The 218566-nt window shown below is 38.1% G+C and overlaps 1 protein-coding gene across 2 annotated transcripts; it reads right to left on the bottom strand.

Annotated features, from left to right (window-relative positions):
• Window positions 1-27082: 27082 nt before the first annotated feature.
• PREX2 (phosphatidylinositol-3,4,5-trisphosphate dependent Rac exchange factor 2) lies at window positions 27083-216617 on the bottom strand. 2 transcript variants are annotated; one of them, XM_075023413.1, is made up of 41 exons: window positions 216505-216617; window positions 216186-216408; window positions 165272-165343; window positions 165075-165197; window positions 163098-163202; window positions 160188-160289; window positions 158279-158440; window positions 148299-148432; window positions 142914-143017; window positions 135587-135736; window positions 130931-131075; window positions 129248-129348; window positions 125305-125408; window positions 123915-123964; window positions 123272-123347; window positions 122436-122508; window positions 121117-121259; window positions 120884-120976; window positions 119419-119567; window positions 116899-116984; window positions 114523-114659; window positions 111155-111272; window positions 110108-110292; window positions 107126-107287; window positions 103044-103266; window positions 102485-102692; window positions 96616-96795; window positions 93714-93808; window positions 91194-91276; window positions 90766-90856; window positions 89126-89254; window positions 82944-82985; window positions 80057-80274; window positions 77226-77328; window positions 74875-75018; window positions 70428-70542; window positions 57335-57401; window positions 55064-55254; window positions 43284-43386; window positions 36487-36554; window positions 27083-32470 (listed from the first exon to the last, which is right to left on the bottom strand). In XM_075023413.1, the coding sequence occupies exons 2-41, from the start codon at window positions 216324-216326 to the stop codon at window positions 32425-32427; spliced, it is 4821 nt and encodes a 1606-aa protein (XP_074879514.1). In that variant the 5' UTR covers window positions 216327-216408; window positions 216505-216617; the 3' UTR covers window positions 27083-32424. The 2 variants fall into 2 exon arrangements, with proteins under 2 accessions (XP_074879514.1, XP_074879515.1); XM_075023414.1 differs by lacking the exons at window positions 27083-32470; window positions 36487-36554; window positions 43284-43386; window positions 55064-55254; window positions 57335-57401 and adding an exon at window positions 67994-68355 and having other exon boundaries at window positions 216186-216541.
• Between the last annotated feature and the right edge of the window lie 1949 nt (window positions 216618-218566).

Below are 218566 nucleotides of genomic sequence, written 5' to 3'. Positions count from 1 at the left end.
AGATAGACAGGCCAGATTCATATTTAGCTACACTGACACCCAGGGACTAAAATAGTTAAATAAAAGACTTAGCACACCAACTGACAGTTACATTTTTCTTCCTTTCTGGACGATACAAATATTAATGTAATTATTTGGTAGTGACTAAGAGCATAAAAATGCAAGCCTTCAAAAACTGTTCCTTTCCCCTCCCTCTCTAGCGCTGCCAGACCACAGAGCATTTGTCTGCACACTGTTGGCATTCTGGTAATGTGGATGGCAGCAGGGACTGACCCAAGTTTGGCCTGTACTGCTGCCCCAGCAGTTTGGTCTAGTTCTTCTAGCCCGTGACTAGTGACTCTAATGCTATGCAGACCAGCCACTAGAGGGGAATAAAGAGTCACACTCTACTAACATGGGTTACCGCATTGTAAACTGCTTTGCAGGGAGATCTCGGACACGGCTGTGAAGAAGTGCTGTACCTGACTCAGCTGGCAACGCTGGTTCATGCTGTAGTCCGATTACTTTTGTGCGTGTGTATTGCATTCGGACAGCAAGGTTTACTTAAGGGTCTCTAAACCCGGAATATGTTTGTATACTCACTGCATGATTATTATAAATGTTTGTACTCCTAACTGTATCCTAACTACTTGCAGGGGTAAAGTCACATAGGCTCTGAACTACCAAGCAATTCAGCCTGTTTTTTAGCTAAATACACTTAAAGTGTATTGCTAGATTATGATGATGTTTTCCAGGGGGGCGTGAGGGGGTGGCCAGCAGAGGAGCTCAGTCACAGCTACCTCTAGCCTAGGAGGGCTGTTAAGCCTTAGCTGCCTATAAGACACTCTCCAGGAAGCTACTGAAAGCAGGTAACGTAGTTACTAAAACTGCTAAAGGAGTGAACCTGTGTAGAAGTCAATCTAGATAGAGGAGGTTTAGGACAACTAGTTTTCAGACACTCAAGTTAGCTTTTGTGTATACAACTTGGACTCCTCTGCTCTTAGCAACACAAGTTAACACTAGTCAAGTATTCTCCTTACTTATCAGGAATCCCCAGAATGCACAGGATACTGTTTTCCATGTTGCCTTTTATTACCAGAACATACCTAAGAATGAACAGGATTATGCTCAATAAGCATACCAGTGATGCCAAATTCCAACATTTAAAAAAGAAAAAAAAAAGGGAGTCTAAGCTAAAATCATCAAGAGACACCTTAAAATAGATTTTAAACCTTTAAATTTCACAGTTTCAAGGCCTCTGGGCCTCCCTCCTCCCCTCCCCCCTCTGCTGACACAAAGCTGTGATCTCTAGTAACTCTTTTTTTATAGTGAAAGCAAAGACTCTGTTGTAGCCATTTGATTGCAGGAACTAGGGGCAGAAAAAACCCAACAATAAACATAAAAGGAGTAATGGTAAAAAATACATGAGTTGGCATTGCTGCTGTATCTTCTTTTCCAGACATAACAGAGCTGGATTTGAAGAGCATACCCAGGGATAAGAGCTTAAAAATTGAAAATTTACTAACCTAAAGATTGCTATCTTCACACAAAAATCCAGGCAAGGAGGTATATGTTGCTTTTTAGCGAGAGGAAGGCTAGCAATGATGCCATTTAATTTCCTGCAGTAGGAAGTTTAGCAACTATTAGGTAATAGTATCTCCTTCGGTGATTACTGCTTATACTTGGAGGGATGTGAAATTAGAGGAAGTCCTTGAAATATTAATGCCAATGCCCATTACAGTCCTTGAAGACGAGGACAAGGACCTTGGACTCAATGTGTCATTGAATGCTTGCCCTTGGTAGCATTGCAGCCATCACACACATCTGATTCTTTCTAAAGGGGAAAAATTCTTGGCTTGGGATCCATCCCCCTGGGTTTGTTTCTCATGGAAAATGCCAGACGCAAGGTTACTTCATCATGGCTGATTTGCTTAATTGGAAAGAGGGATTGATATTTCTGTTATGAAAGTAACTAGTGTTTAACATTTCTGCATCTATCTGCTTTTATAAAGTTGCAACTGGTTTTCCTAAAGCAGCATGCGCATAGGTCTTCATAGGCTGCTGCCTTGCTAATGAGTTGCATTTTCCACCTGATACACCAAATCTTAGCCATACAGCTGTCTCCCACTAGCAATTATGAACTTGAAGCATTTAAAAGAATATGCATTACAATAAGAACATACATCAGACAATTAGCAAAAAGGTAATTGAATTTGTCTTCTGTCCCAAAATCGAGGGAAAAGCTTGGCTTGTTAATAGTAACATGACATCCCTAATAACATTTTAAAATGTATTTTTAATCTAGGATTAATTTTCGAGCACTTGATAAAGCAATTTACATTTCATAAGCTTCATTGTCGTAAACAATTCTGAAATAAAGGATTATCTTCTGTAGCAAAATTGAAATCTTAATTTGGAGACTAGGTTACCTACGTCCCTGAGCTTTTTTTAAGAAAAGATGTAGACGGTTATTTTGCTGCAAACTTTTTTCATGCAAATAGAGGAATGTATTGTCTATTTTACAGAAATATTTTAGGTTCAGTCATGTTCTTATCAGGAAATTGAAATTCCAAACTCTACATATAAAAAATAATATGTGGGTTGGTACCAACTTCCCCTCGAAAGAATAAAGCATGCAAATATAAGCCACATATATTATAGAGATACTAGTTCACTGCTTATAAACAACACTGCAATTAACTATTAATTGTATTTTTAAGTGTTCTAGGAGTCAAGATTTTAATGTTTTAGTAATCATTGGCTGACCTGCTTTAAATCTTCCTACTAGTGTGTTTACATGAATTGGACTACAGTTCTATTCCAGTTGGATTTGTGGACTGAGTCTTGAATGTTTTGTACTGTGGGAAATATCCATGCCAACTGACCCATTTAGAATTATAGTGTATTTTTCATAATGCACTATAGAAATTCAGCATAGTGGCTTTCTTTACAACAAGAACTATTTTCTAATTATTAGGTAAGCATTAATACATGACTTAAAAGACTGTCATTTATGGACTTCAGTATATTATCAAAGATAAGCATAAGAAATTTTTTACATTTTTCTGGCTTTTAAGGCTTTTTGACAAATGCAGTAGGGGAGGGATTTTTAAAAAGAAATGGGGATGCTCACAATTGTGAATTTACATAAAGACTTTCTGATGATGTCTAAATCATGGCATGGAAGCTGAAAAAGCATGGGGAGAAGCACAAGGATGAAGTGATTGGAAAACCATTAAGGGAGGAAACTGCAAGTATCTACATAACTAACATAAGCAGTGGGAGTGAGCAAAGTACTAGAATCATGCAGTGTACAACATTAATTTTCTGGAGAATGTGGAAAGGATTGTAAAACAGGTATGATGGTTCATTAGAAAATAGTATCTATCAAGCTCACTGTACTATGCTATGCTGGCAGTTTTGTCAAAATGACAATGTAAACAACACATTTGTCTACTTGTACCTACAAAGAGAGGAAGAAGTTGCAAGAGGTTTGGAATCACAGATGCAAGATGGAGCCTATGCCTCTAAACTTAGTAGGATCAGTATCAGGTCCACAGTAAGGATAAAGGATAAAAAGAACAGAAAGCCTGAAGCTTTGAAAGGAATTTTGAGAAGTTATATTTCAGAAAACAGAAATACATTGATCTGCCAGATTTGTTGGTGCAGCCTTTTTTCTTAAGTAGCAACATGCTGCACTTGAGAAAAAAAATGCATGAATGAACAGTCTGTTCAAAACAGAGAAAATGTAAGAAAGAAAGATAACAGCATTGTTGGTATGGCCAACAGATTGTGAGAATGTACACAGGTTGCTATTACTGAGCTTTAGATAAAGTACACTGGTATTTGGAACATTTCAAAAGGTTTGAAAAATCAGTTTGGATAGTTATCAGAGATTAACTTGGTAGTGAACATTCTCCTAAACAATTAATCCACAAGCCCATTCAGGAATGCAGTACCCCTCTTACTCAAATGTTTTTCCCATTTCTTTTCCTGCTATTCACTTCCTATTTATCATTTACGATTGCTATGAAGAGGTATCCAAAATAGATGAGTGCATTATCTATCAAAGTAGATAAGCACATTATCTACTTCTTTATTTTTTATTAGTAAGGATGCTCTCCAAATTCAATATGAGTGCAGGGGAAAAAAAACCCCAAAGATGTCTGGGGTTTGCTCTCTAGTACTTAAGTACATCACACACAACAATCCAGATGTTCACTGACAATGCATTTTCCTACCATAAAATCAGCATCTCTCTCTTTTCTACTTTGCACTGAGTTCTCTGTCTAGTCTGTAAAGGCCTCTTACACACCCCACTTTCCCTTCTACCCCTTTCTTTGGCATAGATGAAGCATTCCTGCCACTGAAAAATTTCTTCATCCCAGGATCTACCCTCACTGCTCTCATCTCAGACGCTAACATGGGTTCCAAGGATGTGGATCTCAGGTTTTGTTACTTTAGGCTTTGTTTTGCCCTTCTCACCTGCCTATGCTGAAACATTTGTAGTAAAGATACTTCTGTTTAAGGTTGCAAATCTGATGTTTCAGTTCAATTATAAAGAAGGTAACCAGCATCAGTACAACTTTGCTTCAATGACATTAAGAAATTGTACCTCAGGATTTAGTCTTCTGTCTCCACCAATGGTAAAGTCTTGCTTCAAGAAATCACCATTTTAGTCTTCTACTCAAGCTCCTTAGGACAGAAAAATAATTGTAGTTCTCTAACACCAGCTCTGTAGAAATAATTATTTCATTGCAGATGTTATCCATCATCAGGTTGCATTCACCTCTGCACTGAGATTGAAGTTGCACTGATTTTCAACATTTTTCAATCCCCCTTCCACCCACCATTCTTGACAAGAATTTTTCAATATCTCAGTCACTGCCCTTACGCATTTTTGTTGTCCTCTTACCTGATCTGTAGTCTGCAATGGTGAAAAGTTTATATTCTGTGTCATTTGTTGGAATATTAATATTTGAAATATTTCTCCAAATCATTTATTTGTTAGCATCACAACAAAATTATTACTTCTTTTTAATTTAAAAATGCACACCCATTTGAGTCATTATGCATGACAGCAATGCAGCTATGTACAAATATATTTCCTTTATAGGGTTATGACTGGCTAGTCCAAATTGATGAGCTGTTTTCTCCTGCATTGCATTTTAAACAGAAATTCAAGTAGGATATACTCTGGTGCTAGTTAACAAGTTATAATTCTTTTCATTAGAAACTTAACTCTCACAGAAACAAAATTTTCTTCTTAGTTTAAAAGTAGGTTAGCAATAAGAAATATTAACCTTTTAGTTTGTTAGTGTTTCTTGTAATCTGAATAAACTGATGTTTCAAATGTGAATTCCCAGCACATTAAACCAGTACATTCCAGTCAAAAGCTGGGTAGCGTATGGGCATCCTCTTCAAATTTTCATTCAGTAAATTAAAAAAATACATAATATTACAGAATTACCTGGTTCTGGTTTCTGAAAGAGGTTGAAATCACTCCTGCCTCCCATGAGGACGTTATCTAAGGAGAGCTGGAGAGAAACTGCCACCTGAGAATTATTTTTAAAACATTGTAAATGTATCTTAAAAGTGTTTTAAAAGTAGTTTTAAATGTTCACAGAAAGCATTGCATAGACAAAGGAAATGGAAATACTACAAGAAGATATTTTCCTTACAAGTACAGAACAGAGTGTAATTCAGTTTCAGTTCACATTCAAGAAGCTTGAAAAACAACGTATCAGAAATGCAAATGTATACAATATGTTTAATAGACAAATATAATGCAGTTGGTCTGGGTAGTAGCTAAATCAGGAAATTGACTGTAATTATAGTTTATTTTATAAGAATATAATATAATTACAAGGATGTTGAAAGAGAAGCTTATATACATCAAAATTACTGGATTAAGACATTATGTTCTTAATATGAAATTCTGCCCTCAGACTCTGAGGCAAAGGATAAAGTGGCAGAGACTGTGGTAATGGAGTTAAGAGCCCCACAGAGCACTACAGAAAGCCATACTGCCACCAAAGTTCAGAGGGTGTGCAAGGAAGAAATCGGAGTATCATTGCAAAATGAAGCAACACAGGAACATGGGATAAAGGAATTGCTCGGACCCCAAAAGACACTCTTTTTTTTTTTTTTTTTTTTACAGGCTTCAGATAAGCCCACCCCTATGCCCACACAGAACGCGAGTGAAGAGTATAAGGACATACATAGCCTTTGGTGTCCAGCCTGGACTGGAGGATAAAGTTACCAATGTGCAAGTGATTATCTCCCAACTGATTTGTTGCTTGGAGGTGCAAAAGTACAGCTGTTAGTGCTCAACTAGAATAAGGTTTGCTACCATGTATTAACAGAAAACTTAATACTGATCCCTGAGAGCAAGAAAAGTGATGATTGTAGATTTGCTTGGACATTAAAGTGACCTGTAAAAGGATTAGTTCATAAGTCCTACAGAGTTTCCATTAGATTTATAGAGTAAGTGAAATAAAAATTCTAGCATGACTAAGAAAATTTATGTGGAATAACATGGTGGTGATGAGCTGTGGGATAAGATCAGATGTGTTTTCTCATATGGCTTACTGAACAATAAGATCAGAGACTGTTTTGGATATAGTCCAAGGAGCATGCCAAGCAGAGCAAAAAAGATATGAGCTGAAGGAACATTAGGAAATGAGTGATTACAATAAAATCAGATATAAGGTGTATGCAAAATGCATACTGCAAGAAGAGGTAGTGTGCTTTTAAGACATGGACTGGAACTGGGGTTTGGGAAGATGTAAATTGCAGTGGTTCATCTGTCTTAATGACAAAAGTAATGTCACTTTGGATAAAATAAGAATGAGAAATTGGGCCATATAGATACAAAATACTCTAATGGCAGACGAGGAATCAAATAGGTTTCATATACATTCTGTTCAATTGAGTTTTCGTAAAGCAACTGGACTGTGATTAAAATTTGCAGTCTGATATTAATATACCACCCAAAAGATTCTTAAAATGCTACCCAACACTTTGGCAAGGTGACAGCCACAGCAGAATCACATTTAAAACATTTGCAAAACCTTTCAAAAGTGCAATCCAGGTGAAAAAAACAATTGTTACTTGTTACAGAGACATTTCTGTGATGCTATATTTTCTGTCAGCACTTTTCTTACATTTACCTCAACTTTATTCTGCTCCTGGATAACGTAGGGGAGTTTTTCAGTTGTAAGAAATTTAAAATTTCTTAGGTTGGAATTCTAGAAAGAACAATTTTCCTGTTCTGTGTTAGACTAGGCCACAAGACTGCCAGGCATCAAGTCTTTATCAGGTGAAAGAAGAGCTTTTCCATATAAATGTGTTACATTCTACCAGCAGTTGAAAAAGGCATTCCCTTTTCCAGTTCAGAATTTCTACCAAGTGGGCTTACTACAAATCTTCCAATAAGCTATAATGTGCTGGGGGAGGGAGGGAGTAGTAAAGATCTCTGGTATACACATTTCTCCTTATACAAAAAATGCAAATGGTACAGCTTAATACATTACAAAGAGGTTTGTGATCCTTCCACACACCCCCAAAGTTTTAGCTCTTCTTACAAGTTAATATAGAATGAACTTGGATACAACTATGTAGGCTTGGCAAAGATACAGATGGCCAGTTTGCTTGGATTAGCCTTGTCTTACCCAATTCTACAATGGAGACTGTCAACCCCACCACACAAACCCAAAACAGAGACATACATTATTACTTGCAATAGAAATATGCAAAAAAACCTTAGAGTTTCAATTAGAGAAAGCCTAAAAACCCAAGAGTTTGCAAGTAATACCTTTAACGATAACCCTTTTTGTCTATGCATGAGGACATTTATATGCTCATTCCACAGTGTGGCAGAAACTAGCCAGTAGGTAGGAAAGTGTTTGGCTTTCACAGGCGTAATTATCGCTGCATAAAAAATACCCTGTGCCCTATATCTCCCTCTTCTCTCTCTTCCAGCTGGCAATCAGCATGAACTTTCAGCATCACAGTAAACAGCTATACCAACAATTTGTCATAGTTTTCTACTCCGAATGAGTACTTTATTTTGCAATGTTTAACTATTTAGATGCTATTATGCATACATTAATATTTAATTATTTTATGTAATTAGCAAGTCCTTATGGCTCTCCTTTGTATAATATGGTCATTGTATTCACTCTTTTTTTTTTTTTTAAGTGATGGCAGAAATGAACAGTAGTTCTCATTGTTCTGCGATCTCATCAGTTCACATAAATTTAGGTCAGGCTGCACCAGGTTTGGATGTTCTTCCAAAATACATAAAGGGACTTCAGTAGATTGAATTAGTGATTTGCAACTTGACAGTTAATCTGGTGTGATTTAATGCCAAATGAGCTAGAAGACACTAGATTGCTGCAGAAATTATATGTGAGGTGAAGAGTAGATTCCAGCTCCTGACCAATTTCAACTTCCTTCTTCAGAAGGGTTTCATCCAAGTAATATCATTACCATTAACATATATAATAAAACTTTCCACTTACCCATATATCAAGAATACTTGTGGACAAAGATGCTATCTGAGATGAATAAGGGTAGCAGAATTTGTTCCAAAGTTTTATCGGGATCTCCCTTTTAATCACGAATTAATAGTGCCTATTGGGTACACAGAACTCTCCAAAGGGCTTCAACTCACCCTCTGTTGCAAACTCAAGTACTGAACAAGAACCCCTCACATCTGCTCTCTGCATGTGAAAATCAATTCCAGAAATTAAAGACCAAGGGAGGAGGAAGAAGTAGGAGACGTACCTTTTCCCCAAATCCTCAGTTCCCCTATCTATTCCTATAATGACCCAAATTCTCCAGTCCATTTCAGAAAGTTTTCTAAATTAATTTCTGGACCTTTTACATTTGCTGTTTTCCTGCCTTTGTGTCACCTTACAATTTTTTTACCAACTGTTCAAAACTGGTCTTAAAAAGCAGAGGGGGCGGGTTGTGGGTGAGAGTTGAGGTTTTGTTTGTTTTCTAAAGAAAAGATTATCATTTCTTTAGGAAGCAGGTCCACAAATGTAAAATCTGCTACCCGACTGCAGGAGTACTGCAAAATTGTAATTGATATATTGAATGAACATAATATAACAGCAAGGAACCAGTTCATTTATAATGGAATTGCAGTCCATCTATAAGACATGCAGCTCTACAGATTGGGTAAACATTGTTGAGGAATGGTTAAAAAAAATGTAATTGCTATTATGGTAGGAATTTGAGGACTATGGCAGAGAATACAGCATAAACTTATCAGCAAAACAAGGACTAGCATATGAAATTTGGTGGAAGATTAGTCATAAATTATCAGAACTGGGAGGGTGAATCATAAATTAAAAAAAGATTTTTCAGTCAAGTGGAATTGAAACTAGTAGCACAGTAGCTACTAAATAGTTTCAGTGTCTCATTTGTGAAATTGTTTCAACAGGTAATATGGACAAAAATTTTATCTACTTCTATTCTTTAACTTCATTGCACATTTATGCACTTCTTTAAATGTGTATATAGGTTAATTTAAAAACCTTTACAATCTTCTGAGATAAGTTCTGTCTATGCAAGGAAAGGATTATATTACTAAAAGAAATATACCTATATGACATGTCAACAGAATTAATGCTTTTAGTGGCAATTAGATTTTTGGGTTGGTAAGTTTTGTATATAGCAAAGCCAAACAAATGCTGCATCTGGAGAGCAAGTAATGCTTAGGAAAAATCCCACATCATAGAACATAGTAAAATCCTAAACATATATGTAAATGAGAGAGAAAACTCAGTAATCAAAACTTGTGATGACTAATGGAACAAATTTTCTTAGTTAGAAAAAGATTCACTGCAGAATTCAGCATGGTTAGAAACTCCTAGACAAAGAAGGGCAAAACCAGTCAGGTCCACAGATAGAAATTGCTTACCACAGTTCAGTGAAAATCCACAAAGACTGGAAAATGTACTGTGTAAGTATTCCTAATACCTAATAAGGGAGCCAGGGCCAGTAGGAGTACATAGGCAATTAGGTTAGCCTCATTGTAACAGAAGTCATAGAAACTATAAGATCAAATAGAAGCAATATCCAGATGTTTAAATTTAGGCATCTAGAGGCAACTGAGACTTTGTTTCTGAAAGCATTTATACATATGCTTAACTTTACAGATCTTAATAGCTTCATGAGCACAGAGTCAACAGGAGCTGAGTGGTCTGCGTCTCGGTAAACGTGAGACCAGTCCACAGAGGACAGGATGAATGGAAAAGAAAAAAAGCCAGGACAAATGCAAAAGAACAGAACAGATTTAAATGTGTGCATACGTACATACACACACATGTATATGTACATACACATATGTATGTGTATATGTATGTGTGTATATATGTACATATGTATGTATACATATATATATGCATGTATATATAATGCCCAAGGAATAAAGAAGAAGAAATAAAGAAATACAAGATTACATGTCTGGTTATAAGTGCCTTGAAAAAATAACGCCAAGGCACAGTTTGTTTGAAAAGTCTCCACATTCCACAGGCTAGGCCAACTATTATTAATGTTTGCTATAGAGTGCAGAATACCCTTTCCAGTTCCATTTGGTCCCAATTCCAGTTTTTGCACAGGGAGACCTCCCATACTTTTGTTCTAATCTACATTTTGCTCGATTTAGATCTTAGATATTTATTCTACCCAATGTATTCAAAATCCTAGTAGGTAAGATAGTAAGAATTTTCCCAAAAGCAGTGGCAGACAATAATTTTACTTCTGTAATGCACACACAGTTGTGTAGCAAAATGCTTATGATCAGATAACTTCTTGGAGCAGGCAGAAATGGTTTAATTTATTTCAATAATGCCATTCTTATTTATAGAAGCTGAAAGTGGGTATCTTCATGATTAACTTCTATTTTGCATAACTTTACATTAATAGAAATTAAAACAAAATAACTTTGCTCAGGTCTAGAATAGAAATTTTATGGTAATGGTTGCTTTTGAAGTAAGTTTTATGTTTGTTCTAAATGACCAGATGCTATCAGTTACAAAATGTGACTTTGAACATTCAAAGTAAAGAAAGAGCTTTTTTGTATTGATGCCAGCAGATGTGCAAAACCATAAATGATACAAAATGAATATTGACTGTGTTTCATTATCAGCCTGTAGGTCAAGGCAAGCTCAGGTTCATACTAGAATGTCATAAAAACATTTAAAATTAGGCTATAAATGTTTTCAAGAAGTCCTTTCGCCATTCTTTGGTCCAAAGGCAAAATCAGCTACATCTGTATCACTTGTGACCTAATGTTTGTCAGATATATTCCTTAAGACCTGCAGTGTGAGTGACTGCATACCTTTCCTATTGCAGCTCTTCACATTATGATAGAAAGCATTTCCTAAGTTTCACTTGTTTTTCCTCTGCTATTTGAGATCTCTCACACAAAAGACATGGAGGGAAAAAAATCCCCATCCTCTTTGCAGCAGCATTCAATACACTTGAAACTCAGTTCTAGTCTAAAAAAAAAAAAAATAAAAAAAAGAAGAAAGAAATAGTTTGTTTTCTGGTTGATAAAAAAGAAAAGCTGTTAAAAAAGGTTTAACAGAAAAAGTGTACTTAGAGTAAACCAACATTTTTTCAAAAAGTACAGTTTTCTATAGAATAGTCAGACAGTTAAGAAAACAATGCTGTTTTCTTCTAGGAAAGCACATTTATTCTTTGCTTTTCTTCTAATGATTCTTGGCTCTCTAAATCTCATTGAATCATTGTGCTGTCACTGGTTGCTACACTGTGGGGATGAAAGCATGTGTTCTATATCATCACTATCTCTGTATTCTGTTATTAATTTTTCAATAGGTAACCAAGACCATTCCAAAAAGGGAGGAAGCAAAGTCTTCCAGTCCTCATGGGGAGGCTATATTTTAGCCAGATTTCCATCTCTGCATTCCCCTGAGGAATCCCATTCACTATTTTTATTGGTGGCAAAGAAAACTAAGTATTCAAATATTTCTCCTTTTTATATGCATACCTTATCTTTTAACGCTTTATTTTAGGATTCTGTTCTCCATCTCGCACCTAGGCCCTAAAACTTAGAAGATGAGTTACAACCCTTTTCTTGATATGTTCTTGGATTGAAACTTTTTATTATAGTAAAGAAGTTCTGACTTCTTGGTCAAAAAGTCATGTAATATTCATGGTTCAAGTAACTACTGTAGGCAACTATTTCATGGCACTTGACTGTAGTTAGCAGTCTGGGACTTCCTGTTCCTCCTCCTTGTGCTCTTTGTTATGCTTTTTCTAAGTCCCTTTACTACAGCAAATGAAACCTCTTAATTCTCATGCAGGTGTCCAGGGCCATTTGAGAAGGACTGAAAATGTGTTACTAGTTTCAAAATGGCATTCACCTTTCTACTATGTTTTGTGGTTGAATAGTTTTATCCGGAAGTGATGAAACATTCGATCTTTATCTTTCTTTGCCTTTCATTTGACAGTCTAATGAAATTGCTGACACATCCACCATATATTTGAAATCAATAGCAATAATTGGGTAAGTGGTATGTAATCATGTTCTTGGCATGTAAAGAACTGGAAATATGCGTCTGCATCATCTCTGAGATCCATAAAAGTGTGAAGAGGCCAACTACTTATGGTAAGGTCAAGTTCAAGACTAGTGCTTTTCTGAGCACACTGACTTCATCCACACTGCCGGGTAGATGCAGCGCAGCTTGGCATACCACTTACCTTGCATCTCTTCACACCTGCACAGAGGCTTCTCGTGTGACACCTGGTGAAGCATCATGCAGTAGACAGCCAGAGGTATCCACAGCTACCAACTTCAGTGCAGCAGTAACTGCTGCCTGCTGTTGCCCCTCTTGCTCTGCTCAAGAGTTTATGCCATCTGAAGTGTATCTGGCTTTCCCTAGTCTCTAGCATTGCATAACATGAGCCATTGCTATGTAGATAGTCAACTGTCTGCAAGAACTGGTGTTTGAAAACTTGCAGTGCATAGAGGAGACATTTCCATCAGCAGCTCACGTCTCTGACCACTGGGCCATTTGACACCATTCTAGCCAGGCTCCCTATCACAAAGAGGAAATTTGAGTCCAGAAGATCAATGCCACTTGTTGAAGACACATGGTTCAACTCTCCTGGCATGACCAGGAAGCCTGTCCCAAATTTTCAGAGGCAGACAGCCATATTTGAGAATGTGGCTCACTACATCTAGCACCTTCAGGAAGCCTGTGGAGCCTAGAGGCCTTAGCTTGTACTGATCAGCTGGCAACCAGTCTGGGGTCAATATGTCTGGAAGGAACATGCTGGTGTCTGAGGCTTTCATCTAGTGGCAATTGATTCAGCAACCAGGGTAATTTAGGTCAGAGAAGACATGAAAGCCATGCAAACTTCAAAGATATATCAGATTGCTCAGGGCATTTTCCAGCTGAGTGTTGAAAATCTCTGTTGTGGTTTAAGCCCAACCGGTAACAAAGCACCATGAAGCTGCTCGCTCACTTCTTCCCCCTGGCCACGGTGGGATGAGAAGGAGAAAATACAAAGAAATGTTCGTGGGTCAAGACAAGGACAGGGACACCCCTCGCTCCTTCCCAGCTCAACCCCACTCCCAGTTCTCTCTCCTTCCTCTTCCCGGCGGTGCAGGGGGACGGGGAATGGGGGCTGGGGTCAGCTCCCCACACCTTGTCTCTGCCGCTCCTTCCTCCTCAGGGGGAGGAGGACTCCTCGCTCGTCCCCTGCTCCACTGTGGGGTCCCTCCCATGGGAGACAGTCCTTCACGAACTTCTCCAACGTGAGTCCTTCCCATGGGCTGCAGTCCTTCACAAACTTCCCTGGCATGGGTCCTTTCCAAAGGCTGATCTTCAGTCACAGGCTGCTCCAGCGTGGGCTTTCCCATGGAGTCACGGCCATCTTGGGGGGCATCCCCCTGCTCCAGTGTGGAATCCTCCCCGGGCTGCAGGTGGGCATCCGCTCCCCCGCTCCCCTCCGTGGGCTGGGGGACACAGCCTGCCATCTCACCAGGGCTGCAGGGGCATCCCCTCCTCTGGCGCACCTCCTCCTCTCCTTCTTCACTGACCTCGGTGTCTGCAGAGGGGTTCCTCTCACATTCCAATTCCATTACTCTCTGTAGGTTCCCCTTCTTAAATATGTTATCCCAGAGGTGCTACCACCCTCGCTGATGGGCTCGGCCTTGGCCAGAGGCAGGTCCATCTTGGAGCCAGGGAAGCTTCCAGCAGCTTCTCACAGGAGCCACCCCTGTAACCCCCTCCCCCGCTACCAAAAACCCCACCACACAAACCCAACACAATCTCTAAGGATGAGGATGGATTTCACAGCCTGTCGTGGGCAAACTGTGCCAGTGCTTAAGGTGACAAATGTTCTTTCCCTTAACACTGCTGATGCTGCATATTTTATCTTGTGACCACCACATCTTGTGCTTCAGCTCTGCATTTCTCAGAAGAATCAGGCTTTGTTTCTGCAACCCCCTTCTTTTATGGCTGAGCAAGCTCAAATCCTTCAGCCTCACCTTGTGTGCCATGTGCTCCAGCCCTGTCTTCCCTCTGCTACATTCTCTACAGTTTGTAGACATCTCTTGTACTGGGACTGGTGGGAGGGTTTGAAACTGGACAGACTGCTCCAGCTGTGGTCTCCTGAGTGCCAAGGAGGGATTACTCACTTGATCTGCTGTTTACACTCTTAAGAGAGCCCAGTATGTGGTTAGCTTTCATTGCAACTGCTGACTCGTGACCAGCTTCATCACTACAGTCCCCAGGCCCTTAGCTCCAGAGCTGTCATCTAGACAATTAGTTGCCCCAGCCTGCACTGCTGCCTCACGTAAAGGACTTTGCATTTGCCATCGTTGAACTCTATGAGGTTACCATGGGACCATTCTTCCAGCTCATCAAGGCCTCTCACAATGGCACCCCATCCTCCAGGGCACCTACCACTCCCCGGGTTTTGGTGCCATCCACCGGTGTGCTGTGAAAGTACACACCATCCCACTGGTCAGCCCATCGATGGCTGTGTCAGACAGCATTGGCCCCACTGACAACCCTAAGTAAGCAAGGTGAGGCGTGAGGGTGGTGGATTCTCCGAAAGGAAGGCCACCATGATAGCGTGATGGTCAGGTATGAGAGGAAACCTAATAAGCTCCCAGAAGCATTGTTAGATTTATTCTCATGTCCCTCACCTCTTGCACTCATGTTCCTTATAGAGCTCCTCAGGTAGTCACTGCCTCTGGGGCCAGTCACTGTGCTATGGCAGGCCCATACCTTCAGTGATTCTGACTGTGGATTTGCTCCAGGATGACCTCCAGTACCCACTGCTTGGACAACCTGAATTTCACAGTCCTGGGCCTGATGATTGATGTGTCTGGAGCTGAAGTCTTCTCCTTTTCTCCACTTGTTCCTGGAAAAGTAAAGATATGACGAATGCACATTCTTCTTTCCGGAAATGCACAATATTCTGTATTGCTGCATGTACCAGCTGCTTAAGAAACCAGTATTCTAGTTTTGCAGCATGCAGTTATGAGCATGGCTGGGGGCGGAGGGTCATTCCTTGGAAGATACGATTTGTATCAAAACCTTAAGGTATGGAACTTAAAGTATAGATTTTCAAAGCCGTCTCTGAAGACTCCCATCACTTAAGTATCATATGAAGTCAGGCAAAGTTTGAAAATGCTGAGCTATTTAAAAACAAAAAACAAAATCCAAAACAAAGCAAAACACTTTACAAAAGTGTTTTCATTGTTTTTAAGTTTGACAGAGCCAACTCTCATCCTAGTTTGATTCTGTCCCATTGTTGACCTCAAACGTTTAAGGCAGCACTTTTCTTCATGAAAGGTTTGTAGAAGTCTTGGAACTAAGTTTGGCAATAGATAAAAAAAAAAAAGTTAGGGCTGATTTTTTACATGATACACTGTTCTCTATAGATCTGTCCTTTATAGAAATCAAAGCAATAACAGCTTATTGAGGCTTGTTCTAGAAAAATCTTATTTTGGAGGAGAGGATGAGTTTCTGTGATTGCTTGATAGCAGGCTTCATTATTTGGATTTATTCTTCTATTGCACTTCTTTATTTTTTAAATGGTTTAATTACATTACTTCTAAAAAAATTTCTTCCTGTACCAATTGAATTTTGAAGTCTCTCAATGAGCCAATAAGCCTTATTTTTTTATTTTCAGTGTTTCACCAAGATGGAACTGTCTGCTTCAGTGAACACACAAGGATCTTGGTGAAATCAGTAAAAATTCTGGTTTTCAGTACTACTGAAAATCTGGTCATAATGAGCATGTGCAGCTGTCATGTAAGACCTCTGGAGTCTATGGAGTTGCTCCAGAAGAGAGTATCACCCATAATAAAACTGCATAAGCATTATTTTTTTCTACTACTGTATCTATTTTTTAGAAAAGGAAACTTCCAAATGACAGCAGGTTTTGCTTAAGTACAAAATATAAATCTTCTCTGTCTTCTCAATGTCACAAATCTAACAAAATATTAGAGTATCAATGAAAATTCTACCTCCTGTCTGGCAAAAAAGCCTTTACAGTAAGAGTGTTCAAAATGTTTTTTACATTATACTTAGCAGAGCACAGATGCAAGGTGCAGTATTGACAGTGCCTCATTTTACCAGAATAATCTTGTAGAAATGGTTGTAGTTTGGTTTTATATTCGTAGCCATCATGCTACGTAAAGGCTTTCCTCAGAAGCTTTTTACTGCAGGCCTAAACAGGAAGGCTAATAGTAAAATATTCTGACTCCTTAAAACACAGCCCTGCAGAGACTCACTAACTCAACTGATATGTCCTGTTCTCAAAAATAAGTTAAGCATTCACGGGCCTAAATCTTATTATTCTTCACTCAAGGCTTAAGTAGCCTTTGATCCAGTGCTCGACTTAGACGTGCAAAACCATGCGTAGTACTTCTGCATCCTGTAAGAGGCCATGGACCATGCTGAAATCCCGATTCAGTTCTGTATCATAACTTCCATCCAAAAGAAACATCTTTATGTTCTGGATAAGTACCATCACTGGTATTTCAAAAAGGTGGACTGAAATTGGAGTTACTTGAGACATTATTGCGTCAGTCAGAGCCAAACACACCAAGTCTTTAACTACCCCTTTCTCCACTGTTTCAATACAGCCAAGTAGAAATATCTTTGCTAACACTTACACTGCAAACAGCACAAGAGGCAGATCCATATAAGGATGGTGTTTATGCCTCTGGAACCACTGAACCAGCAAATTTCTAGTCTATTGAGGCTCCAAATGTACTCTTTTCTTTTTCCTTTCCAAAGGCAATAACACCAATATAATTCAGATGTACATAGCTGTCTCTACTGCAAAGAACAAAGCTCTAGTTTTCATTAACCAATGTTCAGCTCTAGAAGACACTCCCAAATGGAGTCTGAAAAACTAACAATTGATGCAGTTTTTCCATCTTACAGCTTTATGTAATGCTTAGTAGGTCTTCTCAACTGACGAGTCGCAATGATTTTTCAACCTTTTCACAGCTTAAAAAATGCCAGCCCTGAGTTGTTTCTGAGATATAGGTAGCAAGAAACTTAAGCTAGTGCCACTTGAACATGGTTCCCTCCAAACTCCTCTAGGCATAAGGAGATGTGACAGCTCAGCTGCTTCCATTGGAATGACTTCCTTTTGCAACCACTGAAATGAAACATGGTAAGAAGCAAATTTTTATCCCTGTGTTTGTTTTAATTTAAGCTTGAGGTTTGAGCCCCGAAACATCGTTCAGAGAGTAGAATCTGCAGGAGCAGACATGTCTGAGAATTTTGAAAACTGTGCAACAATGAAAAAGCATCTTTAATTTTTTTTCCTAGGAGGGGTGACCCCTGATATTTTAAGTGCTTAACTAAAAATACAGGAATTTACTCCAAATTATCAATACCAGTCCTATATACAGTTTTAGTGATTTCAGCCCCAGGTACTTAGTAATTCAGAAGGTTTTTCAGTAGTCAATAGTCCTTCTCTCCTAAGGAGATTCTTAATGCCTTCTTTATCACAGAAAATAAAAATGAGTGTTTTTTCCACAGCAGATAAAGCTATTTGGTGTTGCATAAATTCCAGTGGGGAAAAAAAAAAGAAAATGTGTCAGCAAAGCAGACCCCCCTTCTTCCTGGAATTAAAGTTTCATTCAGTATACAGAAGCTCCCAGTTCTTCACATTTCTTTGCTTCATTTGCTTTTTCTTACTGTAATCCAACCATACAGAATTTTCTACCTAAGTGTTGGGGGGGCAGGGCTTTGGGTGTTTATGTTTTACAAATATATTGTTTCCTCAAGCACATGTACTTTTACCTCACTTTCTCATTGCAAGTTCTGAAGAATTGGTGAAAATCAATTGCTAAATTGTTTTTTCTTTGGATACCAAATAGCCATGTCAAGGAAATTTCAGAAAAAAATGAAATTAAACAGTCCTAAGAACATCACATTTATACTCTCTGGATTTTTTTTTTAAATTAATTTTGGAAATTAAGAGGTAACATGCATTAACACATTACTCTCCCAGTAAGTACTCTGCAGTGACATAAAAGCATATTGACAATATAGTCCTTTTACTGATTCCTATCCTGCATAATCTTTCTTTGGGATGAAATATGAAACTTTTTGTTCCTGTTTCACAACTTCTTCACACACGCACAGTGTGTGCATCTAAAGAACCCTAAATAACTAAAAAGTAGAAAGAATTTTTTGTTCCAGGTACATGTCCTAGAGACGTTTTTTCCAAACAAATCAAAACAATCATGCACTGTAAGGCTCAGTCAAATCTAAATTTAAACCACTGTCAGCTTGGCCACCTGAGCCTGGAAGACACTTTTGCACATTAAGCATCCTCAAGGGCTCTTCAAAATACTTGCCACCAACAAAAAATGGCAGAAATTCTGAAACACCTTTTCCTCTCATGATCGTAGGTGTGATCCTGCTCCCAGAAACCCCTTCAGCATTAACAACACTGTGGCAATCAGCTATGTATGTTTAATATAGCTTCTGAGCAGTATCAATGGCTAAAGCCTCCATATCCTTCTTTGCAGAATTACAAAATTACAATTTATACAACTTACTCAGCCCAAGTCATAATAAGACTACAAAGTTATGTCATTATGTGAGCAAATTTTATGAAGAAAAAATATCACCCTGAATGCAATCCAAAACCTGTTCAAATCTACGGATATATGAAAGATAAATCTGTTGCTCTAATTCTTCCATAGTTGTTTTTCCTCCACGTAACAGTAATGTACATTGTAGATTAGCCTGTATTTTTCCTGAATATACAATGCCCTGTGTACTTGCCCAGCTTCCAACCCCTATGTAATGTGAGAAATCAACTTGGAAAGATTTTATACTGCCATTCTGGTCATTCTTTTAGTTTCATCTGTAGGAGTGAGAGCTTTCTCTCATCTCATTCAAATGAAGGCTCCTTCAAAGCCACCTGAGGCCAAAAGTTTTCCTATCAATGTTACTGGGTTTTGAGCATGGCCTCTATATAAAGAGCTTACTCATCTTACCAGCTTACTTATCTCCCCCTCCTCCTCAGCTGTTCTCTTCTTCCTCACCTAGTTAGGTAATTTAGAGGCGCTTGAGAAAAAAAGATTCTGGATACTTAGAGAATGAGAACATGCTAAATAATTAATACACTGATGTAAAACTTTACTTGTCTTGCTCACTATGTAGACAGAATACAGAAATATCGCTGAACATATTTTGTTGCAAATGACCCATTTGTTAGAACATTTAGGGCAAAGCAGAGCTAATTATCATCAGCAGAATTATAGACTCTGCAAATTGCATAGCTTCTCTTTTGATAGCTTCAGAATAAATACCATCCTAATAGTTAGCCTGAAGAGTGTTGACAAGGGCCTGACTTGGCGTGTCTGGCCCATGTAAGCCCTTATTATAGGAAAAATCTATAGTTATGTGGTGAAATAATTAGGGTTCATCTGTTCGTGGAAGCCTCTGCCAGAAGAACTGAATGATTCAGCAGTGCACCCCCCCTTCAGTTGGTGCTTCTGAAAAGTTATCCATTCCCCAGAAAGTCCAGAGGACACGGATCTTCCTCTCCGACTTTCATGTAACTGTGTATAGTGCTTTACTGGTAGTAAAATCAATAAACACAGGTGGGCTGGACTCGCTACCTGCTGGAGGGTGACCTGGCTATACCACCTTCACTCTCAAGGTTGTGTGTGAGCTCTGATCTAACATTTGTGTTCTAAGAAAATTCCTGCTAGCAAAATATGCAGGAGAATATCTACTTTGTGTTTCCAAAGAGCTTAAATAATTTACTAGATAACAATAGAGACTTGCATAGTTTTGGGGATGCCCCAAAGCAGGCAGGCAGGTGGTTGACTACAGAATTTTACTGGTACAAATGTCATGACTTTAAAGGTTGGTTGGCATTAAGAGCATCAAAAACTTGGATACAGATGCTTGTAAGCAGCGTTTGCATCCTTTTATATAGAGAAAGAGAGAACAGAAACAGAAAGAACTTAAATGTTGAAGGAATAGTATTAGTCACATTTTACAGATTTTGAAGCAGAAAAGCTTCTGTGCATTAAGTATTTACCTTAAGTAAATACCTAAGTGCATGTTAGCGATTGGAAACTGATCCAAGACTTCTTAATGCCTTGCCCTGGTCACGAACTATCCTCCTTTCCTAACTTAGTTACCATCCTGGAGTAGGACAGGGAGACTATGTATAACATTTCCACATGGATCTAAGAATGATGTATTATCTAGAGGACTGAACAATAGCATTAATATGATGACTGTATAACAATCCTTTAAGACTATTATGGTGTCTTTCATTATCCTCAGGGAATACTTGTTGGGGATTAGTTCTATCCCTGCTGTTTCAATAGAAACACTGACTTACTCGAGTTCTGATCTTCCAAATTATGCACAATTTTTAAAAATCTTTGAATAGTTGAGATATCTGGGAAGCTGTGGTACAAATACAACATGAGTAATAACGTTCACAGTGGGTGGGAGCCAGCCAAAGAGCCTGTCATTAGGTGGTTAGCCGAGACATTTATATATTCAAAGACATTTGGAAAGGTTAGAGAAGAGGAAGCTCTGAATATAAACCCGAATCTCTGAACAACTGATCATTTTGCCAGTAAGAATTTAAGTATAACTTGCCATACACTGGGATTGGCAGTTACGGGGAAAGGTCTCTACAGCAATGACTCAAGCCAAATTAGACAAATACATACTGAATTGAACTACAAGTCAAAGGCTGTTACTGTGACAATATATTAAATACTGGGACTTCATGTGAATATGAAAAAATATGCACTGCTGTTATGACTGGAAAATCATAAATGAAAGATAAAGTTTGTTTATAAGAATTGGTATTTCACTTCTGTTCTGAAGGAAGTTTATGACACCATGAATATTACTTCCTTTGTCTTACATTTTATAAGCATCTAGATGAGACTCTTCAAGCTACCTCTTTACAAATGGTACAGATAGCCTGGTGGGATTTTCAAAAGCATTTTGATGCCTAACTGCCATGGAAATAATTTGGACTAGGCTTTAGAAATCTTAACAAGTGGTTGTCTTCATGATTAGGTATCCAAATACAAATGTCTCATAGAAGGGATTTAAGACTTTTCTTGCCATAAGTCAGAAGAACTTAGCTGTTCACTGTGAAATTATCAGAGCTGGCTAATGGAACAGGAGCATTAGTTCTGTTCTCAGAAGTGATTGATATATCTGGACACTTAGCATTTGTTGACACCAGTGACTAAATGAATAGAAGCCAGGTTGCATGTCAGAATCCAAGTCCAAAGCTGGATTAATTCCTTTGATCTATATCTTAATGCCAGTTGAATATATCTTTTTTTTTTTTTCTGATAACCCAGCCCTGAGTCACTTTTGAAAAATATGACATAATTTCTGATTTTACTTTTAGATAACTACAACTTCAGTACCTATACCAGGATGTCAATCATTAATTCCAAAGGTGTTACTCAAAAGGGCTTATGAGTCTGCCTAAACTCTCCAGATGCCTCCCTTCTGGCTGAAAAATCTCTTGAGTGACTGTAGCTCTGCTGTGGGTATGCCTAGGGCTGAAAGGCAGATAGGTTGGAACCCAACTCTCATCTAAGTGCCTCCGGGATCTGGAAATAAAGCAGGCCTGATCCAAAGCACATAGATTTATAACATCTAACACACGTGAGACTGGACCACATGCTGAAAGGGTTCAAAGATCTTCTCGAGTTTTGGCCTGGCAATCAAAAGGTTTTAGTCCAAACTAAACACTATACTCTTCTCTGCCTGAAAATGGTTGAACGTGCTTATCCCAGGACTGCACACCAGTGGCCTGGTTGTGCTCTAGAAGAGGAGCAATTCTTTATCTCTCCTGCTGAAGCTACAAATGATGCACCAGACTAACAACAGTACAAGCCAGAGGAACCTTGACACCATCTCTGGTCTGTCCTCCCACACCTTCATGCTACTACCCAGTAGCTGAAACACTACACAACTGTCACTTCAGGATGCAGATAGCAGATTATTTTTCAGTAGACTGTTAAAATCCAGGTTGGCAAAAAGTCTTATTTCCCATAGCAGTGTATTTGAACAGTCTTGCATGTGATCCAAACAGCGAATTTCACAAGAAGGGTAATCACATTTCTTCCATTTCACCCCACCTTATTCAAAGCAGACCTACTTCCACGTATCACAACTTTGAAAATCTGGCAGAACTTGTATTTCTGCACTGCGCCAACAGCCCTGCTCAGTGACATACATCATGAATGAAACAGAAAATGGTTGTGGCTCAGCACATTTGAATAGCCTTCGGCACCTGTGATTTTCTTTCCTTTGAACATAACCAGAGTCCGTTTTCCATGCTGGTTTATTCTTTGGTCTCCCCACTGAGTCTGCTCTAAGGAAGGTTCACAGGGATTATTAGTGTTTGGAAACAGGGAAATAGGACTTGGAGAGTGGAAGAAGAGTAGAGTAAGTTCCTCAGTTTACATCAAATTTTCTACTTCTTAAAAGAAAATTTTCAACTGCTTTGAATTTTATTAAAATCTTGATTATAATGAGGGATACATCCTCATTCTTTTGATCTAATGTGGCCTAAAGCAAATTTAAATATTAAGGATACCTAGGGACAAAGTAGGGATTTCCACTGGTTTTTTTTGCCCTTCACATTCAAACTTTATTACCATTCTAAAACATGATATAAGCAGTTGTCCCACTTTCATTCTAACTGGTACAGAATATGTTTCCTGTTTTTCTAGCAATCAGATATATGAAAGACCATCAGTAAGGCTCATATTCTACTGTCACTATACTGAACTGTATTTTTTGTTATAAGCTCATTTAGATCATAGATAAACTCCAATGGAAACGAGGTGCATTTTTACCACAATCATCTTAACAGAAAGCACTTTGCTCACTCGTCCATCTTCAGAGTCCTCTCTTTGCCTGACTGCTCACCACTGGACAAGTGCTCCTGCAGGAAGCTCCAAACAGACAGTGGCCTTCAAGAGAGGTGTTGAAGACACAACAGGCCCATAACATCCATGTGACTGGAATCTTAACTTCTACTATTCCTCTGAAAGGCATCTCACCTGCCATGAATAAATGAGTTTACTAAATTAAAAAGGAAAAAAAAGAGGGAAAAGTCTTAAAATCCTGTTTAACACATTACTTTGTTACTGAGGACAGTAGAGGGGCACTGATTATTTCTCACATTAGAAATAAAAATAGGAGCTATGATTAGGTAGGAAATTTGTGTTTCTTTAAAGATAAGAATTAAGACTAAAATAGATTCTCTTTCTCCTCATGACTGTTGCATGATGAGTATCTAGATAATACAGTTTAGTCCCACACTACAGTTTCAAATATTAATGCTTTCTCTCAAAGCAATAGGAACTAGTCCAGAAATGAAAGCCTACTGTCTGTTCTGTCTGTATCAGGCCCACAAATGTCCTTTAAAATTGGCACATGATTATAATTATTTCCATATGTTTCCCAAGCTACCAAGCGTGTGCTGTCAAAATTCCAAACACCTACCTGACTTCTTAATATATAAAAGCTTTATGTATTTTCCCGTTTCGGAACAGCATCTAATATATTGCTAAACACTCAGTCAAGCTTCACTTTGTCTTGAATTTGAATTCAATTGTCAATGTATTTTGAAATGTATTACAATATTAGCACTGAGCAGGATCAGACATTATTTCTCCCTTAATCTGGGTGGTACTTTGTCGTTAACTTTTGTGTTGATGCACTGACTTTAGTTAATGCACTATTGATGTTCATTTGCTTGCAATCGTGCCCTGTATTGGTTTGATTAGATCTACTGTATAGCTGTTTGATGACAAAACCCAGTTGGTTAAATGTGGTCTGCTTCTCATTTCCAGTCAAGCTTTCTGTCTTGAGACATGAATAGTTTCATTGATTAGGTGAACTAAACACGTTAACAAGCATTCAAGCTAGTCTGTTTCAGGCATAATAGTCCCAGTATTATGGATTCATTCTCTGTAGTCAATGAAAATTTGGTTATTCATTTAAGTGAAAGCAGAATCAAAACCTATTGGTGTTCCTTTTATTTGATTATGCTCCCAGAATATATCCAGTACAATTTCCTCCTACTTCTAGAGACTGTAATGCTTCACAAGGAAAGACACCAATTATTATTCCAGATGTTAAAATTCCTCCTGCCCTGATAAAGAAATCCAAATAACAAGAACAAAACATGGAATTTACACTGAGTCTCCTATAAAGGATGCAGTTGTTTGTTTAACAACACATCAACTGTGCTGAATACTCGAAAAAACTGAAGTCAAATCTTCAGGACGTTTCATTGCTGTGTTGACACTGCTCAGCACTTGTCTTATCTTGCACTCCTTCTCAGCAACCAATATCTTTCCCCCTCCTGCTCTGTCCTGTCATGTTCTGGAAATGCATTTTCAATTTGTTTCACCAAATTAGGGCTATAGAGCATTTTTGGATACTACCCTTAGTCCCAAGATCAAAATCAATGGAAGAGGCCTCCCATCTGTCTTGTAACTGGAAATGGGCATTTTTCCCCTCTAAGAGCACTCTAATCCATTAATCTGCTTTAATGCAACACAAGCCAGTAGTACGTTAGATGTGGCAGAACCTGTACCAGCACTGGATGTTCCTCGCAGGGAGCAGCAAGAGCAGGTCCACTCCCTGAAGGAGGACAAGCCGGGACCTGTGGGTGAAGACAGCCCAGTGGCCTCCCCCCGGCAGGACCAGGACAACAGCAATCTCTGCTGACAGTCCAGGGATGATCAGACAAAGCGAAATACTGAATCAGGTGCAGAGTCCATCCAGAAAGTCCAGTCAGAAAGAGAAGATGGGACTAGAGACAAGGCTACCCGTAACACAGGTTGCAAGGTCCTCCCAGGAGGTGAGGCTGGAGACAGGAGCTGCCCAGGCCTGAGCTGAAATGCTGCCCCAGATCCATGGCCAGTGGGTGCAGGACTGAGGCTGGTTGGGGCAATTAGGGCCTTTTAGTGCCCTCAGGACCCTGGCAGCTCCACAGAGGAAAATGTATACAGAAATGGGGGGGGAATGAAGTACTATCTGGGAAAGAAGTTCAGAGAATCAAGATTTCTACAAGCAAGAATGAAGTAATTGTTAGCAATTCCACTTCATTAGTATAAGCAAAGTATGAGCATCATCCATCCTGTTTCTGCATGACATAAGGAGCCATAAAAAAAAAAAAGGCAATCAAATACATAGTAAAAGTAAGTTTATCTGTAACATTTAAAAGGAAGCGTCTTAACTTTCAAAGATTAGCTGACACATACTTTAATGTGAGGCAAAGATACATTATCTTTTTTGAATCGTGGACTCACACTGTATCTCATATGACCTCTGACATGTAAGTGTGGCCAAGTCCCTTTGCAGATATTTTGACTTTCAAATCATGATGATAGCAATACTTTCTCATGAAAGATGAGAAATTACTGGACGCCCAAGTGCTACCATGGTGTAACTGATATCTTTCTCAGAAGTTGTTTCAAAGCACTATTTATGCCCATTGTGTACACTGATCAAGAAAATAATTTTGGACTTTATTTCTGATATGGCAACAAGTCAAGACCACAGAAACGAGGAGCACTGAAAAAAAAGAAACCTCACTTACAATGGCAGAAAAGGAGGCCATATTTGAAATCATCTGGTCACTTCTGCTTCTCATTACTTCTCCGAAATTCCATGCTGCCTTCCTTCACAAAATTATGGAGAGTGGAATACTTAGGACAGAAGAAAACAAATAGTAATCTATCTTTTGAAGTCTAGTTATCCAGATATACTTTCATCCTCACCCTCCTCCCTGCTAGCTGAATATGGAAAACAAAAGGGATTTTACAAAACCATTGTAGCTGCTTTTGGTGCTGCCTCCGCTCTTCCTCTTGTTCTTGATCACCACCACCATGTAGAAATCTGAACTTCCTTCATACAGAGACAACTGCTCAGCAAGGTCTAGTATTTCACCAGCTTTCAGTCCTATGAAAGAGACATTCAGTGCAACTCCTCCAACCCCTGGCATCCCAACAGTAGCTAGGAGCTAGTTCCCAATCTCTCTAAAGGATCAGTCATTTATAGGTGGGTTTTTTAGCATGGGGAGTGCAACACTCCACATCATGCTCGTCGCATTATCCTTGTGCGCAGCAGCAAACAAATGATGACCACTTCACACTTTGGTCTTCAGACAAGGGAATGCCAGAAATGGTGGATGTTTTGGACCTTTGTGGGGCAGTAATGGCACCATGGGGCCAGAAAGGGATTTTCATGCCTGTGTCTCTTCCAGCCTTCACAAAATACTGCTGCCCAAAGCCAGGGACTACTGCTCATGCAGGCTTCAGTCTTCCACAGGTTGTAAAAATACACTTCAATTGTCAGGAATGAACCTAAGTTGGGCCTGGGTTCTCAGAAGAGATTCTTATTATTAACATTTATTTCTGCAAGTTTAGTTTCTGTTCTCCTGCAGCAGCATTCCTAGGGCAGCCATACTGAAAGGGTTAAAGACCTCCAACCCCCTCCCCCCCAACTTATTTCTTGCTTATAAAGAAAGAGATTTGCAGTGGCCATACTATGAATGGTTTTATTGCTGTCTGACATTTTGTAATACATTGTTACCACTCCAGTCTTTCATATGTAGACTAAAAAAATAAACCATAGATCTAAAAGTACATAGTATTAGTTTAACCCATAATCAATATAGCAACTGATTCCAAGTATGCTACACAGGCATTTTACAAAAAAAAGGAAAAAGTAATTTAAATCCATGTTTCAAGGATATTTAACATTAAATTCCAAAGGTTATTTCTAACAAACTCAACTACCCACAGAGCTGCTAGTTTGACTGTTTTCAAACAATAGCTCCCCGAGAGGTTCCGTATATGGCTGTACTTTAACATAAAATTTCAAAGCAGTAATGCTCTCTTGTGCTTAATGAGACGTTACAAACAATATATTCTTCATTTGAAAAACATGTGCAATACTCAATGCAGAAATTAAGTTCATTTTTAAAGTGTAACACAAGTATAACCAAATACATACACTATATACAGGGTGTTAAAAAAGTTAGTAAGGCTGCTTAGTCTTTTAAATCTGGCACATGGTACAGATAGGACACACACCCCCACAAAAGATGTTGTGGATATTCCCATGAAAGTCCAAATCTAAGTACTTGCAGAAATGTCCCAGCTACTTTTGACACTCTATTGGACTTTCAAACTGAAGCGGAAGTTATTTCTAAAGTAGTTCCACTCTAGCCATATAAGATTTCTAGCATGGAGAAGTTATTTCTGGAGAATAATGTAAGAAATGACTACTTGATAGGCCTCTGGACAGTATGAAATTTCTCACCGGTGTTGACAGCTGCATGACTGTGCATGCTATGTATTCTTTTATACATACATAACGAGAAAACATAAACTCACGTCTTCTAGCAGGAAAAGGGAAACATTCCTAATAATACATTTTCTTTAGGAAAACTTGATTGGTATATACAGTATATAAAAAAACCCTACACAATTGTCAGCATACAAAAATATGAGTTCAGTATCTTTCTATACTTCAAAACCTAATGATGAAAAATCCAGGTATCCTGAGACAGGTATGCACTGTGCATCTAATTTACCAATGCCAGTGTACTGCTGGAGTACAATTAGAAAAGCACTACCTGCATTTATCAACAAGTACAGAGATAAAATACATAAGGCAATGCATTAGCTTAAGAAACTCTCCTCTTTTCATAATGTTAAACAAAAATGGTGCAAAATACGCATACAATGCTGGCAGACATATCCATGAAGTAGCTGTAAATTGAAGAGTATGGAACAATACATATATATATATATATATACACACACACACTACAGTTACCAATTTCACAAGTTAAATGAAAATAAATGAAAGATACTTTCTTTTTTTGAGCATTATGCTTAACCATGATGTGTGTACTCACATTTGGGCAATTGTCTTAGATATATATACACACATACTACATCTGACAGTGAATTAATAAAACAAAAAAAATCACTGTTGTGTGCTTGTGAATTTCTCTGGGTAAAACCAGATCAATAAAACTGGTTCATTTTTTTCCATTAGGGGATTCTAACAAATGAAATGAAGTATGATTACTATAAATCCTCATCAACTTAAGTTTATTTTGGCTCTAAAACAGTAGAAGAGCAGTTCTGACCACTACTGACTGCATTAAAAGAAACAAATAAAAAACAACCCGAAAACCTGATGCATTTGCTAAAACCTGGTGAAAATCATGTAAAAAGCCACTAAAGATTGCAACTCTCTCAGTGGACATAACATTGGTTGGTTGGTTCAGCTGATAGCAGGAATATTTACTTTAAAATGGACCCCTAAACACAAAAATGCTTGACATTGAGAAGCTGGAATATATACATTTTTGTATTCATTTACATTTACAATCTACAAGGAAAATAAGTGTTATGAAATATTTAATTTGGGGAACTAGACTGAATCAATGCTCATTTCATAGATTAAAGACTGTTTAGCATCCTGTTATTCATAGATGATGGTTACAAAGTTAGGCCAAACATCATCAGCTCTACCTTAAAATCTAAGTTTTCTCCAAGCATGAGCCCCATGGCAACTTAGCTGTTCCTTGGCCCTTAACCCTCCCTTCCCAGCTGTTAAGTCACCTATACATCCCCCATGGATTACCACTGAATCATGGTAGTCAGTATCTGGTAATGTATGCCTCTAGGTCCTTGAATTTATTCCCAGAAGAATTACACTTATCTTGGATAAAAAAGTAAAAGTTACATACAGAATGCTTTCCCTAAACCAGTACAACACATTGTTGTAAAAATAGACTGCATAATCTATTGCTGTAGAAGCAAAGATTTAAAAAGCTATGGGTGTTACAGCTCTTGTAAATCATCGCTCTTGGTCATCTCTTCTTGTCATCTATAAGTCTAAAAATTTATGAAAGGATAAACATACTGTGATGAGAATGGATTTTTTTTACTCTGCAAGTGCACCTTGCATAAGGAACAAATAATCTTCTACATATATCAAACAAGATAAATAGCTTTAGTAATGAACATATGTAAATTTATAATTTAAGAATGGGCTTCTTAAAGGTCCCTCTAATGTTACTAGAAGCCATAAGTGTTAGAATGTGCATTGTGCTCTGAAAGCAGAGGGACAAGAAAAGGAGTTTGAAAAGTTACACAATGTTTCAAGCGAACACTGGCTTTTGAAGGAAATTTTGAGAAATTAGGCACCCACTTTCCATAGACAGTCAGTGGGACTTTTATGCCCAATTTCCTCTGGAAATCCTATCTTTACATGCTACCTGTAATCCCAGAAAACCAGGGCTTAAGTTTCTCAGCCCCCCCTAATACCAGGCTAAAGCAATACTTTATTTTGCAGCATGGGTCACCAGTGAAGCTCACAGTGCTGAGTAAGTTTTTGAAAACTGCCTTTAAAGTGGGGAAAAAAGAATAAAGAACCAAAAATTAGATACAAAAACAAGAGGTCAAGATTTCTGATGCACACTCATTAAACAATAGTTAAAGAATTTGGTCCAGTGACTGCCTCATAACTATTTGTCTCTTGGTGTTTACAAATGTCTATTACCCCATGATTTCAACAACAAAACGAATTAGACAATTACCATATTATACAAGGGGACTATTGTGGCATATTTGCACTCCTACCATTTTCAATGCAATAAAAAAGGTGAGGACTAGTTACAATAATGCGTGTGCATGCAACAGATTTTGTCCTGTAGGTTATTTTGTATTATAAAGAATTAGCAGCTCCATGCAGCTGACAGCTGACTTGCCTCATAGTAATAAAACCAAAACTCTGGGCGAATCTCACAGGAAGATGCAAGCTTGCAGCCGGGGCTGACAGCAGCACTGTCCTTGGCATGAGGCGGTTACGGCTTCTCTGGACTCCTGATGTCTGAACAAGCAGAAACTGAAACATTTTTGGCGCTTTTGCCTGGAGCAGGAATTACCCTAGCTAATAAAGCTTTTCTGAATAAAACACATCCAAAAATATGAGATCCTGACAAGAATAGCAAATATACGATTCATAACTCTTTCTTCTGTAGAAGTGTTAGGTCATCCTAGCCAAAAGAGTAAGCTTCTAAAGGGTAAAACTTTGTTTTCTGGTTTTGTATTTTTTATCCTTAATCAAAAAGATTATAGTCCCACAGCTTCCAATAACTATGAAAGGGTATAAACTTCGAAGCACGAAGGCAAAATTGTTACTGAAGTGTTCATTATTGCATGTCTTTGTCACAGTTCAAGGCAAACATTCTATATTTAAGATTGGACCAGTAACTGATATGACTACATAAATATATACATATTGAAAATCACATATATGCGCAGACATATATATCTGTGGATATATAAAAATATTTATTTTCTTAGCAAAGTTAAAAGTCTGTGTAAAAACATTAAGAATACTGAAAAAGGTAGGAGCTCTAATTCCTCCTTTGGAGAAAAGTAACAAGTCCCCTAGATGTCCTCTATAAAAAACACTCTCTGCAAGAGTACAGCTCATTTTGAATTCTCACTTATTTCATTATGGATTAATATATTTGTTGAAGATTTCATAAATAGATAATACGCAACAATTATGTTGTAAGGTTTGATTGCTACAGCATAACTATAAGCTGCTGTTGTACAAAAAATAAATTTTATTCAGACAGTATATGTCCTGCTCGAATAGAATGCGTAGCTACTGCTACAAGTAGAACTATTTCAGAATATAGTTTTGTTTTAATGTGTTCACATACGAAACCTCATTTGGGGGCATTTTCTCTGAAAATTCTTTGGCCAAAAGAACAGCCAAACACAGATACATTTTCCCTGGGCCTTCTAAATACTCAGTACAATTTCAAAATAAATCTATAACAATTACCGCTCCTAAGAACTGAAATGCTAGACAAAACAATTCTGATAAAATACGGGAAATGGTAGCATAAAACATGAAACCCCCAAACCATGCTTCAACTTAAACCACAGACATTTCCAGTTAAACGTAACTATACTATCTCACCCTCGCCTTCTGTAGATTTGCTAATATAGTACTATACAAGAATATATACAACTCTGGAAACCTCTGAAATGCAGAGGCACAAGCATGTAAAATATCCATTAGACAGAGTCTGAAATTCAGTCTAACTATGGGTGAAGATCAGACTTAGCCTTCTTCTCCTTCATTATAATGACAACTGAAAAAGAGCAAAACTTCATCTCATACGCTATATAGGTTCTCCTAAAGGAGTACGACAATGGACTGCTTAAGACATGGCTGAGTTTACTGATTACAAGCACACGTTCATAGATAGCAGCAGTCTGCCTGCAGCCATTAAACATACTTCGGAGATGACTTTTCCATCTTTAAACCTCATTTATATTATATCCTTGAAACAGTAATGTCATTATTCTGAGAAATTACGATGATGGCAGGAAAAAGGGATTATCAGTGCAAAGGGCCCCATATGAAGTGCATGCTCATTATCAAGCCTAGTTTATCTAGGCTTGTATTCCTTCCACAAGAACGCTTTCAGTATAGTGTACAAGTGAAGTCATTCTCTCTGAACAAGACATTTGTTTTCAAGCTGCTGGCTATACCTATCGTGTGGCTGAACAAGACACATCAAATGAATCTGATTCCAGTGTAAAATTCCCAAGGAAGATTCCTGTTCTGGTGTAAGGCCAGAGTGCACAGATTCCAGAAATGCTTTTTGGAAGTCAATGCCAATAGAGAATACTTAGGGTATTTCTTTCTTTATCCTGAGTAAAGGGTTTTTTTATTTATCAAAGCCCCAGGCACATACTGCTATAGTGCAGTTAGATTTTGTCATATAGTCCCAGTATCCTAAAGGCCATTATTGGATTATTTTCTGGAGCAGTTCTCCTCATTCTTCTCCAACAGGTGGTGGTGGCTGGCATAGCTTGTACAATCTGAGAATGACAAAAAAACAAAGCAGTTGTTATTCTGAGAGCTTGGTCATTATTAAAATGGGTAAATTTAAGGAGCACAAACTAAAACTAAGTCTTCCTGCACTGCAAAACAAGAGGTACTGAATTCGGTTTAATAACATTGATATAAAACCAGTAAAATCTTATTCATGAGCATGAATGTCTACATTGAAAGTGGTATCATTAAAACACACATCTATAAATGATCTTATAAAGATATTCCAGTTTAGTCAAGTTTTCATATTTCTGCACTGAAGACCCCATTCTGGAGAAAACTAAGTCTCCACTAATCCAGTTACCAGTTGTTCCTCTGAATTTCTGAATAGGAAAAGCTGCTTGGCGAATGCAATTGCCTCCATTTTTGTTTTGTTTTGGCACAGTCAGACCTCATTCTAACAGTGCCCTATAAAACTGATGCTGTTTGAAGAACTTGACAGATGTCACACATGTGACACGCCAGCATGAAGATTTTAAACTCTCCCCCCACCACCCCGTTTCTACACATATGAAGTCAAGACCAGTAAGATTTGGTTCAAATGACTACCTCAATACAGATTGAAATAGCCACTCCTTCATTTATAAAGGCTTTTGAACTTCTATTAAACCCTTTCACATGGACTTGGTTATTAGCAAGTGTTTGAAACTACCCTAATGTTAGGACTACTGAAAATAAACTGCAATCATTCTGACCTCAGGCTCTCTGTAAGTATGTCCAGCATACAGTATCTCCCCTGCAACCACAGCAATTAGAACCAGCAACAGACATGATCTCATTTGGAGATTACATATTTTCCTCAGGGAAAGTGTATCACTGAAGGAATAGCAAAGAGAAGAGACCAAGTGTGGCATTGGAAGGAGAAAAGGCATCACAAGCCAAAAAATGAAGAGACAATGAAACAGCATGTGCATTAATACTTAACATTAAGACTCTCTGATATTGAAATACCAAAGCAATAGAAAGAGCAGGTTTGGCAGGTCTGGCTACAGGCAGGGTAGTGACTTGTCCAGTGGCTTGCGGGCTAAGGATATTTAAGATGCTCCAAGTATCTGAGTTTTCCAAGTGTATTTTGCAAATTTGCCTGCTAAGCATCACATTAATTTATATGACTCCACTTTAACTAATCACAAATTTCAAAATCATACAACAAATCAACACAGAAAACAAAAATCTGTACATGTGGCTGGGCTCCACAAACAATTCAAGATTAGTGGGATGGTGCCTTCTTGGCATGATACTCTGATACTGAAATAACACAAGGCACAGTGTGTATGGCTGCCCCTGTGAGTACTGAAAGCCTCTTCAACATCTAGGCACATCTTGTCAGAAAAAAAGCATCCTGTGGCTATGCAAAAGCAGGGCAGGATAGCTGCTGTTCTCTGATTTCTGTTCCCTTAGGAGTTAAAACCCATGGGACGCTGACAACACACAATGACCACCGGCTAAATAACTTTTCTCTGAATGTCACCAGGAGTGGTTATCAAGCAGTATTGTTTCTGGATGGTAAAAACAGGGAGCATCAGTTCTGTCAGCCAAATAGCAATTGCAAACCTGCTTTCAAACCTCTACCATAACGTATTCCGAAGACCATTGGGCTCTTCCACATTGTCATCTGGCAGATTCAGAAATGTGATCATTTAAGGTCACATTGTACAAACACCAGTGTATTCATTAGGAGCCATATATAAGCCAACATGCATATATCTCATATTTGTATACCAATGAGAGAATAAGATGGCCTGATCTTCATGCAGACAAGTATGCAGAGAAAAATAAACAGGGGTTATTGGAGTTATTTGATTCTGCTGGTATAATGAAGGAGTAATATTCAAAGCTGGCAAAAGACAGATAAAATTACTGTCAAAATCTCATCTAAGTAATTGCAGCGGGGTTAGTTCTTGCTGATGTTTTAGCCAAATCTAATTTCTATGGAACAATGTGCAGAAAAGCTCAGCCCCAAGTACCAACATCTGTATATTCTTCAGGTTAAAATGGTAATCATTAAGATTATTTGTCTTCAGAGCAAGTGATGTAGGGGAATTCTGAAGCAAACTAACAAGGCTGGATAAATCCCTAAGGAGCTATAATTGCTGAAGACGGTATAGAGCAGAAACAGCCTGTTCTGGGTCAATACACATGGAACAACTATTTGAGATGGTACAAACAGATCAGCTGAGAAAAGACAGAAAACAGTGGCAGCTGCAGAGAGCTGGCAACACTGTCAGGTGACGTTAAATGGAACTAAATGTAATGGTAAGGCAAAGAATTGAGAACCCAGAGTATCATTTACCTATACATCAAAAGTATCACTCCTGCCTGTGACTATTCTGACTTACGTGACTTACCTCTCTCATGTTACACCAAATGCCCCAAACACTGAGGTCCATGAGATATTCCTGTGACATTGCTGTTGCTGCTGACTGGCAAGCATGCTGGATGCATCTGTCTATTCTATATTCTAGGAGTGCTCTCATAATTTTTCTTCAGTTTTTCATTGCTATGTTGTGGGAGTGTCAACTGGAAAGAGGCAATCTTTTCTCAACTGATGCAAAGCCAAAAAATGTCTCATGGCCAAGTTTTTCTTTTTAAGAACTTAGATTTTTCCTTTATCACAAAAGCTGCAAATCTAGATCCATGCTCTGTCATTTAGAGGTGGGAAAATTTTGGCTTGCAAGAATTTTCTGGCTGTCTCCAGATTATGTCATGAAGGAAGAGTCCATTTAAGGCCAGAACCATATCATTCAAAATATGAAAAGGCTTCTCACAGCTTTTACTGTAATAAAATGTTATTTTACTGCTTTAGGTTCCCACAATGCAAGACAGTTGGTCAGGCAGTTTTGGTCCTGGATTGCCTCTAACCTGATCACGACTGTGAGAAGGGATACCCTCATCTGCTAGTAAGAGCAATGACTTTATTGCTGACAGGTTTACTCTAGAATCAGTATTTTTGTTGGATCTTATTTAATCTCCTTGATGGGGCATGCAAGACGCATATACGCTCCATGAAATGCTGCTACTCAGCAACTGAAAGGCAGCTGCTACTCAGATTTACTCATACCTTGTACATTTAAGGTACATTCCTTTTCTAGAATCAGATCGAGCACAGGCATGAACAATATTTTGTGATTTGTTACAAGTAAATCATGAGCAGTAGTCTGACTCCCTACTGGGAGAAACTGGGACACCTGAGAAGAGGGGAGCAAATATCATGAGAAAAAGTTCCCAAGTATTAGCAGTCAGAACCCAGAGGACAGTCTTTCTGTGAGGCTATGGACAGCACATGTGTTCATACACAGTTACCTGTATCAGGTTTTACTAATTCCCTGTTTCCTTACTGAAATTTAAACACCACAGCGGGTCTGTTATGTATTCCACTTATCTGTTTAGCTCATTCAATGTTATAATTAGTCAACAAAAACCATTGTTTTAAATAGGTAAAAAAAGTTTAAATTAGAGCTGGATTAATAAAACCACTTTAAAATAAAATTAAGAACATTGTTGTTTGGTTATTTTCATTTATAAGTATCGTGCTTGTTAAGGGGCATTTCAGGTACCTGCAATCCATCACAGCATTAAAAAGCTGGATGTTTCAGAAAGAGACAAAGAAAGACTATGCCATCTCTAAAAGCAACTAGAACATGATTTTGCTGAGATACTGCAGCATAGTTTTTCATTAAAATGGGGTTATGCATTTAGTTAGGCATATTTCCCCAAAACCACTAAACATCACAAGTCGTGAAGGATTTACTCCAGTGTTTTCATAATTAACATGAACTAGGTTTCAGTTTTCAAAAATGCACACATTTTGAAGTGCTATATAGCCTAACTTCTGCAACTAATTACTTCAAGTAAAATTGTATGGCTAAGAATGTAATTGTATGTACATTAAAAGCCAAATCTCACCAGTTAGTCACTGTTTACTGTTAGCTTTTGGGCAGCTAGGACAGAATTTGGCACAAACTAGACAAAATCATGGTCTAAGACACAAACTGTCAGTTACCTTGGCACAGACTGTGGCGTTCGATCCCTCACTCCTAAATTCTTGGCTGTGTTTTGTACTCTCGCACCCTGCAAAAGACAAACAATAATTTTGCTTAATTTAGTCCAACATAAGTTAGAAAGTTTTCTGAGCTTTCCAGATGAACATAACTACTGAATATAATGAATTAATACATATACTCCATGTCCCAAAACAACTCTCCTCTTCTAAGGTGGGGAACAAGTTAAAGCAGTACATTAATTCTTAACTTAGAGAAACATGCAGAAAAGAGACAAAATCTTTCCATTTGTCATTAAATAAATGTGTACATATATATCTTACTAACATAAAAGATTTCATTAAAAATTAACATTTAAGCTTTAAAATAATTCAAACACATGTTGTTTCAATTTGTTTCATTTTTGTCATCATTCTTTGTAGAAGGCATGGAAAACAAAGTTCTTTTCTGAAATGTCACTTATCTCCTTCTGAACAAACAAATATTACAGATTATTTCCTATGTATAGCCTTCTATTTAAATCTAGAAAAATGGCCTAAATTGAGGCACTGAATTAGGATTAGAAAAATGCAGGTCCTGATCTTCCTTTATAATCACAGAATCACCAAAAAAAAAAAAAAAAAAGTTGGAAGGGACCTCCCGAGTCCAACATGCCTGCTTAAAGCAGGGTCAAATAGAGAAGCTGGTCTCTCTGTACCTCAATTGATTGTTTGAAAAACAATAATGAAAATACTTTTGTCCCACTGACTCATCCAGTAAGGAAGAATTTTATAAAACATACACAATGTTCATATACCATAATAGTAAAAAACCCAGACTCTTCTGCAAACAAACTAGCTTAAACATATGAAAGAACATAGTAAAATTTGTTTTTAGATGATGAGGTCTAGCTTTAAAGTGCAGTTTTATTTACGTAAAGTAGTCATCATAAAGAAACGTATCTGTTAGATTTACAGTCTCTATGTTTTCTAACATTTTAAAGGAGATGGAAACTACTTGTTCTGTCTATAATACATACACTGACTCTCCCTTTATTTCTCCTTCTGTACTATCTAAATTCAGGAGAAAATAACAAAGAACAAAAAATATTCTTACAGTGAGATCTTAGACTGGTGTAAGACATCAAAGATAATTTATGTTCCAAACAGAGCTGCAATGGCAGCGGTACATGATGTAAAAATGAGGTATAATCATTGATTTAATACATCAAATAGGACTAGAACTTGCACTTGACTGAAGCCTGGTACCCAAGTAATTGAGAAATTACTAGTTCACTGTTATGGGCTCAAACAAAAGATGAAAAAGGCTGGCTGGTTACACACAGATAGGTTCTCAGAGTTTATGTAAATCAACACATGCAACAAAAAATACTGTGTCTTTACATTTCTTTTAGGAAAAAAATAGTGGTAAAGATAGAGAAAATAACTAGAGTACCTAAAAAACTGAAGGCAGTATACAAAAGTGATTTTACTAGCTTTACATCTAGGTCAGTAAGCTTGTCTCCAACAATTGCAAAAGACATGACTGCAGACCATGACAAACGTATCATATGTCCTTTGCCAGAAACTCCTCCAGAATTCAATCATTAGTCACTCAACACTTCCTCTGTTCAGCAGTATGTATTTAATCAATTGCAGTGATTCTCTTCTCTTCTTTCCCATCTCATCTTGAACCCATGGATAACTTCACATCACTAACCTCCTTGTGGAAGATCATCAACGTCTTGGGTACAGTCATAGCTTGTTGTGTCAAAAACCACTATTTTAGTTTGGTTTGAATCTGCCAGTTCCATTCGATGCCTTTAGTTCTGCACTGGTGAGGACAATGGTCAGTCCCTAACTGTTCTTTAGACCTCTGTCATATCCTCCTTCACCATGAAGCTGAACAATCCTAGATTATTTTGTCTGTCTGTCCTGTCTATAAACCATTCCCAACCATTGATCATTTTTTTCTGATCTTCTCTGAACCTTCTCCATTATGCTATATCCTTATGGAATGGATCAGAACATCAGACAGTTCAAAATGAAGGGTCATGACCGCATGATTTCTACTTTGTCATCTATCCTTGCCTAAACCATTATAAATTCTGATTTGCTTTATTGATAGCTACTGAGAATTGAGCTGATGTTTTCTACCATATCCTGAGGTCTTGAGTGTGAGATGTAATGGCAAGCTCACAGTCAATTATTTTGAACATGAACTTAGGGTTTGGTTTTTTCCCCATGTGCATCACTTAAGAGTTATCTACAGTGATTTTCATCTGCCATTTTATTGCTCAATCATGAAGACCTGCAAGATCCTTTTGTAATTCTTCATAGTTTCTTCTCATCTTTAATAAAAACTTTAAAAGTGTTCAGAGGAGAATGGGGAGAACGATTAGGTAAGAAAGCACAACTGAAAAAAGAAAGATCAGATGAACAAGTGATGGCTTATCAGGGAAATGATAATCAAATTCGGGACAGACGTTTTAGTAGGGCCTGTAGCAATAGGCCAAGGGGTAATGGTTTTAAACTAAAAGAAGGTAGATTCAGACTAGTTATAAGAATGATTTTTTTTTACGGTGACAGTGGTGAAACACTGGAACGGGTTGTCCAGAGAGGTCGTAGATGCCCCATCTCTGGAAACATTCAAAATACTAAAAGTCTACTGCTAAAAAGGGAGTAAAATAAAAATAAATTAAGAAAAAAAAAAAAAGACTCAAATGAGGCACTAAGTAATACATCCTAATGAAAAGGTTAAGAAAACTCTGGAACAGACCACTTAGGAAGCATGGTGCAGGAGTCTCCACTACTGGAGGTTTAAGAACAAATATGACAAGTGTCTCATGAAATACATAAGGATAGCTGATATGGTGTTGGTTACAAAGTTAGACAAGTTGAGTCCAGATCTTCAGCACCTTCAGTGTCCTTTTGTCAGTGCCATTTTCTAAAATTTTGCCGTAATAAAGAAACCCCACCATGACAAATGCTGAGAATGGCATATGATTAACATAACTGAGAGCCAGAATATATATATACATGCGAAAACTATCTAAATTAATCACATGTAGGTCCTGAACATCAGTGCTGTGACTACCTCTGAGAACAAAACCAGCCTATTTTTACTTGCATCACTCACTAGACAAATTAATTTTAGTACCTTGCTCACATAATAAATCAAATGTGTTGATTTAAAAAGGAGTCTAGCTTTATACAACCATGTAAAAGGAGAACAAATTAGACCTTACTTAAAACCACCAGATTCTTATTTCTTTTGAGGAAAAGCCCCCAAGAATTACTAGCAACTTGCTACATGACATCTCATTGTCTCCACTGACCACCATTATACCATTTCTATTTCAATATACTGTTAATTTATACTTCTCCAATATTATTCTTAAAGCTATAGCAATGTAAATACCGACACTGTTCATCTCATGTAGGCATAAGGAACAGTTGTGCTACATGGTTCCAGAATGCTTCCCTCCGTGTACCAGTACTGCCAGAGCACTGGTGAAAGATGCCAGCAGCTCTGAGGAAACACCATCATCAATCTGGACTCTTATGTATGAACTAGTATTCTCATTGCCATGAGAAAAAAATGACAGGTTTATTTTCAAGCTACACACTAATTTAAGAATAGCAAGAACCAGTCACATAAAGAAAACAGATTCTCTTTATGCCCTGCTCAAAGAACTCTAAATCAGTAGATTGAGAATTATTCAAAATGTAGTGCTGTTATTATAATGATGAAAAGGCATGGAAAAAGGATTACTCACTTAAAAGACAGCACAAATTTTCTCCTAGCCTCTTCTGTTTCTCAGCTTTTTAGCTACCTTTCTTCCTCAGAGCCCTGTTGTCCCCCCTACAGCTCCTTTCCTAGGCCTCTGTCCTCTCCACACTTTGCTGCATCCTGAAGACACACTCCTGTCAGGATGTTTTACATAGTATTTTGTGGGTACAGATGTTTACATGAATAAACATACATGAGTAAATAGTTACTAAAAGATAGTTGGGATGTTTTGTCAAAATTTTTATTTTAAAAATCAATCTAGACTGGATTAGCAGATGAAAAACAGAAATCATTTAACTAAAACCACCCCACAGACCCAAGTTCATACCAACACTCACAAGTTGGTCTCTTTTCTTTAGTTCTTGCAGAACAGATGCTTGCAAATACCTAATTATAACTGACAGGGCAATTACTTTGTCAATTGTTCCAACAACACAGTCAGGGCTATTATGAGTCTTGTTAAAGATGATCATGACTTTGTTCAATTTCAAAGAAAAAAAACATTTCCTGAGGTCATTCATTCAATCAGGTGTCTCCGTTATTCGGTCCTGGTGCTCCAAGCTGGAAGAGGTATCAGCTTTGAGTAGAGGCAATTTACCCTTGTGGAAAGCTGATACTGCTAGGAGCTAACACTGCTGGCTTCTACAGAATAACAGATGGAATAGAGGTCTTTTCATTTGCACTTTCCTGTGGCTGATCTCTTTATTCCACAAAAGATTCAGGGTATAAATGGGCTAACAAAGTTTTTGTTTGTTTGTTTGTTTTGCATTAAGCCAGGTAGAAAACACATGTATTGCCCTTAACTAAATGTTCTGCATCAAACCCCAAGAAGCGCGCTTTTTTTCCCCTCCAAGTTTTATGGCCTGCATTATGCTCCTGACAGTTAAATCCTACAGATAATTTAAACATTAAATTCAGAACAGGTTTCTAGAAAATACCACAGTGCGTTGTTGAAATTACTCCAAAACATTTAGAATTTAATGGAGGGTTGTATTTCTACTACAGAACTCCAAGACTGATTTAAAATTACAACAAAAGATTATCACTCTATCAAATGCTGTAGTGGTTTCCTGCAAGAGGAATAACGTGTGAAAAAAGTCTGCCTTGATATACTAGCAGACTTTTTTGCAGTGTCTGTGGGTGGTATTGAGATATTGGTATCTTTAACAGCTATTGATCACCTGCTGTTTTACTTCAGAGAATGTAGCCTCACTGGAGGCCGCTTTCTACACCTCTATTTGAGCAAGTACAGTTACAGCTGCTCAAAATCATGCAAGTTACTTTCATTTTGTCTTTCATTTTCATTTAATAAACTGTGGAAGATCCACAAATTAATCAGCATTTTTGAAAACGGTCTAGAACTGTATATTGGAAATGTACCCTTTGACAGAATAAAACCTGCAAGCAGACATATGCAAAACTCTACATCCACATTTTTTTGATTGCAAAACACCCAGATATGCCTTTTGTCTAGAACTTCAGGAGCAGATATATCAACCTACACATGCAAGTTTATCCTTATACAGCAGTAGCTTTCTTTTCAAGTCAAGTTAAAGCCGTAATTCCTGAGCAGACCTACATTTATTCACCACAGAAACTTAATTTATGCATTGAATAGAGTGGAAATCCGATATGAAAAGGAATGAGACTAATTACTCTGATGTATCCGTGTTAGGCAGCAGCACTTACATATAACTGATCAGACTCTATGGCTTGAGAATATCTACACAATTGCTTTAACAGGCTAAAGGTTTGATCTAGCATATGTGCATTTTTGTCAAAAGCAAGTTAGAAGTAAAGTACAGTTGTTTAATCATTTTTGTAACTAAACTGTGATCACTGCACGGAATATGTAGCAAAATTAATGAAAACAATAAAATTAGATTCAAACTAAAACCCAGAAATTATGAATCTTGTCTTATATGTGATTAATTGTTACAATATTTAATTATCTTTTTTTCACTTCAAGATTGAGTGCATCCTGTGTCGTTTATGCTTTTCACTTCAAGATTGAGTGCATCCTGTATCTTGTTTATGCTTTTGTCATAAGGTTGAAAGCTACCACAGGCTGGGATGGATATGTGTTCCATATGCACACGGAGTGATTAAACCCCCACTCAACCTTGCTTTGATCAACTGAATAGGTTAAGCTCTTTAATCTTCACTTCATAAGCCTTGTCTAACAACCTCTGGATCATTTGAGCTCCTCCTTTGAACTCCTTCCAAGACTCCAAACATCATTTTGAAAGTATTTATCTGATAATAAGATATTCTAGGAAAAGTGGTACCAATACAGCAGAGTGTATCCCCCATTTTCGGTTGATATTGCCATTTAATCCACTATTTTTTGTTATACCTTAGCACTAAGAGTTCGTGTTGAAGTGGTTATTTATCCACAACAGCCTCTATATCCTAATATCCTATTATGACCAAAGAGTGAAAAACACTATTTTGAAATAAGCACACTTATTGTGGTTTAACCCCAGCTGGCAACTAAGCAAAAGCAGCAAAACATCGTCTTTGGGAATCTTGCCTGTAAAGTTAAGAACCATAGTGTTTATTTCTCCCTTCCCCTCCTACACTTCTCCTTCATTCAGTACATGAGTAACTTTTTATTAACAAGAGTTAATAATCTTAAGTTATTTTTATGGGTAATATATATTTAAATACAGACTTTCTTACTCAACAGACTATTTTGATGTAAGGTAATGCCACAACAGTTACTATACAAAAATCATTAAGTAAAATCATAACACTGTAAAAATTATGACCCTTTTACACATACAAAGAAAGCAAGCATCTGGTTAAAAACAGCCTGTTGCATTATTTAAAAAAAATACCTTTCAGTCAACAATAAAGGAAGAGAATTAAAAAAACCCCAACAAAATACCCAAACTAAGAAAACTCACACAGACATTACACAACATTAAGATGGAGGTTAAAAAAATGCTTGGTCAAGTCATTCTTGTTTGATTATAACACTTCTTGTTAGGAAATATCAAGATGTTACCCATAGCGAGCATCTTACCTGTTTGCGCATGACATCTGTAGCTTGCATGATATAGCGAGGAGGTAGCCCATGGCTCCGAGCCAGAATGATCGCCTGCTCCAGGGTAACACTCAGAGTGCAGCTGCAATGGAAGACAGAAGTCAGCTATATGCTAGCAGTGATTTCCTTAAAATAATTGCTTTTAGATCAAATATCTTTTTTTAAAAAAGTTACAAATAAAAAGATTACATAGTAGACCTGCCCCCTATCCATCCCCCACCCATGCAGGCATTAGCCTGAACATTAAAATGTTTCTTAAGTAGAAAGATTTTGAGTGTAACAAGTGTTTGTGCTGACTTACAACCAAATGCATTTGCCTTGTTTTGCTGTCGTTTAAAAAAAAACACAAACACAATAAAAACCACAACCCAACTATGGCTTAGCAAGTGCATGAGAGAGCGACAACCCAAGGAGAAGAATTTTTTTGTAATTGTATAAATCCCTTTCCAGGTGGTTTCTGCACATGTTATCTCTCACCCACCACTATTAATGCAGACCCTAGCTTTAGTACCAGGATCCTGACATCTTGCCATTAATTTAGCTTGGCTATTCTCATGGCACATTAGTGCAGTTCAGTCCAAAATTAAGAGACGTTTAGCCCTTTCAAAAAAGTAAATAAATAAATAGAGCATTCCTTCGAATAAACTCTCGTCTCCTACTTTGCCAATCTTTTTTCAAGTAAACACTTGAGGACAAAAACTGATCATGGTACCACATCCTAATGAAAAGGCTGTAATTGCTTTGTCAGAGCAACCAGGGAAGTTTCAGAGCTAAAGATCTTGCTGTAGGAAAACCTGTCATCAAACCAGACAAGAACTAGCAGGGAAAGTCATTCTGGACATGCCATCCGATTTCAGTTGTCATGGTGAGGACAAGGACAAATAGTTGGTTTCTTATACAATCAAGAACAAAGCTGTAGAAGACTCACAGAAAAAGGCAACAAAACTGAGTAGAAACAGGTACTTTTTGGAAGGCATAACATGTTTGAGAGCTGCTATCATCCAAGAGGTGAGAGTGGCTCCATTCTGCACCAGCAAGCTGCTTGATGATTTTTCTGTTCACAGCTGAAGTACTGCAATAATCAAATCTCTTCAACCAGAAAGATGAGGTGTACAGAAAATGATCCTACCTCAGCAGAACCTGACAAAAGCTGCATATTTCAAATTCAAATAATAAAACTAAGACACATGGTTAAAATATACTTTTGAGTAGCCTTTGTTCAAAATCCTGACCAAAAGATTCTGCATAGTTTATATTATGCACACAGAACAGACAATATGTTTCAATCAAACACTCATCTTGGTGAGCAGAAGATCTGTAGGAGGAAGAATGTGTCTGCACTTATTTTCTTACTGAACCCTCCCCATCGACACATTTTAAATACCACTTAAGGAAATTTATGGACTGTAAAAAGTTTCACAGTAGTGAGTGTAGAAGATACTAAATTTGATCTGTAGCTTTATTAATGGCCTTTCATTAAAAATTTAAACTAAGTGATTTTCCTTGGTAATGAAATAAATTTTATTCCCCAGTTTTTTGTATGCACTGACCTCAGAGTTAACTTGAAGCAAAAACCTATTGATCTTTTGTGTTACATGTTTGATTAAGGTGCATAATAGTTAAATATCAGACTAGGAGTTATAAGCACTTTGTTTTCATCTTGTCTTTGAAAGGTGAAATATTGCCCAAATAAAGTACATGCTTGTAATATTTGCCAGCACCAAAATCTAAACATCTAACCTTCAAGACCAGACTGCAAAGGAAGCTTTGTCTCATTGACAATGGGGAAAAAGCAAGCATATCTGAAATCTAATTTGACAGGTGTAATCTAAGCCAGAGAAAAAGACTAAAAAGTCTCTCTGTAGGTATAACAGAGGTTAATGGGCTCACAGTACAGCTTCTGACCAACCAGTTACTGAGCCAATTTTCCCATAAATCCCATCTTCCTGGAACGCAAAAGACTGAAAGAACAGAAAAATCATATTCTGCATGTGTGATATCAAAACTAACAAAAGAACCTCCTAAATGATGGTCAGCTTGAAGAATTAAGTGCAAACACTAATCTTGTGATTGGAAAAGACTGCCAAACTGCTCCCTATCCAAAACATGATGAAATGGCTGGTGATCATGGACATTATGAGCCATCTACATTTTGACAGTGCCAACCATGATTGAGAAATAAGGTTGCTAGGTGTGTAGATAAAGACATAACCACAGTGGGAAAAGCAGACACAAAGAGTAAAATAGCATAATGAAGATTTCTTTAATAAGCTACTATGGAGGTAGGCAACAACTACAGTACAGTCCTGAAGCACATAGGCTAAAATTGAAGATCTCACCTCAAGGCAAAAAAGAATAGTAATTCTAAGGATAATATTTTTAACATATCCTAGGAAATTAGTAGTGAAGACACTCAAGATGACAGCAGCGATGACATTAACTATTATCACACCTCTTTAATAAAACATTTTACATTCTAGGTGAAGTCCTACAGTAATGGTGGTTAGATACATCCACTGTTTCTTTTAAAAAACATTCTTACTTGTTAATGTATGTTAAAAAATGTTAAAATAGCATCAGTGGCATGACTGCATTTCAATATACTATTTCATTAGAGATGCAGTTCAGTATCACTGTGTTCCTCTTAAGGCATGTAAAAGGTCTGATGAATGGTAGAATTAAATATAAATTATTGGATATGGCTTTTGTCATGTGATTATGAAATAATTACTATTTTCTAAATATAAAAACCAATGACACTCAAATAGCTTCATTTTGGTTGAATACTGAATCAATGAGATGGCATCCTCTAATAAAACTGATATATAAACCTTCCATGGTGCTATGCTGAACTGGCTCACTAGTAAACATGTATTTACATGCTGGTGCTCTCTCCCAGCTCTTCAAATACAGTTTTTGAATTACTACGTATCCATTATCACAAATCAAACTGCCCTGGAAACCAGCTGTGAAAGAAACAAATGCACACACAAAACATCGGATGGTAACATGGAAAAGTCATAACTGGAAGTACCTCAGCAATAGGGCTGCCAAGCACAGAGAGATAAAGCAAATGCAAATTTAAACAAATACAACTTGTACGCTTTTATGAAACAATATGAAAGCTGGGAATTCCTCATATGGTAAGACTGTTCTGGTGGTCTGAGCAAGGTTCAATATCAAGGATTGTCAGCAAATATGTGCAATATGTAATAATCTACCCTTCTACCCCATTTTGAGAGCCAATAAGCAGATGGTATTAAACTTTACAAAGCAATTTGGAAGCAGTTCTGACCACCGAAAATATCTGGTCATTTGGATGCAATCAGTCCAGATAAACCAAACAAGGAAAATATTAGGGGAAAAACTCCTTCCATGCTCTCATAACATTTTGTTATGGGAAGCATAAATCCCAAATTCATATATTTTACAGTGTAAACAAATCAAAATCTGTTCTCACTCCCTCTCTCTTCCTCTCATCCCTTCTTTTACGCCAGAAAAACAAAAGACACAAATTCATCACCACAGAATTTATGTCGGTTAGAATCACAAATTACCTGCCTTGACAGATTACAGCAGCAAGGCAGCACAGACATTTGGCTTTCCCAGAACAACTGGGCTGAGAATTCCTCATTTCACCCATTTGGTTTCCAAGAAACAGAAGGGGCTGCAGCTGCTCCCAGCCTCTGCTATTCCCAGTCTCCCATCAGTCATGAGAGTATTGATGTGAAGATTAAATACACACTTTCAAACATCTTCTGTATCAGACCATCCTGAACAAAAGAGGTTAAATCATTTTCTGTCACCAATAGTCTATTTGTTTCTGACTGGATGTGAGTTTTACTAAAAGGGCTGCAAATTGGCTAGATAGACATACATCTACACTGAAAAATGGAGCTGTTAAAGAGGAAAACAGATTGAAATTTTCTAAGAAATTGATTATTTCGTGACAGCTTGCTTAATGTCACCTGAAAGGAAAAATAATTTGAGTTCATGTACACTACCTACAGAGCTGCCACTCAGCACACTGTGTATCTATGTTACCAGAGTAAAAAGAATCTAAATCATTCAGTTCATTCTCAGGTTTCAATTAGGATTCCAGCCATCCTACATCCAAAGATGCATCAAAATATCCCTTAGAAAAATGCCCTCAACAGAGAAGATGAGGTGAAACAAATTGGTTTAGTAGTTACCACAGTCAGAGATGTTGAAATTAATTATGTTCTGGTTATGTGAATAGGAAAAAAAATATGAAAAGGATGCATGTATGCTTAGTCTACTTAAAATCTAAAGTTTCTATTCAACATGCAATTTAATGCCAATGTTATTATTTTAATTACTTTTCCTTCCATACATCATAAGCTAATCATACCTACATTTGACCACCTTTTAAACCAATTAAATGTGAAGTACTCACTTGTTTCTGCTGTCATTTAACTTAATGCTTATAGAGCAGCTATTATTTATGTCAGTGTATGCAGCAATTAAAAACTTAGTACTAAAGTAAGTCACTTTGGGGTAAACATTTTGGGGGGTATTTCTCTATAATTACTAGTGACAGCTGGGTAGTAGGTATTCATTCTGATGAGTAACCCAAAGAAGAAAATAAGCCATGATAAGCCTAAAAAGGAGGGAAAATGTTGTTCAGGACTATAAGAAATAAGCATAAAAACTATAGACAGGCCTAACTCAAGACTCTCCCACAATTTCTAAATTGTTCTCATTGTGGAATATGTCTCCATGCAAGTAAAACTGAAGTTTGCATTCTCTGTGCCCATATACTGAAACTCTGCTGAACAAAATTTCATTTTGCAGAGACAGGGAAGTTGGGCCTGCCAATAGGTATTAGAGAGAAAATGAGCATGAAGTTCGTACATTAAACTGCAATATTGTATTTTACAATTACAATAAATCTCTACTGGAGTTCAGGACTTAGGTTCAGTCCCTTTATGAACCTTTGTGAAGCCAAGCTGTTCCCAGTGTGGAAAGAGCCCTACTTTAGAGACCACTACTTTAAAATCAGCCTTGGATTGAACCCATCCACTGAAGGTTAGGCCAAAACTTGTGTTATTTTTGCCAACATATAGAAAGCCATTACATTGCAAGTAAAATATATTTATTCCATTATAATGGTTCAGTAATCATAAACAATGCTTCAAAAAGTAACTGTGGAAGATATTACATACACCACACAGAAATGGATAGTCCACGGTTAAGGGGACTTCTGCCTTCTAGCCATTAAGCATCAGCATGCACAGGTTTCCTTCACAAGAGGTACCACTGTGATTATGTAGTTGTGCAAACCTCAAAATACATCTATCCCAACTCCCTTATCAGGCATACATCCACCATCCCACAACAGGATAACCAGCTCTACCAGGTATTTTCAAACACAATCTACCAACAGATTTCTGACTTGCTGAAGTAGATGGCATGAACTTACCAAGCTAGAGAATCAGTCTTGGGAGGTAAGTATACATTAGCCATATTTCAGACCTAACCTTGGTTAATGACTTCTTTTGTAGTTTACAAATATGGTTTTAATCAGGTTTATTAGATTCAATATTAGTAATTTTTAATCCTGAAGCATGAAACATGCAGTAGGTAATAATTATTTTTTTTTTCTGTAGTTTATTTGGAAGATTACTATCATCCAATCTATTTCCAGAAATAAAATATGACTTTTTCAAAACAGAGAGCTTTTCAAAGAATAATGAAAAGAAAGAAAGAAAAAAAATGATAACTTTTCAGCTTGTATCTTCTGTCAGTGTTAAAAAACTGCACAGTTCTTCCTGTTAAGATCTTGCCACCTTTAATCAACTGCAAATGTTGCAAGGAGGCACTTCCACCATTAAATATTGTTTGTTTGATGAAAAGAACAGCATTTCCAAAAGATTCAAAGTATCCCATGCCTTCTGTTTGTTCATTCTCAGTCATATTAGCAAAAACAAACAAAAAATCTAAAGTCAACTGAAAACCCAGCTTCAGCCATTATCTCTTGTTCTGTGCAGAAAGTCTTTCACATTAAAGGCTTCTTCCCATGTAAGCAGACAAGTAAATCTGCTGGAAAATTCCAATTTACTTCCTGTCTTGTAATAGTTCAGGTTATTCACCTAACTCTCTTCCACCTCAAAAATGAAAAAAGATTTGGATAAGGTTTTAATTTTAGATTATTTGAGAGGATCTATTCTATTTCTGTTGTAATGTAGCAGTTTTTTAAGGAAGAATCAGATTCTCCTAAAGACCTGGACTGCAGATAAGGCAATACTGCAGGAACTGAAGCATGAGAGGATGATTCTACAGAGCACAGTGATCGAGTTTTGTGTCAACCTTGCTACTAAATGTCCATAATGTTAAAAGAAATCCAAATAGAAAAAAAAGAACACCTTGAAATCCATACTAGTAACAACTTAGATCCATCTTATCTGTCTCAGTGCATTTTATGCACTTCTTTGCATTTTCAGATTGCATTTTAAATGAAATAGTCTCAGAATTTAAAACCTGCAAGAAAACTCTAAGACTATAGTCCTTCACATGTGTTAGAGATAACAAAGCAAAAATATACCAGATTGCCTATGAACAGCAAATACAGATCAAAATAAAATGATCATCACTGTAGAAACAACCTATTTGTGCTAAATGTCTTGTTTATTTTGCCTTAAGATAAATTCTCACATATTTCACAGTTATGTAACTGTATTCAAGTAGTAACCAGCACAGAATGAAATACTCTACTATCCTAAATTATTTTATGAAGGGTTTGTTTATGCCTCAGTAGGTATCACAAAAATGCACTAACTGGAGACAGACATAACAAAACTGCCATTTAAAAAGTAGAAGGGAATCTTGACCAAATGAGAAGGTAGCAGGACTAAGAGTACAGTTTAGACCAGAAGGCTGGAGAAGAGCAAGGATGTTTTTCAGCCTGTGCTGACCTGCCTTCCTGAAAGTAGTCCCATCAATCCCAGAAAGCCTTCTTACTGTGGAGCTAATAGCCAGCCTAAATACAGTTGCAAAACTTCAAGGAGACTTCTTTTTTGTACCACACAGTCATTGAGCTCAAAACTGAATTCCTACAGAAAAATTTCTAAAATAATCTAAAATGAAGAATTCTTATGATAGAATGTCTAAAATATAAATTCAGAGCACCTATTTTTCACCTTGTTTCATTTGATTCACAGAAAGGCAGCTGGCCATGACACACAGCTTATGGTGTTACTCTGCTTTCCTATGTGGAAGATGGAGCAGGTTTAGCTGGATTGCAGGAGCTGTGCCAGCTACAGGAGACAGCATAATCAAGCCTTGGCAAAACCTGCGTCATCATTCAGCCGAGTGTCTGCCAGCCAGAACCCCACTGCTTGAAGGATGGTAACACTAGGGAGAGACTTTCTGGAGGGGAAATTAAAATTCAGAAAAGTAAATTAGTGATTTTTCTGGGGTTCATCAAGATTATAAAAGACTTCTTTTCTCTTGATCCTCCAGGAAATGCAAAATTTTAAATAAACTTGGGATTTGTTTCATTTGGATGCTTTAAATTATTCCTTTGAGCCTGTAAGGCCTATGGTCCCTGAATAGACTTCCACAGCTGCTGCACCTAATTTCATTTTGGCATAGAAAGGGGCTAGGACATGTCTGTGCAGTGTAGTCTCGCTCTTCTCCCTCAAGCAGGAGCTAGCATCACGATTCAATAAAATTTAAAAGTGCCTTTCATCACCTACATTTATACAGAGTGATTGCAACTTCAAACAGAATGAATGTAAGTAAAGAAAGCAGAGCATTGTTTACAGGGTGACAGCTGATTGGCAGGCAGAAATATAATTACGGATAATAAAAAAGGGAAAATAGAACTGCAAACTATTGATTTCTTGGACTAATTTAGAGCTCTGTTCCTGATGTTGATCAACAAGGCATGTTCGCTTATGATAATCCAAGGGGAGTTTGTAGTATTCACATGTCACTTAGGACAGTGAAGGTTAAAGGGACTTATTTTTCCCCATCCTTGTTTTTCTGATGATGGAAATATATTTGAAAAGAACTGCTGTCTGAAATAGATAGAGGATTTCAGGCTCTAATGTAAATTGGTAAACATATTGTCATAATAAAAATCAAAGCAAAGCAATCACCAGCAATTCAAAATCCCCAGCATTATCTTGGATATAGGGATGAAAATACGAACTCTGTCAAGCTGGTTTAGCCTAGTGCAGTGTAAAAAGCAATTTAATATGGATCGCAGAGAAGTCAGAAACCAAGACACTGCTGATCCAGAGATCAGCAATCACTGTCAAAGCAGACAAAGCTGCTGTTTCATAGTTCTTGGCCTCTTCTGCATAGGACTGCCACACAGCACCTCCTTCCCAAGCTATCTGGGATTCACTTCTGGTTAGAAGGAGGGGTGGCAGAACACCCCCTCTCACTCCCTGTCAATCCATGACACGTAGGTTGAGAAAACATAGAAAGGACTTTCCAGTCAGTTCAGTAAGAGACAGATAAATCGAGTGTTGGAAGGTTCATATATATTTTGTTTAAAGTCTATTAAATACATCTAAATTCTGACAGATTAATGGTTTGCTCAGTTCCCACTGCCTATAAACAAAAGAGAGATGCTGACCATCAGAGCACCCTGTACACTTCCACACTCTCAGATGTTCTCTCCCATTAGAGACCAATCATAGAAATTAGGCTAAAAGGCTAAAATGGGGGGGGGGGGGTGGGGGGGGGTGGGGGGGGGGGTGTTAAAAGGAAGCATACAGGAACCTTGCTCTGAGTTGCTTATTCTTCATTTTTAAGATGGCAAGACTGATAAGTGAAGAATATACTTTCAAAGTTTAACCTGCAAAGACAATTCACATCTTTCCCCCATCTGCTTGCCTAGTAGCATCTGTAGATAATACCAGTTTTCAACTCATTTAATATCCATAGCATAGTGTTAAAAAACAGTCATGAGTCCTTGGTCTGGGCCTACAAAGTGTGGATTTCTGCAGCTGATTGCAATCAAACACTTCACAGCATTTAGTTTCTAAGAACACAGAAGGCCAGATACACTGCTGAATACAACCAGAGATAAATATCCTCTCTTACTGACAATCAGTAGCTTGAACTCTAAAGAACTAACTTACAACTTAAAGAGCACTATTTTGCAAGATTATCTGCCCTGATTAAATAATATTCCAACAAACAGAAGAATTAAGCCTTCAAGATTGCAGGCAACAAGTAAAATCATCTATGTCTATGGGACTCTCACATCTAGCATCTTACTCTTCCCTCTCCTGTGCTCCTCATAGGATTTCATGGTGCTGCAAGACAGTCTCACTCTGCAGAGCAGGAAGGGGAGTAGGTTCACAAAACCAAAGCAGAATTTAGCAGTAGAAATGTCAGGGAGAAAAAAAATCACCCAGCAGGCCGACCAGCTGGAGTCAAAACAGGCTTTCTATCTGGGCAAAGGCAATTTCAGAGTGCCAAAAAGCAGAGCCTACTTAGTGCTGGATTGTAGCGATGTGGCCTAGGGAGGCCAGAAAGAGAAAACAGCACATGAAGGGACTTTATATGACTTCAAATTCAAAGGAAAAACTTCTTCATCCATCCAGTTTGTATGTACAATAGCAACTTCAGGAAACTGGTGTTAAAAAAAACTTCCTCAACTTTTACCACATCAAAAAATAATAGCACAAGAATCCCTTCTAGTCTCTAAATACATGAGTTTTCTTCTGAACTTTTAGAAATTCAGGACAAAAACTCTTTGAGTACATATAAAATCTTAAGTAATACATTCCTTTTTCCTGGAGGGCTTATCTTAAAATGTCTCTGATAATGCCAAGAGTTGATGTTTCTTTCTCTGAACAGATGGTAGCCACAAAGGCAGTATTAACGCACAAATGAAGTAACAGTATCTTGTACAAAAGCTCAGATGGACTCGCTGTAAAGCAGAACTAGTCACGCTTTAGAGAAAAGTGTTTTGCACCTTTAAGTAAATAGGTGGTCTTGAATCCTCTAATGTTTAGATGGAAACTCACACCTAACACATTTAAATCCCATTCCCATTGCTCATAATACAGTCCTGAAATCCAATATGTTGGTTTTCTAGTATTTTGTGGTTTTTTAAATATACTTAAATATACATTTAATAGTTTATACCTTTGAATCGGCCCTAGTTTTGAGCAGAAATTTGATGAATAATTTCTTTTCATCTAAGAACAGCTCACATTCAGAATCAAGCATACCACCTCTTATTCAGTCATCGAATTATTCTGAATAATTTGTGACCCACACACCATGGGGTAATAGTTTATTGGAATTATTAAAGTTGCTCTGACTTTATTCTTAAACTATAAGAATTTTTGACACAAATATACTGGCAAATTCAGAACGTAATCCATGAAATCATGATGAAACCTGGAGGTACTCTTTTTCAGCTTTATAAAAAAATGGCAGAATTAAGCCCAAAGCCTTTTCTGATCACGTAAGACATGAAACTGAAACCAAGATAAAGAGCCAGAGAAAAGCTGTATAGCTTCATGGCCTTCTGAAATGACAAATTCATGGCAGTCCATGCTATATAGCATTTCCATTTTCATCTGATACAGTGACTAGTGTTAAATAATACAGTCTTTTTCTGTTATTGCCCAAAATCAAGTACAGTATACAGCATGTTAAATACACTTGTATCATTGATGGAAAGTAACACAAATAGTCTGTTGCAAACTCTGTTAAAAGAAATGGCAAGCACTGTTTTAATACAACTTGTGTTGGATACATATGGAGCTTTTCCTTGTTTTCATGCCTGATAATCTGCATTGCAGCTACGTTGCCTTTTTTTTTTTCCCTCCTCAGAGCACTTTCAAAGAAAGGACATTACTTAAAATGAGGAGAAGGTAATGCTCGTTCTAACACAATATACTGGTAACCAAGTCTGCTAAAATAAGGACTTGCATAGATCATAAACTAAGGACCATATTTTTAACTTATCGCTACCTGTAATCTACAGTCTGGAATTCTTATAAAAAAAGCAGATGTTTAGCATCAGAGTCTTGGTTATGTTTGGGGTTTTTGTTTGTTGGGGCTTTTTCCCCCTCTCCAATTGTAGTCTTTGCTTTTTTGGTATAACGTACAGAAAAACTGTAATCTGCCCAGCTGGAACGTAAACATATCACTGCCTTTGATGAATAACATTAAGTATGAGACAGCTCTATCATGATGCTATTGTCATATATACATTTCTATTAAAATCTCTTAGTGTTGATGACAAAGCTCTGTTGATTATAGCTTAGTTCATTTTTTTGATGTTGTATTAATGACACCAATTGTTCTACAGGCTGAACTAGTTGTCATAAGGCACACCTGCAAAAATGCATAGCTCTTCTGTTTCTTATTCTTTCCTTGAAACAACCTCTACTACAATTCCCCCTAGCTTACAAAGCAAATACAAATTTCAGCATTTCTTGCCTGTATTAAGAGTTTAATATAGTATGTGTTATTCACCTAGGAAACCTTCCTTTTTCTGCTTTAGCAATTAAGATTTCTGCCTTTTTCTGACTTGAATGAGGAACAATCCATTACAACCGCATAAACCAAAATCATACTGCTCATTTCTGTCAATCACTGCAGATACAATTCTAGATTTTCACCACAAATCTTTCAAGTGTATTAGATATTTAGTCTAAGATGTGAGATATTTAGTGTAAGACCTCTCTATAAATAAAAAGCAGCAGTCTCCAACCTGCAATGACTGACTGAAAGAAAGGGAGAAAAATAAATTGTCATACCGGTGAACTCCACTGTTGCACATAATGATGTGACAAGCTCCAAGTCTGCTACAGAGTTCGGAAGACACTGAAAGCAATCCAACTCCAGATGCACTGCACGCAGTGTATGCACAGGCAGCAGTGCGCTTAGATCGGATAAAGGACCCTATCAGTCGGTAAAGTTCATCCAAGCAATTGAGAGGCCTCATCAGCTGCAAGAAAGGAAGAGGGAGAGATATTTAAATATTTGCTACTGAGAGCACAAGAAATGCTCTTTTGGAGTAGGTCATCACAGATGCAGATGGAACAGCAGGGCTGGCTGAGAAAGCCGAAGCCAAATTCCATAACACAAACACAGAGCACACAGTCTTCTGTTACATGACCTATGACAACTTTTTCAAACTTTTAAATTCTTACCATCACTGACTGTTTCATTCCCAGTCCTGCCTACAGAAGTGTTTTTCAATTCAATAGACTGAATAGACTCATTAGTGCCATTTCCATTAATGGTATTGTAAAAGAAGGGGAGCCATGAAGAGGCAACCTACAACCGTACGCATATACAGGAGGGATGCCAAGACTGGTTAATTGACTTGCTGAGAAAATCAGCTTATAATTAAGACAACACTGTCCTTTATTTATGCAAATGTCTAGTTCCTAATCCTGACTAACAACATGGAAAAATAAAAATGAACAGAAATGACAAAAACACACTAGAAAACAAGAACAGTTAACTTTGTAGCAGGACTTAAAATAACCTCGGCATTACCATATGGAAAATAAATGATCCACCTAGTAAAGAAGGCAGCTTCAAGTGGAAGCCTGCTCTCAGAAAAGAAACCTTCAAGACTGGTCTAACAATGCAAAACATCATCTCATGGCTCTTTGTGTAAAGGAGACGTTCACAAGACAGTTTTGCACACCTCCTAACTCCAAATTCCCTATTCTCTTTATTCCAGAAACACCTAAAGATTCCAACAAACTTCCCTGCTACTCAAAGAATGAATCTTTTGAAAGACAGATCCATTCCCTAAGGGCAGTTTTAACTAATTAGGGAAATGGCAGCCTCACTTGCTCCTATATGAAGGTTACTTCATTGGAAAGCACAGAGGTCAAGTAAATCAATTATAACAACCAGCACGTTTAAACCTGGGCACAAATAGATTTAACTTAGTTTAGGTCCTATTGGTTTAACTTGCACCCATTTAAATTGATTTTAGCTGGTGCTGTTTACTAATGCAGAGCTATGGAGAACAGAGCAAAAGGCATACCCACAAACAGATCATGCACTCACTCACAGCTTGCTCCAATTGTAAAATAAATGCATTAGCTTAACCTAGCATCCCTTGGTCAGATCTGGATTATGAGATGCTTTTACCTTGCCCTTGAAGTTTTCACTGAAATAGATAGGGAACAGTTTTAGGGGTAACAAGTGCTCCACATATAGCTAAATGTCTTCTGCTGCACCTGTGACTGCTTAGAAAGTTAAGTTGCTGACTCACTCGGGAAGGAGAGGCACAGGCACATGTCCTCCTCCCCTCCCATACAGTCCAGCATGCATCCAAGAAACAGGAACTATCAGTCTGTTAACACCCATGCTGGATGATACCAACAAAGTTTTAGTCTGTCATAGGGCTCAGGTGATGATCACTGTATTTCTCAAGCCACAGTAGCTCAATCGCTTTTGAAGTCAGTGTAGGCAAGACCCTAGAAACTTCTTTTTTCCCTGCTATCGGGCTGCAATATGGTCATTAACTCTCCAATAACAGGAGAGAGCACTAAATGAATTTTCATAGCCCCTGGGATCTCTCGGTCACAGAGGTTTAAAGACAAATGAAGGCATCTGAAGAAAGCCCAAGTGAGGAGGTTCAGAAGAAAGCCTTCTGAGCAGGATGCTGAAGGAGCATTTAATTTGGAACAGCACTTCCAGTTTTCACAACAACAAATTTCTGCCTGCACCTGCTCTCCCCCCACCCTACCCTTCCACCCCCCACATGGTCCTGGAGCAATTGCATTGCTCTGAAAGCAGAGTGAAAAAGGAAAGTTATGGTTCCCCTTCTCCAATTGATGCCCTCCAGCCATCTTTTGATACAGAACCACATGGCATCGCATACCCCTAAAACACAGGTGGGACAAAATGCTGCAAGACAGCTCCTCCTTTCCCTGCCTGCCCCCCACCCCCAGCTTTAAATAATTCAATTTTTCGATGGAATTAAGAAAGCCTCAGAAAAGGATTACAATAATAGTGTGTAACATGCAAAGTTTAATTAGACACTTAACATTTTTATTTACCTTATCTATATAAGCTGCTTTAGATGTTGAATTTGGAGGCAAGTTTGACTTGTCCAGGTAGAATGCCCTGAAAGAACAAACAGAATAAGGCAAAAATTGTTATTTGTTTAAACTCCTGAACAAAATGTGACTATTCTTAGACACCATCCTAAGGATGGAATTTTTTTTTTTAAATTTCATGCTAAGAGAGGATCAAGGAATAATACATGGTAAATAGGCACTATCACCCTTTCTTTTAAAGTAATGAGGAACATTTCTTGTTCTGGAGACAAAAACCGTCCCTTTGCCCTTTGACAGTACAGTGCAAAATTTTAATGTCTAGTTAGTAGAAAAACTGGATCTGGAAGTGATTTTCACCAAAGCTATCCATGAAAAGGTTTGTGGCAACTGTCTAGATTTTAAAAGTGACTTTGGGAAACTTGGCATATAAACAGTGCCTGAGCCTCATGCACTACAAGCTTTTTTAGTATTAGCTGTATATAACTGCAATAATATAAAACCAGAATCCCAAACATGAAACAGAGTACTGACAGAGGGAACATAGACAAGCTCACAATATAAAAAGAAACAAAAAGGCAAAAACCCTACAAGAGGCAAATATGCATCATACAAGCAAAATAGTATTTGCAATGTGTGCACTCATGCATGCATGTGCAAATAAAAAACAAACTGCCTTTGTTTACAATTTCTGCACACTTCTTTGAAAATTAATTAGTGCATGAAAGGAAAAGCCGAAGAAAACTGTCATGTACCTGCAGAACACAAATGTGATAGAGAAAACATACTTACTGTATGAGGTTTATATATTGTGTACTAAAGATCATCAAACCACATTCTCCCAGTTCCTTCTATAACCTTTCACTTATCAATGAATAGTACCAGAAAAAGTTTCTATAAAATGGACAAATGAACGTGCACTGCTTTTAAAGAGAAAGGTTGGCTAATTTCTGTGTGGCATAAAGGAGGCTGACATTTTGTACAGAGGGCTTCCATGCTATCCTTTGCTCCTAAAACAGGAAAACTTCTCTTATTCAACACCAGAAAGGAAGAGCTTTAGCAAAGAGCACACAGGAAGCATGGAGTTCTTCTGTCTCCTTCAACTCAGGAACCCTAGAGGAATCTTCTTCTTTCTACCTTATAAGCAAATTAATTGCTCACCACAGATGAGCTATCAACATGAGCTATTAAACATCTCATAGGCAGAGGAAATATCTTACATATATCCATGATAAGATTCCAATTTCTCTGCCTCTGCAGCATCGCTTAAGAAAAAAAATTGTCCATGCCTATGGGAGAAGGGTTGGACCAGATGACCTTTAAAGGTCTCTTCCAATCTAAACCATTCTGTGATTCTCTGATCACAAAACTCATTCTGCTGGTTGAAAAGCTCATAAAACCTACTGGGGCAGCTGAAAACAGAAACACCTGGTAGGCTTCCCTGCCTGGAAGAGGCATCCAGTAAGAACCAGGCAACAGCTACCACTGCAGCAATCCTGGCCAAGGATAAAACAAAATAAAACAAGAAAAACCCCACTGAGCTATGGAATGTGTAGGGAATAAAACATAGATTCTCCAGTGGAAACCTCAAGGTATCACTATGATCCAGCTCCATTGCCTGTGCACATGGAGCAGACCTGACTAAAGGTCACAGCTGAGCCACGACCCAGGCTGGAACTATGGAGTGGGGTAACCAAATTTCAGTGGCAATAAAATCTGAAAGTAAACACTGAAAAGAATGCATCCTGGCATCCTAACTCTCAAATGACAGGATCACCTGGATCCTCCAGTCATGAAAACATTGATTCATATAACATACATAGATAAAAAACATTCTCCTCCCCTTTTTATGGTTTTATCTGTGAAAGAAGTTATTCACATTGTTACACACTTGCAGGGGAGGGGTGCAGACTGCAGATTTGAATAGCCTTTTATTCTTCAATAACCTGGAATAACTGAGCTGATAAAAAAATCCAGCCACCTTTAATTCTAGCAGATTTTTCTTCCTATAGCTTTGCAGTTTTGAAAAGCATCTTCTCCCAAATGTAAGGCTTGAATTAATCCCCTCAGAAAGCACAGCAAAGCTAATCTAGTTCTGTTATTCCATTAAGCCTGTTGCATGATCCAGAATGTACTCTGTGTCAAAGGAAGCTGGAGACTATTGGAAGGAAAAGAGGTTTGCAGAGAAAATTACTCATAAATCACTTTGAGTGGCCACAGCACATAAAAGCTGCCTCAGCAGCAATAGACCAACCTTTTTCTTTGTTAGCAAAGCTAAAAAACAAAGCATCACCCTGTCATCCACTGAACATTATCAGGCTGAAAGCCTCTACTGTTTCTTCCCACCATGCCACAGGAAAACCTGCCTCATTCAGAGTCTGTTCAGCACTCCCATGCTCTTTGGACTGTTATTTCAGCAAATTCAGCTGCATTAAATGAAACCAGAAACCAAATATAGAACAGTACACACATTAATGGAGTACATGGAAAATAATCAACTCAGGGTACAAAATGAAGCAACATGGACACTAGAATGTGATATACAATTATAGGAATTACTCCATTAACTCAGTCAATTATTCATTAACCTAAAGAGCAAACAAAAATCAACTACACACAACATTAATTTTAAATATCAAAATATCCTGTTATAAATTAAACTATTCCCCCCCCAATCAGATAACACTTCCAGATGTTTCTCAAGTGTTTCATTTTTATTGCTTTTCATAAAAACTGTCTTCAGTATTTTACAGAACATGACAAACTGTGGACAGCATATAAATTTCCAAAGCACTTCACTTAATTACTAAATGCTTGTTAAGGTCCTTAATCATATTTTATGGGAAAAGTTAATGGCAATCTTGGCATGGTGCCCAATTTGGACAATATTTTCTAATGCATTTGAAATGAACAAGAATGAAATCATAGTTCTTTGTCTGCAAATGTGATGCCGGTTTTGCTTCTAAAAAAAACCTTAGAATTTCTCTAAGCTGCAGCAGAAAAGCCCTTCTTTAAAAAAAGGTAGAAAATCCAATAGGCATTAAAACTACAGGGGATTATTGCCATGCTCCGCTTTCATAAGATATCCCCTATGTAACAATGTCAAATAATGGGACAAGTATTTCAGGGAAAACTTACACTGGAATGAGGTAACAAACATCTTAGGGTTCAAAAAGAAAAATCTACCACAAGATGAATGCTTTCCCAAGATGTCTTCCCAGAACTTGAGTACAACGGAGATACAGAAGTACTGAGGTTTTCTCAGTGAAGCATTTTACAGGGTACCCTCCAAAATTGACCCAGACATGTAAAATCCTGAAAATTTTAAATGTTGAAAATTGAACCCTAAGGAGGCTCCAAACTTGTAGAGACACATATTCTTGAGTAACTTTGTACATGCAAGTAATTCAAGCAAAGCCAAATTTCTAGTCTTATTATCATTTTTGTTGTTCCAGGAAGCCCACAGGGTTATCCTAGATGTTGATCATCTTTTCTTTAGAATACAAGGATAGTAAAGAAGTGATTAGAGTGGGAGAGAGAGGGAGAGAGAAGGTAATTGGGTTATGGCATTAAATAAAGGCAAGTTGGGGGTTCTGCTCTAGAAAGATTTTGCTCTGATGTTATAGCAGAGAGGAACTCAGTCTTTTATATTTTCTTCATCACTGTGGCATACGTATAAATAAATTAATACTGACTTCAACAAAAGGATGGAAATATATTTTAATTCTACTTGATTTTCAATCCCTTGGAAACAAGATCATGTAGATAAGCATGCATCAGTACAGAGGTGCAGAGTCAGGAAGTGTTAAGTTCCCTAATTCTTTTCTTCAGCTGAAACTACAAAGCAGATATTTATGACATAGATAAATATAATCTCTGGATATTTGCATATATATGCACACATAATTCTGTATTTCTTTAATAACAGTTCTATGTTCTGCCAACTGGTTGTTAACTATATAGGTGAGCATGAGTATAGCATGTATATTATATATATGTATACACACACATTTGGAAATACTTTTTTGTATATCTCTCTCTATATAATATATATATTCAATTGTTTCTGTAGTACAAAGTACCCATTGCAGAAAACAATTTGCTGTCACAGCAAACAAATTTAAGTGTTTTGCATGTTCTTTCCACTAAATGGTAAGTCTCAATAACTGATAAATTACCAAGTATATAATTACCCTCTCAGCCCATACTAAGACCTAGTGATTTTAAATGATGTGTCCTAACATCTGTGTCAGTGATACAGTGTCCAATGTACAGTGTCATTAGTAGTTACAGAAAGGTTTAATTATAACAAGAGAAAACCTTTATGATCGTATCACAATTTTAAATTCTCAAAGAACATACATAGTAATATTATGACCTTTCACAACTATTGTGCAAATTGAAAGGCAGAACAGAAAATTTTAATACCATGTCGCTCTGAACTTGCCATGGGTAATTCATATCTCATGTGTAAGGAACTCAATAAGCCCCTCCTTTGGACTTGGCACTGGTGAGCCACACCTCGAATACTGTGTTCAGTTTTGGGCCCCTCACTACAAGAAAGACATTGAGGTGCTGGAGTGTGTCCAGAGAAGGGCAACAAAGCTGGTGAAGGGCCTGGAGCACAAGTCTTATGAGGACCGGCTGAGGGAACTGGGGGTGTTTAGCCTGGAGAAAAGGAGGCTGAGGGGATGCCTTATCACTCTCTACAACTACCTGAAAGGAGGCTGTAGCAAGGTGGGTGTTGGTCTCTTCTCCCAAGTAGCAAGTGATAGGATGAGAGGAAATGGCCTCAAGTTGTGCCAGGGGAGGTTTAGATTGGATATTAGGAAAAAATTCTTCACCAAAATGTTTGTCAAGCACTGCAACAGGCTGCCCAGGGAAGTGGTTGAGTCACCATTCTTGGAGGTATTTAAAAGATGTGTAGACGTGGTGCTTAGGGTCATGGTTTAGTGGTGGACTTGGTAGTGTGAGGTTAACAGTTGGACTCGATGATGTTAAGGGTCTTTTCCAACCTAAATGATTCTATGAGTCCTGGCTTACTCCAGGCACAAAGTAACAAACCAGCTTTTGTCAGTCTCTACTGTAAACGTAAGCAAGCAGAACTGTGGGAAACTGCAGTCTATGGGGAGGAAGATGTGACTGTAAGGTGAGACAAGAAAAATACACAGAGAAAAGAGGAGAATAATTAGATTTAGTTATGCACAGAAATACCTACAAGTGGGGAGGGGTGTTAAGAAAATTTCAAGATATGAAACTTAATGGCTTTGGTGGCAACTGTCTGCTTTAGTGGAGTAGCCTGGGAACATAGCCAGGACACAGACTTTCAACCCTGGAAAACCAAATGCCTAAGAAACTGGAATCTTAAACAGCGCAGATGATTCTTCATAGCGCTCCTCATTTTCCTGCAAGCCTGCAGCACCTGGCTAAACTACTGGTCTCCCACCAATTTAATCTCTCTCCAGTCTGTGAAGAGGGCACATTGAGAAATTGGTGTTAGGATGAGTACAAGTACCTGAGGTGCAAACTGTGGAGGATGCTTGCAAAGGAACAGCCCTACTATCCCAGCAGGTACATCACAGCCCTACTCTCACACCTTTACAAACACACAAGCAGGGATCATAGAAATGTGAGCACAGAAATGTGAAGACAGAAAGTCATGGATGACAAAAAACGGAAAAAAATACCATCTGCTCTATGTAACACTGCCCACTATTCACATGCTACATTTTAACCGCTATTTTTCCAGGAGTCTAGTCTCCAGCATCTTTACCTACTTCCAAGATCACTTGAAACCATCCTATTTGTGATGTTAAAGGGAAGTTCTTGGGCCACAGACCAGTTACAGCTGCCTTCCTGCTTCTCCCGTCATTATCCAAACGGCCAAATCCACACTGAACCCATTAGTACTAACTAATTGCTTCCACATTTGCCTTTCAGACAATAGATGTCTCCTTTTTGGCTCCTGATATTCCAGACATGGAATACACTGTTAGAAAAGACAACATGCAAAAGAGTCATTGGGTGGTCAGGGTTTCTACTGCAGCTAGGAGCTGTACATGCTGCAGGCTTGGGGGGATTCCTATCAGTGACCAGGAGTGAAAGAAAAGGCTCCACCTCTGATCACTGCAGATACACATTCTCTGCATTTGCAGAAGATAAAGAAAGCAGAATGAACCAGATGTTCACCTCAGTGAGCAAAGACTCGGTATATATAATCCATCAAGACACATAATTTTCAATTTCAGGACACTACCTATAATAAATACTGATCATACTTCGTCAAAAGTCTAAAGAAACAATGAATTTACACTTACAGAAAGAGCACAGCACTGGAATAGAAAAAAAACAAAGCTAAATTCAAGCCAGCTGGCAACATCTTTTAGACAAGCTAGACAAATTTAATTTACTTTGTCCAGAATCTCTCTATTCTCTCTCTGGTCTTGCTTCACTTAGATGCAATGAATCTTAATTTCTGTTCTACCTAAAATGCTTCTCATTAAGTTCATCAGGAGACAAATTTAGCTATTATTTCCTTGTTATGTCCTTCAGAGTGAATGCTTAATTTTCAATCTCTCCTTCATAAAGATTTTGCATTCAGAGAGAGTTCAGCCACAAGTATCTAGTTCATTTGGAAACACATCTTAAAAATCTAAAAGGCATTAGATTTCCAATTTTTATAGTCATATAAACTACACGATAAATTTGTGTATGTAGCATTGCAGTCTGGTTTTACTGTCACTTTTTTAAACACAAAGCAATGTATCAAATACCTAGCACTGAAAATAGGAAAATAGTTTTTCACCTGCTTTATAAATATCCCACCCACCAAAAAGAAAATATTTTCACAGAATCACTCTCTGAAACCCGTAACTCTCCTCAGGTTACTCTTTTCTGAATTTGACGGCAGTGACAAAAACTGTTAATGTTGCTTATTAAGATGTCACTCACTGAAGTGGATAGACATGAGGGAAAGGAGAGTAAGACTAAAAATCACAGGACAACAGCGCACAAGGACAAACAGTATAAGCTTCTTAACCACATGAGCAATTTGGTTCGAAAAAGCTTTCCCCTGGAAACAGGGAAGGAAGGAATCTGGCAGTTTTAAGGTGGATTTTAATGCTTTTATTACAGGAATTGCTATATGATCTGGTCTTTGTGATAATGCAGGTATTGTCTTGAGGACCCATCAGTTTATTCCAGTGACAGACCTTTCATAGTAATTAACTTTCTCTAAGTAGATATGTCCTTTATGTCATTGTATCTCATTTATACCAAAGCAACTATTAAAGAATTTTAGTTCAGCCTGAAGCCATGACTGCCATCACATCTATTTTCTGCCTTGACTAAATTATGCAGGATACAGAAAACATCAGCCTGCCAAGAAGCCTGCAGTTTGAGAGGCTGCTGTGCGTGTGTACATGCATGTATAAATAAAAAAGATGTTATATTCCTCAGACAGATTTTGTTCCATGCTTGCATAAATTCTAGGGGCAAAAATAGTTTCCTTTTTCTTGTCTTTTTAAAAATTAAAAGAAACAAGAACACCCAACAACATGAAAACCTCATGGATTATAACATCCGTGAAAAAAGAATTAAATTAATTTTGCCATCATTCTGTGGAGGCAATAAATACAGGAGGCTTCAGACAGAGAAACTATTTGAAGTTACATTGTAAATGAAACATTTTAAAATGACAAATATTACATTCAGCGTAATCAGATGTTCAATGTAATGAGGGTAGTTAGCTAAATCATTTGTCATTAGATTCACTGATTATAATTGCTTCCTTAGCATAACAGACTTGCATTTACCTCCTAAAACGACATCCAAGAAAGCAGCAACGTAAGGAAAAAAAACCCAAAAAATGACCTTTTCCCTTTACTGCTTGCTTTAATTTTTCTTCTATTACAGCTGTACAACAAGCTACAAAAGTAACCGCCAATAACCCTGGACACAGCTGACTTCAAAGAAGAGTTCCAAATCACACAGAATTGTAGGCAGGAAGGGAGGAACATTTTTTCCAGACCTTCTTTGTCTACTGATGCACAGACAAGTCAATTACTACACAGTGGTAATTAGCACCCACACCAGTGGTGGGGATGGATAGCAATCCTCAGCTGTCTTTCCCACAGCATGATCCTATCTCTGGAGTGAAGAACTGGGTCATCATATAGTGAGGGGTGTCACAAGAAAGAGCCATGCTGGGGATAAAAGAAAAGCTACAGGAAAGTAGAGCTCTCCTAACCTCACCCTCATCTATTATTTTGCTTACTTCCCTCTGATTATTCCCAATCCAAGCCACCATAACACCGTGAATGAAATTTTAAAGGTGTTTAGATGTCTAAATGCAAGCATATGTGCTGAAGAGGCATTAAAAATGCTTATGAATCTAAAAGCCAGTGATTTCACTAATTTCTTATCAGCTAAAAATTATTTGCATAGATAGTTTTGGAATCCAAACAGGTATATTAATGTGCGGTTTTAGGTACCTATATTTCACCATAGTTTGCTCTTGCAGTCAACAATGTGCAGCAAAGCATACTGCAGAGACCCAGAAGCTGGAAGCATACTTGGTACAGGCACAGCCCTGCACCCGACTGAATGACCTGCACCCTGAACATCCTCTCTACCTTTGAGACACATCCTTCATGTGCACAGGCATGTCCAGGAAAAAACTCTTAAAGAGTAGATGTGCCTGGACTTCTCTGATTAAGAAACTAACCAGGAGCACCTGTAGAAAATTGCATTTTAATAGAATGTCATAGGAGCAACCCTTTTTTTTCCAAGAAAGAGAATTCACAGACAAAAAAAAAAAGACTAATCTGATAAAATGTCAAATACTCACAGAGAAAGGAAGACTGGAGGAGCAAGTTTCCTTACTACTGTAGACTGAAAGTCCCATCCTGGGCTATCAAGTCCAAACTTCCAATAGCTTGGACAAATATTACAGAAGTTGACATTCCTACACTCATCAAGGTCCATTTTAACAAATGGCTTACTTTTTGCAGGAAACTAATCCAATACCTGATTTCTCTGAGGATAAAAACTGTTCTCATATCCAACTAAACGTTTTATCTTAAAGTCCAAGGATTGGCTGAGTTGTGGCCATTCAGCTAACCTGTCTGTCAGGGTCTGTGCCAGCTTCCAACAGGCCTGCATCGCAAACAATCTTTTAGTTGCAGTTAATGACCATAAGATTTATTTCTATGCAATGTAATAACTACCATACTGAATCTCACTCTGCAGGAAAGAGACCTGTACCAAATATAAAAATCATACTCAAAGGACAGAATGTGTTTTAACTAAGTAATTCTTAAAGCAGTAATGCTTCAAAAATTACAATTAAAGTTTACCCTCACGCTTTTACAATTACGTGACTCAAGATTTGCAAAAGAATACTTAAACCAACTAAGCAGTCCAAGTAAATATAGTGCATTCGTGAGTTTCTGTTATTCCTATCAGTATTTGCAGTTATGGATTCAAACACCATTGTGCCCTGCACTGTTGAAGCAAAATGGTCTCTGCTATCTGTAAAAGCAAAAGGACTGATTCAGGATAGAAAAAGCCTATTCAAATGGCAAAGAGTACCAAAGGAGGATGATGGGGAAAAGTAGGAGGAGGCAGGAGAATACAGAATGGGCTCACTTAACATCAGCCTCTGTACAGGTCAGATACACAGGTTCTTTCTGGTCCTTTTCTAAATTAGAAGACAACTGCTGAGCTATCAAACACATAGTAATAGAGATCTTTAAAATCTTTGCTGACCTAATTACTTTCACTTGGTTGTACTGCATGTTTCTCATTAGCAAACAGTTTGATGAGCTTAAATTTACATTGCTGGCAACTACTAGCAGCAGCTTAACTTGCACACAGAATTTGAGTGTAACTTTCTTTACCTTATCAGTGTCAGAGAAACAGAATTGGTAAACTATAAAAATAAGTGCAGTCTGGCTGACTGTGAAAAAGGAATCCAGCGTAATTAAGAATATTTGTGGGCCAGATGCTGAAGACTTCCCAGCAGTTTCAGAAGTTTCATAAATTAGGTATTCATTGTTGGTTTTTTTTTAAATAACATGTTTATTCCAATAAAGTACTTCCTACATATTGCTGGGGTAGGGGGTGTTGCCTCAGGAATTGTAGAAAAACTCAACTTTAGCTGGCCTTAGAATAAAAGTTCCCTTACGTTATTAATTAGATTCAGATAGCTAGGGACATTCTCTCCATTCCACATAAACATGAAATTCTATAACCAATTTTCAACTGTCTTTCATGTATTCTCATAAAAATGATAATCTTATCATTACTATTTCATAGTTGAGATAGTATTTGCAAAAGCCCTAAAGCAAGAACCATAAAAGACAGAAGCTCTTATGATGCTCAAATCAGTGTCAAGGAGGACAATTTTGCACCTGGATTTATTGTACCACTTCTGATATTGTGGAAAAGCTAGTCACAGTTCCATAGTTATGAATGAATTTTGCAATAAAAGCAAGGATTCAGCTTCTTGACTTCATATGATGGATAAAGGTCATCCTTCCTCAAACCCACTGAAAATTTACTAATATGTCTTTTAATTCATTCAAATAAATAATTTCTAAATTAATTTTTTAAGGAACACACATCAGTATCAGATTTGTCATGCAAAAGATACCACACTCCTCAAAAATGTTCTATGTACTCAAACTTTAACAAGACTTTACCACAAGAAATTAAGAGGTAGCTGAGCAAAGGTACTACTCATTTTTAATTTTACTGTCCTACTTGGGTACATCCCAAGTTAGGCCAAAATCTCCGTTTGTAAGTGGGACCATACACAACGAAGTGGTCTCATCTGTTTCACATTATTAGAGCATTATTATCTAAATGCGTCAGGAATAAAAGCAGCTGAACTTGTATCAAGAGTTCTCATCAACAGATGGCTCGCCTGCAGTGTCGCTGCCAACCAGTGGTTTCATTCCCACTAGTCCCCATCTTCTCCCACTACTTTTTCCTTTGGTCTTGCTCCCATTTGCCTTCCGCTGCTGTAGCAATGGAGAGATTGTAAGATGGTCATCAGATGGTCATTTCACAAGCAAGCAATGCACTCTGTTTCTATGGAGAAAGAACGGTTAATGGATTGTGTCTTGAATGACTTATTTTATTACTGATTAGGTGGTTCTGCACAGAGGATTTCTTCCACGTGAAGAGTTTAAAATAGTATTATTGCACTTGAGTATGTTTCCAGAGAATATTCAATTTCACCTTTTTGTTCTTCAGAGCAATTATCCAAATGTTAATATCTTTTGCTGCTGTAGTTACTTTATTAGATTCTCCTGGCCAAACACCTACACAGGCTAGCAAATGGCAGAACAAGAATGAAGCATCTGCTTTTCTGTTTTTCCTCTTCACATTATGTCAGTGAATTCCTGAAGCTGTTTGTGCCTCATTTAAGAAATGGGTAGAGTTCACCAGAAAGCAACAAAAAAATCAATTACTGAATGTTCTCATCAGACATTAGATGGCTGGAAAAAAATCCAAAATTTTCCTATTCTTGTGACTGGACAGAGCTACCCATGGTAATTTTTGTTGAACGTTAACTTTTTCATAGTAACTTCTTGCAAAACCAGGCCTTGGAGGTTAGCAACTTATGAGAGCTGAGTCACAGCACTGTAAGAGGAATGTACCTCATTAGAGCCACAGCATGAATGGAGGTCCTAACACATGACGTAAGCAAGGTCAGGGAACACTAGAGCATAAAGTCAGGAAGAATTTCTTCTAAGGATTTTCATAGGGGCTAAATTGGGCCTATTCATAGAAAAAACAGCACAAAAAGTCTTGCCTTGTCCAACTGATAGACATCTCTTTCCAACACTAGCTGACCTCATCTAGGCCAAATACTGGCATGACCAAAGCTTTCTGTAAAATTGATCTATAACATAAGCCTTGTCAAATAATACTCAGGAGGAACTTTTTTTTCTAAATAGGAAGTATTAATACAAGAAGCTGGAAAACAGACTAAATAAATACTACATTTGTCATTAACATAGAAGTGCACCAGCACAGATGTCACAAAAAAATTAAATATACAGTACTCACTGAATACAACTGGCTTTAAAATCACTTTTACTATAGCACTTCTTAGATTAAAACAGAATCTAGAAAGTCCACTGCTTTGATAACACAAACATAGAGAAATACTTTTGCAAGATCCATGAAGAAAACCTTCCAACAGGAGTGGGCCAACAGGTGAAGGAATTGGAAAAACAGACCCTCATTTATCCTCTTTCCCCTTATCCATTGTCCTTAACCTCTTTTTTTAGATCCTGTTCTCTGCTGCCTTTAAAAGCTGCCTAACAGTTCTAGTGAAATGATGTTTCCATCTGATTCAAGAATTTTAAAAGTGAATAGATGTGATTTTACTGCAGTCCTTTGCACTCTTTTTCTTCAACTCATGTGCAAGTAAGTGTACTCAAACAGGTGTTTTTCACAGATACAGTGAGACACAAGAGCGATCTATGTACACATCTTCATTATTTTACTTCATAACTAATAGATTATTTTGCATACCAGAAATTGTGTCTTTATGTGCAACTTCTTCATGAAATACTGAAATACACAGCTGCATAATCTTTACATATACTGGCAAGTATGCACTCTCTAACCCATACCCGAAGCTGAAGCAGGCATCCAAATAGGTTTATATTCCCATTAGTATGGTGGGCGGTGGGGAGGAAGATGCTCAGCTTTGAGGAAAACAACACTATTTAAGTCCTTTTCTGTAGAATTAGGTAAATATGGTCTGCAAAATCAGATCATAATGATTAGCAATTCTGATACGCCATTTGTCATCAAGTAGACATTTCCTTTTCTATATGCACTAGTACAACAACCTGGAGGCAAGTACAGCTACAGCTTTCATGGGAAAACAGTTTTTTAAGTATCTTAACAGTGCACAAATCAAAAAAAGTCAGAACCATGAATCTTGGATCTTACTCAATCATGCACCAAGAAACAACCACATACAATGCACTTCAGTTTAAAGATGTGTCATAGAAACTGAGCTGAAAAGCAAAAGTTGGTAAACTAATCTCAGGAATGTTGGTTTATTACCCACCGTAGTTTCTGGTTATACTGCTTGACTTTTTCTAGTGAGGCTGCATTAATCTGAGCTTGAAATTCTTCTACTGAGACACTGTCTCTGTAATAATATCCTTCCATGCTCTCCAATGCTGTGAAAAGAGAAAGGAGAATGGAGATGAGAAAAATCAGTATTAAATATTTAGTATTCGCCTTCTTTGTAGCTTTGTTCACACGCTAGTGAATTACTTTTTAACCTTGAGGCTGTGACCCCACTGTGGATTGCTGAGCCGTTTCCATATGTCATCAAATTCATACAGATCTCTCTTTAAGATTTCATTTACAAGAAAAATTATATTTCTTGCCCTGTGGAAAACATAAAGGAGAATGCTAGTTTCAGTTCTGTTGCTCTAATTAAAGTACTCCTGCCCTGTGAATGTAAATGTGGTTTTTAGTTCTGATATATCCTGGAAGAAAACAGTAGAATGAGCTGGGTTAGAGGAAAGAAAGGATTAATGTACCAGCTACTTTCACAGAGGGAGACCTAAGAACTTCTTATGAAGCCCAATTTTGGGAGATGTGGAGCACTTGAACCTCTAGTTATTCCCACTGACAATGTGAATGCCTTCTTCTGGATCAAGTAAAGCAAACTCCTTGGATCTCTGAAAATGCCCTATAAGCATCTTTTCAGGGATCAGCTAAGTTTCTAAAGTCAAATACATGACTATGTCCACCTTTGTTGTACTCACTTCATCAAAGCAAGGATGAATATTGCTACAAGAACTCAGGAACTAACCAAAGACTTCCATTACAGGAAGGATCACATGTCCTCATACAATCACTGCACAGAAATTAATAGCAGGAAAAAAGGAACATGCTACCATTCCATTTTGGGATGCTCTTCCTAGCAATAGTTTTCAAAAAGAAAGAAAGAAAAAAAAAGAACATTCCCCTAGCCCCTTCAATTTAGATACTCAGGAAAGTTTAACCTGTTCTTTAGCCGAGTCAAATCAAGTGTTTGAAAGGCTCTCAAGAAAATTTGGACTGGAAAAATCAAGATCTTAACATTAAGAGGCTAACAATAAAACACAGGCTCTTGGTGAAATAGTTTTTTGGGGGAGAAGCACTAAAGATTTTACAATTAGGAATATTGCCACTTTAATAATCCATACACACTCTAAGAGTTCATCACCCTATCAGAAAATGCAAGGAATAAGCAGAGTTCTGATGGAAACATGCTGCTGTCTTACAGCTCCAGCTACACACAGAATATTAATTTTGTTTGTACTGCTTAATATGACCAGTTAATAAATAATTCATTCATTGTGAAAGAACATGCAAATTGCACTCCCCTTCTGTGCTTTCAGAGTTTGTAATTCTACTTCTCTGAAAAAATACACTAAATTTCAGCAGTCAGACTTGCTTCTTAACTTCCTCGGTGCTAAGTCAGACCAGAAAGCCCCCACAAAAATATCTGCTGAACTTCCATGTTAGTGCAAACTGAGTTGATAATCCGTCCTGCTTATTTTACCGGCATAAAGTTGGTTTTATCCAATTAGATTACCCAACTGGGAAACTCAGTCATCTGTCGGGACTGGCTAGAGCACATAGTTCTGCCTCTACAGGCACCACAGGGGATGGCCCCTGCTGGCAGGGAATCCCACCATGTGTGCTTTGGCTCTCCCCTTTTTGAAGGCGTTAACAATTTTCTACCTAATATATTAGAAAGCTCTTTTGTAAGCAAGCTTTCCTTACAAACATGACTTGTAGGGTATTCTTGAATCTGAGACAGGATATTATGGTCTGAATGCATAGACAACTGAATGGGAAAACAAAAACCTGGAAGGATGGGTAGGCTCAAAGGGTAGTAGCTAATGGGACATGGTCCACCTAGGGGCCCATTACAAGCAGAATACCACAGGGATCTATACTGTTCAACATCTTTATCACTGACCTGGAGGAGGTAAGTCAAGTTTGCAGCTACTACCAAATTAGGAGAAGCAGTGGATATACTCAAGTGCAGGGCCACCTAGAGAGGGACCTACACAGGCTGGAGGAATGGGCCAGCAGGAACCTTGTGAAACTGAACAAGAACTAATGTCAAATCCTGCACCTGGGAAAGCAGAGCCTAAAGAGCAGCTCTGCTGAGAAGGACCTCAGGGTCATGTTAGACAGCAAGCTGAAGATGAGCCTGCAGTGTTCTCTGGTAACCAAGAAGGCCAAGGGCATCCTAAACTATATTAACATAAGCATGGCTCGTAGACTGAAAGAAGTGCTTGTCCTTACTTTATTCAACACACATTAGGCAGAATCTTGAATACTGTGTCTAGTTTTGGGCCTCACAGTACACAAGACTTGAGTAGAGGGCCACCAAGATGGTCATGGGGTGGAGCACACACTCTGTGAGGAGAGGCTGATGGACCTGAGCTTGTTCAGCCTGCACAAGTGATGGCTTTGGGGGGACCTACTAGCCAGGTGCCATTAGCTACCAGGAGGTCAACAAGGAGACAGAGCCAGACTCTTCAGAATGGTGCATGCTGGCAGGACAAGAGGCAAGAGAAATCTGAATGCTAAGAGCAATAGCTCAACATTTTCAAACCCCCATCTTGCAAATCGGGATCCTTTTAAATGGAAAAATCCTTTACACTTAAGTATATGGTTGCACAAAACTGTTTTTACAAGTGGAGGGATACATAATATGGCCTGGGTAAACATTTAAAAGCTTTTAAAAATGTCTACAGTCCCGATCCTGCAAATATATAGACTTATAATTTTAGGCATGGAGTTATGCAACACTGAATAGAGCAACACAGAGATAGACTGATGTGCACCTACTCGTGCCTTTGATAAAGTATTCCAAAACCCGTGATTTTCTAAATGTCCCATTTGAAAACATCATAAACCATTGTATTATAGGCAGGAAACAGCTTAGATCTGTTAAGCTTGGGAAGCAAGCATTCACTTCACAGAGGAACTTACAGAAGATTTCTACATTTGTAGCTAATAAATTTCAGTTAAAGATGGGTATCTACTGAGTTAGTTTGATGGCAGCTCAGCCAAACCTCCTAGGAAAGGAGCAAAAAACAGAATCCCAATTCATTCATTAATGAGGAAAAAAACCCCAAAATAATGATTTAAACACTAGGATTTAACTTCTTATCCAGGACTACTACTTCTTGGAGTCTAATGGACTATTTTGGAGGGGGATCCTTCAAAATTAAAGAAATTTGGTATTATAAGGAAAGGAGAAATCTTCTGTATTACTGTAAATTATTAAGCAGATGTAACACTTGAATGAATCTTTGCCCTTTTCCTTTAGCTGACTACAAAGATGTTTATCCTAAGACTCAAATATTTTGGGTTTCTGGAAACAGAAAGGGAAAAAATTCTGCAACACACTGAATCCCCTCCTGAATCTAAAAACATTAGTATTTCCAGGATTTCATCTGAACCAAGGTATTTTCTGTTCTCTTTCATGTGCCTTTTTGCCTGCTTTACTGAAATGTGTCTCCTGCTCAGTGTTCTCATTTTCCCCTATGACTGAAATCAACCTGTTCAAAAGGAATCCACTGAAGTCTGTCTTTATTAGTTTGTTTAAAAAAATCAGACTTCAGGATCTTATTTTTTAAAAATTGTGTGGTTTAAGTTTACAGTAAGTTCAGCTATTTCTTCATGTATCTGTTTGCTATTTCCTTTTACACCCTCCTTATCTATCAGAGACCAAACACTCCTCGAAACCTTCATTTGTATGTCTGACTTCTGCCTATTCCACATAGACCCTGGAAGCCTTTTGCAAGGTACAGAGTACTTTCAGCTCCCTCTGAAATCAAAGGCGGCTCAAGGCAATCAGCACCTCGCATTCACCATTTCAGTGAATCAAACTCCACGCTCCTGATGACTGTAATGACACTGCAACTAATGCAGGCTGCCTGCAATTTATGAACAGTCTGAACATCAGCGCCACCATTCATCACTTCCATAACGTTTGCATTGTCATAACTACAAAAGCCTGCAAACGTTATTTAAGTCTTCATAACTTTTTAAAGAGACAGAATTCTCAAGGGATAACAATTTAGTCCTTAAATCTGAAGTAACAGGAAAAGATTATGATCGCATTTGGAATGCAGAACACTTTTAAAAGCAAGTTGCATAGTCTGACTATTGTCTGCTAATGTCTACAAAGAACAAAACAACACTGATAAAAGAGGATTCATTCTTTGGTGTTGGAATCATATAGCAGGTATAAACTTAGATATGTATACCCATTCTTCTATTTTTTATCACAAATCTCAGCATTTCTTAAATTCACATTTTAATTCAAAGTTCTCAATAAATGCCCACATTAAACAACATATTTAAATATAAGCATTGTACCCTAATACTTATGAAGGATTTAAATCAGAGCGAATGACTAGGGTTTCAAAGAGAGTTAAATATTATGTAAAAGAATTGGGGGGGGTGTCAGGAATTAAAACTCAGCTTACCTTGTGAAAAAAGCACTGGGTGGATTTTAAATCCCCCTCCATTCTTCAGCCTTTGAGGAAGCTGTTCAAAATGGTAACTATCAAGGTAGAAGTAAACCTTCAGGGTTTGCCGGCTTCCTTCTGCTTGGTATGTGATTGGTACATCTAAGAATACAGTCAGTGTAATTATTTCATTAAAAGCAATGACACGTCCTTTTCCAGAAACTGTTGCACCCAAAATTCACACACTTAGATAAAATCACTGCAGACACAAAACTAACACATGCAGTATTTTACACTATACTCAGTGTTGCTGTGGTCACTTTTGGCCTATCCATTATCAGGAAGTAGATAAACAGAAAAGCAGTGACTGTCAATGACAGCAAAAATACTGAGCAAATAATGTAGTTAGAAACATCCTACTTGTATTCCCCATAAATCTGAAGGAACATCTACATACAGCACATAGTTTGAAATCACTGGAAGAATGCCTTTAGCCATATTTCATATGCCTTCCTCGGGTGCACAATGTATCAGGTCAGTGTGATTATACAGAGTCAGACTCTCCTCAGATTTGTGTGGGATAGAACACAAGTAAATATACAGTAGCTTCCAGCATATTCATTAAATTATTGTTAAACATCAGGACTCAAGTGAGAAAACAAATGTATTATGGTAAAATATATAAAACTGTAAGAGCAGATTTCATTACACTTTGACAAACTAAATGTCATAATACATCAACTGGTGTAGAGTTCAGGGCAACTAGCAGTATCATTTTGCAGTTACAGTGACTCCCCAACATATATTGTGTGTATTATGCTAGATGATTAACATGTAATGACCATTAGCAAAAGTTGATGGAAATTTTCCATTTAGCTAAATCTCCCAGAGGAAGTCAGTTTAATTCAACTTAAGCTTTTTCCTGTTTAAGTATCTTTTCCATACATAAGTCTCCAAGTTGAAAGCAGTAGCAATAAAATTTAGTGACTTGCATTAATAATATTATTATGTAGTTTTTACACTGTGTGCATAAACTATTTTGTACCTAAATGGAAAAGATTCCAAAGGGGCGTTTTTTGATGTTTTTGGTAATAAGAAAAAGAGGGGGTTTGTTTCATTTTTTATGCACAATCATAAATGGTAAAACCGAATTTGCCAGTTCTTTGTCTTCTGTAACCACAGTCATGATGACTGTGGTGGAAGCACTTTAACCAAAAGGAAATACAGCGTTTATTACAATCCTAGAACACATGGACTTTCCATTTATCTCTGTTTTAGCACAGACACCTCAGTTGGAAGATACAGCAATATGAACAGTTCATGACACAGGCATAGGGTTAACTCCCCATCAGGAGGCCCTCCTGTAACTCCAGTTCCACATTGTTACCTGGCTTGGCAGGGCTGCTTTTTAAAACAAACACTCTGAACAGGGTCCTTACTTGAATTATACAGAAATAAACATGGTCTTATACAGGCTAATTCCTACCTGACTACCAGCCCTGCCCTACTGAATTCTTTGGAGCACGGGAAGCTTTGTGGAGGAGCTTTATGTCTTCTGGTTTTGGTTATTGCAGAAGTTCTCTCACATGTGGTCTCGATTCGGCAAGGGAATTGTTTTAGAAAAGCTTGATGTGAAGCAGACATGCTTTCCTCCCTTCCCAGGGGAGTTATGATACTTAGGAAAAAATGAGGGCTTTTTTGCTCACTAAACAAAGTTCACTGCAGGAAAATCTCTCCTGGCTGAAACATATTAATAAAGAACTGGCTGAAAATGAGTGAAGGCTTACAGCAGACTGCAAAGACAGTCCCTTCCTGTGAGTTGGGTGAGTATTGGGAGGAAGGGTTCAGGACCTTGATCATCTGCACCAGCGGGTCTCAGAGGAAGTTTCTTGCACAATTTAAAGCTATCCTAATAGTGCTTGCCATCTCCTTTCAAGGAACTCTTCCAAAATCTACTTTGTCTTTCAGACAATAAATGAAATGTTTTTTATGCTTCTCCATCTCATCTCAGTTGCATTTATCTATTAAGACCTTCAAGCTTATTTTACACATGACTCTTCAATAACAACTAGATCTTCCAGGGACTTTCCTGATGCAGTCATGTACTCCCAATGGAAAATTGGGTTAAGCAAACACTTTTGTCCCCAAGGTTACTGACATTGCCAGATAATGACTCTGCATTGTCACTGATGTTAGCTGTATTTCAGGAAATCTAGGAATATTAGGAGGGCTACAGATGTACTAATTCTCCATAATCCCAAATTATATAATACTCCCTGTGGGAGGTAATGTTCTAGGAGAGAAAAATGTTACAAATACAGAAAATGTTTCTCAAGAGTAAAGCCCAGATACAAATTATAATTACTCACTGGCAACTAGTGGTTCTGGCTCTGATTGTCTGAAGTAAAAAGTAACTTTTTCCAAGTCAAACAGTGCAACCAATGTATCTTCTAGCATGGCTTGCTCATCAGCCTAAAAAAGGCAAAAGAAAAAGTGAAACAGTCATTTCAGCCAGATGTTTTCCCTACCAGAAATAATATGAGAGCAGGACATAAACATAGCTACAGAACGTTGCACAACATTTCACTGATGCCGTGTATAACCTAATTAACTCCTAGATAATGTAAATATCTTTGCTTCTATTGGCACCTTCCCTTTTATTACTAGTCCAAGATCATTGAAATGAATGTTATCATTTCACATAGTAAATTAATAGGTAATTTATAGCTACCATTACTTCTCATGGCTTTTAATCAAACAATACTGTAATTATTCTTTATGTAAGATACCAGACTTCAACAGCTTGTCTTGACACCAGATCTAGCTTGTAAATTAACAGAGGGGAAATGTGAAAAACAAATTCTTCTTATTAGCAATTTTCTTTAAAAAATGCCATAACTTTAGCATTTCATTTATAAAACACAGATGAGAGTTCACTGTGTCCACTCTAAGCTCCAATAATTGAACCAGTAGCTCAGAATGAGTACAGCTCAGGGTGATTTTTGCACTTTCACCTACAAACCTCTAGATGCAAATCAAGTATGTAGATATGTCAATATTCTGATTTGCATGTATGGTTCACTCTGTGTACTCCTGAGCTAGAGAGACAGCTAAAGAAATCCAGACTAATTTACCAAAAAAGCTTCAGGAAGTAAATTACTAACTTCTCAGGACACTTTACTGAACCTTTCAAAAGGAAAATAGTAATCTACAAGTATGGTTACCTTGAGTTAAATATGTGGAAATCAATAATCGCTTAAATTAATTTTGTTCTTTATACAACCCTCACCTAGCACCTTAAGTTACCAAGAGCCAAATGGAAATCTGAGGCGTGCATTTTTCCTCCTCTAAGAACTGAAGCAGTAGGAAGGCAAAGAATAATAAACTAGCTGCCTATAAAATGAGAATAAACTATAGCTCACTGAATTATAGAAAGGAAAAAAAAAAAAAGAAAACCACCACATGATTTCCCTGATCTATATATTGAAATAGCATTCCCCCTTGTATTTAGGAAAAAGCAAAGCTGCTAGAAATATTTTGTCTCCTGGTTCAATTTATGAAGTCTCTATGGACAGAGCAGTTTTATCAGCAGAATAGTCTGAAAACCATTCAGTGACATGGGAAATCTTTGCACAACTGCTCATACTTTACTGAACTCTGGCCATATTGACTGTAGTTTCCTTCAAATACCCTTGTTTAAAATAACACAGATCATTTGTAAGCAAAACAGTGCTGAGAAGGTATTGAAAAACTTGCCTTTAAATACTTTTCACTTGATTGAGAATAGTTAGAGAAGAGACTAAATTTAATTTTATTTTCAATTCGACAATGCATACTGCTGGTATCTGATTACATGAAAACAGCTAAGTAGCATGCATTTTCACTACAAAGGAAATCTCTACAATCTTGAAAGAAAAACCAGAAGTGTTCAGTGCTGTAAAGACAACAGTTATTTTGTGATAACATGACAACTAAGTACATGGAAAAACATTAGACAGGCGCCAATTGAATTTACTCTTGAACTCTGAGGACTGCAGCACCAGGACATGCTGGTGCTGCATGGTGCTAAGAAGCATCCAAGATTCAAGACATGAACCCAAGCTTCCCTGACTGCTTTCTTCACACACCCCCCATGTGGATAAAGAGCCCTCCTGTTTCTCTCAGGCACTGACTTTACCTGTTTTTAAGCTGCACACCTTGTCCTGACATACGCTGTCCCATGCAAGCCCACATCGGTAACTCAACTACCTGTGAAGTAGTTCACACTAGCTCAAGTCAATGCTCTCTAACAGTACCATACGCTAATACTTTACGATTGTGATTTAGAAATACTTTTATTTCTATTAATCATTTCTGCTTCTAAAGTTTATCAGATCATTGTGACAGCAATTTGCTGCCGAGATAGACAAGGCAAGGAAAGAAGACCTTTGATACTAGGAACATAGTCTGTTATTTGCATTGACTTTTATACAGTAGGATGTACCAAATCAGTTATTTTCAGTGAGCAACTTCAGAGGTTGAGAAGACCACCATGGAGCAGACGGTGCAGACTGCTTCACAGTTCTTCTGGTTAGCAGCCACCAGTCTAGTGTGAGAAGCAGCTTAAATAGCTGAAGCAGCACTTTGGATAACTGGGGATTAGAGGACTACAAAGCCATGTCCCTTTTTTAACTGTTTCTTAACCCATGGCTCTTTGCCAAGCCTTGTGAAGAAATAGCAGATTTCCAATTACCCTGACAGGCTAAAAGGATTTGCCCTATGACAGAAGCAAAACAGACTAGCATGTCTACTCCTTCAACTACTACAGACCTATTGTTTTTGGGGGGAGGGGGTGATAAAATTATCTAAACCAGGTATTTTATTTATCTTGCATAAGTTCTGGTTACCACCTAATGCTACATTCACTCCTAAGGAACAGCTATAATAGCAGTGGGGAGTCAAGGGTAAACTCACTATTTGCTAACTCAAAACAAACATAATACTGTCTTTGTGGAAAACATATTTCCCATATCACAAACAAACATTTCCCATCTCTGTAATTATCTAAATCGCAAATTTTCCAAATAGCAGCTAATTAAGTAACAAGCTAAGCACAAAGGACACAGAAAATCACATTTATAACTAAGACACATTTAACCGTGCCCTAGGTCCAGGGAACAAACACAGATTGTGACCAAGCATGCCACATGAGAAGTCTTACCAGGTTAGGCGAGAGCAGGGACTGGAAATGAAGGAGAAGACCTGCACTGGCTATCTGTTCCAGCCACCTTCTGCTGGCCTCTAGTGTCTCCATTTCATATTCTTTGTTGTTGTCAAACATCTGATTTAAGGCCACCATTAGTTGCTCTGAAAAAGCACAGACTGTGGCCACTAGGCTCTGACAGAAGACCATATCTCGCCTCAGTTGTATCTCGCTATCTGTGATGGGTAAAAGCCAAAAAAGGAAAAGCAAAAATGGAGCAGTAGATTAATTAACAGCAAAGGAACTGGGTTAGAATTTTTTTCTCTGTCTAAAAACCAAGTCATTTTAATGTAAAGTAAATTACAAAGTTTACAGCCTAATGTTATTCCCAGTAAATAGCACTCCACACCCCAAACTGCCATTTTCCACATATAAAATAATCTTTTAAATTCTAAAATTATACAGAAATGTATTTAAAATCTGGAATTTAAAGTAGTTCTTCATAAACAATGAAGAACTGTATGTTTATCTTGTAGATTTTAATGTACATGCCACCAATTCTATGTACTTTTGATGTTACAAGGTGATGGATGTGAGGCAGATCTCTTTGCTGCAATGTGAGAACCAGCTGGGCACAAACACATTTACTTCCCACAGGAAAGCAAGGATAGTCAGAAGCTCTTAATATGACTGCATCATCTGGTCAACTCCACAGCTACCAGCTGGGTAGGACAGATGAAGACTGCCTGCTGTAAAGTGCAGACAGGGCATATAGGAGTGCTGCTACCAGAACGCAATCTATCCAAATACAGTATTTTATAAATGCATAATCTAGAAAATAAGCACAGAGCAGCATCACATATTCAGGAAGCAGCAGAGATTTATGGTGTCAGGGAAGTCCAGGACAGGTCCCTAGGTAGAATTCTATGGAACCATTAGCAGCTGATTCAAATTAGGTACTAGCTAACCTACCAATTTATCCTGGAGGGCACAGGCATTAGATTAGCTAAAGGTCAAAAGAGTTAGAAAGGGAAATATGTTCTCAATAAAGCACAGAATTGTAGTGATAAATATTCAGTGCTTCCTTCTCTTTTCTGAAGGTCTTCAAGTATTTTTATCATTATGAGCTGTTAGGCAAACATCAATCACAAATGGTACAGGTAGACTTTTAATCTTTCTCAGAGCAAGAGAAGAAGATTAGGTGATACTGAGGTCTTTCCAAAGCCTAAAATCTTAGTCCTTACTTTTATATTCCTCTGCCTTTAAGAAGCTTAGCTCCTTTTCCACCTTCTCTATAGACCTGGCAAGACTTTAGATGACTGGATAAGTCAGCAGAAATAATTCTGTACTCATAAAATTAAAACTGACTTTAAAAATATGCTTTTCTTGGACTCCAAGTATTTCTCAAAGTAACTCCATTCTGTCTGTTTTCCTCCTGAAATCTCCAGTCTTTTCCTTGACTATTGATAATAGTGACCACTCTTTTACTATCATTTTTATTTCATTTGCCATCCTCTCAGGACCCCAGGAAAGTCTTCCATAAATGGTCTAATCACTACTGCCTCTGCACTATGACTCATTGCTTTTTGTTTTGATTATTACAATTAAACTCTGTCTCTCCAATCTCTCAAGTTGTGCAGATTCCAGTACAGACAGAATTTTCATATTTAAAAACTCCACCCATCTCTAGCTTCAAAAATCCCACTGGCTTCTCTGTGGTCAAAAACTTTCCAATGTCACAGCAGCGCTCAGGGATTTGAGCCCAACACATATTCTCTCTCCTCGCTTTGCTCAAATTTATCTCTGTTTGCCTAACAACAGCTGACTTTCAGTGCCTTCCTCTGTATTACCTCCTTCTGAAGCAGCCCTCTTGTGTCTCCAACACCTCATTTCCAAATCTCATTCAATACTACTCGAATATCAGATACTGCATCCAAGAGCACTTTGGGCTCTTTTTTCAAAAGAATTTTTACACAAAATAAACTACAGAATTTATGAACTTATGAAACCATGTAAATAAGGAAAACTGCTTTAAAAAAATACCAAATCTGGGGTATTTTCTCAGGTCACTTACTTTAAAACACCTGAGGAATTTCTAAAAACTTTTATAATATTTGGAAGAAATCTGACAACAAAGAAATGTTATATTCCACTTTATAAAACTGCAGCTACATGTCATAACAAAATAATGAAATAATAATGCATTCATATAATGCTACAAGATGGTTAAAATAATCACTTTTACAGTCAAATGTGACTGCTTACTTGAATATTATGCACCTACAAACTATAGAGAATCTTCTGCCATAAGTATTATTTTCTAAATACTGATTGACTGACATTTATTTTGCAGACACACGTCTATTTTGTGTATTTGAAGCTGTATGCTGTATGCGGTGATGGTCGAATAATACACAGAATAATCAGATCCCTCTAAAAAGGAGAGACTTAAAAAAAGGTATTCTCTAAAAAAAAGATCAAAGGAAAGGTAAGGGTTAGAAAAGTAAGGTAAGTCTGGAAATAGATGGGAATGAAGAGAAAAGAAAAAAAGATAGCAAATAGGAGAAAGCCCAAAACAAGAAAGACAGCAGAAGTACTGTGCACAAGCTCAGTGATTTAGTAGTTACTTCATCTGCCAAGATCCAAAGTAAATGACCAGAGAAGGTATTTTGCATTTAAAAAAAAAAAAAAAAAAAAAAAAAGTGCAATGTTTGTTAGAAATGTCTTTGGAATTGTTGTGTTCTTCAGAAATCCTCACTGTAAACACAGGGGTAAAGTTGTTGATATCAGGTTATCGTGTCTGAGATTTTTCCCCTTCCTCTAAACACAGTATTCTGTCCAAAAGCAAAAAAAATCTCAAACCACCCACATCCATTTCCCTCACTCCCAAAACAAGCAAAATTACCTGTATATTCAAGAAGTGCCAAGAGTATTCGTGCCTTCACCTCTTAAAGAAAAAAGAAAATATATTGAGGTCATGGTTAAAAGTGTTTTCACCAACATAATAATGCATTTGCAGTTTCTCATTTTATACCAGCTTAACTGCAACTTCTTGTGTAGGCAATCCTGATTTATACCTACAAAACAGTAATGAGTCTCAATTTCACTTAATTTTACATATTACTTGATAAAATTGATAATAATCAAAAGCACCAACACTGAGAAAGACACATAAAGAAGCAGCTGCTATCTCAGAGTACATGTGTACCAGCTGGCCAGTGCAAGTCCACATATGAAGAATTCCAGTCTTAAAACTTTGAAAAGCAAGACCAGTTTTCACTGATTCCCACACTACCCCTGTTCTTTATTTTTTCTTTTCCCTCTCTCGTTCCATACTTAAAAATCTCAAATTATCCTAATTTTAATGTATGCCAAAGCATCCAGGAAAAATACAACAGCATTTTCACTTTATTCTCAGCCTTCAGGATTTTATTTTGCTTCAAACATTTCTTGTCACTTAACAATGTATGAAGTAAAAAAGTATAGATTAAAAAAAAAAGTCTTCATTTACAGTGATAAAAATTTGGTTTTATATCTCTTGACACTTTTTTTTTTTGGGGGGGGGGGGGGGGGGTGAACTTCTCAAAGTTTGCGGGCTGAAGGGAGTGATTCTTCCCCTCTACCATGTACCAGAGCACAAATTTAAATGTGTTAACCACCACTGCAAGGAACAGGCAAATCAAAAAGCTGCCATAACCTTAAAGAGTGTTGAACTTCGAGCACATCAGTTATCCTAGAGTAACTGCCTGTAGGAACACACTGCTACTTCACATGCTTTCGGATCTTTCCAAACTTTCTTTCACACACTCAGTTTTCTGTGCAGTCCTATTCCAAGCCCTGCTCAGTGGACCAGCAGAGCTGCTATGGGGCATATGGACAATAGGACAATTTGGGAATATGTTGCCCCCTACTAAACCCGAATGTAATAGGTTTGAAATTTGAATTGTTTGAAATTTGAACACAACTCAGATGACAGAACTGACATTGGAGTTGACTCTATCAACAGCACAGTCTGGATTCTGTGTGTACTTGAACGTATTTATGAAAAGCCAGAATCTTCCCCAAAGGTGACTATGCTTAAAAAAGAAGAAAACCTTTCAAGCCTGATCTTCATCTGTGCTGTACACACATTGTGAAAAGAACTGGCAGTACCTATGCTTCTGAAACTCATGACCACAGTATCTCAAATACAAGCATCAAAACACTCAAAATTACTGGTTATTCTTGAAAATTGCCTGGTGATAGGTCTTTGCCTTAGCCTTCTGTCTTTTGGAAAAAAAACTTACAGAGATTAATAACTTAGCACCTTGTCTGAACATAGCTTAGTAACTGAAAATACAATACAGGGAAATATAGATTTTGTCTGAAGAATTTAGATACATTGAGGCTATTACTTGCAGCTTGTTTTATATGAGATTTGTTGGATCTCTGAATTCAAAAGCATTTGAGGTATCTATAAATAATGATTTCCTGCTTACGGGAAAATTACAAAACACTGCAACTCTCCTTTATCATTGCTATAAGTCTTCTCTATTTCAAAATATACCCACAGGCAAGAAAGTGTTTTTAGGTTATTTGTATAAGTAGAGACTTACCTGGGGTTAGAAATGAACTTTGGATGTCAACCATTTGCTTTTCAACAAATTCCAAATCCTATGGAAGTTTTCACCCTGTCTTGCTACACGGCATATGGAAAGGAATAACTCCCTAGCAATTTATCTTTAGATTATATGATTTGTAATGCAAGATGCTTTCAGCTTCTTTTATTCTTAAAAATTCTTTTGTACTACTTTTTTTTTTTTTTATCATGCTATTCTGCTATTCTGATCTTTGCCAGTAAAGGCTAGATTTTAGTTTTATTTTGTTTCTCACACCTGAAAATATTTTTGAAATAAGACTGAGATTTGCACTGCATGTTTCATGATTTAAGTTGAAATACATGTCTTATACCTTTAATGACTGAAAGGATCCTTCACTCCTCACTCCTAATTTAAATTAAAATAGATGTGTACTTTCTCAATTGCATAGTATTTCCTGTTTAAACTTAAAATTATTGTGCTAGCAAAACAACTGCACTTCCTCATGCAGTTATGTGACTAGCTGACTAGAAATCTGACTTCCTCTAAAACACCTCTTCTTTTGACCAAAGATCTTACCTTTTTTTAATTTGGGAAAAAAACAACTACAGAAATTTCTCCTCCTCTTTGTTCTCTTTATACCTTTCTGTTGTTATGCTGACCAGTTTTGGTTTTACTTTGCTTCTGAAGGGTCCCTTTCTTTCCATCCATCTTGTTGATTTTCCTGGTTCCTACTTGAGTCATCCCTCAGCTTTTCCTCTTGTGCTTCCCAATTCTCATGTTACATCCAGAATCACGTACCTACATTATTCTTTCTCTGTTCAGTGACTGTTGAATACCTGCCCTGACTACTGCTCTCTCCTGCACCAAAATCAAGCACTCCATCTTCAAAGATCTGCTTGTGCCAACAACTTATCTTTATTGGTTTAACAATTTAGTAGGCCCAGTCACTCCAAGAAATAACTTTCATCTTTACTTTAGTTACTTAGCTCCAGATAAATCCTCCTAGACTCCGTATATTATTTCAGAGAACTCTTCATTTCTATCAACTTGATTAGCCTTCTAGGGCTGCCTTTTACTGTAACCATAGAAAACTTTTCTTTCTCTAATGATATGGGAGGACAAATGAAATGAGACAAAGCAATCTCCACATAATGTTTTAAATCTACTGTCAAGGAAGGTTTGGTTGGTTTTTTCTGTTGGTTTTTTTTTTTTTTTTTTAATCTGTGCAAACCCTCATAGATTTTTTTTAAAAACTGTTCTCCCAATTCCAATACTAATAAAAAGAAAATTGACAGACCAGAATGACCATCCTTGAGGCATTCTGAGTTTTCCATTTCTTCATACAAAGTAAATAAAAAGAATCCTAAGATCTAGGACTTAAAACATCTCATTTTTGTGTGGCTCCCATGTCTCCTGTTCTAAAGCACTAATCAGTCTAATCTAACACAACACATTCTACGATGCAACAGAACAATGAGTAAAAAATTACAATAGCCTGTGATATTTTTATGAAAATAAAAATGAGTCAGTTTTCAATAAGGAGATGCATTTACTGAAAGCATTCATCCTTACTTAGCATTCATCAATAAAGGTTAAGTATGTTTGTAACATTTGGAGGTTTTAATTACAACAATTTTTTTCGCCATGGTGAACAAAGTTACATCTGTGGTCTCCTTTGACTACTTCCTCTAGAACACGCTAGAAGAGACAAACATATCTGCTTTCCTCAATTAAAATACTGCCTTTTACTTATAAACAAACATGAAGAGTCTTCTAAAATCCCAGGACTTTGTTCCAACTTTTTCTCATAAGCCCAACTAAGCAGTCAAATTAGGAGGTAACTTTTCTTTTTTCTGAATCGGGCAAATAAAAGGGAAATCAGGGAGGTAAATCTCTGTACCATGCTTTAGGTTTTCAGCCAGAAATAGCTCAGGGCAGTACTAGTGGTTCTTCTAGGTATCCTGACCATTTATGAACACAGTGCATAATGGCAAGATTAGAAAGGAGAAAACAAGAAATGAAGATATGATGGGAAAATTTAGCTGCTAAAGCATTTATAGCCCTGCTTCGTGCTGATCTGATTTCAGTTAGATCCAGCTGCTGGTTGTGTCTCAAGTTTAATTTATACAGGCCTAAGCCTGTCTAAGTCACAGCAGTCTCCCCAAACTGCCCGAGGGGCACATTTCTGCCCTGAATCTTTTCAACACTGAATTACATATACCTGTCTAGACATGCCTTGGAAACTAAGGCTTGAAAAGCAATTATTTACTTCCATTCTCCTATTTCTCCTTCATGCTATTTGTGCCAGGGAAGCCACAAGAAGCTAGGCTTTCAGGTATCCATTACATCACACCAACTTCTTGGTCCCACAGGCAAATCAAAATTATAATGAAGATGTGGATCATGATTCTCGAAAGTACTTCTCAGGAACAAGTATTAGTGATACCAGTTTGCAGGGGTGGGGGCGGTGGAATAGAAATCAAAGTAAAGAAAAAAACATGACAAGATAATAGAAAGATGTAAAGACTGACAGTGAATAAACAACCTAAGATGATAATTTTACATGTAAACCCATGTATTTGGTTAAGAAGATGGCACAGAAGCCAGTTGTTGGAAATCTCTGACAAAAGCTCAGATGCCGTGGATGGAAAGGGAGAGCCAAGAATATTTAAAGTTGGCAGAAAAATTCTGAGACACAGTGATGAGAGAAGTTAAGGCAGAGTGGGTGCTCTCCTTGAACAGCACAAGAACAATGCCTTTTACTATTTAGCTCTGAATCATGCACCATTCACAAGTATGACAGTTGCAATAAAGTTAGTTACTATAATTTATTAACAGAGAAAACCCTTTTTAATCCTAATTTCTAAAACATTAGAAAACACAAACAGTTTTATTGTTCTGTAAACATCAAGATTCCTTCTGATAAATATCACCATTACATTATAGTAGTATTGTAAAAAGAGAAGTTTTCTATTATAGAGAGGCAGCAAGTCCTTTGGACCTTGCTGAACTCTCCCACAGAATTTTGTGGTAGATTTAAAACCAAATTTATCCGAATAACCTCAGCTCAATATTGAGAGTATATGACCAATGCTGAAATGGGTTAAGTCTATTAATTCTATTTATGGGCAAACAAGTTATGTGAAAATGGTCTGTTAGGCTTGGCTTCAGAAGGGGGGCAATGAAGGACTGTTAAAAACACATTTCTGTTCCTCCTGAACTGTGAAAGAAACCATGATTAATACTTGAATATAATTTGGTTTAGGCTGAAGATAGACCTGTAGATAGAAGGATCCAAAAATATTTATGCATTTTTCAATCACTGACGGCCACCATTAAACTAAAAGAAGTATTCTTAGTATTGGACAGTCAACCCACTGTGATTGACTCAAAAAATAGGAGATATTTTTGTGGTTGTTTTTATAATTTTCTAACCCAGGGTCTGAAAATATGATTGTATCTGAAATGAGAAATACCAAATGTCAGAGGAGGAGGAGTTTGTTTGGTTTGGCTGGTTGGTTTTTGGAGGTTTATCTTAATAAAACTTATCACAAAGTTCTTTTCCAGTGATCTGAAATTTAGCAGTTTCTTTATGGGACACCATGGAAATCAGCCAACAAAACAAAAGAAGCTAAACACACACACAAATCATTTAAAGCTAGACCTGACACAAGTTTTTGTTCCCATGTAGACTCCTAGAGCAAGTAGTTTTATAGAAATAATTTTGCTCATTATTTCTGTTTCTCTGTCAAACAGCACAGGAAATAAAGCAGAAGCTACAGGCAGATTTTCTGGAGAGGAAATCCCAGTTACTTTCTTATGAAGCCAGGGAGAGAGCAGAAAACCCCAGCTCACATTGTCACTTGGTGGTGAAGAGGAGCAGAGTACTAGGTAACTTAAGACAGTGGTGGGAGGGAGGTGGAGGAGGAGGAGTGATAGGATGAGTTGTGATGGACTAAGTGAAAATCAGTGGAAGAGGTTTGGCTTCACGGCAGAAGAGGGAGTATGATTTTAGAGGGACAATGATTCCAGATCAATGACAGGTAAGAGCACGATATAGGACAAAAGTTGTCCTGCAGACTCTTCATCTTTCCATTTAAGACAGTAGAAAAAAGGGAGTTTAATTTCAAGGAAAGCCCCATTTTGGTCTATCAGTACCATGAAGTTCTGTTACAAATCAGTCAAGCCCACTGGACTTCAGCAGCAACTGAAATAACGTAGCACATGCAACATATGGTTCATTTGTTTTCACTTGTCAGAACAGATGATTTTCTCTTCGGTACCTGAAGCCAATAGGGTGAGCACGAGACAGCTGAGATATACTCCACTAACCTTGTTACTAAGATCACAAAAAAGTTCTGAAATTCAGGCATTTCCCATAGACTACACTGTGTTCAGCAAACCTTGCCTAGCAGCAACATGAAGCAGTTGTATCTTTCCTCTTCCCTTCCCCAGGCTCTCTATCATTAATGAAGTGTTTATTTATGGTCACATTGTTCTTACTAACCTTCTACAAATTTTCTGATATTCTGGGCAAGACTCCGGACACTGCTGGGGAGGTTCCAAGGGTCTTGCTTGATGTGGAGTCGTAGCCTCTTTGGACAGTTAAGCTTCGGTTCCATTTCCTGCTGAAACTCTAATCAAGGACAAAAATAATATTTTTCTGCTTAAACCTCCTGAGAAAGCCCCAGTAAGACATTATTTCTTCCTAAATGGTTTCACAGCTCAAGGAGTTGTCAACTTATTTAACTCTAGTTAAAGCTAGGGTGACAGGTCTAACAGTCACCTAAGCTCCCTACTTAAAGGAGAGAGCAAGCAGCACTCCCAAACATGATTCTTTCTGAACCAGGTACATAAGATAGAAGATGCCTGTCTCCACGGAGAAAGCAGGACCCTGGCACTTTTAGAGGCAAAATTAATTCAATCAGAAAATGAAACTTAAAACAAAATTACTTATTGCTTAACCTAGTCTATCTTTCAAATCATTGAAGTGCTCCTTGTATGGTTCATGAAGATGGTGCAGATCAAGAATAAAATATCTGACATGTCCATATCTTGTGTCAAACTGAACATTTACTATACCACTGAAAGGATAACATTTTGTTGTGTGGGCCTGCCACAAACAATCTGAAACACTGAGAAACACAAGAGAGCAGAAATGCTCTAGGTTCATCCCCATTATCTTGGGTCCGAAATAGGAAACAAAAAAAAGAAGAACAAAAAGAGGAGGTTATGTGGTTTTCCATGCAAATTCAGTGAGGGGGAAGTATTTCAGGCTTTGTAAAACCAGATAATTGGGGTACAGTAATTAAGCTCTATTGACTTCAGTGGGATTTTGGTGATTTATAAAAGCCGAAGATCCACCCTCTGGCCATATAAAATTAGTTTTCCTTGGCAAAAGACACGTGCAGGATCAATAAAATCATAATCAAAACTATTATACATATTAATACAACATTCAGTCTCCCATTGAGCTTTTTTCTTTTTTTTTTTTTAAAAAAAAACACACCTCAGTTCACTGAAAGAAGTCCTTTGCATTTTTCATCAGAATATTATGGCTACCACCAGATATCTATTTATACACTTAGACTTAAGCAACTATGTGAGCATTAGCAGAGTATCTGAAATTACATACAGGATTTTTTTTTTAAAACGATCAGTAATACTTATATAAGCATATATTTAGCATAAATATTACTTTAACTATATATTTACATTTGAAAATTATTTATAAATCAACTTCACAAATTATATATCTACAAAAAATAATAAAAATCTGGTATTAGTACTAAAATAGATCAGAAATGGCTTCAGTAGTTGAGACAAAAATGTAATAAAAACACCTGCAATATATAAAACCTGTTTCTTGCTTCAAAAACCTCAGCAATTCTATAGTCAGTTCAGAGTCTACAATTTAACACTAACTTTCCAAGAAACCTAAAATTCTTTTGTACGTTGTGCAATGGAAGTGTAAGAAGCCAACTAAGAATAAGATCTACTTAACAAGAATTTCAACAACCAATTATTGCAGAATACACCAAGATTAAGTAAAATCAGTTCTTTAACACCCAGCTCAAGGAGTAGATAGCCATATCCATGTACCCCTCAAGCTGCCTTTTGATTCTCATAGCTAGAAATAAATGTTACCTTGGAGGCCCCGACCTGGTGTAAAATATTTTGTCTGCTCAAAGGCTCTCATCACAGCTGGTCCTTTCAGAAGATTGACAATTGAATCGACCTGTTGGGATCAAGGTTCTGTGAGAAAGATGTTTTTTACAGCAACAATTACAAATTCTTTCTTTAAGAAATACGGACTACAGAAAGGCAGCTTTGGATTCTTTCTTACCTAATGGCTCTAGTTAAAGTAACAAGCTAGGGAATGTTAGACTAAATCTAAGGACCTGTTTAATTCACAGTTTTGAACTATTTACAGAAAACTGAAGGAGAATGAGTAAATACATACCATCCCAGTAAACAGTGGAAAGCAAAAGTAAAAAGAAAAAGAAGTATTTGCTAAAGACATCTTAGCTCAAACATGGACGTTAGTATCAAAGCCAAGAAAAATAATCTCATACTTGACCAAAAAGATGCTCCAAACAGCTATGGAGCTTATCCTGTTTATCATGGGAGATTCGAACACTTATGGGAAGCTCATCACCTGAAAAATATTTTAAAATAAAAAATGTTTAGAAGTTTCAGCATACTTTCCAAAAATCTTTGTAGCTTAGATAATCTGCTTTACACACAGACTCGTGCTTAGGTTTTCAGGATTATGGTAACTGTTCTCCCTACATATTTTGCATTTGGTAGTCCCTCCATAATACAGAAATAGCTCTTAGAGAAAGGCCTATATTCAAAACCCAACAGGACATGGCCCTGGACAACCTGTCTAGATGACCCTGCTCGAGCAGAGGATTGGACTGGATGATCTCAAGAGGTCCCTTCAAATCTCAACCATTATGTGACCAGAACACAGGATTCTTCTATGCTGAAGAACATCCTAAACACCAGACTAAATGGCTAAGTAGTATGAACCTAATATAGCAGACCACAAAGTCACTGAAATGCATTCACCATAAAATTTTTATAGGGACTCTACAGACAATTCACAGTCTTAATGTTCTTACTAATTAAATGGTTCTGAGATTTTAGTAATTCAACAAAAACACAGCATCCAAATCCTGTATTTGATATGAAGCTTTTAGTAGTACATACCACATCATTTCCTAAGAGAGTACAAAGAAGGAGGACTCTCCTAGGTCACTGCCCTCAGTCACTCGCTCTCTCAGAGAACGGGTGATGAAACCTGAACTCTTTCAAAAGCTGTGAAAAATTGAGCTTAAAACTGGTTTTCCTCCTTGCTGTTGCAGTGACAGATAAGAAGTAGCCACTTGATAATTTATAATCCAAATTTATTCATGGTCAATCTAGACTCATTTTTCTTATGTCAGTGAAACCCTTAAATAGCACTTTTCTCTCCTTGATTTTTTTTTTAGCTCCTTTAGATGTCCTTACAGCCAGTAGTTACAACCCTTCACAGGATTTTAATTGCAACAGATGGAGCACAGTGTGAAAGAGTCTTGATTTGGAGTTAACCAGGTTAGCTTTGGAACTAGGAGAAGATTAAGTCATCAGGAGAGTGGGAGTTACACTGAGCAGCAGTATTTACCAATTCAAACACTATCTGTGCTTGGCTAGCACAGACATATTCTTTTAGGCACCTCAGTTGGTACTTCAGCTTGATGCTGCACAAGTGCATATCAGTTCATTTACATCGTAAGTTGAAGATGCGGACCCTTGCTCTCCTCTTTTATTAACAGTTCTTTATCATAGAATCATAGAATGGTTTGGGTTGGAAGGGACCTTAAAAATCATCTAGTTCCAACCCCCTGCCATAGGCAGGGACACCTTCCACTAGACCAGGTTGCTCAAAGCCCCATCCAAACTGGCCTGGAACACTTCCAGGGATTGAGACATCCACAGCCTCTCTGGGCAACCTGTTCCAGTGCCTCACCACCCTCACAGTGAAGAGATTCTTTCTTACGTCTAATCTAAATCTACCTTCTTTCAGTTTAAAGACATTATCCCTTGTACAAGTCACTACATGCCCTTGTAAAAAGTCCCTCTCCAGCTTTCTTGTAGAGCCCCTTTAGGTACTGGAAGGCTGCTATCAGGTCTCCCCGGAGCCTTCTCTTCGCCAGGCTGAACAACCCCAACTCTCTCAGTCTGTCTTCATAGAAGAGGTGCTCCAGCCCTCTGATCGTCTTAGTGGCCCGCCTCTGGACTTGCTCCTTCATCCCTTCCTCTGTATCTGCCCAGCTCTGTAAGTATGTATCATTTCTGGAAAGCAGCTGCCTAGAATTGCATTATTCATAAGGTGTCTCAGATACCTTGCATAATGTCATTAATACTTTCCTGTCCCAACTGAAAATACCTCTCCTGGTACAACCAGCAATAAAATTTGCCCTCTCTAGGGCCAAGTCTCACTGGTGGCTCATATTCAAACTAATATGCCCAGTTCTTTCTTTTCCTAAGTCATTCCCAAATGATAAACTCTCAGCTTAAAGCGAATATTTTTATTCTTAGTCCCTGAGTAAATGACCTTGTACTCCATGCAGTTAAATCCCATCTCATTCCTATTAGCAGCTGCATTTATTTAAATTCAATTTGTCATGGCATAAACAAGAATGTGCTTCTATGTGGTCTCTCACATTCTTTCCTACAAACATACACAGCCGAATCCTGCTATCCGGGTGCTGACACAGACTGGGAGCGCATTCCACACTCACCTAAAATGCTCCTTACTCTGTGCAACATAACACACTGTCAAGGTCAAGGCATGAACGTGGTTAAAAGCAGTGACTCTAAGAGCTCTAACTAATTCAGTCTATTCACAGAGATGCTGGAATGTTGGCTCTCTTTCACAGAAGGACTCTTAAGTGCAGCACTAGCTAGGCAGAAGCAAAATGATACACTTCTATTACCAAGGAGGATGCAATTTTTAAAACAAAAACAAAACTGCCAGACAAATGAAAAGAATAAAACTGAATAAAAGGAACAGATGATAGATTCATAGCTGACTTTTCTAAACATACCTGAATCCATTTCATCACTGTGAAAATAAGAACTGCACTGACTGCTACAAATGCTGGTGAATGAGGCAATGGAGTTCCTATTGCTGTTGCAATCGCTTGAAAAATAAACACAAAACAAAAAAAGAAATAAAGTCATGTCCTTTAACACAGGCTCTGTATCAAAGTTATGGAAATTCTTTCCCTTTTCCCCTTTTAAATTTAATGATGAGATGGTCTGTACAATTCTTTATCAACAATAAAGATCCCTATACTTAGGCTATCATTTAATTTGCAATCGTGGTAGGACTCAAGAGGACCAGATTCCAAAAATAGATGATTCAATTGTCTCCCTTCACCTTGCATATGAACAAGTACTTGCAGAATGATTATAATATACACTTTCAATGCAAAACAACCAACTTTTCTTACATGAGTGACAGTTTTTGAAACTGTGGCCTCAAATGTTTTAGTAACTCCACGTATAAATTCTGTACTCCTAGTCCATAGCTAATACAAATGATGAAACACTCTGGTGTATGACTTACAAACTAGAGTCCATAATGGGTTTAGAAGAGTTTTGATCCATTTGAATAGCACCAAAACTCAAACTACAAACTATTTTTCCCTGCCAGCCAAAATATAGTTTACAATCCCATCTCTTCCAGCTGTTCATTTTGTTAGAGATGTATAGACACTTACATCTGTGACTTCAGGGAAAACTTCTATGTGTACAAAATATCACCCACATTGGTCCAGTAAGGAGATTTGGGGATTAAAATGTTTGGGGGGGGGGGGTCCTACTCTTTTCTCTCAAAACAGATTGTTTTGTACAGAAAATAGATGGAGAACATACCTACTTCTGCAGCATAAACAGAGTAAAACATAGCCTTTTGTACTAAAAATTCTATGAAGATAAATTTCAATTCAAAGTCTTCAGAGTTCTTAGCCACATGACGATTGTTTAGTTTCAATGCAGCCAATGCTTAAGTAATTATCCAGCAGAGGGAGTCTTAAAAACCCAAGTGAATATAAGGTAATGTAGAAGTGTACCTAAAGGATATTTATATATAATGATCTGGTTTTGGTTTTATGAATTGGGTGTACCCATTCACCAAGAAATACATATATATATTTTATATATAATGTTGCAGTTATACATGTACCCATGTGCTCCCTACTTGTTTTCTTTATTTTTGTAAATATAGAAGTGATCTTCTACTAGTTTTGGCACGCTGACTTACATTTCCTGGCTAAGGTATGTGTTTTGGACCTGTAGCCAAGCAGGTAAGTGAATGGGGAAAACTTAAAGGAAGCAATACGATATAATTACAATTGTATCTATTAAGTAGATGAAAAGACATCAGTAACAACATGTTCTTAACAGAGGGTGAACAGTCCCAAGGAGTATTAAGAATTTCTGGCTGGATATTAAGAAATGTTTTCTAACTAACATTAAAGTCTCCAAAGGGGAGATGAAGGTTATTTAAAACTGGATTGTGCAAAGCATGAGAAAATAAAACACATGAAAATGAGAAACAGATTAGATGTATTAGCTGTATCACTCCACGTTTTTCTTGTGTTGTATTTTGAGGTTTAGAATGAAACCCTACAACACAAAATGAAAGCATTCTAACAGCTGAAATTAGCCTACTAGTCCTAATAATAGCCACAGTGGCATTATGGGATCTGGAGATTTTAAGTATTGCTTAATGCAATTATTTAAGCAAAGAAACAAAAAATTCCAATCTCGCTCCAATAATTGTTCTAAATTCAGAGATTTTACGATTATTCTGCATATGGAACCCTCGATTTTATCATTCCTAAACAGCCAGAATGGACTATAAATGACTGGAATCAGAATAAAGAAAATATTTTAAATTAAGAGACAATCATGTACTAAGTCACACCTTCTTTCTCCACGTACAAATCTTGTGCCAACTGAGGAAATTCCCAACTGGAGCAAGCGCAGGCCAATAGGGCAGCTCCTGCACAGTCAGTTTGATATATCATGGACATGCAGAAACGCCTAAACATGCTTCAGCTGGAACAGCACTTTGCTTGTGTGTTCACCATGGTTAGAACAAGATGGACTTAATCTGTGCAAATTATCTCTACATTTATTTCTGTCCAAATTTATACATATATTTCTGTTTCTACTCTGACAAAGAGTTCCTATCTACTATGCTGCAGTAATCAAATATTAGCTTATGAAAGAGGTCTCAGCAACACAGGGTTCTGTAGAAAAAGGATGACCCTAATGGGATTCTACTTCCTGAGCATAATAATGAACCATGATAATGAACAAATAATGAACCCTTATTTTACTTGCAGCTAAAATTTTAATTTAGATTTTATATCATGTAGTTAACCATTTCTCTCTAAGCAACAGAAGATAAACTTTATAAGACCTATGCTTGCTATAATTACTCCTTCCTCTTCAAAATTCTTTGTGTTTTCATTCACAGTAAATGTGATGCAGTATGAATTCTAGAGATGAGATGATGCTACAATATTTAGAGTGGAAGAAGGTGAGGAATATATGTTGAGAAACAGTCGGGTTTTTTCTTTAGATCAGAAGAGTGGTGCCTCTGGCATCTTGCTTTCTACGGCAGATATTTGGTTTGGTGTGGGGAACAGAGTAACAGAAATTATTTCTGGTTTTTATAAGACAGGTAGTCTAAAGTAAAGCTTTACAGCTCTGGCGTGAGATCCTGTGAAGGTTAGGGATACAGAGATCTAATAACTAATCTGTACTCGTAAAAGAGTTTATTTTACACATCTTGTAACACATCTTAATGCTCGTTATTCCTTTGTTAGAAATGTCAGAATCATTATATTGTGATAGTCTTCATAGCCACTTGACAGTCTATGAACCCACAGGTTTGGTTCAGTTGACAAATAAAAACATTATTAGTAAAGTCACCTGTAAGAATCCCTGTTGCTGATGGTATCATGACCAGAATCTTCTTGTTCATCACCTGTCACGCTGAAACAGACTTTCTTCCCATTTCTTTCTCCCTTTTCATTATCACTGTCTGCTGGTATTAAAGGCTCAGGTGTTTTACGTTCTGATTTGGGAGAATATGTTATTGAGGAAAGAAGGCTGTGAGGCAAAAAAAAAAAAAAAAAAAAGAAATTCATGTTTTTTAAAAGTGAGCTAACAACTATATATTATTTCTTGTCAACGTCCTCCAACTATTATTCTATAACATGTGAAGGGAGCATCTTAATTCGGTCCATATCTATTTGAAACAAGGGAAGAAAGTGACACATTCTGCTGTTAAAAAGTGTAACAGTGAAACCCATCAGCATTACTAAATACTCAAACTTGTATGAAGGCAATGATTCCAGTGGGAAAGAAATACAGCACATTCTTGAACACTTGGGGTCAAATTTTGTATTAACATAACTATTTTTAAATATGAACCATGTACTTCTCAGCACAAATCAAATAACAAACCAAAGAAATTATATCTCTGTGAAAAGCATATATTTTCTCAATCAGTTCTGCATCAGATGTGCCAGCCTGCATCACAGGCTATTTTACTAAGGCATTTTAAGAATCTTTTTTAACATATCTGTGTATTTCCTGACATTCAAAGTGTCTAAGCCACTATCATTACTAAAACTGATGATTAATCTACAAGCTTCTGTGATGAGCACAAAAGTGACATCCAGACAAGAAGAGAGAACAGTGCAGACTGCTACATTTAGAACATGCACAAATACTGGAAGCAAAAGATTCATATTCTTGGGTGATTAACTCATACAGAGATGTTCCAATTTACTTTCAAAATCAGAACAGCCATAATGGGCAACTGTCCTTTAATTCTTATTACTCAAAGGCTCCATTAGAATGATGTTTTCAAACTAAAATTTGGCTTTGAAAGGCAGCATTTTTCTTGCAAAACCTACCTTCTAACTACCTGAAGTCAGAAGACACTGAATTAAGCTTTTTTTCCTGTAAAGTACTTAGACACGGTAGCAGGGTTTGTAAGAACTGTCAGAATGGTCAACTGGCAAACTTTCTACCAAATACATGGCAGGATTCAAAAGTATGTTAGATCTTTTTGTTACACTTAATTCTTACTTCTGAAGGGAAACTATGCGAGATGCATATCTTCTGTGAACAAAAATCCTGCCCTAATTGTTATTAAAGGGTAGCATTCAGAATTCTTTCTTTTATTCTTATTTCTCGCCACATATATTTGCATTGTTATATTACACAAGGGGGGAATTCTGACTTTAAGTGGTTTAGAGCTCCATCTTTATTTTGCGGAGCTCTGCCAGTTGAAGTAATTCATTCTTGATCCTAACAAAGCTAAATTTGTTCAGCTACAGTTACACCAGTACTGAGCCATCAATTTCTCTACTCTTTTGACAAAGATATTCTACCAGAGAACAATCTGATCCTAAGCTGGTTTTGAAAGTTGAAGTTTCTGGACTCAGAGCAGTGACTTTTTGCATACCATACACAGCCAATGTGTTCAACACCATGTTCAACTATAACGTTTTTGAGTACATACAAATAATAAATTAAGAAACCACATACTTTGGAAATGCAATATGGTAGATTATCCCTATAATGCTGTCTAGCATTTATAATGCTAATGACCGTAGAGCAATGAATACATACCTCAAGTGGTATATTAAGTTTAGTCTCATTGAAATAATGACCTGGTAGGTGTTAACATAGGATTTGACATTAACTTTAGGGAAACAAGGATGATAAGTAAAGGTTTTTAGCAAATTCTTTCATCATTCTGCATTAATTTTTCTGGCTAAGAGCTAACAAGAGATAGACAGATATTTATCCTACATATAGGAAAAGGTACTGATCTGAACTGTAACTGAAATATAGAAATACTATACAAAATGTATAATTTTACAGGACTTTAAGCCCACCCATCCACTAGGCAGACATCTCTTGGGCTACATGATGCCTTAACATTTCAGATCACTGTGAAATCACAACTCAGTTATTCCCTACCACTTAAGTCACCTGTTAGCAAGATTCCATGAGGATGGGAAGAAAGATGGGCCCCATATTTTACAGCAGTGTTCAGTTTCAATATACCTGCTGGAGCATACATGTTCTTGAATATGTCCTAAAATAAATGTGTTATGAAAATGTAGACCTTAGAAAATCAGTTCTTCATACTCATAAAACTTATTTTCTGAAGAAAAAAAAATATAAAAGGGGTTCAAAAAGGGATTAGACCAATTCATAGCAGATCATTCTAACAGTGCTCTTAAAACAAAAGGTCCATTCCAAGAAGACCTTGTAGCACTGCCTGCTGGAAGATGAGATGAGATAAGGACAGGGATTAATCTACACTTTTGTTTTTTCTTGTGTTCCCATTATCACCCACTTCTAGGAAAACAAAAATGGGCTTTGGGCAGATCCGTTCTCATAACTTCTTGTTGCAAGAAAATAATCAAGAGTAAGAAAAAAGCATAATGAACTGCAATTTCAGCTCCTGAAAATATCTTCCCCTGAGTAATTATTTGTCAAGACACAGACAGACTACTATATCCTCTTCTTTTATGTGACTGTTTAGTCACTGCTGCCAAGATCTCAGTAAAAGACTGATTAAGGTAGCTGGAGCTTTTCCTATGGGAGCTCTCCACTTTCTCTCAGCAGGCAGGCTCTTTTTCTAAGGAAATTTTTTTTGCTGAACTACCATGAACGAAAGCTGGAACTCTGGATAACAGAATTCTGGAGCTGGTAGTTCCTGAGGTCACTGAAGTGCTCTTAGAAACCCAAATCAGGGAGTCTAAAACACATAAACCCAAACCTGTACACAAAAAAAACCCCCAATAATCATGCTTAAGTAGATTTATTTTTTTTAAGTATTTTTTTTTCTTCTTAAAAACAGTACATGCACATTATACTTTCTTTGGAGATGGGTCTGCCCCAAACAAAACTATCTTAGATGTCTGTCTCTCCTAGGAGAAATATATGAATGAGTAGTAACTAACAGCTAGAAAGTCTCTGTAACTATGAAGAAAATTTCCATGAAACAGAGAAATTTAAATCTCAACCAAAAAAATCCTCACATGTGGAATTAATCCTATATGCAACCCAAATCAACACAATCCTAAAAGTATGTCGGAAACAAACAAAACCTGCTATGGTCAGTCAAAGCACTAAAAATGGATAGCCGCAGGCAATAACAAAAAAAACTATGCAACCTGTGAGCTGCTTCGTCTTTTCCTCACTCCATGGAGGCTCGGAAAATATTCAAGCCTCTTGTATACTCCCAACAGGCATCTTTCCAAAACCAGCTGGGATCATGAGAGCACACTGAGTGCATGTGAACCAAGAACACAGCAGAATCATCATACAGAAAACAACTTGAAGGACTTACTTCTGTATAATACCTAGCATCAATGTTGAGTATCTGGCAATGGTACTAAAGAAGTACTGGGGTGCTATTAAATTATTTGAACGAGCAGTCAGTGGAACTTTGAGAGGCTGTGGAAAGGGTATATATGTCTTTTGTGTGTGTGTCTCTCTCTCTCCATCAGTACTGTATTTCTTATGCAACCCAAGCTCATTAATGAGACATGATAAAAGTTATTATGAAGGTAATGCTAGGAGTACACAACCTTCTCTTAGACATTCCCTTCCCATAATTCACAAGCTCTCACAGACCTGCTCTTCAGGTGAAACACTTGTTTTTCAGTTCACTTTCATTCACTAACAGGTAGGAGAGGTTGGGCAGATAACACTGCCCCAAAATTTGGGGAGTTGAGAGAAAGACCATTACTAACCTCAACACAGAGCAGAGACATCTAGTTACATGAAAGAGCAACACTTTTTCAACAGTGCTATTATCAAGGGTACCAAAGAGTCATTTAGTAGCCCAATTTTTCTATCATTCAATATCATATAGCTTTAGAATTCTGATACCAGGTTCACATTTTCTGTCCTGAGAAAATTATGATAATGAGGATTGCTTATAATAATAAGCAATTCAGTAAATAAAGACATCAATTTTATTGTTGCTATGTCGTAACAGAAAACAGTTGTTCTACAGTCTTTATAAAGTTCAAGGATTGGTATGTTCAAGCATTTCCTCCTAGCTGCTGCAGTATGAATATTTCTAATTAACGCACAACTGTTTGATTATCCTATTAGTCTATCTTTTGTTTCTTAATAGCCCTAACTTTTGTCTCAAGAGTTAATTGGTAGCTGTAACTGTGTTCTAATATGATACACCACATACTGCTGAACTGCTCACACCCTCTTCAGCACTTTATGTAGGTCCCTTGGCTACCCTGTTTCCTGTACAGAACTGCTTTCCTCCACAGTAATTACACACTGGCAGTCCACTCAAAGTCTGTGAGGAATAAAGCATGAAAAGTCTCAGTCTTACAAATAGCAAAAGGTAAAATTTGCTAAATAAATCTTTGCACCTTATACAAGATCTGCTACAAGGTCAGCATACTGGACATTTATGACAGAAAAAAAAGTGAAACCTTGTGTTTACTGTCACAACTGTATGACTCTCAAAATGAATGTATGTATATACCTGTACATGCAATATATATATGTGTGTGTATTTATATATATGTGAGTATGAAAGAGAGGCTCAGAAGTTCCTCTGCTTTTGCATCACAGACTCAAGGGAGTGGAAAGGGAAGGCGTGGCAGACTGGTAACTGGAACTTCCTGAAATATTGACTGAACTTCCATATATAATTTTCTGACTTCCTTGAGGAAGAGTGACAACACAGGCTTTACAGACAGTCATTTTTAAGTGCACCCAAACACCGAAATTATCTTAAATTTAATTAACTGACTTCATCTTCAGGATGATAATTAGCAGAACTACATAAAGGCACAGAAAACAACATTTTCTTGAAAAAATTTGAGGCCACTTTTACTTTCATTCCTACTGCAGTATGTAATACATTACAATTACTTATTACTGTGTAACCATTACATTACATTACTATTAGAACAGTACCAAAAAAATCCCACTCTGAAATAACTGTGAAAGGACAAATCGTTGTCCAGTCTTCAAAATAATAGAAGCAATGATACACCACTTTTCCAAACTGGAGATCATGAAAGACTAGCTTTTAAATGCTAAAAAATTATGTTATTTGTATTTTCAAAATGAATAATTTCTGACATTTGCATTACATATGGGATCTTTCAAAACTGAAAGACCTATCATCCTCCCTCATCCTCATGCCAAGACAACAAATAGCCTAGCAGTCAACCTGCTTACCTCCCAAATGAAAAAGCAAGTTTTAAATCCTTGTCCCGAATTAGGACAAACTGTGATGAGACTCTGGGTCTCCCACATTCAAGCCAAGTGTCCTAATCACTCAAGAGTGGCTCTCCCTAAATCCATAGTTCTTCATTAAGGCCAATTTGTTTTTGAAAAATGTCTAACACATTAATAATCTTCTTACAAATTCATCTCCAGGACTATTCAGCAATACCTGAAGAGTTCAATAAAAGCTATTTTTATACCCCTGCCCTTTGTTTCTATTCCTAGTGAAATCTTAGATGACATCTGAGCCTCATATTTCTCTCACCTCAAAATAATTAGCATTTCCACATTCTAGAGAAAAGCTACAAACTAAAGTGGGAAAAAATCAGGGACACTTGGAAAAAGAACAAAATGTAATATTACCTACACTTAAATTCTTTGCCTTATTTCAATTCTATCTGAAGTCAACATTGATCCTACACTACACAAAAAGAATACCCAGATTTATCGGCATCTTCAATGGAAAAATTAAAGGCAAGTCCAGATGGTAACATTTACTTACTCATCTATTTGACAGACACATGTTTCCACCTCTTTCAGTGCAGCTTGTAATTTGAACAGCAATTTTTGATAGACATCTTGTGTTTCTAAATCTTCTTCTTTTAAGAGGTACCTCAGACCATGGCCCTCTTGCTGGCCAAGAGACTGTCCTGAAGGGGCAGCCATAGTAGTAATGGTATGTTGGACATAAATCATGGGATTCAGTTTACCTGGGAATAATCCAAAGAGGTTACATCATTATATTTTTTTCAACATACATTTTGAATTTAGTAAAATACCTAGCAGACACTGAAATATTTTCCTGCTTAAAACTTCATGTAATTCCTTAATTTTACATTCTATTTTGCATATCAAAGTCAAGCTATTAAAGGAAAAATTATTGTGAAATTATGACTGGCCTTTATTATGCTTTAAAAATAAACCTAAGTATCAAAAATAGGGGGATTTCATAAAAGCTTGTCCTTAATTTTAATATTTGGGATATAAACTTAAACCAGTTACCTTTTAAGACTCTATATCAGAAGCACTGGAAGTAGTTCTTTCAAGTCAAACTAACTTACCTTGATCAGCGGTTTTATTTTCCTTTTCATGGGAAGAATGCTTTCTGCTGTCTAACTGTACACCAAAGGCACTACCAAGGGAAGTTGAGGTTTTAGGGTAAGACACTTCCATCACATTGATATGGCAATTGGTTGGACAGAAATCACTGCTGTGAAGTGGTGAAATTTTTGACTTAGCTTGTTTGAAGGTAGGCCAAGCTCTGTTTTTTAATACTCTTGAAAACTAGAAGTGAGAAAGAAAACAAAATTTTGATTAACCACTTTTGATATGTCAGCAATTGGCTGATAAAACTTATGTACCTGACTAGAAAGCAAAAGTTTAAAATATTTCAGGCATCCTTGACTTCAGATGCCTTGACTTCATGACCTCCATCTTTCTCTACAAGGGAGAGAAAAATATTTTTCATTTTATATTTTTGAGGGGTTGAGTTTTCAAGTAAATGATATTTACAAATGTAAACAGCCTTGTAACAAGGAGATAGAAATTATTTTCCTTGCAACATAATAAAATACTAAGTGTCTTCCTGGGGAGAAAGTTTGGAAATGCTTTATGATCCAGTGCTGTACTGCACATGACATTTATAAACACCTGCTGACATAGATGTTTACAAGTCAACGTCTTCCAAAAATTTCTGAAATTTTTGCCTTAAGCTATAATAACAACAGAATTGGAAGCTATGAATTATGAATTTCATATTCAGGAAGGAAGAAATCCTCCATAATGGGTTCCTGGGCTGCATTAGGAGAGGCCTTCCCAGAAGTTGGAGGGAGGTGATCCTGTCCCTCTGCTCAGAACTGGTGAGGCCACACCTGGAGTGCTGGTTCCAGTTCTGGGCTCCCCAGAACAAGAGAGACATGGGCATACTGGAGAGAGTCCAGTGAAGGGCCACAAAGATGATGACGGAACTGGAGCATCTCTCTCATGAGGAAAGGCTGAGACAGCTGGGACTGTTCAGCCTGCAGAAGAGAAGGCTCAGGCAGATCTCATCAATATATATAAATACCTGAAGGGAGAGTGCAAAGAGGGCAGAGCCAGGCTCTTTTCAGTGGTGCCCAGTGACAGGACAAGAGGCAATGGCAGAAACTGAAACACAGGAGGTTCCCCCGAATATCAGGAAACATTTTTTCACTGTGAGGGTGACTAAGCACTTGCACAGCTTGCCCAGGGAGGTTGTGGAATCTCCCTCCTTGGAGATACTCAAAAGCCATCTGGACACAGCCCTGGGCAACCACCTCTAGGTGGCCCTTCTTGAGCACGGGGGTTGGACAAGACCTCCAAAGGTCCCTTTCAACTTGAGCCATTTTGTGATTTTTGACTGATTCTGTGATGCTGATAAACATTAGAGCATAAAAATTGCAAACAACATATTTTACAGACTTTCCTAGTCCACAACCTCTTCTCTCCCCCATATATCAGCTCAGCAATGATGAATATTTTTTTTCCTCTCTGTTTTATGGTCTAATTCTAATACAGTGCTTAGCCACATCTCCTTCATTATAACACCTGGATTTTGTGCACACTCTTGAACAGGCTTAGTGTTATTTGTTTTTTAAGATGAGATTACATCAACCCAAAATGGCTAAGACCTAACTGTACTAAACTTGGACACTTAGAAAATACACCTACTTCAGAATCATAAAGGTCATGAGATCAAGCTCTCCCACTGGAAAAGAGACTTGTCAGTCATAAGTAGGATTTTTGTCAAAATGTGTGGTTTCCAGTGCAGTTTGTTGTTAGGGGAGATTTTTTCTGGAAAAGACGTAATCAGTTCCAACTCCCTGGTATTTTAATCACAGTATCTCTCCAGTCAAAATATTGCACAGACCTACCTCAGCTATGCAGCACAGCTCACGCATAAGAATATTTTCAAAGTTAACTTGCAAAGTTCCTTCCCCAATAAATGTCAGTACAAATTCAAACAGTCAAGTTTTGACTAACACTTCAGTTGAATAAAGGTATGTCCCTTCTGAGTAATAACAGGTTACTGTGCTGGGATTTAAATTTCTGTTTATTTTGGTGTCATATTACTTCATCCTGATGAACATCTGACCGATTAATTACATTTAAATCTTTATATCAGAAAAAGATCTGGAAGGTTACATGAAATCCAATTATGGAATTGTTCGAAGGCTGAAGAATGTACAAATAGTTAAGAAGGGCACTAAGGACATTCAGCGATGAACATGTGCCTGCAAGCAGTACATATTTCACATCTCAATCTCCCACACATCCTGCTCCAGAGAGACCAAATGCCTGGCTACGATTTAATCAGGTCATAAGTCAGACCCAAAATTCTTTTCATATATGTTTTGAGAAACATCTGGGACTCATGGCACTGACTCGAGTTCTATTATGAGCAAAATGTTCTGATAATAATAATAGTAGGAACTGCAGAAATCTACAGGGTTTCTATTTAAAGAATTCGAACTTTCACAGTGAAACCAGAAGCCAAGCCGGCCTCAGGCACTCTGAAGTCTCCTGTAACTATGGTTACCTTTACCTTGCCAAGAAAATGACATATCTATTCCTGAAATTCATTGCGTTACTAATTGTCATTAAAAGCTGTAACTGTGAAACTACTGATTTTTGAGCAGATGAGCTTGAAAGTGGTTTGTAACAGCAATATCTGCTTCTAGACAGTATAAGCCCTATGAAAATTTCCTGAGGCTGTTTGTTTCATATCCAGCACAACACAATAAAATTCATTTATTGTCTTGGCTTCCTGTAAAAAGAGTGTACATCGTGCTCAAATATTTTGGCTACAGGAAAGGTATAAACCACCTACATGTTACTCAAACTCTAAATATACTATTATTAATGTTCAAACTAATTAATTTGGTTTTTTTAAAAAAGATGTATTTATTTTTAATCAATTTGAAAACACAGAGGTTTATAATTCAGGCAAACAACAGAGCGATTGGATGTTTGGTAATGCAGTATCAGTATCCTGTTGATGTCTCCTATGACTCAGCTCCTCGGTTTATTCCATTTCTTGTCAGAGCACCCTGAAAAGTTTTTGGAAAGCTGGTTTTTGGCCTTCATTCTACTGAAGCTACAGGTTTTCCTTGCAGTTTTCCCTCCTTTTCCTTTGAAAAACAAGAAAACATTATCTGTCCTTTTCCATGAAACTTTTAGAACTGTGTAGCTTCTACACTGAACCTCTTTTTCCTTTTCTTTTTTTTTTTTAATTTTCAATTTTTTTGCACATTAACTCTCAGAACAGACCAGCTTGTAAACGTCACGACTCAGATCCCCAACTGAGATAAGACAGGGCAGAGCGAGTTCTATGTAGCCATATCGGGCCTACTTCAAACTAGTTCCACTCCCAAAAATTAGGTTGTATGGGAGAGAAACCAGAAGCCAGGATGAGAAAATAAGTTTGCATTAACAAATTGGCAAATGGTTGATTCATTTATGCCCTACTTAGCTAAACGACTATAGAGAAATACACTGACAGCAACTAGAGGTCATACTCCAGGTTATTTATTCATTCACATCTCATTAATTTAGATCTCAAGTGTATGAAAGTCAGCACCTTCTCCTTTTTTCTGTGCTATAATGTTTTATTAACCCAAGCTAATCTAACAATTTAGAGAGCTATTACTATTAATAGTCATGCTAGAAAAAGTCATACCAATTTGAAGGGCATAAAAGATAAATAAAAGGGTAACAATTTGGTATTTAAAATTAAGATGCATTAGAAGGAAAAAACAATTCTCCTGTTACTGCTTCATTTTTGGTTAACATCTGCAAATTCACTAGAGTATTGGTTTAAGGCATTTACAAGAATGCTGGGCCTTTTATGGGAAATATGCAGTTGATTGTATCTACAACTGAACACAGCAAACAAGAAAGGATACGACCTACCCAGTGTCTAAAAAAGGGATAATAAAGAGCATGTTTTGAAAACAATTTATGCAATTACTCGGTTTAGGCATTCACGCCTCAAAATAGCTAAACTTTCAGCCATATTTTTGTCATTGCAATAGACATTTTGAAGAGTTATTCAAACTGTACCACAGTCCCCTGTTACTCCCTTAAAAACACAAATATCACCAAGCTTAAGACATGCTGGTCATACCTTTTTATAACTAGAGATTCTTCGGTAGATATGCTCAATTTTCTCACTGCAAATGACACTGAATTTACTTTGAAGTTCAGTGGGGATCACTTCATTTAAGGAATTGAGGCTGTTGCAATTCTGCACAAAATGTTCGTCGCTTTTTGCCAGTGCTTCAAGAATCTAAGATAATAAAAACAAGAGCAGTACATTATGAAATAAGATGACTAAGATAACTCCTTGCTTAACCCCTTACTTATCATCCCTTATAATTAAAGCTGAAAAGCCTGATAATCAGTTGCCTTTTAACATTACAGGCAATGCTGCATAACAACAATTATTGAAACCTGGGAAGCAGAAGTTTCTTTAAAGCTATCCCCTGCATAAGTTATACACATAATAAGTACTTTTACTTGGCTTCTCATGACATTGGCTGATAATGGATTTACTACTAATTTCCAACTAATGTAAACACTATAGCTCCTCTGGAATACATTACCTGCTGTATTTACTTGAACAGCACATATTATGTGAAGCTGATGAATTAATTCATTACTTCTAGCAAAACTTTGGTGTGGCAGTAAAGCAATACTAACACGTTGAAAAAGCATACAAGAAACTGAGTGCTATCCTCTTGTATATTCTGCATATATAAAAAGGAAATAGGGAACAGAATAAGCTATACAGCCCAGCAAAGACTGAAGTCTTGCTATGATGGAAATAGCACCAGCAAATGATGATGATAGAAAACTGAAAAAAGGCATGTTGAAGAGATGAGGGTAGTATATAGCCCTTTTTTGGAGTTAAGAGTTACTTTTCAGGCATTAAAATTCACTGTGTTATGAAACTTGGGAGATGCCTATTGCTGGTTGGGTCCAACCCTGAAGATGTGTTTGAAAAACACACCCAAAATAACTTTCTAACAAAGGCACCCAAAATCCAGATTAAGGCACCTGAATAAGAAAATGCTCGCATTTTAGAGACACTCAAAGAAGTCTGGACAAACAACACATACATTATTAATCCATCAAGGGACTTATATCTGTAATTCACTTCTGCTACAGTTCATTACTATACTATCCACCATCACAGATGTAATATACGATTTGTAACCTTGACCAAGGAGTTTAGAAAAAAGTGACAACCTACAGGAATTTCGGAATGCAAAATCTTAAGTTTTTAAGAAGTCACAGATTATAAATGAAAAGATCCTGAGAGAATTTTTTTCTCAGGTCCCAAGCATGATGAATTAAGGAAAGTTTTTACCTCTTCTGCTACATACAGTGTTTAATTACCATATTAAAACACCACAGTCACTTCGGTCACACTCCTAAGCTTCCTTTTTCTCAGATTTAATTAATAATACAAATTTAAATAATTCAAGTGGTTTTTTTTGCAGCTGTACATTAAAATAAGTGCATTCTAAACCATTAACTTTTGCAGCACAACTTTGGATACTTTCTCATCATAAAAATTAACACAAAGATTTGCACAATATAGGGAAGCAGTCCAGGATTACTTCACGTCCCTACTAGATATGATGCAGAACAGAGATGTTTAAAAACGCAAAGCAACAATAAATACACAAAAAAGAGAGAAAGAAGCATATGGAAAGAAGCACAAGACCCCACTGAACACGCAGAGAAGTTTATGTTTGGAGTATTTAAAACCATTTGCAGACAGTTATATTTGATGAAGTGTCACTACAATTTTTATTATTGCCTTTGAGTTAAGGGACCTAATTTTTCTACCAGTGGACTTTTTGTAGTCATTTAGACCACAATCACTTGAGATAAACTTCATATTATTCTTACATAGCCACATTACAACTCATTATTGGTTTTTAATAATTTCTAAATATTTAAATAGCCAGCCTAAATACCAAGGGTGATGACACTCATTATTTAAGACCAGAATCAGTGTGCTGGGAGTACTTCTTTACTTAACTATTCCATATACAACAATGAAAAAATATTTCTTAAGCAGTTATGAAATAATACCTTAAACATTTTATACGAAATTGTAATTACAGCAAGAATTAACATCCTTCAGGCCAATGGCTTGAAGCATTCACTAGACCAGCTCTAGCAAATCTTGTGATGTTGGTGCAAGAAGTTACTCCCCTGTCTGTCAACCTGACTTGCTCCAAAGTGAAGTCAGGGAAAAGAAATGCCTGCCCATGTCTCAGTCTTTTCAGTAAAAGATCAGTACTTCAGCTTACGTTTCTGATGTAATGATCAACAGAAAAAGAAATTTGCAGGTATCAATACACTCCCCAAAAGTTTGGGCTTTCACACTTCTATGAAGTGTACTTTGTTAGCATGCCTATGTGTGTGAAAAGATAAACACAAACTTAGTAAAAGAGCTGTATTACTACATTATTTGTCAATCTGACCCAGACAATACCAGATACATATAAAAAAATCCACAACCCATTCATAGCAATCACAGATTTTACCATTTGGAAATATTCACAAAATAAAAACTCCAAAGTAAACTCTAAAGTTGCACTTGTTTTTTTTCTTCCTCTCTGATTTAACCAATGTGTGAGCCTGTATATGCACAGCTTTATTTTACTTTCAGACACAGAAAATCAGATGTTGTGCTACTCCATTTACTGAAACAAATTCTTAAAGTTGCACATGCAATTCTGATGAGATTAAATTACTTCTGGGAACTAAAACCTACCTTCACTAAGTTTTGACATTTCAGTGAGTCTTTGACTTTCTTTCAAGTTTTATTTGATAATTAAGAAAAAGGGGAGAGGGGCAGGAGGAATGGAAGACTTTAAAGTTCTTTCATTTTTTCAGTTTAGAGGCTCAATTTATAACCACACCATAACTTAGTTTGCTTCCTGAGTACACAATCATTCTCCAAAATGTCACAGGGATAAAGTTGACCAATTATAAGATACTAAATTAAATACATATTACCCTAAGAATAAGCAAAAGACATTGCTCCATTGGTATTAAGCATAGTAAGAATAAAAAAATTGCTCCATACCTTTGCAGTCAAGCTGAAAAATCCCTTTGGTTCAATCATTTTTTCTAGCACATGGCACTTTATTCCAGCTGTGCTGTCATACTCATAAACCACTCCATACTCCAGATGAACATTGTCAACAGTCAGACTCACATGATCTTTCTTTCCATCAATTATTGCCATAGTGTTAAATTTGTCAATTACCTCTAGAATAAAGAAGATAACACAACTCAGTTGAGGAGGGTAGGCCGTTAAACAAACTAAAAGGAGGCAAATGTTCTAGAAACAGGTATGCTCTGATTATTCTATTTAAAAATGTTCATCAAAAAACCCAGCTACCTGCTGAATGATTTAAAAATCAGAACACCAGTAGGTTTATGGATGCTAAAATACTAGATTGCTAAAGAGGCATGAACAGACAAGTATCAGTAGTCTCTCTTTACAGTTACTGAAGGGCACTAATTCAATTTCATTTATAATCCAGAGACAGAAAAAAGCAAAAAAAAAAGGGAAAACTGAGCACTTCTAAATAGACTAGAAGGAAATGACCATGAAAAGTGTCAACATCCAGAAATGAAACCACAATATCAGCATTTACCCAGAGAACATGAATACAGTTCACGTGTTAACTGTCTCTTTAATTACCATGATGCATATGAATGCAGCTTTATCTAAATGTTAATTGCCTGAAAATAATCTGAAGGATAGCTTATTTGTTATTTCTCATGCAGTAATGACTAACACATCTAATTTAGCCTTAAATGATTACTACTGGTGAAAATAAACCAGGTAATTCCTAGGATAATGTATCCTGTGAATGAAAATTGAACAGCTTTTCCCTAAAATGTTCACAGAAGCTTTTTCTCAAAATGGAAAATACAATAATTTTCAGAGAACAGCATGTTAAATTTACATGTTTAGAATACATAAAAAAGCAAATCCTTACATAAAACGCATCTTATGGTCTGCTTGCAATTTCCTCTCTGAAAACAAAACCACTGCCTATATTTTCCTTGCTACTACACCAATGTTCTGAGCAACAACAAAATCAAAACAAGTATCACATACCTTCCACTTTGCAGTCAAAGGCATCTCCTCCATCATCTCCAGAGGGCTTGGTGTTTGTTTTCTGAAGATCCTCCTGTGCACTTTCAATGCTGTTATAAACCCACTGTATAGAATCTTGCTAAAAAACAACAACAAAAAGACAGCTAGGAAAAGCTTTGCAAGTACAATAGATAGCAACTTATTTCACTGCTTTCAAACATGAAATAGTTGCTTTAACTCCCGGATTATTATCAGCTTTACTGCCTTCTGAGCTCCAAGTTAAAAATAATATTTTGAAAATTACAGAAAATTTTGGGATTGTCTAAAATAATCTGAAGCATTTTGTCAACTTATTTTTTATTTCAGAGTATACTGTCATGAGACAGTATGAAGTCTGTGGCAGCATGACATCCATCAGTTTCATGTCTCTGCCAAAAATAATTTAAGACATTTCAAATCAAATTGCAGATTGAAAATTATTTGAGACAAGAAATAGTGAAAAACTAGAGAACCAATTTTTGCCTTGCTAAATCTGCTGTGTGTCCACAAATCTGCTGGCAAATATTATAGAATACCAATCAAAGATATAGTACGTCTAGTTAATCTATCACCCATGTGTCACTGGCAAGAAGAATATACACTACAGCCTTCATTACTTAAATTTGCCTTTACTACAGTTATTTTACTAGATGTTCTTTATTTTAACCGCAGATTAGCAAAACCCCCAAAAAGGACAGAATCACAGGCCCCAAAAGTCTGTCATCTTACGTAACTGAGTGACACGTGAGCACAGGAATGGTGGCTTGGTCATACAACCTATGAAGAAGCCACGTATATGCCTTACATCTTGTTCTCTCCCCTCACTTACTCAGCCACATGCCCATCACATCCTTGTGGAAAGGCCTATCAAGTATGGCATCTCCAGACTACTCTTCTCTTCCCGTTACACTTCAAAAAAAGCTTGACAGTCAGTTAATCATTCCCTCTCCAACAGCTACAGCAGAATAAATGACACTATTCTGACTAATCTGAATTCATAGACTTCAAAAAGAAGTTTGTGGAAGAACTCAAAGTTAAGCAAGGGCAGCAAAACCTTAAGCTGAATGTTACAATTTTCACTCCAAATGCCAAGTACATCTGATTATGCTTTGCTAACATACAATATTCAGCTGCTATCTTTATCCCATTAATCATAGATAACTAAATTTTTGTATGATTAAGGTACTATTTCTCTCTAGGTTTCCTAGATTCATCCATGCCTTACTTTTCACTCAATGGTACTCAAATAGTTTAATAAGGAAGCTTAACTTTCAGAGCTCTCTGTTGATTGTTTGAAGACACCTGTGCACAAGCTGATCGACAGAAACACTTCCAAAACCCACACTTCTTTGGAGGTACACCTGAAAGCATGCTGCTTATTTATGGAGTCTTACAGGTTTGCTTGACATCATTAAGACTGCCATGCCAATCTCTAATAGATTTATATCATGTCAAAGAGTTCGTTCATTATTTGAACTTAATATGGCCTAATGGAAGGACTAACTACTTGAACTGGAAGTCCCTCTTTCAAAAGTTAACACAAGATGTAATGCAATATGATTTGGAGCAATGTTCTCCAAAAGCATTACAGAGGCACAAACTGAGCATAAATCTGTCACATCATGATTAGTATCACTGCAAAGAAATTGTACTTCCAAGAAGTAAAATCTGCTTTCAATTTTCTTTATCCAGACAAGACACAAAGAATATAAACATTGTCCAACAGAAGTTACACAATTATTCACACTGCAAGAATCTGAAATGAAACTTCATGCTCCAGGCAAGCAGGAAGACTCCTCACCCCGAGAAGTGGAATATACAGAAAACAGAAAAAGATCCCCTTTCAATTATGCAATTGCCAACCACAGGACAGACTGCAATATTGATGTTAATTAAATGATAGGCTAATACACTGTACTTACAAAACAGGAGAAATCCATAGTCATCTTCCAAATAATTAAAACCCCAAATTTCTGAATAGGAAATGAAATTTTAGCTGTCTTGACACCAGTGGGAATATTGCCATTTACTTCAGTCTAGACAGCTCTCCCATAGCATTTGATAGCACTACATTCTAAATGAAGTTTTTCTTGTTATTCTGGGGGATTTTAGTTATTTGTGATTTGCTGAATTATTATCAGCTACTTTTTAAGGTTGAAATAAATACTCTGTATAGAAAAACAGTTATGTACTCCAACATATTACACAATTGGATTAAAAAAAACACATTAATTTTGCATGTCAAGGCATTCATGCCACCCAATATTAATCAATCCTCTTTGGATGTCACTAATCTCTTTAGGAACTCTACAGTTATACACAGAAAGAACACACATACTATAAAGAATTTATCTTTTATTCTAGCCAGTTTTGCTACTAGCGCACAAAGCACGCTCTCTTTACTACAGCGCATGTTCCTTGAAAGAATAGGTGAGTCTGATCTTGATATGATACTTAACAACTTCAATTCTGTATTAGAGTTTACACATAAACATCCAGACAAACGTTTTCATAAAGACTGTATTTGCATGACACAGTTCTAACTAACTCTTACTTACAATTCTTATCTCGTATCTATGCATTAGGTGTGGGAGGAGGATTTCACTCTTGATTTTAATTGGATTTTTTTCTCAATTAACATGCACTGGAAGAGTCTGTGAAGTTAATTAATGATATTGGTGCACAGTTTATGAAAAATTTGCAGGGACTTGGAAAAATTACGTTATAGAATCCAGCTGGGTTTGGTTTTCTTTCTTAAATTTGTGTCTTGGAAGCCTGAGATTTTCTAAACTAACGTGAAAAAAGATAACAAAAATTGCATGCTTATATTAAAAAAGGGAAATTTTGAGTCCTTGAATGTATGTTTAGTCCCAAGACTGGAATGAAATGGGAACACAGAGACTTTTATAGATGGAATATATGCACCCTATTCTTTGTGTGCTGAAGTGTTACAGAATTCTGGAAGATCAGCTTTTTGCATTGCATTCTCCTGTTGCTGAGCAGGCAGCGAGCTGTGTAAATCCCTCTCCATCATGATGAGAATACAGTTCGTAATTCTTTCTGCATAGAACTGCAGAAACACTTGAAATAATACTTTAAAAATACCATACAAAAAATAAAATTAGCTATAAGCTTAGATTTATTTCAATGCAGGAATTAAATAGTCCTTGAACATCAGCAATATATTGAGCAATCTTCAACTTTTATAATTCAACTGGCTTCCCTTCACTTTTATTCACCACTCCTTTCCACTCATCCCACTCAAACACAACAGATATACATTACGCTGTTTACTTTGACCACAAAAAAAATTTAGAAGAAAATCTGCAAGGGTACCAGGTGAGACGTACCTGCATTGGCCGTCTGTACTTCCTGCACGCCGTGACATGAGCAATAACACTTGCATGAGTCTCTTTGCTGACATTAATTCCATTCACTTTGATTATACATTGGCCAGGGTGGAGACCTGCCACAGCTGCCACTGTTCCTATTAAAAAACCCCACATAGTTAACAGACTTCTTTTCCCAAACATCTCCTTTAACGCTTACAGTCCAAAAGCCTCATATTTTATGCAGACTCTGCTCTCACTGATTCTTAGATGCTCTCACCAATTCTTACATGCTCTCACCAATTCTTATATCCTTCCCCTGACCACAGGGTGCTTCTGCAGTCAGCTGACTCCAAGAAAATGGAGTTCCCCAGCAGATGATTCCATAAAAAGAGACCAGACTATTTTCTAAAGGCCGTTTTATAAAACAATGTTGATTAGTAATATGAAAATGTGGAAAATTTGTCTTAAAGAAAAGGGTTTTAAAAGGATAAAAAGGCTCTAGCTTGAAACTCACTAATTATAATTCAGACCACTTTTATTCTATGCCCCAAGCTTATGAGCTTCTTGACTACTTCAGGTGTCTCTACTTTACATATAAAACAGAAGCTTTCTGACAATTCATAGAGAAGTATCAGAGAATACTAGAGTTTCTTGTTAAACATTAAGTATCCAAATCCAAATACATTTCCAAGGATCTTGTTCTTATTTTAATCTTTTTACCAACTCAGTTTTAACAAAGTGCCTTACAGCTTTAATCAAAATACCCAAAGATAATCAAGTAGGATATCTCAAATTTAACTGTTTTGGGGGGAAAAAACAAAACAAAGCATTCTCTTTGAGCAACATAAAATATATGGTTGGGTGATTTATTTTCACAATGCAATAACCACCTTGGGAAAAATCTTCTATCTACTGAATAGGTACTACAAAAATAGCAGCTGTCTTCAGGTCTTTTCAGTGTGACTCAAGCCCACTGCTGAAAGACAGCCTGCCAGAGTATGACCTTGGTTCCAGCTACCTGAAAGTTTGTCTCCTTGTGTCTGTCTTGATACTGCCACAAAGGTGCCAGGGAAGTCAAAATCTATTGCCTGGAGACTCCAAGGCTGAGGTGCAGAAGCTAGCTGCTATGAAAGAAAAGGCTAGACTGAATTTGCAGGGCTGACTATGAGCTATGTCATGACTTGTCAGCTAAGCATATTTGACAAGGATACAACTTAAAGAATATACCTGGATTTCCCTCATTTTAGGTACTACCAAGTTAGATGATAGCTGCATTTTAAATCTAATATCAAAGAATGTCTTTGGAAATGACACCATTACCAGTAGGATTGCAATCCCCCCCCACCCAGCCAAAAAAAAAAGGAATTTAAAAATAAACATTTAAATAGGCCTTATTAAATCACTCTCATATAAAAATCTCTCTTCAAAAAAAACAAGGTCCCAATTCAGCAAAGTATTTAAGCATATCCTTAAAATCTTTCAGGTCTAGCAAGGCACACAAGCAGGCACTTATATACTGTTGAGGCTAACTGGAATAAAGTATGTGCTTAATGAATAAGGATAGACAGTTGAATTGAGATGCAGGTGCAGAAATAATTATCACATCACCTCAACAGTCTGTAGTTTTTTAGACTTTCTCTTGAAAATCTAACTTCTGGCACCACAGCCTAGAAAAATAGTCATCAAGCTCTGTTCAAATCTGGCTGCTTTGCAGATCAGTTCACTTTAAAATCCTCAGTTACAAAGGGGCGGGGGGAGGACACAACTGCCCCACAATAGCTGAATATACAGTGTTAGTTGACTCCACCATTAACAACATATGACAGCAACAAAGAGTGCTTCAACTTCTTTTATCGCCAGTGCACCAGTTGAGTGTTAGGGATGGCAGGTATTTGACAATCACAAAATGGACAAAACAGTATTTAGAGGAAACAACTGCAATTACTGAAACAGACTAGGTCAATAGCGCCTTTGAAAAGATTTGTGAAAAGTGCATTTTCTGTAAAATGTTTCCAGAACATTACAGAACCACACAGCCACCTAACAAATTAAGGTTCAGGAATTGAGTGGTTCCCAATACCCACTCACTGAAGAAGGTGATTTTGCATCCATCAGCTATTCCTTAGTCTGTAAAGAATGCACAGTCTTAACTTAACTTTCCTACATTCTTATAAATAAATACACACACACACAAAAAAAGCCAGAAAATCTATCCAAAGCTTACAAAGTGTAAGAACACAAAATAATCTTACTTGGTTTTATTTAATATTGTTTGTTACTTCAGAGGGGGAAATCTAAGCTGAATCACTGGATTTAATTTTGATTTATCTCAGCCACACCATTTAGATATTAAATGTATATTTATCACTACTGTTGACAGCTCTTATAGCTTACCTCTCCCAACAGCATGGACAACTGATGGGCCAAAACCCCGGATTTGGAATCCGAGTCCATCTGCAGAGTCAGGAATCTTCACTGTCCTGATACAAGCAAAGATCCAATATGAATGTAGCTAAAGGTAGCATTTTGTTATTCAAGATAAAAGTGGACAGCAATAAGTAGGTTACAAGGGTGTAAGACTCCACACTTTCATTCAATTCATGGTTTCAGATTCAGCACCATTCATATTCCAGATACTTTGCACTTCTGACATCAGAAATAAGAGCAAGCTGAGATGCTGAAACCAGAGGAAGGCAATACTATTTCACAGGGAAAATTCAATATGCTAACTATGACCAAAGTATCACCACAGCTTTAAAATTCCTCCCAAAGGGACTGTGATTTGGGTAGGCTGCCACAGCACAGCAACACTGAAAGCCCTGGGAAGGCAGGCACTCTCTCAGCCAAAAGGACAGAGCCCAGGGACCACAGATCATGGGAGACCTTGTCAGATGGGCTGCAGAAGAATGCACAGACTAGATCCATATTAGAATTTGTTAACATCTAAATGTCTATCTAATTGGTGAGTTTTATTGAAAACATATTTTGTCAGTTTTTCTGAGCAGCTATGCAAAGTACTGAGTTTTGTAAAGCAAGAATCGCCTACTACTGTTCATATAACTTGTAAGCACATTGTGCTACGCTACCGTTTGGTCTAAATGCAACAGTAGTAAACCTACTGACAAACATAACGAACACACACACAGTTCTGAGAATGAAAATTCACATCTACTCCTTAAAATAAAGCCTTGAGCTTGCCCAAAGTAAGCTAGCATACCCACATGATAACAGCTCAGGTTCTAGAAAAAGCAACACAGCTGCATTAGCCCTTATCAGAGCTAGTTAGGTCATGCATAACAGTGCGCTGATTTAACTTTGCAGCCTTTACTGCCAGAGCCACCTCTGTTATTATTTAAGGGATCTTTGCCCTGAGCTCCATTTGCCAGTACAAAAGCAGACAAATTCAAACTGATGCTGAAAAGTGATTTTAAAATACACTTGGACTGTAATAAACTTGATTTACAGGTAGTTTTGAATAATACCAATGCATCATTTCTTGTACTTTCATTTTTTTCTGGTATACATAATGTTTAGCATTTGGAGACGATTATTAGCAGAGGTGAGATCCAAAACCCACTGAAGACTATACATTTTTTAAAAATATTAGAATATTCTTGAGATGAATACATTTTCATTTGAAATACTTTCATAAGTATAGCATCATTTAGTATACTTATATATTAACTAAGGTTGATAAAATCTATATGGTTTCATTCTGAAAATGCTTTATGAACATGCTAATGAGCTATGAAAGACCATCACTGGCAGTTGAGGCTAAGAATTTAGGAGAGAAATGACTCCTCTGCCAACACGGCTGTGCTAGCAGCAGCTCCTGACAAAAAGCAGGCATCACTGAAAAACAAATTCTTCAGCTCCTCTGAACTCCTCATTCACTAGATCATCTCTGTCAACCTTGAAATTCACCCACATTTTCACTGGCAAGTTGTGTCAGAAATTAAACCGATATCTACATTAAAGAAAGGCCAAGTTATGCCTTCTAGACTTGCTACAACACTATCATCCACTGGTTTGGGGGATTTTTTTGTGCTGCTTTTGTTTGTGGGCTTTTTTGGAGTATCAGTCCAGATGCTCATCTTTATGCCATATTTCTTTCTTTGCTTTTTTCCTCTTTCTGGGTGCCATTGCATTTCTCAAGACACCTTTGCTTATTAACAGGAGAAATATGTCTCCATTCTACCGCTGAACCAGAGCCATTTCGAAGGCACTCTGTGTGTGCTATCTGGTAACAGAGCATGATTCCTTCTTACCCTGCAAAATTTGATCAAAATTACTCCTGACCACTGTTTCTTACTCTCCTCTTTTTATGGTATGTATAAACTAGTAACAACTGCATTAACTTTATTAATAGACCTATGCTCATTACATACTTACTGAACCCAGCCATTAGGCCTCACTTTATATTTCTTTTATGTAACAAAAATTGCATTCGGGTAGGAATGGTCAAAACTGCGTACAGAAATGCATCTGTACATAACGATGGGGAACTGTTTACTTGCTCTTGCTGTTTACACAACCAGCACACAGGCTGAAGGGGCCCATTAGAGTCCGACTTCTGTCAAACCAGTAACTAATCGCCAGAGGAACTTGTTTAATAAATACAATGAGAGATAAGTGATCAAAACTGTCTGTATAGTCAAGGAAACTTCATTTAGACTTGTGGTTCCTGCATGCAGGCAGTGGCAGAGCTGATGATCTAAAGTACTTGTATTTCGCTTTTGTTGACTGACAAATGTAATAAAATCAAAGCAGATCAAATTGCCTGACTTCACAAAGTCAGGTTAGATACAGCATTTAAAATAACTTTACAGTAGTGCTGTCTGAAGTTCCACTGGTCTTTTAAAATTCACTTCAATTGTAGTTTGTAAAAATCCCCCCAAAGGAATGACAACTTACTCCCGTGGTTTAGTGCTCACAAGAACCCGCAGGGGCTTTCTGCTGCTTAAACATGCTTTCAGGAAGCAATCCACTTCACTGAAGGGTCGCAGAAAAACCAGGTCACCGTTAATGGCAAAGATTTTCTTCCCAACTTCCAAGCCTGCCATCTAGAAAACAATAAAAGTTGTGTATATGTTTGCCTTTTATAACCATTAATATTATGTTTTCTTCTGCTGGCATGCAACCCCAATAGGAATAAAGACGTGCACATTTCTTTTACATTCTTTATGCCTCCTTCACATACCATGCACAAAAGACCTACACCACAAAATACTTCTAGAACTGGTTAAATTGACATGAAGGGTACAGTGAACACTCACACTGAAGAGACCTAGTCTTAATCAAGATTTTATGACAGTATTACAATATCAGTCAGTATTTGTAATAATTAACACAACAGCTTTATTGAGCCAGTTTGGTTTGGGTTTTTTTTATGACATTACCTAATCCATCATTCTCCAAAGGAACTAAAGCTTCTTTTCATAAGGAAAGACCTGATTAATATTTTCATAAGTGAATATTTATGAAGTTCCAAAACAAAACAATATCCTTAAACATTCTGTGGCCTTTGAGGCAAAGGTATGGCAAGACAAATTGCATACAGTTTTTAAACTCTGGTCTAACAAGAAAGGAACCATAACCAGTTGGATGACGGGAGTACACAGAACGGCTCAGGGCACAGGCTAAGCTTTAGCACCATCTGAGATCATGGCAGAACCTGACTGCTAGAAATCACCCTCAATATAGCTCTGTGGCTGTATTATATATTATTGATTTGCTGTATCTATTTTTATCTTAAATTTCTATTCCACCACGAGATTTAGAAAGGCTTGAAATGTAGGTCCAGATTTTTTCTCTCATGGAAGAGACTCATTCTTTATGTTTAGATGTGTAGAGATTCCCATGCAGTTCAGTAGAATATGAATTTACCCAAACAGAATCTAAAGCAATACTAACAAACAGAAAGGCTGTAATTCACTCAGATTCTCAAATTCTAGACTTTATCCAAAGCTTGATACATCCTTTACTATGAAATACATCAAGTGCAACTCACAGACTAGCTTTATACTCATTTCATATTCCTCCAAAAATGTTTATTCCATTCATGATTAATGTCATCACTGGAATATTATAAAACATATAAAAATAAAATGATAACTTTTATATCACCACTCAATATGACAATTTACCTGCGCAGCAAATGAATGTTGATAATGGTCAGAGCAATATTTAAAAAAAACAAACAAAAAAACCTCACCAAAATTAAGGGAAAAAATTGGAAAAAAAAGATTCCTACCCACAGCTTTCTTGGAAAGTTGTCACTGTCACCTTCTACTACTATAGATTTTCCTAACTGATGTGGAAAACACACATCTGTGACCAAGTGAATAAAACAGGGAGGATAATTTATAATACTTGATACCTCAGCATTTGATCCTTTCTCCACCACTTTAATAATTGGAACCTTATTTTTATCTTCTAAACCAAAACCGTAAGTACCTTCATTAGATTTAATCTGAAAAATAAAATTGTTCAGAAAGGCATTAAGAAGAGCTAAAGTATATTCCCATTAAATAACAATACATGCTGCTAATTTATTGTCACTACAGCAATTTTTTTAATCATCAAAGCATGCAATCATTGGGTTTCACTCACCAGTAATGACTTGGCTATGACATTTTCCACTACTTTCAGATCATGTTTCATGAGTCTGTGCTTCATATTTGACCCTTCCATTTCTTCATCCGCATAAAAACGGAACAGCAGTGGTTCATCCTTAAATTCACTTTTCTCTAACACTGTATGATACAAACCCACACATATTAATCCTTTTTTTCTCTCAAACTTTTGAATATCATGTCTTTCATGAACCATAAAATGCTGAACATGCATACACATATTACATGCTAGCAAACTCTTTTTGTGTGTGAATCTAGGGAAATCTTAATTTTTAACATAAACAACAATTTTCACTTAGATCCATCACAGATGGGTATCACTAAGCTCATTTTCAACTACAACATCTGGATTCCACCAAGCTGAGGAAGACGCATTAGCCTGAAATGGTTTTAGTGAAAATGGCAAGCACAAGGATTTTTCCTAAAAAGGGTTTAAAAACATGATTTTGAAAAGTTCTGCTGGACAGCTGCTGGAGATGCTCAGCACCAAGTTCTGGCACTCTCCAGGTGGTAAAGCATGCCAGGTTCAGCATTAGAAATGGGTTTGGTGGGGATGTGGAAGCAACTAGAACAGCAGACTGATGCAGTTTGTATATTTAAAAATCAAAGGAAAAAGAATGAACAGTGCCAGAGAGGAAGTTAATTCTCCCTCCTTCTCTAAACAACCTGATGAGAAAATAATTTCTTCCTTTTTTTCATTTCAGTAAATGACCTACTGCTTCAATCCTTTCACTGAAATCCTCCCCCTGATGGTATTAAGTGTGACCTTTTTCACCTCATTTTTGGTACTGCACAGATATCTGCTCTCCTCTCCCTTCCTCATTGTTTGCTGCTGTCCTTATGATTTTCTCATTTTTCTACAGTCCACTTTTTCCTATTGTCACCACTTCGCTTTTCTAAAGTAATGCTCCTCCATGCTTTATTCATTCCCCCAAAAATGTCTCCTTTCTTTTCTACATATTTCCTAAGTTTTTATTGCCTCATCTGTGCAAACATGTAGCACCTGCTTAAGAAATTTCTTTCCAAGTGGCTAATAAAACTGCCCCCCCTAAATCCATTAGAGGATGAATTCTTCAATATATGTTATAAAATTAACTGAAAATAACTTTCAGTGTATACAATAGCTATTTTTTTTCTTCCAGATTGTAGCATAGGTCACTTCAGCAATACAGTGAAAGAACTTCCTATCCCTTCTATAATCTTTAACCAGGCCTTGCATTTCCCTCCAAAAATGTAGACAGCATTAAACAAAAGGTAAGAAGGTAAGCATAGCTTGTACAGAATGTATTTACTTACCATGGTGCATAAACCCATTATCACAAAGAGCTACACCGAATATCATAGCTTCCTCCCTTGTCCGGCAATCCCCCTGTTAAACCATAGCGTATTTTTTTAAATATATTTTAATATAGCAGCAAAATGGATACTATGCACAATGGCATAACCTCACAGGGCTGGCAATGGTTGTAGATTACATTTACCACAGCCATCTTTATATGCACATTTATAGCATACATACAAAACAGTATATACATATTTATCATAAAATCATAGAATAGTTTGGGTTGGAAGGGACCCTTGTATGGTATACCTCTTTATAGTTACAAATAAACATGTAAGCATTTTAGTAAAACTACATTCTCCATAAAAATTGAACATAATAGAATCTAAAAGTATCAAAGTTTTTAACTTTTATATTATAAAATGGGTGCATGTTGACTGAGTGAACAGGATACCCCATTCTTGTTCTTAGTTTGCTTAAAATAAAACAGAACTGATAACAGCAAATTGGTACTGACTTTTATCCATCTAGTTAGTAATTTAGAGTTTTTCAGAGCCTATCCATTTCATTTTAAGCCATGAACAATGTTACATGCTGAATCACAAAGCTAAGTCTCATTAAAACATTTAAAGTTCAATTGCAAATAGGGAAGATAACCACAAAAGGGATGAACAGCATGGCTGCTGACAGCTGATTTCTGTTTCTTTACTAGTTTAAGAGGATTACACTTACATGCACTGATTTAATAACCCTTACACAGTGTCTACATGTTATTCTGTTTAATACATCACTACCTTTCAAATTAGAATTGAAATGCAAAACATACGCAAATCCAAAGGTGTATACTTGCCTGTGCAATCAACCAGTCTATGAGTTTGTTAGCCATGACCACAGATTTGTAGGTTCTCAAGTGATAATCTTTATCCCTGTTCAAAACAAAACAAACCAAAACAATTTAAGAAAATCAAACAAAATTTCAAAAGAGCCTAACAGAAAAAAAACCTTGTATTTTATAATCAATTTAGTGCAAGCATGAATTGAGCATTTTGTAATGGTTCAGAAGCTGCCTCTGGAGTAAAAAAGCAAGTCAAACCTTTCAGCGTAGATAGAAAGGAGGAGGCTGACCATATCTTACTTGGGTGATAATGTCACTGGAGCATAAAGGCAGTTGTTAGGTTACAGCTGGGATTCTCCAAATGAGGTAATGGAGTGTTAGTAAAGGAGTGTATTAATATATACAGTATGCATATAAGCCTATCCATCGGGACCCAGAATGCTACAAAAGTCTCTAAAAAAAGGTCATATTGAACAGAGTTTGCAGTCATTTAATGACTCAGTTATGCTTTTTGTCTTGATAGCCCTTCAAACTTGTTTGATTACTCCGAAGTGACCTATCTTGAAAGGATGGGTTAGGTTCCTACATTCAAACACAGTATCTTCAGATTATAAACTTCTTCTGAATGACTCTCTAAGGATTTCCCAATTGGACTCACCTAATTACTGGGGTAAACAGACTGTGAAGACGACAGTACAGTCGTACACCCTGTTAAAGAGAACAAGGAGGTTAGTTAACCACATGTTCACACCACAGAGAACATAAGAGGAACGGATGCAGTGAGGAAGCCTATATGTTCTAAATGCACTTCATTTAGACAGTAAAAAAGTATGTTCAAATTTCTGTATATTTTCGTATGCCAAAACGTAGTATTTCCAGATAACAATATTGGTTAATAAATTATGAGAAAGAAAACATTTCCAATCTAATCTCAGCTTCACTGAGACACATGCAAAAATTATTAGTTTTAAGGTAGCATTAAAAAATTCTGAAGGTATAGTATTTTGAAAGAAAAGTACACAAAACCTGGAAGATAAAGCAATGTTTCCACAAGGTTTTCCCAGTCACTGGTTGCTATTCTACACACAAAGTGAGTAAAGGAAAAAACACTGCATTTGATTATATGCATCAATACTTTACTTACAAATTGAGATTATAACTAACCAATAAACTTAAAAAAAATGCAAAAAGTTTCAAAGATTGAGAAAATTTTCAAGTAAAAACAAAAAATAAAACATTTGGAGGAGTTTAAGAAATTACCATCAGAAAATTTTATGAAAAAAAGAAATCACATTAGTATTACTTAGCAGACTATCAAAAACCAATTATGTTTATAACATGTAAGAAGAACCATGTATCACAATTAAAAGTTGTGTCAAATCAGATTCCATCCTACCTTGATGTGCCTGGTAGTTCAGTATTGAAGGTTCTTCTAGATATACCTTACATTAACAAATGCCAGCAGAAAAGCAAATGACAACAGTAATGTAATACCCAAATGCTGACATTTTCTATCGCCTCAAAATCATGAAACGTTTCAATATTAATGAGTTCAAAGGCAACTTTGTTCAATCATTTTGTTATGCTCAGTAGCATAGATGGATAGCACTACTTATCTGTGTTTAAACATCTACATGACTGCAGATTTACTGCCTTGTTAAAGCACTAATAAAAGACACTCAGATTTAAGAGAAAATTAAAACCATTTTTCTACATATAGCTTCACATCTATTAAAATGGACTGAAAAATACAACAGACTGAAATGCCAGCTTTAGAATCACCCAGAAACACAGGCAATGCATCCTGCATATGACACCATGAAATAACAAAAATAAGTAAAAAAATAACTAATTTTGTATTAAAACGTGTAACAACAAGCCAAAATTTTCCCTTACAAATGGAAAACTGAATTTGATTCACATAAATATAGACAGGCAAGTGTGAGGGGATGTTGTTTACCCTAGCATAATATTTTACACTAGTTTTCAAGCAGAACCTCCATTTCCTGTGCGTCCTTCCTAGTAACAGCAACTACTCTATTCTGTACCTTAGAGATCACATCCTGCATCTCGTTTCTGGGGTAGTATGTTCCATCATCGTATCGGAATCTGTACAGCATGTGTTCAGGTTTGAATTGGTGCTTATCTGTAACTACATTAAAAATAAAAAAAAAAAATCATGTATTGTTATGTGACTTTCTGAAGAAATCAACAAGAGAGAAGAGGGCCAGCATAATTTCTTCTAATGACAGCCCATTACACAGCAATAGGTAGATTTCAGACAGGGAGGGCAGGAAGTCCAATGAGATCATCTGCCCTAAGTTCCTTTATGTCACTGGTGACAATATTTTTCACAACGTCTAAGTAGTCCAGAAGAAACCAAACAATTTCAAGTCATGGGGCAAAGCGTAAGACAGACAAACAGGCAAGAAACAGCCTGAAAAATTAGGCATTCCAATCTTTCTAGTCTTCAGCACTTTTGCAAAGCTTATCAACCAAACAGCCAAATAAAGCTTCTTTTGCAACTATTCATATTATCGTTCCACATTATCCTCTGTTCTAATTCTTGCTGAGGTCAGTCTCAGATGAGACAGTAAAGATACAAACCCTCCACAACACATCTGACCAGTCTTGGACTGGGGAGGAAGGAGTGAGGGAACACCTTCCTCTATACATAGCCAGCTGAAAGTCTTAAGTGCAAGAGACTGGCAATCATTATGAAGGTGTTGATAATCCACTTCCCCAAAGACCCATGAAAAAGGATCTTAACTGGTGGATTTCCAGAGTTTCACAAGATTCCAGCAACAAACCTCACAACTTCAAGTGTTTCGTCAAAACAGTCATACTGTATGATACAAAACTTCTGGAAACAGTACTACAGCAAGTCTTTCTGAAAAACAGCTAATTTATTTGATGGCTGAGGACAGCACTAGGCACTAGCACCATCCTAGGATAACTGTCTTGTATTAATTACTGTTTTGCTTGCAGATGTAAGCTTCAATTTTTAAACTAAATTTGCATGTCATCAACTGATAAAGGAGGGTACTGTAATGTCTTCATTAATCAGAGTAACAGGCCTGACAGTGTTAGGTAATTCTTCTGTGCATGCCTTCCTATACCAAGTGATTAGACCACCATACATTACTCTCTTCAAAAAATTTAGTTAGGCATCATAAACTTTGCATAGTAAGGTGCCTTCTGTCTGCATCGTTTCTCATGACCCTTCAAGCTCTTCAGTATCTCCACACATCATCTGATACATGGACATAAAAACTGGACTTCATATATTAAGTGGTTTCATCAGTGTCATGTGCAAGAGCAAAATAACTTCTCTACCTGTATTTGATATATCTACTAATAGTAAAGCCCAGGACATTATTCCAATTGCCTTGAACTGATGGCTCATGCTAAGGTGATTATCCAGAATAACCCCTAAGCTCTTTTACGTATCATTGCTTTTCAATACATCAGATACAGACTACAAAATTTTCATATATAATGCCTAGCATAAGTATCTAAATGAATGTTAATGGATTGTGATGGTTTAACTCAGGAAAAAAAGCTATCTTCTAGTTCTGTAATTAAAAAAAATTCCTACTGTTGAAGAAAAAATATATTCCACTAGATTAAAATATATTAAGAGTTTCCAAAACCAGCAACTACAGCAAATAGAAAAACCACCACCAGGACAGCATTGCCTAAGGCCAAATTGTTCCTCACTGTTACACAGATGCACTGGGAGGGGAACCAGGCCTATAAGCACCTTTCCTTTCTTGCATGCCCATGATGAACAGAGCAGGCTATGCTCTTCAAGGAACACAAGCACTGCTCTGTCTTTGCAGCCCCTACTCACACTCAGTGCACCAGAAACTAACAGAACAGGTCCATAGAGCTGGCATATCCTGAGTTTCAAACACTTGAAGCTGACAAAACACTGCATTCCCACTAAAATAAGGAACCCCAAGTTGTTTTGCATGTCACTCCGAACATTTTGTGTTGGAATAGATTTATATGGCACACACCAAGAAAAGGGAACTGATGAAGATTTAAACTGGTCTTTTCTTTTACTTTTTTTGCCAAAATTTTTGCCAATTTTGGCTCAGATCAGTGCACCAGTCCAAGAAACTGCACCGCAACGTAAATACTTATTCATTTTAAAACTATATGATAGTCAGATTAATTTTGTAACTACAAAGCTCCTTGATGCCTTGAGAGGAAGCTTCCATCTCTAATCAGCAACAGCAAGTGACTGGACAACGCATCTCAGCCCATTGGCTGATATAAGTCATTTCAGATATTACAGAATGCCACCAGGTGGATTTAAAATAGCAACATACAAACAGATTTTTCCCTTTCGGAAAACTGGAGGAAGGAAGAAAAAAAAAAAACACAAGGAAAACCCATAACTTTTCTACTTGCAAGAGTTCACACATCAGGAAGTAAAACAATGCCCATCACAACATGGGTCTGGCATTGCTAGAATGAAGCCCAGCACAGTGAAAATAATGACCAGCATAGTGAACATGCAAAGTCTAACAAAGCCCTCTATAACATTTGCAATGTGAATAACAGCCAAAATTTCCTTCTCCCTTGCTCCCTCTGTGAAAACAGATGGTTCATTCAACTTTATTTTAAGAATTCTATTTTCACTGAACCACAGCTGGATCCACTATTCAAAGAAGCATGTCTGGCTCACATTTCTATGCTCTAATATAATTACCCTTTTATCTCATGAAATTACACAGTATTCATTTAACTCTGCATTGAGAAAGTCTATGAGTGTATTTGGGATATAAATTACAAGATCAGGAGAAGAATCTTTGGCAATAGAATCATTCCATTGAAACAATTCTGTGTGTGTAGTAAACATAATAGCCTCTGACATTTGAATGATGGTGGAGGAAAATCATGTAGACTGACATTAAAGAATTAAAGACTACATGACTACTGATGAATAACTGTAATGTTTTTCCTCCTACTCCACGTATGTTTAAAATGCACACAGCTAAGTGGCACTCTGTTACTCTGCTTTCTTTCCCGTCAAGGACACTGAAAACATTGTGGCAACGAACTTAAAAAGCTGGCTGCAGTATAAAAGCATTAAAATGTATATTATCAATGATTCCATCTAAATTTCCACCCTGGATCCATGCTGGAACAGTAGCTAACTTCACAACTGTTTCACTATTTGTTTTTTTTTAAGTGACTGTACCTATTGTAAGCCAAACATGCCTTCAAAAACAGAAGTTTCTCCAGTTTGCTTACATGGTCCTGTTGGACTATTCCTTGTAAAAGAGAAAGAAATGAGGACCTGCTCTGGTAAGAGAAAAATGTTGCCAATGCAAATTACCACCAGAAATCAAACCTTCTTATTGACTCAAAACTGAACCATTTCAGTGATACTTCTCTCCAGAATGAGCTACACACAGAGAGCTGACTGAAAGTTTCAGCATAAAAATACCCATTTTAGTAACTATACAATGTAGTGAAAATAAGGCCTTAAAATTCAAAAGATTCAGCTGTTGGGTTCTAGGTTGCATTCCACCAGCTCCCCTTGTAATACCTAACAGATGAGCAGACACACTTATGAACAGCCAGCTGTGACACTCTCTTCTACAATTCTTAGCTGAACATGTATCCCTAAAAAGCCTGGCCTTAATAAAAGGCTTAAATCCTTAAAAGCAGTCTACCATTCTCTCTGCCCCCAGAATTTATTTTTTCTTACAAGACAACAGTTATGTTTCTCCAGGTCCCTGTTTGCAATCTTGTGATCCCAACAGCATAGATGTAATCTGATTAAATCAATGGAGCCTTTCCCACTAAATCTTCTAGGCATGGACAATGGCCCCATGAGGTCCCTGCAAGGATATAATGCAGATTCAACAAGCTGTCTCGCATTAACAAGACCATCTTTTTGTCAAACAAAATTAAGTCCACTCTAATTACAACAATTACCTTGAAAACAAGTAAGTTAAAACTAATTATATTTACCATGATGGATAATGCCATTCTCTAATAAAGCTTGGCCAAGATGAACACCTTCTTCAGATTTGTGTATCTCTCCAATTTCCAACAACCAGGACACAAATTCACTGAAATAAAAACAGATACAAAAAAACAAACTTTAAACATCATACCGCCAGTCCTACTACATTTCCCTCTCAGTTACCAGTGTTTCTTACTAATGTAGTAAGTGATTCTTAAGCCTAATGATCTTCAGAATGTCAGTACCACCTTTAAAAAACCCACTCATTTCAACTTTTTTATTATTTCAACATAAATACATATGGTTTCCCTTGAGATGTCTTTTCTGCTCAGAAGTTTTACCTGCACGAAGTTTATCTTACACATGGTGAAGACTTTCCATGTTTTCTGGGATTTCCTAAACTAGCATAGCCACATTTGACCAGATGGTCAAATATAAAGGCAATCCCAGGCATACCTACTGCACCTGCCCAGGGCAGATATGCCATGAAGGCAGAACATAATCACAGTATGATAGAACAGTAGGCCTGTTACTTCCAAGGTGTGTCAGGCACATTGACATCCTGTATATACCTGACACCAAGTATATACTGCATGTGCAGGAAATGCCTGGCTTGTATAATAATAAACCTGACGCAGTTCAGAGACATTGAATTTGTATCACGCAAGATATCTGCATGTGTGTTACAAATCAGAAGAACACTGTAGTGAGGTAGCGCAACATCCACATTCACAGGTTTTAACTGGTGACCTAGGGACCAGCAAAACCAAACTTCAAAAGGGTCCACTTCAAAAATAGCATAGAAAAGCAGCCATTTGATGACAGGTTTAAATGTTTCACACATGGCTCCTCACCATGAGTGGATTCTTCACCTGCTTCCAACAACTTCACTGAGGAAACATGATTCAACCACGACTCTATCTATAATCTTATTCCTGGTTTCAATTCTCATTAGCTATGTGATTTCTGACAGCACATGAAAATCTCCCAAGTTTCACTTCCACTTTTGGACCCAGTGGTATCTTCACTACAACGTGTTTGTGTAAAACAGTCACTGTACTTTGTAAAAATACTTTCCATACTTAACTGTCTTGCAGTCAAATGAAATAAGTGATCATCCCTCTGCCTCCCAAAATAATTCTTTTGTCATCTACACATTTTTAGGGTACCTACTGCTTTCGCTTCCTCTTGCATTCCATCTTCTTAAGCCACAGGTATAATATGGCATTATAAAGATCCTCCTCATAATAGGGGTAAATATTTAAACATGTAAACTTTATTTAGTAACTCTGTCCCTGACAGTCAGGCTAGAGGAGGACAGAAGCAGTTTTAGAGACAGAGATTTTTTTTAAGTAACAAAGCAAATTTGATACTCTAAACTAGGCATTTCAGAGACAAAATGCATCAAACAAGTTGGGAATTACTTCTTTAAAGAAACTATTTTATTTGGTGCATTTTCATATTTTCAACATGCCTTTGCAACCTTGTCCCTTTAATAAAGCTACTTTGGAATACAAGTACACATGCATAAATTTCAGGCAGACCCAATTTACATTTTGGCTAAATTCTAGGAGGCAAATAGGCCTCACAGACATTACAAATAAAGCATGGTTTCTGCAGAATCCCAAAGAAGATTTAAAATGTGGTTTTAGTTCGTTAAAATTCATGCTATAAAATGCATATAATACCTTCCAAGAAAGCATTTGGGGAAAGTGGTTAATTTCCTCTTCCTGTCTTTGATGAGATTCCCTTGTTTGCACATCATTTTGTACAGTCTTTCTCCTTGCTCAGAGATCATCACCCAAGTGTCCTGTTCCATGCCCAATTTTAAACCTGCCAAAAATGCATTCAAATTTTATGAAGTGATATTGCCATTATATTTCAGTATCTTCCCAAAAATGGAGAAGCAATACCAATATTTTACATACAAAAAAATGTAAAGGAACTGTTTTCCATTTTTTTTTCTCACAATAAAGTTAAACCATGAACATCTGATCTCCACAAAGCATAATCAAATGATATCTTTAAGTTCCTCACAGTGAAGTTAAACTGTTACTATATCGACATCACCATTGATATTGTAGTAATAAATACTAATGCTGTGATTGTCAGACTACAGTATATGAACATTTGCAAGGGAGTAATCATGTCTTCACAAGTTTAAAAGAAAAAGGACCTTGGTTTTGCTCTTACCATGTGATAATAAAAATGTTTTCACTTAAAGGAAACTTTTACAAATTTCCAGTTAATAGTTACTAGTTATCTGTTATGCATTTGTTGGTTTCACATAAAATTCACCCCTTTTCCACAACAACATATACACAACTTGATTTTTATTTGCTTCACAATTTTTACAACAGCAGAAAGCTATCAAGGGTTTTATTTCAGTATTTCTTACTGGTTTATTTTTTCCTCTTTCTCTTCTTGAGAAAATCATTATGTTTTCTCAGTAACAGGTGATCAAAACCAGTTTTTGTTGATCCATGCATCCTACTGGCCACGTACAGCAGCTTGTGCTTCCAATGAATACCACAGACCTTAATATCCCATGTACTTTCTCAATAAACAATTATTAATTCTGGACAAAACCGCACATTTCTGGAATGTCTTGTATACATGTTCTCAGTTTCTGTTCAGATTTTTACATTTTTAAAACTCTAACTGTACATATTCAATCTGAGTAATAGTCTGCCACTTCTTTAATTCTGAAAATATCACCAGAAAAAATGTACCTGTCATGAGAAAAAGCTAACAATGTGTCATGGTTTGTGTGGCAAGGGTTTTTTTGGTAGCAGGGAAGTGGCTGCAAGGGCGGCTCCTGTGAGAAGCTGCTGGAAGCTTCCTGGGCTCCAAGTCAGACCCGCCTCTGGCCAAGGCCAACCCCATCAGTGACAATCAGCCTCTGCGATAACAGATTTAAGAAGGGGAACCTACAGTGAGTAGGGGATTGGAATGTGAGAGGAACCCCTCTGCAGACACCGAGGTCAGTGAGGAAGGAGGGGAGGAGGCGCACCGGAGGAGGGGATGCCCCTGCAGCCCGTGGTGAGACGGCAGGCTGTGTCCCCCAGCCCACGGAGGGGAGCGGGGGAGCGGAGGCCCCCGAAGATGGCCGGGACTCTATGGGAAAGCCCACGCTGGAGCAGTCTGTGACTGAAGATCGGTCCATGGAAAGGACCCACTCCAGGGAAGTTCAGGAAGAACTGAAGCGCACAGAAAGGACCCACGCCAGGGAAGTTTGTGAGGAACTGCAGCCCGCGGAAAGGACCCACGTTGGAGAAGTTCATGGAGAACTGTCTCCCATGGGAGGGACGTCACGGTGGAGCAGGGAACGAGTGAGGAGTCCTCCTCCCCCTGAGGAGGAAGGAGCAGCAGAGACAAGGTGTGGGGAGCTGACCCCAAACCCCATTCCCCGTCCCCCTGCACCGCCGGGAGGAGGAAGGAGAGAGAACCGGGAGTGGAGCTGACCCAGGAAGGAGGGAGGGGTGGGGGGGAAGGTGTTCTAAGGTTTGGGTTTACTTCCTAAGATCCTTGTTTTTGATTTGTAGTAAATTTATTGATTTTGTTTCTTCCCCAAGTTGAGCCTGTCTGTTGCCCATGACCGTAAGTGGTGAGTGATCCCTCCCCGTCCTTATCTCGACCCACGAGCCTGCCTTCATATTTTCTCCTCATCCTGCCGGGATGCCGGGGCAGGGGGAGTGAGCGAGCGGCTGCATGGTGCTTTGTTACCGGCTGGGCTTAAACTGCAATGCAATGGTACTGGACACAGATAAGAGGACTGTCTCTCATTATCCACGAACCGGATACTGGTGATGCCACACAAACAGATAAAACCTGATGCATACCCAGGAAAAGAAAGCTTAACCAATATACTACTTTTGGAGCTTATAGGATGTGGATGCTTTTTTTTGTATTGACTGTTTGAATTAGGTCATCACAGCATCATCAGCCTTAAAGATAATCACCTTTTATGTAAATTTCTAACTTGCTGAATGCCTCGTGTGGTTACAGGATAGCCCCAAAATGGACAGAAAAACTTCCTAGTAAAAAGCTTCCTATTCAGCCTGATTTCTCCAAGCAAGAAAATACGATCTATAAAGTGGTCCTAGTTGATAATTCAATTACAACCACCAAAATCTCTGCTGAAGTACTTCACTCAGGGCATTCTGTCCCTTTTGCTCAGCTTCTGCTATATGGATTCCAAATAAAAGTATAGGTTGAGTTTCTCTAAGTACACTGAATCTCTGAGTCTCCTAACACAAACAGCCCAGCAAATCCCAGCTACATGGCACACTCAAGCTGTATTTCCGTGCCTCACCCCTGCTCCACATGCTGTATTTACGTAGTCTGGAGATCACTGCATTCTGCCATTCTGTGTGAGATGTGGGGTCTACAGCACTGCTAGGAAGCGGTGCACACACAGTACAACCAGGAGGGAGCCACTCACATGAGCCTCGCTCCTAGCCTAAGAGATCTAGGAAGTGTGTTCATTTGATTTAGTTCATCTCAGACTTGCAAAGGAGATAGAAGACTGTTCTCACATGTGCAGTCACTTCAGTGAAATTGCCTATATATATACACACATGAACAGGCTCCATGTCATATTAAGTAAACACAACTAAAGCATCTTTATATTCATGGTGAATGGGAAAGTGTTATAGCTACATTTAGATACAGTATCTGAATCCTAAAAAGATAGCTGTTTGGTTCCCAAGTCATTTGGCAACTTGATTGCAATTAAGTTGATGCATCGTGCTTTGCAAGAGGTGTTTATACAGGTATTTTGAAAAAAAATCAGTGTCCTGGAGGATGTGGATAAATTTATAAGTTGATAGAGTAACAGAGATATTCAAGAAACACTTTTGAAGATTCTGTGTTGCAAACTGAGTCTAAGCACGTACCAAATCCTCTCCTCTTTCTTTCATGGTTGTCTCCTTGGTGGCAAACCCACTGAGAACACCAGGAGCTGAAAATTTCACCAAATCATAGGATGCTAAAATACTAAGACATGGCTTGAAGTTGGGATGGCTGCCTCAGACCTCACACTTGGCAAGGTTTAGCTCAAACTCACTTCTACTACCAGCTGCTCAATAGTATAGTGCGAAATAGTAAAAATACATCAACACAAAATACTCCTACTCTTTCTTTTTCTTACCTAAAGGTACCAAGAGTCTAAGAGAGCCAAGAAACTTAACAGTGAAGTGGGATTTGTTAAAAACCTTTGTAGCCAGTTCCAGACAAGGCCCTATACAGAAGCAGACAAACCTGTTTTTTGTTGTATTTGACGCCATCTCTACCACATTCCTTTTTCATTTCTTATTTTTAAAATGTTGAGTTTTTAGACTTCTAAGGCATCTCTTTAGCTTTTCTACTATTAACTCCTGATGGCACTATTAATTAGCCAGTGCTCAAACACCCTAGTTGAAACTCTGGTCCGACAGCAGATGATCTGCAAACATCCAGTATTCAACTTTAAAAGACCAAAGAAAGTATTATTAGTCTCCATTTACAACGCAGGCACAAAACAATGGCTACTGCAACAGGTGACAGAAAATCTGTGCAGACCAGGAAAAGAATCCCAGATCTGACTACAAGGTCCTATTTTCTTTCAATACCAAGGTTCCAAACATCATTACTGATTAGGATATTTTAGCCTGCGAATGAAATTAGCTCCAGAAGATGATGATGCATCATCTTTCCCTGGTTCTACTTTGTGCTGGGTTCACCTTGAATACATGAGGTTATTTGTGGTCACATTTGAGATCAGGATTATATTTCATCCCAGTATCCTTCCACCTTAATTCAGTTATTCAAAAGATAGTGGTTTGCCAATGGCAATTCCTTACTTTCTTAGGTAGGGGAGAATACATCAAAGATGGGGTTGCGGGTATATTCTGTACCATTTCATGTTGGATCATTCGCATGAAGATCCAACACAGAAAACCTGCTCATTTCAGTGACTCAAATGGCCAGTCATAAAAGGGAATCAATGCATACAAATCCCACAACCTATTTAGTATAGACCTTCATATACCACAAACCATAACAGTACACAGGCCTCAATGAAATAATGACTGGAATTTATACTGGTTGAGAATAAACTGTAAAATCATACATTAAATCATCTCCCCATTTCCAAAACAGCATTCACTAGCAGCATACATGATTCAAACCATTATGGCCTTCCCAGTAGAAGTTTGATTTATTTTTTCCAAGCTGGTATTCATAAACCTTCAGCAGAACCTGACACCACAAGTTTGCCTAGCAGCTGGTTTTGCTTTATATCTCAACATAAAAATACACTATGGCTTTCTGGCAAAGCAACACAAGGAAGTTTATTAACCTACCTTTTCTTCTCTCTCGTTCCTTCAAAATAGCCTCCAGCCATTCTTGCTTCTCTTCAGGGGTTTTCGCCATGCATACAAACCATTTGTTCTTTGCTGTGTTGTGGATCTTCCAGCCATTAATAACAGTGTGGCCGCTGCTGTGATAGTCAGCTGGGAATAGATAAAATGGCTTTAAGGGCACCAATTCTTAAAAAAGCAATAGTTGTTTAAAATTATTAAGAACTCTTATCATTACACATAAAGCTCAGGAAATACAGAAGACTAAAAATGAATTTAAAGTTATCTGTGCTGCTTGTGAACCATATTGTAACTTAATAAGCTGTACTTTTAACTTTTAGTAAATAATGTCCTTTTTAAAATGTAACAGCAAGTTGCCTAGCATATGGAAGAAGGTATAAACTCGACACTAAAACAGGCAGAGTCCTATTAAAAGAACAGATCACGGTACTTGGAGTACTTTTGATCATGTTAAACTGTAATAAATAATTCCTTAAAAAAGCAGCATTGTGGTTTTGCCCCTTAAATTACTCAGAGCTGCTGTGCTGATTGAATGATTTACTATTAAATTTAAAAAAAGGACTAAACATACAATGGGAAAAACACAATTTCCATTTGACAAGTAAGTAAATCATATATATTTGATGTATCTTTACTGGTTACCTGAATAAAGAAATATCTATACTTACTTGTTTAAACAAACTGAAATATAATACAAGATTTACTCTGATTTGAAAAAAAATGCATTAACCAAATGCATAATTTTTGAAATATGTTCCCAACAACTCTATGTTGCACATTATAGGAGAGAGGTAATAATTGCTGATGTTCTTAGATATCCTGAACTTCTGACTCTTAACATGTAAATGACTATGCTATAAAAACCAGACAATTTACTACTTATTACTCTTTCTTTAATTCTATAATATTTGATTTTAACATGCTAGTCCACAAATCTTATTCAGAAATTAGCTAAACAAACTTCCTCTCCAAAACTAACACCCTTGAATATCCTTCACTAGGATTACATGCCTTTCCTGGGGGAAAATTTGTGAGGCATAAATTCCTCATGATAACAAATATATTTTTTTGCATAAAATACAGATTAAAACTAGAACTAGCAACTACTGTACAAAATATTAAGAAAATCAAAGGTCAACATTTTCTCACCACAAACTTTCATTAAGAGGAAAGAAAGTCCTAGGGCCAGCCCTGAACTACTACAATAACTACAGGGCTTTCTACTTTGCAAATACTTTTTCATAATTCAGCCCTGTTTTGTATAATGAGATGGGATTTTCCAAAACTGAAATGCTTGCTGAAATGCTTGCTAAGATTTATCATAAATCTCAGCAGACATGCTAGTATCCTTTCAATAACTCTGCATTTTAATTAGATGGAAAGCAGCCAAGCTTTGTATACTGGGCTGGGAAATGTCAGGAACTACTAGAAAATCATGAGGCTGATGGCTAATTTCTAAACCAACAAAACTTTCTAGTACTGAAAGTGTATAAGAAAGTGCAAGCAAGTCTATGACGGGGAAAAAAATGAAGTAGTTATTTTTGCAACATCACATTTATACCACTTATTTATCATATATTTATTCACATAACCTATGTGTAATATCCTTTGTCCCTTTAAAAGCACTGTTTCTTGAAAACTAGCCATCGTATCATTCATGCACTGTCAGAAAATCAGAGTCAAAAGTCAGGGAAAAGAAAGAAGCCTCAAACAAGCTCTCAGCTGACAGACTGCAGCCCTTAGGAGATAAGAGGCAGGAGCACTACTGGAGGAAGGAAGGTTAAGGTCCCTTTGTACTATTTAAGCATATACTTATAAACATTGCAATATGGCACTAGCTGCACCTTTTTGTTTATTTATTAAGTTAGTGTTAATACATATAAAACTACAGGGTGATATTTTTCCTGTGGTCTTTGTTACCATATATCTATCATCCCAACACCCATGTTATGTAGGCAAATATTATGATCTCTAATGCAGTGAACCCTAGCAGTTAAAATTGTGGCCAAAAACTTAAAAAATGATGGCTCAGATTCACAAGCAGATTTAGATCCTCTCATTTCACTCCAGACAGAAATTTGATGTAAACTTAGTAGTTTAATTCAGAAAAAATGGCTCATCCAGCCACTTGAATATCTCAGTGTAGAAAGGACATTTTAAACATACAGTGTCCTTGGCATCTGAAGGTCTGTAACTGCAGGGCCAAGAGGGCTGGCAGTTTGACCACATTTATCTCATGCCACTACAAACTGAATTCTGTGAAGAGCCCAATCACCTAGGTAGGTACTAAGACTGCCTAATGTATGCAGGTGGCAATGAGGTCAGGTGGAGGAAAACGGGTAGCTATAGTCCAATTTTGCAATAGTAACCCACTCCTGTGATGCCCAGCTTGACCAACCTCTGCCTTTAACAGCAACACCCCTGCTTTCTATTTGGCTCTCTGTGTTCCCCATGACTACAATCGTCCAAGGCTCCCATCAGCAACTTCTCCCCAATACACTCATGCCCATAGTCTCCTGAAAAGCATTTCTGCATTACACTATCATCCTATTTGAACTCATACCTTTTTCAGACTAGCTATTGGACAAAATCTGATCAAAAGCTGCAGAAATGCTGGTGGGCCAGCCACGAGGTATGCACGTTCTGACTGGCTAGCTGCACAGGATATATACACACTCTTCACATGAAGGCAATCACAGTTGCCAGTCAGGCTAAACAAATGATTTGCAAACCTGACATGATAGTTACAGAAAGAAGAGGAGCATGAGACTTCATGTTGCTCCATGCGAAGTCTGAACAAGCATGCTTAACAAATCATTAAGCCTCCGACTTCCCAAGAAAAGGTGATAAAAGATTACCTCATCTTCTAATGGTACTTGGTAATACATTAAAGCTTGTCATTTGAACTGCAATATATTGTTCAAAATTCAAGACTCAAACCTTTGAGAGATGCATAAGCAGCAATTTGTTACAGCCATATACAACAGAATTTTTTTCTTCCCTTAAAAAAAACAAACAGAAATCTCTGTATTGAAGTACTCCTAAGTTTCTCAGACTTTAGTTAGGAGCACTGATGCTCAGAAATACCAAGGAAATAATTGCTGCATAATATCAATTTCCTTCCTCTGCTGTATACTTTTTGATACAGTCTCTGGTTACTATTATCATGTAGTGTTTTTTCTATTTCATGCCTCATTTCAAGACAATACGGGACAGAACTAAGATAGTATAAGCAACCATAAATCTGGTATTTCCTAAGTCTCCAGTGCTTGTCTTCCTAAACTGAATAACATTCATTTAGTAGCTGGTGAATGCCTTTAAAAATACACTTTTCTCTCAAAACTGAATTTTAAAAACTGAATAGAGAAAAAACAATACCATCACAATATATCCACCTTTGTAACACTTGCAAGTAGTTGTGTAGCCACATTGTTTTAAGAACACAAACAGTCTGCCCTGATAAGTAATATGCATTCCACTTTAATCAGTGCAATCAAAAAAAGGCAGAGTGCTTCATGATGCTGAAACAAAAAAGAAATCTTACACCAATGGTAATGCTCAGCCCAGGCCTAATTTCATGAAAGAAAAACTGCTTTTCAGAAAAATCTTTATTAATTTCTGTAGGCATGTCATTAGCATGACAATAAACCACACTGGGAATCTGTTTTCCTATTTCCGTGCTTTTACTTACAAACAATGAAGACTACATTCCTACATCTATCAATGCTGAGAGCAAATGCTCTCAGTTACCCTGTTCCCTGGAGCCCTATGGTTCCTTATACCAAGTGAGCAGAGGATCCCAAAATCTACAGTAAAAACCTCTGGAAGTATCATCTAGATTCAAAAGTCCTTAATGTTTATAAAGAGTCCCATGAAGAGTCCATGAGAAAGAGTCATGCATAGATATGGAAATATAAGCACTCTGCACTCAGAGCTTCCACTCTAAATTAAGAGTTATAGAAAGTGATAGATGATTAAGGAGAATAAAATAATACCATACCAAAGAAAGCACATGCAAAGCTAACGTGAATGAGGCTTAGACGACCAGATTACTATACTTGGGAATGAGATGAGACAAAAAGAACGCAGCAGAATAGTACCGGGTTACAGTTCAAACACCAATGACTACAGGAGATGAGAAACAAGACGTCTGGGTGCAACAAATAAGAACAGTACAGAAACCAAGACAGAGGAAAGTTAAAGAAGGGCATCATGATCTGAGTGAAAGAAAAAGTATCATTGTGAGGAGAGTAAATACACTTCTGACTAAAAGGAAGGAAAACAGGTTGTTTTGTTTTTTTTTTAAAAAAAAAGGGAGGGGGTGGCAAGAAAAGGGCAGAAGGGTGCCACAGGCCAGGGAAATAACACAGATATTTCCATATTTCAGAGAGAACCATAGAAAGTAGGGATGAAATAGCAGTAATTACAAGAAAAAATTATTTTAGGATATTGGACAAACTGAAATGGAGAAGGTGGAAAACGTGGGGATGTGAAAAAAAAAGCAGGTAAGAATAATCATAGAATAGTTTGGGTTGGAAGGGACATTTAAAGGTCATCTAGTCCAACTCCCCTGCAATGAGCAGGGATATCTTCAACTAGATCAGGTTGCTCAGAGCCCCATCCAACCTGACCTTGAATGTTTCCAGGGATGGGGCATCTACCGCCTCTAATAATCTAGAAATCAAAATAACCAAAGCATTAACTGATGTCTCAGAAGTGTGGAAAGGAGGACAGATTTTAGAAACGCTGCATATATAAAAATGACAAGATTTGATATGGCTCAGGAGAGCAAGTGGGAAAGAAGCATGATAGCCTCCAGTACTCTATGCAAGGCTATGGGAAATGGGGACATAGCAAAATTTCCTGTGGCTGGAGGAAATTAGACTACTGGTGTCTGGAGTGGAGACGAAGACCATTTGCGCTTAGCCAAATTATACTTGAAGATTCATTGAGGAAGAAAGCAAACAGGCAGGAGGGAAAATGAACAGTGTGAAAGAGATCAAGGACTGGATAGCTAGAACAAGCAAATGAAGAAAGGTAGGACAGATTTGAGAAATACAGGATAGTCATGGAAGGAGGAAGGAAGAAATATTTGCTGAAGTCAACACTAAAAGCGTGGCAATGTGTGGGATCAGAATCAGTGACAGAAAATGTTACAGAATTCTTGGAATACTAGTCAGGAAGAAGATGGTGAGTATAATCCTCTGTGGCCACAGTAACATCAAAAGTTACAAGTAAAGAGATGCTGTCTTAGAAAGTGACATAATGGAAACAGGAAAACTGTCTTTTATTTCTAAAGCATGTATAAGGAAGATGAAGGAAAATAAATGAAAGATAGTCAAATAATACATGACACAAAAGACTGAAACACTCAATCTCTTTTTTGCATTAACAAAGCACTAACTGAGATTTCATACAAATAAAGCCAACAATTGGGTAGGAACACAGGCCAGAAAAGGGAAGCAGCGGGACATAGAATATTGGATAAATTATATTCAAGCCATAGAATCATAGAATCATTTAGGTTGGAAAAGTCAACGAGGCTTGATGAAATTTGCTACAGCATACCCATAGATATCTCTAAATCACTAACTAAATCGGTGGGCCTGGTGAAGGACATAGCCCAAAACAGATGTCAAGGAGGTCTTACAAAAAATGTCTAGTAAACAAAGAGAATGAATCAAGTGTGACACCATGGTGCTCTACCTTATGTTCAGTATTTTCCACTAGTTTTATCAGGAGCTTAAATGGTTCAGTAATAACATTGTTTGTTCATAGAACCAAGGCAAGAAGCACTGGAAGACCTTTGGGGAAGAAGACATGAATCCTAAACGTTTAATAAATTGTGGAAATAGATAAAATTCAGTACAGACAAGAAAATAATTATTAGGACCTACTCTCAGACATTAACACAGTATAAGATATAATGGGATAGGCACCAGTACTGCACAAAAGGATCTGGTGTGGTATTCTGGAACACAAACTGAAAAATTGAAAAATAAAGCTCTCAGAAGAGCCAAACAATCCTGGGATTAGTAAAAAATATCCCATGTGCAGCACTACAGTAATTATTCTGTTCTACTTGGCACCAGTGAAGTTTCAGCTCTCGACCCCTCGTAATCCAAAAGATGCCAACAAACTGAAAAAAAAAAAAAACAAACTCCAAAGGACACAAAAAGTAATAAAAACTTAGAAAACACAACCCATGACAAAAGGTTGAAAGACATGAAAAGAAGATACAGAGGAGAGACAACAGCCTTCCAATAAACTAGTTTGTTGCAATAAATCCAATAGTCAAACTGTTCTCCAAGTCTACCAGTAGAACAAGAAGTGAGCGAACTATTTTGAAAGCAAGCAACTCAAGATTAGAAAAAAAAAAAAAAAAAATCTTCATTTTTAAGAAATATTTAACTCCTATGAAGGATTTCTATGAAGCTTAAGCTGTACAATCCTTGTCATTAATGCTCAATTTTAGAAAGAAACTACAGTAAGAAATGCTTGGAATCCACAGTAGATATAGGGCAAATCTAATGCTATTTTAAAATCAGAAGAAGTAATATATAACTCACAGAAATTTCCTCCAGACCTACGTATTTGCAATGCCACTGCAAGCTTCCCGTATTATTTTTTTTTAGTTTTACATTAAAAAGCCCAAAATGTTTAAATGTTTCAGGTTTTCTTTATTAATTGTAAGGAAATAATAATTGTTAAGCTCGAAGGTTAAACTCAAATTTCTAAACCAAAAATTGACATTTCTGTCAAATTCAATTCAGGAATACTTTGCATTTTCACTTTTCTAATATATGTCAGGAAAATTTCAAGCAATCATATTGCTTGAAATATGATTATATCCCTAAACGTATTAAAAAAAACCCTTTCTTTTTTCTTAAACACTTATGTTACAACATCAGCATTCATAGTGTTTCAGGTTTCATTCCAACAGAGGTAACTTTTCCATTTGCTTTTACAAATATATCACATACCTAAGGATAACCTCTTAAAGAGTGCTGGAATGCTGTAAAGTAAAGTTAAACATATGCGATTTCCGTTGAGCAATAAATGTCACCTTATTTTATTACTCTGTTCATGTCAGCATAAAACAGTCATCTATGACCGCCCAGCTAATAATGTATGAAAGCAATAATGTGTCACAGAAGCAGAGTTTTCATATGAGCATACAGCGCTTTTGAAGTGGCATCTTTTTCTAAGTACAGGGAGCACCCTCCCTTCTCAAAGAAATCATGAAGCCGCATTTGATTTCAGCATCTCAAAAGACTGCTCTGTAAGTGAGCAACACAAATATACTCACCTGTTCCATCATCTACATTCTCTACTTCCATCACTTCCGTGTTTATTCTGCCCCGAAAAAGGTAACGGTGGCCATCTGTAGATGCTTTGCTGTTCTTCAGTCGCCTGATAAAAGAAAGAGCAGATGAGCATGTCATCCACCACATTTTTCTACGTTTCTGCACCGCTACCTGTACATGTAGCATTTATAGACTACTGTAAAAATCAAAATACATTTATACACGTGCAGTTGAACTGTGGAAACCATTGCTGAATGGGACACTGCTGATGCAAATGCAAAGATGCTACCTCTGGTAAGAGTAAGCTGCAAATTGCTGACAGACATGAGAGTTTATCAGGAAAGTCTCACTCTGTAAAAGCTCCGTTCCAACGCTTTGGTACCTATACGCCACTGTCTGCCATCAAAGACAAAATACTGCATTGGGACGATCTTTCCTCCTAACTGATGTAGTCAAGAAATTCAACACAAGGGTAGCATGACTGAAAAAATGAAGTAAGAACACCTTTGGATATAAATCTTGACCTACACACATTAGCCTCATAAATGGGATTTATGCATGGAAGAATGAAGACAACATTCTTCCTTCCTCACATAAGGGTTAACCAAGAATTGTAATTAAGAATTGCTGAAATTTTGTGCCAGTTTCACAGCAATATATTCCAAATCACTTTGCACGGTTATAACTGTTCCCAGTGAAGTCAAGGCCTTTTGAGAGCCTCAGTTCTAGGCAGGTTTTCCCACCTCAGATAAGCCAGGGATGATTTTCTGCCCATTTTTGCCTATAATGATAATTAATACTGTATATCAAACAAAGGCCAGTTCCTGAGTATTAATGATCACCAAATTCTGACCTTCACTCACTCCAGAGACGTACTAATCTTCAGAAAAATACCTTCCTCTCAGTCATTTCTGTCTAATGAGTAACTCTAAGTTATTCAAAAACTGAATAATACATTTAAAAAAAGAAGCTTAACAGCAGCAAGCATAAAGGTTCAGTATCACATATTTTTTCTCTCCAAAGTGAAGTAAATATAATAACTCTAGTGACCTTTTGTTTTCAGTTTCTGTGGTGGGGGTTTTGGTAGTGGGGGAGTACAGGCGGCTCCTGTGAGAAGCTGCTGGAAGCTTCCCCGGCTCCAAGTCGGACCTGCCTCTGGCCAAGGCCGAGCCCAATCAGCGAGGCTGGTAGTGCCTCTGGGAGAACAGATTTAAGAAGGAAAAACTGCAGTGGAGAGGGGATTGGGATGTGAGAGGAACCCCTCTGCAGACACGGAGGTCAGTGAGGAAGGAGGGGAGGAGGTGCGCCGGAGGAGGGGATGCCCCTGCAGCCCTGGTGAGACGGCAGGCTGTGTCCCCCAGCCCACGGAGGGGAGCGGGGGAGCAGATGCCCACCTGCAGCCCCAGGGAGAGAGGAGCCCACACCAGAGCAGGGGGATGCCCCCGAAGATGGCTGTGACTCCATGGGAAAGCCCACGCTGGAGCAACCTGCACCCGAAGATCGGCCCACAGAAATGACCCACGCCAGAGCAATTCATGAAGGACTGCAGCCCATGCAAAGGACTCACGCTGGAGAAGTTCGTGCAGGACTGTCTCCTGTGGGAGGGACCCCACGCTGGAGCAGGGGACGGGTGAGGAGTCCTCCTCCCCCTGAGGAGGAAGGAGCAGCAGAGACAACACGTGATGAACTGACCCCGACCCCCATTCCCCGTCCCCCTGCGCCACTGGGGGGGAGGAGGGAGAGAGAATTGGGAGTGGAGCTGACCCAAGAAGGAGGGAGGGGTGGGGGGAAGGTGTTCTAAGGTTTGCTTTTACTTCTCCTGTTTACTATCCTTGTTTTGATTTGATTTGTAGTAAATTGATTTTGCTTCTTCCCCAAGTTGAGGCTGTCTTTTGCCCCTGACCGTAAGCGTTGAGTGATCCCTCCCTGTTCTTTTGACCTACGAGCTTTTCTCTATATTTTTTTCCTCATCCCACTGGGACCCGGGGGGAGGAGTGAGCGAGTGGCTTCATGGTGCTTTGTTGCCAGCTGAGCTTAAACCACGACACCTTTGTACCTATGAACCCAAATTTAGCAATCCACATTTATACAACTCCACAGCAAAAGGATGCTTAAAAATTACATAAAATATCTCATACCACAAAAATAGGACAATTTTTGTAAAATTTCCAAAATGCAAACCTCCTGTGAGCAACACGCTCTTTACCTACTTGCCATCAATACCTGAAGTATCTTGCCGTCATATGATCAATTCATTTCCCACCATAAACTCTGAAACTATGTTCTAAATTGAGTTATTCTCATGTCTGCAGACATGTCACCATGGTAGTAGCCAATGACACGTAGGACATAATTGCTCAAAACCAAAGAAATCATAGACCTGTCATGTGTTTTGAGATTTTCATCCAATAGTGCATTGTAGCTGGAATATGGCTACAAAAATATGTAACTTAGTGGTGGACAAGTGAAGAGATACCATGTAATCAGTAATTTAATTGTAATTGCCAGACAACAAAATATAGCAAAAATTAGAAATTTTTAAAAGACCATGAGTTTGTATTTAACCAGGCTACATAAAAATGAAACTGAGTGGTTGCAGAAGGCTATCTTCGAAATAAATTCAGTATTCAACACTAAATATAATCATGATGATCTTAAATGGTTCATATGCAACAGTTCCAAAAGTTCTGCAACCTAAGCAAGAGTTGAAACGTAAAAACAAAGGACTGATTCTAGTATAGCTAGTGAAGTATAAATTACCTATCTTCTCACATGTAAATGCTTCCCTGTTAACAGAGTAATCTGTAGGAGGAAACAATACTCTCTGGGGAAGAAGATTTTTAAACCTCCCTCAGGGTTAGCCAGCAGCTTCAGTAGCAACCCACTGGAAAAAAACAGCATTTCTGGTCCACTTCTGTTCTTGCAGAACAAGCTCAGCAGCTTTACAATATAGAGAGGTTCTTATAAGACATTCTTGATCAATAGGGTCGATGGCTACTTTCCACTACTACCACTTTCTGCTTTCTACACCACATACTGAGTCTGATTTTCCCCACATATTGGTTCAGCAAGATCATCTACAGGTGCTACAGTGGATTTTACCACAAGTCTATCACAGAATCATAAAACCATTTAGGCTGGAAAAGACCCTTAAGATCATCAAGTCCAATCATTAACCTAACACCGCCAAGTCCACCACCAAACCATATCCCTAAGCGCCACATCTACATGTCTTTCAAATACCTCCAGGGATGGTGACTCAATCACCTCCCTGGGCAGCCTGTTCCAATGTCTGATAGCCCTTTCAGTGAAGAACTTTTTCCTAATATCCAATCTAAACCTCCCCTGGCACAACTTGAGGCCATTTTCTCTCGTCCTATCACTTGTTACTTGGGAAAAGAGACCCACATCCACCTCACTACAACCTCCTTCCAGGGAGTTGCAGAGAGTGGTAAGGTCTCCCCTCAGCCTCCTTTTCCTCCAGGCTAAACAACCCCAGTTCCCTCAGCTGCTCCTCATAGGACTTGTTCTCTAGATCCTTCACCAGCTTCATCATTCTTCTTTGGACACGCTCCAGCACCTCAATGTCTTTCCTGTAGTGAGGGGCCCAAAACTGAACACAGTATTCAAGGTGGGGCCTCACCAGTACCAAGTACAATGGGGTGATCGCTTCCCTATAATTAGCACAAGAGGAGAGAAAAGGGATATCCATCCCCTAGCCACCTGCTCTTACGTATGACAAAATGAGTATAAACTTATTTGGAAAAATAATTTTTAAAATATTTAAAATAATACTTTTGAATGATGAGTCCTATGCAAAAACTCATGTGAAAAATACCACATATATACTATATACAACAGCAGGCAACAAGGGTTGCTAGTAAGATTTTAACACTGCAATTAAAAATTGGTCTCAGATCTATGCATTTTATGCATAAATTTCCATTTTCTTTGCTGGTTGTATTTGTGTATATATATCTGAGGTTATAACTAGACTACACAACACACAGCTATTGTGGTACACATGTACAGGAGTTCTGGTCTCTATTATCCAACCCTCAAATCTCCTTCCCTCTCATCTAACCCCACCAAGAACAGGTAGCAAGAAGAGGATTAAGAGCACACACTATTCCCCAGACACAGCTAAAGCAGTGGGGGAGGGGGAAATCACTATGGCATCAGGCTGCCTGACCTTTTCATCCTAAAGTTGATGGTGCTGGGTGCTCCCACACGCTGGACTGCATGGCCAGCTACCTTCACCCGAATGCACCAAACGTACATTTTGCTATTAACATTGCACTTGACCATCCTCTCATGTATAGCCTTCAAAAGCAGCTGGGCCAGGATCCATCCTATAACAGGCATGTGACCACTGCCAAGCCAGAGCACTGATCAAAACAAATGGCTATTATAGGTGCAGAGAAAGACATCTTTCACCTGGATGCTACAGACAATCCAGGGCACTGGCAAAAGACAACTGGAAAAACAGGATGAAATTTGACTATCGAATCTGGAGCTACCCTTGAAAATCTTACAGCACTCGCACTGATCCTATGGACACGGCTGTAGTGATGACAGTGGAACCTGGATTTATGAAACAACAGTTTCAGCAGCTGCAGACAGTTTGCTTGACTAGACACTGAGGTCAATGGTGGAGTTTCCTCTGACACCATCCACAAGTGTGCAAAGGCAGAGACAAAGATAATGGTATTCAGCAGTGCTACTGGAGATCATACTCAAGGTCTATCATGTATCTAGGAATTTATCAAGCATCTATCCACTAATATGTATTCAGTAGTTACTCAAAAACATTTTCTGGATCAAAGAGACAAATTTAAGCTGTTTCAAGAAGGATGCCTGACGTAGGAGAACCCTTATTTCTCGGAAGCATAAGAGCACAGAACATTAATTGCAGAAGCTTGTTGCTGAACTAAGGAATTGCTCCTTGCAACGCAGCAAGCAGCAGCTTTCTAGCTGTTTTCCCCAATTAGAAATACAAGGCTTGAAACTCTTCAATCTATAGAGACTTATTTTATAGCATAAGCTACACTACTAATTTGTGTGAACTAAAAATTCAGTCTGTTTACCCCTTCTAGAAGAGCGTGAGGCTATCATAAAACCTGTTGTGGTAGACTGACAAAACAGATTCTTTCTCCCTGCACTTCACCATTTGGATTCTGCATTTGTATAAAATCTTTCCAACGTTTGAATTAAATACACTTCTCTTCGGATGATAGGTCTCCTCTAAAAATGCTGACTTTTATATTGCAATTAACTGCAGTAGACACTTCGGTGTTGTTCAAGTATTCTTATGAAACAGCACACAGAGGATTAGCTCTACTGTGAGAAAAATCCATTCTTTTTGAAAGTATAAATTAATCATTTACCTGTGCTTTTTTTTGCAGTAGACCAAAAGGTTATCAAAAAGAAAAAATATCCTCTCTTGGATATTTCCTGCTGAAATTTTCAGTAGTAGTCCACTTCGCAGCATTTCTGTGCACGTGTCTGTGATGTTGGACCCCTAAAATCAATTGGAAAGAGATTATTTTTTATTCTGTGAGAACTGAAGGACTCTGCACCAATTAAGGAAAAGTTTCTTATACAAACTCACAACCATAATGATTCTCTGGAAACACCAAGAATAAAACTCATGGTAATTTATTACATTGTAATTAAATAATAATTTCTAATGATGCTTAACACCAGCTTTGTACTCATTTAGTATTGCCGTTAACTACGGGGGAGGGTTTGTGGCTTTTCTGAATGGATAAAGTCTAATCACTAAAGTTTCCAAATCATATTACAGCTGTGCATGAGACCGCACCTGAAAAATCAGGCCAGCTTTACACAATAAATCTTATCCTCAGTAACTTTACCATTTAGTCAGAAATGTCTGAAAATGGGGCTGTACAAGACATAATCTATGGCAAGATGAACTTTGAAGCTGAAGCAACCTGGAACTTGAACATCATTAAGGGTATATACTTCAACACTAAATCAAGCTAAACACAAAATCAAAATCCAGCAAGATTTAAAACTCAGGCAAAGCTAACATACAACTAAGACTATCTAGTATACTTCCTCCTAACATACTCTGAAGACATCAGAATTTTGCTAAGCTTTAAATGTTTGGGTTGAAACATCCCATGCCTCATTTTTGCTTCAAGGCAGATCATTCTTTCATGTGAAAAGGCGGCAGGCATTTTCATAAAGGTTAATGAAAAAGAAGCAACTTTAACAAAGTATAACACTTTCCCCAAAATATTTCTACAAAAACATCATGGCATTTCTATGCTTTATAAAGAGAAATTTACCTCTCAAGGAAGCCTGCCTTGAATTCAGAGGTGTATTTTGCTATTCAGAAAAGTCATGCTCCTGTGGGACAGAGGTCCTGTCCATATGCAATATGCATCCAGCCATGCAATCCTACTGACAATTATGTGTGCTGGATGCATCGAGCATACACCCATGGTTTGAAGAGTTTCCTAACTTGAGGCAGTCAACAGTCAGCTTGCAAAACCTGCAAAATCCAGGACTTTGCTTTAATCTACACATGTTCTGAATGACTTATGCCTACAATAGCTGTAGTTACTTCCTCTTCTTGATCTAACCACAGTACCCCAAAGAAAAAAATGCGTTCAATTAAGAGCCAAGAAGCAATCATGGGTTCTGCTCTCAGCTCTTCATCTTACCGTTCATCCTTTGTACATCACAGCCCAGAATATTGAGCAATAGCTCAGACTGCTCTAAGGAGAATGCAGTCTGTTTACAGAGATGATAAGAGAGATTGCACAACCATCACACTAGAACGCAGTTCAGGTCTCTAAATAAAGCAGCTTCAGTATCAGCATTAACTAACCACTCTTGTTTCCATTTAGGATCAAATGAGCCAAAAATGAATGTCACCTATAGCCACTACACCATACTTCCCTTTCTAAGACAGCATCAGCACCAGAAGCTGGCATACCAATTTTACACTTTTATTTGAAACCAAACGCTGAAACACCTTAAAACACACTCAGTAATATAAATTAAGCATAAATTAGGGCTGCACTTAATGCTTGCTGACCACAACTACCAAAAAGCATATCATTTCTTTCCATTCTAATTCATTGCTTTTGTATATTAAAAAGAGTAAACAATATGTTTTTGAAATTTGCTGGAATAGTACTTAGTAATAATTTGCATTTTAAAAGGCTGGATATTTTTTAAAGGTTTTTTGTTTATTTTTACAGAAAACTTCAGCTTTGCTGGAAAATTGGGGGTTTTTTGTAGGGAAGCCAAAAAAATTCAGTTTAAGGCTTCAAAATTGAATTGGCAGTTTCAGCGCTCTATGAAAGGGTGTATTTTTTCATAGAAAGGGTTTTATAAAAAAAAAATTTCTCTTTTTATTGTAAAATTTCATTTTCACTGTAGAAAAATACAACCTTTTCCCAACAGTCCTAGCAAAATCTGCTACTGTGCCAGCATCATGTCATAAATACCATATTTTATACATATTTTAAATGCATATAATTCAGGCTACCTGAATTATCAAGATTCACCTCATTCATGGCTCAAGTTCAACATTACAATATGGCAGTGAGTATTATCTGTATCACATTACTATCCTTTACTATTGTTTTCATTTTTCTCCTTTTCTAATATAAACTGCTAGATGATGAAAAAAAAACATTCTAGAGACACTTTTTTCCCTTGGAGACCTCCCATCCAAATACTGAACAGTGTTAACTTCACTTATCGGATACCTTTTGACAAGATCACAACCCATGCTGGTGTGGCCGCAGGTCAGTGAATTTTGTTATTGCTGTTTTATTTGCTGAAGTCCAAGGGAATAAGATAACAGGATCAGAAGTCACATCTGGCTGTCCTACATAACACTGCTAGTGCAGAAAAATCCCCTGCCACCCCCTTGACTATGTTACACTGTTAGGGTCAGCCTGTTCATAGACTTTGGGTGGGCATGGAGCTGAAAGGGAGAAAAGAGGAAAGGCATATTATGTGAAAGCACTGCTGTCTCTACACCTGGGGTAAACATTCCTCTCCACCACATCCCTGAGGGATGAGAAACATGCCTGAAGAAGGATAAAGCAGGGAGCACACAAGCACTGCCATATCCACCATGCAGTTCGAAGGAGGGCTGACTATAACAACGCTTTCATGAAGGATGTAGCTACACCTTGAACCTCCACACAGGTTTACAGCAGGAACACTAAGCTACAGTTGATACCCAGCCCAGTAGGATAATTCATTTGTCCAACTCCGAGCTGTCCCCCTCATAGGGGAAGGTTCGAGGCTGCAGTAATGGATGAGAGGTCACCCTTGTCCCAGAAGCAGGTGAGGCTATCTATTGCACAGCTAAAACTGTACTACACTACCTACAAGCAATACTTTTGGAACAAATATTACCAAAACCTTCTAACGCAAACACATTTTCATTAAATGTTTGAATCAAAACTACCAGGGAAATCTCAAATATGAGCAATTTGAACGTGAAAAGTAATTCGCTATTTCAAAGTTTTCATTCATATGTACATTTATACTCAGTGCTTGCAAGGGAAGATCATACAGTTGCTCAACCTATATGTAAAATCACTACTACTATGCTACAATTCATGTTTCTATACATTTAAACTACCTGCAATTAGAGCTGATGGGGTATTTTCACTGAAACCAGCATTTTTGTAATATGTCAATTTGAAAATGCCATGTATTTGTATTGCGTTTGCATGGCAAGGCTTTGTTGGGGGGGGGGGGGGGGGGCTACAGGGGTGGCTTCTGTGAGAAGCTGCTAGAAGCTTCCCCTATGTCCCATGGAGCCAATGCCAGCTGGCTTCAAGACGGACCCGCCCCTGGCCAAGGCTGAGCCCATCATCAGCAGTGGTAGCATCTCTGTGATAACATATTTAAGATGGGGAAAAAGCCTATGCAACAGCAGCTGGAGAGAGAAGTGAGAATATGTGAAAGAAACAACCCTGCAGACACCAGTCAGGGAAGAAGGGGGGGGAGGAGAGCAGAGATTCCCCTGCAGCCTGTGGCACTCTTCGCTGGGTAAAAAACTGGCTGGATGGACGAGCCCAGAGGGTTGTGGTGAATGGAGTTAAATCCAGTTGGCGGTGGGTCACAAGCGGCGTTCCCTAGAGCTCAGTATTGGGGCCAGTTCTGTTTAATATCTTTTTTAATGATCTGGATGAGGGGATCGAATGCACCCTCAGTAAGTTTGCAGGTGACACCAAGTTGGGTAGGAGTGTTGATCTGCTTGTGGATAGCAAGGATCTACAGAGGGATCTGAACAGGCTGGATTATTGGCCGAGGCCACTTTTATGAGGTTCAACAAGGCCAAGTGCCGGTTCCTGCACTTGGGTCACAACAACCCCATGCAGCACTACAGGCTTGGGGAAGAGTGGCTGGAAAGCTGCTTGGCAGAAAAAGACCTGGGGGTGCTGGTTGACAGCCGGCTGAATATGAGGCAGCAGTGTGCCCAGGTGGCCAAGAAGGCCAACGGCATCCTGGCCTGTATCAGAAATAGTGTGGCCAGCAGGAGCAGGGAAGTGATTGTTCCCCTGTACTGGGCACTGGTGAGGCCGCACCTTGAATACTGTGTTCGGTTTTGGGCCCCTCACTACAGGAAAGACATTGAGGTGCTGGAGCGTGTCCAGAGAAGGGCAACAAAGCTGGTGAAGGGCCTGGAGCACAAGTCTTGAGGAGTGGCTGAGGGAGCTGGGGCTGTTTAGTCTGGAGAAGAGGCGGCTGAGGGGAGACCTTATCGCTCTCTACAACTGCCTGAAAGGAGGTTGTAGTGAGGTGGGTGCTGGTCTCTTCTGTCAGGTGGCTGGAGATAGGATGAGAGGAAATAGCCTCAAGTTGCGCCAGGGGAGGTTTAGATTGGATATTAGGAAAAATTTCTTTACCGAAAGGGTTGTCAGGCATCGGAACAGGCTGCCAAGGGAAGTGGTTGAGTCACAATCCCTGGAGGTATTCAAAAAGCACGTAGACAAGGCACTTCAGAACATGGTTTAGTGGGCAAGGTTGATGGCTGGACTCGATGATCTTGAAGGTCTTTTCCAACCTAAACGATTCTATGATTCTATGGTGAAGACCAAGGTGAGACAGGCTGTGTCCCTGCAGCCCACGGAGGTCCACGGTGGAGTAGATCTCCACCTGCAGCCTGGGGAGGACCCCACGCCAGAGCAGGTGGATGCCCAAAGGAGGCTGTGACCACGTGGGAAGCCCTCACTGGAGCAGGCTCCTGGCAGGATCTGTGGACCCACGGAGAGAGGAGCCCACGCTGGAGCAGGTTTTCTGGCAGGACTTGTGACGCCATGGAAGGGACCCATGCTGGAGCAGTCTGAGCCTGAAGGACTGCACCCCATGGCGGGGACCCACACTGGAGCAGTTTGTGACGAACTGCAGCCCGTGGGAAGGACCCACGTTGGAGAAGTTCATGGAGGACTGTCTCCCGTGGGAGGGACCCCCACACTGGAACAAGGGAAGAGTGTGAGGAGTCCTGCCCCTGAGGAGGAAGGATCGGCAGAGACAAGGTGTGATGAACTGACCCCAACCCCCATTCCCTGTCCCCCTGCGCTGCTGTAGGGGGAGGAGGTAGAAAGAATTGGGAGTAAAGTTAAGCCCAGGAGGAAGGGAGGGGTGGGGGGAAGGTGTTTTAAGATTTGATTTTATTTCTCATTATTCTACTCTGGTTTGATTGGTAATAAATTAAACTAAAAACTAATTTCCCCAAGTCAAGTCTGGTTTGCCCATGATGGTAATTGCTGAGTGATCTCTCCCTGTCCTTATCTCGACCCAGGAGCTTTTAGTTATATTTTCTCTCCCCTGTCCAGCTGGATAGATAGTGATAGAGTGGCTTTGGTGGGCACCTGGCATCCAGCCAGGGCCAACCCACCACAGTATTGTAGAAACAAACCTGTTTTAATCATCTTCCAACAAAACATATAAAGGATTCAGTTGGAAAAAACTGACCTGCAAAGCAGGCTTATACTGTGAATCTAGACTAGGTTTTCCTCCATCTATCCTACTGAATCATTGAAGACTCCAAACATCTAACTCTAGAGCAGTCCTCTCCTGTGGGTAGCACTGGCACCAAGGAATGTGTTTTTTCAGGATATTTGGTGTGGAAATGAATACCCCATAAGATCTCAGAGCCTGCAGGCTACTTAGGTAAAACTGGCTTTTAACAACCTTTGGATGCCAGTCAGTCACCTATCATTCCACTAAGGCAACAGCTCAGGCAAGAGGTCTGAAATGTGGGCTACCATGACTACATCACAAAATAAATGCGTTTAAAATGCATGGAAAGGAGACTATATGCAAGACATTTAAAACAATATCCCCCTCATCCTTAAGCCACTAAATACCCATCTCTGACATTATAAATAACCTTTACTACTGTAAGATGAAAAGCAGCATTTGTTGGTTTGTTACAAAAGCTACTTACCTACATATTCTGGGTAAATTCCAGTCAAACATCGAGGCCTGACCGTACTGATTCAGTGGCCAGCTCGTTAACAGTGATAAACATCAGAAATGACAGATATTAACTTACTCTTCAGTACTTGTACATGGGCATAGGAAACAGAAATAAAATAGGGGAAAGGGCTAAAAATTCTGGAGTTTAAACCAGATATCTCTATTAAAATACTACTTGATGATATGGTGGAACAGAAAGGAACAGAATACCCCATGCTATTGTCACTAACTTGGCCTGTGACTCAGAATGGGTTGTTTGGTTTCCAGTTTACAACAAATGCAACAATTTTATTTTTCCTTCTCTCACTAAAACATCCACGCAAATTTTACTGACAGACTCCTTCAGCTGCTGAGCCATTCTCCAGCTGAGACAGCCACCTACACAAGTTCTGAATTCAGGCCAATAAATTTAACCACTTAGGAAATTAAGGGAGAAAGTCATTGTACTCAAAATTTTCTTTCTTGAAACAGATGTTCAATTTTTCCATGAATCTGTATTTTTATCATAACAAACACAAGCTTCTTTTTATGACACTTATGTATAGGAATTCAAGTCATGCTTTGATCAGATTCTAAAAATAGTCTTTATTTTTTTCTCTTTCCTTCTAGTTGGGGCCAAGCAATGTGCTAAGCATTTCCTTCTGGAAGGAAATCTCCAACAAGTTTGCCTCTTTATTTTTAGGCGATGCATAAAACCAGATGTTTATTTCATTATATCCAGTCTCATACATTGCATTCAGAGATTTTTTTTTTGTAGCTGGGAATCATTCAAAATACTGTTAGCTCTTATACACATTCTGCAACTCTTACCATTTCAAGGACTAACTGTATATTATGTTTGAAAAGGATGCGCATATTAAGATCAAGGCAATTTTGCCAGATTAGGCACCCTGTGGTTGCCATATGATAACATCAAACCTGATCAGCTAAACTAAAATAAACACCACATAATTCTACTGAAAACATACTATTTTAAGACAATGGCAGTATTTCAGAGTTCAAGCACAAGTTAAATCCTAAAATTAAATTGGGGGGGGGGCAGGACGGGACACGACAACACAAAACAAAACCAAAAACAAAGAAAACAAACAAAAAAAACCACCAAGGTTGGAAGGAAATTACTATGTTACAGTTCACAGAACACATTCTGAGCACAGAGCGAATAAGTCTGTTTCACATGCTTCTGTCCATATTGTTACCCTTCCTTATTGTTACCTTCGCTTGTTAATGTATTTCCAACAGCAAACATATTTACCACTGTATGTCTTACTAAGGACTCCGAAAAAACTTAATGCAGGAAAGTGGATCCCCTTTTAAGGGTTAGAGGTTTGAGGTCAGTTCTTAACTCACTTAAATGACTAATAATGCATTGAGTTAATAATACTGGAACTTTATACTTGAGTGTGTTCATTAAGATGGATTTGACAAATACCTGTAAGACTCAGGCACTGAAAGCATGTAGAAGAATTTTAATCACTACAGTTCAGTAGAAAACTTAATTGAAAAGTTCAAAAGAATAGGAGTAAACTCAGTGATAGGCAATAAGGATTATTCAACAAATTTCATTGCCATAAAATATTCAGCAACGTAAGCACTTAACTTGCTATTGCTTCTATCATGAAGTTATTGCACAAGCATGTCTAATGCGTTTTAATATTCCCATATACTAATCTTTCCAAGTTATTGCTGATGACAGCAAGTCCAAGCTAATTACAAAAAGAAAATTATTTTCACCTAGTCTAAACAAGCAGCTGTTAAGCTATTTGCTTCTTTTGGAAAGCGTTAGGTCAACCAGACCTCCTCTCAATTACAACTTTTAGAGGTTTACTTCACCTAAGTAGTCCCTTCTTTTTCAAAATCCTATGAACAATATCATGGCATGAGTACACACTCTCTGTCATTTGTCTTTAATGCCTTTTTTTTTTTTTGAGATTGAGGATTATGACTAAATGCAGAAAGGCTTATCTGAATACAGACGAGCAATTATATAGCTTTTGTACTTGCTAAAATTCCTTCTCTTGAGGCACAGTGAATTTTTGTGGATTGTGTTATAGTGACAGTCCTGTACCAAAAGACTACAGTGCCCTGAACTCTGGCATAAGAGGACTTCTCTGCCCTAAATTATACCTACCCCAATTACAGAAATGGAAGAGTGGTTCTTGAAAATGCTGCTACACAGGAAAAATACCTTAGGTGACACATTTCAAATCCTACAAATGAACTGAAGAAACACAAAAACTTTTGATTAAAGTAAAATTAGTTGCTTAATCCACGCTTAGAAAGAATCAAACCTTCCTACACTACTCAATTAACAACCCCCCAAAGGTATGCATACGTCCACACATCAGGAGATTTCATGTGGAGCAGACAGGAAATAATTTTGCAGTGTCACGGGCAGTATTCAGGGGGTTCTTTGTTCTGTGTAATTTTTATGCCTTTTTCAGATAGTGGCTTGTTCTGCTGAACCCTTCTGGAAGCAGGGTGAGATTGAATCCACTGCTGCAGAAGCAGAGTGCATCCTTAGGCACAGCAAGTTCAAGAAACAGCAGGTGTGGTAAGCAGGAGATGTAGGGAGGGAACAGAGCTGTGTAGAAACTCTTTTTTGTTTCTGCTGTTTTATCTATTACTATGAATATCCGCTTAAAAGTTGACTCTTCTAGTCAATAGTCTAATTTTTAGTTGTCAGACTTCTTGGGGAAATCTGACAGTTAAAGTTCAGACAGGTCTATCTCAAAGCTTTCTCTGATTCACTGTCCTATCAGTGTCCCTCACCCTTTCTTTTCTCTGCACTGTAAAAATGCCATTTCCCACTACATAGCTGAAAGATCGGGTCTCAGTCTATCAGACTAACGTGCAAAAAATACATTATTCTTGCTAACTTTTCCTGCCAGCAAGCCTTCCACAAAGCTTAAAGGGATAAAATCTCTTCCTCTAGTTCTTAAGCAGCTCTCTTAGGAAGTAGCACATTCGAGCAAAGTATTCAAAAAAAGCAAAGAACTACTTCCATGTTGAAGTAAAAACCTTGTGTATTATATTCCAAACTGACTTTTTAAAAAATGTCTACATTGCTTGATTTGTATTTCTTTTACTGGGAGTTCACTTGTGTTTCCCTCTCACCTCAGTGCCGGCAGCTGAGAAATTTCAATACAGAACACCTAAGGCAATTTAATGATACACTCATATCTACAACTATTTTTCTGTATAAACTAATTACAGTGCTCAAAATAATACAAAAGGAAGATTTTGGTGCTACAACTACTTGATCTTCTTGTTATCTAGAGGAAAGGATGGCTCTTCTGGTTACTATGGAAAACTCTAACTCAGAGACAGACCTATGGTTTCTTCACAAAACTAAAGCATTAAAGCTCTACCATTTGCAAACAATTAAAAAAACCCAACAAGTCTTACACAGATTCTGTTGAACGCATTTATGTTAGTTTAGCTCAGCCAATAGTAAGGGACTACTACAAGCTGACAAAAACTTGTAGACTCAGTGCTTAATCAATAATAAATAATCAAATTTTTTTCAACCAGACAAAATGCTATTAGGCAGGCATTGACAGCAGTAAAATCAGAGAAGCAGTTATATTAGGATTTATAGATGTGTATATGTGCACACATACATGTTGATGTAAATGATCAATGTTCTAAGTCAAACCCTAAATATTTGCCCTCTTTCCTGGAAGCCTGCTATTTTATACAACGATGCTCAGTCACAGACAACACTTAATTTACAGAGTAGATACCAAATAAAAGCTGTGATTTCACAGAACTGAGGAGGTGACAGTACCTCAGGATCACAATAACAAGTGCAATATATGCTTGTTGAAAACTGTTACTCCCTCCTCAATAAACAAAGCAACAAATCTTACAACAGTACCTCCCATCCTTCAACATGAGACTGCCATTCTTCCAAAAACTCTAGTTTTTCCATTTGTCTCTTGGCTTCATTTATGTTGGAACAGACAGCTTTCATGGCCTGGAGGGCTTCCATTAGTGCCGCATAGTCACTGTGCTTCCTTGGAGTCCGCTTCAGTAACTCCTATTTAGACATTTTTTAAAAAAAAAAAAAAGGAAAAAAGAAACCTGTCTTTGATTTCTAAAGGTACATTACAGGAGACTTAAATCGACTAGGATACAAAATCAAAAAGTAGCCATACTTCTTTTTTACCAGGTGAAAAAATAGTAAACCCTCCAGTGTTGTGTCCTAGTAGGACACTAAAACCCAGAGAAATATATTACTAACAATAAAAACAATCACAACTTAGGAACAAGTTTGCATTTCAGCTACTTTCTTCCCCCAACAATGTTTCTTCATGTTGAGCTTCATTTTTTGGTGGGTCTTTTTTTGTTTTTTATATTCCACAGGATAGAACTAATCAACAGCAAGGATAATTCTGACTAAAAATGTTAGTTTACTTATGTCAAAATTAACACCTTCCTTTCCTGCAACTTAGGGAAAAAACTATGCTCCTTTAGCTCCACACTATTGTTTAATCTAGTGCAATACACCAGAGCACTGAACAATAGCTTAGGTGACTCACTGATTTCAGATGGTTACTGGTAATGGCAGCCATACTAAAGAACGAAAGTGGAGTTGCTAGTATTCATCTGAGATTTGCCATCTCAAACTACAAACCACCCATTGACAGCTGGACTGACTACGTACTGCCTGCAGTGCATATACCCTCACTGAGGCATGGGTACATTCCTCTGGAGCCCTAACCCTGCTGCCACCACACCCTGTATTTAAATTTATTTAACATAAATATATTCATTTCATTGCCCCCTAGAGTAATTAATTAGTCATTTTCCCATTTTGTCTGTAGATCCTTCATTCAAAAAAAAAGAATATAAAAATAATTTTAAAATAGGCCAAGGGAACTGTAAAACCACAGATATCTGGGATGACTCAAACCTCATTGCAATTATTATATTCTTTAACTTATTTTAAAAAACTTAATTTTAACATGTTTACTTCTAGGTTTTTATGTCAGTGCAATGAAATGCATATGCCTCACAACTGGCAATGTTTCAGATCTAAACTCACACACGCATTGTGAAAAATACTGTCCAATAATCAGGTTTCAGGTAGCTTCTAGAGCAGAATCTGCTTTGGCTTTTCTCTAACAGTTTGACACAATAAACAATATTAGATCTTAGTTAAGCAAAAGTTTGTTTTAAATATTTACTTTAAATATTTACTTTCCTGTATTATTTTATTTCCTAACATGGAAAAATTTCAGTAACTCGGAGGTTTATCAGCACTTCAACATTTGTCATTAATTTTTAAGTTGTAACAGTAAGATAAACATATAAGTGTGCATAGAACCACCTACAGCATCTTACTGTTACTCTACAGTTTTTCTTACAAATCATTTTCATAAATATTTTTCATTTACCATTTGCTGATGGTAAATTAGAATTAAAGCATGTCACTAACAAACTCTGCTATCCCATGCATTTTAAGCAAGGGCATGGTCAAACCCAGCTGAAATCAGTCTCATTTAACTTCCTTAAATGGCTCACTTCCATTTAACAATGGAGAGACAACCTTACAACTAGACGCAGAAGGGAGCTAATCATCTTGACCCAGCCAAACTCCTCAGTTCTTTTCATACTGATGTCAGAAGACTTGCCATTAGCTTTAATGAGAGCAGGTCTGGGTCCAGTATATAATAAAGAGATTATTCACTGTTTAGACAGATTGTTCCTGCAGTTCGGAAATATGCTTAGCAACCAGTTTTATATAGAAAGTATAAAGTCCTAAATAAAAATCTTGTAAGTACCTTCAAAAGAAGGGGATACTTGCATATTCTCTGTATCGGCGTTACTAGATATCCCTCCAATGGTACATCTGTGTTCTTGCGTCCTCCAAGGAGCATGCAATTCTAGAGCATGAATAGTTTTACAAATTATTAAAAAATCCTGAGAAAATTATCAGAAATAAAGACAAGGGCATATGTACACAGCAATATTAGCTAAGCTATATATAAATTATATACATATATGTAATAAGGGAGGTTTGCAAGACTGTCAAAAGAACAGGCTTGAACACATGCACAGGCAGGGACATTGACTATCACACATGACAAGGAAGCCACAATGGTATTATGCAGGCATCTCCCCTAGGTACCTTCTTCATCCAGTCTGATTAAAAGCGGGCTTTTTTTAAAGTTTAAAAATAACAGACAGTAAATAAAATGCTAAAAATATGCTTTCATACTTCAACAAACAAAAATAAAAACAATTCAGGGTGACCACTATAGGTGCTGTTGCTTCCAAAAGGTGTGTTTGCAATACTAAGTAGCATCAAAGACGGTTTGAAATGTTTGAACAAGGCCATCCTAATACACACGCAGGAAAAAAAAAAAAAATGTTCTGTTTACATGCTTCTATATTTAAATGTGATGTGCTATGAATAAAAAAAACCTTAGTCATGGGCTAAAGAATATGTTAGTTTTGACAAGACATCCAACTATGGAAACAGAGAATACATGAAATACGGGGTAGAAACATCCATGAAAAAGCAGCTGACAGAGAAAAGAATAAGGGCTATTTGGGATAACGAAGCATGCAAGGGACATCACAGCAAATATTTGGAATTGCTGGAATTTAAGTGTAAGTACATAAAGACCTAAAGTAACAATGAAAATAATTTTATGGAGAGATGAGAAGGCATTGTGATGCAATGGTATGAGATAATCTACAACTTCAAAGAGCAAGATGTCTAAACTGAGGACACTAAACCAAAGTAGTTTAACACAGCCAGATGGTAGGTTGATGCAGGCCACAAGTCTGTTGATGGAACAGAGGCTACACAACTGGGTGGCCACTCCACTCAGCATGTAACTCACAATGCACATACCCCATAACCAGTGCTGCTATGGGGATCTCTACACCCACCCTTAAGTCTCTGCTTTGTACTCATGGTTAACTAGTTTCTATCTTAGCCTAAAGGATCCTTTATCCCAAAGGATCTCACTTAACCTGCCAACAAAAAAGCTTTACTGATAAAGACCAAGCAAGATAAAGGCAATAAAGACTATAGATTTATATTATGACTGCCTCTATACTTAAAGGCTCAAAAGTCTGGTTTCAGCTCCCAATTATTTATAGATAATCACATCTCTAATGACCTGGATTGTCCTGTCTGGCTAGAAGGCTTCAACTGTACTTTCAAAGTGCAGTCAGACCTCCCGTTCTCTAGGTGAGACTGCTGCTGCTTACTCTACAGACATGTCCTGAATCTACGAGGAACCCAAAACAGACGTGAAAGCCCTGTGCATGCGCCCAGGAGTACATGACACTGACACATCATGAACTGCCACAACTGCACACTTGGCTTCCTTTCTCACAAAACAAGCTCTTTGCAATCTTTCTCCGGAGTATTTTGCTTTTTGTCTCTGTAGTCAGCATTCACCCCTTCTTCTTGAGTCTGGCCATGCTGCTCCCAATACAAGAACCATGTGTGTGAAGCTCCTCAATCTGGGGCAGGGTGAAGGATACTGTGTCAACCGCTGAGGAAAAACAGGACAACTTTGAAGTTGTTTTTAACTGTGAATGGAACACTGCTGAACAAGAGACTCTTAGCAAAAAGGCAGATGGCGCTTCACGTCACCCAGTACCCCCCTACAATAAGGAAATTCCTACAATGCTCATTAACTTGGCTGTAAATAAATGCAGCTAGGAAGGGAGTCAGATCCAGTATCTTTCAAAAATGTAGTGAGCTGCAATAGGGCAACTTCACCAAGAACTCTGTCAACAGCAGTAGTGAAAGCCTACTGCATACTAAAAATAGTTAATGAAATTAAATCTAATTTGTGATACTGCCACTATTGGCATCATCTTTTTTTTAACCATACCTGTGATGCTTTGCTGATAGTGTCATTTGATCTCCAGTCCCAAAATGCAATAATCAGATCTGATCACTCCGAAATTTGATACCATATCCATGAGCATCTTCTCAGGTATTTAAGTTCTAATATAGTAGGCCCCACATTTCAAAGCTGACCTTGTTACCACAGGACACCATGAAGGAAAACACAAAAATCATTCCACGCTGAACCCTTTTTTTAACATCTAATGTCAACTACTAGGGAGCTCAGTATTTACACAGAAACTGGTTTTGCTGTGGGAAAATCATGAGGACCGTCACACTTAACATTTTAAAACACCTCCTTATTTGTCCTATAAAGTGAAAGACTAATTGTGTAGCTGTTTCTTTTGACCTCAGATTAAGTCAGCATCTAAGATCAGGATGGCTACTCTATGATCCGTAACAAAACATTTTTCTGTCTGGCACAGCTGCAGCTACAGTACCAGAACATGGACCTTCTCTTCAGAAGTTCTGATGAGTCTTTCAGCTTCCTTTCTATAATTTCTTTCCCTATCCCTCCTCATATATCTTATCCTATTCTTTTTCCTTTCTACAGACATAGCTGGATTTACACCCTTGTCTCTTGGTCAGCAAGTTCAAGGCACGCTGCCTAATGCTGTATGATGCATGGATCCAAGTGCAGCAGTAAAAATACAACGTACACAACCTGCTCCTCTGGAAACATCACCCCCAGCTGAAACTGCCTGCTAACTGCTTGCAGGTGTGCTTGTAGTTGTTACATGGTAGAGGTGACAATGCTAACAATTCATTGCCCAGTCAAAAAATACTAAGTTAGAACACCACTTCAAAGTTTATTTACCAAAAGAAACGTCCGCACTGTTCTTATTTTGTTAAGGTCAAGCAGAACTTTCTGTGCCTTCTCGTGGTTACTGCAGTATTCATCATAGATACGGAATTTCTCTTTCTGTAGAAACAAAGAAATACATTGTTCTTCACTTGCCATTTTGATTGTCTTTTTAATTAATAAAACATGGAATGAACACTTTTCAAAGCTGAATAGCTAATATAGTCTTCATTTTGGAAGGTCAGCTCTTCCTCCTACGTTTATTATCTGAGGTCCAGCCTCAAATTAGAATTATGAACATTCTGGAAACATCACTTAGGAATTTCAATCATAGAATACCAGGTTGGAAGGGACTTCAAGGATCATCTGGTCCAACCTTTCTTGGCAAAAGCATAGTCTAGACAAGATGGCCCAGCACCCTGCCCAGCCAAATTTTAAAAGTGTCCAATGTTGGGGAATCCACCACTTCCCTGGGGAGATTATTCCAATGGCTGATCATTCTCATTGTGAAAAATCTTCCTCTTGTGCCTCATTAGAATCTCCCCAGCAGTAACTTGTACCCATTATCCCTGTCTTACCCATGTGACTCCTTGTAAAAAGGGCATCTCCACCTTCTTTGTAGCCACCCTTTAAATACTGGAACATGGTGATAAGGTCTCCCCTAAGCCTTCTTTTCTCAAGGCTGAACAAACCCAGTTCTCCCAGCCTTTCCTTATACAGCAGGCTTCCCATCTTTGTGGCCCTTCTCTGGACCCTCTCCAGCCTGTCCACATCTTTTTTCTATAGGAGGGACCAAAACTGAGCACAGTATTCCAGGCATGGCCTGACAAGCACTGAGTAGAGTAGGATAATGACTTCTTTATCTCTGCTGGTGATGCCTTTGTTGATGCAACCCAGCATTCTGTTGGCTTGCTTTGCCACATCAGCACACTGTTCTCTCATACTGAGCTTGTGGTCCACCAGGACCCCCAGGTTCCTTTCCATAGAGCTGCCCCCCACCCGGGTAGATCCCAGCCTGTGCTGCACTCCTGGATTATGTTTTCCCAGGTGCAAGATTTTACATTTATCTTTGTTGAACTTTGTAAGGTTTTGCTGAAAAATTTCAGAGGCCAGACTACCACAAAAAACATAGGATTAAAAAACAGGAAGAAAATGCACGAGTGGCATATTTACTGACATCATTACCTATTTTGTCTGCAAACACTTGTTTGCAAACATGATCCATACTTCTGCAGAGTCAAAAACTCAACTGCTGTAAAATGTTTCTATGAACCATTAAAAATTTTCTCCTTCCACAATGAATAAACAAAGACTTAGCAAACAAATGGGACTCTAAACAGAGATAACAATGAAACCTAGACTTTTTGTTAGGTCTACAACTGAAAGCAAACTAACTTGTCCTGATTTTGCACAGCTCTGTAACACTGACATCCTTGTTTTGCTCCAACAGGAAAAAATAACACTCCTAGAAAACAATTACTACAGGACATACAAATATACTTGTGGAGGTATTGCAGTTGTGAGAAGTAAAATACCTTCACAGTCCAGAACCATGGAGATATTTTACCCAGCATATGCAATTCTTTGTTAAATATTCACATTTTTGCCTAGCATCAAAGGAGAATAAAAATAAAGTATGTTATTAACTTTTGCTGTTTCATGCAACCCTGATCCTCGTACCTCCATATCACTTATAGGCACCAGCCTTGCCCACGCTGCAGGACTCGGTTTGTCAGTCTGGGCTAATTTGGTGAATAAAAAAGTGATGAAACAACAAAAGTTTGCCCATTTGATATGTTCTTTCTTCATTTTCCTCCCCTCTTTTTTTTGGAAATTACAGTAACCAAGATATGACCTCAAAGTACTCTACATTATGCAATCAACTCATATTTTGTCCTCATGACTATGTACACTCATCATCATGACAGTAATTAATAAGGACAATTAGTAAAGGAAAAAAGTGAAATAAGGATGTAATAATAGATAGCGTACATAATGAAGAAAGCAGGTTCCAACTTCATGCTGCGCATTAGGTTCTGGCTGTAAGCACTCCTCCACCAGGGACAGGAAGTTTTTGTGAACTGCAAGAATATCTTCAATATTTGAAAACAACATCTGCAAAAGAATACAACATACATAAATAAAACATCAGATACAAAACAGAAGAACTATGCAATTAGGACACTAACCTTAACCGTCTCTTCTGTGACATTTTTATCCACTTTGGCTGTAGCACACTGGATCATTCGGTGAAGGAAAGCCTGCATGAAACAAAGCAAATAAGGAAAAAGTTATTTCAAGAAGACTTGAACAACTGTTGGCATTTGATGCTTATAATTTGTTTCCCAAATTTCTTATGCTTTGGATATAAAGTCACATCAGAATATTATTCAGAATCTAAGACAAGTATTTGATTTATAAAGCACTTAGTAGTCCTGTTACCCTAACATGATATAAAACCCTATCTACATAGTGTTAAAAAGAGTTAAACAGTGAAATATTATTGAAGCTGAGAAACTGAACGTTCTCTGAAGTACCACTTCCACCCTGCACTGACATTACAATCAAGCAAGTGCAAAATGAGTCATTTTCAAAATCTCTCTCTAGCACTTTACAAATTGACTACAAGACAAGCTGAAATAAGCCGCTAATTTCTAAATTAAAACTAGTTAGGAGATACTATTATGAAATGCAACTTTTACCATAGTAACCACAAGTAAGATTTTAGATGTATTAATAATCAAACCTATTGTAAAGTAAATTGGCTTAAACAACAGTCAGCTGCACCTGGTTTTGCTTAATGAAAATGTTCACTCCTCCCTCCCCAAGAACCTCACCCGTGGGGAACAAATGAGAAGTTAGTAATACTACTAATGAAATACCAAAAGAGTAAGTTTTCTATATTTCACATTCCAGAACTGGAAACAACAAGAAGGGATGTACAGTAAGACATTCCAAAAGAAATAAATCAGTTCAGGTACAAAGCATATAATTAATTTTTATGAATTCATCCCATTACAAAGACTTGGGTACTTTCTGAAAACATCTGCACACTGTAGAATAAAATTTTACATTGATAACTCTTCACACGGACACGCATATTCTTTAGTCATTAAAAGCTGGCACCACAAGTGCACAAATGTCATGTCTTTCATAACCATTTAGCTCCAAGTCACTGTGCATTGTACACTGTACACGAACTCATCTAAATTCTGGCGTGGTGCAAATTCCATAAAAGAGCCAATAAATAACCCCTGTGTGGAAGGATAGCAGTCACAGCATCCCTTTTTTTCTCTCTGCTGGGACTTAAACATTTTCATTCCCAAGCAGTGATCCTTTCTCTGCTGAAGAGGACTATGTAACTGGCATTACACATTTTTATTACTGAAGAGACAAATCTAGTTATCCAGGACATAAAGAGAATTAAGTTTGGCATATTGTCAGCATATTGTATGTTGCTCTCTACAGTGATGTAGATTTTCTACTTCTTTAAACCCTTCTTTTCCCTGACAATTTGTGCTTTCTTTCTAATGTTTTATAGATGGTAAAAAATGCCATTAATTCATTTGCAGCAGTTAACTGTTGGTGGACGACAGCCCTTTATATCCTTCCTTGCTACAAATATCCACAGGGGTTATGGCAAATTTGCTCTGTGCATCGCCTGTGCAGTATACAACCAATCCCACATAGAGCGAAAGCCTGTTTAACTGTATGACTCTAAATTAATTTTTGAAAGTTTTCATTAAACCAGCCAACAGTATTAAATATACTTTAGAATTGAGAGGAAAAAAAAAAATCACAAGAACTACCTCTGAAACTCATGTCTATTTTTACTATCTGTAATTTCTCTCTGTTCACATTATTTCCCCACAGACCAAACATACTGCTCATCTGCACTCATGTTATCCCAGAAGATCTTCATTTCCTGTAACTGTGAAGGAAGGTGAACATTCAGTTGGCTGAAAGCAAAACTGAGAACCATCTGGGAGCTGGGGCATTAGCTATTCTCGAGTGACTCAAGACGCTAGCCAAGAGTCATGAGGTCAAGAAGAGTATACATCAACTGCAATAAACAGCGTTGTCCAAGCAGCACTGTCCCAGACCCCACATCTGCAGAGGTTATCAGAAACTGAATCCAGGAAAATCCAAACTCTCACAGAACCCAGACACAAGTCACTAATTAAGGTAGGGAGGCCTAGGATGACTTCAGCCCCTTCCAGCAACTTGGTGCAAAAGCCTGTATGTTATGTTGCTGTACTCCTACTGCAGGGGTAGTGTAGTCACAATGCCAGTTTTTTCTACAGATTTGCCACCTGCTGTCCCTATCAATGCAGATCTGCTTCCTGAAAAAACCTTAACACTATGTCCCACATTTGAATCTTACAGGGCACTCCCATGAAAGCACTACAAAGCCACACATCTCTCAGAATAACCGGAATAATCTCACATTTTCTAGAAGAGTGGTGTAAGAATTCAGGGGAGTGCAGGCAGGGGTGGAGGTGTCCGCCTCCATCCACCTGCCACCAAGAACCATCCTTGGCAGACTTCACCTGCTGCGGAGTGAGTAATGCAAAGCAATGATGAAACCCAGGTTTCCATGATGCAAATGCCCTTACTAACTCCCTTCCTGGAACACAGAGATACCACCGACTCCACACACAACACCTCTGGGACTTTGCTAGGGAGAACAGACAACTGTCACCAGGCAGGAGGATGGAGAAGTAATTTCTTTTGTTACAGTGTAAAATAACCTTAATCCAGCACTGCGACTACGGAAAGATAAATGTCTCTGAACTTGTATGAACGCACAGTAGGTCTGAGAGAGACACAGCTATTCAAAAGACTCCAAAATTATTTGAACAGCACCTGAGGACAACCAAGAACAGTTCTTCAAAATTTAGTAAACAAAGAAAAAGCAGGTCATTTATAGACACAACTTTAAGGAGGACCACGTCATAGAAATAACAGACCTTAAAAGGAAAATATATTAGGAAGCCCAGAAAATACTCAGAAGTTGACAGCTGCTGAGCTAACAGAAAAAAATTTATAAAACCTTTTGAAGATAAACTCCATAAACTATTACTAATCAATGAAAAAAACACACCTGTAAAAAACATGAAAGAAAAGTAAAATGGACATCTCAGCCAATTTACAATTCACTAAAGAACTGGACACACACAAAAAGTCAGAAACTCCTCTGAAAGACAGCACTGAGTGGCATCTAAAAATTCTACCATAGCTTGAAGTCTGCTGCTCAAAGTCCAGACTTATTACTGAGCACATTACATGAAGGAGCAAAGCATTACAAATTGCAAGGACACAGCTAAACAGCCCCTGCTCCTGGACTGAGCAAACAACTGTAGCAATCAATTGGCATACATGATTCCCATTCTTATCAAAAAAAAACCAAAAAACCCAACCAAAAACCAAACCACCGAAGCGAAAAATCAGCTCAAACTTAAGGCAATTTCATTTACCACGCACACATGTCAGTAAATCATGACTCATCTTTGTTTCCTGGACTATACTGCATGTCTTGCTGACATTACTTCAAGATTCATCTACATTAGAGTAGATGTTTCTTACCACAACATCAAGCGCAGAGAATAACACATCTCTGTGCGCTCCAGGATTCCAGACCTTTGTCACCTGGACAGTGAACCTCAAAGCTTTTCAAGCAGATTCCACAGTTTCCCTTAATTTACCTTCAGTTCTTAGTTTTCTCAAGTAACAGCAAAGCCATATGGTTTAAACATAACATAATTTTCCAAATTTTCATCATATGCTACCAGCATTCTAGCTACATTGCTGTGGTACAGGGATTCACCCTTGCAGCACTGCAAATGGAGATCCGCTGCCTCTGGCACTCTCTGACAGCCAGACTCTTGCTGATTTCCTGAATTCAGAGTTAAGAGATCTCCATGAAACATTTCAGAGGAGCAAGTTGGCTGGGTACCATAAACAGCAGTCTAAATTTAAAAGATCAGATGAAGTGAAAAGATAAAAGAGAGGATGTTTGTTATTTACATTTAAAAAAATAAATAATCCCGTTTTGTTTGCCAATTTTTAGAGCTGTCTATGGAAAACTTAGTCATTCTAGGAATATCCTTGAGTCACTCAGATTGCTACAACCCCTGCCTCCGCAAAGTTTGAAATTCAAATTACAAACCTAAACTTCCTCAAGCATCTTTCTGGAAACTTTGTTAACATAAAATGGCATCTAATGAGCAGTGTATAGCTGCTTTGGAGAAGAAATGCCCAAAATGCTGAGAAAAATCTAAACATGAAGAGGCACATCTTTAGCAGTCTGACGAACTTGCAGACCAAAATGTGGGGTACCAACTGAGTCTTTTGGAATAGGGGAGCAGCTACACATAAAATATGTAAGGTAACAGTTTAGGGCTAAGGTTTCCTAATTCCACTCGGGTCCTACTGGGGCCATAAAAACTCTTATTTCTGGCTATGACTCTGGGGACATAAAAACTCTATTTTTGGCTATGACTCGGGGTCTTTCTACCACGCTGGTAAGGAGGAAGGTAATTCACCTTCACCTTTCAGGAATGTGGCAAAGAATTACACAGAATGTTTGGAGAAGATTCCATACTAATAGAATCAATGAAGATAACGACATCCTTTTTTCATGACTGTGTATTTATTACTTGCAAAATATTTTTACATACTTTCTGTACTAGTCCCTGTTCTAAATCTTTTACCCTTTTCCTCACACAGCTGTAAGACACATCGGGACTGAAAATTCAAACATAAAGACTGAAAATCCAAATTCAAAGAATTATAAAGGAATCTGTTCATTATGCCAAATAAGTCCTAATGTGTTTGCCTGTCTGTTGATCTGCTGCCATTTTGTGAGGCAGCGTGTTTCACAGCGAATGCACACTGAGTTCCTGTTATGGGGATTTTACTTCTGGTCTTATCAAAATAAAAGTAGCATTGTTGGGTTGTTTGGTGGCGTTTATTTTCTCCATAGCTGCTCTGTGTGTTGGGGGGGGGGGGGGGGGGGGGGGGGACGACGACAAAAAAAAACACACCGCCACTACAGATAGCACAAGAAGCTGCCAAGAGCACAAATGACTTCTCTGACATCTGGAATGGAATCAGGGAAGACAAAGAAGTCTGCCTGCAGAAGATTCCCAGGGCACGAAGAGTTTTCGCCTTCTCGACAGATAAGAAATTATGTCAGAGCACCTGGGTCACAAAATATATGTAACTATTTTTCTGAAAGCAATCATCCTACTTTTATGAGCCTAGAAAGAAATATTCTTTATTGCTTGAAAAAAGAATTAAAAGTTACTTATTTTTTCCTCTCAGACTTCTTGTAACATTTTTCTATCCTTAAATCTATACTGTCATAAACAAAAACAAGGTGGACTGCAAAAACATATATATATATATTTTAGTAAGGTCATTTCCTGTATATTTTCACTTTAGCAAAACTAGTTCAACTGAAGTGCCCAATCTATCATACTGAAGCCTGCTGAATAAAGCTAGCAAGATGTTTTGTACATTAAAACTGAATAAAATTTTATTTTGCACACTGTCAAAAGACAAAATCCAAAAAGAAACCTACAACAAGGAAAATGTTCATATATTACAATTTTTATAAGTGTCTATGATAATACGCTTATCTTCACGAATTTAGAAACACAAAGCTGAAATACTTGTGGTGTTTGTGTTTTCTCTTTACATTATCAGTGTATCTATAGGCATCTGGATGGTGGAAAATATTTTGCTCCTTTTCACAATATTCCAATCCTAGAGAGAACACAGAGACCTACCTATACCTGGGAAGAAAACTGCTCAAGATTATAGGTGACTAGCCAAATGTATTTTCTTAACATGGCTAATTCGGCTCACAGACATTGAGGTAGTATTTTGCACAGCAGTCTGAGGTTTGGCGCACTATAATTAATGCATGTCAGATTCCAGGTCCCAGAAGAACACCATGACGGTTTTGCTGAAGCACTTTTGCTTGATTTTGCCACAAAAAAAAACCCAATTTCAATAGAGAAGACTCTAGCAGCAATAACAGCTGTGGTAAGCACTGTGTGCTTACCCTCCTCTTCCCATTAACCTGTGCCAGAAGCAGTGGCAGTAGCTGCTCAGGCTGGCTTCTGCTACTGAACAAAAGACTCCTCTTCTCTCTCCAGTAATTCACCAGCTGAGGCACCACCTGTTTCTCCCATCTTGCCTGCAGGACTGGATGAATCACAAGCAGCAGAGAGAGCATCAGCCAAGGTCAGACATATTCTTTCTCCCTACTGTACCTAGAGCCACTTTCAAAGCTGGCTTCAGATTCTGCTGCCTATAAGGACAGGGGAATAGATGGACCACATCTGCAATGCTTTCCATTCTAGTGCTAATTTCTTTTCACAACTGATCAAACTATTCCCTTCTCCATTCATCAGACCCAAAGGGGCATCAGTCTGCCCACAAGAGCATCCCTGGCTTCTTTCCTTAAAGTAAACATGAACTCAGAAGTAAACACACACACACAAAAAAAATGATTGCATTGAAGAAACATGGATCTTCATAACCTTCTCATACATGATGAACATGCTGTCACATTTGGGGATAATCTTAACCCTTTCTCCACCATGTGTATTTTTTTTTCTGCTAAAGTTTTTCTCTATCATATCAGAAAACTTATTCCAAGAGAAAAGCAAGAAAACCTTTCCTCACCCTGTCCTGTATCTCAATCACCTTTTCTGCATCTCCCTAGTCACTGACAATATTTTTCAACTTTTTAATGCACACCTTGTTCATCCTTTCACGCCCACTGAGACTCCTAACTCAAGTTTTCTCCTTTGATGAGGAAATGCCCCCTAAACTCATCTACCCCACCTCTAAAATCACCTGAGCTATGACTGTGCTTTCACTTTTGATCCCTTCCTTCCTTTCAGCTCCATAGCAGAAGAAAGCAAGAGATTTATAGTCCAGTTCCCTTCGCCAGGCGGGAAGTCAGATGTCTCCACCCTCTTCCTTGTACCAAAGCCACTCTCAAAAAGATTTAGTACAACCTTTTCCTGGCCCAAATCAGAAGATATCTGTTCCTGTTTCTTCCTAGATATCAAGAATCCTGTCACCCATACCTAGTATCTTCATTTTGGGGAAACTGGTTTTCTGAGGACTAGCTATGCTCTTGCTGGTCAGTGAAAGTTTGGCTGATGAGTAATGATGGAGTTACTCACATGCGCACACTTAAGATCATGCCTAAGTGAATTACCAAATCAGAGGCTGGCTGCCTCACACATGCTGCTGCAATCTGAAGCCACATGCAGAAAGCTGCTAGAAGATCAACTGAATTGTTTCTTGACTAAAATATAGCTTTAACTAGAGCTTTAGAGAAAGGCCATACACCGGCATAAGGGATGAACACTCATCTGGCAAGCTGAGCAGAAGGCAGAGTCTGTCTAATATTTTTGTCAAATATTTTATGCAACATGGGTTGCTGCTAACCAGGCCTTTACCCCATTAAAATGCAAACAGGTTAGATTCTGCTGTCAACATCACCAACAAAGAGGTTTTGGAAGGGTAAGGGAAAAGAAGGATTTTCCTGTCCCATATGAATTTCTGAAAAGGCTGCTGGGATTGCACAGATAAACCAACCAAATAAGAGGTGTCCGTATCAATAAATAAAATGTTTCCAGCATGCTTGTGAAGAAGTACAAGATTAATCTTTATTGTATTTTGAAGATTTTCTGATGAAGAAAAAGATATTCTGGATTTTAAAATGTTCACATGTATGTGGAATTCCCTCTGGTAATACATCATATGATCCTGTTGGTTCATGTTACAAAGTGAGTAATATACTGCTAATCATACAACTGATCTTGTATCACTTGAGTGGGAATGGAAAAGAAATGACGTCTACAAACAAAGTTTACCTCTCATAAAAGTCAGCAGTTTCCTGAATTTACAGAACACTAGGTTCTTATTGGGAAATCTCAGTGAATTCAGCTGTGTCCACTACCAGCAAATCAAAACAAGAAACTAGGAAACCTCACAGCAACTGTACATCTGGAAGTAACAGTATGTTCCCATTAAATTGCAATCCTAATTAGAAAAGAATTCACACATTTGAAACCTTTATACTTCATACTATAGTTTCTGCTTCTTTTATGCAGACACATCTGCTTATTCTAATCAATTTAAAAAAAAAAAAACTTGAATTTTCATTTAGCTTTTACTCTGAAAATTATGATTTTTTTTTATTATTTTTTTTTTAAGTAGCAGAACACCAATTTGGAAGAATTCAACATTTCCAAAATTTTATTTCTTTTAGCAACTCGTGAATTTCAGAAAGTGTAAAATGGTCAAGATGAGAAATACATTTGTCACAAATGACCCCTTTGAAAGAATCTTTTCGATTTTATGATTCGAGAAATAAATTAGAAATCTTAAAAATATCACAAGAAATTAATTCTCTGCTAATCTCCCTTCTTTATCTTTCCAAAGTTAGTTAACAGGTTTGAAAACAAGTTTGAGTCTTTTCTGACACAAAAATACACACCAGACTTCAGGGAGTCATAATCTTTATCACCAATTATGAGAAAGAAACCTGAAATAACACATCATATCTCCACTTTTAGAATTAAAATCTAAAGCTTAATTCCTATTACATCTGAATAAGGGAGGAAAGCTGACTCAGCACCAATGAAAGTCCTTCATGATTAAGGCAGCTAATTAAAAAATCAACTGTTTTTCCTATAAACTGAGAACACTTGAAACTACTGACAGGAGATCATAATGGAAGCATACCAAACCCTTTTTATATGCTCAGTTTTCAAGACTTTTTTTTTTCTAATATGGGATTGCACAGTCCTTAATTGTGAGTTTACTTAATGTTTAATATGGTTAGATGCTAATTAGGAATTAGAGTGTTTGAAAGTTTTACAATTTTTATTGCCAGAGTTGTATAAATAAAGTGTAGTTCTCAAACACTATTCAGAGCCAATTGTGCCTACCATTTGTATTTGCACACTTATGCCAAGAAAAACACGAAGCAGGGAAGAGTATGAAACAGCAGTTCTCTATCCCAATTTCAATTCTTCACAAAGCCTACAGGGAAGCTGTAGCGAGTATAGTACTTCTAAGAAGTGTCCTCCTCATCACAGAAAAAAAGCAGAAACATCCCATTTAAGTTCTTTTCCAATCAGTAGAAACTAGAATGCTTCCCTACATAAGGAAACTTCTCTTATGTCTGGGATACATATCTCTAAGTCCTAACACTTTTCATTTAGATAGGTCCTGGGATGATCAAATGGTCCAAAGTTAACAGCCTCATATGCAACAATGCCTCATTTCATGCAACAATCGTGTGCCACATTTCTGAGTCTTAACAAGACAGTGGTCTTATTTTGGAAAAACTCCCGGACAATGGTATATACTTTGGCTTCTCCCACAAATATACCAAACTTAGATTTACATCATCAAAAGACATCCAGGTCTATACTATGATGATGTTGCTATTTAAGTGCATTGTAAAACAACTTCTATCTTCAAGGCAAAATCAGGTTTTAAGAAAACCATACTACTTTAAATTACTTATTTCACAGAGAATTAAGATCCTCTTGGCTTGTGAACTCATTTCAGCCACTAGTTTAGCAACACAGACAGTACTGCAGAATATTAAACAAACTGTTAAGCCGTGAAAACATAGCAAATAATCCCAGACCAAAAGCAAGGCTTCACTATTGTCAACAAAAGCTAAGGTAAACAAAAAAATCATGATGGAGATTGAGCTCCCAAGAAATACCACAAAAATTGAAGTGAATCCACAATTTTACAGTTATCCCAGGCACACTTAACTCTGCCCAGTAATGACATCATATGCATATAATGATGTCACTGTTTAAGAATACCGGTACTTGCATTTCCAGATTCATCTGAAATAATTTCACTAGAGCAGTTTTCATATGTTCAAGTATCTTGGCTGCACTCATGTACTTTCATGTTCTGCACATCATGGGGAAAAAAACCCTTACAACTTCATGTACAATAAACCAGAGTTTATTCAAACTCGAAGAGAGTTCTAACTAACCTGCAACCTTTCCACTGGCCTTGGATGAGTAGCATTAACTATATATCAATTCAATGACAACTTTGAAGAAATGATGTACCAGAACAGCCAAAGCAGCCAGAATGGTCATTAAAGTGGGCTTTAATGATAGCCCCCATAACAAAGTGGCTAAAGCACCTCCGTAAATTTGATCCTTAATTTGAAATCCAAGATTATTTACCCCACAATTTGGATCAGGAGAACCATTCTGACAGCAGATTGTTGTAACAGTAATTCTCCTTCTATGCAGACATGTAAAGCAATTATTTTTTTAAGCAAATGTTCAAGGGCATATTTGAATTCAGGTACACACACCAAGCAGAAGTCCTATATGCCTGCCCTGGTAAAATTACATGGGGTTGTGGTTTGAAATTTCTTCTTCTTTTCCTCCCCGCTTGTATTGGGTTTGCGTGGCAAGGTTTTGGTAGTGGGGGGCTACAGGGTTGGCTTCTGTGAGAAGCTGCTGGAAGCTTCCCCTGTGTCCGACAGAGCCAATGCCAGTTGGCTCCGAGACAGACCTGCCGCTGGCCAAGGCCGAGCCCATCAGCGACGGTGGTAGCACCTCTGGGAGAATGTATTGAAGCAGGGGAAACCTGCAGCAGTGGAGAGGAGGTTGGAATGTGAGAAGGACCCCTCTGCAGACACCGAGGTCAGTGAGGAAGGAGGGGAGGAGGTGCGCCGCAGGAGGGGATGCCCCCGCAGCCCTGGTGAGACAGCAGGCTGTGTCCCCCAGCCCACGGAGGGGAGCGGGGCAGCAGATGCCCACCTGCAGCGCGGGGAGGAGCCCACGCTGGAGCAGGGGGATGCCCCCCAAGATGACCGGGACTCTGTGGGAAAGCCTACGCTGGAGCAGCCTGTGACTGAAGATCAGCCTGTGGAAAGGACCCATGCTAGGGAAGTTTGTGAAGGACTGCAGCCCATGGGAAGGACTCACGTTGGAGAAGTTCGTGAAGGACTATCTCCCATGGGAGGGACCCCACGGTGGAGCAGGGGACGAGTGAGGAGTCCTCCTCCCCCTGAGGAGGAAGGAGCAGCAGAGACAAGGTGTGGGGAGCTGACCCCAACCCCCATTCCCTGTCCCCCTGCACCGCTGGTGGGGAGGAGGGAGAGAGAACCGGGAGTGGAGCTGAGCTGGGAAGAAGGGAGGGGTGGGGGGAAGGTGTTTTAAGATTTGATTGTACTTATTATCCTACTCTGATTTGATTGGTAACAAATTAAATTGATTTTGGGTTTTTTTCCCCAAGTTGAGCCTGTCTTTTGCCCGTGACCGTAAGTGGTGAGTGATCCCTCCCTGTCCTTGTCTCAACCCACGAGCCTGCCTTTATATTTTCTCCTCCCCATCATGGTGCTTTGTTGCCACCTGGGCTTAAACCACAACACCCCCTTTTGTAAGACTGTGAAGTTCTCAAAATTTCACTGGAGAACTGGATCTTTTTCACAAGAAAATTCAAACAGAGAGAGCAGGATCACTTTGTGAATAGGTCAGAAAGCAGTTTCAGCTATAATGTATTTCTCTATCCAGCAATAAATTTAGTGACAGACTATTTTTGAAGATGGCATTACTGATAGTGGTGGGTATTTAAGAAAATGAAGAAATACACATGCCTACTTATATGTAAAAGAACAGAGAGAATTATACCTATTCTTGCTGCACCATCATGTAGTACAAAATGTCATCATCAGACAAATATAGTCCTATTGCACTTGTATAAAACAACTTTAATATTTGTTTAAACTCAATGGTCCTACTACTAGTTTTCACACTTTAAAATTTTAAATGAACTGTAACACTGTGATACCATTGCCCTCCACCATCCCAAACCAGGAAATAGCCAGTCTACAAAACCCAAGCTGCATTAACTGCTACCAGCTGCAGCTTATATATGGTACAAGGTGCAGGTGCTATTTGTCAGATGTTGAAAATGAAACCAAATTAAAGGATTTCTCGACAGTAATGGGATCTTCTTGTCAACTAGTCAATAACTCTTCCCAGGGCAGCACACAACACAATTCACTCATATATGGTAAGCAAGGCTGACCAAAGCAATTCTTTCCAGCAAGGCTGACCAAAGCTGTGGTAATTACTTAATGCATGAAGATCTGAAAAACAAACAAAAAAAATTGTTTCAAAGGAGAAACACACAACTTTACTACAAGAAGCTGACAAACTCAATATTTTGCCTAAATTTTAATTTCTTTTCCTTGGGAAATGATCAAGAGTGGATAGGTTGAACAAACTAAACAACTAGCCTACTCTGAGAAATGTAAACCAGCTGCAGCAGTAAACTGAGGTTTACAATTTCTGCATACTGGCACAGACCCAGCTCTCAGATTTGCAGGGCCAGACCCCCAGTGCTTCTGATTCAGGATCCCACAGGAATCAGTGACATTCAATGAACGAACAGGACCCCATTCAACTGGATCGTAATGCAGTGTTAAAGGACTAAACTACAACCAGGATTGATCATCCACTGAAGATATTCTGATGACAAGAAAAGGGCTTAAAATTCACCTTGAAAAAACAGAAGTATTTTAATTAAAATACTTCTTTTTTTTTAAAGTATTTAATAAACACTGCAGCAACATATGGATACTTACATGATTTCTGACGCTAAACTTCCATTTCCAAACAAATATTTTCAAGTGTTGGGGGAAAAAAAAAAATTCTTATTATCAATCATGGAAAAAAGTATGATTATAGCTATGCAAGTCTTGCAACCTGGCTTGCAAAACTGATTTTTTACTTTGAACCAGAACTTAAAGAATAAAATCAGTACATGAGGAAGCTACTGGCTTCTGAAGATTAGATGCCAATGTTATTTGTCTTAACTCCATTCCAACAAGAATACAACCATACCAAAATTCAAATTATTTTCTTTTACACACAGCTTCATAAAAACAAAAGATTGTTACATGCCTGTATTACCTGCCATGAATTGGTCTTGTGAATTTTCATCTGCCTATATGGTTTTGAGCCAATTTCCATGGAAATGCCATCATTAATAATATTTTTTTGGCTTATATTTGATTCATGAGATGCTTCAACTGTGCAAATGCAAAGAATAGTTCAACTTTCATTTCTCTAATGGCTTGATAACCACCATAAAGAGTATATGATAAAAAAAATCTTAGCACTGACTTTTTTTCTTGATGCTACCATCTAAACATCTGCTGAACATTAATTATATCACAGGATATTTACATGCTAATCTCAGTTTACGTCTGTCAAAGAGGTTTTATTTCTTGAAAGATACAATGATCACCAATGACATGATTTTAGAAAAATAAATGGTGCATATTCACATCCAGAATAGAGCTGCAGGAATAAAGCCATTCCATTTGAGTTTATCCACGTTAGCTGGATTGCCTTACTGTCAAATAAATTAGTATTTTCAGGAAATACGGACCTGGATTCTATGTGCATGCTGGGGAGAAATAACCACACACACACTCACAGGCTTCCTCTTCTCTCTGGTGCTTTCTTTTCTCCTTTCCCTACTCAATTATGTAGGTCTATGGCCTGTCTTTGGCTTTGATGAGTCCCCAGCATAACTGCACAATTTCACTGAACCGTCTGTGAAGCATGTGTTCTTCAGGAACACAAAGACTGCATGGCTGTTCTTGCTCCTTTCATTAATTTTTGTAAGGGAACAGAAGACAAAACTGATTACAGTACAATTTTCATTGCCTTCTTAATGAAATTTTATCTTTGAATGCTGGGACCTTAAGACGAGAGAGCTTATTATTACCTCTTCCTGAAATAAGAGTCTCATTCTTTTAGGTTATAGTCAAAAGCTTTAAATCATCCTCCAGTTGAAGCAGAGAGGATTAGGGATTTTTTTAGATATTAAGTCTGTAAAAACTAGTACAAGAAAAACTGCCACTCCCAATCAGTTCGCAAGGACAGTTTTTAAGACCACTACTTAAATTAAAAAAGGAGAATATTCAGCTGTCACAGCATCACGCAAATCACCATCCTCACCAAACTACCTGCGCTGTAACTGCAGACAAGTACAAGCAGAGCATGTTGGTGGCAACTGCCATCTGTTAATACTCAACTGGAGTTTGACAGCACTGAATACTGCTCGTACCAGGATATACTGCTGCTTACCAAGACACCCACATTGGTTACACAAACTGAAGTCTCACCGAGTCTTGCCACATGAGGTTACACAAGGATATGGAACATTTTTTTTATGATGATTATTTTTATTTCATTCACGAATTTGCTGTGAGGAACGTACTTTCAGTTCCTATTCTCCAAAGTAAAAAATAATTGTCTAAACCATTCAAAACCCCAGATACCAAACTTCTAAGAACAACACAAGGGAACAATGGTGTTAGCGGGACCAGGAAATCAAGAAACCATAAATAAATATTAAGTATTGTTTTCCAGCATCTTCAGGAGTTTTGGATCCTGCAGTCCTTCCTCTGGGTGAGGAAATGACACCTCTGCAAGTTTTCCTCATATCCACAATAGACCACTATAGTTTGCCACACCTGGGCAAACCGAAGGCATTGAACTTGCAGATGGCAAGGCATGCATAGGTCCTTTTGCTGGTCAATAAAAGCCACTGTGACCACAGATTCATTTCTTGACTGCAAGGTGCTGCTCCTCCACTACAAAGCCTGATTGCCCCCTTTTAAGAAACGGCATGCCTGTCTCAGAGATGACTGATCCATCTGAGCCATGGGACTGCATGAAAGTACTGGTAGAGGTAGCTTGAAAATGCAGGCAAAATAGTTTCAGGAGCAATACCATGGCTTTAGGAGGAGAGCTGACACCAAGATCAAGTCTGACAGTCTTCAGGTCTATACGTGATCCTGGTAGAAACCTCTTCATCCTCCTTCCTCCTGTAGACCCTGCCCACAGGAAGGACCAGCAGCAGGGAGGCAAGTAAGGCAGTAAGGCCAGGGCAAGATGTTCTCCACTAACATCATTCCAGATGTGCAGTACTCACAATTATACCAAAAACGAAGGGGAAAAAGAAGCAAACCTTGTGGGAAGACAGGTTTGCTTTAAATGAGGAAGCACAAGCCCAGAAGAATTAATACTTCACACACACAAATGAAGGGGACACTATGCTAACAGGATGAAATCCTGTCAGAAGGAAGCAAAAAGAAAAGCAGATTGCTTCGTCTTTCAGGCTTAATCTTACTTTCCCCAAACTGCTTGTTAAAAAGTTACTAATTGCGAGACTTTGATTTTTTCCAGTGGAATGTGAAAGAAACTGGGATAAGTACAGAGGAAAGTTGCCAAATCCACAGTTAGAAACTTTCCACAGGCTTTTTTTTTTTTTTTTTAAGAGACAGAGTTTCGTTTCAAAATATTTTTCTAGTCTCTTCTACTGTGAAGACTGCAGTGCAATGATTTACAGAATGGATCCTATCTCTATAGATAAACAAAACCATCATTCCCAAGAGATTTGACCTTCACCTTCCATCCTAAAATAGTATGGCCAATTACATTGCAGCAGCAGCCCACGTCCTTAAAATATGTTTGACTGAATTATGAAAGTACTAGTCTTGACTTCTCAAGTTTGTTACGGACTGCGACTAACTAGAAGAATAAAATACACAACTAAAACAAACAATTATGTTTGTCAGAAAATAAATTCCAGCAACTAAATGGTGATGCAGGAGTATGTACTGTTGAATTTGTTGTTCTTGTTAAAAAGAAGAGATCAAAAAAAATGCACTGACTTATTGTTACATCAACTTCAGCAGTAAACTACAAGCTTCCAGGAAGTTTATCATCCTGTTTGCTGACTATAATTTGGGTTGTTGTGTTTTGATAGCATGTTCCTGTTCCTTCAACTCACGTCCTCTAAACCGGGCAAGCATTGGAGTCTCACTGCCTGTACTCCAAACACTTACCCAGCCCATATACCTTCTCATCCCAAAGATGCTGAGAAGAGCGTTGTAGGGCATTAACTCTTTCCCTCAGATCTGAGGGAAAGAGCAGAACTGTGGCTCATTTGGCTAGAGTAGGGTAAGAAAAACACACCTATGTGAAAAGCATCCTAAATATACTGGACATTTACTAACCAAACACAGTGCAAATATTTAGGTAACAGGATGTTAAACTGAGACGTCATTTAGAGAGAAAATCACTGCAGGTCCAACAAACAAAAAGATTTAAAGTTTACAGTTAGGCCTCTACTTGTTGGATGTTATGTTACATTTTAATCCTATTTTTAACATTATTTTTACGGAATTTCCTTTCCATTAATACACTACATTACCAGAACTTCCAGCAAAAAATGTGCAGAAGGAAAACACAAATCCACAATATAGTCTCAGCCCTAATATTGCCACTATCATTTCTGCCACAAGGATAACTCTTTGATGACCAACATGGGATGTTGCTCACTGCATAATTGATACTTTCCTATCATTTAAATGGTTTTCTGCAAATTCTGTTCTAAGTCTGGGATAATGGGATTAACTCTACCACACCAGAGCTAAGGAAAAATTTGACTCCTTATCAGTGATTCTGTAAGCCCTCTCTCTATGATGACAAACTCAAAAGCAGCAACTTTTGAAATACAATAGCCATCACAGAAAACTGAGCTCCCTTTATAATGAGATAGATCATCTGAACACTATGAGTTCAAACGTTAGCATGACAGAAAAACTAATTTGGTATTAGGGAACATTTCCTTCTCTCCTTTGTAGTCTTCGCCATTATCTACAAAGCACAACAAGCACACATCACATTTTACTCTCTGTGTAAAGACACTCAGCATCCATGATTAAGATGACTGAAGAGAAATAAAATATCAAGGAAGTTTGATAACATGGCAAATACTGTACACTTTCCTTCCGAACCCTGCGTGGACTGGCATCCTGGTCATATATAACAGAGAAATGCAACATCCATTGTAACAGAAAAGCCTTTTGGAGACACCTCCATTTAGTGTTAAGGACAATATGACAAGGCTTTAGCACACAGAGCTGTCATACATGAGAGTGGAAATTTCCGGATCTGAAGAGCTGCAAGGAGCTCACAGACACAGGATCCCTTCTGGAAGCACCAGAAGGCTTGTCTGATTTTCTGAAGGGATGGGTGACATCCAGATATTGTTTTTTAACTATCCTTTTAGACAGCAAGGACACTTCTTTTTCATTATCATCCAAAGAAATGGACCAAAGGAAAAGAGCACAATTTCCTGCCTATTTTGAAAAAATCAGAGTACACCTAAGGAACAAAGGAGGGTGGAGGCCCCAACACTACCAAGTCCTTCTGAACCAGAGTAAGTGCTCAGAAATAGGCAACACTCATAGCACGCTGACTTAGAGCAACCAAATAACACTCAAATAAATAAGCCTAACACACAAATAAAAAAAAAAAAAAAAAAAAAAAAAGAGAAGTCTCCATGTGCAGAAAAGGTGGGCCAAACTGAAGCCAAACCCCCAGTGAAGATCGAGCTGCTCTTGGCTGACCTACCCCCAAGCAGCTCAGTACATCAGCACACTTTGCAAGACAAATGCACAGAGGATTTAATGGCCAATGGCGTTTTCCTGGTCATGTGATATTTTCTAGCACTGGACTGTGCATTTTCAGACAGAAAGGGCCCTTGGCCATGGGCCTTTTTTTCAGGGGCTAAGGCAGGAAAAGGACCATATTAGCAGTTAGATTGGACCAAGAAGTCAACCAAAAGTACATAGCCTGTCTGTCACACAGCTGATATGCAAACAGGTAACAATGGCTACCATGGCTTTACACAAATATCTACCTGTGCAACTAATTATGTTCAAGAAAGCAGGACTAAGTCATTCTGCAAATACCCCACAATAGTCTGGATTTTTATTTTCTCTTCCAAAACCAGACATCGATCTGAAAATATTTCCTAACATGCTCCCATTCAGCAAATGGGCAAGAATTTTATAATTGCACAGCCAGCTTCTCCCACAGTACCCATTTTTGTCAAATTTATTCTGCACATGAAAAATTTCAGCAGCAAAGTTCTGGATTACAGCACACTGTCAAACCAGAATTCAGGTTTCTGAATGCACCTCGCTGTCAGTCTGGCATCCATCCCAATAGCTACTCAACATTCTTTGAGCAGCTTGCAAAGGTCTGGAAATTTCCCAAACTAAAGAACAAGCAAAATTGTCAATAGACATGAGCTTTCTGCTCCTACATAATCAGATTCTTACATGGTCCTCCCAGACTACCATATCAGGGAATCCTCTGAGAAAACACAACAAAACAAAACAAATCTTTCTTCTTCCCAGAGTGTTCAGCATTTATGGGAACTGAATCCACTCACCACACGGGGGAAAAAAAGGACCTTCTTGCTTATTGTATTTGCCCTGGTTTGTTCATGTCTTAGATAATGGAGGAACTGAGGCAAAGTTCTACTCTTACTTCTGAAAGAGTGCTTTTTCCAGTTGTTGTCTCCATGAATTCCATTATCTAGATCAAACTCTTAAAGTTCACGTCTTGTGTCCTGAAGCCTCCTTCTTAGCAATTAACCGAACCACTGGTTTTCCACTGGATCACACAATATAGTGTAGGATGGGCACATGGAGGCTTCTTAAAGTCCAAAACCTCCTCTGTATCACGTGTCAAAGTCAGTGCATAGTGCTTTTTTTGAGAGAGGTCCTCCTGGTAATTCGTAGATAGCCAGGTTGCTAAGCTTTGGGTTATTTAAAACTTTTTTAGTTTAGGTAGTAGAATTTGTACAATTCGGATAAAGTAACAGAGTCTGAATGAGCTTGGCCCACAGTACTGGATCAGTGGGTGCAATTCTTATGTGACACCTCCCATTATCACCAGAAGAAAACTATAAGCAGTTCCTTCAGGCTATTCGGTTTCACAATTTCCAGTGCTGTGAAAAACTGCGCAAAGGTCTGATGTGTCTAGTTCCTGAGATTCCTGGACACCAGAGGCAAGCCAAGCGGACACAATCCTCCCAGCTCCGATGTTTAGACTATGTATGTGCTTTGCAATCCTCGTGAATGCCAATGGATTAATTTTCGACCACAGGAAAACATCCCCAGCTTTACTGTTGGCCTCTGGTTGGACTGAGAACAAAACTGCAACAACTTTGATAGGAAGGAAGACCTACTCTCATCTGCTTTTGCCTTACTTCCATGAACCAAGTCGTGCTCTCAGAAGAGTACTACACATTTAGTCACTGATTTCGGTGAAAAAATGACTTTGAAAAGATTAACATTTTGTCATCAGTTTGCAATGTTTATCCTATCCTGAGCTAACATATTTTGTTTATTGACCACTTTATGAATAACTTGAATCAGATTTTGCTAAAAGGTGACTTTTCACTGTGGATCAAAGAATGCATACAAGACTATCACTCTAAAGTGCTTTTCTAGCAGTCTTCACAGAAGCTCATACAAAGTCAAATGTATCAACTGTTATCAGATCCACTACCATGGTAAATAAAATCAACACATTCTAAGTACAAAATAACAATGGGTTTTCTAGCAATTTAAAAATTACCTGGGACATGTCAGAAAGACAAATATGTAGGTAACAATTACTAAGGCTTCAGAAGCCCACAGCAGATTTCCTGCCTAGTCCGTTATTTAAATCCAAGAAATAATAATCATTAAGGACTTTCTTTAGAATCCTTTACCTCTATAAAACATACAAAAACTTCCTCATCAATCAGTTTGAATGAGGTCTCCAAAGTAAATAGTACAGAGGGAGCAGAGCAAAGGCTGATAGATGGGACGTTAGGATCTTAGTATAACAGCCTCTGTTACATAGCCTGAAATACCAAATTTGTTTCAAAGTGGAGTAACTTCTCACTGGCTAAAGCCACCCTACATGGAGGTTAGACCATCAGATTATATAGATTTACAAATGCAGTGTCTCACATGAGGAGGTCCTACAGGTGAAACAAGTCAGGATACAATTAAAATTACACATAATTGAGAGGATATTCTGTTCTGGGTTCTTGGTTTTGGGTTTTGTTGTACTGTTGCCATTGCAGATAGCAGGTTTGTTCTCTTGTTTGGCCTTCCTAATGAATGGCATATTCTACCTGTATGGTCTAGTCCTGCTCCTGTAGTTCTCATGCTATGAGATGAGCCTCAGGGGAAAATAACTGAATTCAGCCACATATTTTCAATAAATATGTCATGTTACCCATTTAAAGTATGCTATCTGTATGATGTTAAACTAGGCTATTCTAAACAAAAAATAAAGTAAAAAGTCAGTGCTGGATTTTGTCAGGACATTGTCACTTGCAGCACTCCATCACACATGGCCAGAATGGAAATGCTTTTTTAGAATTTGGTTTAGATGGCTACAGTAATTTTATAACATGTTTTAAAGCCCTCTTACATGATTCCAAGTATCTGGCTGGGTTTATACTGGGTTAGAACTTCAGGATCAAGCTCTTTTGTTAATTGGGTATACTGTCATTCATTTTGAGAGAGGATAGACACTCTTACTGAAGTATACTCTTCTAAACATGAACTTTCAGTCAAAGCCTATGCAAGGCAAAATCCAGCATCAACATTTTACTCTCTTCTTGCTTAGCCACAGGACTGTATGCTAAACGTATCAGATTCGAGTCTCAAAAGCTCATAAAAGTGCCAGTTAATTGGATATTTGGGATGCAAAAAGAACTGCTTTTCCACAGAATTTATGTAGTATTTTGGAAAAAGAGTAATCCTTGATAGAGTGTATTAATTTAACTTGCAATGACTGACATGCTCCTGCCTTTTTTTCCCCTACCGCAACACAGTCAGATTGTAGGAACTTTCAAGGTCCAACATTTTCTTCTAAGCTCTATGAAAACAAAGCCCCAAAGATCATTTCACTCAACCTCACTCACGCACAAAAAAAACCTGGAGAAAGCAGCCAGAACAACAAGGATGTGCTGATGCAAGCAGGAACTCAATCCTTTTCTTCACATTAGAGGAACACCCCCCTCAAAGAGGCATTAGGTCAGAGATGTCAAAGCTAAGAGGCTGGTAGCTAACTCCGGGCTGAAACAATGTCAAGGACAGTCTCTCCTGACTGTGCCATACTAGAACACACCCAGCGCTAACGATGCGACATCAGAGAATTAGTATTTCTATCTCCTTTCACCCATTAGTCAATTATGTTGGAAGTTTGCAAAAATGTAGAGTTCTAGATTAAGTCTTATAACATATCCAGGTTACGTCTTAAAAGGAAAATACCAAGTCCTGTGAAAAAAAGAATCCTTAAGTCATTTAAGACTTACAAGCCGTGCTTTCAGAAGCATGCCCACAGCCCCAGAAGACTGAACCTGAGGCTGTGCTTTTCCTGGGATCTGCTACGCCAGCCAACCCAGCACTGCTGTCCAGGCAGTGCAAATGGGGCATGGCTGTCTCCGGGAGCTCTTCTAAGGTGTCCACAAGACAGGAAAGAGGTCTGTGGCTTCTATACTGAATGGGCCCCAGTAAGTGTTCAAGTCAGTGATACATCCATACCTCTCTCTCTCACCACGCTGTACTAACTCAGTGTTTACTGCAGGCTTTTCTCTCCTCCCTCTCCTTTTGTTTTTTGTTTGGTTGGTTTTTTGGTTTTGTTTTTGTTTTTTCTTTCTTTGGTTGGTCGGTTGGTTGGTGGTATTTTTTAAGATTATTGGCAACACAAGTGCAAAAAATACCAGCTTCTCAATATCTGGAGAACAATAATTATGCCTCTGTACTCGGCAGAGTCATCCAGGGGTATGGAAGCACTTCACAAACAACACACTGAGCTTCCACAACATACTTGCAACATAAAATAACTTTTTCTGCACATCGTAGCTGCAGAAGCTGAAAGTGAAAAAGGGATGCTACCACACATTTGCAACAAAGCACAACTTCTACATATATAATCAAATGGCACTCTTTGCAAAGAAAAATGAGTTCTGAAAAGATGCAATTAAAATGCTTAATTTCCATGGACAATCAAAACTGAGAGGAGTAAAGCCATGTAATTCATTAAATCCACTTATGTTCACATGGAATATTTATTAAGGCCCATATTCCCATAACAGATCTACATAACTGTAAATGTACCCCGGCAGCAAGCCTTCAGTGCCCAATAACTCCAACTAGTGGAGAACACAGACACAACTCTGCAGGAAAATCAACTGGAAACATCACACCTATTCACCTTCTCCACAGAATTTTAATATGGCTTCAAGGAAACACACAGACAGGGCCTTGATGATGTAACAGATTGTCAAACTTCAGCATAATGGTTATGATGGACATTTCTGCTCCCTAGGCTCCATGCAGCTCTCTGCAAGTAATGGTCTAATTAATTCATATAAAAAGAAGAAACTTAGAGCATACTCAGTGGTTATAAAAGAAACATTTCCTGATGGCCTTACAGGAAATAAGGCATGTCGCTGTCTCGTTCACCTTCCGCTTCAAGTGCGGAACACATTCCTTTGATTTTGTCTTCCCTTAACAAAAACACAGCAACAAGAATATTTAAACAAAACACTCAACTGCACATGCTCCCCCCCCCCCGCCGAAAAGATGAAAAAGCAAAGACCATATGACAAATGTTAGTCACATCACTTGGCATATAAATGGAAGATACTCATCATAATGTCCACAATACAAGAATTTACATGGGGCTAAAGGCTTGAGAGCACTTTTACTATCCTAGATGGATATTTTTTAGCAAGTTTTACAACTGATACACATATTGAATTTCCATTGGTGTCCAAGTTTATCAGAAGCATACAGCTTTGAAACCTTCTTTGAAAACTTGTTTTTAAGTATGCACACATTAAGTGCTGGAAGACGCCCACCTTGGAAAACCCTTAATTCTTGCATCAGAATTAAGTTATTTGTATCTGTTTTCTGTGTCTGTGGTTTTTTACAAAATTTGCAGCAAGTCTGAAATGCAAAACTTGCCAGTCCACTTCTTACCAATTGCTAACTTTTTCCTTTAAACTGTGTAAAAGACACAAAAATGAAATATCCCAGATTTCAAATAGATGGTTTTGTGAGGTTTTTAAAGTGAAGTTTTTTTGCTTAGAAATGAAGAGATTTTTAAGCGAGGTTTTAACCTACAGCAATTCTTATGTCATTAGCTTGGAGAGATCATTTTCTTCCCCCCACCCCTCCCCTTTTTTTTAATAATTGCTAAGAAGTTACAGTAAAAAGCCAGAGTTAAAAAAAAGGTCACAGAGTCATGAACCTTAACCACACTACCAATTAACTACTTCTGTGGAACTGTGGGAGCACTGGGCAGAATGGTGGGCCCTTCATGAATTTACAGATCATAGTCCTATACACACCAGACCAGCAAGGATTATATTTAATGCATGGATATAGCTGAGAGAGATGCTCTGTAAATCTAAGACAAAAATAACCACAGTAATAATTTTCTCCCATGTATAACATATTTGATCTAACAATACATACTAACTTTCTTTCATTTTTCTCCATCTATTCCTAATCCCATGACCATAAAGCTGTGAAATACACCTTTTTGGAGACAGTACTGTGCTTCTCACAGGAAAAGCACTTCTGAGGCTACTGCTGAAGCCTATCCTCTTCCTAAGAACAATTCACTCAAAGTCTCCAGAAAAATATAATCTATTGCAATAGCAAATGAAACTGATGTGTGAAGAGGTTTCCTTCAAGTGAGTTAAAATTCTAAAGAAAAATTAAGTACATCTATTCACTCTACAGACAACACCCCACTAAAGAATGTGTGGGAAATAGCTGCCTTTGCAGCAGGAAGATTCACCATTTGCCTTCTCCACACAATGCAGAAATTCAATGCCCTGAGAGAAAAGTGCAGATAATTTAGGCTTGAACACTAACATCAACCACTCACAGCAACCCTGCGATCAGAGCCAGGGAGCAAGGCCTCAGGTCAGTCCCACTCTTTATATAAAAATCAGGGCAACTCTACAGTGGATTATTATAGTTTACTTTTTTCTTTCACTCCCAAAACATCGGTACGAATGAAATGAGATTTCTTCAAAAATAAGGACTTGCTTTCAATGGCCTTCTTAATCTGCACAAAGCTGTACTTCTAAGAGCAATGTCAAATGATGATTAGTATCATCATCTGCCTTGTAAAGTGTCAACATTTGAGAATTCTGTCAATCTCCTTCACAACCGATCCTTTCAACAGGGATTAGAGAACTGGCTAAAGTGGTGGTTAGTTTACCACAGATGATCTTTAAGGTCTAAAGCTAACAGCAGCTCCTTTGGGTTTTCTCAAGAGCAGCACAGCCAGCACTCATCTCTGAATTTTTATACCATTTATTAACATATTTGTAAGCATTAAGAGTTCCCACTTCCTTCCAATAATAATGTGACCTTTTGCTATATGATATTATCTCACACATACTCCTCTACAGGAGAGCCCACTGGCTGACACAGGGAGACAGTGCAGCCAAGACATCTTTGTGAAGGGGCTACAACCACTGCCTGCCACATCTTTTGGTAGCAAGTGGGGAGGTTGGTATAATAAAAGAAGGATCTTAAGGTATATTACTATTGCTTCCTTATAATTACAGTAAGAGAAGTTTTAATTGCTTCTTTTCATATTAAACTATAATTTTCATACTGCCTTGCAAGCTAAAGAAAAAAAAAAACATTATAAATTATTACCACCTCAGAACTGAGGGAATTTGTAACAGCAGATTTGTTTAAAAAGCATCTTTATCAACATCTACTATGTAAATGTCTTGTTTCCTAAAATCACCATCATCTGCAGTATCTACAGTTAATTGTTAATTAGTAAGCACATATAAGCCAGAAATTTCAGTTAGAAATGCACTCCACATGCCTGGAACAGGCTACAACAGTAAGCGAATCACTCAATTTAAGGAACTATGTGGAGGAATTTACCCACTAAGCAACATATTTAAGAGCACTTTTAGTCAAAAAAAAAAAAACAAACTGTAAGAGAAGTTACAAAAGGATTAGGACAGGAAATAAATACTTACAAATGTTAATATTCTGCCTACAAACCAAATTCCAAAGATTATTAAGTTTAACCATAAATTTGGACTTCTTTCATTTACCGTAGCATGAACTGATCCTTGAAATAAAAATATAAATTCCTTTAAGTTCTTTTTCAATTAACTGAATTGATTAGAGTATTTCATTACAGAAATACTTTTGCCTGTGTGCACTGCTTTAAGTCCTCAGAATATGAAGATTCAAAACTTTTCCCAGTTTTTACCTCTCTGACTGGACTGTCACCTGATGCAAAAAACAGTGATGTAGAACAACAACATAAACCCAGTGAAAACACCCCTACTACTGCCAAACTTTGTTTGGTAACAATATTATGACAAACATCAAAGGTTTTGTGGTTTAAAATCAACTTAAAGCACAGAGAATGCAATACTTGGTTGTCATCATCCTATCCTTGTACCAGACAGTACAGGATAAACTTAAGGGCATCTGCATAATATTACCACATCCTACCACAGATTTCTACAATTTAATTACTTTTTAGTATAACCTAATATTTGAAGTGCAACTTTCCATCTGATTTTTTTTAAAATAAATCCTCGTAGAAGCAAAATAAAATTTCAGCATGCTGAAGCATTATAGTATTCTTAGCCTTTCCTCTATCTTCATAGATATTTACAGTGCTGTGGAGTAGGATTAAAGAGAAAGAGCTGAGGGGTTTGGTGTTTTGGTTTGTCTGGAAACATCGTTACATTGAAGCCTGTTATCTCAGACCACTGAGGTTTCATGCTTGCAAAGAGCATGAAGGTCAGGAACGGACTGCACCCCTAATTACACCAACTGTAGAGCATGGGACCTCTGCGCTGGAGTCATTTGTTAACAACTTTGTTTAGATAAGACACACATGCCTGAAAGTCTTCCTGTTAGAAATGTCCGACACCTTATGGATCTTATCTCTAATTCACATTGAATTTCAATGGGATACAGTTTTCAGACTCTCTTGACCATCTTCGAAAAACCCTAGGCTTCATTCAGAAGCAATGAAACTTAAATTCAGGGAATTACAGTATTCCTTCTATAAAATAAGAAATACTGTGTCATCATCAAGAATAATCAATATATTCTCTTTCTCAAATTCTTGGGTGCTCCACTGAATAAATATTTCAGGGGTTGAAAATTTTTACAAATATTGAAAATAGACAATTTTTTCCCCAATCTATAGGTAAGAAGCCAGGTAATCTGTGCAGCACTGGAAGAATGAGTTATATCTTTTTTGATACACCACTAGGAAAAAAAATGTTGTACCAGAATCTGTTTTCTTGTACTTTACATTTACACCTGTCAAACATTACAGAAATGAAAAAAAGGAAATAATTCTCCAAGTGTAATGAAGCAATGGAAAAAATCCTCAAACAATTCTGGGTTTATGGAGCCTAGTTTTTTGAAAATGCAAAAAATGGTGAAATTCTGCAACTGCCTGTTGAATTTCATAGGGATAAAGAATTCAAGAAATTTTACTAACACACTGAGCTTCGTAAGTCAATGTATATGGTTGCTGAAATCTCTGACCTTCAATTCAAGACTCAGGGAATGTGAAATATAACTCATTGCATTTCAAATATATTGATGTGTGGGAGACATTTTTAATGCATCACATCTGAAGGGAAAAAAAAAAAAAAAAAAAAAAAAACCAAAAGCTCCTATTGAATTCATATCCTAAACTTCAAGGGAGAGAATGGAGAATCATTGCAGCCCAAATTGTATCAGAAAGGAAAATGCCAGAGCATAATTATTTTTAATTGGGTCCCACTAACAATGAGAACACTTCTTACCACTCGAAAAATAAGGCAGAAATATTAGTCTAATCATCATCATCCAGGGCACTGTCATAACCACTGTTCTGTTTTCATACACTTTCTAGGGTCCTTCTTCCTGAATATCTTTTCTGTTGGGTGCAAATACTTTAAAACCACCTCTCAATTGTGCTTTAGTACGTTGAGTATGTTTAAGGACAAAACTTAACAGCTACACAAGTATTTCAATTATGTAGACTTATTTCCATTTTTAAGCATCATAAGGAACTGCAAACAGCTTAGTGCAACAGAGGGGAAGAATGTCCTCAGATGGCAATAATAAACAAACAAACACCCTTTTATTCTGGCCAGACCTAGTAACGATTGGGCACGACAGTACTTAGCTCATCCTATGAATTTAGATCACTAAGATCTTTTACTCTGATTCATCATCATGATTCTTTGAAATATTTAATTCTTTCTCGTGCACTGAACCCATAACTGTATCACTACTTGAATGTTTCTGACTGTGCGGTTTGGAAGAAGTTTTAGGACCCTTGACCTACCAGCCAGTAGGATGGTCCAGGCTCATTCCATACACAAAAATGAATCTATTGCGGCTTTAATTTCATTTTACAAAACAACTGACACCTAAATTGACCCAAAACCTGACTGTATACATCACATTGCTCATGTCAAACAAGCCACAAAACTAGAAAAAAACCAGCATTTTGAAAGTGACTGCTACTCGGGCATCTAAGTAACAACAGGGAAAAAATCTGCTTACATTTCTGGCTCTGCAGACCTATTCAAACCCAGCAAAGGTATGACAGTACAGGAGTAGAAGATTTGCTCCACATATTTCAAGAGCTGGTAAGCAAATTCATTTTCTAAGTCATACAGACTACTTTAATCTTTGCAGCATTAATAGCTAATAAGTGGGAATGCTTTTTGCAATTTTTTCAGCTACCCACTGAATTCTTTGTTCTTACTGGAAACAGTTTTGTTTTCCAATTAAGAGTTTTCATTCATTAACATAACTTGGGGGGGGACCCACAAATTAAAAATTATACAGTTCTAATTAGAGTAGTACACAAAAACGTTACATGTGAAAACAGTTATGGATAGTTTTCAAGGTTAAAAAAAACCTTGACAAAAAGCTGATTACAGTCACACCGATCATTACAGCTGTATTCTAAATTCTCCATAGAGTTTTTTTCTTTACCAAAACAACAGCATCGCCGCCCATCCTCCAAACTGAAATCACATTAATTAGCTAGGCAGCAAAGTTTCAAAGCATACCAAACGCTTACTAGAGCTCACTCTGCTATTGTGTTAAACTTTGAAAACAAGTCATGATGAGGGAAATCTACATGATAAGCATACTTTAGCTACAGAAAAGAGGTTTTCATCTGCCTAGAAATTGGCAACCGCTTGCTGTGTTTTCTATACTTTATGTTATGTTTCTCTGCTCGCTGGAACGAATTGGCTGCTATGAATGAAAAGAAACTTTGCATCTAATCAGTGGCATGAATTTAGACTGAAAGCTGCTGTGTAGGACTTCTGTGAAGACTCTGGGCCCTCTGCCATCCTTGTGCTTGTGAATGAAGCGGCGTGAGCCACATGCCCTCCTCCCCCCGCCCCCCCCAGCTGGAGCCTTCACCCTGTCCCTTTGCTGGGCGGACCGGGGAACCAACCCTTTACTGGTGAAACGACCGTGACCCAGAAAGGCATTCAGTGCCATCAGTGTGCTCACTTGAGAGATCTCAGCTGCACTTTCCATCCTGCGGCTTTCACTCCTGGTTTCTAAATCAACTTGTGAACCAATGGCGAGGCAGCCTTCCTGACTCATTCCCTTGATAAATTGGCCCCTAAACTGACCTCTGACCTCTCTGCATACTTTTCCTAAGTTACTGCTGACCCCAGAGACTCTGTACCCTGCTGCCTGTACAGGTTTGACTTTGTTTTTGTATCGGGACATACTGATCAAGGAATAAAACCAAACAAATCAAAAAAAAAAAAAAAAAACCCAACTTTATTACCATACAATTACTCTAACAGCAAAGTCCCTATTCTTCTATTCATTCGTAAGAACCACCATGTGTTTTTGATTAAAGTACTACAGCCAGTGAGTTTTCAGGAGATACAAAATAATACAAAATCTATTGAGGCTAATGAAACTTCACGTTTGTTTCAAAATTAGTGACAGATGTCCTACTTAAGCAAAGACGTTCATAACAAGCTAAATTTTAAATATAAAATATCGCTGAATCTGGATAAAGAACCAGTTGCTGTTGAGTAATTCATTTAATTAACTTAAGACCCGAGTCAGACTTGGAGAACAGGCTATTAAAAATTTCAAAGAACAAACACAATGTCTGTTCAGATATGTATTTATTTAGCTCTCTTCTAGAGTCTTTAACTATGTTCAAATACTACTTAGAACAACTTCACTAATGCACTTCTCAAAACAATTTTAAATATACATACTTAAAACAGTAGAACTATAAATACCACCGTTCTCTATATAATACTATATTAATGGTTTTCTCTCATTTAAAACATGAATTTACTGAACTGCCTAGTATGTAATTCAAGTTTATCACTGAAGCTTTCAGAAACTTCTTGATATAATATCCAAGTTTTCCCGTTCCAGGAGAAAAGTTCTTTTTATATACCTACCCAAAGAATTTATGCAGATATGTTTCCATTCAAACAGTAAATATTGCTAAACCCTTGGGCTTTTGCATTTTTCATTAATGAACACTTCAACTTTGCTGAACTACTTAAAAAAGCATGCCATTTTACTAAGAAAGTATACTCTAGTGCATCTCAAGTAACCTACAGTAATATACAAAGACCGCAGAAGATCGATTCCAAACCGTCAAGGAAGCTTCTGGCTTCCAGTGCAAGGAAGGTTACTGATCTCTACCACATGCAGGAAACCTTTCCCAAGCACAGGACCAGTATGACTCCAGAGGCAGCCTTTCTCAACACACACGGCATCTCTGTCCCACAGTCAAAGAAAACTGCAGATGAAGTGTGAGGTGCTTTGTCAAAAGTTGAGAGACAGGACTCAAAGCTATCTTCAGAGGGACATTTCATACCAGAGGATACACTGTAAAAGCAATGGACTTCTGCTGTGATCACTCCCATTCCATGTCACATGACAGATCCTCAATAAAACACATTCTCTGACTGCTGCAAAAAAATGAGGTTGGTCAAGCAGATATGACCGTGGCAGGAAGCAAAGTCAGGATTAATATTTTGGCTAACGGAAAGAGCATGGACTGGCCTAGTGTCCCCGATGTCATAACACTGTTGCACAAATTATGTCTTTATCTACACGACCAATTAGATCCTATGTAGAAAAAAAGGTTGTTCATATAATGACAGGGAAAACAACCAAGAGGAGCCACAGGGTTAGCAGAACTTCAAGAGGCACCAGCCATTGGCACTGCAACGAAGACTGATCTTGCTCTGCCCCTCTCTGTCCAACTCACTTAACATGAGCAGTGAAGTATGCTAACCTCTAGTAGCAGTTTTAGTATCTTTTTTAAGCTGAAAAACGTACATTCTGCCATGTAAACTGATACTCACCTCTGCATAAGTCATTAGCCTTTAGATTCAGAGTAGAAATCTCTATTGCTTCAGTAGTATAACTGGTAATAATAGATTAAATAATCCTCAGAGTTTACCAGAGCAAGAAGTCGCACTTCCCTAGTATTTCACAACTATTTCTAAATAGCCAAGGAACAAGCAGGAAGACCTAGGAACCCCAAATTTCAGTCCAAGTTTTTTTTGCAGAGTGCACTCAAGTGTTCTTATGTATTGATTTCTGCTTACAATTTATTGGCTTTTACTGGCTGTCCTCCCTTGCTTGCTATTTCCACTCCCAGCTCATAATTCTGTTGATTTCTGCTTTTATGCTCCTTTTCCCTGATCCTGCATTTATCGACTCATTCATTGAGTGAGAGAAAAGGCGCAAAGTCTTTCCCAACCCAGCTTTAAGGTTTGGTACTGAAAGGGTCCAGGCTATCAGAGATGTAACTGCTTGGAAAATCCTGCTCAGGCCAGTGGCTCTGGACTGGAATAAGCTCAGCGGCTGCAGAGAGATGGCAGATGAAGAGTGAAATCAATGCAGCGGTGTGCAGGGTGCCAAGAACACTGAGTGCAAACAGATTCTGTGGGCAGTGATGGTGGAGGCTTCTAACTAGCCTCCACCAAGTGCTTCCGAGCTTTTCACTTGGTTGAACTGACTGGATTCGCACACAAGAGTACAAGCCAATTCTCCGACATTAGGAAAATAACCCCACCACATCCTCCACTTTGCCTCCCTCTCCCTCATGTTTAATAAAGTTCTATGAAATATGAAGGTGTCAGTTTCCTGAACAAACACACACAGAACTCTATTCTCACATCTTATCTATTTATTAAAAGCAAATGTAGTGTGCTTTACTGACTTGGCCATAAAACAATAAAGATAAGCTTTTCATTCGTGCCGAGTGCTTAAATACATGCAGAATGAAGTTACCAGTCAGCATCATGGTATTTTCTCTATACTATAAAATTATTAAAATATAAGAGCTTTAAATATCTCTTTTCACCTTAAAAACTTTAAATACTACATCATGAGATCAAATGAGTGGGGGGTTTAAGTTAAAATGAATGAAGCATTATCTAGCTACCTTTTGCTAACATAGAGCACATATCACTGAAAGGCGCCAGTTTATATTTAAACTATTGTTAACATCTGAAGCACTGTGTTTTCTCTTATCCCATTGCTATGTTTTCCCTGCAGTACCTTCAAATTAATCAGCCCTCTCCTTTATCTGTTTCCAAAACAGTTATCTCAGCCAGGTTCCCAAAGCCTGCTGCTCTTTCTGCCAGCAGTATTGATGGCTACTCTCTCATACCAGTGACCCTCTTCAACAGGACAGCGGATCAGCTTTTCACATCATGTTTTCTTGCACTATGGCAGGCCAATCTACCTTAGACAGAAGTAGCAAGAGGTTGAGTATTTCAGACATATCACTAGGAGACAGCTAAATTTACCCTTCATGCCGTTTCCCTAACCAAATCCAGGAGACCCATAGAAAGCTTCCAGTGACCGTAAGTACACATTCAAACTTAAAGTTACCCATAATTATTAAAATGCTTGAGCTAAGAAAATAAAATTGCAGACACTCAAGTCTCTTCTTTTGCTATTTGTTATTGGCAGGGCTAGCGGGTGCTGTAGCAATCAGTCTCTGTCTCTGGTCCTCCCTGTGTTGCATTCAGCAACGACTCCAGACACCAGCGGTCAGAATACCCACCCACAGCAAGAAGTGGCACTGCTGACAGGAACAGCATGGATTGAGTTCCAGTTGTTCCAAATAATGAAAGCCCGAATGTACCATAAATAACATGCAAATCTCGGAATAACTGTGGCATTTTGAGAACCCTTATCCATTATGTGTTATCCAGCACTACTATCAGGATACACAATCTACGATACACATTAACAGTCTTTTTGGCTAATTTAAATTTGGACTTTCAAGTAAGTATTTTTTTAAACTAAGACAAAGCATTTCCATTATGACAGCAGAGTTCTAGGATAATATTAACTTCTTCATACTTTTTGAGCTACAAGTACATACAGTAGCTCCTGTGAAAGCCTTTAGAAACACAGACACTAAGTATGCTTCTGGAAATGTAAATATTTTATTCATGGTCACTTAATGAATTCATTTTTGTGGTTACCAAAGAGAGGTGACAAAAACTGTCATCTTTTATCTATACTAGGGACAGACAGAAAAGACAAAGTAAAAAAAAAAAGGGGGGGGATGTGAATAAAGGAATTCTTTACAGCATAAGAACAGTTTTCAAGGGAAATCTAAAGCTGAAAATTTATAGACAAATCTGATAGGAATCTTGGCTGCTGAAGTAACACCAATAAAGAAAAATGGAACATAAAAAGGAAAAATCTATTGGTCAGCGTTTAGGAAGGGTATTTAACTTAGTATGGTAACTGAGTGAAAAAAAAGAGACAGAAAGCCTCCTAACCAAGGTGACCTGAATTGGTCCTTGGGGCAATTTCTCTTCCACCGTTAACTATGTAGATAAACAACTCTTAAAATAGGCATCTCTAGTAGATGCCTCAGGTTAGGACAGACCCCTGTCCATACCTGCATATACACATATTATGCAACCATAATTCTTTTATTACTCTGATTTAGCATTGCTCTGTCTGCCTCTATCTAAAAAGAACCTGGAAGTAAAACAGGTACTAGACAGACTGGGATCAGCACCCCATTCCTCACCTCACCCTAGAATCTAAGCTAAGTTTGTTTTCCTGTAATTTCCAATTAACAGGACATTCATAAGTATGAGCATACAAATTTAGAAGTTTATTGTGCAAAAGTTTGTTTACAGAAAATTAGGGCCAATCTAAACATATTTTCATTCTTGCATTATCAAAATACTTATCACTGAAGCCATTCGTTCTTCTCATTAAGGGAAAAACTGGACACAGACTTTTTAATTAAAAAATCAGAGCCTCTGTGGGACAAGGGCAGCAGTATCTAATTCCCCAAGGCCAGGTGGCAAAGTCCTGAATAGTAGTCATTAAAAAAAGCATTAAAAACAGAGAAAATTATCAAGTGTGAGTACACACAAAGGTTGAGACGAAGTGCCTTGCCTAAGTCCTGTCCCTGTGTGACTAGGTGGGAGTAGCATAGCATGAGCCCTGGCAGATGAACAGCTTTCACTCTGCACCAGAAGCACTGGAGATCTGAGGAGAATCTGAAATTTAACCAGCAGTCTGGTTCCTCAGGTCTTTGTCTTAGCCTGGGCATAGCATCAGGCTACGTCATAACTTATGGTAATTATCCATTTTTAACCAGGATATTAATCATCCCCTAGAGATAGCAGATTTACACGGACAGCTGGCTTTTCCTTCTCTGTCCCCCGGATACAGCCCATGCACATACACCTACAGAAAGTCAGAGGTGTACGGACCAGCAAGGACAGGCTGAGCCTGCTACGGATGCGCCCATTTACAGGGAGCTACCACTTAGGGATTTCGCAAGGACTTTGAAATCTCTTTACACCATTTATCAGAGAATATTCTTCCAAGATTGGCTATAGCCCTAAAATATTTTCAAGCACTATTGTTAGCTCTCAAGCTCAAATAGATTAGTTACCGTTGATCTATGGTGCTTTTTGAACAATTTTATTGTGCACTTCTAATCAAAAAGAGAAAAGTTATAACACATTTTTCCCATGGATACAAGATACAGGGACCTGAATTCAACTACCAGTGAGATGTTATTGAACTCCACAGACCAAGATTTAAAAAAAAAAAAAAAAAAAAAAAAAAAAAAAAAAAAAAAAAAACACACACCACCAAAAGCACATGCACATAAAACACCCACAAAAACAGAAGAAAAAAAAAAGGACAAGCTTCCAAACAAGAAAATATGCATATAATATACAACAGACAAAATAAAGGGAGAAAAATGAAACATTGCAAATTTTTATCAATATGTTTCTGTAACAATTAAAATGTGATAAACAACTATTCATATGTGAGGTCTAGTCATGACTCATCATGGCTTTACAATCCACATAATATTTTGGGATGCGTGCAAATCAGAATTAGAGACATACTAGAAACAGTGGGCTAGATACATCTGTGTATGACAGTCTACTAAAGTAGAAACCAATTTATAAAGTGTAAAGAAAAGTCTTTACAGAGAAGGTCAAGATTTGATAGCACCTGTGGTAGCCACTTTTCTGAAATGTGAAAATTCAGGAAGACAGTAGTCCCCTAAAATCTTGGAGTTTATTGTATTTGTAGAGGCTTTTTAGAGGCCAAAAATATTATTCTAAGATCTTCTCTGCACCAGTTATGCTTCATTTTCTTTCAAAACCTTAGAAGTTAACTGAGTTAGAAATTTGGTTGCATGTGGCAAGTCTGCAGTTCATTTACATTTTTCATTAACCAGGAAAAAAAAAAAAATCAAATCTTTCACTGTACAAGACTTCATATCACAACAGGAATATTCAATATGCAAATATTTGCTTCCCATCCATAGTGCACAGTAAAGCTATAGCTGCCCTACTCCCACTGAATGTTCCACCTATCTCTTAAGTCCAGTTATCTATCAAGAACACCACCACCTCCTGCAAGACAAAAATAAGTAAATAAAATTTGAATATATGGGAGAATAAAGGGTCAATAACCAGAATTGCTGTGATATACTGGTAAATTCCTTTTGGAAGTCTGTGGGATAACTATAGCAAATACTTCATTCCGTTACTACTAGCCAGCATATGAGAAATGTTTATTCTGTGAAATTAAAAGGTTTAGAAATAAATAGGAAAGTCAGAACAGTGTATTACCCCAGAGCTGTTTGGTGGCTGCAAAACAACAGGAAAAGGAATGGAAGAGCCATTACAGCCTTTATTGCCATGGCACATTAAGACAGACAGCATACAAAGAACAAAGCGTTTAGACACAAAATAACATTTTGCCAAAATCCTGTTTTACAACCAGAAGTTCTTGCAGTCAAAAGCCAAATTATACTTGGCAAGTAAGTGTGGGGACTTTTTCAGTAAAGATTCGTAATATGCAAATGTATAATGCATGCAAATGCATGATGGGGGGTTTTTTTAATATATTGTAATACCATTTGGTCCAAATCTAGCTATTAATTTTTTAGTAGTAGTAGTCAAAGCTACAAGTGCAAAAATTCATTGTTACTTTCTGTGCTAGAAGCTGCTGTAACACAGATGAAAACTAATTAATCCAGTGTATTTCCAGCACACATTTCTCACAAGATGCCCAAATTAACTTCATTTTTCATGACACAGCAATTGCCAGCAGAAAGCAACACTTGCTCACACATCCCATACAGTAACCTACATAAAACCAGTTTAAATGTCAGGAGAACTGAATATTTTACGCAACACTGCCACTGATAACTGTTGTAAAGTGGCATTTGTGTACAAAATAGGTTTGACAGAGAAATAGGAGAAGCTTCAGAAGATAAAAGGCAATTCCTTTTCACCAATTCACCTGAAAATTTTGACTCAGACCCAAGAAAGTATCTGAAAGGATCCCATTATCAAAAATAATTCTCAGAGAAGAAGTGTCCTGCAAACAAATTTGGAAAACCTACATTTTACTGGATTGTACATGTTGAAAACCACATTACAAGATCTAAGCTAAGAACTTACTGAGCTTGAGTAGTAACTAGTCAACTTAATGACTTAAAAATTGATAGTACAGCAAATGATAAACTACTATAACTATAAAATAGAATTCTGCTTTTTTAAAATACAGTTTTTAACTTAGCAAAAGTTTCTTCACTTGGTCTACTGAATGAAATGATGAATTAGTTGTACCAGTACTACAGCTCCTATTAAACTTTTATATTCATGTATTCCAACTAGAATAACCTTTCATCATGGCTGAAGGTCATCTCCACCAACTCACAGGAGTGTTCTGTAATATATGTATATGAAATTTAAAGACAAGCAATATCTTATGAACTCATCAGGCTAAATCTTTACTGTAAGGGTTTCTGCAGTGTTTTCTGGGGGAGGGTCAGATCCTTTGTCTTTCCCTACCTCTGGAAAACCACAGCTTACATTGTAGCAGTATCAGTGTAATTTATCGTCAGCTTCACATGAAAATTTCATCACTGTATTTGCTGAGACACTGATTTACCAGCCTTCCCCAATGTTGTCTGGGCACAGGAGACTAAAAACACAAAACCAAAGCATGATTCTTTTTTGCAGTTCAATCCTTATTATTCTGAAAAGCTTCCAAGCCTACTATACTCATATTCTCCTCTGCCTACCTTTTGAGGATGTCAGAGTCAGGACCACTATAGGCACACAAATGTGAGGATTATTTAATATAATTTTATTTCATCACCTATCCAAAAGCACAATACATTTGAGCGTTTATAAAGAGGGAACTATAAGCCTTCCCTGTTGCAGTTTACTATCTCTAAATGGAAATGCTGAAATGTAATCAAGACAGGTACAACGGATAGTAAATTGCCTGTAAAACATTTAAGAGAGTGACCACAGCTTTTCAATAGAGATCACAGCAACTTCATACACTAATGAAATCCAGTTCTTTGTGCACTCACACTCAGAGTGAAGAAAGCTTTACCTTCCTTGGGGCCAAAGACCTCTTCTGTATCTGCAGAAAACAGGAAACTTTCCTTCCCATTGTTTCTGTCCGGTCTGACTATTGTAACAGTTCAGTATAACTAAACATGGGAAAAAGTCCCTTTATTTCCTGTGAGGACAACCTCATAGCATATGGGAAGAAATTAACACACTCATACAGAATATAACTGCCAACTTCCAGGCATTATTCTTAATAAACAGGATCTCACACAGTGTCAAAGAGATAAATGAATGAGCAGTAACCTTAAAGTAAACGAAAAATAAAAGTTATTGCTATCAGGTATATTACAACATATTTAAATGTGGTAACCACATCCAATTAATTTTGTAATTTCCACTCATTAATTCTAATATTATTATTAATGGCAGTTACGTGTTGTTTCATGTAACTGAACTACAGAATCAACATCTTATTAGAAAACAAATCTTTCTACTTTGAGAAAATAGCAGATACAATCCTTATATTTAAGAGGTCTCCTCTGTAATTCTAACCGGCAGAAAGATCTCAACTCTGCCAAAAGTGTTTCCAACATTATGAAGCAATCTACAACTTGTAACTGGTTTAACATTTTGAAAGTGACATCATCTTGAAAACCTGGAGGTATCTTTTACTGGTAAGCTTGAGATCAGCTAAAGACAACTCACGTTTTAGTCTCTTTAATTACAAAATTCTCAATTATCTCTTGATAATTATTGAAACTTCATATTTTATCATAAAATAAATTAAAATAAGCACACAAGAACCAAATGCAAATATAATATTTTCACATTCAAGCTGACTGTATTTGAAGATGTCTAAGAATTCCTACCTTATTGCTAGCCACACTCACTTCAACCATTCAACAACATAGTTAACTTCTGGGACCACAAGTGGCGCCTAATTTAACACTGCAAAAGCCAGCGATGCCTGTCCTATTAACACAAATACTACAATACAAGGAAATCTCATCACATACTTGACATGTTTCAAAGGAGGTTTTGTGTGCTTTTCCATTTTTAGAACCAGTAACCATTCCCTCTCCCTTTTCTACCTTGTTCGTGTATTTTTCCTTTATTTCCAGTATTCTCTCCCTTCTACTTCCAGAGCAGAGTTTCTCCTGTAATCCCACACCTGTCATTCTTCATATTTATTCCTGTTGTTAGCTACTTTTATCCTTCACTGAGACCTCTTTCCACACCTTTTCCCCGTACACTCTTTCACAATGCAAAACAGAATAGTGAGAAGGAGCAAACAGCAGCTACAACTCATACTTTAAGCATCTTCCCCGATCTCTAAAAATACCACTTTTGATATTCAAAGATAAATGAAGAGAGGAAAGCAAGGCCTAAGTAAGGTGCTAACTACACTTTGCAAGAGAAGGATAAGCAGAATTCTTTAACGTCTTACAGTACAAGAAAAATCATAATTCAGTACCTCAAACATCTATTACACATATTTGGGGGGTTTAATTTTTACCCTCTGAAAACTTGTGCAAAAGATTAAGAATGAAACCAGGGTGAAGATCAATGATACTGACACCAGAAGAACTCACCCCAAAGGAGTCTGAAATATGATCAGGAGTATGAAAGGGGTTTCATAACAGAAATGATTAAACTTGGACTTCTAACAAGAAAAATAGTGATGCAAGTACTTAGTGAATTTTTCAGGCAGGACATTTAAAATGAGCAAAAGGAATTATTTTGTGGGAAACACATTCAGAAGTTACTGGTGCCAAAAAAATACAAACTGTACAAAAATAAAATAGGCAAACTGAGAGATTACGTAGCTTGCATCTAGCCGTACATACACAATCTCGAGTACAGACAGCCCCCAAACCATTATTGCCTGAAGTACACCCTCCTTAAGTAATGCTACTAACCACCATTATAAAAAATTACTGTGATAGACCTATTATTAAATCTATCACAGCAATTCCCAGGTTCCTTCCAACACCTCTCATTTTAGGTGTTTATCTTATACTGCAAGTTCATTTTTAAGTGGTATTTTATAAGCTTTCAGGAACAAAAATCAGCAGGCACTAGAAGGAAGGAAGCAGCTATCATTATAAATTTAGGGTGGCCATTTTTACAAAGGCATTCTATGAATCAGGACGTATTTACCATCTTCCTGCTTTATATGGCTTCTGCAGAATAACTCTCCCCCACAGACAAGAAAAGGATAAATAGGAACTATTCAGCAATGAATATTTTACAAGTGACAAAACACTAACTCTACAGGTATGTGCCACTTTTCCTTCCCTCTACCTTGTAAGGCTTTGGTTTCTTTTTAGTGAAAGTAGTGCTTATACACTGCAGAGCTTCAGCTGCTTCCACATCTGTTTAAGTCTCAAATGCCTCTGTGACTCTTAAAGCAAAGTCCCTTTACCATGCTCACACTATAGAATGCAAGGATGTTGTCTCAAAGCATCCTGTCATATGCTGTTTCTTCTAGCCATCTGGATATGCCATATGCTTAAATTCCTTGGGTAAGGTAACTCAGCACATACTAAGTAATAAAACAAAGTGATTTTCCAGTCTGTTATACAAATTCATAGCATCCCAGACATCAATCACTTTGCTATACAGTACATCATTTCAACTTCATAGCTTTGTGGTTTTAGTGCCCAATTTTTTTCAAAATGTCACAGTAGGGATTATGAAGTAAAAACATGGCCAATTAAGTTTACAGAAGAACCTGAGAACAACCTGAAAGCGTATTAAGGGCCAGGGAAGAGAAATCTTGCTTACCATTCTTCCATTTTGTATATGTTTTGTTTCTAGCTTATTTCAATAACATAAAATGGGAAGTTGATGATTCTTATGGTATCTTTTGTTAAAGAAAATACAAACTAATGAATTATTTCAGGGGTTGCTCCACTTTCATGCTGTTACCTAGTAATCAGTATTTAACTTAATTCCCAATCTGGAATTTTTAGCTGGGTAGTAACACAAAACACATTCATCATGGTTTGAACTGTCATGCCTTTGGGGGTGCGGGGCAGCGAGGACACAAATATAGATGATTCAGGGTTTGTAACTTGAGGAGTCTCAAAGTATCTCATCTACTTCACCAGTTTGTGCCTATTACAAGGTAGCCTTTCCAACACAGATACTACCAAATTCACCCTCCGATGCTTGCCAGAAAACCCTTCCTAAACAAGCCCCAAGATACAGGTTTCACTGAAGGCTTTCTGTAAGCATAACTTCATGATGTTAGTAAGGCAAAGAAATTAGGCTTTTCAAAAAACTGGACATTTACAAGAAGTACATCAAGTATAAACACAGTTCTAGCCCAAGTATGAAAACTTTCTTGTAGTTTAGCCTTCTGGCTTACAGTTCCTGAAATATGCCCCAGCCATTTCAGCTGGGGACTCAGGGGTCACAGCCACACATATATTCCACCTTCAGATTTGTTTCTCAGACTGCTGAGTACATGACACTAGTCATCCCTCAGCCAGCCAGACCTGGCCACCCTTTAAGCTCTGACCAGCCACTACCCAATTTTATGTTCTCAGTTGCTTTTTGTGATGCAAATAAAAACATCCTTATTATCTACCAAGAGGCTGAAGTCCCAAGTACAAAGAATTTCCCATGGCCCAGCTCACACCTAGCCAGCAACAATGAGGATTTACTGCATAATCTCACGGATAACTCTTGTTGGCCTAGATATTCTCCATGTTTTGAGCCTATTTCTCCTTTTCTATTCAGCCTGCCAGATGATTGCTCTTGCCTAATCCATGCTATTCAAATTGATTTATATCCCTGATGGAGTTCTTAACACCTCATCTTTAAATATCACAGAAGATACCATGTACACACCTCAAGCAACTCAGCTCTCTCCTATACATTACTACATCCCTGTTGAGATCGCCTATAACACGTTACTAACATGGATACCCAGCAGGGCAACAAGTTATTGTCTGAGACTTGTCTAAGTGCTCTGTCTCCACTGATGCTCCTCTGTCACATCATGTTTGATTTAGGCCTAAGGCGCCTGGGACTGTTAAATCAACATGTAGGAATACATTCAACCCTCACTCTAGGAATGACTCCATTTAAACAGCCTGAGAAATTACCAGTATATATCACAGGGCAAGTTATAAAAAACTTATTTTGATACTGGTCACTTCCTCTAACTGTTATAATAGGCAAAAGTATATTTAGAAAGCAAACATATCAATACATATAATGTATTTAAACTTCAGGTGCAAACATCAACAGCTACAGCCAAATTTCATTTTGAAGTGAGAATGCATATAAAACTTCCCTAGGAAGGTCAAGGAGTAGATTATTTATTCTGCTCCATTCAGTAAGATATTACCAATTTGTCAGGGGACCTGCATCACACAAATGACACTGAAATAAAGCAAGCCACCCTACTACATCATATTACTGTTCTTTCCACTATTCTTCAGTTCTAGCTGTTTCTCCTGCCCATTCCCCTACACTAAATTCATGCTCTTCAGCCTTGAACTTGAAAGCACACGAGGTATGCCAGATGACTTGGCAGCCAGGCTACCAAAAGCACAAAGGAGAATCAGGAGGTCTCATTGGACTTAAAATAAGCGTCAACCCCTAATATCTCAGTTCTGTCCCTACAACAGGATAAATGCAGCTGTGAACAGTCTGAGAGAGAATCACAGGAGCAATAAAGCTTGCACAAAATGAAGCTGGCTTTGAAGAATTACCCTTGCAGTTTCCCAGGCATTTTAAGTAGACAACTATTCTTCTAGCATCAATTATATATAAGGGGAAAGGGCTCCTTTGCTGTCAGAGTACTGAACTGGGAATCAAGATATCAGATTATATTTCTGGCTCTGCCACAAACTTCCACTGGGACCCAAAGATCCAAGATCTGCCTCTAAGTTTCCCATTTGTAGAACTACTCAGATTTGATTTATTAACAACAGCAATGCACTGAGAGAGCTCTGAATAGAAAATACTACAGAAGTGCCAGGTTATCTGTTTACTGAGCAAATATAACAGAGTTGAAAAAAAAAAAATCTGTGTATCTGAGTTTCCTCTTGGGTTTTTAATATTTGTTTGCTGAACAGTATACCCTGGCCATTTGCACTGCAATTTCAGAGGATACAGGAAACAAAGTAGAGATGCAGCCCTGAAAAATTTGCTCTCCTGAAGAGCTGGAACTTCAAGACAATCTTTTTCTCCATCAAAATTGATGTAAAATTGATGAGTCATGAAGGTTGGAAGGGACCTCCAGAGGTCATCTAGCCCAATTGCTTGAGCAAAGCAGTGTCAACTAGAACAGGTCACTCCATCTTGCCCAGTTGAGCTTTGAACAAAATAAAGATATTCCACAGCCTCCGGGCAACCTATTCCAGTTTTTTACCATCCCCATGGTAAACAATATTTTTTCCCCCACACTGAGTTGGAATTTCCCACTTTCCACTGTGTCTCCTTCTTCCACTGTGCACCTCTGAGAGGAGTGTAGCTCCATCTTCTCCATATTTACCCATCAGGGAGCTGTAGACAATAATAAAAATTCCACTGACCCTTTTCTTCTCAAGGTCAAAGAAACCTTGCTCTCTCAGCCTGTCTTTGCAGTCATATGCTCCAGGCCCCTCCTCACTTTGGTGGCCCTCCACTAGACTTGCTCCAGTAAGTAAATTTATTTCTTGAACTGGAGAGCCCAAAATTTGAGTCACAAAGGTCTCAACTGTAGAGTAGAGGGTAATGAATCACTTCCCTTGACCTACTGGCAACACCCTTGCTAAAACAGTCCAGGATGCTGATTGTTTTTGCACTGCAAGGGTGCAATGCTGTTGTTCACAAGCACTCCCAGAGCCCTCTCTGTAAAGCTGCTTCCCAGCCCCCAGCCTGTACTGATGCACAGGGTTATTCCATCCCAGCTGCAGGACACTGCATTTGCTTTCACTGAACTTCATGAGGCTCCCGTCAGTACTGTTGGTACTCCAGCCTGGCGAGATCTCTCTGACTGCTCAAAGTGCACCTTCCTATCCCACCATCCAGAACATTACTGAAGACATCATACAGCGTCGGTTCTTGAGGGACACTGCTCATAACTGGGCACCACTTGTAGTTTGTGCTGTTGACAACTGTCCCTTGAGTCTAACAGATCCACCAGTTTCCCACCCACCTTACTGTCTTTATCCAGCCCAAATTGATGAGACTTGGATGTAAGGATACTATGTGAGGCCACGCCAAAGACTATGGTTAAATCAAGGTAAATAGTATCTGTAGCTCTCACCAAGTTCACTGAGCCAGTCATCTCCTCATAGAAGGCAATCAGGTTGATCAGGCAGGATTCACCCTTGATAAATCCCCAGAGGCTGCTTCCAATCACCTTCTTTTCCATCAGCTGCATGGGAATGGTTTTGAACATGATTCACTGCATCACCTCCCCAAGAACTGAGGTAAGGCTGATGAGCTCACACCTCCCCAGATCCTCTTCCTTGATCTTCATGAAGCTAGGTTTGACATTTGTATTCTCCCGGTCATCAGGAACTGCCCACAATCGCCATGACCATTCAGAGATGACAGACAGGCCTCACATTGACATCAGCCAGCTTCCTCAGATGCATCCTATCTGATCTTGGACTAGTGTATATCTGGTTGCCTGAAGTACTTCGTAACTGTGCCGCCTTCTACTGTAGGCAATGACACATTCTCACAAAATCTGCAGGTAAGCTTCAAGAGGCCTAAGGGAAACCCTTATTGGTGAAAATTCCAGGAGAAAAAGCATGGAGTACCTCAGCCTTTTTAATGTCCCCTCTTCACAAGGCTCCCTGTCCCACTGAGCAGTAGGCACACATTTTCCTTAGCCTTCCTTTTCTACCAATGTACCCACTGTGTTGCCCTTCACATCCCTAATTTCAATGCCAGCTGAGCTTTGACTTTGCTATCTCCATTCTTGCATGTCTTTATACTCCTCCTGAGTAGCCTGTCCCTAAGCTCTCTGGAGTCCCACACCAATGCACACAATCTATTCACCAAAGACAGTGATAGTCCTGCTCAGTCCAATACAGAAAACTGAACTAATATGCATGTAGTTTAGAAGTAGAGCAAAAATAGTGAAACAAAATTCCTGAAAAAGAATATGCATGAGTACGTAAGTATACAAAGTTATTCAAGATACTTGTATAAAAAGGTAGAGCCTAAATTATTAATCTAAATTATCTTATTCAAGCCTGTATTTCATTCATGGGTACCCCAATTCCTTTCCAAAGAGGGACATATACTTAACATAGAGACACATGGTCATAACCTTCTACAGACCGGCAAGTTGGCCCCACCAGTATCTTAGGTCAACTATAGCCAGTTTGGATTTGTTTATTTTGGCCAAAATACAGTTTCTTTTGGTTTCCAATGTGAAGAACTTCTCAGTTCCTCCTATGGTGTAATACTGTTACTAACTTTGACTTAGTCTTCTTTGAAAAAATTGTTCTTCATGCTAAACCTACCAAAAAAATACAAACCAACCTTGGAATGCATAGTTTCAAAGCACTTGGTGTTTTAAAATGGTGAAAAATATTACTACTGAAGAGGGTTGAAAAATATGTCTCCATAAATATTTGAAATCACTGCAAATTGCATACTATTCAACAGCGTTAGGCTGCATGGAGTAACTTAAGTCTGGACATATTGATTGATGGTCCCCTCCAAGTAGTCTCTTCTAAATTAGCAGCTCACATTACAAACTTGTGAAATATATGTGGCAGGAGAGTTAGGACTGAGCTATAAGGAAGAGCAAAAGAACAATTGGAACACTGCAAATATGATGATATTTATAAATACAGATAAATCAAGAAGTTGTAAAATACCCTGAAGTATATCATGGTCTTTAGCATAATACGTCTTAGTCTACAATAAGTCTTAGGAACAGAGAAGTTTCTTAAATGCTGTGAAACAAAGATTTCTCCTTTCAGTATTTTAGACTTTTCACTGAACAGCTAAAGAAACCACCTTTCTCTTAAAGAGTAGCTTTTCAAAATATAGTCTAAGTACCTCTGAGAGCAGTAAGAGGAAATCCATTGAAAAGTATGAAACATCTGTTTAGAGTATAGTGCAGTCTAAGTCCAAACAAGGTAAGATATGCGCTTGAAAATTCTTCTGAGAAAACTCTGCTTTTTGCCATTGTCACACCTTGCATGAACTCCATGCTCAGCTGGTAGAGATGCAAATAATCTTTCTTGCTAATCCACTCCATAAAGCAAGCATTCAACTTTGGGGGTGGGAGTTACAAAGAAATAAACAGCTTTTAACCAGTTACCCTTACTCTGATAAAGACCACAGGTGGTGCTATTGATATAGCCAAGCAAAGTTAAATAAGAATAGAATACCACATTCACGTTTTTTGTAACACTTAAGCAAGTTAAAAACAGCAAAAATTGGAAGTGAATGGAAAAGATATTGACTTTCTATGGTAATTGTGTTTGCACTTCCTTTTGACTTTTTATGATGAAGTAGCCATAGAATGTTGTTTTTCTTTTCCTGAAGAGAAAGGAAATCACATAACCTTATCAAAAAATGCAGCCAGCTAAACCCCTTCCCTTCCATTCATTTAAATCCGTTTTATAAAATATAAATGCAATTATACAAACCATTATGAAGTCACTAATCATTACTGCAATTGAGATACACATATAACATATTTAAGGAGTTGGACTCAATCATCCTTACAGGTCCCTTCCAACTTGAGATATTCTATGATTCTATGATATATACATATAGACACAAAACCAACACACACCCACTGTTATTGTATCAAACTACAGCCATAAAAGATCTTTTAAAATGGTTCTTTTGTGAAAGGCCCAACACCTCATTTCATCATCTAGCATAACGATTTGAGGAGTTTCAATCCAGGACATATCTTCTATTGCTGGTCAGGGTTAGTAACACTGAATTTGACTAAAAAGTTACCTGGTGTCTCAGTTACTATTAATCACTTGTCCAACAAATTAGTTTGCTCAACAATCAAAGAAATACTTGAGCCAAGAGAAAGGAAAGGCTCAGTGTGGCAGGGAAATACAGATCCTGAGGAGTCACACAGTCACTGAGAAGGCTGGGCAATAAACCTTATAAACAAAATCTCTTTATGCCCATTGAAAAGCAAGGATTCAGCTTCCCTTAACAGGGCACACATTTAAAGAAAACAAACCCTTTTTTCACTTTAGTGCAAGCAGAAGAGAGGGGAGAAGACAGTACAGTAGGATCTAATGGAAATAAAACTGAGATTTGAGAGTTAACTGGCAGAAATGTATAAATATTCACAGAAGAAACTCTGTAAGCCATACTATAGTCTACATAATAAACTAGCTTTGCTTTTTCCCCCAGCTGCTTCAAGATCTAACTAGTCACCCCAGCTGAGGCCGTGGCATTTTGGAAGGCTTACACAAGTGCCAACATCTGCTTCTATTCCCATCAATGTCAAATTTGTCAGAACACGAAACTGCACCAGAAAAGCAATCCCTCCCATAGAAAAACAAACTCTACTTCCATGGATATCCCCTGAAGTACCAAGTGTAGCAGATCTATTACATTTCCAATTTCTATTCCAAAATAAAATTTCTTTCCCAAGATATATATACACTTTATTTATTTATTTATTTGTATGTATTTACCTACTATTGTATCTAGTCTATTTCCCTGTAGTGTATCTGCACCCTAATGTTCTTCATGGCCTGGTTTGCCTTTACTGGCCAAACAGTCATTGTACAGCACAATCATAAACACTAAGCCTTACACCAAGGTAAAAGGTGACAAATTAAGCCAGCCACTTTTTGGCAACACTTTACTATTCAATACTTTTTAATTTCTCAGCAACTTCTACGCACAGTTTTACTGGTCTCTTTACTACTGCTATATTGAGGGTTCAGGTGAGCACCCTGATTTATACAGTAAGTGAAACTTTATATGAAAACATTAAGCAAATTAAAAAACAAAACAAAACAAACCCACCCACAACTTGTTTTTTAAAACATTCATTAAAAAGTCAAATATATTCCACAGCATAAAATTGTGGACCAATGAGAATCTTGGAAAAGCTTATGTAGTTTTACTCCAGTTAGCTAATTATGCTTATAGAGTAAAATAGGAAATTTTCATTACATTTACACAGAGCACACTAAATATACATGCTTTGTCATTTGCTGTTAAGAATGAAATAGATAAGGTACATACTGATAAAGTCACAAATTTTTTTAAAAAAGCATCTTTACCATGAATGCTCAAGGTAAAATTAATTATTCAGTTACACAGTTGGATGACACGTAATTATTTTAGACAGAGTAAATATTCACCAACTGTTGCTTTCTCTCCCCCCCAGAAAGTGCATTTTGGTATAAAAAAAAAAAATAAAAATTCTCCTCTATCCTTGCAAGTACAGCTTCTCTTTCACTGGAAAACAAAAAGTTCACCATCAGAAGATGATATGATCACCAGAGAGATCACCCAGCAGCAGAAAAATCCCAATTGCTAATTTAGCCAGTAAAGTATCGATAGTTTGTAACAGAAACCTCATATTTTAGCTCATAAAAAACTCCATCTGCAGATAACAGTTTTCAAAGACTTTTTAGCGCCTTACGTAAATGTTTCCATCACTAGATTTCTTTCTTTTAAGAAATGCTAAATGCTAACAAGAACAAAAACTCTGTATCGCAATGACACCACAAATGTTATAATGAAATGTCTGAAGGAAAAGTGTAAGCCTTTCTTTATAATTTCCTGTGCATGCCTCCTGCCTCCAACATTGCTGAGACTACTAGTGGACTTTAGTTTATCCACCTCATGTATGTTTACATACCTCACTCAAATGGGTCCAAAACTGTTATTGCTCAGTATTACTGATGTCTCAATATACTGTGGTACTCTAGCTTATTACTGGAAGATTCAGGAGATACGAAAGAATAATATTAATACAACCAAACCTTTCCACTCAGATTTAATCTGTGATGAGTGCAGATTAAAAACAACGTACTGAATTAACACTGCATACAGCCAAAAAGAAGAGGTGAACGAACTCGCATGGGAATGACTAGTTAGCTATACCTATCTAATAAAATAATGAATATATTAAAACTTCTGCTTTGCACTTAATAGCCTTGTAGACTTTCGACAGAATATACAAACCAAGCTGCTTCTCACTACCCTGATGATAACTGGAGGATGAAGAATCACAGAGGAGTAGGGGAACAAAAATACTTTAAACAACCAACCAGAAATCGGTCCTCAGTAAGACGCTCTGTAATTCCAATATAAACTGAAGACGCTGAATAAATTTAACATATACTGGACATGTTTCCCGTGCAGGGAAACCAGCAAAGCATTTCCCATGTTGACACACACCAGCAAAGTCACTTCCTCCTTATAAAGTCTTCATTCTCCAGCCAGCCCCAAGCCATACCAGGCAAAGCCCCGTTTCCCCAACATGACTGCATCAGCAACAGGGCTCTCCTCCTCCCACCATTCCAATAAATCAAGCTTACGCTTCACCTCCTGTCCGTATTACATAGTGCCCATTGTGACAGTGTAATTTTGCTTCAGCCGAAGGGGTGGTGCACATTATTAGTTCACTTCACTAGATCTCATGAAGTACTCAGGCCAATGAGTTAGGTGTAGGATGATGTACATTACGCTTCCACACAAATCCCACTTCTATACTGCCCCTTTCCTACACAAGAACAATCAACTGAAGAAAACTGATTTTTTCTGTTCCTTAATTTAACTGCCTCAACACGGCATATACACAAAATGGAAACTGCAGTCCAAATGGGTGAAAAGTTGGCTCTCTTGCCCACCACTACTACACAAGTGCTAATGTACTTTTCCATATGAAGCATATACATCATAAAAGATTACATTCTGTAAGCCCACAGAAGAAATAGGCTCTAACCCTGAAACCACCGGGTTTTTTTCATTTATCTTAGGGAATACTCTGTTCCTCTTAACTACAGTGAAACCTGCAGGTACTCCATGCAAACTGTTAGGAAGACTATAAATGGCTTCAGCTTCTCAATCATAAAAGAAACATGGTTTTCACCACAATGATCTTCACAGACAGTGTCAAGGCGATCTGGAAGCCTAACCCTTAACTTTTATTGGAACTCGGGCTGCCTCTACTTTAACAAGACATCCTGGAAAATAGGATAGGGTTTGGACAGAGAAATATTCAGTGCTGGGACGCCACACTGGTGATAGGGGGGTCACTTCAGACTAGCTCTAGTCTAGTCCCAGGAACTACACACTCATTAGCAGCCAGATGTGCTCCTACCAAAAACCTTCCAGTTCACTTCCATCCAAAAAGGAACCCAGGCTGTGTGCCCCAAGATGACCTCATGGTGTGAAACAAAGTAAGCTGGGATAGTGTTTGTATCTCAGAAGAGCTCATCCTAGGACTGATAATGGTTTTAAGAAAGGGAAACATAAGCCTAGGACACCTAAATGAGAGGATCTAGCCTCCAGATCAAGAAGTAACCATAGGAACAAGTACAATGATGGTTTTGATGGCTTATGTAAAATAAATGTGACCATCTCCATACTGGCCTTAGTCCAGTGGCCCTCATAAATCCACCACCACAGCTGCTCTCAACAGCAGTCCTAGCACATAGGCCAAAGGAAAGCTCAGAAGTTGTTTTCTCAAACCAAGGCTGAAGTACAGTTAAAACATATGATACTTCCTTGTCAAGGATTTACATCTCTGAACTGTCACTTCAGCCCTGTTCACAACCATTAATGAATATGAAAAACTTGATGTAGAACCAGCTATTTAACTCCAGCCCTCCTCCCTTTCTCCGTATGATTTATTTCAATCATCTTGGTCCCAACTGCAAAAAGATGCATTACCGAGTTCAGTATTTGGATGCAACTTGAAATACATACAGAGCCTACTCTTTAGAAGGAGCTGAGCACTTTTTGCTTGAACACCCATCTCTGCTATGTCTTAAACTGTAGGGTCCAAAATTAAAGATATTACAAGTTCTTTAAATTTGCTGAAATGATCTAAGACTCTGACATACACCAAACTGGGGGCTTAAGATAAAATATTGAAGAACATTCCTTTAGAATAGGTATTTTTTTACAATAGGCAAAATCTGAGTGTTAAATGGAAGCAAGTAAAACACAATCGCACAGCCACTTTCTCAAAAACATAGACGTTAAACTTAAAAAAAAAAACAGAAAACACATTGGACCATTTACCATTTTTCATGGTTCTGCTGAGGATAAACATATGGAGAAAATAAGCTACTCTGTAGATCTTATTTCACTCCAGTGTCTGTGATTTTATTCTCCCCATCACAGCCAAGCTGAGAATTTCCTCTTTCATGATAATAAGCAGAAAGTCCACAGATCTCAAGGCAGCAAAGCAGGAAGTTTGCAGTTTGAAGGATTTCCCCTCTTCACTGGGACAGGGGAGGAGAGAAAAGTATGAGGGGGCTACTACTAAATCTTTTACAAACTTAAGCAGCTGATTTGGACATACTTATCTCAACAGGGTCCTCGAGTGATGCTACCGAGGCCACGCGCAAATGAAACGCTGCCCGCATCTGCTCTGTAATAATTTTGTCACTTTGGCTTTTTGAGAGAGTGAAAACTCCTGCCTTTCCCATTAGGGTACTACCCGGCACGAATAATCCTATCAACAGCGGCAGTCAGATGTAGAAGGAAGCTAAGACTGCTGCAACACAGCTCTCCCCAGAACGCCCTACCTTCCCAGCTGACCCTGTATCACAAGACAGGAGTTAACGCCACATGTGGCTTTAATGCCAAGCAGCTGCTGCACACCAGCACCCCCTCCGTCCTCCTCCTCCTCACCCCCCCGGACTATCGCAAGTAATGGAACTGCAGCGCCCTGTAAGCAACACGAGCCCCCACACCCACGGCAGACCTGAACCCAAACACGTTGCCCCCGGAGAAGCGAGGTCACCCGTCCAGGCTCTCCGAGGAGGGCGGCCGTGGGGGCGGGGGGGGCACGACCCCTCCCCAGCCCCTTCAAAACCTGTTACTCCCCCTCCCTCTTAAGCCAAACCGGAAAACCCTCTGCCGGCCGCGGGTCCCGCCGTGCCCGGGCCGGCGGCAGCCCGCCCCGCTCCCCGCGGTGGGCGCCGCCTTCGCCGCGCAGCAGCGGGGCCGCCGGGCGAGGCGAGGCGAGGCCCCCCCGCTCCGCTCCGCGCCGCTCCGCGCCCCGCCGCTCACCGACACCAGGAACTCCAGCGTCCCCACGTAGTCCCGCTCGGTCTTGAGCAGCTCGTTGAGGACGCAGACGCGCAAGCGAAGCTGCTTCTCCAAGTCCTTGCCGCTTTCCCCCTTGCCTTCCCCTTTGCTTTCCTCTGTCATGGTGCAGCGAGGAGGAACGGTGCTCCCAGCCCGGCGCCTTTCCCGGCTGCAGGCAGCGCTGCCTGAGCGCCCCGGCACTGCGCTGCGGACACGGACAACAAAAGACCCCGCGAAGTTACGCGGCGGGGCCGGGCTCCGGCCGGTCCCCAGCCGCGCGGCAGCCTCAGCCCCTTCTCACCCGGCTCCAGCAGCGGCCCGAGGTCCGGAGGCGAGGAGCCAGCCCCGTGCGTGCTCCTTTCCCGTCAGGAAAGGGACACAGCCTGGAGGAAACGAGCGGTCACTGGTTCCCAGCTCGCCCTGTTAGCTGAGAGGTTGGAAAGCCTCCGCAGCAGCACAGACTTGGACATTAATCAAAAGCTTTGTATCCATGTGACTCCAACCCCTTCCCCCCCCCCCCCCCCTTCGCTAAATCTCAGGAAAAAGGAAAGGAAACAACTTGAGGGAAGATTGCGTGCCAGCAGCTGCCTGTTTCACACACAAGCTGCGAGCTCCAGTTTGAGGCTAATTGGAGATCTCCAACAACAGAGCACAAGAATTATAAAAATGTCCCAGCAAGCTGGCTGGCCAGGGGATCAGCAGTTGTTTTTGTTTTGCTTTAATCATCACCAAAAGAGCCATTTCAGCTTCCCCTTCCACACCTTCCCACGAGACATATATTACCATACATACACTGATGTGTATTACAAATAGTGCTTTGATATTCTTCTGAACAAACACACAGAGCTAAGTGTGTGCCTGTGCTAAGCGAGTACAAACAGTACGATTGACAATAGGTACAGAAAAGTTCTTCTGAGATAGGGGATTTTTTTAGGGGTTTTCTGGTTACTGAAACAAGGTGGTATAAAATCCCACACAGTTTTCCGGTCTGCATTGGAAGTTCAGATTTGCATGATACATTAAAAGAGTAAAAAAGAATTCAGTAGCCTTTTCAAACAGTTACCAAAGAAGTATATAGCTACTTTATACAAGAGGAACTGATTTCTTGAAAACTGAAATATGTCAGCACACTACCAAGTGAATTTTGAAACCACTGATGAAAGCTGAAGGCTTCTCTGGCTAGCTCTTCGATCTGTGACTGGAAAGAAAATCCAGGTATTCAACTTCAAGATTACATATCAAAGCATTTTTCCAAACCTGCAACATCCTAAAAGGAAGGAGTGAAATGGAAACCAGGGTGTAAAACTCTTCTACAGCCACAGTACAAGCTGAGGCAGCAAGAAGAGTCCTTACTGGAAGACAATAAGCAAAGGCATTCGTGCTCTGATAACCAGACATCATCTAGCTGTTTGCCTCAGACATCTACTGGGAAATAGACAATATAGTTCCCACAAGATGTTTCTCAAAGAGCTGAAATAAAAAAGCCCGTTTCTCTGAACATGTCCTACTTCCCCGCATCTCGCCCTTCCCAAACACACACAGCTCCCTCGCATAAAACCCAGGCAAGTAGCAGCAGTTGCTGTGACTGGTTCTCCTATGTGTATCCTGATCAGCCATTTATGCACATGCACACTAGCCTGCAAGCTTGCCTACAGACCTCAAAGGGTAACTCTTCCCTCAATGGGATGCTAGTTTGGGACTCTCATTCCAAAAACGGCCACTGATTTTCATTAAAATCAGAACTTCGTGGTTTTGAGGACCTCAGTCCCCTGACAAATCTGCTTCAAATGCACTGACAGGTTCAAAACAGACGGGGGCAGAAAAGCCAGCACCATCCAATCATTGAAGCTTGTTTCCTTAGGAAACCTGTCTGCAATAGACAACCTGTCCTGATGATTAACTAGAAACTTTCTCACCTGCTCAGGTGGGCTTTACCAGTGAGGCACAGAACCAAAGTCCCAAAGCTTTGTGGCACCTGCCCTGATCCTATAGAGGAGATAAAGTGCTTCACACTTGCTTGCACTAGCACCAAGAAAGCTGATGCTATGGTGGAAAGGCCAAAAAAAGTGATGCACTGAACCCCATGATGAAGTTTTCTCAAGTGATAACCAGCAAATGGATCCAAAAACCACTGGAGTAGAACACCAAGCTACCACTTTCCCACTCCTAAACACATGTGGGTGCTCTTTCTCAGGCAGTCATAGCCAGATGCCTCAACCTAGTTAAATTTCCTGTCAGCATGTACCCTCCCTTTCTTTTAGGAGAGCAGAAATAAGTGACGGCTACAGTTTCTGATTTCAGACATTCCCCTTTGCTTCAGCCATGTGCCGTTAGTTTTCACAACCCACATGCACACGCACAGA

Source organism: Buteo buteo, chromosome 3, assembly GCF_964188355.1.
Source record: "Buteo buteo chromosome 3, bButBut1.hap1.1, whole genome shotgun sequence".
In the NCBI taxonomy this organism is placed as follows: Eukaryota; Metazoa; Chordata; class Aves; order Accipitriformes; family Accipitridae; genus Buteo; species Buteo buteo.
Note: the sequence above shows the minus strand (reverse complement) of the source record. Positions and strands in the feature narration are given on the sequence as shown.

Bases quoted from the DNA above. Each gene is read 5' to 3' on its own strand.
- PREX2 (XM_075023413.1), bottom strand. From the start codon at position 216,326: ATGACAGAGGAAAGCAAAGGGGAAGGCAAGGGGGAAAGCGGCAAGGAC. The intron at 90,857-91,193 runs GTATGAGATTAT...TGATCCCAACAG, and splicing joins TGGAGCATCTTTTTGGTCAA to GTCGATTCAATTGTCAATCT. The intron at 43,387-55,063 runs GTATGACAATTT...CTTCCATTGCAG, and splicing joins TGCAACAGTGGAGTTCACCG to CTGCACTCTGAGTGTTACCC.